This window comes from Agelaius phoeniceus, chromosome 7, assembly GCF_051311805.1.
Source record: "Agelaius phoeniceus isolate bAgePho1 chromosome 7, bAgePho1.hap1, whole genome shotgun sequence".
Classification (NCBI taxonomy): Eukaryota; Metazoa; Chordata; class Aves; order Passeriformes; family Icteridae; genus Agelaius; species Agelaius phoeniceus.
Window position 1 is genome coordinate 27,588,484 of NC_135271.1, and position 235,642 is coordinate 27,824,125.

The following is a 235,642-nucleotide window of genomic DNA, read 5'->3' on the forward strand; positions in this document are numbered from 1 at the left end:
TAAATCTTGGGGATGAAGTCTTCAACTGCTGCACTACATTGATGATTGGACAGATCTGGTCAATGTCCTCTCCTCACTATGCCGTGATTTTAATTTTTTTTTTTTTTTGGACAGTGAGCATTTGAGCCTGTACTAGTTGTTGCAATGAAAATAGTGCTACAAGTGTGTTACATGATGTGACACACAAAACATAAGTACTCTAATGCTCAGTACAGAATAAATAAGTTGATTTAACAACCTCCAAAAAGAAAGAGGTGTAGCATTTTCCAGCTCTGAAAAAATTTCATTGGCATCTTCATCCCCTCAAGAAATAGCAGATCCAGCAGTAGGTGTGGGGGCACAGGAGGTGCTCAGGGACACGGCGGGCACAGCTCCATCACACAGGGCACTGCTGGAACCACCTCTGCTGGGTTAGTGCTTCCTGACCCGATCTGCTGTGTCATCTCATTTATCCCACAAGAACTGAAAATTAACCAGAAGCATTTTAAGACCTTATGTAGCATTTTCCTTTTTTTCATCCCTTCCTATGCATTTAATTACTTTCCAAAATCCAAACACGTTTGTGCCTATAATGAGCCAGACGCTCTGTTAGCCTGGATCCATGGTGCTGAATTACTTCAGAGGTCAGAGACCCCTGTAGCACCGAGGTTCTGCTCAGCACAGTGCCGTGCCTGCCGTCTCTCCTGCACACACCTCCAGCTCTGTGTAACCCTCGGTGTAAGGGACAGAAGTGTGCGCTCGGCTGCTGTCCAAGGAGCAGTAATATTTAATCCCATTTTCCAGCCGTGCCGAAGGGTAGATCTCCACCCCTCAGGGAGGCCGGCTGACTGCTCCCTGCTGCTACACGTGTTTCTGACGGAAACGCGCGCTGGGTACCAGCGAGGCGGTTTTCCCCAGGGATGCTCCGCAGAGGAGCCCAGACCGAGCACTTTTTATCACTTTTATAACAGCCCCGCCGAGCGCGCTCACTTTAAACTGAGGCGGGGAGAGCGCGGCCCCGCCCCAACATGGCGGCCGAAGGGCGGGGCCGGCCGCGCGCTCACCCCGCGCCGCCGGAAGTGACGCGTTCGGGGCCGTGCGCGGCGGCGCCAGCGGCGAGAGGTGCGGGCTGGGGCCGGGGCTCGGGCTCAACGGGGCGCCCCTTCCCGCCATCCCCTTGGGGTCCGGGGGAGCGCCCTGGTCGGGTGTTCACCGCCTCCCCCGCCGCGAGCGGGAGGCCGCGGGCCGGGCGGGCTCGGGCCGGGAGCCGTGCGGCGGGGTCGGTGGGCAGGGCCCCGGCAGCCCCGGCCGCGGCCTGGCTGCTCGCTCGCTCGGGCCGGCTGTGGCGGTGAGCTCCCGGCTGCTGCTGTGCGGCCGCTGTGTGACCGCGGGGAATCGGAACAGACCCGGGGGATCCTTTTGGTTAAAGGACTTGTGTAAGCACAGCCTTAAAGGACATAATGAAGGTGCGTGTTCCGGCACCGTGTGCAGTCGAAAGTTCTTGATTGTGTTCTGTGTGTTACAGGTGAAATGGTTTTCATATGCTGAACTCCAGCTTGGATTGCCTCGTTGCTGCACGTTGAGAACTTTGTAAAAAGCAGGAAGTCAAGATGAAGAGCAGGGTGACACAAGTAAATGTAAGTGTTCTTACACCTAAAATTTGATCGCTCCCATGTCGCTGGTAATTAGGTTTGTAGTTAATATTATATTAAATAAAACTTCCTGAACGGAAAGGGAGTAATAATATCTGTAACAGACAGCAGCTGTTTGCAAGATAAATACTACTAGGAGTCAGTAAATTTCACCTATTTCTAGCTGCTGCTGTCCTTGCAATCAAAGCCTGAATAGTATTACTGTAAAATGTTACAATAATTGGTCAAAACTGACTGAATGCTGATGGCTCAACAGTAAATGTAAGCATGTGGAGGAATAGAGAAAGATTTTGAAAAATTTAACAACAATCTTAAAAGATGTAGAGACAATAAGTGGCAGTTAATTTGACAACTGTATGTCATACTATGAATGTTAAAACTTTTCCTTTCAATAGCTACATGTCCCATTCCTGAGTGGATGAGAGTAATTTTTTGGGAATGCAAGAAGAAAAAATTCAGAAATGCTGTGCTTGTAGAGGTACACAGCATTTGTAAGGCCAGGTTTGGGACATGTTAGCAGAGCAATATTGTTATAATGCAGTACCTGAAATCTGTGGTATGACTCTGCCTGTTTGTCCAGAGTTGGAACCTTCATGGGCTTCTTCACTCTTTTTGCCCCAACTTTTCTGACTTGAGTGGCTTTTAGCAGGATGTTTGAAGGGTAGTTTAATACCTTCTGTTTGCCCAATCTGGTGGTGCTCCCTCATCTGTTAAAATAAGCTAGTGAGCAAAAGCACACTGTTTAGACATTTTCAATTATTCATTTTGATGAAAATGGACAAGGAAGGAGGAGTAACTTGTGGCAGAAAACCTGGTCACAGAGAGCTGAAGGTGACAATTTCTTCAACAAGCATAGCTGCTTTTGCACATAGATGTGATAAATGCCAAACACAGAAACGGCCATAACCTTATTCTATTTCTGTGAACACTTGTATTTTTGATTCTGCTTGGGCAGAGACAGATGATAACCCATGAGAATGGATCATCCTAAAAAGACCCAGTGCCTTCTTCCCACTGCTAGATAGGTTTTAAATACAGGAACTATTCTGTGTTATTCAAAGATTTTTATTAGCACTTTCTTGGAAGCTTAGGATACAGACTGGTATTATATTACTGTGCTGGGGTAAAAAATAAAAGGACTTTTCTTACCCTTGAATGAATTCAGTGATCTGCTCTGTGGTGTAATGGTCATTGAAAGGGGTAGCAATCCTTGGTCAGTCTGTGAATTTCTTGAACTGTCTCTGCTGTCCAAGGTAATGTGGCTCTAAAATTAACCAGGTGGACATAAATTTTATAGGGATGCTGCCAGTGACAATGCAATGCCCTTCTTTCATGTCGTCGTCTTGATGCAGGCAACGGAATGCTGGGTGTAATTTTAGCAATTTGAAGTGCACCCTAGGAAAGGCAACATTCTAGCATATGTTATATTGGCCTCAAAAATATAATTATTGGTTTGCATATATACACATCCCCCCCCAGTTAAGTTTTTAAAGATAACAGCTGCCCTGCTTTATATGGAAAAGGTCACCCAGAGTTTTAACTGGCTCTTTGGTGGGGCAAGAACTGGTGTGCCAGTTGTAGGAGAGGGTGCTGTTCAATGAACAAACTGAGTGTTGCTGCAGGGAGTTCCCTCAAGGTGCATAAGGAAATGCTTTTGTTGAGTTTCTGCATCAAGTGAGGTGTTCCCTATTTCACAGATAATCACTCTGTGACATCATGAGAATGGGGTTCTGAAAAACAAAAAATAATATTTTAAAGGAAGAGATGACCCTTGCAATGAAAGTACTCAGGTTATGAATAACAAAGTTGCTTAGAAACACATTAATGAATATCTTTCTGTTGATTGTAGATGCTGTCACATTCTGATTTTTGTATGACTCCATACTTACACGTCATGGTTCAGCCCAGGAATTTGGTGTGAGCTGTTTAAATGTTTATCACTTACACAATCCTTTAAATCTGCCAAGTAAATCAGTGCAGCTCAGGTGTTTGTAATGTATGAAACTAGGAATGACTCTTGAGGAAATAAATTGTGATTAGTAAAAAGGGGGATGTAAGGAAAAATTGCTCAATAAAGGGAATTTTTAGGAGAGAGGAAAGACACTCTTTAAACTAGAAATGGTGGAATTCTGTTAGTGGTATATTGCATGTGATACAACAAATTAAAAAGGCATCTGAAAGATGGAAGTAGAAAAGGCAGACCAGTGGTCCATCTACTGTAGTCTACAGCAGTAATTAACAGCAGATGCCTTAAAGAGTTTCGGAATAGGGCAACTATAGAAGTACTTGCCCGTGTACACTCCCACTCTCTACAGTTTGCAGCTTCCTGAGCCAGATCAAGTTTTTGGTAACCCTTGTGGATTTTTCTTCAGTGTTTGTTCAGTGCCTTGAACCCATGGAAGCATTTGGCATCTGCAGCATCCTGTAGCTGGGTGTCCAGCTGTTCAAATGCTTGTTCCTAGAGAACCAGGAGCCTTTCCTTGTCTGCCTGACTGCCCTCAGCTTTTCTTGTAAAGGAGTGGGAACTGAGGCATGGTATGCTTTGATCTGAAGATAGGTGCTCACAGTCATGTTGGGGCTTGATTTTTTTTTTTTATTTTCTCTTTCCTTAAAGCATGGCTCCAGTCATGACAGGAGGGAAAACCACAGTTCCCGACATGAGAGTTTGTCTCCAGAGGACAGGTAAAATGACTGATTTTTGTATCCTTCAATTCTGTATATATACCTCACATAGTGAGTTAGAGAAGTTAAAAAAAATAATCAGATTATGTTTCTTTTTATATATTACCATAACTAAGTGGTAAAAAGCAAGTGTAGGTTTAGTAAAATACTTGAGTGTTAATATAACAGTAATTAAATGGATTTGTTACTAAATCTTAGCATTTAGTTAAATTATCATGAGACTTGAAAGTGGAAATTACATGCTGACTTTTTCCTTGAAGTCACATATTGCTGATACCACAGTTATTTTTGGGCAAGATTGCTTCATGCTGTACAGGCAAAAGTAGAAACAAAAATGAGTACAGGTGTTCGAGGAATGCAAGCTACTGAATTTACCATTGATGTTATTACTGTTAAACATTTAATTTCAGATTCTAGGAGCTTTCTTTTACAGTGCTTCTTTCATTTTTGATAATTTTTTCCTGATGACAAATTATTGTTAAAGTAGACCCTTTTATTGGAGTGACATGTATTTTAAAAGTCACATTGCAGAATTGGAACACTTCTGCATTGTTACATTATATTGCAAGTATATATTAATACCATTGCCCTTCTCAGCCTCTTACTAAAAGTTTTTGTGTCTTGGGTTGTGAGTAGGGATATGGAGCGTGATAGGTCTCGGTCTCGATCCCCCAGGAAGAGGAGATACTCTGATGACAGCAGATATGATGAGGAATATTCAAGACGGGAATACTATGATGACAGAACTTCAGATGGAAGGTCTGGAGCCCTTTCTTAATCAGTAATGAAATACTTTTAAAGAATAAAATGTGAAAGCTTTTCACGTACACTTGGGTGTTTAGTGGGTGTTTATTCTTTTTCCTTTAGAAGGATGGAAAGGGGGAGAGACAGACACTATGAGAGATGGGAGGACAGAGAATATGATCGAAGGAAGCAGAGACGGTACTCGTCACCCGACCGCAGGAGTCCAGAGAGGTCAACAGGCCAGAGCTCACTTGCTCATGATGAGACCACCTCAAAGAAGAAGAAAGAAGAAGTGGATCCAATCCTCACTCGCACAGGTGGTGCATATATTCCACCTGCCAAGCTCAGGATGATGCAAGAGCAAATCACTGATAAAAATAGGTGAGTTCAAAGTTACATAGTAGGTTTTTGCTGCAAGCAAAGCAGTTAAGGCGTTTAGAGAATGTTGGGAAAGATGGGATCCCTTAAGGGTTCTGATCATTGTTTTGAAGGTATTTTTATCAGAAGAGAGATAAGAGAATCAGATTAAACTGTACCTGCTTCTGCTGCAAAGTGGAAATTGTGAAGTAAAGCAGGATACTAAATGTAGCTAGGATTTTTTTAGAACATCTTACAAAGCAACATACTGGGTTATACCATATCTTCAGAGAATTACACTTTGGTTTATCATGTTGGTTCAGTGATTTTCTAGTGCTTGAATATGGAATTGTAAACAACTCTTCACATTTATGCAGTGAATATTTTTAATTTATTTTAATGATTAAAAATGTGAATGTATCCTATATATATATCTATATATATTTGCTCAGTGGCACTTCAAATTCATACATTAATAATTTGTGGTATTCTTTAATAGCTTGGCATACCAGAGGATGAGTTGGGAAGCCTTGAAGAAGTCAATCAATGGTCTTGTCAACAAAGTGAACGTTTCTAATATAGAAAACATCATTCACGAGCTCCTTCAGGAGAATATTGTTCGGGGAAGGTAAGCCTTGGTATTTAAAAGTAATTCTTTTGCTTTTCTGGAGCATGTACACTCTTCATGTGGACACTGTTGTGTGTGCTATCAGTAGTGTACGGGTGTTAGTCAGATCTTAGTGTTAACCTTAGGCCATATTGTCCTATTCAGAATATTCCCTTACTTGGGAAAAGGATTGTATGCTTAGTGGAATAGAAGAGTGCAACAGATGGTGTATATTTCCTTTTCTTAAAGTTTTCCCAATGCATTTTACTTGAATGATCTGTAATTTACAGTTGTCACTGTCGATTTTGTTTGTAATGCTTCATATTTTATTTTTTGGGGGACAAATAATATTTTAGCCACTATTTAACAAAAAAAGCTTTAATGCAGTTACCTGTTGGTGTTGTTTATTGATGCATTGTAAAGAAAAGACCATTATGCTGTTGTAGCTTAGTAGATCCAAAAATAACTTTTGTGCACAAGTATGAAATGAGTTCTATTCCACTTGTCATTGCCAAAGTAAGTAGGAATAAGGTCTCTATGCACTTTGTATTTTACTCTGTAGGAGTTTCTTTTAGGATTTCAGTAGACCACAGGGAAGGTAGATTTGGAAATCAGTGTGTACTTTTAAGATTCCGTATTTGGAGGTTTGTTTTGTTTTTATCCTCACTCACATGTAGTTGAGTAATACAGCAAAAGTCAAATTCTGTGTGCTCCTAAGCATTACAGAAAGCAAAATTGAGAGGAGGGGAAGTAAGTCACAGACGCTTCTCAGACTTCCTTGATAGTAAATGTAAAAGAGACCATTTGAATAATAAAAGAACTATTGTCTCATGAATCCTTTGTTTCCATTCATTTAGGCTCTAAGTAGTATTTTATAATCAGTCGAGGTTCAGATAAAAAAAGGATAATTGCAGAATACAAGATGGCTTTCTGCATGCTTAGCATTTTTAAATCTATCTGTAATATGAACAATATTTAGTGAAAGATTAGGTAACAGTTTAAGAACTTTTCAGAAAGATTTGTGCGACACATTTTGCAAAATTCCAATTGTGGCGTGAAAAACCATGGTTTGAAAAACATCATCTGGTTTCTTCCAGCTACTCCAACTGCACACTATTTCATGTGGTAAGTACTGAATAAAAACATTACATGCTTTATTACCAGGAATGTCTTTAAAACTTGCTTTTTTTTCCAGGGGATTGCTGTCTAGATCCATTTTGCAAGCTCAGAGTGCCTCTCCGATTTTTACTCACGTTTATGCAGCTCTTGTGGCAATCATCAATTCCAAGTTTCCAAATATTGGTGAATTGATCCTTAAGAGGCTGATACTGAATTTTCGTAAAGGGTATCGCAGAAATGACAAGGTATGTAAAATGTGAAGGAGCAAGGTGCTGAAATGTGGAATTCTGCACTGTAACTGTGTCAAGTGTGTTCAAAGGAGCACAGCGAAGACATGGGTCAAGACCAGTCAATGGGATATTTAGTAGCAGTAGAGTATCATGAAAGTTTATCAACCTGTTCTGGATTGATACTGTGATAGTTTGGGGTTTTTTGATTTGGGCAGGGGTGTTTAATTCTGATTTTTTATTTTTAAGTGTACAGTCCTAATTGAGAACAGCTACCAGTATCCTCAAATAGTTTCATGACTCTAATTTGTTTGTGAGATGCATTAATCTGTAGTGTGTCTTGGTTAGGAATTTCTTTTTCTATATGTTAAAATTTCCTGGTTTATTTCTTTTTCAGCAACTCTGTCTAACATCTTCAAAATTTGTTGCACATTTGATGAATCAGAATGTGGTATGTTTCTTTGTTTTTACTCAATCCAAACCCTATATGGCTAATTTTTAGTTTAAGACAGCAGTACCCTAAATGAAGGTTCTCTCTCTCTTCTGAAAGTTGCTGAAAGCCTGAGTGTGGTGCCTGCTTTAAGTTGTTAAAATCTCTTTATAAAAGATACTGGTAATTGCTTATGCAGTTATCACCACTTATCATTGCACTTCTGCTCCAGAGCTTCCCAAGATTTCATGTGTGTGTTTGGGCTAGTACTCAGGCATGTCTCTATGCAAAGCAAGGATCATGTGGGGCTCTGTCCCACAGATCTTAAACAGAATTTTCTTGCAACATGTGTGTTAGCAGAAGTAGACTCAGTTGCATCTAAATCAGATCTATATCCAGCTCTATTCCACTTGTTAATGTGTCAGAAATCAGGATGCTCTGATTTAAATAATGTCAGGAAGCAGTGTCTCAGGAATGTGTTGGGAATGTTCAGCATTTTGCAAAAGAGGAAATTAATCTGAGATGGGCGATTTACTTATATGCCTGGTCCTGGAAGATCTTATTTAATTATAGATACAATGCACTTTGAACTGTGTTCTGTAATGCAAGTGCTGGTTTGTTTGCTTCTTGGAAATGCATTCTGTTAATTTTTTAATGGCAAAATATTTTTCTTTGCTAGCTTGCTCACTTCAATAGAACAGTCACATTCACTAGAATATTGGTGTAAATACTGATGGTAAAATTGGATTTGAAATTTTGACTTCCTCTAAATCAGCTTTGCCGTGCTACTGCTGCCTTGTGTGTGATTAAACTGCTGTGTTGTGGCATCCTCAAAGGCTGGACAGGTCTGTCCAGTAAATGACTGTGGTGATAGTGTAATATTTTGCATTCTAATTCTTTGCTGATACTTCTTCCACAGGCTCATGAGGTTTTATGTTTGGAAATGCTCACTTTGCTACTTGAAAGGCCTACTGATGACAGTATTGAAGTAGCAATTGGATTTATTAAAGAGAGCGGGCTCAAATTGACAGAAGTTTCTCCTAGAGGTATTAATGGTAAGTACAGTTAGCCAAAACCTATCTTGGCATTGGTATTAGTAAATACCTTTCATGTTTACATTTCTCTCTTCTCCAAAGCAATCTTTGATCGCCTTCGACACATCCTGCACGAATCCAAAATCGATATGCGCGTTCAGTACATGATAGAAGTCATGTTTGCTGTACGCAAGGATGGCTTCAAGGATCATCCAATCATCCCAGAGGGATTAGATCTAGTGGAAGAGGAGGATCAGTTTACTCATATGTTGCCATTGGAAGATGACTACAACCCAGAGGATGTTCTTAGTAAGTTAGAAATGAAAGATAATTCCTTAACTGCATTCCCCAAGAAAATAAATTCAAGATTAAATATTAATAGCTTTCTTCAATTTGTGTTTTAAATAAAGATTCTCTTTTATTCTAAAGATGTTTTCAAGATGGATCCGAACTTTATGGAAAATGAAGAGAAATACAAAATGCTGAAGAAAGGTAGGGATATTTGTGTGTATGCACAACCATTACCTATGTCATTTGCTTATTCAGCTGTTGCTGCCAACATTTATTTAACAGTGGGTGATATTTCTGTTCTATAAAACTGATTCAGTTCACAGACCTTTCTTTTGTGTTCATACTATTCAGTGCTGTTTCTCTGTGTTTCCATTCAGTTATTTATCTGATTTTTGGCCTCTTCCACATTCTGTACCTGAGACATCCTTTCACTTTACAGGGGTGGGATCAAGGGGGTTTTTGTAATGAAGGTACTGTGGTCTGTGTTTCATTAATCTGGGATGCTGCTCTTTCAGAAATTCTTGATGAAGGTGACACTGAATCTGAAGGAAATCAAGAAGCTGGAAGTAGTGAAGAAGATGAAGACGATGATGAAGAGGAGGATGAGGATGGTAAGTGTATGACTGGCACCTTACAAGCAATTGAATGAATGTAGATAAGCAGGAAAGAAAAACACAGCTTTTTAGATGTTTTGCAAAACTGAGATGCTGAAATGTTAAGCAGTGTTTTCCTCTTCAGTTATTTTCAGATCTAAGTGTTTACTAGCAAACAGTGAAAAAGTCTGAAACGAAGCATTCAGCACATGCAGACAAGGAAAGGCAACTTTGCCACATTATTCATGACAGTATCAGTTTGAGATACTGATGATTTTCTTGACAGTATCCTTGGAGAAAAGCCCAGCAAACGAAAGACAAAGAAATGACAAAGAGCAAAATGAAAACTCTTGCTTAAACTTTTCCATGCTCTAAGTAACTTTCAAAATTAGGATGGATTTTCTTACAACTGTATCTACATCCTCCATATATATTACTTTAGTGGAGACAAAACTTACTCATTTTCAGAGAGTGTATTCAATTCCCAGGAAAAAACATTGATGGATAAGCATAACTGAAATTTTTGTGCAGACTGCATGAGTAATGGACAAGTCAGTCAAATATTGTTCCTGTACAATACCAGGAATGGATTTCCTTACTGGTTTGGTGGAGTATTTCACAGAACAGCAGAGCACCCAGTCTCATGAAAAGTTTGAACATTCCCATAATTTCTGATTTTTTTATGCTTTTACCAGACTTTAAAAAACTGAGGGAATAGTGAGTATTTTACAAATTGAAGTGTTCTCATAGTGGTTTGGTTCAGAATGGATTTTTCTACACTTGCTCCAGGACTTTGCAGAATGCTGTAATGTAGATCCTACAGTTAACAGGAACTGGGAATTACTTGTTAAAATCAGAAATGCTGCACAAAGCTTTGTATGCTTAAGTTATGCAGCAAATGGATTGCTAATAATGTTGACAAGACATGTTAAACCTAGAGATTGCAGTGATTAAGAAACGTGAAATGTCTTTAAAAAAACTACCCTTTTAAAACTGTCCCTAAATATTTACTTTGTTACAGATGAAACAAATACTGATTTTTTTCGATATCTATAAAAATAAACAAAAAATATATAAACCTGCAAACAGTCCTAAGTACTTCTAGAAAAATAATGTACTACAGACTCAGTAAATGGTGAATAGAGCTGTCGTAAAAAATTACTACCTGTGTCTTCCTTAATGGTTTGCTCTTTACAAAGCCATGTTTTTCTCTTCCAGGTCAGAAAGTTACTGTCCATGACAAAACAGAAATTAACCTGGTCTCCTTCCGTCGTACAATTTATCTGGCTATTCAGTCAAGGTAAATATAAGTTATACACCTAGGAGTGTAGTTCTTTTCAAGTCAGTGAACTGTAAATCTTTCTTTTAAAATTCTGTCTTAATGTGCAATTTAAAAGAAAAATAAAATAGGGAAGTGGTCTTCAGGGAGCCTGACCTGACTGTGTAAAGCAAACTTCTGTTTTCCAAATTCTCATTCTAAGATGAATCTTGTTTGTTTTCAAAATGCTTGTGTAGTGGACTGGGACTATTGCTGTAATGAGAACTTTCTGAGTGAACAGAAGCCAGTGATCTTTAAATTTAACAGCATCTTGAGAACTTATGAAAAAAATTTGACACACTTAGAAATTCTGTAGTTTGCCTCCACTTCTGAGATGGAGTTCTTTTGCTGTCTGCATTGTTTCAAAAATAAGTATACAGGTACCAGCCCTGAAGTATAGTCTGATTGTGGTCATCTTGAGAGTGAACTCTGCTTGCAATTTGTGGCACAAATACTCCAAACCTGCTGGGTGTAGCTTCTGTGTCACCAGGCTGAGAGGAAGGATTCATCCCTTGTAGCCTCTGAAGGTCTGATGCTGCATGACAAGTGCAATGATGTAGTTGTGGTGTTGATCATTAGACATATGAATTAATTAATACCATACTGAGGGTATCAAAGGCTCTCACATTTCTCAAAGTTACCGTTCAATACTTTCTTGCCATGCTCAAACTTGTTCATCTGATATGTGGGGGGAGGATGTACCCAGTGGCAGCTAAAGGCTTTCAGAACAGGAGTGCACAGAGAAGACTGTGGTATATATTGCTTTCAGAGCTGGTCTGAAGAGCTTGCATTTCAGTGTGTTTCAAAATGTGCAAAAGAAGCTCCCACTTTTCTGTTTTGTTAAGTTTTGTAAGATGATGTGATAGCAATAATGACTTGGATCATCTTGTTTTCAGATTGCCTGCAGATGTAATCACTTTGGATTAGTTTTCAGATAGAAACTCATGAAATACAAAATTTTTATTTAAAAAACCACAACAGCAATAAAGTCCTAGCAAATCAAATAGCTGACATAATTTACTTCAAAACAGTTGAGGTTTTAGCACCAATGATGATTCCTAATATAGTTTTAGAATGTTCTTAGCATAGCATATATTGCACAGATAATAAGTGTTTTTTCTATTCAGCTTAGACTTTGAAGAATGTGCTCACAAACTGCTGAAGATGGATTTCCCAGAAAGTCAGACTGTAAGCCTTTACTCTTACTCTTCTTGTTACTAACGTTATAAAGATACAGTACTGTGGTAGTATCTAACAACCTTGCTCAGGTTCCATGACCTAGTTTATGTAGCAGGCAGATAAATGAGAGTCATTCCTTACAACTGTTGTTCCTCAAAATTTATTTCACAACCTTTAGAGCAAATAGACTGACACACATTTCGTAAGCAATTTGTCTTATGCATGTGCTCCTTTCTGTCAAGCAACACAAATGTTTGCTCGTAGCCTTTTTAAAAGACCTGTTGTTTGGACTGGTGAAAGTTCTGTCCTATGACAGGAATACAGCACCATGACAGGGTTCTGTCTCTGAAAGGACTCTGAGTTGAAGATAATATTTGCAGGCAGCTGTAGACTTTATCAGTGGGGCTTGAAATTTAGCACAATGCTATGAGTATGTTGTTTTGGTGCTTCCACAGTAAGCATATTGAATTGAAGCAGTTTTGAGTGATTGCTTGGCTGTAATTTTGGAGATCACGAGACTAAAGCTGCTTTGTCCTCAGACTCTGTAAGGTCCATGCAATTGCTGTGTTTTCAAGTAATGGAACTGTTCTTGATCCAGTACTTCTGTTCAATATTGGTAGAAAGTAAATACACATCTAAGTTTCCAAGCAGCTTTTCAGACACCTGTAAGCTGTCATCATAGGAGTTGCACTTGGGTGGGCTTTTTAACTTCTTGTGTCTTTAATTATCAGTTTTATTTGAAACAGTGTGTGTAATAAGTAATTCTGGTATAATACTAACTAGTATGGGGAGATCTGGGCTACACTTGGGTGTTCTTTGAGAATTTACATGGAAATAAACTAAGAACTGAGATTGTGATTTTTTAAATCTGGTTCTCGAATTCTGTGCATGAAATGCAATATTAAGCATGCATAAGATTATAATTCTCAGTGAAGTATACATAACATGAAAAACTCTAAAGAGAAAAAAAAAACCTGTTGCCCAGCAAATCAATTCGGCTATAAAAAGTAAAGCAAGCAATTAGAATATATGTACTAGACCATACAACAGAGTTATAATGCATAACACTACTTGCTTTTAGTGAGAACTACTTAACACTTAGGGTTTAATACCATGGCAGTCTCTGTCAGCTCCTAACTTCTGTGGGCAAAAGCTGCTCAGAAGAAATAAGGGAAGGAAAAAGAAAAACCCAACAGTTAGTATCAACCTACGATTCAGCACTAGTTGTAGGAATTACTGCAATTCAAGATTGAAAACTGTTGTAAAACGGCCTCCTCCTACCACATGAGGCTTCTACTTTGTACTGATTTCTTTTTTTCCTTAAGAGTCCTAACTACTCTTCACCTTGTTTAATCAAAGATACAAGAGCTTTGACTTGCTCATTGTATAGAATTAAGCTCCTTTATGGGGACAAAAATCTTTAAAAAAAGGAAGACACTTCCTGACCATTATGAGAGCAGAAGGAATAAGCAGATGTAGGCAGCAAAATTATTCAGGGGTTTCTAAGACTTGAGTCTGTACATGTGGATAAAAAAACCTGAATACATTCAGCAGGAAATTTGTTTAAATTAGCTGCCAGATTTTAAGCTAGAAAAATCACCTTTTATTCATTTAAGCTAGTATCTTCAGACTGAAGCCTTTATTGCATTAATTCCCTCTGCCTTCATTTAAAAACAAGCTATTATTGAGTTTGCAGATGACACCAAGTTGGGCAGGAGTGTTGATCTGCAGGAGAGCAGGAAGGCAGAGGGATCTGGACAGGCTGGGTCACTGGGCTGAGGTCAGTGGTGTGATGTTCACCAGAGGGAAGGTGCTGAGTCCTACCCTTGAGTCACAACAGCCCCAGGCAGAGCTACAGGCTGGGGCAGAGTGGCTGGAAAACTGCCCAGCAGCAGGAAGGGACCTGGAGGTGCTGGTTGGCAGCAGATGAACATGATCCAGCAGTGCCCAGGTGACCAAGAAGGCCAATGGCATCCTGGCCTGGATCAGGAATAGCATGGCCAGCAGGACAGGGCAGTGACTGTCCCACTGTGCTGGGGACTGAGGCCACACCTGGAGTGCTGTGTGGGGCTGAGGGAGCTAGGCTTGTTCAGTCTGGAGAAGAGGTGGCTCAAAGGGGACCTTATCACTCTGCAAGTATCCAAAAAGAGAATGTAGCCAGTGGGGGTTGGTCTTTTCTCACAGATAACAAGGGACTGCACCAGAGGAAATGGCCTCACATTGCACCAGGTGAGGTTTAAATTAAATACTAGAAACACTTTATTGACTGAAAGGGTGATCAGTTGTTGAAACAGGTTGCCCAAAGAAGTGGTGGAATCAGCATCCCTGGAGGTGTTCAAAAGACGTGTGGGAATGGTTTAGTGGTGAATGCAGTGGCATTGGGTTTATGGTTGGACTTGATCTTAGAGCTATTTTCAACCTTTATAATTCTCCACTGCTATTATTTTTGCCATAAAGCACTCCCTTCCTTCCTCCTTTTCCTTTTCTTTTTCCTTTTCCTGTCTGTTTTACTGAAAGCTCCAGCAATCTGTACTGCAGGATGTTGCATCTTCTTCGCACTTTCTGATTCAAAGCGTTGAATAGTCTTGAGAAATTCCTGAAATGTTTGCTGAACTCTTGGGTGAACCTGCAAACTTTGTTTATGCTAATTCTCTGTTCCAACTCCTACTATGAATGGCAGTCTTCAAGCGAAGCAGAAACTAGAGCATTTAGCTGCAGTATTCCTTAAAAATCAGGGGCAACTTAAGATTTTCATTGCAAAATTTTTATTTAAATCAAGTGTGATTTTACAGTAATGTTCTGCTTTTCTTCTGAAAGACTTTACTTAATAAAGCAATATGTATTGAATTTTGTCATAAAGACTGTTTTCCACAAGCTTTGAGTAGTAAGTTGTCAATTACATACAATCAGAAAACTAATCAGAATGTCTGAAACCTAAAGACAGATGCAAACAATAGTCTTAATGACCATCATTCTGGGTAACTCTTCCAGAAATCTTCATGTGTCGAAACTTTTGGGAGGATTTATCAGGGTTGAGTTCAGAAATACATTAGCAGTTTTTACCAGTGGTTGAATTATCAGATCATCGTGTCACACTAACTGCTGTGCAACACAAGTTGTTTGTCTGTTTAATACCAGTAATGGATCTATCACACAGCTCTGACTCACAGAAAGAGGATTAAGGTTCAGATGGATAATCTGTGGACTGGAACAACATAATACTGCTTTTTGGCATTGCAGTTTAGGACCAGCTGCTGAGGAGGGATGTCAGCAGTCCTGTGGATTTTTTTTTTTTTTTTGAGGGAAAACATTTAAAGTGTTATTTCACTTCTAAGTAAATTTACTAGGAGTGGGTTTGCTTTAATTCATGTTATTTAGACCCAGCTGAAGCCTGCAGATCAAAAGTGAAATAGCTTTGCTGTCTGTACTTCAGTCTGTGCAAAGCTGTTCTAAACAAGCCTTGCAATTGCTTCTTTAAGCATATGTTCAGTCTTGGCAGAGCTCACTGTTTTACTTTTTTAAAAAATACTGTTATTATCTCTGTTAAAGCTGTGTTAATCCCATGTATTACCAAAGAAGAAAATTTAAATAAATTAAAACTGTAGTTAGAGGAGTATGGTATTACCAGTTCTTCTGGCTTCTGAACTATGGGGAAAAGCAAGGAGACAAGCCTGGCCTAAATGCATACCACTAAAAAAATTAAACCGACCATACATTGTCCTTTCTCTTTGAAAATGTGCCTAAAATGGATTGGCTTTTAGGCTTTTCTTCTTTCTTGGTTTGTGATAAGAATTAAGCTTGTATACAGAAATGTTGCTAAATTAAATTAGAGCCTCTTGTAACACTGTGCATATTCCAGATAAAGGTAATGCGTCACCAGATTTTATTTTTTTTACTTGAAATGAGAAAAATTCTTGCAGGCACAGCCTTCTTGAAGGAATTATGCATGCATCTGACACATCTCCATTTTTACGGGGTGCTGTCACTTGCTCAAAGCAGTCCTAGTTGGTGGTGTGGGAGTGTCAGTGTCTCATGTTATTTATGCCTTAAGTCTTGAAGATAACACAACAACTTATGTTGGCCTGACTATTTTCACTTTCAGTGAAAATATAGTTCAGGAAGCTGATGGAGAGCAGGATGGTCTAAGGCTGATAATTACGCTTTGGTCAAATTGATGGTTTCTTAGATACATTAATTTCTTTAATTGGAGGGCATTGCAGCTGGTAGGTTTAGCAACTGCACCATGATTAGTTCACAGCCTTGCTACTGGCTGTAAAAGATAATCATCCTCAAGTAGCTTTCCTGTCTTTTGAAGTAGGAGGGTTTTGTGGGCCTGAGGTGCAGAATCCTTCTAAATTTCCATGATTTGTCAAGTTAAAAAAAAAAGTACATCACCTGCATATACCATGTTGTGGTATTTGTTGATGTCTACAAAGTGAAGGTACAGAATCCATACAGAATTAGGCTGTTGTGTGATAGGCAGGCATTAGCTAGAATTCTGCCTGGATTTTGATCTTCCACAGATGTGTATATGCATTTAACCTAAGGAGGTGGAATTGCTCAGTGAAATCACCTAAAGTGAAGTTTTGCATGTGCAGCCTTCAGGTAGAAGGAAAGAGATACTGTGGGACTTCAATGTATTGTTTCATTTTTGTGTGTGTTTGTGTGTTGCAGACTAGTAGCAGTATGATTTAAAATATATCTATCCTTATATCCAGCTAATGATTCCAGTGTAAAATATTAAGTCTGATTTACACAAGATTTGTGATAACCATATTCAGCTTTAAGCATGTGTTGCTCTAAACAGAAAAGGAATTGAGCCAAAAAAAGGGACAAAAGTTGAGGAAGGCCATTAGCTGAGCACAGGATAGACCTGGAGACTTTGTAGTAGCTGCTAAAAGCACTGCACATAGCTTGACAAGAGGCTGCCTGCTGCGGAAACACCTTCCATGGCTTTGTCAGCTTTGGCTCTAAGTGGTAACTTGACAAATTCAGAAGAGAAAGCAGAGATGCTGGGAAAAGTAGGCTGTGTGATGGTTGCACCCATTAAAATATGCAGCAGTAAGGAAAGCTTTAAGGTAGTCAGTGGGAGTAAAATAGGCATCAGTGAATTAAAAGAGAAAAAAGTGTGGCATCTGTAAAAGCAGTGAAAATACATGAAATGCAAGGCACTCGTTTCACATAATTCCAATTTCACATTGATTTAAATGAACCTGAGGCCTGTACCAGGTTTGCTCCTGGCAAACCAATTCCTTTAGTTCCGTGAAGAAACTTCTAGAAATTAAGTTTTGACATTGAGAATGTTATATTTTAAGAATAGCTTACAGGGTGGGGATGTCTCATGATGGCTTCAGCTTGTGTATGCAATGGATGGAACAGAGCTGTGGGGCTGGCAGGGGAAGGGAGGTGGAAATGGCATCACTTCCAGGGAGGGCAGAAGTGACCCCCACATGGGGGCAGCCTGGGAGGCAGCTCTGAAACTGCAATCTTGGCTGAATGCAAATCTTAGAGAAATTGCAAAAAATGGTGAGAAGGGGCAGGGGGGAAGTACTAGCTGTGAAAAGGAACCCGTGATCAGAAGGGGCTAAGTTACTTTAGCTCTTCTGCCTGCCATGAACACAGCCTTTGTGTGAAGCTGAGAGAAGATAGATTGGGCAGGGTGTGCTTGTGTTTTAAAATTGTAAAACTGGGAGAAAAAAACAAAACCAGTCTGATTTTTCTGTCTTTTCCTTTAGCATCTTTTAATGTATGGTGATACTTGGCATGTTAGGTTGAGTCACGGTTCATCTGGACTGCTGTTCTGTTTGGGTAAGAGCAGATAGAGACTGCTTAGGCAGAACTGCAAGAAACGCACTGCATTTAGTAGGACCTTTCTCCTTGTCTTCTGTCTTAGTTTTGGGAAGTGCTGTTGTTCTCTATACAATAATAAATTCAAGATCTTCACAAAAGATGATTCACCATCTGTATGAGATGTCAGATATTTTGAAGTGTTTTACTATATATGCTTTCTTAACTAAGCTGAGTAGTTACTTATTGAGCATTGTATGAAAACAGTTAAACAACACAATTTAGAAATTGTCTGTAAAAGTGGGCAACAAATTTTTTGTGGTCTTCAAAACAAGTGATGGGCTAAATAACAGGTTCTTCATGCCATAAACATCATTGGGAGTCCAGATATTAGTTCACTAACTTTAGAAGCTTTAAATTAAGCTAGATTTGCCATTTGAGCTTGTTGCATCTCTCAAAAAGTAATTAAATAATTGTAAAGTTTGTTAATTTTAAATCTGGAAGACAGTTACTCTAGACCTAACCTCAAATTATTTAGATAACACCAGCAAGAATGACTTTATGGGCAAACCTATTTTCGTGCATGTGGTTATTCAAGATACCCTCCTAGAAATCATTGTAATATTTAATTAAAATGTTAAAATATTTAATTACTGTAAACCACAGGGGATACCAAGGCTATAATTGCATTTAAGATGAGGAAGAAAAGTAATTTGTTTTTCAAGTCTTCCTGACATTATTAACAGTGGCATCAGCACTTTACCCTTTTTATTGTTAAAAACTGATTACCTGCACCATTACTGTATAATGGGATAATATAAAAAGTTAATATGCATTTTAATACATCACATTAACAGTGTGTGACAGTGTTAAAAGGAATGCCTTTAAACACATCTGTAAGTTTATTTGATACATTACTGCCTTGTTATTTGGAGGAGTGGTTTCTTTTCTTGTTCAGCTTGGTTGGCTTTTTATTTGTTTTGAGCTTTTATGATGGGCAGAAATGTTTCTTCTGAATACTTGCTTGGAAGAATGACACAAGTGGGAGAACTTGAAATCTAGTATGAAATCATCCAGTAGGTTTTATAGGAATGTTACTATTAGTTTAAAGAGAAGTTAAACTAGTAATGAAAGATACATGACTGACAGCCAGAAACCTATTTGGGAGTGTCATAAATTGGATTGCACTGTGGAATTGGTCTTAGGAGAAAACAGTAATAAAAAAAGTGAATGGGCAAAAGCTGCAGGGCTATTTTAAGGATTGTGTAACTTCATGGCTTTTAATTTGTATAAAAACATTTGCTCACTTGCCTTAATTAATGTTGCCAAATGTACCCTAAACCAATTCACAGCTGCGTTGCAAGCTGTATCTCAGGCAGAAGGTCAGGGGAATAAGTTTGGAATATTTCTGATTTTGGAAATAACTGCTAAGAAATGCACATTGTGTTTCCAAATGGTTTGTCTGTAAGCCATTTTAACACTTGGAAGTTGTAAAGAATTTTTATTTTCTGTAAATGCAGGGATTGGTACTATTTCAAACAAACAAAAAGAAACCCTAAAAAGAATATCACAAAAAGAAGCAACTGACAAAAACAAAACCATGAAAAAGACCCTCAAAACCTTAACTTTTTTTCTTGTAACTCCTTTTCTCATTGTGCTAAAGTCTCTTTGTAAATGAATTCTGATTTTTTTTTGTTAGACCTATATTCTGTTAACACATAAATCTTAGTTTAGGCAGAAGAGGAAATTTGAAGGGCAAAAGTTCATATTCATGTCCAGGAGAAATTCAGAAAACTACTGGTGTTGTCCATGAAGTTTAATGTAAATACTCATTTCAAAGCTCACATCCATGTAAAGCTTCCTTCATTTGCTTGGTATGTACTGATGGGGTTTTTTGCTGCTACAGTGAATTTACCTGAAGAAATATTCATTTTTTTCATAACCCAGAAAGAACTCTGCAATATGATACTTGACTGCTGTGCTCAGCAAAGAACATATGAAAAATTCTTTGGGTTACTGGCAGGGGTGAGTTCTGTTTCAGATTTTATACCTTATGATAGAAAATTTCATTGTTTTACTCTGGTTTTTGTGTTCCAAAAAACTTAAGTTTTAATGGATAAATAAAACTAATAGTCATTTTATCATTCTGAAAATGCTTATGTTAGTTGATTGTTTTAGTGGATTGAATTAGCACTTTGATTGTAAAAAGCACAGTAAATGCAGAATGAGAGAATTCACTTTCCCTTTATATTATTGCTTATTTTGCCTCCCTTTTTTCTCATTATGGTAGAACAATAAATCAGTGGCAAAGAAATGGTAAAAAGACATAATAGTATTATGAGTTACCAGAAGATAGCCTTTTTACAATGCTGAAGAATAATCTTGGAGACTTGTCATTTGCCACCTTGTTCAAAGCTGCTTAGTAGGTTTAATTTAGAGCACAAGATTGAATACTTACTGTCCTGGGCTTGGGGGTGTTTTGTTTGCTCTTCAATAAGCTAGCTCTCTGTTTTTGTGTAACTAACTGCTAATTTAGCTGCAGTTATTTCTTACTTAGGGCTTCTCTATTGATAATATTGACATGTCTGAAGAGTTTAGATGGAATACTTGTCTTCTCAAGGGAGCAAGCTGTGCTGAAAGGGAACATTTCTTCTCATTTGTATTTTTCATCTATTATTCCAGGAAATCCTTTTGCTGACAGTCAGTTACAAAGCAGTAACCATATGAATCTGCATGTTCAGATGAATGTATATGTTGATTTCTATATTCTCTGAAATGTTTATGTCCAAAATGTCTTACTTCTGCTTCCTGCTGCCTCTCTAAATTGAAATAGTCATTTTGTGATGTCCTGAAAATCATGGGGTTGTATCAGGTGAAAATACTTGATGTACAGAAGTCAAGCAAAATGCTGGATAATTTGCTGTAGTTCAGAATTGATAATTACTGCTTTGCAATGCAAATGAGTTTCTTGTCCTGACAAACTGCTCAAAGCTATAAAATAGATCCATGTGAGTATTTGCTCTTCCTCCAAGGGTTATTTAAAAAAGAAGTCTTGCAGTAAATATTGACACCATTAGGTCACTTAGTTGTAGGTTATTTGCATGTTTAGTGTTTTTTAAGTGGTTGTTTAAGTGGTACCATGTTGTCTCAGCGTTTCTGCATGCTCAAGAAAGAATACATGGAGTCCTTTGAAGCCATTTTCAAGGAGCAGTACGATACCATTCATCGGCTGGAAACCAACAAACTGAGGAATGTGGCCAAGATGTTTGCTCATCTCCTGTACACCGATTCAATTCCCTGGAGTGTAAGTTAAAACAAAAAGCCATTGTCCTTGAGCTCCAGTACTCCACAGTAACTTATAGTACATGAATTTTAGTTTTATTTTACAGTTTGTAATGACTTGTGGCAAACTGGATTAACTTAAGTAAGTTCTTAGACACTGTTGAAGAATTCTGGTTTGTGCCATCTCCTTTTTCTCCCTCTCCCCTATCATCCTCTCTCCCCATTTTTTAGTTGTTGATTTAAGCTAGTATTTTAGGGAGTTCAGGTGAAATTAGTTGATTAAAAAGTACTTCTTTTGGGAAAGAGTTTTGAGCTTCTAAATTTTGATAAATTAGAAGTTCTATTGAATTATAAGACCATTAAAAATAGTGTCATTTTGTGGTTTAAATACCTAATAAATAAATGCAGTCTCACATTCTGAGATATCTTATTGAATAGAAAGGTAACTTGTCATATTGTTTTGTTTTTGTTTCATAGCCTAGTCTACCTGTCATTCTTCAAGCACACATAAGTCAGTCCAAATATTTTGCCTCTTCTGTATTTAAGTCCCAAATCTCTTAACCTGCCAGAAGTTCACGCATCTGAATTTGTCTTGTAGATTTTTCCTAAATAAAAAAATACGTAAAGAATTACTAACATAAATATGATCAGCAGCTGCTCCCATGTGGTAGAAAAGAATTTTTGAGAAAGACAGTCTTGACTAGAATTTATGAACCATGGGGAAAAAATTAGTTTTTATTAGTTATTTCAGGAGGACAAAAGTTTCTAAGATAAGAAAAAAATGTAAGCTTAAACATAAGGGTTAACGCTTTTCTGAATATTTTCAGGTCCTTGAATGTATAATACTGAGTGAAGAAACTACCACATCCTCCAGTAGAATTTTTGTCAAAATATTCTTTCAGGAACTCAGTGAATATATGGGACTTCCAAATTTAAATGCGAGATTAAAAGATGTGTAAGTTGAAATTTCATTTTCACAACTGTAAATTTAATTAGGTTCTTTATCTGAAAACGTTCAGCTAAGAACTCTGTGTTCAGGTTCAGGTGAGACTGCCCTTCTGTAGCTGCAGCACTTCAAGAATAAGTTCATGTGTAGATTTAGCCATTGCAAGGAGTCACTTTTGAAGCTGAGTGCATTGCTGCCATTTTGGGTTCAAGAACGTGCATGACTCTTTGCAAGATGTATCTGTTCCCCCTCCACCCCCAGTGACACTCAGCTACCGTAACAATTTCCAAGTGTGAGTTTATTTTTATATATTGTCAGCTGTATAGCTGCATAATAACTGTTACTGGGCCTTCTCTTTCTGACAAAACTTAGGAAAAAACACACAACTATTAGTAACAGTTTCTCTAGGATTACTTACTAATCCTTAAATGTAGTACACATAACACTCTTTTAAATCTGTGTGAGATTTAATGCGTTACATTCTCACAATGTTACTTACAGTTGCTTGAGCTATTTCCTCTAAGTTGGGATTTCTTCTGTGTATGATGAAGAATTTGGTAGATGCTTTAGTTCATGTAAACTTAAATTTGAAACTGTCCCTAGGGCCTTATATGAGGGGATTTCAGCATGGATCCCTAGTCTTTGACCTTCTTGGTCAGCACCTGTTATCCTTTGCTCTCCCAGGCTGCTGTTGTTCCACCAGTCACTTCAGGGCTTCACAAAGTTGAGGTTTCTGTTGTCATTATCTGTCAGTATGTATGCAACTCTCCTGTATGTGAAGGTTATGTTGTCATAAAAGAGCAAGTTTTGAAATAGCATTTTATTAGATGCATCATAGGTACAAACAATGAAAGTGTTGAAAAATGCATGAAGAGAAAACTTTTGCTTTCTTGTGGAAATTCATAACAGTTTCTTACTCAGTTTCTTTATGTCAGTGGGAGTGCTGAGCTGGCATGGTGTTTAATATAGATGTTTGTTTTCATCAGGACACTGCAGCCTTTCTTTGAGGGATTATTGCCTCGGGATAACCCAAGGAACACTCGCTTTGCCATCAATTTCTTCACTTCCATTGGCCTGGGAGGACTAACGTGAGAAAAACTTTTCTCATTTGATATTTACTTTCTTCATCTTCCCTCTCCCCATGAACAAAAAAATAAAATTGAAGAGCAATTTTTTTTTTGCTAATTAGGGATGAATTACGGGAACATCTTAAAAATGCACCAAAGTTGATCATGACACAGAAGCAAAATGTTGAGTCATCAGATTCCTCCTCATCTTCAGACACAGACTCTTCCTCAGATTCTGATTCTGACAGCAGCAGTAGTAGCTCAGACTCATCGAGCAGCAGTGACTCCTCATCTAGCAGTGACAGCAGCAGTGACTCAGGTATTTAAACACCAGCAGTACAACTGTTTGCTTTTCTTTTATTTCTTTCTCAGATATGTTTATTACTCTTTCTGTGTATACTTCTTTTGAGGAAAATCTCGCTATAGACAGTGGTCATTTCTCTGTTTTAAAAACTAATCAATTTTTTTAACTTTAAGTTTTAAAATATTAAATATTTCTCAAGGAAATTTATTTTTAAATTTGTACTCAGAAAAACTGAGTTCCATTTTTAGAGACTTAAATATCTGAGAAACGTTGGTTTGTAGATTACTTTTTTTATACAATTGATATCTGTTGCACTCTACTATGACTTCAGTTTATTGGAAGATTGAGGGATTAGAGTCATTCCCAATTATTTTGTCTGTGTTTACTGGTGAACTGTAGAGACTCATGTCTACTCATGTCTTTTTTTCTTGGCTTAATTGGGTGAGCTTGATACTCCTTGTGTCTTTCCCTGGAAATATGTGCTTCCTTCTTTCTTCTAGAAATCATTTCTTCAGTTTAGCAATGTGTTTAAATATTGTTCTCCATCTGAGTCCCTATTTCTAATTCCTCTGCTTCAGAAAAACATTGTGTGGCTATATAGTGAAAGTTCTTGTCTGTAGAGGAATTTCCAAGGAAGAATTAGCTTTTTCTTATAATTTATTTTGTATTTTTATGCATTATAATTAGCATTTAGTGTCTTACACTGTTGTGCTGATATAGAAACTTCCATTAGACATGAACTGTCATAAACATTGCTTAATCTTTAAAGTAGTTGCTATTATGAGTTAGTGTGTGCAGTCTCCCCCGGTATATATAGCAGGAGCAGATGATAGCACAGCATGACTTCCTGCAACACAGAAGTTTGCTGATTCAAAGTTAATTTGATTTATTACATGCCTTTGAAATAAAAATGGTGAATAAAATAAAAGCAGTGTGAACTGCTCCTGCTTTGGAAATGCAGTTCTGTTCTCCACCACAGTCTCCTGTCCAAGGTGGAGCTGTGTGTCATGGCTAACAGCATCAGTGACGACAGCACGAGAGCAGGGCACGGCCAAACAGGGTCACAGGAGGCACTGGTTCAGCACAGAGCCAGATGGTCCTGCAGGGACAGCTGCAGCCCTGCTGAGCTGCTTGATAGGAACCAGAGGGGTCAATCCTTAGTGACAAACCGAGTCTGCAGTCTGCGAGTACAGACAGGGTTTTTTCAAAGTTTAGGACCTTCTCTTGCTACTTGCCTTTTCTCCATTGAGGAACACGTTCATTAAAATTCACATCTTGATACCTTTGCAGCCTGCTTTCAGTTTTCAGTTTCTTGTGTACCTTAATACAGTGGTCAAAACACTAATTGGAGATAACAGTAAGCTTTATTGGTTAACTGAGTTGAGGTTCCATTGCTGGTTGTAACTCTAAAATCTTCCTGTGTTTGCAGCTTTTTAAATCTATAAAATTACTTGGAAGAGTGAAGAGGCATTTTCAGAGGAGTGTGTGGCAGTATTTCAGTGTTGGTGCAGTATATGAAAGAAAGATAGAAAACCTGCTGATCAGAAATTGAGCTAAGTTAGAGATTACTGTCATACTGCCTGTTAGTACTTGGAACTTCATCAGCTTGCTCAGCTCAGCACTGCCCTGGGGAGGTAGTTCTAAAACAGGTCCAGCAGAGGATAAAATACATCTGCCATCAAAGCATCTGGTTCTTTTCTGTTTGCTTTCTCAGGTCTTTTCCTGCATGCGGGTGGATGTAAAATAGTATGGAAAACACTGCTTAAAAAACATAATGGATTAAAATGTGTCTGAATTGATCCATCAGTGCATTTTAACAGAATGTCAGCAAGCCTTAGTTCAGACACGAGCCTAGACAATTCAGATAACGCATGTACTAATAAATCAGTTCATGGCTGTGATATTTTCAAAAGGTGATGAGAAGCAGCTGATGTGATTCTATAGTTCATGCACTACGGTGAATGGATGGTTATTGTAAATGGCTGTTAGTGCCAAATACATCAAGTGGGATCTAAAGATCCCTGATAAAGAGCAAACAGGAAGGTAAGACCTGTTCCACTGAGATGAGACTACTGTGTATTTAGAAATAGAAGAGTTAGTTTTAGTCTTGTTGGCAAAGCTGTCACTGTTTCCCCTAAAAAATTAGCCTGAAGGCCATTGTTACAGTGCTGCAATACCATTATCTCAAGCCATTCCATCCTACCTCTTTTTCCTCATGGGATAGCATTGGAGATTTTACCTCATCTGCAGTTTTTCATCTTCCTAGAAAAAAAGATTATTTGTGAGAGTGCTTTGGTGTATGACTTTACAACCTATGCCTGGTCCTTGGGTACAAGTTGGCAAAAGGGTGATGACAGGTAGAGGTTTTAAAAAGACAGGCATCAAGTGCAGATAGCAAAGGGATAAAAATCAGGAGCTGATTATTTTGGACCCTTTGTCCAGATACATGTGCAGAAATGTTTTCTGGCAAAAAACACTCTCTAGAACTCTTTCTCTAGTTTAATAAATTTAATATACTAAACTAAAATGCAACCTTAGTTCCATTTGTTATAATTTCAGATGTTTCTAAAGCCAAAAGGAGGAGAACGCAAAAGAAAAATAGAGAATCTGATAAAGTTTCCAGGAAAAAACAAGAACGGAGAAGGGAATCGCTTGAAAAGAAAATTGGAAGGAGGCAGCAAGAGGAAAGAAGTGATACTGAGAGCAAATCAGAAAGAAATCACCGACATTTAAGAGAATCACGTAGGAGAGATGATGTTTCAAAGTACCACCACAGAAATGAATCCAACGGCAGAGATGGTTACCACAGCGGAAAGGATAGGAACCATGAAAGAAGTAAGGATCCAGAAAATAAACACAGTAATTCCAAACTGAAGAAAGCAGAAAGAAGAGCTTCTCTGTCCGATGATGAAAATTACAGACATAGGAATAAAGACGATGGACATCGTAGTAGTGGGAAAAGAGAGAGATCCAAGTCCCGCGAGAGGGAGCGCGGCCGCTGCAGCCCGCAAGAGCAGGAGCAGGAGGAGCGCCCCAGGAACGGTTCGGAGAGGCAGCGGGACAGGCACAGCCGGTACCCCGAGCAGCACAGGGAGTCCCGCAGGAACCACGATAGGCGCGGGGAGAGCCCTCCTCACCGCAGGGAGAGGGAGAGGGAGGGCTCCCCTCACCGCAGGGAGAGGGAGAGGGAGGGCTCCCCTCACCGCAGGGAGAGGGAGAGGGAGGGCTCCCCTCACCGCAGGGAGAGGGAGAGGGAGGGCTCCCCTCACCGCAGGGAGAGGGAGAGGGAGGGCTCCCCTCACCGCAGGGAGAGGGAGGACTCTCCTCACCGCAGGGAGAGGGAGGACTCTCCTCACCGCAGGGAGAGGGAGGGCTCCCCTCACCGCAGGGAGAGGGAGAGGGAGAGGGAGAGGGAGGGCTCCCCTCACCGCAGGGAGAGGGAGAGGGAGGGCTCCCCTCACCGCAGGGAGAGGGAGAGGGAGGGCTCCTCTCACCGCAGGGAGAGGGAGAGGGAGGGCTCCCCTCACCGCAGGGAGAGCCCCCCGCACCGCTCCCCTCACCGCAAGGAGAGCTCCCCTCACCGCAGGGAGAGCCCCCCACACTGCAGAGAGAGCTCCCTGCAGCACTCCCCTCACCGCAGGGAGGGCTCCCCACACCACAGAGAGAGCCCCCCACACCGCAGGGAGAGGGACAGCTCCCCTCACCACAGGGACAGCCCCCCTCACCGCTCCCCTCGCCGCAGGGAGGGCTCCCCTCACCGTAGGGACAGCCCCCCTCAGCACTCCCCTCGCCGCAGGGAGAGCCCCCCACACCGCTCCCCTCGCCACAGGGACAGCCCCCCTCAGCGCTCCCCTCACCGCAGGGAGAGGGACAGCTCCCCTCGCCGCAGGGAGAGCCCCCCACACCGCTCCCCTCGCCGCAGGGAGAGGGACAGCTCCCCTCGCCGCAGGGACAGCCCCCCTCACCGCTCCCCTCACCGCAGGGAGAGCCCCCCTCACCGCTCCCCTCGCCGCAGGGAAAGGGACAGCTCCCCTCACCGCTCCCCTCACCGCAGGGAGAGCTCCCCACACCGCTCCCCTCACCACAGGGAGAGGGACAGCTCCCCTCACCGCAGGGACAGCTCCCCTCACTGCTCCCCTCGCCGCAGGGAGAGGGACAGCTCCCCTCACCGCAGGGAGAGCCCCCCTCACCGCTCCCCTCGCCGCAGGGAGGGCTCCCCTCACCGCTCCCCTCGCCGCAGGGAAGGCTCCCCGCACCGGCGGAAATGAACCCGGCCCCCACGGCGATCAAGGTGCATTTCCAAGCTGGTAGAACTCTATTTTAAAATCTATTCCTGAAGTTTCTTTGAAAAGAAGATTTTGTACAAAGTGATAGTTTGCATTTGTAAATTTTACCAGACTTTTTTCAAATTTTCAGTAACACTTTTTTATAAATGTATCATTGAATCTTTCTGTTACGTTCTTTATTTGGAAAGACAAAGCTCTTTTATTTTGTGAATAAAACAGTAAGATACCAGCAAATTGGGTATTTTGTCACTTAGTTTCAAATATTTCTAATTGTAACTTCACAATCTAAAAACCTGTTGGTTTTTAACTTCACTTGTTAATTGAAATCCAGATGCTGAGGCTGGGGTGATAATGTAAGAATTTCAGACTACAATGTGAATGTTACGTGAGAAAGTGATAAAATTTTCAAACAGACATTCTATATCTGCATGTTCTTTCAACCTTGCAAGCATGAGAGCCTTTTGGCCAAAATCTTCAGGAAATACTCAGTTGATTTTTTTCTTCAAGACTTAAAATTTGAAAACACAATGTTGCTGTTTTAAATGTCACATGTGAAAGTGTGTCAGCTTGTTCTGTGACTTTTCACAATGTTTTTTAATATTTTGACATCCTGAGCTAGTTTCACTTGGGATCTTTTTGGAAAAAGGGTTGGTTTGGTTTTTATTTTTTCAGTTGTGACTTTGATTTCCAAGTCTTAGTCTTCAACTCTATACCTACAGCTGGAACATTTAAGGAACCTCTTTTCCAGTATATAAAAAACTAGAAAGCAAAACAGGAGATGTTTCTAATCTTTTTAGGTGTTTTGAAGTGCTCAAGTTTTTTGGAAGCAGAGTTCAGAAAAAACAACGCTCAGTTACTGCACCACTTTATGATATAAAAATGTTTTGTCTGGGGTCATGGGGTACAATCTGTCTTGATTTCATGAGAAATGAATCAAAATCATCTGATTAAGACTAATTCTCAATAGTAAGTTACAGAAAAATTTGCAGATTTTTTCAATCTTCAGGATTGAAATAGGAAATTGTGTGGGGGCATGGTCAATAGGAAAGAGGTGGTAGTTGCAATTATGCAGTTATTGTTGCTGTATGACTTTTTTATTTGTGAAATGAACACAATTGCTGGACAAAAGAGAACTTTCACATTTTATATGTAAATCATATTTCCTGTATAAAGCATAAGAAATACATTTGAGCTGTTTTATAACAGAAAATAGAACCATTCCTAAGGAAATAGATCAGTTTTGCCTAAATCTTGTCACAGCATTTTTCTAAGAAAAATGTGTAATTTTTTTCTGTATTTTACAGAATTTATTTCTGCAACCTTACATGTAAAAAATGTTTTCAGTCAAAAACATTTTCATAGAAAATAAATCTGTATTGCAGAAAAAAAAAAAATTCTATCTTGTTAAGGCACACAGCTAAAAATACTTTGGTGGCATCATGTGTTACATGTTTAAACTGCTGGCTTTTTGCCCAACGCACATCTCATTTTCAACATGATGTGTGCATTTTGGCAGTGTATTAAATCCACAAAAACTTAATTTAAAAGAATGTTTTCTAAAGAGAATTCTGCTAATTGTTATGCTTCTTTAATAGCTCTGTATGCACATTATTGAAAAGAATCTATACTCCATAATGGTTTAATTGCACAAGCTTACTTAATATATCTACAGTAATACTTCCCTTAATATGTTATGGGTTTAATAGCCTATATTTTATTAACCCATAACGTTTGAGATATTCTAATCTAGTTAAAAAGTTTGTTAATGACACCTTTAATAAACAGAAATGAATTGAAGCAACACGTGAAAACATGTAACATGTATTCTGCAGCATCCTGTGCCAGCAGTCCAGCATTTTACTATAGAGCATCTGTAAAAGCAAGATTCTTTTATAGCCTCTGCTTGATCACTTGAAAATGCTACTCTTGTGATGTGTTTTCCTTGCCAACTTGTAATTTTATAGACCTGAACGTGTATATTTGCCATTTTTCTTTTCTAGAAGTTAAAATTCACCTGCAGGCTCACCTTATGCCAGTCTGCTCTATAGGCTTGTCCTCCTACCCTTTATTTTACTGTATATTTTACAAGGGAAAGAAGTCAAAATATTCTGTAGTATTCAAAATGAGGGTATTTCAGGAGATGCACGGTGCCACAGGAGTTTCTGGGGTGGTCAGTTCTCAGTTGCTGAAGAGCTAAGTGACACTGGGTGGTCTGGTCGTGCTTTCCTCAGCAGTAACCGCTGACTGTAGACCCTGCACTGTAAAGGAGTGACTTGTGCCTCTTGCCTGTAATTAATACTGGAGCTCTAGGTTGTGATTGGAACAGCAGTTTTGACTGAAAAACTTCAAGAAGTGGAGGTCCTGTGATTTTCTTCACTGTTTTGCTCAGTTCTTAATTCTTGGTACTTAAAACCAAGGTTGAAACACTTTGGCCTTGGCTTGGGGTGAGTGGAAGAGGAGCGTTACAGACTTCACTGTGCATCAGAGATTTGTGGGAAGGCATTTTTGATGACCTGTTCTGATATCGCATGCTTAAATTTTAGCTTTCAAACGTGGTTGTAACATCCACGTCCATAGATACAGCAAGAGAGGCTGCATCCCTTTTCTAGGAGTGCCTGGCCGAGTTCCTGAATTTCCTCACAGTGGTGGTGTGAGGTGTTAAAGAGATGAGCTGCTGACGCACCCAGCAAATTCCTGTTGGTGGAGGAATAAATCTTGACTGAAGCATTTGTGGTATTGGTAAGAACTGTAATTCTGCTCTCTAACTATATTTAGAGCAAGGTCTCCAAGTGTGGCTGTTCATATGCTCAAATCTAAAGTATGTTTTTTTGGGGGAGAAGAAAGACTTCCACTGTTCATGCCACATTGTTACATAAATCATCAAAATACAACCTCACAGTATGAAAGTAGATAAATTTTGGAAAAAAAACTTTATTTAAAATATATCTAAATTACCTTCAACAGATGATGCTTTCTAAAGCACTTTTTTAGTTGTCGTTTAAGCAACATTGCACTGTTCAGATAGCAGATAGATAGTTCATCACCAGGTCTGCGTAGGAATGGAGGCATGACTACAATAATGTTTTTCTGCTTGTGTTATGTTAAATGAATTTTATAGACAGATCACTTAGACACTGAAATCCGAGTTCAGTTTTTTAATTATACTGGTAGTACTAACTAGATGTTGCTAGTACAGTATTTTAACCTAGGAGCATGGTGTTCTCTAATTTACTTGAGGCTCTAGTAGCATAACTCAAATGCAGGGTGTACTCTAAAATAGCTTAGTATATATCAGACTCCCAAAAAATACGTGAGCTAGGATGGGTGTTTTAATCTCCAGTAGCAATTTAAATGCCTGCCTGCTATTACATTGGTACAGTTTTATGAATATAAACCAGTAGCTTATCCTCATTCATCATTCTTAAACTACTTTGAATTGTCTTTCACTGCTGAGGAAAGCATAAGGCTAATTATCTCAGACAATCTAAAAGAGCAGGAGTCTATTATTATGTGAGCAGAGAATTTACTCCAGTTACTCTAATAACATGCAGAGAGTAGGGAGACCTGTCCTTCAATTTATTTTCAGTAAGATTAAATATATTTTTAAAGGTGTTTTAAATTTGTCAAAATATGTTTTTAAGAAACTGTGAAATCAAAATGCAGACTATAAGGAGGTATTTTTATTAAAACTAGGCAAAAAATGAATTACAGGTTAAAAGAGGCAGGAGCAAAATAGAACTTTATAAACTGGAAAATCTTTAGGTCAGTTCAGAGATGTTTTGCTCTTTTTTAGGTTTTCCTCAAGTCTATAATTTGGCTGAGACTAGTTAGGGATTTTCTTTTCTTGTCTACTCATGAATGTCATCCAGCATTTTCCTTAAACTTCAAAAAAAAAGGGGGGGAAGAGGATGCAGCTTAAAGCCTTGCTATTGTTGGCCCATAAATGGTTTGTTAGGCCATCAAACAGACAAGTCCATTAAGAAAATTAACTGCCACCTTTTGACTATTCAAGCTATGTCTGTTTTTAGTATTTTTTCCCATTATTTTGTGAAATAAAGGTGGCACCAAAATCTTTCCTGAGGGAGAAAATAAGGTGCAACATTCCTTAAGATGGTGAAGGAAAGAGCAAGGATGTGTAAGAGGATGTAAAGCTCCATGAGAAAATTTGTTTCCAGTGCCCATGACAGGTAAGAAGTGAAGTCAGAGCTGTTCTTGCCAGGGCTGCTGGCACAGGTGTCTGGGTGCAATGCTGATTGGTTTTCACTTGGTGACTGCTATTGCTCCTTAATTACATAACGAAAATCTTGACCAAATTGTTCTTAACCAAATCACTCTCTCTTGAAAATTGGCGATCCCTTTGCCAATTGCCTTACCTATTGCTTTTGAGGCACTTTATGCTCTTTTCACAAATCTCTTGTGAAATTTCACATTCTGGGTTTTTTCTATCATGAAAAGCTATGTAAGAATTCCTTTGTTACCACCTTACCTAAAATTTGGTATAACTTGAAGATTCCTTGTATTTTCAAGAGCCTATGAATATGCCATCCTATAAAGACTGAAACTTTTCAGCACCTTTTTTTTTGCCCTGGAATAATACTTAAGGTAATTGGATAAATAGTAATTGATTTTAAAGGGAGAGGAGTAAGATGTTTGATGTAGTCACTGTATTGCTACTGTATTGCCTGTATTTGTTTTGCTCAGTACTCTCATTAGGTTTTTCTTCATTTTCTCCTGCTTTACTTAAACCTTTTTTCATTTTTTCCCTGTCCCTTTTGGACTTTATTATCACATGCAGTGTTAGCCATTTAGAAAAGTATAATGTCACAAATACATTAAAAATTTACTATATATGACTTGCATAATGCATCAAAAAATAATCTTTAAAGGACAGTTTGGCTGAAGGAACAGTGTGTGTCACACCTACAGTAAAGACCAAGCTGCTGCTTGCCTTCTCCTTACCTCAGAATAATGAGTTACAGAACAATTGCAAATTTTAAGAGGTTAATCAGTCATCCCTTTGTTAACATTCCTTTCTGATTGCCTTCTTTTTGCCCTGCCCTTGTTAGGAAGAAGCATCTATAGAGTTTTACAGGTTTCTGCATTTGGATAAAGAGGTTTTGTGTCTGCCAATGTGCCTTCAGAGGAGCCACAGTGGTATTAAGTAAGAGCAGAAAAAGTAAAGAGGGATCAACATCCAGCAGAGAATTGAATCCCATAGTCCTCTGTGTGCCTGTAGGGAATGCCAAGAGTTGGTATTTTAGTCTTTTGACCATAAACACTCCTGCAGCAGTTTATGGAGAGAGCTGTGCACCGCTCAGCCAGTTTATCCATCTCTTCCACCTGGGCAGGGCTCTTACAAGAGAGGTGCATCCTACTGTGCCCTGCCTTTCCCAGCACTGCAAAGTGCAGAGCTGCTGTGTTACCCTGCTGCTGGGCATTTTGCTGATTGTTGCTCTACTAACATCTCAAGTAAGATAAGCAGGAGGTCTGGGCAGCTGTTCCTGCACACTGAGGATCCACAATGGCTGCTTGAACCCTGTGTCTCATCTGCCATGGCTGCTTTAGGGGGTCATAAACAGAGAACCCTTCAGCATACAATGAACTGAAAGAGCCTCTCTTGGTTGGCTATAGAGAGAGCCCAGAGGGAATAACTTCATTACACCAAAGTTCTTTTGCAAATACTTTCCTCCTTCATCCTCTTCCTGGTTTTCAGTTATAAGTGAATGTCTTTATGGGAAATCGTGATGTGTCCCAGTTTTTCGTTTGATAAATTAGAAAAAACTGGAAAAAATAGTGCAGTCCAGCAGTGTTGAAGGATGAAAGATTCCACTGGCAGTTAGGTAGCTGACAGCAATCTTGTGCTCTGCTGTTTCAGTCCTAGTGAGAATGCCCTCCTCCTTCTCACACCACCACTCCTGACTGCTAGGAGCTTTAAACACCCTTCTTCACAGAAATGCATGACAACACATCTCTTTTAAACTGTCCTCCCCTTCCCATCCCCCAGGCGTTCCTCCTTAAAGAAAAGATGGTCACATCTTTCCGTTCCCTTTTAAAAATGGCATTTCATGTCCCAATTCTGGTGTCTGTATGTACATCTTGAGAAGGGGGCTAAGTAACTGATAGGGTTCAGGTGGCCTTCTCGTGGTCCTGTCTGTTTGTTAAGCTGAGTTCACAGGTCTCAGGGGAGATTTATGGTGGATAGAAAGTTCTGTTAATTTTTGGGTTGAAATAGGCAATTGAAAAGTTCGTGTATTAGATCATATTAATCTAATACCCCCAGACTGCTGGGGGTGCAGACAGCCTTTGTGGCTTCCCATGAGGAAGGAAGACTTAAGTGATGACTACCTGGAATGGAAGGCACTCTTTTAATGAATATGTTTCCTTTGTTCAGGCCCTGAAGTTGGATTTCTGTTCCATAGGCTCTGGTTCTTTGATTAGATTCACAAGGTCAGCTCTGCCATACACTTCATTATGAGTCACCAGAAATGGGACATGAAAGTGCTTAAGAAAAAATTGAAGCCAAGTGACTTACTCAATCAGTGATTGAAATGAGAAACTGAAAATACAGATTTGGGAAAAATAAAACCCCTTTGCAACTCTATTCCTTCCTGTCCTCTCTTGTCTGCACAGAAAAAAAACCTAGTTAGCCTTCTTTGTAAAAGAGAGACAGTGCATCAGGCTGTTTTGATCTCTGTACTTGTTTGAACCAGGAATTCTTTGAGATGTCATCCACAAGTGCTCTGCAGCCCATCATTTTCTGCGGATTGTGTGCATTTGCTGATTATGGCTGTGAGGAGAAACTGTGAGTATGGGCCCCTTGCTACAGCCATGCCAGGGAAGGACATGTCCTTTGAGGAAGGAACCTCAGGCTAGGTCCATCCCCATGCATGCGGGGTTGGTTTGTTTGTTTTATTTTGCAAAGAAATTCTTCCCTCCCACTTCATTTTTAGCTCTCTATTTACAGGGGTGCAGATGTGCTGGAGAAGTATATTTCAGTTCTCCTCATATGTATAAGCACACACACTTGCAAGCAGTCTTCTATTTTCATTCTCTTGTTACGCAAGGGTTTAAAATTAGTTGTATTTGTGAATTAATACAGTTCATTGGAATAAATTTCAGCTATTTTTACTCTGTAATGAGCTTTATCACCATGCTATCTGAATAGCTCGCAAACACTATTTTTCCTCTATACCCTGTTAACAGTGTAAAATATTCATAGTCTTGATGATGTGAAATCTGACTGGGAGAAAAAATGGTGTGTGGTAAATTAACTGAGGTTCTCTGCTGATACATGGTGTAATATAGTGCCACCAAAGAGGAAAAATATCTTGATTTGATAGTACCTCGTGACAGGCACTTCAAAAGGTGGGACTGAAAAAACTAGCATTGCTAGTGTTGTATTTTGGTGTCACATCCTGAGGTTTTATACACCTGCAGTTCTACTTTCCAGGAGTCAGTGAAATTGAAGCTTCACTAGAGCACTGTGCATGTCGAGATGAGGCTCTGCCTCGGGATGCCAGGAAGATGGGTGGAGCATCCTGTGGTCTGTGTGCCTCTGATTACCACTGTGCTAAAGAGCAAAGCTGGATTTAGTGCACAGGATTTCTACCCAAAACTCGAGGTCTGCCTCATTTTGGTTGCACATAGAATCAAAGGCTTTCTTTGTTTCACAGTATTTATAGGAAGGCTTCATTTCCTTAATTGCAGTTTCACTGTGGTTTATAAAGAAAATACAGCATGAAGAGTCATTGTTTTTATGATCTGTATATCATGCATTAGTCAAGGGAGAGTGAGCTTCAAGGTTAGTTGCATGGCAGTTGTCATCAGTCTGTGAAACTTCGTTTTGAGTGAGAGCTTTAATTTGCACTTTAACCCTACTGTTGGCTTGCACTTAGTCTTATTTTATTCTCTGTTCCTAAGAAGTCCAGTCTCTTTTTCATGGAAGACCATTATAGTCTCCTTTCATAATCATAATTTAAAGGGGGAATAGAGAAACTCATCTCTGGAGGGCCCCTCTTATTTTCTTAATAAGCTTTCTGCTCCCCCTGATTGTTCTGAATTGCATGTGAAATACTTAGTTTCTTATCAATCAGTGTTTCAGAAGAAGATTCCACAAACCTTGTAAACTATTCTTGTGAAATTGTCAGAAAGAAAAAAGGCTGTAATATGTTTTAAATGTATTGTTTTCATTTTCATTGAATGTTTTTTCCTGTTAAAAGATAGAAGTGCTCATTTTCTCTTCCATATAATATTCATTATTGCCTGTGTTCAGGGCTAAGGGCTTTTCTATTCATTTCTTCTGTAAACACTTCTTTAGCATTTCACTTCAGAAGAAAAGCCTTCACAGCCTATAATCATATTTATTGCCTCTCCTTTCTCTCTCACACTTTTCCCTGTGATTCTAAACTGTTCTCTGGGGCCATCAAACACAGCATTCCTGTTGATGGGACCATACCACTAATTTTCAAAATGTCATTGTATTTTCTGTTTTGTGTTTGTTGGGTTGTTTTTTTGCTTTTCCTTATGCTTTGGAACAGTCTGTTCCAAATAATGCTTGCTTCTTGACAGCCACTGAGCTGTCCACAGTGATGCTCTGATCTTTCTTCTACAAATTGTACACCAAACTTGTATGAATAATTCACAAGATTTCTTCTAGTGTCCATTACTCTGTTCTTTTCAACAGAGACTTTCAGCTGTCAATGTTTTGTGCTTTCAATTAATTCAAGTTCTTTCCTTTTCTGTTCACTTTTGTTTCAAGTAAGCTCTGTGGCAGCTCACTGCCCTATACAGTGCTAGAGCATGGGTTTGGGACTGTTTCAGTGCTAACCTTTTGCCACACAGAATATTGACCACGTCTGTGTAAGCTGTCTAGCACCACGTCCCAAATCACTGATCTCTTACCTCACAACTGGCTGCCTTTTTAATAGCTTCTTATGCAGGACTTATTACAGGCTTTTTGAAAGTCCAGACAAATCAGATTATTCCAAGTAGATTCCTATAATTTTAATTGCATTTAAGTTAATACTTTTACTTTTGACTGAATATCTATCACATATCTAAAAATTAGGTCAATCATTTCCCTAAAGACTTTTGATATACAACTGACTACTTGAATTAAAGGATTAAATTGCCAAAGAAAAGATGAAAATCTTTCCAAAAGGATAATTCAAGGACTTTAGTTCAAATACATTTTAAAATGTATTTAAATGGAGAGGAAATGAGTAAGATAAAGAGAATGAGTGTGAAAAATGTTGTGAGTCCAGGTGGTTGAGCAGCTTCATTTGAAATTACTTGAGGAACAGCTTGAGTTTAATTTGTTTCATGCCAAGGACCAAAAAAACCCAGTGAAAGAAAATATTTTACTTATTAAAAACGATCTTAATCTCTTGAACTGCTTAGTTCAATCATGGATAGACGTTACAGGGCTGCTGTGTCCCCGACTTGCTGTGGCAGGTGACAAAAGCAGGAGGAAGTGTGAAGACAGCATCACTCCCGGTGGCTTTATCAGTCCATGTGTTACCCCGGGTGCCAAGACACAGGGAGGATGTCACATGCACAAAGGCAGGAAAGCACGGCAGGGCTCCTTGGCCTGCCCTGCCTCCTGCCGTGAGCGCTGGAGCAGCCCCTCCGTGCGCCCTCCGGCCGATGCGAGCCATGGCAGGGCCGGGGGACCGAGCTGCAGCCGGGGGAAGCTGCTGCTGGGAAGAGGGGCCAGAAACAGCCGGAGCTGGAGCCGAGCGTCCTGCCCGGCTCCTACCTGGGGCGGCCCTGCGAAGAGCACGCAGGGACCCCCGGGAGGCTGGCACAGGCTCCGTACAGGCACAGGGAACACTCTCCTGGTTGGTTTCCTTGCTGAGACAAGGCTGCATGAAACGTGCTCTCTTTGGGTTACATGCACTCTTTTTGAGCACAGCCAATGCCAGAGGAGCTTAGAACTGGACAGCCAGGGTTGGCTTTGTCTCCCTGATCTGTTCTGCAGAGCCTTTGATCCCTTTTCTGCTCAGAATTGAAAGCAGTGAGTGACAAAGCTGCAGAGTTCTCGTGAAAATTTTTTTCTTGCTCGTTTAGAGTCCCTCATTCTACTGCAAAGAAAGAATGAATGCAAGTTCTTAGGGAGAGCCCATCTCCCCACTATGGTTGCTGTCTTGAGGGTTTTAAGCTCCAGAGGGAATTGGTGGAGCGTGTATGGTTTTGTAGGATGATGGCTGGCGGAGGAGACAATCTTGTCATGCATCATTTCCTTTGTGGAGACACAGCAACCTGTCTCTGCCATGCAGTTGCCAGATTCCCACATATTTTCAAAACAGGTGATTTCCTGTGTGTTTTCTTGGAAAAAGAAGAAAAAAAGAAGAAGAAAGAAAATTTGCCCCTAATGAGCTAAAAATTGTGAGAGATAGGGACTTCGTGTAGGTGGAGATCTGGGCAGTGCATCACTTAGTCTTCCTCTCATTCTGAACCCAGAATTAATTCATTTGTTTCTGTGGTTCTTTCCAGCAGCGATTTCTTGTTATAAAAAAGTGAGACTACCCATTGGCTTGATTCTTTCCATTCTTTCCTATTTGCCCATGCATGTACATGTACACTGTGCAAATGTAAAAAGAAAAAAATAATAATAAAAAAAATCCTACTGCTTTAATATACCTGCATAGTTTAGTATAAGGAACGTTGTTTTTCATTTCTGCTGAATGCTGCTATAGCTGTGACTGCTGCTGATGTCCTGATCAACTTAGTCTTTCATTTCACCTTTACAATGGAGTTGGAGGGAAGAGGGAAAGATTGAATGCACACGAATCATTTGGTAAAGATCCTCTAGGTTAATAGCTCATTACCTTAACTCATTTAAATTCAACCCAATTCATTTCTCAACATAATTACAGAGCAGACCAAATTTGATAAAACCTCCCTAACATATAAAGTGGATTTGTTGTTGTGTAGATAAATGTGCATCTGCACACTGAAGCATTCTCTTATCTGTGTGGAGTGCAGAGTATTCATTAGTGTTCCCCTTGGAGCTTCCATCAAATGGGCATGGTAGGAGCTCAAGGGGAACTTCCGTCTCCCTTTTGGCACAGGCAGCAAATTTACTACCAAAATCTGCACATCCTCCCAAACCTATACTATACCTTGAACAGGCCCCAGAGATCCCTCTGCCTTATTGTTATCCATGGGACTGCTGCTGTGTTTCCTTTCAGCCTGCCATTTGTACAACACCCAGGAGACAAACTCATTCTGCAGCCAGCAGAGGCCTCCCAATGTATTTTTCACTAGTTCTGAGGAGCACAGAGCCTGGCACTGTTATAAAGCAGTGCCTCAGGCCTGCCTGCCCTGCAGAGATTCTGCCCTCAAGGGTGGCTCAGTCCCATCTCCCACAGCCTTTGGAAAGGTTTCGCAGAGCCACCTTCCCTCTGCTCTCTGAGGAGCTTGGTGTGCTAACAAACCCACCAGTATAAGGCTAGGTGCAGATGGTTTTTTGCAACTGTAGCCTAAGCAATTCTCTTCTGAGATCTTCCTGTTCTGCTCTTTCTTTTGCCATTGCTGAAGCTACTCTTTTTCAGTACGTGCTAAACCTCCTCAGAGTGAGAAGGCAGATCTCATGGTAGTAGTGCACTTCTTACATTGCACATGAGGTTTGATTTGCTTCTCTGTGGTTACACCAGATGCAATTTTGCTTTCAGGATACTATTTTAGTGGCTGTTCTTTTTCTAGGACTGTGCAATCATATGAAGGCAGCTTTTGATCTATTTAGTATATAATTAAGCTCTATCTATTGCTGTCTTTTTTTGAGAGAATGGAGAGTAAACTAATGAATGAAAATGTACTAGGGAAAAAAACCAACTTTTTTCAGTTGAGTTATAAACCCTAAGAAAATCAGACGTAGAAATTAAGTTTTTATATAATTTATATTATTCCTCTCCTCAAATCTTAATGTAGACTAACCATCCAAACAATCTAAGGAAAGAATAAATATTTTTAAATTGTTGTGTGTTTCAGTGGCAAATATGGTTATTGTAGGGCTGTAATTTTTTAAGGCTGAGGAGTTGTATATTTAATAAGCAGCTATTTATTTATACATTGTGCTGGGTATTTAAAATATATAAAATATATAAATTACAGTGCTGCATATTAAAATTAATCTTTAAAATGAGTCAAGTTAAAAAAAAAAGCAGTCAAGTTGGTGAACTTGAGTTTCCCAAAGTTACTTTACTGTGTTACCTGCCAACTACAATTTAGTAATCACAATATTACTCTTTTACCAATTTTACTCAATTTCAACACTATGCATGAAATCCCTGTGTATTTAAAAAATAGTATATCCACATGATATATCCATCCCTCCTACTAGTTAAGCAGAAGTAACTTCCTGCAGCTCAAATGTATATGTGTATGCAGGCATAAAACTCCACTGAAAGTACGAAACCAGAATGATCTAAATCTCGTGTTCTGTTTGTTTCTCCTCCTGTGCTGTTCCAGTGGCACAAGCCTGCTCTAGAAGGTGTCCAATTACTATGCCTGTAGACTGATTTCTGTGACTCATCCAGTGTGTCAAGAGGCATCCACCCTATTGATGCAATTTCTCACATTTCTGCTGAAATTAAGCACAGCTGCAACTTGTCCTTTAAATAGTCTTACAACTGATCTCCATTCAAGTTTTGTAACTATTTCAGTTGATTTGCATTTTGTCCTGTATTTTTCTGAATTATCTTTTGACAGAAAAGGGGGAAAAGGTTTTAGTATGGAAAAGGAAATGTTTCCATACGAGAGGGAATGCTGTCTCTCTGCTGGTGGAGGGAAAAACATCAAACAAATAAAACTGTTGTCACTTATAAATTTCCATAACTGGCCCACATTGTCCAATCACACAGGTATTGCTAGTACAAGTTTAGTGTAGAGCTGACATGTATACATTTATCCTTTCCAATAAATGCTCTTGTGCTGCCCTCCTACAGTGAAATATGCCGCAATACCAGCATAAAGGATCTAACAGAAGTGTCTGCTTCCAGGCTGGTTTCATGGCATGCTGTACCAGCTCAGTGGAACAGATAGCTCGTGTCACCTGGCTTGCCAAACTCGCCCTGGTCTTGTTTAAGACAGAGCTGCAGTTGGAGCCAAATCCTCTTCTTGCTGTCACAAGGGTAATTCCCCTTGGGGACCAATTACAAGGGCTATTATTTATTTTATAATTCTGGATGAGGCATTGAGATTTCATACTGAATAGCATTAATTCAAGTGCTTGCAATCAAGGACACAATGCATTTTTGTAATGCTTTGTTTGATTCTCGTTGTTCAGAGAAGGTCTTGAAGTTGTAAAGTGCCTTCCACCACCACCCTTTTTATTTGACTCCACACTAACTTTTACAAGGTAAGCTTTGGCTATAAAAAGAATAAAAGATTATAGTTATCCTTGGTACCTTTTTCAATCCACAGCCCAAGATAGAAGATGACTAGTTTCCATGTGATCTAAACCACTAGCACTTATACTGGATTTTGTATTTCATAGTTTTCCATCAGGGGAAAACTGCCAAAATTATGCTGCATATGCTTGGCTTCTTGTCTGTCCTTGAAGTGGCAAATCTGAGGGAGAAGAGGCTGCCCTTAGCCAAAAAAATTATCTTTTCAAATCTGAATTTCTTGGAATTGTAGTTTGTTGCACCATTTTTATATAAATATAAAATTTTTCAATATGTAAGTATCCTTGCTTTTTATTCAGCGACACCAAAATAACAAATGCATTAGCTCAAATGTCTTATACTACCCTTCTCACAATTCCTCATCTCCTATGCTGTGCAGGATATTTTATATATATATATAATACTGCCATGCAGTATCATTTTATAAAACAGATGGGAACTCAGGAGGTGACTGATCTTTCACCTGTACTTTAAAGAGATACTGCATAGTTCTTATCTGGAAACCCCTGGTGATTTTTAATGGACTCATGTTTAGGAGCAGTGAGGAAAGGAAATATTCTAATTGGTTTTGTTTTTCAGCTGAAGAACAGTTTGTTTCTATGTTAAATGAAGTAGTGAAAACAAATAGCATGCCATCTGGCTAGCCTACATGGGTACTTTACCAGGAGGTTTTCAGATGTTCCCTCTGCCAGTTTTCAACTTAAGTCCTGTGTTACTGACGTACTTGCTTTACATGGTTGCTCTTTCCTGTTTAAGAACTATCTTGTTCCTTGGAAAGAATTAGAATTTTAAAAATCATACACTGTTTTGCAAAGATTTCCCCTGTTGTTTGAATTATTTATCCTCTAAATTAAGAAATCTCCAGTGTTTCCAGCATTCACAGTAAATTGGTTATACAGAGAAGTAGTCCTCCATGTTATCTGTGAAGCTGATATTCTCAGGGGGCAGGATAGCACTGATGTACCAGTGAGCTCTCAGTCTTGGAACAGATTGTGACTGAAAGGAAGGGTTTAGCAGCTTTTCTAGTGCTTGGAAAGATGTCATATGTTTTTCTTTAGATCACTTTTTTTCTGCTTCAGTTTCTCAAAGCAAGAATATCCTACAAAAAATAAAAACATTTAACATAGCTGGGAAAGAAATGAAGTACAGACAAATGTAATTTCATAAAACAGAAATATTTATTGCTGACTGCAACTTTCAATATGGTTTTTTCTTAGTATGAAACAAACATATGTTCACAAATATCTTTGAAAATAACTGTGAGCATACAAATGACAATAAATTTGTGAAGAAGTATTCATATATGTTTCTGGTTCATCTATTTGTTGATTATGATAACAGTGCACATACAACTCTAATCACAACTTAGAGATGTGGTTCTCTGAACATGATGTAGATAATAAAGAAAATTCCTTGTGCCAAACAGCTTACAATCTAAGTCCAAGTAATTTTTCTCAACACGCAATCAGGAAATAGAAATACTATCACAGGAATGAACTGCTCTGTCACACAGTTCAAATAGCATAGTTATGTAAGATCGAATGATTGGCAGATATTTATATATGTATATTTTATGAACTAACTTATCAAATAATTTGGAATAATGCAGATAATTTATAGGCAACCCTTCCCATCTGGTACTGAGCATTCTAAATATAGCTAGCAGACACAAGTTTAAAAAAAGGGATAAATTTGAGCCATTAAGAAGTCAAGTGAGATGCTCAAACACACTTTAAAAACCCCAGGAAATTTGAAATGTGTGGACAAAAATAAAGAGCAATAGAAGTTAATAGCAAATTTCAAAAAGCATCTCAAGTAACTCCATCAAATATAGATGCAAGGTAAAAAAAGAATAAAAACCCAGATCACTGTCCTCCTTAAAAAATAGAGTGGTTAGCAAGTAGCAGGTTGGATAAGTAGTTGCTTTGTCTTTTTATACAGGGGAGGCAGATGGAGATCTGCTAAATCTAGGATTGTTTCCCCAGAGGCAGTAGCAGGGAAGCTGGAAAATGTACAGGCATATAAGTTATCTGGTTATAAAATGTCAGATTTCCTTAGAGGAACCAAAACTCAAGACATGCATACAGATGTGAATTTCAAATTGAGTAAGGGAATCTATAAAGTTTCTAAAGTCATAAAAAAAATACTCGATCCAGAAACAACTCTTTATTGTAAAAAAACAAACCAAAATTCCCAAATGAACAGGTGACAAACAAGGAATTGCATACCAGTGGGAAAAACTCAAACTAGGTCTTTTGAAGAGAGTTTATGAGCAAATACCAAAATCTTCATTTGGTAAGGGACTGGGACATGGATTCAGGCACTGAAGGTCTTAATTCAGTCATCATTTCTTCACCATACTTTTTCCATGCATAAAAGTAAGATTTTTAGCTGTGTTTTATTTAAATTCTGCTTCAAAATTAGGCCTTAATTTTGAAGACTATGGAAATTAATGGATCTCTTCAGGAAAAAAAAAAAAAGAAAAAACAACACAAAACTAAACACCTCTCCGATTCCTTCTTCTCATGTACATGGTGACAAGGCTATTACTGTCTTAGAATGGGTAGAGTGCCAAGCAAACACAGAAGGCTGCCCATATTTGCTTAAAGCCAATCTGACTTTAGAGAATCTGGGGTAACTACTCTGGGAAAGAAGATGTGTCCAGATAATCACTTAGAAACATCTCTCGTTATAAAAAGCATTGAAAGCATTGGTACTTAATGGAGGGGAAATACTGAAATTACTGTACCTACAGTAGTTTCTGTGCCTAGATCTGGTCTCCCAGTTTCTGAAGTGTCTTTTACTGAAACACTGCTCAGCAAAGCTAACATTTAATAGTTTACTACTGGAGAAACCAGATGAAAAGAAGTCCTGGAAATGCTTGGTTTATTTCCACAGAGGGATACTTGTGTAACACACCTTGAAAGTATTTGTTTTTGTTGTTATTTCTTGCATTATTTGCCATATGGGATCACCAAAAAGGTAAATCAACATTTGGAGCATTAGGATACTATTTTCATATTTTGCATAGACAACAAAAAAAACCAAACAAGAACTCTGTAGTCATACTTCAAGCACCTGTGGTGCTTGGAGGCAGATATTTTTGAAATGGATGACAGTAAAACATTACTGAGCCTTAATTCTCAAAAAAGGTACACTAGTCAAACAAGAAGGAAGTCTTCCTCAAAATAAGTAGTAGGCCTTTCATATATATAAAAAATAGCTTAATGTGGAGAACACATGAGTTTCCTGAGGACAGAGAAGATTTCTGGCACTGTCTCTTAGAGGGTGAGTCATGAATGTGAGGATTGCTTAAGGCCTGCCAGTGGTGACCTCTCCTCATAAAATGATATTTAATATCACCCAGATGTAATATTACTGTTGCCTTTTGTAGAAACTATTTCCCAGTGTGGAGGGATAGAATGTAAGAAAATAAAGATAGTGCAGAAGGTAGTCTCACACCTGAGGAGTTGCAGCTGTACTAATCACCAAAGATTAGGAACAGGCCTGCCCTTAATAGGATACAGCTGTGTCCAATAAGAAGAAGAGTGCTAAAAAGAGTGGGTTAGCTGACTGAGGAGAGAGCTGGAGTTTGTTGGCTGTGTTGTGAGGAGATGCCCATGAGAAATCACCCAGAAGGTATGGAAGATTTACAATAAGGTGACAACATCTTAGCTCTTGGGGCATCCTGAATTGTTGTTGGGTTGCATGCATCTACAAACAAACTTGTGTCACATTAAACCTAGGTTCAGTGATAGATATTTTAGAAAAGTCATCCAAGTTTGGTTTGGTAGAGCCAAATAAAAGTTCTGGGAAAAAAGTGATAAAATGCAATTCTAATTCATACTCAGTGTGTCTTCATACTCTGCATATTCTTACTTAGGGTAAGATCCAACCTCAGTCTGGTTTTATATGTTTTTATGCAGATTTCCAGTAGAAGCCTCTCCTTTCCAATAGGTCCCTCTGAATTTACAGACCTGTTATCTCCTTATAAGATCTCCCAGGCTAAATGGTCTGTTGCTCACATCACTTTTGAAGTTGTTTTGATATTCTACAACTATTCTATAATTTTATAACGTCTAATGTGCTTTTAGCATTTATAGAGATGAAATGTGACATGTTGATAATACAGACCACTTTAGGCATTTAAAATTTTCCACCCTTCACTCTTATACAATCTTATAGACTGCAGGATTTGATAGGGAGCCCAAGTCAAGAATGGTGAGTTGCACAGTGGAAGACAGCTGTGAAATGCATCATAAAGATGTGTACAATTGTGGGTTGAATTTTGCTGTTTCTGATGAGAACAGACCCAAGACATACTTTTGCATCAAGTGTTTGAAACCATATACAATTGTCACTCCCCCCATTACATGTCTCTGTAGGAAGCTGATGGTTAGAATTCACTGAAATATTTTATTTTTTTAATCGTGAGCCACTGAACAGAAATGTACTTGTTCTGAAGAATGTTACAGTATTCACAGGGGTTCTTATATATTTTCATATTAACAGCAAATACAGTGAATGGTCATTTGCAGACCACCTTTCTGTTAAAGATTGAATAACATCTCTGTGGCAACTACAACAGCTGCTTACATAAATAAAATAATACTGCCCAGATGCAATATTCTTAGTTCTTTAGAATACAACTTGAAGGTTAGCTATGAAGAGAAAGTTGCTGAGTTTTTGTCCAGTCAGAATTATTTTGAGATTGCTGAATGTGTTTTGGAGACCGTGGTGCTAGTTTAGTGCAAGTTTGTCTTGAAAAGGGTTAAAAATAGGCAAAAGATAATAAAATATAAAAATTTTGGATATTACTAGTGCACAATCATACATGTATGTACCTTTTCAAGATAATCAATTTCATCCATTTATAATCTGACTGACCCCAAACCCTCTCTGGGTAATTTTGTTGTTGTTGTTTGCTGCTGAAGTAGATGTGTACATTCAAAATTCCTCTACCACTGGTCCAACATTCTCAGTTTCACTAGTGGATTTTTCCTACTGTGCCATCTATTCTGCTGCTACAGATTCAGACAAAATCAGGACTTCTGGGGGGGAAAAAAAGTGTCCTATTTTCAGCTGCTCTTTCTCTCTGTAGGAGACCAGTAACTCTTTCAAAAACACTTAGGTCTGCTTTAAAGTTCAGATTTCTACTGAGCAAGAAGTTTGTGGTAGGTAAAACACCAGAAGAAGGGCTATATTCATATTTTTATGGGATGATTAATTCAAACTCTCAGAATTTCCTGTCCTAAGTTCTAAAAGAACTTACTGAATAAAACTGTAAACAAGGTCTGATGCAATTCTTAATAGTATTAAGTATCACTGCTCTTCTCCAAAAGCTGAAATTAAAGTTCAGCAAGTTTTTCTCCAGTGTTAAATGTTCTTGTTTTCCTTCCTGCAGAAGAATAACAAGTTAAATACTGCAGGATTCCCTCTATTTGAACCACATTCTCCAGGAGCAGTGCTCAAACTATAAAAGCTAACTCAAATTATTAAAATGCTGCAAATTTTCTTATACTGAAGCTTGCATTGATTTTGATGTTCCCACCATTATCATTATTATTTTTCTCTTAAGTACTTACAAAACTTGATATTTTCAAGTGTAATGTTTGTATTAAGGACACAGTTCTACACTTTACAGAACAGAGCTGAGGAGTAGTGGCTATTGATTTGAAGCGCTGACAGGCAGGCGGGCAAAGCCGGAGGGCTGGGAGGCTGGCTACAGGTTTGTGTGAATTTGGGGAACGAAGAGCAACCCCTGACGACCAGAAACTGAAGGACTAAGGAAAGCAGGAGCTGTTCCAGCTTGGGCGTTCGGGGATTGTTTCTCTGCTGTCGCCGCCGGGACGCGGCTGTGCTGTCTCCGGGCACACGGGGGTGACCGCGCCCGGCCGGCGCTGGGCTCGCAGACCGGCTGGGCTGCCGGAGAACGCCTCCAGCCCCGCTCGCTCCAGCCGGAGCCGCCGGGGCTCCGCTCCCATCCCGGGCCCGGCCGCCGCTCCTTTCCTCTCCTCTCCGCTCCGCTCCCATCCCGGGCCCGGCCGCCGCTCCTTTCCTTTCCTCTCCTCTCCGCTCCCATCCCGGGCCCGGCTGCCGCTCCTCTCCTCTCCTCTCCGCTCCCCTCACGGGCCCGGCCGCCGCCACAGGTGCGGAGCCGCCCCGCCCCCGGCGCGAGCGCGCAGGCTCCGCCCGCGTGCCGACCCCGGCCCCCGCCCCACCTGAGCCCGCGGGCGGGGCGGGGACCGGGCACGGACGGACGGACACACAGACGGACAGATAAACAGACAGATATACAGAAGAACGGACGCCTCGGCAGAACCGCGGGGCTCCGGCGGAGTTGCGCCGCGCTCGCCGCGGTCCGGCAGGAGCGGGGCTGCGGCGCCCGCCGGTGCCGCGCCGCTCCCTCCTTCCCTGCGGGCGGCTGCCGAGGTGAGCGGGGCGGCGCGGGGGTCCCGGCGGGGACCTCGCTCAGTGTCACGGCGCGGGGCGAGCCGGGGATGCGCAGCCGGAGCCCCGGGCCAGCCCGCCCGGTCCGCGGCCGCCGCGGGGCGAAGTTTGGCGGCCGGAGCCGCAGGTAGCGGGGTCCCGGGGTGCCTCTTGCCCGGGCGGGGTGCGCGCTGCCGGGGGCTTAGCGGCGTCTCCGCAGCATCGCTTGTTTGCGGAGAGGATAAAGCGCGTCTCTAAATAGGTCAGGGGCTTCGGCAGCGCCTGGGATTTGCGTAACGATTTTTGTTACGTGGGAAAGGTGTGGGGCTCCTGCTCCGGGGCTGGACCGAGCGCTGCTTTCCTGGCACACGGAGTGACTTTTTAAAAAGAAGTAGTTGCATGAGCACTGCTCGGCTTTCTTGTTTTTTAAATCCCGACGACTTCGGCAAAGTAAAATTTCTTCAGCAAAGGAGGAATTAACCAACATGAAGGAGTCATCCTTGATGAGCTAATTACGCGTGGTGAGTGTAAGTGCTTTGCATCGCAAGCCCGTGGACGGTGATGGTGTGCTTAAAATGGTCATGTCCCGGTGACACTGTTTCAAAATATGCAGAGGAGCGTTAGGTACAAGATTGTATTTTCTGCAGCTACAGGCAAGAAATGCCCTTGTTTCAGAGGAATTGTCAGAATATTCATGCATGTGTGAAGGCTTAGGTTTGTTTTCTCTTGTTTTTGACTCCTGATCAAACTTGGGAACTCTTTTCATGGGCTTCAAAGGTAATGAACTTGGTATTAGATCTGTATTGTTAAACTTGAGTGGGAAATCTATAAATGGAAAAGTTAGACAGGGGTGGCACTGTGAGCCCTCAGAAGTTTCAATAAGTCTTCAAATCCCAATTTAAGTGCAGCTAACTACTAGCTATGGGAGGAGGGAGATGATAATTTTATTTCCATACTCTCTGCTGCTGCTTTATTGCTGCCTTGGACAAAATATAAAAATGAGATGCCAAAGAAGTCCTCTTGCTATCAAGAACCTCTGTTTTCTTATTGGAACAAAATGTAACATGAAACCCAGTGTAAAACCCTGAAGTCACTGGGATGCACCTGTGTGATTGCAGCAGGCGTGGATGGAGCACCGCTGCTGCAGGTCCAGAACGAGAGGCAATGGTGAGATGCCCAGGCTCCTGGATTTAGCAGCTTCTTGGAAGCTTCTGCCTCTCGTGGCAGCATTGTGCTCTCCGGTGGATGCAGCCACCCTCTGCCCGGTTAGTGCAGCTCTGAAAACAAGGAAAAGGTGTCTCTTTGTGTAGTCCGGAGCTCACACTAGATTGCTGTGAGTGGGTTATGCTGCTTCTCCTTCTCCAAAGAAGCAATCTTGCTACTCCTACTCAATCTTGAACTCCTTTCGGTTCACCAGCTTACTAGACTGGTTAAGGGGAGGGACGGTGTTTTTCTTCTGCTTTGTTTTTAGGGTATTCCTCTATAGCTGCAAAATTTTTCTGGTGTTTGGTCTTGCCAAATGGGTTTTCTGTACCTCAGACCTTTTCCAGTGAATGGGGAATTGATATGCTTGTGTGAAATCTGAAGGTGGAAGATAAACCAGAAGTGATGACACTGGTCACATTAATAATAATTTCTTTGTTTTGGTTTTTTTTCCAGTTGTTTGGCTTTCAATTTGTTTTGTTTAGAAAGGAAACTGTCCTGTTTACAAGGCATTTTCACTCATTTATCAAGGTCTTACTTTTTATTTTTTTTCCCAGTGAATTATATAGTGGATGCTTGGTTAAACCTAAAAATATTAACAAAAACCAGTAGGTGTTATGATACTGAGCTGACTTGTCTCTTCCTGTACTAATGGGAGCTGTCCATCCCTCCTGTGCTCCCTCTGCACTGCACACACTCTTACAAGGGATCAGTATACTCACACCAGCACCTATTTCTCTTAACTGATTGTTCTTCACTGTTTGCATTTATTTTTTTTTTTATCTTTTGGATTTCCTCACTGAGTTTTACTAGAGAGGCTATCTTCTTCCTTGAGTGCAGTTGCTCGGGGATAAGTATGTGTAAAAGCAGCAAAAGGCCTTGTGGAAGATAATCTTTTGGGGGAGAATAGGCTTGTTAGTTAATTAGCTCTGGAAGTCCTAAGATTTTGAACAGCAATGAGGATTACTGCATAAAACATAACAGATGTTTTACAGCTCTTGCAATTTTTTCTCTTCAGGTTATCACAAGGGATTGTGGTTTGAGAATATTTGCTCTCCGAGTTTGAGAATTTATGAGATTCAGGGGCATTCCTGTTATTTTCAAAATGAGCATATGGTTCAGTTGTGGTCGTCTCAAATCTCAAAGCATTCCTCAGGCTGTGTTGGGATGTAACAGAGTACAGAACTGGAGTGCAAGGTGCTCTCTAGTGTGCTGAAATACCCTGCAAAGCTCAGGTCATCTGTAGTTAATGGGAAGAAAAGATGGCTTTGCAGTCTGAATAGCTTGCTTTCTGAAATTCTGCTCTTTGCAATATGCCTTAAGCCCTTTGGAATTCCTTGAATGACAACTTGCAGCAGATAAATATTTTGGTTCTGTAACTTTTGCATTGCATTCAGAAAATTGTAGTACTTAATATATGTCACCCATCAAGATACAATTGTGAATATTGTATCTTATGTGATCCTCAATTACCTCTGATGCTGCAGGGAAGGTAGAGGAAGACGTTAAACGTCATAATACCTCAGTTAACAAAGGAGCAATTTCCCTAGATCCATAGAATGCACTTGGATATTTTATTCTCAGGCTGATGAATGTACAGAGTTGAAAGAATTACAGGAACTTCACTCTCCTATGTGACTGTCACATCCCTCTGGCTGCATAGGTTACTAGATTTTCACTACACACTCTGCTTGCCTAACTACAGATGCAGCTCAAATGCCGATTGAAGGGCTATTTCCTGTTGTTATTTTCTCTATATGTGAAAAGGTACAGGTTCTTTTCAAATGTAAAATTTGTCTTTTTACTGCAGTTTCACAGAGCATGCATGATCTTACAATAGGAAGTTTATGGTTTTCATTATTTAACAAAGGCCAATGTTTTAAAACCAAAACATCTAAAACTTTTTGAGAACTTGTGTCCTAAGGATTTTTCAAATTTTTTTTTCACAAAATTAACATGTTTTCTGACTTTCTGTAATGCACAAAGCAAGCAGGGTAATTATGGCAAAAATTGTCTCTGCACTGTGCAGTCATTTGACGTCATTGTATATTGTTGGAGAAAGTGCTGCCAAAGAGCAGCTGGTATTCTAACACAGTCACTTTCAGTGAGGGCACTGAATGTTATCAAGTGAGCATTGCTTAATTTATATTATTGGTAGTATATTGGTAAAAATAACAAAATACTTGGTAATTTGTTCTGCTATGAGGTATCTTTGGTGCTAGGGAATGAGGGTCTTACTCTGTTTACCACAAGTAAAATATTTTTTTTCTGATGCCCTGCAATACATCACGTTCCATGAAATTACTCTAATATTTCCCAGAGTGATTAATCATGCCCATTAACTTACACATTTTTTATTTTTCCTTTCTGAGTGATTGCTGTCCTCAGATCATGTGCAATAATTCTTTTCAATTTCTCAAATGTGAAGCTTAGAGCTTTAACACATTGTATATTTTATGTGCAACTGTGATTCTTCTTATGTATTAGCTAAAGCTGACATTGCTTTCTATAAACATATTAATTGACATGTTAAAAATTCATTAGACAACCTGAGCTTCCAAGGCTTGTAAAAATAGAAGCCTTGTAAACCAATCTAACTATATCAGTGCAGCCCCAGTCTGTTGCTTATCGATATTGGTACCTTAACAATTTGCTGCTGCTGAACTACCAGACAGCTCTTGTAATGACAGGTGATGCCAATACACAATGGGGCATGTTACAGCTGTGCTGTTTACATTATTGATGACTGTTTGAATATGAGCAAGTTAACCTGATAGGAAAACACTGTTAAAACTTCACTCCTCAGAAATTATTCAATAAAACTTTGTTTATTGCCAACAACTTTTTTTGGTTATTAAACATTTATAATAAGGTATTTAAGAGGGAGCAGTAGCTAGACATGAGTACAAGCAGCAGCTTTAGACAGTTGAAGTCCTTTTTACCTCACTTTACATACCTACATGTTTTTCAATTACATAGCCATATGCAACCAAAACATAAATGTTTCACAAGTTTTAAAACGTCCTGAGATTGTGTTGAACACAGAAATGGCATTAAATAGGTTTCAGTTTACAAACAGGTGAAATGCACTTTCTTTGTGGAAGAATGCAGGCCCTGCATAGTTATGCACCTTGGTTCACAGTTTTCTACACCTGGTAAATTTCTGTGTGACAGGATGATGTGTTGTGGTATTGGTGAGATGCTGTGATTCTGAAATAGACCTGGCAGTTTGTCATTGCTCTCTGCTTTCTGCTGGCAAACTGTTTGGTGCAGACATGCCAGTGCTCAAAGTATGGGGCACACCTGCAGCTCAGTCAGTCATTTTGCATGTGAGGTGGGTTAATCTTGTCTCCTAGAGCACACTGATTCACACTGAGAGATGTCTCTCGGGCTCCTCCTGCAAGCAAGGCTCAAAGCCAGTCTGCTCTGTTATAGTATCCGCTACTTGCACCTGTGTGGCAGGGAAAGTGATCCCTAAGACTCAGGTAAGTCTTGTGTACAAAGGAAGACTGTGTAACTACTTACTACAGGCACTGAATAGCAGCAACAGAAATGGCAGCATTCGGGTCAGGACAGCAAAGTAAAATGAACTTGAAATGAAGCTTGAATCATATTATGACTTCAAAAACAAAGTTTTCTTTGTTTTGTTGTTTATTTTTCTGAGCCATTGTGTATTTATGGTTTATGAGGCTGTTGTAACATCATGGCAGTCAACCTGCTGCCATTCTACAGCCAGTGTGGTCTCATACTGAGTAGTTCCTAATTGAGTTATTTTCTGGGGACTGGTGTATTGCTGCTTCCTAGCAGAGGATGTGCTCCAATGAATCTTTAACACTTCTCAGTGTTACTGGACTTGTAAGATCAAGTGAGTTTATAACATAACTGGTTATGATGGTTGTTCTTTCTATATGTACTTGTGCAGGTACCAGGAAGCTAAACATACAGGAGCAGAGTTTGTTTAACAACACCTGCTATTGTATTTTAATTTGACACTTCTCAGTACATCCCATTTAGATATAGTAGACTATCAGGTATCAATATTTTGATTCAATTTCAAAGATTAATTAGGTTAAGAATCAGTGATGTGGCAGGCAACATTAGTATTTGGCAGGCAACATTAGGTCTGCTTCAAAATGGAAATGAGGAAAAAAGTTTAATGTGATTTTTACGTCAAGTAGTTTACACTTTACAGTGTCCAATTGTGTCTGTCATCATTTTAATTAAAGGGTAGCTTGTTTTCCTAAGGAAGGAAAAAATTTGAGCATTATGACTCATTATCAAGGTGTATTCCAGAGAAGGTGAATTTGGGTGGGATAATAAGTAAACACCCTCAAAGTTCTTATTCTGTCCTGTGTACCAAGACTTTCAAAGATGATGCAGGAACCTCCTAATGGGATTTTATAATGAAAATGCTAATAAAAGCTAGCAGAGGAGTACCTAGTCTCCTTGTTTGCATGACTGCATGTGACCAAAAAAGTAATTGCATAATCTTTCTTCCTTTGGCCACCTGCTAATAACTGGATGCTGAATCTTGACTCGAAATTGCAAATGCCTGTGCGTGTCTTGGTGCACTTTGTTTTTCTGTTAAAATGAGATTATTTAATATGCTACAATTAAAAAAACCTCTTATGAATCTGCATCAAAAATGATGGAAAAGATTTAGCCTTTGTCTGTTTCTGCAGTCTGTTGTCTGCAATGCAGGTGCAGTCTATGCCAGACAGATTCTTATTTGGTGGATTGTGGGATCTCTGCATAGTCAGTACCATGCTTGATGCTTATCTTGGTCCCTTGTTAATCAGAGAATAAGAATACCAATATTTTAAACCTCAAACATCATTATGAGAGTTGAAGACTTGCAAGGTTAAGAATGTGAAAACTGGGAAATGCAATACAACCTTAGTTGGGTCTGTTAGTGGGCATAATCAAGAGTAACTTTTGGTTTTTTCCTATCACGCTTTGTGCACAGCATGGGTAATATGTGCTTCAACAATAGTAGAAGAAATTTTCAAGATCTTTGCAACATTTCCATGATAGAAATAAAAGAGCTCCCCTTATTCTCCCGAAATAAGGGGAAACTTCAGCACAGAGAGGGATCCTCAGCAATGTTAATGTCTGGGCTGTGTCCTGGGGTCAGTGTGCCAGCCCTCAGAACGATGTAGGGTGTGCTCACAGCAGAACTGCTGTCCTGAGCAGCAGCAGGAGCATCAGCAATGCTCCTTTAGAGTCTGAGCTCTAATACAGCAACTGTGTAAACTCCAGCCTGAATTCTCCACTCAGGCTCCCGGGGCAGTCAAGTGCAAGTAGTGAATGATTTAAGCAACTTGCCAAGTATTTCTAGCAGCTCTGTGGTGGAGCTCAGGCTGCAGATAGATTCTGCACTGCAGCATGGAAATGCCTTAACAGTGAGAGAATCTTTTTCTCTTCCAGTCTCCTGCTTTTTTTACAATTTCTGCAGCAGATTACTTTTTTTTTTTTTTTTAATGAGGTATCTGTTCTCATTACTTTGATTGTCTTGACTAATCTTCAGTCTGTAAGGGGAGGGAAAATATGATCTTGTAACTTAAAGAGCCTATTAGTTTGGGTTTCTTTTAAAAAGAAGCTATTCTGCCTTAAGGAATCACAGTAAATCTTGAATTTTTTCATCAGTGAGTGCTTTTCAAATTGTTAAAACTAGAGCCTGGCTCCTGGAGCTTCTGAAATGATTGAAGAAATAAATTAATTTTGTGCTATGCGGAGTAGCGTTAGGCTTGACGTGCTTTGTGTTTCACTGGTACTTGCTCAGGTATTGTCAGACTCAACCCTGAAGAACTTCACTTTCTTTTAGACAGGCAACATCAGAAACAGCAGAATCTTATTGTCAGGTTTGACACCTCAAATAGACTAATGATACTCCTAGTCCCATAAGTAATGTGAAAGCACTAAGCACATATGGGTAGGGATACTTAGCACTATAGTCTTAGTCTATACAGTATTAATTGCTAACAATTAATATCTATTGTCTGGAAGTATATAAAATAAAGATGGAAGTCATTCTTCTTAAAAAAACTGCTGAAGCTTTAGAGAATAAATCCTATGGGGACTGGCTGAGAGAGAGCTGGGGTCATTAAGCTTGGAGAAGAGGAGGCTCAGGGGTGACCTTGTCACTCTTCACAACTCCCTGTTGGGAGGTTGTAGCCAGGTGGGAGTCAGACTCTTCTCCCAGGTAACAGGAGACACAGGATGGGGGGAAATGGCCTCAAGCTGCACCTGGAGAGGTCCAGGTTGGACATCAGGGAGAATTTCTTCACTGCAAGGGTAGTTAAGCATTGGAATGGGCTGCCCAGGGAGGTGGCAGTCACCATCCTTGGAAGTGTTCAAGAAACAGATGGCCATGGTGTTCAGTGCTATGGTTTAATGTGCACAGGGATGTTTGGTCAAAGATTGGACTCAATGACCCTGAAGGTCTTTTCCAACCTTTATGATTCTCTGTTTCTATGACTTTTACTGAACAAGGTTTGAATAAGGCTAAGTCTACTGTAGCCAGGGACCCCTTCTCTACTGCAGGCAGGTGACAGATGCTCTTGAGCAAGTGACATTCCTGGAAGGGTAGGAGAGAGCCCCCTACACTGACATTTTCTTCCTCTTTCAAACAGGTTTGAGAAAACATTTTAAGCAACCTCTGCTGTCTTTCCTCAGCACGTGTTAGTCTCACGATCTCATGAACGTTACAAAAACAGCTTAAGAAATGAGACAGTGGAGATTTACAAATTTCAGCATAAGAGAAATTTGCATTGATGATCAGTAACAACAAATTTTGACAGAAGTAATGTTAACATCTGATTATGTTGTCAGCTTCATAATTTGGTTATATTGTCAGCTATGCTAACTTGGTAGATTTGTTGAGTCTCAATTGTCCTCATCATAATTACAATCTATTATGTAACTTAAATAGGTTGGGGCAGTGGGAGGCTGACAAAACAGGTGTGGTGTAATTCTTGTTTTTACCACTTTCAGTGAATTTGTATTAGCCAATATAACTTGGTGGTGGCATGTTGTTGCAGTATAAAAGATCTGGAAAAACCATGCTATTGAAGGAACCCTATGCACCTCTTTTACGTGTTATTCAGTTCTCAGAAGCTTTTCACCTTTTTTTCTTTAACTGGAAATTAGAATACTGATCAAGTTTTTCAAGAAAGGATCTAACTTTTTTTTCTTTATTTTTAGTTGAACATTTAGATCTTGAGCAAGGATAGGAGAACTTCCTTCTTGTTCAGAGGGGAAGACTTACACTGACCTGACTTGGCGAGTGTTTGCCGATGAAGGAAGCAGGCGCTGGCGTTAAACCCCAGACCCAGGCGGCAGACGGGCTGCAGGGAGCCTGTGGCTGACAGGGGCTGTGGGGTTTGCAATCTCTGTGTGCAGCACCTCGGCTGCTTCCTGCCTCTCACAGTTATCACAGGGCTGTTCGCCAGGTGCTTCTGATAACCATGGGAATCGTCACGGGCGGTTAGGAGCCAACATCATGTTTCATGCTGAGTATGGGGGCTTGGCAAGTTTGCTTTGTGTGCTTCTTCCACATAAATGCCTTTGTTATATCAGTGTGATGGAGTGGCTTATGTTTTTACAGAGCTGGAGATCACATTTTGTTTGACACTGAATCAAAGCTTTGGATGTTTCTGATTATGTATCTTTTTACTATACATATATGTTCTTGAATCTGCTCCTGTCATTTATTGTTGCTACTGTTGTATGGCTTCTTCCATCTTGTGAGAACCCTCAAATTCCTTTCATGTCAACGACTTGTTGAAAACAGCTGATTTATTTTTAAATTTCTTATAAAGTTGAAGTAGCGGCTCTGGGCCACAGAAATACTTTGTTGTTTAAAAGGATAATTTCAGCTTGAATTTCCAAATGGGCTAGTTTGTAAAACCCAGCTCTGCTGCTTTTTAATTGTCAGAATATCTCTAAAATGCTTGTTACAAGGATTTGTATTTCATGGTTTTTCATAAAGCCATAGGCAGAACTTAGTTCACTTTTCAAAAGTGCTGCCAAATGCTTTTCAGAATTATTAGTGAATTTTAAATCTTGAGATTGCTTTGGATCTTTCAGGTTGCAGAAGTGTGAGCTGTGGCTTTTGTGGGCTAACTGCAAGCAGCCCTGCCTGGACCCTGTCACTTCTGAGCATCCTCTGTACCTGTGTCTCTGCTGTCCCCTCAGGCAGCTGGAATGAAAGACCTTAGTCTCTGGTCTTTCCTTCAGCAGCTACATTTCTTGGCTCTTCTAATTTCTAGACCCCTGTGTTGGCTTGTTGAACTTAGTATGTGTCCTGTGTGTTTGACCCATGCCTCCCTCCCTGATTGCAACCTAATGCAGCAGATTTCAAGAGTGGCCAGCAACTCAGAGTTTCTTAGAATATACCAGTAAAATAAAAATCACCTTATGGTTGGCACTCCATTTTTAATAGAAATTATTTTGGGCCCCTTTTCTAGTCAGTGAAGCCTGAAATAAAATTTTCGTTTACTAAATTCACACATCCTCTTTTTCTTTTTTATTTAATAGAAAAAAAAGAAGAATGCTCTTTAAAAATAAAGCTCACTTGTCAAACTTGGGTATAATTTAGAGTGCAAAAACATTTGTTCTTCCTTTTTTTAGGGTGTTTAGAGGGAAACCACGGTTGGGAAAATGAAGGGTAAGATTACTGTATAAGCACTTGACTATGCCTTGCAGTTCCACATTGAGACTGATGAATATGTATATTTTTAAAGAAATGTATATTGGCAATGATTACTCTGAGATACATTCTCTTGCATTTGATGAATTGCTTTACTGCAATTATTAGATCTCTGAAAAGGAGGAGAAGAAGGAATAGGAGTTGAACATAGATCTGCATATATCTGTTCAATTAAAAATCTTTTAAAGAAAAAGCACTTGGAATTACAGGATCATTCTTGAGCTCTGTTTTCATATGGGCTTGGTGTAACAAGTTTCTCACCTACCAATGGATGCTCTAGGTGTCAGAGTAATATTATGCATACTTAAAAGCCCTCTTGGGTTGTGAGGTATATATTTCACTTAACATCTCTGCATCAGATTTACCTCTATCCCTCCAAGCAAGAGCTTTTCTGACATGATTGCAATGACTGAGAAATCTGGTATCAGGAAATGGATTTTTAACTTTTTTTCTCAAATGAGTATTGCCTTATTAGTAAAGGAATTCTGTAAATAGCCTGAAGTATTTGCACTGAAGTTTAAGGGCTAGATTTCGATGCATTTTAACTAGTGTATGTAGAGATTTCCAGGCTTGTGAATTTCTGTCTTCAGAAGCATATCAGAAGTTGATACTAATTAGAAAAGGAGTTAAGTAAGTTTAAAGACTGTATACAAGACTGCACTGCAGTACAAGGCAGAATGATCTGTTATTAAAAAGGAAAAAAAAGGTGAGTCAGGGTTTCATGGGGCTTCCCTGCTAGGAAACGAAATATTGATTTTTTTTCAGGTAGTAGTGTTCAGTTCTTAGAGAAAGTACCTATCTGCTGGAAACATCTTTTAATATATTATACAAAGTATGGCCAATTTTGGAGTTGTCTGATATGCAACAATGCAGAATTTTATGCTTAGCTGACACTTTAATTAGCTCTCATTCTGTCTCACATGATTTATAGCTTCATGACTCCAATGTAAAAAGGATATATAACTTAATGAAGCAGAAAGCTGCAGTGGGTTCACACCTCTAGCTGCTTAATGGTTTCCTGGAGGTAGGGGAATGGTTGTGCTGCAGAGGAAGAAGCTGTAAGCATCTCCTCATTTGTTAGGCAGGGATGTAACAAGCCGCGTTGCTGTGACTTACAGTTGTTTGCTTCCCTGTCACATACACGATTCATTAGAGTGAGGAGGGAATGTGGCTCTTCCATAAAGCATAAAAATAGCAGGTAAAGTAAGAAATGCAGATGTAATCTTTCTTGCTCAAACTGAGTTTAGTGCAGCTGTTTGACATATCTGGAATCTTACTTTTTCTTGATCCTAGAGAAATAGTGTTTCAGTGTGATATAATTTCAGGAATGGACTGTAAAACCCTTAGTGGCCAACTGGGTTTTTTTTAGCTAAGGAATTCTGGGGAGGTGTTTTCCACATGGCAACTCTGACTATACAAATAAGTTGTTAGAAGAAAGAGGTGATTTTTTCTGTATTACTCTTACACTGTAAGTTTCTCTAGATGTGCTTTTGTTAGTTTCACATATTTGTCTTTACAGCATCTTTGATATAGGGGTTCTGATTTTCTTAATTCCAGTACTGTATAATCAAATAAGTTAATTCTAGATTCTTAATAGTTCAAGTGGTCCAAGCATGGCTTCTGCAATGGAAGGGGGGAAAGAATCAGGGATATCAGAGAAATGAACTGTCTTCAGCCTTCTTTGGATATCCAGAAACAATTTGGTTTCTACTGGGGCAGCACCTTTTAGTAATTACTATGGGGAGCCCTCTGAAATACAGGAGCAGAATGAAGCTGCATGGTGTTAAAGAATTATCACCACCTGCCAAGAGTACAGCAACATTACTGGCACCTGTGTCTGATGCAAACAGATATTTATTTCTGAATCTCTTGTGATCTGTATGCATTTCCTACGTATTTCAGGAGGTGACCATTCCTTATTTATCTTGTGGTCCTATCTCTATGGGCCCAGAAATGCTGGAACCTTTCCTGGCTTGCATCTGAGGGCTGGACTTTGCCCTTAGAGTTTGCTAAGTACCTCTCCCATTCCTCGTTCCCTTCCTCTTTCTCTCTTTCTTTTCTTCTTATTCTTTTTCCCATCTTGTGAAGTTTGGACTTGCTGCTATTAATCTGCTGGGACTGCATGGTACCTTTTCAGTTTATACATGAACTACTGAGTTTGTAAAAGAAGACAATTACCTCCTCCCATGATGGGAGATATGGCTTCTGACATAAATCCTGGGGTTCTCACAGAAAAATGTTTTGCTGTTGCCAGGTGTTTATTGATTAAATAAGGATTTGTAGAATTTACAAGTATTTCCTTCAAATATCTGGTTACTTTCTCACATTCATAAAATTGCTTTCAGTGTTTCTGGACTTCACAGTCTCTTTTGGAACCAGCACTCTTTGGGACAGCTGGTCCAGGAATTTTTAGGTATCTAGGGAAAAAATAACAATTCTCCCCCTCTTTCCAGTCTCCTCTAAGCATTTGCAGTGGCTGTAATTGTGCATGTGGGCTGTGCAGTCATTATTGCATCTGGCTTTTGGACTCTCATACAGTCCATTTCAATGTCAGTAAAAGAGAAAGTGTGCTTTGTTGTTTTGCAATTGCAGTTTGTGCTTACTTCATGTTTGCAGTTAAACACAAATACAGTATTCAAGGAAATATGCAACTTTATGAGGTTCTGGTAGAGCTTGAGAAATTAGTGAAAAACAAAGATTTCTGCTCTTGGAAAGCTAGATCTGGTTTTGGTCGTTTGTTAGGTTATAATTTCAGAAGTGAATTATAGAAGCTTTCCCAGCACTTCTGAAATTGTTGCAACTTCTGGGAAGTCTCAAACAAGCTGTGGTTTCTGCTGGACCTTTCAAGGAGGCGGTTTGGAATGTGTAATGGGGATCTTGCTCAAAGTACGAGGAACATCACAAGGGCTATTTTCAGAGTAGACTAAGGAGTATACCTGGCATTCACTGAATAACCCTGGAGGTTTTTTAAACGTTTTTGTGTCAGCGTGTGACTCTGTTTTAAACCAGAATTGTGGCGGTGGTTCCTGATTCTCTGTATGTGTTTGTTTTTGAGCTCACTCATCGCTGCAAGGTAGGCTGAGGTCACTTACTGACAGCAGCACTGCCTGTGAATCAGGGCACCATGAGAAAGTGAACTTTTGCTTTGTCAATGACCTAAACTAGAAAGAGTTTGACTTAATATGAAATACAAGCACCTGTGTTGAGGTATTTTAAGTAAACTCATTTATATTTGTGTAAGTTAATAGCTACAGATGCTATTAAGATCATCCAGCACCTTAATTTTTCTTTGGCAATGTTTTATCCAATTCTGAGTTTTCCTGGCTTAACTTTGAATATGATCAGTTCTATTTCACCTAGTGGTATGTTTTGTATGGAGTTAGCATTTTTGTCAGTGAGAAATATATATGTTGGTAAATATGTGATTATAATACCTTTATGTACAAAGCCGTTTGCATACTTGCTGTCACCATGAGGCTATTACTGAACTATTCAACTGCTTTTATTCCCAACTCTGGCATTTTTTGAGGTACAGCTAGATTGATGTACCTGGCTCTAATCATGCATCTATAGTTGCATGTGTGCGTCCCTCCTTTTCTAGGGACATGGTCACTGATACACCTGTGCAGAAGCATTTGTGAGTTCAGAGCCTAAGCATATTACTGCTAAATGTAATTAGATGCTAGACTTGCCCTGGAGCACAGCTGCTTCCAAGTGTCACTCATGATTAACCAAAGAACAGGAATGATTAAGGACACTTTACCTACTGAATACTTGGAAAACCATTCTGAGGAAGCAGACTTTTAAAATTGATACCCAGGGACTGTGAGCCACTACTGAACATGTAACTCCTTACTGAAAAAATGAGTTTTAAAGTGTTTCTCTTTTAAAAAATAATTACCTTTTCTGTGAAATAATGTGATCAAAAAGCTGTGTCTATATATTGGTATATTGATTGTTTTGCTGCTGGTTTTGCTGAGTGGTGGTGTTTGCTAATAAATCTATCTTTGTTCTTTGTATAAGAAATTTGAAATGAGAATCTAAAAGGCAGGGTCAGTATGATCAAATCAAGTGTTTCCCAACTTGAATGAAATATTGTATTAAAATGGCAAATAATGGATGCCATACTGGCCCTGTTTAGGCTTGCTCTGTTTTAGGAACCTTAGGATTAGTGTTTATCTGTCCCATAAAGGACACAAATCATTTAGATTAGAAGTAATCTGATTGTATTGAAGTACAAATTATAGCACAAAGGCCATTCAAGTGGGTTAAGTGACCAGGGTTGGTAAACACCATATGACTGCTGATTGGTCGATGAAAGAGTATTAACTGAAAGATAATGATGGATTTTAATCCAAATCTCTAAAGCGCAACAGCTGTAGTTCCCAAATGAGTTCACTCACTGACAGAGTTTTAGGACACTGATTTATTTGTTCCTATTTCTCTTCCACAACAACTATTTTCAAAAATTACTTATTTTTCCTGTATAAAATATAGCTATTCCACACAGCTTTCTTAGATTAAATTTCTCTTGTACTTTCAGTGAGTTCATTATGATTCTTTTGCATTTTGCATTGGAGAAATTGCAGGTTTTTTATTTCAGTGTTCTGCAATATGCTAGGGTAAATTGTTAGGGTGACTTGGTTTAGGAAATTCAGCTGATGTCCTTTTTTCTCATGTCTTTTATGAACATAGTATGAAATCTATTAAAGTATTAAAAAGGCAAACTGGTATTCCATATGAACTTATTTCCAGAATGCTTACTGATGTTAATGCCTAATGCTTATCACTGATAATAAATTATGTGAATTTGTGGAGTTTTATTTATTTCAGGGTGTCTATATGTAATTTAAAAATGGAAAGTGCACAAAAATGACATTATGATATCCTAAGAGTGAGAAGTGGCAGCTGTTTAGGACCACAATGTAACATTGTTTAGGATGTGAAATGAAAAATGTAGGTAGACTGTATTTATTAATGACTTCATTGTTGGGGCAATACTGCCTTTTTTGGATTGTTGTTCCAATAAGAACTTTGGTGGGAAAGTTTCATATTCTTTCAAGTTTTCCCCTCAAATTTTTGTTTGTCCTGAAATGTTCATTAAAGGAATCAGATTAATGTCTTCAAAAAGAAAGTAATTTAACTTTGTAGTTTTCCTGGTCCATGTGTCTATTTGCTTTTACAAGGTCAACAAGAGAACAGATGAAGTGGTACTTAATATTGTTTACAGCCTAAATAGTCAGAAACAGAAAAAATTGTTAAAGTTCTTCAGAATTATATTGTTTCGTCTTGTCTTTGTATTTTAAAAATGTGTGATAAAATTATTCCTCTATTGTTATTCAGGATTTATTTAATAAAGATAATCTAGATGTGCTAGGAGCAGGCATTAGATCAGCCTGTTTACTGTCCCTACAGGTTGTTTAGAGAGCAAAAATGGAGTCATTAGTACCCAAGCCATGTTTTGTCCTTTTGATGTAGACATTATAGCCTAATGCTACAAATGGTGTGAGTAGGTATAGAACTCTTCCTTTGGATTCACAGTATAATTCAAAATGCAGGTAGGAAAACTGCCTGGTAAAGAAGCTAAGTCCTTAATATCCATTCCTTTGTAAGGATATTTTGGGATATCTCTGAACTCTAGTTGCTCTTCTAGAGGAAATCTACTGCTAGGGCAGATGAGTCTGTTTCTGCTGACAGCTGAACTGGGCTTTCTTCATTCATTTGTTAGCTAGGAACTGATAAATACTTAAAAATAATAATGTGGCATTTAACTGACAATTTGGCCTAATGATTGAATTGGCCATTTTGCATAAGCTGAATTAATTACAATAGCTGTGGACTCTCACTTAATTGCCATACCTAATGAAGCATAATTAAATAAAAATTTGATTTGTAAATTGTTTAGAAGTATTTTGTAAAATGAACTAGTGATTCCTAACCTTCCTGCTTTTCAGGGATAAGGGAGCATTAATGCTGCAGTTGCAAAACTGATGAGTGTCCCTCTGAAGTTCAGGAAACTGATTTAATTAATGCTTGTGATGATTTCAGACTGACATGGGTGCAGAGGAGAGTTCTGGCCAGGGAAAAGGAGATCCAGTTTTGTTATGGAAAGACTTGCTTAGTCCTGGAAAATAAAGGAATTCTATTATCATAGAATATTTGAATTCTATTATCATAGAATAGTTTGGAAGGGACCTTAAAGGTCATCTAGTTTCAACTCCCTGCTGTGGACAGAGGGACACCTTCCCTCAGATCAAGATGCTCAGAGCCCCATCCAACCTGGCCTTGAACACTTCCAGGGACAGGGCATCCACAGATCCTCTGGGCAACCTGTGCCAGGGCCTCACCACTCTCATAGTGAAGTGGTTTAGATTAGTTATAACCTAAACTACCCTCTTTCAGTTTAAAGTCATTTGACCAATCAGCCAGGGTTGACCTAAAATTAGTGCCTGGACTGTATAACCAAATACATGCCTGATTGTTCAGGGTTTGTCCTGGAGGAAGTAAATGAGAACTAGAATTTAGGTTTGGCTTTGTTTGTTTTTGGTTTTTTTTTTTTTTTTTTTTAAGTCTTATATTTCCTCTGGTGATAAAGCATAGCAGCAGTCCAGACCCTGATCAAGTGCATGGGTGAGAGAAGATAAATGCTCCTGCCTAAACATTGTCAGCTCTGGACATTCAAAAATCATCTCAGATCTAGAAGAAAATTGAAATTGGTTTCTCTTTAATTCCCTCCTAGTTTTTGAGCCTTTAGGGTTCATGCTTTCAGTCAGCTCTGCCAGGATTAGAAGGATATTTAAAAAGCTAGAGTTCCTGGGGATTTTTATGACTGCATGACCCAGGCTTAAGAAAAATGCCTAATACTGCAAGATATAATTCTGAGAGCTAGCTGCCCTGAATTTGTGAGTGGAGTGTCATAAGCAGAGGTGGCATCAGATTGATAACTTGGATTTTACTAAGTGACCCTTTCCAAATGTTTCATGTTCCAAAACCTCATGCTTATGATGTCAACACAGGATGCATATTCAACCTGCTGGGTCTTTTAAGGCAGTATGTGTGTTTAAAACTGTCTTTAACAGAAATTCTGTTCAGTTATCAGCTATTGAGAAAAGGACAACTTGGGCACAGATCAACTCAGTAAAGCAGTGTGAGAGAGAAAGCTCTTAATTAATTGGAGGATTTAATAACAGAATTTTTTATCATGAGGATGTTTTGTGTTACAAAGTCAAATGTCTGCACATTGAAAAAATAATGGGTTTTTAAAAATTTTTCTATTCATAAAATGTTGAGGAAATTTAAAACGACTAAATGTCTCTAGGGAATGTGACAGCTTGGACAAGGGAGAGAGCTACTGAAATAAGGCATAAAAGTCAGCTTTACTGCAATCTTAAAGTTGCAGAGGGCTTTGAAAAGTGAATGACTGGAGAGAAATTTCTCCTGAGAATAAAATGGGCTTCTGAAAGATAACGTGAGCTGAAAATGCTTAAGTAAAAGCTTCTGGTTGTGCACCTCAGCATTTTCTAGTGTAAAAAATGTATATTCTGCTCATACTTTCATCTTCCTGGGGGTTATATTTATTCAGAGGAGATTAATGGCCAATTTTCTGTGTGACTGCCATCATCAGAAGTTTATCCCTTTGTAAAATGACTTTTTAAACTTTTTAGGGGAGCAGTATGCATGAATTTTCGTGAAGACTTCAAATAGATAGTTGTAAATTGACAGGTGGAATGATGTTTATATCCCTGAGCAGATGCCAGCCTGGTATTCTATGCAGGATGGCAGCACAAGACTGACTGTGACTTGTATAATTTTATGACAGATCTTGTTGTCTTAAATAACTGGTATTGAGTTTTAAATGCATTTATGATGACCTGGCCATTTAATAAAGTCATGTGTTCTACAGAGAGCTGCACTAGCATGTGTGGATTAGTTAACTCTGCAGTAGAGGAAGCAGTCTGGGGTCATTTCAAAGAGGTGACAATTCTACAAGCACTCATTTGAAGAAGGGTAAGCCAACATGCTTAAGGAGCTTGGAGAAACTACCTTGTTGCCCCTCATTGCCTCTGGCTGCATGTCCTGTAGTTTTCCAGATGTGGTTTGGTTTTTGTTTTTTTTTTTTTTTTTCTCCTTAGATAGTTCCTGCTTTTTCTCAGGAGCTAAGCTGTCATTTGCAGTTGGCTGATGTATTCTGATGTTCCTCTGCCCTTCATGGTCTGAATGCTGGGGGAGGTGATGCACTTGTGCTGGGCTGGAGGAAACTTCCTGGAGCATTTGCTCTGGGCCTCCTGGAGGAGCTCTGTAGGTGCAGCCGTGGGGGATGTAGTGCTGGGGACCTTGACAGTGTAAGGCCCCTGCAGAGACATTTGCAACCCCTCTCCCTCATTACTGTGCAGCACAGACCTTCATGATCTCTCTCCTTTGTGTCCTGTTCTTCTGATGTTAATGATTCAAAGGCAGTTTGTCCATATTTTGAAATTTTACTTCTTAAGGGTTCAGCTTAAACAATTTTTTTTTTTTCATCCAAGCAGACAGTGATGGAACCTTTGTATTTGTGCAAGGGTTAATTCCCTGCCTGGGAAAGGTTTTCATGTGCCTGGTGATTTAAAAAGATTGGAAAAGTGCTTCTGTGGATGTATTTTTCTGTTTTCTCTGCTTGCTTTAGATATTTATCAATGTACAAAAAGAAATTCAATTAGATAACTTAAAAAGAATGCATAGAATTATTTTATCTATTTTGAGTTCCTAATACTTGGTATTGGGGAAATGGCTGTATTTTCTATTAACCATCTATAAATGGATATGACACATGAAGTAAGTTAATGCTGGCTGTGAAGCAGGCAGAAGATATCATACTGGTTCTGCTTTTTAATTGTCTTTTCTTTCTTCTTTGTATATATAATGTCAGTGCATGGGCAGGAGGATAAGATACAGAGAGGGTAGGAAAAAAATTGGAACTGGGTGAGAACTGATGGAGGACCAGCAATCAAAATGATAACAGTATAAGTTTGAAAATGATCACATGAAAAGGAGGCAGAAAAAACATCCTGATGGCAAGAAAGAAAATTGCTAAATTTTTTTTTCAGGCCAAGGAGAACTGTGAGTTCTGCAGAATTGCTTCTTGGTCTCAGGTTCCCTCTGAACTTGTGGGCCATATGTGCCTTTTGCCACTGATCACAGTGAGAATCCTCAGCTGCTCCCAGGTCAGTCGGTAGCACCAGCAGAACATCGTAACTTGTTCTTAATGTACTGTCTGTCTTCCACAGTGCAACTTACCCTTATTTCATTGGGCAGTTAGAAAGCTATAACCTCCTGGTTTGTCTGATCTAAAATAAACTTCAACTAATCTAGTAGGTCTCAACAAATCTCCTGAACTTGACGGCAGATGGCACATGCTTTTTATTTCGCCCTGCATATACTATCTTGGTGGGTGGTGACTGCCTTAGGACAAAATCAGCATCCCACCAGTCACCATCTGGGACGGCAGATGATATGTGGGACTGTCATGAATAAGCATTCTGATGTTTGTAAATGTCTGAAGGAAGACACTGCTTGTTAGCGTGGCAGTTGGTATGCAGTCACCTCGGTGAGAAGCACACTTTGTGCAGTCATCAGCAAAAGATGAATTGCGTGCCTTGGGTTCGTCCCTGCATATGGGTGGGTGTAAGTTCAATCTTCCATAATTTGTTCATTTTGATGGCAAACTTGAATGGCTCTTATCTTGACAGACCTTTAGTTAGTCTTTGTCACTGCTTTTGTGCTAAAAACTGTATACTCTTTGGTACTGTGTCAGCAGTATTATTTAGATGCCTGCATCATAACCAGTGCTGATAGTGAGCACAAATGCATGGTATGAAATGTGCCCTTGCTTTGATAGTGTACTCTGAGTTGGTGGGGAAATGGAGGGGACAGTTTGGAAAAAAAGGTGTGAAATTGCTTGCAAAAAACACCCCATAGTGTTGTCCCAGATGCAGGAATGGAAATGCACATCTTCTGGCCCTCCTCTACTACGGACAATGAGAGATGGGGATTACTGAGCTGGATCAGAAGCCAATTTTATTGAGAATATGAAGAGTTTATATAGGATTATATTTTTGATAACAATTTCTCATTGGTTACACATTCTTCATGACATCAGTTACCTGGTAATCATTACAAAATTTCACAACCTATCTTTTGGTCACTTCTACACCAAGGAGCAGTTATCTGTGTATTGATGGCTTCTGCTTGATTAGGCCTGAGATATCAGACTCCTTTATCAGTTCCACTGTACCTCTGTCTCACTCTCCACACTCTACTCCCATTTTACCTTTTCCCCTGAGCAAGATGCACACACAGACATCTGAACCATGAGGATATCCACAGGCCACTTGCCTCATCTTCTCTGTTCCTGGCTCTATGCACTAAGCTCCTTTCCTGAACAGAAGTGCTTTGAGAAATGTTATTTAGAGCTGGTATTTTGGAGGGGCTGCTTGTAATTTATGTAGAATATTTTAGATAGTAAAGCTTCAGTCTTCTAATCATCTTTGTGACCCTCCTGTGGACTTTCTCCAGCAGGTCCATGCCCTTCTTTTGTTGGGGTCTGCAGAGCTCTTTGAAACAGTTTAAGGAAGTGACATCAACTTGAGTGATTCAAATAGCTGATTTGACTCTTAATTTTTTCAGTGCCTCCTGAATACTTGGTGTAGAATATATACAGGAGTGTGGGGCTTAAAAAGTTTATGCAGCTACACAGTTTGTGGTAATTGGGAGTGGGGCTGTGGCTTAGTCTCATCCCCAATGGGCTACACCTGTGCAGGACAGGTGAGCAGCACTGAAAACAGTGAGCCATGGAGTGCCCAGGGGCACTGACCAACCACCAAAGGGAACAGAGGGCACACAGGTTCAATGCATGAACATGAGGGTATAAAAGGTTGGACTAAAGAGTAAGAAAGAACAGATGCTTGAAGCCTTCTGAAGTGGCATGATGGTGCTCTGTATGGGCAGATACCTGAAGCCTTCTGATGTGGTATGGTGTTACTCTGTTTGGGGGAGTGCTTAAAACTTCTGAAATTGTATGGTGATCTCTGTGTGCCATGGCCATCTCAACTGTGACATATTTGTGACAAGTTTATACAGTTCACTGGTTCTGGAATTGCCATTGGATCTTTGGTGTGAAGGTTTTATGGTAGAGCAATATATTGCCTGAGTGTCTTCATGTATTTTTGGCTATTAAGTATGATATGCAACAGTATACTGATTTTATATAAATGAATAATAAAAAGGAAGAAACCCAAACAATCTGCCACATGAACTCTTAATTTAGGTACTACCTTCAGATTAAAATGTAAAAGTTAGAGTCCAAAAGTTTATAAAACCAGAGTTTGTTTTAATGATATGGTTTCACTGGCTGGAAAGCACAGAAATGAGGAGTGTCTGCTAAATTTGTATGAGCAAATGCACTCTTTCTCATGGCTCTTACTTGAGGGGAGAGCAGAGTGGATTATTTACAGCATGGAAGCACACGCATGTCCTGTTTCTGGATCAGCAAAACGAGTAAAAGGCTGGCTCTTCTTTTTTATGAATGGAGCTGTGTTTTTTAGTGTGGAATAAGGTATTCAGAATGCATTTTGCAAGCAACAGTCACTTGAAGCCTGGGGTGACTGGCAGCTTGAGTTTGAGAGGTCTGTGCATAAGAAGGAGGAATTAGGGAGTGGCTGTATCTTCAACTTCACCAGACATCTCTCCAAGTTCAGTGTTAGCACAAAACACACTCAGTTTTTGTTCCTTTAAACAGGGAAAAGGGAAGCAAAAGGTTAGGTTCAGGTCAGTGCTAACTTTAACCTGGCCTGCCTGCAGGTGGCTTCAGACTAGGTGATCCAATATTCTTATGGTCTGTCACTACCAGCTGGGTAATATTCTTATAATTTGATCATAAAACTGAAGTAATTAATAAGATAAAGTAGATGTGATGTCCCTTTATACAATAAAGCAACATTGGTTTTGATATTTTTTCGGTTCCAAAAGAGAATCAGCTGTTTACATAGACAATGGCAGGATCTTATGCATGATGACTGATCTGGGACCATCTTTTTAGGAGCGCTTTAGGATTGACATCCACCGCCACTGATCATGCTTGCAGTTTTCTGTTCTTTGTATTCTTAGTGCTTCCAATCAAGCTGATAGGTCTCAATCTCACATTTTTTTCCTGAATGTGGTGTGTTCTTTGTTCATGCCCAGCTATTATTTTCACACAATCATCAAAGCTCTTGGGTCCAAGAGTGCTTTCACAGCATTACCTGGGTTTATCCTGAATGCATGATTTCCAGTACAACTTCTATTCAGCTCCTAGCATTGTCAGACTTAAGAACAAGACAGCCATCTACTAGGCCCGACTTTCTGTTGTGGCTTCCTTTTATGCTGAGATGAATTCTTGATATTTTTAAGAAGGTAGGAAATTATTTTTACTTCTTGAGACCAAAGATTGATTTACTCTTCAAATGTTATTATGCTCAAGTAGGATAAAGCAACAGCCAGATAGAAATACCCTGTAGGAACCTCAGATTATGTCAGCAGGTTTTCATCTTTATTTTTGCAAGTTTATGCCATGGACAACTGTTTTTATAAATAAAATAGTTGCTTCACTAGAAGTACCTTACATCTTGAATCAATTGTCCAAATAGTTAAAACCCATGTGTTTTGTAGTTGGCTTTATGTTCTCTTAAGCTTCTTAAATGTATAAAAATAATGTGTTGTTTAAAAAAAACCCTATTTTCTGTGGTCCTTTTATTGTTGAACACAGGTTGAAACTATATCCTCTTCGGAATTTTTCCCTTTATAAGTTTGTGTTCATCTCTTCCAAGTTGTAAAATCTGATGGAGATACGTTAATTAATGTTCTGTTAGTCAATGTTTTTCTAGGGATAAATACGAGGAGTCCTTTGATTTAAATAGATTTGGATCCAATACTTTGAAAGTTACAAATAAAAATCCTAACCTAGCAACTTTGTAGAAAATTTTTAGAGGCACTATCATTCCATTTATTTATTTATTTTGCAATTGATAAGACAGTTCCCTGGTCTCCAAAAGGCAGATTATGAAAATGGGCAAAATTGAAAATATGCATAAGAAAACTCCTTTGCTAATTTCTACTTGGAAAAAATTAGCTTTTTAAAATTGAGGATTTGTTAAAATAACTTGTAATTTTCATGTTCAGCCTATTAAAGTATTGTATTTTCAAAAATTATTTTGATTTTTTTGTTTTCTTTGTTCTTTTTCTTCCCTGTTTGGCATTTGGGCATGTTTAGCATTTTAATCCTGCCCATATCCAAGAAAGAGCTAATATAAGTCTCTCTATTTTTGTGGTTTGGTTTTTTTCTTCTTCCTGGGTGTTGCTTTACAACTATGGTATACTTGGGATTTAATATGAAACTAGAGTTCCTGGATGAAATAGGGTGTAAATAGGATCAGATACAGACAATCAGTGATGTCTGATATGCAATGGATTTTTTTTTTTTAATGAGGACACTAAAAGACAGACTGGACTATGGGCCACCTGATAGAATTGTTGCAGACCTCATACTGGGGATCCACCACTGTGGATAGTGGGATCATTCTAAGGGTTTGTTAAAAACATGTGTTATAGAGAAAGCTAAGGGAGCTGAGTAGCCATTTTCCATTTTCCTGGAAGGTCTACTCTCTCTGAGGTTTCTGCATGTGGTAGGGGAGGACAATGTCTAAAATGACATCTAAACAAAAGTTGGACACTTTGGGCATCTAAATATTCTTCTGTAATTAGCTAAGATTGCTTAGAGTGCAAGTTAACTGAAGGTAAGCAGTGGTTTAATGACAGACTGCTGAGTAGAAGGCACCAACTTGTCAAATGGTTCATCAAGCAAAATTGTATCATGGTAATTCTGTAGAACTATCTGTTTGTCTTGAAGCATAATCCAGGATAGCTGTCTGGACTCCAAACTTGGTTAGCCTGCTTGGCAGAAGCCTGATGTGTTATGTCAGGTGAGGATACACCTCTTTGGCAAATAAACTGATGTGTAAATAGATTTGTGTTAATGCTAAGAGTGCCAGCAATCTGTAAGTATGGGTGCTACAGAGGAAAGGATCAACCTTACAATTAAAGCTAACTGCAGATATTGGCACAAGCAACAGCAGTCACTGATAACCTCAGCTGAGAGTCATTTCATTTACTCCAGTTTAGCTGAGCTCACAGTCTAGTGCAGCAGGTCAAATTTCAGGTTTCCTTAACATAGAAAATTTCAAGGCAGTAAAACAAAGCAAAACGCTAGCTACTTGAATGCTTCCAGTTTTCTGAATTACCTTGTGCTGAACAGCTAATGTTTGTGTTGTGAAACTACCATCTGTTTTTATAGTTTGAAGAGAATCTCCTTCAAATGTTAAATGCTCTAAAATGTGTTAGTGAAGAGGCTGTCAGCCATTTGTTACCATTCAAAAGTTATCATGCACAGTGAAAGCAAGCTGAGTTTCTATTCCTCTTTTTATTGATAAATAGCATCAAAATTAAAGCTAAAAAATTCCTTAGCCCAGTTTGGTCTGTGTACTGTGACAAATTGATTATTCTTTATCTGTCTTAAGAAATAAAAATGTGTTTACTTTTTTGAACCATCCAGTTTTTACTGTAACTTTGAATAAAAACATGTAATGTATTTTGAAAGCAGAGATGAAATACATAGCCAAGAGTTGATCAGGTATGGATGGGTGGGTAATAAATAGTTTGACAGGCGGACATGTCACAGAATATGATGCCTCCTTGAGGAATTTCAGAACAAGATGAGGATTAAACATGGCAGTTCTCTGTTTGGGTTTGTATTGAAAGAAAGAGGAACACATCTTCAGAAACCAAACAGGTCCCTTAAACATATGGGGGATTTTTCAAGGCTGGCTTCAGAAGAGTCTCTAGTGCTTTTTTTAACTCTGTAGGATACTGTGCACAAGGCGCTACGCATATGCTGTTCACCACAGTATCCCAAAAGAACTTGTTGCCCAGATGGTGCAAACCATATGCCTCTTGATAGTTTATCTGTGTTTGGGAAATACTCTCTAAAAATACAATTAAGGTCATGAGACTTGTAAAAAACAGCTCTAGTGAATTTTTAAATAACGCTCTGGAGGTATTCAAAGCTGGTTTGTGTATTTTTTGGGGTTGGATTTTTTCTTTTGGGAGATGTGTGTAAATGTTTTATGGAGAGATGAGGAAGTAGGGGATCATAGCTCAGTGTGAGACCACAGCTCTTAAGGTATGTGTGCAGGCTTCCCTAGTTCAGTGCATAGATAGTTTTTCTCCATTGGAGATGCTCAAGAGGACTAAAAAACAAGGCTGGGTCCTGTGTGTCTCTCTCTCCCTGCTTCTCCCAGCTGTCTGAATGAACCTTTTGGAAATGTAACAATACAGAAAGCCAGTTAATTTTGGTTTTTGTTCCCATGTCTTCAGCAACTCATTTGATTATTTCCAAAAGCTAAGGGAGAAAATTCTCTTTGCCCATATATAAGTTGTTAAAATACGTTTTCTTTTTTGCTTACCTGGCACAGATCCACAGAGGAAAGGCAGTCTAATTACATTTCCAGCACAGTGGTTCTTTGAAGTATGAACTAATTAGGAATGGGCATTGCAAAAGTTTAGACCAGCACTCAGGAAAAGAATGCATCATGTAACCATCACTAATTCATTAGGATAACCAAAGCTTGTTTCCTTTGAGTAAAGATTTGCACATTCTCACCTACAGCACTGTACTATATAAAATACTTCTTTGTAGCTCCTCTGAAAGCACAACTCTGTTTAAAAGTAAATTAGCCAGCCAAATTGAAAGGCTAATTGCCTTGAGCTTCAAGTACAAAGGATATCCACACTTAGATTTCTTTGCCAGCTGCAAGAGGCTGAGGGAGATGTGTTTTCAGAAATCCTAACAGGATATCTCATTACACTTCAGAATTTTAATGTGGTGTCATAAATCACTAACTTATTCTTGCTCCAGTATTGTTTGCAGAATCTATTGAGATAGATCAGTTCTGTGTACTGGGGAGGAAATGTGGTGGAGGGACAGTCCTATTTAGTCTGGTAACAGTTTATGTCAAATACCTGAAAAGGTCTTAAACTAATTTTTCTTCTGACCAAAATCATAAGAGGAAGCAATGTAAAGTATATCTGGTTTGATTCATAACTTGTTTTTGCAAGAGCAAGACAGATGGGGCGTACAATCCCTTCACAGACTTAACATTTCTCTGGATCAAGCTGGATATATGGATGCTCTTCTGTGTTTCCTGCCTTGTTTTTCTTGTTTTCCCATTCTCACCTTTCAATTTTTAATTGAGTCTAATCCCCATTGAGTAAATACAGTGACAACCTTTGCAATGTGTATGCCCAGTGTGATTCACAGAATCATGTCCTTTTTGTATTGATCATTTTAATTTGCGGATATTGTTATGTATCAGCTGCTGCTAAGACTTGGCTTACACTGTGCTGTGTTAAGGTTATACAGAACTGGGAGCTTGCAGGATTGATCTAATGTATTTTCTCCATATGATAATTCCCAACCCTTCTGCCTTTTAATGAACTCATATTCATGTTCTTACTCATACTCTTCAACTTCTAAATACTTTACAATCCTACCTATAACAATTACTCTAAATTACTTTTTGGTTTCAGAGAATGTAATGATTATGTAACTCCTCTTTATTCTCAGCTCACTGACTGTAGTCTCAAGTAGCTGCTTCTGTTACATGATAATGTTATTGAGCTATGTGTGAACCTGAGGAATGAAATGGCTCTGTTTCATATCTGACTCCTGGTGGGTGAGAGCAAGTACCACCCAGAACGCTTCACAATCTATCTGTAGGAAGAAGCTCTTTTTGAAAGAGAAAAACACTTGTCAGATGTGTGCTTGCATAAATTTGAGTGACTAGAAAGTTTAGAGACGAAGAACAAAGTGGTTGGTTTGTGGTTTTTTTTTCTTGTTTGTGTTTTTTCCTATTACAAATTAATGTGTATGTACATGTTTCTTTCATAAAAGTTTAAAGCATTCAGATAGCCTTCTAAGGAAAGGTTAGCTTGTGCAAGGCAAACCTCATTCATGGTGAGGTTCTTAACACTGACTCAATGCAGAATTGTACTTGTGCTGGGTGTTCTAGAACCAGGACGTTTCAAAGGTGTGATTTTCCAACCTGAACTTTAAAGAAGAAAGGAAGGATACAAAATTTTGAAAACAGTGGAAAATTTCCTTGTGCGTAATAACTTTTTTAGTTTTTGAACAAACACATACAACCATAAGATGTGCTCGTTTATGGTAAAATCTGTATTGCTGTTTTATGGAGAGGTGAGAAAAACATCCATACTTTAAAATCTCAGCATGTTTGCCACCAATATTTTCTTTTTATAAACTCTAGAAGAGACTAAACAAAGCTTTTCAAATGCAGTGATTTGTTCTACCAAATGATCAGATCTCCAAATCCCAGGAGGGTGAGGGCTGGGATTTCTGTAAGGAGCAAGCAGATTTCTGAGGCTTGGCATGGTCTTGTCTCTGGCTGCACATAGGGGTTCTGTCCAGGGTTGGACTGGTCAGAGTATGCTGCTGGAAGCCCTCCTATGCTCAATGTAGGCATTTTCTCAGAAGTGATTTCCATCTGCTGCTCCCATCAGTTGTTGGGAAGTCATGGCTGCTTATAATCAGGCCACCTTTTAATTTAGATGCAGAGCTTAAGGCAGCGAAGGTTGTTTCAAAATTTCAGCTTGTGGTTTTTAATTCTTAAATTAGTAGCAAGAGATTGCTTCAAGGACTCATTTGTCTGGTGTATACAACTTTGTAGTAAAACTGAAGTTATAGTTATTTTTTTGTTAAAACTAGAGTGTACCTTGGCAGTGATTTGTTTTTATTTGTTTGAAGGTTAATTTTCTTTCTATCCTGGCAGCTGGGATGCCTAAGGGTGCAGGTGCAGTGTGTGACTCCTTGCTGTGCTCAATTGTTCTTTCTGGGTGCATCCATGTTTATAAATACTTCTGGTGATGTCAGGACTGCACTTTTGAGGCAAATGTTCTGATTTTCCCCATGTACCCTGCTTTGGCCCATAATTGAGCAGTCTCAGACTTCACCAAGGTTTTGTTCCTTTGGAGGAAAGGCAGCAGAAACCTGCAGTCCAGGAGTGCAGGTGTCTTGTGCCACAGCGCTAATGCAGTACCAGCCCAGTGCTTTCCAAAACAGCCCTCCTTGGGAAGGCTTTGGTCCTCTTACAGGCAGCTCCATCAGTCTTCCTTCTGCTCCATGCAGCTTCCTAATGCAGAGATGTGTGCCTCTGCCAATTTTAGTGGTATCCAAACCAACTGAGCTTCATTAAGATCTTACAGATGATTGAAATAATTGCTGAATGATATTTGATTATTTTCTGTCTGCAACCAAACGTACAAGATTTCTGACAGGCCAGGATTTTTAAACTGCAACATATTTTATTATTCTATAATGGTTTGTATGTACAACTTGTAAAAGAATTTTTGTTTCGTAACATTTTACTTCAGAGAACAAAAGTCACAACAGTGATGTTGAAATAAAAAAATTACAGAAAACAAAGGGACTAGGGGAGGTTATTGACGGTTTAAAATACATTGAAAAAAACCGAAATACTGAAGCTCTAAGGAGATTAAATTTTCAGATGAAAATGTTATCTTAGCTCAGCTGAGTCAAGGATCTTGGTTGCTTGCCTTGAAATATGATACTTACACTTAAATGATTTAGTGTGATAGTCTGTAGCCTAGGTTTTCAGGACCACCAGTATTTTGTTTTTAAATTAATTAGGTACCTATGCACTATGATTATTTTTAATAATTAGTTTTATTCTTATTTGATGTGATTTATACCTTAATGTGTCGTTAACAGTTCTGTTATCAAACAAACAATGTTATCTATAAGAAAGATATGAAGTCTATTTACCATACTTGATCAGTGAAGTGTACTTGAAGCAATCTGTACCAATACTAAAATGTTAAGCATGGGCTAGGAATGTGAGGAAATACTCTATCCTACCATATAAATGACTAAATCATTATGAAGATTTTTCTGAGTACACCCCTGTGCCAGAGAACAGAACAGACTTTCTCTTGGTAGCAAACTTAACTGGATTATGAGAGAGATACTCTAGTGTTACTTGTGAATGCTGCACTCTTCTGGGGAGGATTACTGCCACTTTTGGTTTAAAAGTTTCTGTATTTCAGTGCTCCCGCCTAACAGGGTGGTAGGTGTACACGAAGTTCTGTGCTGCTCTGGTTCCCAGGCTGGAAAAGGGACCTTGTGTTTGAAGTCTTGTGCTTTTGAAACCTGAGCACAGGTGCACTCTTGCCTGCAAAGAGCTGCTTTTGTGCACTGCTCTCTGAGCCAGCCTTTGGCCATCCAGAGTATTTGGGTGGTGGGGGATAAGAATAAACATCAATTTGTGTAGCTAAGAAAACAGAATTATTTTTATATGAGTTACCTTAGACCCTCTATTTCTTCTCTGCCAGTTTAGCACCATACCTTAAATGAAATATGGACTTTCTGCCTATATATATAAAATTGTACTTTGTGCAGCTTGATGATGAGGTTTTTAATTCTCTAGGGCAAGTTAATATTTCAGCCTCTTGGCTTGTTGTTCAGGAACTCGCATTTACCATGGTTTTGTGTAGTTTGCACAAGACTAATGTTTAGCTGACTTTCTGCTGTACAATAGTTTGAGTTGTGAAGGTATGGATGGACAAATATTGATAACATACAGTCTTTGTATGAAGCTGAAGATTTGGATGTATGTGAAAGTGGAAAGGCTTCATTAGTCTCATTTGAATAGTCTGCTGTCTTCCAGTGTTTCCATAAGATTTCTTGCTGGCATCCTTTTTGTTGAATAATTGTGTTTGAAGTAGTGGGCACTGCTATAGTCATTGGAAAGTAAAAAGCTCTGGCACCAGTGTTTAGTAAGGCAAAGGAAATGTATTTGAAAATAATCTTAACCTCTGCTACAGATGCAATAATAAATCTGCTTTAAAATAGAGAGCTTGCTTAACAAAATAATGAGTTGTTGCAAGTTGCTGTGCACAGACTGTGATACATTGCCAACTTATTATTTCTGAGCTCTGTGGTGTGTCACAAATGCTTTTATTTCTATATTAAGCAATGCCTCTGCAGTTTGGAACCTTATTTGTTAGAACTGGTTGCTGGGTCGTGTATTGCAGCATTTTAAAAAAGAAAATGCAGTTTTAACAGTAAGGATTTGTTGCTCTCTAGTAACAGTTTGTCTCTTTTCCTTGTAGGTATGAAGCGTCCATTAAGTCCTGACCACATCATTGAAGATGGGATTATGAATCAACCAGCTGCTCTACGCACCTTTGAGGAAAAAGGACTGAGGAATGACAGACAGGATTACCAATTAAGCAAAGAAAAAAAGAAGATACTGTTTTCCTTCTGTGAAGTGTGCAATATACAGCTGAATTCTGCAGCCCAAGCTCAAGTTCATTACAATGGGAAATCTCACTTGAAAAGAGTGAAGCAGCTAAATAATGGAAAACTCCCTACAAGTACAGCTCCTGGCACTTTGTTTGCAAGTACAAGCACAGGTACATAATTAGTTTGAGATGTTGTGTTTTGGTCAAGAATTCTGAGGAAGTTTTAAGCTCTACCTTCTCTACCCAATATAACCATTAAACTTAATATAGATTAGTACTAGTAGTTAATAATATTTTGCCATGTTTAGAATTACTGGTGTATTTCTTTTCCTGGTCTATTTGAAAGTAACGCTTGTGTATCCAAACACTTGCACATTTTGTCATCTGCTTTTGTTCCCAAAAGAAAGTTCTGGAGGGATGCTACATGCACAGGAGAAACTTTAAAATGAAATCTAGTAATGGAATGATGGAGGAGGAGAGCTGGAATTGACAGGCCTGGCCCTTTCATTCTTTCTGCTTTCAGCCCTCGGGGTTTTAACCACTCTTATCCATAGAATCAGTTTAGGTTGGAAAAGACCTCTAAGTAAGAAGTATTTCAAAGCAAGACTTTTTACTTACTAGGAAAAACACAAGTCTTGGGCAAAATGCATCTAGCATGCATAATGTGAAGATACAAAGCACATAATATGCCCTTCTGTTTATTTGGGGGGGGGGGGGGGTTGTTTTTTTTATTTTAATGTTTGACTCTGTTCATAGCAACTTGAGAAAAATCCAACAGATCTTGAATCTTCATACAAGAAGTTTTCTTAATGGTAGTATTTGTTTTTATTTGCCACGTTAAGATACTGGCTTTGGTTTCTTTTGTTTTGTATAGAAACAGTCAAGCTGCATTGAAAGGTTTAGCTTTTTCTTCTGATTTTGTTTCTTGTTAACAGAATTTTACTTGTTTTGAAGTCCGTGGTACTGTTTTGTTTGACTTAGAACTAAGCAGTGTGAGAGTATCAGTTGTGTAAGTCGTGTGATTCAAAAGATGAAATTCTTATTGAATAACTTCTAGATTAATTAATTGTGAGCATTCTTAAAATAACTGGATATCTGTGAGATGTTATGATTGATTTGTGATTCCTCTGTGTGTGGACCTACAATGCAGACATATAAAAACATTTTCTATTTTTCTTGCTTTTTGTTATCTTAACCCCTTCATCTGATGCCTTTGCTGTCATTGCTAGTGATCACAGCTGATGCTCTGGCACCATTACTCAAAGAATGCTCTGATGCTCAGAATACAAGTATGTTTGCTGGAGCACATGCTTTGGGGTTACTGCATAGCTTGAGACTTAAGATGTGTGTTTCTTTGTACTTTGTTGACCACTCTCTGTATATTAGACTCTCAGTTGTGTGCTGGTTATGCTGGTCTATCTGGTGCATGTTGAAATAAGCATTCCTTTTTTTCATAGCTGAGGGATATTGTGTTCATAGCACTGAAAAGAAAGAAAAGCCTTCTAACAGACAATTTATTATTACTGTGATTACATAAACAATTTACTATACTGTTTAAGAACTAGCGAGAGAACAAGATTTACTGAGATGTAGTTCTCAAAGAACATTTTCCAAAAATAACTAGAAATTAATTTTCTTTTAAATGGACATTATCCAGGCTCAGTTTTAATCCATGTCCTCTGGAGTGTTATTACCTCTTGTAATGGAGGTCTTCCTTTCCCATTTCTTCAGCTAACATTGTAAACAGAACTAATTGTGCAGATGGTAAGAGAGCAATTATATTAATCTCACCTCACCAGTGAATAGATATTATTCCAGATGCAAAGAAAGCAAATAGCCTCTCTCATACTTCACTGTTATGGCTGCACCCTTCTCACAAAGCACCTAGTGAAGAGTTCAGCACACCTTAGGAAACTTCCTGCAAAAGTTCCATCCAGTGTCAGGTTGGATTTTTTCCTCTGTGTTCAATAGATAAATGTGAAATCAATAATATTCCCCCTGGAAAATGAGGTGACTGTAAAATATACATGACTGAAAAGTTTCCTGGACCCTTCAGAAACCAGGATTACAGACCTGCCAGAACTGTCGTGATTCTGTGTGACAGAATTGATGGATCACTGACTCCAGCTCTTCCTGACACTTGGTAGACTTTGTTATAAATGGAGATGAGGCATGTTTGCATAGTCATTCTGCTTTGTGGTCCTCTCTGTGACAGGTGGCCCTCAGTTGTTAGCAAATGTCCTTTTAATTTTTGACTTCTACTGTGCTTCACAACTATAAGCTCCAGTTGTTGCTCTTAACTTGCTGGTAATGGTCCTTGTACTACTATTGGAATGTTTATTAAGATTTGATACCTGGGATTCCAGGTCCTGGAAAGGATACCTTTAATTGTATACATGCAGGCTTATATATTTAAAATCTAAATATAATTTTAGAGATGAGTTTAAAGCTACTTCTTTGTATTTAGAGTAAGGGTGCAATTGTCATAGGATTTAAATATATATTTAGCAACAAATTTTTCTAAAAAGTTTCCTCTATTTCTAGTTAATCTTGCCTTGCCAAGTTCTTTTGCTATTGTACCTCTACCTGCAATTTAAATTACTTCCTAGCAAGTGACATTTAATAGAAAAGAAAGATTTAAGAGCTGCTTTTCTTCATATTGCCACAATCAAGAAATCAGTGGGTTACACTAGGTCATTTTGGTGATTTGATCCACTCATTGAACTTCTCATTTTATTTACATTGCTGTTGAAAACTGGAAGAAAAGAGCATTTGCTTGGGAAATACATTGCACACGGTGAGCCTTCCCTCTTGGCTATGTTAGTGCTTGTTTATTACCGGCCATGCCCACCATGGCTCTTAGTGCAGCCACTCCCAGGGCCATCCCGACCCTTGTGCCAGGCACACGGACGTACAGACAGGCTTGTACAGACTGGCTGCTGTCAGCAGGACATAAATGCACTCTCATCAAAGTCAGAAAGTGCCTGTTTGCCTTCACAGCTTAAGTTGGAAATGATTTAATGTATTTCCTATGAAGAAAAAGGAAAAGAAAGGGCGATTTCCTGCAGCCTTGGGGAGAGGTATTTTGGAGCGAGCCAGTTTAAAGCTTTTCAGTGAGCTGGCCGCGCCGGAGCCTGCAGCAGATCCCAGCTGTCCCGGGTACCCGGAATCCGCCTGCCCTCGCTGAGAGCAGGGGCTGAGCACCCGCTGCTCACGGGGCCGCGGCCAGTCCTGGGCATAGGGCACGAACTTGGCTCAGGGCTGATTGAAATCTGCTCGCCTCCTCCGTGCCTCCAGCGAGCTAACGAGGAGGGAATTGCTGCGGAGGCGGGATGCGCCGGGATGCTCGGTACCCACGCGATGGCGCTGCAGCCCGGGCCATGCCGAGCCGCGCGTTCGGCATCCCGGAACATTGCTGCGGGGATAACTGCGGGGATAACTGCGGGCTGCTCCTAGCGCCGGCCGGGCATGCCGGGCACGGCTGCCTTGCGTTCCTCCCGCTTCCTCCTCGGAGGTGACACCGGTTTTGCGCCACGAATTCTCATTGCTTCCTCCATGGGGTGGTGTCTCCTGGCTCTCTCTTCTTTCCCCCATGGTAACGTGGGAACAGTTGGTGTAGTTTTTAGGAAGTGTACTAGAAATGCCTGTCAAAGTCCAGATTTTACAGATCTCTGGAAACGTGTAGGGAAGTTTCATCTTTGTTACAGAAGGTGCCCAGGTTTAAAAGTGGGCGAAGGAAAATCCCTTTTCCATGGGTCCTAGGCTGTTTTAAAGAGCACATGTGCTTCAGGACACTGGTTGATGCCCATGTGATCTTTCTGCAGGTCTGGCTGGAGGGGTGATTGGGATGTCAGGATGCACGGTATCCTGGCAGCAGCTCTGCCTTCTTGTTCTTGAAATCTCTGACCTTGCGTGACGGTTTTGGAAATGCTGTAGGACCCTATACCACGACTCTTTGTAAGGAACAGTGCTACAAGTTGTTGTGTCAACACTGCAATACTGAGGAAATAATCACAGGCTGATTTCCTGAGGTGTTACAAACACACTGTTTTGTGGTCTGGTTCACAGCACTGACAGACAGGGATTTGTTAATATAGCAAAATAAATACATAAATTACTAGACTTCTGTTGTGTTTGTCACTTACATCAGGTCGCAAAAAGGGCCTAGTAGTGGTAGTGGAAGGGAGAAGGTAAAACAGCAGTTTTAGGCATGGGAGAAGAACAAGGGAGTTTGGACAAGGCAGGGCTTCTTCCACTTTTGATAACAGAGATTAGAGCTTCTTTGTCTCTTTGTGCAGTACCATATAAATGTTTAAGTCTAGTCAACCTATCAAGTTAACGGAGGCAGGGAGGCTTATGATTCAAGAGCTCAGATTATTCTTGATAGGATCCATGGACTGTATAGCTAACTTGCACATTAGTTTTCAAGAAAAAATAGAGATAGAAAGTGTGGATAGTATCTTCAGCCAAAAAATTTAACATACTATCACTAGACTTTGAGAACTTATACTGAAATTATACATTCCAGATAGCCTTAGATCAGACCCATGATGGTTGGTTGCAACAGAATGAATCTGCAGTGCACTGCTCTCTTTCAGTGGAGTTTTTCCTTGGTTTTTGTCAGAAGAAACTAAACCTTAGTGCAGGTTTTTGTATGCAGGTTTTAATCTTTATATGGGCCAAGACTGGGTTTCTGACAGGTACCTTAGTTGCCATCTGAGACTGCTTTGTGCCAACATAATGGAGTACAGAGCTTTTGCTTACTTTAAGCCTCTTGATCTAGGTCCTCAATTCCTTCTCAATGTTTGTCTTTCATTAATCTAAATAAAGACAAGGATAATCTGATTTTTATTGCAGAAGATCTTTATGAATTATTCTAGCAAGTACTCAGAGGAATGTAAAGCAGCAATTAAAAGTGTCTTTAAAACGTTTGTGACCTGAGTCCTATTAAATACATGCATGTATAGCTATAGAATTAGTACACAAGTCTGTAGAGAGCACTGTGAGCTTACTCTTTTTTTTGTGTTGGACCAAAACCTTTTTTACACTAGTAGAAGATGAGCACTTGTTCTGCCTTCATGTCAGCTGCCTACAGCCTGAACTTTTGGAAAGCAGTTTCAAGAAAGCTGCTTCTATGGGGCCACAAAGTGGAGCAACTCCTCAGGGCTTCCCCTCTCTGCCCTCTTGTGAGAGGGAGGTTGCTCCATGCTTTGCTGTCCTACTATTGGTAAAATCCGTTTTGCTATTTGTAAAAAATTATACTCTCACTAAAAAGCAAAGCTGTGTCCAATATAATAGAAATAATAACAGAAAGAGTTACATGCCTGTAATGAAATGCGGCTTAGTGAGCTGTTGAGAAACTCTTACTATTTCACTTCTTTCTACAGGATATGTTGGCTTTTTTCTTATTCAGTGGTCTCTTGAGCAAGATGACATTTGGTAGATGGTACCACATTCTCTGCATCACTTGAGTCTCTTCCACCATTTACTTAAGAGATAGGTAATGGTACATAACATTTTTCTTACAGAATGAAATGTTTTTAGTAAAAGCAATTGCTGTTTTTTCTTTCACGGAAGTCATCATAGAAACATAGAATATGCTGAATTTGAAGGAACCCATCAGGATCATAATTAGCTGCTTTGAAATTAGGCAGATATATTGTATTCTTCTTTTTGGGCACTTGGTATTCCTCACAAAATGCTGATGGTGAGACTTAATATCAAGGCCCAGAACTGACATTAAAGTGACATTAAAATAATAAAAAAATTCCATGACTACACACTCTATTCATAGTATAGTTCTTTGAGTAACTGCACTATGGAAGTACTGGTAAAATTGATAAAAAATATTAAGTAGCTTATATGTGCGCTCACTGGTAGTCTTCAGGAAAAACATGGGGAAATCATTATTTTATTGGAGCTGATTTTTTTCAAGTAATTGATAAGTTAATCAGAAAAAAAAAATTCAAAAATTTTCCTAATTCCCTAATGGCAAATTGAAAACCATAACTCTTTTGAAGTAGGTAAGACTTATCAGACCAATTTTTCATTTCTGGACTCCATTCTCTTGGAGGTGGGGAACACATGAATGACATTAAGCAAAAAAATAAAGTATGTACCTATTATGGAAAAAAATGGTTTATAGGCAGTGGTCCTTTGGGTGGAATGTGGAAGGATTTCAAAATAAAATTGGACAGTACATTCGGGACCCTTTGCCACTATTTGCATAGAGATATTCTTGTAGCAAAATGCCTTCCTGGACAGTTTAACCTCTCTTCAAGGGCAGTTATGCTGTGGTAAAAAGAAGCATTTAAGACATCAGTAAATCAGACATTTTAGAGTTTAGGACCAAAAATACAACTGCTCACCAGCCATGGTTTCAAGCTGAGAATGGCTGCAGGAGTGACACAACTTCTGCTTCAGTTGGGAGCAAATCCCTCGTCATTTAACCACTTCAGGCATGGCCTGGGGAGTGTCTTAAATCAGCTGAGTTGATGTTGCCAGAATTTCTTCACTGTCTCACTGAAGGATGTGATCCACAGTTTAGAGGTGTAGGCAGCTGAGATGAAAAGGGATCTATAAGTTCAGACACTTTTATTTGTGTGCATTTCTAGCCATGATTTCTGTATTAAAACTATTGGAAGAAACAAAATAATGAAGTCAGGTTTGTCAATTATTTTTACCTTGTAAAAAGAAAACTGGTATCTTCTCTGTATAGTAACTTTTCTCATCTGGGATCTGATCCTATCAAGATTTCTTTGGTAGTTGTCTCATGACCCAGCAGTATATTTGGATACCTGTACAGGTAATATAATAAAAAACTTCCATGTCCTTCAGTTGCTTCAAAGTCTAGTTGTGGTTACATCTGTCTTATGCTGTGTATCTCTGGGTTTGGAGTATGCACAGCAACACATGCTCTCTTACCTTTCTGGGGAAAGAGAACCTATGAAGTACCTGAAAAGATAAAAAAGATGTACATTGTGAGAAGTCCATGTGGGAGTAGGAATAGCATGAATTTAATAAGCCATGAAGGTTTTTCATAGTAAGTAATTTAAAATTAATGTTGTTTTGAAAGAATGAAGGCATTGGTCATGCAATTTCATGCTTTTAATGATATTTTTATTTCGGTAAAAATATTTAATCTGCTAGACTGTGCAGGTCTTTGTTGGGTCTGCATTCTAAATGTTTTCACCCAAATATTTATTATACTTTTTAATGGATATCCTTGTTTTTAATATTTAATAGACTTCATTTGGTACATGGTTAAAAAATACTTACTTCATTTGCATAATTTTGAATTAATCTTATTTAGAAAAGCTTTAAGGAATCATAAATTTTTATTGCTGGATTTCCTCCCCCCCCCACCCCCCCCCGGTAATGAACCTCATCACAATACAGGCTGCTGCTCATTCTCCTCTGTCTCGTGTTTGTTGTAGAAAAGACAGAGCTATTTTTAACATTTACACAGTCTAGATAGATGATTCCTCGTTCTGTGTGGTTTGGAGCTGAAGCTGTAGAGCCTTTCATAATCATATCCTTTTATCTTTTTATGGTTTGCTTGAATTTGATCTCTGTAGCTGATTCCATGCATTGATAATGAAGGCTTGGGTTGCCTGATTCTCAGCATAAATTCAGGCAGACTTCTAGTTTGACAGGGCTCTGTGTTTCGGTAGGCATGAAGATACAGAACTGAAATTGCTTTGCTTTCTTTACAAATGACTCAGAGTGTGCTTGTCCTTCCCTAAAATGTTGCCAGCGTGTGAAGGATTTTCAATGAGCAGTGCAATAAGCCGGCATCTGGGAAGGTTGGAGGCTGCTCTGCTATAGCAGTGAACTGTCACACAGATGAGCAGGGCTGGAGCCAACACTCTGTAGCACCGTAGATCATATTGGTCACATACTGGAAGTTTTGTTTATGTAACTTGGTTGCTGTTTAACCTGCTTAAATAGTATTGCCATAATGTGGAGTGGGCTTCCCAGTAGAGGTGAGTCTGTTTTTTATTATTAAACTTCAGTGAATTGCTTTGTGCTACGACATTGAGTGGATGCTTACATGTTTGGCATTATTTCTGTGTGCAGTGCATTTCTGTTTTAGTTATTCCAGTGGAAAGGATAATAAAAAAGGCAAGGCATGTAATGCATCTTTTTCTTCTCTTCTTATTTCAGTATTAAAAGTAACTAAATATGTGGCAAGCTCCCTTTCCTTGCTTGCTGTTTGCAGAGGGCATCTTTCCAGTAGGTGACTTCCTATGCATTTTAAATGTTTTTTGAATGTTGGTGATGCTGTGTTATTGTTGTAGAAAGAAGCTTATTAGCAGTGTGAATAAATATCTCTTACCAGAGCTTGCTTTCTGGCTTGTTAGATCTCAAAGTATGGTCACAACGGTGTGTGAAACACAAGAGCTGTCGGATTCTCCAGATAAACTAAAAAAGTAAAGAATGAAATAAATTGTATACAGGATTTGACATATTACGTATGTCTATCATTGTTAATATTAAAAGTTATGATCTGTCATGCCCAGAACAGCTTCTAGTAATTCATTTGCACTGACAGCTTTCTTTGAGAAGGGTATAAAATTACTGTTGCTCTCCCTAACCAGTTAAATTTGAGATTTAGTGCACCAAGTTTTATTTAAGGGAACAGATAGTGTGCTAAAGGTAGCCTCTGAAGTTCTAGTAGCAAATCTTTAAGCTTGAAAGCATTATCATAAACTAAACAGACTTTGTACTTGCGTGTTTAAAAAAAGGGGGTATTATTGAGAATTTCACCCATAGCAGAACAAAAAGGAAATTAGTTCAGCTGAGTTACTTATTAAGCACTGCTATTATGTGAATATTGAGTTGGTGAGGTGAGACCTCATATGATGATATTTGTGTATGCTGATAGTATTTTTTAATAAAAATATTTATTATTTTTTTTCTTCCTTGCTATAGAAATGTCTGTGCTTACTATGTAAAGACTGCTGTGGTTTTTTTTTTTCTTCTGAGGAACTAGGACAGCTCATGCTTTTTCCTGCTAAATATATTTATGAGGCAGCTGTTTTATAGCTTTCAGCTCCAAAGTTATAGATAAGTGTGTATTTGTTTGACAGAAGATTCGAGAATTTCCATTTACTGCCAGTACATGTAAAGCTTGGCTAAGCAGACTGCATCAGGAGCACACACACCATTTGTATTAGCCAATCTGTCTTTGCAAGTCCCAGGGCCACTATCTTGCTAGAAGCCACTGTGTGCTTTTGAAAGCATGAAATTAGTTTTATACTGAGCACATAGTTTCTCATTTAGCAGTTCTTTTTATGGTAATGGTCAATTTATGGTTCAGTGCCAGAATTTTGGTGTTCTGTCAAAGCTGATAGCTTCTGCTAAGGTGTTCTTTGGAGATAAAGACAAACAAACAAAATCCAAAACAACACCCCCAACAAAAATGCAGTTTGTGGTGGGGATCCTAGGGAGAAGCAAATATAAAAGAAAGTTCTCCAAATGACCCAACTCTTGATATTGCTGATAGCATTTTGGAATTATTTTGTTGTAGTATTTCAGAAAACATTTGTCATTCATGACATGATATTATTGTATTAATTGTCTCCTTTTATACTCCATAAGTTTTTTTTGTTTTCACTTTTTTTCCCCCGTGACATGTAAAATTGCTGTCTCTCAATGCTAATTTTCTCCATGTGATTATTCAATCATTAAGGTCAAAATGCACTTGAAAAATGTATATGAAACACCCTAAACATCCAGGATGATTTTTAGATAGCAGCTTTAGAATACCTTAGGAGCTTTTCCCTTTCTTTAGGAATCTATAGAAGTCAAAATTAGTTGCTATTAAAACCTTTGTAAAACCTTTTTTAATACATATAATTCATAAGTTGATGAACCAACTTATTTTTAACCTGGGTCTTGTTCTTGGCAGGTTTTTGTTGTTTTTCTAACTATGCCAGATTTGTGACTCTTCCTCACTAGAAGCTATGTTTGATGAAAGGTTACGGTGGTTAACATTGTGCACTTCACTTGGGTTACTCTCTCTAGCCTACATTATTCTCTCTTGTATATAGGCAATTTAAAATTGCATTGTTTTAAACCTAGGTCTTCACAATTCTGACTTGATCCTGAAATAAGCATTTTTTAATGGAACAATATTTGCTTCTTTACTCAGTTTTGTCTGCAAGGAGCAAATTTTGATGTTGCTTTTTTTTTTGTGCAAGATGTTGTTGGCTCTAGAGCTGGTAGTGTTTCTTCCAAGTGCTGAGGAGAGATCCTGTTCCACCTACTGTTATGCCTTCCTGGGATAAGAAAAAGCTGGAGGTCATCATTCCCAGAAGTTAAGAAGTAAATGTAAGCTGGTGCACCCATTTTTTCTTACTCCATCATTGTGGAGGAGAAGCAGTAGAAGCTTTGGAGATGACTGCCCTTTGTCACAGGCACTCGGAAAGCACAGCAGTCCCACTGCAGCCAAGGTCCCTTTTCAAAACCATGTTTGGGTGCTTCTGTAGTCATGCAAGAGATGCATACTGGCAGCCTAAATATATATTGTTGTCATTTTAGGACCTCTGAGTAGATTTGCTTGCTACTCTTCAGTGTGTGTTTAAAGGCTACCAGGCAGAAAATATTATGAACATTTGGAAACAATGTGTGTGACATGTTGCTACTGTGGCATATAAAAATTGTTTTATTTCTCTAAGTGCTTGAGCTAGAATGCCTTTCTTTGTCCTTTTATTTTTTGGTAATTCTTTGTATTATTGTGAATATAAGCTTGCCAAATTTCAATCTGGTTGATTCTTTGTTTGAAGATGGTTTTTGCAAGGTCCTTTTAGCCTTAAAGATCTTGCATCTTCTCCAAGTGTCTTTATTGCTGCGTGTTTCCTCTTCTGCTATTTCATATTGGTAGTTCAAGTGAGAGGCAGAGTTGGTGTGTTTGTCGTGCTGGACAAAACTACTTCACTTCTGGTGTGGAGGTTTATTTCTTCTGTATCCATTCTCCAGCTATTTCTGTATCAGATTGTCAGCTATCACATGGCACTGTAATTTTAATTTCTTCTCCTTTGGAAGACATTAGTGTTAAAGTATGGTGATCCTCTGCTTTTTGGGAGTTTTCAGGAGGCAGCAGCTTCTCTAGTGCCAAGATTACTTTACAAGGAGATTCTGAAGAAGAGGACACAAAGTTAAAAGGAAAAGGAGTTATTGGGGAAGTGGTATGTTGTGAGCAAATCCATGTTAGTCACTTGACTCAGGGATCCAAGTCTAGCTGAGCTCTCAGTGGAAAATTTGAAATTTGCTTTTTTTAGTGGAGGTCACTGATGAATCTTGCCAGAGGAGCTGAGTGCACTGAGAACTGTAGTTCACTGTAGCAGCCCTGTGGAAGCTTTACTACTGAAGCTCAAGTTTATATGTTTTTTTTCTGTCTGTAGGTTAAAGAGCCAGAGATGTTCTGGAGGTCTCACCCAGAATGTTCAGCCAAGAAATTCTCTTTTTTTTTAATCTGCTTTCTGTTCTGTTGGATTTTGAGCAGTGCTCATAACATGACTCTGAAGGGAAAATAAACTGAGTAACTTCCCTCTTTCACATATGCTTTTTTGTTCCTGTAAGGATTTTTTTTTTTAAATTATTTTTCAGTTGGAAGTGAGGAAAGCTGGGTGTGTTTTGATCTCCAGAGGTGTAAGGAGAGTGCTTCTGTATTGATACCAGCAGTCAGGGCAGATGAAAGGCAATATTCCTTAGTCTTGGGTAGGTTCGAGACCTACACTGAAGTGTTTGTGTCTCTGACTGAGCAGTGAAGATCATGAGAGGAGATGAGGAAGTCTTTTTAATACTCTGTGAATAGAGGAATACAGCTTCCTTAAGGCTTGAGGCTGTAAAATTCATATAGTGTGCTACAGGAGCTACTTGAGGGAAGGGATATGACTGAAAACTCAATGGACAAAATCTTTCATTTAAGCAACTTGTGAAACTGTCAGACTTTGGGCAATATTTTGTGTTATGATGCATTTGGTAATACCACTTGTTAGTGTATGGGTTGCTCTGGATGGTGTAGGAGGTCTGTGTTCAGATCACCTGTGTTCAGGTGATGAAAGGATGTTTCCAAGCCAAGGGACTTCTGAGGTTACTGTAGTGTGTTCTGTTTTGGATTTTTTTGCTTGGTTTTGCTAGCTGTTCACATTGGTACTGTTTATGTTTTTTACTGAGCTGGAAAAATATAAACAGTACCAATATGAACAGCTAGCAAAACCAAGAAAAAAGAAATCCAAAATTGAATATACCACAATAAGGTCTCCAGTGTGTGAGTTTCCCTTTTGCTTGCTTCAAGCATTCTGTGATGGCAGAAGTTGAAACACAGTGCCTGGATTTGGAACTTCCACCTGGGGGTCTCAGTTTTCCTCAGGATATTTCATAGTAGGGGTGGAGAGATGAAGGGGAGGTAAGAAATCCATGTAGGAAGTTCTTAAAATTGTCTGTTTTTCTGCTCAAGCTGGATTCAAAATCTTCACACATGTGCATTTCCTCTGGCTCAGCCTTGAGTGTTTGCAATGATGACATCCTGAAATGTTTTTGTGACTGGGCATTTAAATATCATCAGAAATTGGGGTGCTTTTTTTGTTGGGTGATCAAACTTAGGTGGAGCATGGAGAAAATAAAGAGGTGGGGAAGATTCAGAGGCTTTAGAGTGGCACATCTGGATAAAGAGTCACAGAAATCACTTCATCAAGGAAAAACAGACTAGTTGGAAAGGACAGAAGATTATTGTTAGGAATTGCATTTCATGTGTTGTGGCCAGGTTTGTTAGCGGTACCATTCGAGCCTGATGCATCTCTAGTAAGGTTCTGAATAGTAAAAATTGATCTATTAAGTAATCATTGTAGTAACCTCTTTTTAATGAAACACAAACAGCACTTAGCTCCTGTGTACCCAGGTTACTTCTGAAAATAAGATTTAAGCTTCTCAGTCACTTTGGCTGCTGAGTTAAGGATGAGACTTTGAGAAAAGCCAAAGCTGAAACACCAGGAATATATTGACTGGGGAGTTAATCTTTATGAAAACAGCCTCAGGTTTTGGGTATTTTAAACGTGGTTATAAAGAATGGAAACTGGTATAGTTCCAGATTTGTTCTTGGTAGCTATTGACAGAAACAAGGACAAATCTAGCAGAAACAAATAAGAATATTGTTGTCCTTTTATTTTAACAGTTGCAAACATTTACTCATTTTAATAATTTACCCTACCTAATAAGTATTTCTCCTTCAGGGGAAAATTGCCTTTTCTTTCAATCTTCCTCCAAACAAACAAGGCAACTTTGTTTCAGAGATTTTCAGACTACCTTTGCAGAAAAAATATTTGAGTTGATATTGTTCAGTTAAGTGTATATTATACTTCTACTCTGATTATTAGTTATTGCATGGTATCTATGCTTAATTTGTTTATTTTTTTGCTTAAATTCTTGGTAGGTGATGGAACGCCAGGCACAATACTTTGCCTTAGACTAAATTCAGTTGTTTTATGGATTTTACAGTTTTGCTTCAAAAATACTTGTTATGATTATCCAGACTTGAAATCAGTGGATGAATTGGGCAGATAAAGCTATCTGTATTTTTAAAGTATTTCTACTTTATACTGCTTTTCTCATTTGGAAGCTTGGTGTTGATACCCTGACTGCTTCAAGTCATCCCTGCGCAAGGTTGATGCAATGCATCAAAGCTGTTTTAACTGCTTTAAAAAACCAAGATAAGAATCCTAATCTCAGGAATTGTCGTTCATTAATTGAATATCTGCAGAGTGGAGAGCAGGGCTGTGTTGTTTCTGCTGGTTGCACATTAGCAGTCTGTGAGTTTCATCCATCCCATGCCCGGGGTGATCATTCCCAGAACCAGCAGCCGGGCACAGGGGAGCTAGCTGCTCCAGCCCCTCTGAAGGAGCACCTGCTGTGCCCATTCAACCCTGACCCCTCTGTGGCAAAGGCAAACTGCTGGGACAACACTAGGAGTTTGGAAATACATGGGAGCCTGGATGAAAAATGGCAATTTTTATTCTGTCTTGAGTGGTCAAGTACATGCAGCTAGAAATTACATATCCTAAAATATGTCAAAATAGCAGCTTTTAGTAGGCAGCTGAGTAATGTTAAACGGCAAGAAACTGCTGTGCTGTTGTGCTACCTGGCCAGAAATTGAAATCCCTTTACTCAGTATATTATTTTCTAGGCCATCTATTGCACGAACATGTTGTTTACTGCCTACTTTTAATTGAGTTCTTGGGTCAGGAGAAATTGTTATGCAAAGTCAAGGTTTCAGGAATTGCATAGTTGGTAGAACAGCCAATAACAGTGCAGACAGACAGAGGCTTTGAGGAACCAAAATCACTTAGAAACTCTTTTTTCCCCTTTCTCCTTTTCCCTTTGATGTTGTTGCTGAATGCTAGTGGAACATGATGGTACTGCTGTGGTGTGGAGTAATCAGCTGCTAGCACAAAGCAAGCGAAGCTGCGAAGTCTGAAGGGACATCTACCAATTAACTGAAAATAATGAGAAAGTTATTATTGTTACACGAATCAAAGTTAAATTGTTTCCAAGAAATTTGGAAGTCAATGCATTTGTAAGCCATGTATGGTCTAGTATGACAGCTCTGGTATAGGCAAAGTCACAATCAGTGCATCCACTGGGGCTCACAGACTCTGAGGACTGAAGGAATCACCAAGACTTATCTATTCTACAATACTGGACAAAATAGTCTCTAGCATTAATTCCTTTAGGAAAGAGATTGCTTTCCCAAATATGCAAGTGTTTGCTGTTAAGTCCAATAAATCTGCAATTGAACTAGAACAGAATATTTAGAGATGCATTCAAGTTCAATTTAAGGACTTCAGGATGTGATGAATTTACTTGTTAAGCTGTTGAATTGTCTAAATAAACCTTTGCCCTTGCAGTTAAGAACTGCATCTTACTGCCAATTGAAATTTTCTGATTATGTGCTAGGAGGTCCCTTTTCCTCTCTACTATTCAAGAACCTCCATGATTGGGTACATTCTCCTAATGAAATGGCAAGGAATCTTGATTTCAAATCCGACACTGTTTGTATTAAGGATGCAATTACAAGCAGGGATTGTGTAACATTTGAAAAGGTTAATATTACTGTTTTTAATAACATGATTTTACATCTGTGGCCTCAGTGACTTGCCGATGAATCAGAACGACAGCTTTGCCTCCACAGTCGTGGACTGTTGGGTCCTGGTGTTTAAAGTCTGCACGACATCCTTGTAACTGGAACAAATACTCTTTCAAGCAGGAGTGAGTTCATAAAGCTCTGTCTTTGCATCAAGTTAGAAGCATGATACTGATAGCTCTCCAGATTTTCTGAATTTCTGTTGTCTTTTCCTCTCCTCTAGTTATTTTTGACAGGCAGGATCAAGCTTTTCTCTATGAAAAGAGAGTGAAAGGAGACTAATTTCCCAGTTCAAATTCCTTGCATATGGTATGGACTGCTTGTTTTGCTCCTTTTAAGAGGTTGGACTCTGTTCCTAATACTGTATTTTAAATACTGAAAGGCAGCTATGTAGCAACTCTGTCCACTGCTTGGTACCATCTGGGATGTGTGGTGAAGTTTGTCACTCAAAGTTATTTTACCAATTCAAAAAGAAAAAATGCATACTATTTTAGCTTAGTATTGATGCAGGGTTTGTACTGGCATAGCTTTATCTGATTTCCTGTATGTGATGTGTGCTTATCATGTTGCCTAATTTTCTTGGTGGCCGTTTCAAAAGCTTTCATTGATCTAAAGCATACCTTCAGTGAAGACAGAAGGTGGAGAATAGAGAATCTAATCAGCTTGTAAAGGCACTGTGTACATGATTTACCTAACAGATCTTTCCTCACAGTTTTACCTAGGTTTTGGGACAAGAATATCTGTAATCTTACCATGTAAATAATTTTGTTGAGTTTTTATGTTTTTTGCATACATTAGTACTGACCTTCATGCTTAGCCATGGTCTTTTTCTCACTTCATTGTATTGTTTAGGGACAATATCATGCAGAGTTATGTTCAGATTATTATCCTTGGAATGTCTTTCCCTCCTTTGGAGCATGTCCCCAGCAGCTACATGCATCTATCCACAAAGACTTCTTTCTGTACTTTGTGGCAAGAGTGGGAATATAGCATAAGCATACTAATTTATTTGGACAACTGGTTCCTGCCTGTTTTACCCTTTTACTTGATGTTAAATGCTTACAGTTGGGTTGCACACAACTGTCTTGAGAAGATGTACTGTAAACAGGCTTGCTCCTAAGCCTGTGACTATAATACTAATACTAATCTTTCTAATACTTTGCAAGCTGGTATTCAGTATTTCTGATTCCAGAGAGTATGCCGCCAGAATATGGGGTTTTTTTCTTCATACTAAACTTTCTCTCACAGAAGTCAGAATGAAAAGGCTCTATGAATTTAAGTATTGCTTGGAATTTATTTCTGCAGTTTGCTTGAAACTTGACCTTTATCACTTCTGGGTCAGGGTATGTGTACCTGTATTCAAGATTTTGAGAGAGCTGCCCATGAATAAATCCAAAAATAACATGGTTTGAATTAAAGAAGAACATTATTTTGTAGCAGTATCTAAAGTGAAAATGCTCAAACTAACACAGAAGTAGAATTCTCTTTTGCACATCACTGAGTGTCTGACAAAGTTGGTCACTCCTGAATTGCCTGCTTTTTCTCCTACTGTGTACGCTTCCCTCTACTTTCCCCTTCTGAAGTCAAGGAGTAACCTCAGGGTAATTACTTTTTTTTTTTCCCTGAAACATAGTCTTACACTTTTTTATTTCAAATTTTACATAGTTGTGTGGTAGTATTTTGTCCCCTTCTCTTAAATTTTTCTTTTAGTTATCAGAGTTTGTAATTGATTTTTCTCTACAGTGAAGTACAAATGTGGTGTACTTTCCTGCAGCTTACATTCCTTTAGCTGCAAAATTAACTGAAGTCTTAACTTCGAAAGTTTGATTTTTATTTTTTTTTCCTTTGGTAAACAACTATTTTTATGAGCCTTTTTAATTGAGGTTGATAGTAACTGCTGAGAATTTTTTTTTTTAATAAAGCATTTATAGAAAGGTGAAAATATTTTCCTTCCAACTTTTCACAAATTTTGTGAGCTTGGATTGGTTTCTCTAAAATGACAGCACATGTTTTTCCTCTTTCATCATCTCTCAGTGGCACATATGTCTGAGGCTTCTGATCTTTGGCTTAAACTACTGTTAAATTTTCATTATGAATGTGCCACCTACTGGAGCAAAAGGCCCATCAGCAAATATTTATTAGTGTTATCTTGTCCCAGACACATTTGCATAGTAATGTCTTGCTAGATTCCTGTGCTTATGGTTGTCAAATCTACACTGCTTTTTGTCAGCCTCACCATAGGGTATGAAAATGGTAATAAGAATTGGAGGGGATGTGGAGAATAAAGGTTTAATAACATGCCTTGGAAAAAAAAAAGAATTGATATGCTGAATTATAATGAAAAATACCTGCCTGAAACTAATGTCCAGTAAGGGAATCTGAAATTCATAGGTACTCTCAAGTCTTGATTTCATGACGTAAAAAACCCCAAAAACCAACCACTTAATTGTTCAATAGAGCATTGTAGCAAAAAGAAAATTTAAACCAGATTTTAGATTATGTAGTAGTTTTTTGTAGTTGTTGTTTTAAAAAAAAAAAACCACCTTTGGTCTTGTCTTGGCATAGGATTAGTCATGTTCATCTTTACAAATGAGATGCATTTTGCTTTGTGCTTGTTGTCTTTTGTGTTACCATAATGAAATGAATGATTATTTGTATTGCATATCTATGTCTTAAGAGCTAGAGTTCTATTGTGCTAGACTTGTACAGAATTATGGAAAAGACTTATTCCCAAAATTTTTAAATCATCCTTTGAAACTTAAGGCATTAGGCCAGTAGTGCAAACTAGAAGAATAGAGAGGTCTATGAAAAATTGCTCTCCTAAACTTAAATGATTTTCTTGATGTTTCTCATGAAAGTGAGTGCTTTTTTGGCAACACTTGATTCTATCACAGTAGAAAAATGTTTAATATATGAACAAAACAAAAGGAGGAACTTCCTGAACATTAATCTGTTCTGCTGCATTAAATATTAATATTAAATTTATTTTTACTGTAGGACAGTCTTTAGCTTAGGCAGGGTTGTCTTTTTTTTAATTGAGCTAGCTATGATGTAGCCGATATGTTAACAAGACAGCTATAAAATTTGGTGGTTTTCCTTACACAAGTTGCCGTTTATTTTCCATGCCTTGCAAGTACAGCTCAGCCATGAGGGCATTTGCTTTTGAAAATGAAGAATGAGTCAAGGAACCACCCTCAGAAAATGAGTGTGCAGTCTAACAGGCTATGAAGGAGGAGACAGGAGCTCTCTGATCTCTTCCCATCTCAAGTTGTGGTGCATGTTGCAAACACCAAGGTTTCCAGGTCCTCAACGTCAAATGCAGAGAGTCCAAACTATGCTTACTAAATCTTAAATTTCCATTATACTTCAAGAAAAAATATAATTTACTTAAATCTGGAGTTTTTAACACAGATTTGTAATGATCATAATCAGTGTCCTTGTACACTGCCTGCTCCTTCATTTCATCTCTCTAATGCTGTTAGACTGTGTTTTGCTCTGAATGTGCTAGGATGGTGTTACATATTTATTTGGTCAATATACCATAGATAATGAAATGCAAGTACCTGTGGTAGACTGTCAAGGATGTTGGAGTGACTGCTAATAGGGCTCTGTGGCACTGGGATGGCACACAAATTGGCAGGAGATAGTAGCACAATACTGTTCTTCAGGTCTTGAACATATTTTTCTGTGTTCCAGGGGGAACTTGAATTTCCTGGTCATAGATATTGCATTGCCTAAATTCCCTTTTCTTTATTTGATAATTGAATGACCAATTTAATATTTCTAGGTGAGGGAAATTTAGATTTTATGTGGAGTAGTCCTGCTTATGAAAAATATAAATTACTTTTCTTTCCTTTGGTAAGTGATGATCAGAATGTGTTGTCTGCAGTTCTGTGCAGCAGGCCAGGGTGTATGCCTGGCCTCACTCCAGGCAGTGAACTTGGAGTGTGCTGGGGCAGTGCTTCAGGAAGCATGCTGCTTGCAGGAACCCTGCTCACATTTCCATTGGCTGGACAAGTAGGAACATCAGCTGGAGTCATTAATATTGTTGTCTTTAGGGGTGCCTGTAGCTGATCTGCCTGCTTTCCCAGAATAGGACACTGAAGCCAGTAAATAAGGCAATAAAATATTTCACACCTAATAAATTTCATAAACCAAAAGCAAATAAAATCTAGGCAGTTCTAGGAAGAACGCAGTTGTTCCAAATGTTAAGAGATTAAGGTAGTATAGAAAAGACAAGGATAAGAAAATGCACTGCTGTTTTTATAGGAGGAGGTAAAGATTGTATCTCAGGAAACTTCTAAAATGCTTTAAAATACTTCAATAATGAAAAAAACAGAAAAGGGAAGTAAATCCTAAGCAATGTCTGAGAGTAAAAACATTTAAAGTACATGAACATAACTCAACAAAATAAGTGGCTACAAGAACATATCCCAAGGAGGTATTCAAAATAAGTGGAATACATCATTACAGAAAATAAACATTAAAAAAAATCAAGTCCTGCATGCATTTTTTGGGCATATGGAACTGATTCAAAGCCTGTTTCTTCATAACTGGGCTTTTAAGAGTAAAGAAGTTCCTTATCTGTTATTTCCTACATTAAAAATGTTGTTCAAAGCATGATTTGGTTTTTTTGTCAGAAATTATTTTTTATTAGTCTTTTTTCTTAATAGGTTATATCAGCTTTCTTTAATTTTATCATTTTTATAGGTATATATGTGCGTTGATATAGTATATGGACATGTAGCATTAAAAAATAACTAAAAATAATTTGAGAGTACAAAACTAAGGTGGACAGAGAAGCGATACACCAGCCATCCTAATGTATTATAAATTATTTCAGGAAATTACAATTGGGGTTGTGTATATTCATAAAAAATGGCATAAATTATTTGGTTCTTATATCAGTTTGTATCCTGTTATGTCCAAGCAGAGGAAGTTTGGAATTTTGCCTTGGAATATGCAAAATTCAAGATAACAGTCTAGCAGGAGTGGAAGAGACAGGCTAGTTGAAGTCACTGAGAGAAATATGCAATACCTGGTTATTTTTTATAAAATAATGTGACATTTTACTTTTAGCTTTTTAAAATATGACAATTTTTGTAACGTTAGCATAAACTACTAAAAAAAATCAAAAAATCACTTTTTGAAAGAACATCTGGAAGTGTTTTGAAAGTCAAAGACCCAAACTTTTGATTCCTGTAAATAATGATGCTTTTTCTAGGGTAACCTCAAAATAAACAGGTTTGCTTACCAATTGTATGTTGTAGCCATAAATAAAACATAATTTTATTTCTCTTCCAACCAAGAAAAATTATTTGATAACTACTTTTCAGTCATTCATATGTAAGCTAAACAAGTGCACATAATATATTCTATCTGTGACATTATATTCTCCTTATCACTGTCATAGCAAATGACAGAGAATTGCTTAGAGATATTTTGAGAATTTCTTACTTGCAGTTCTTCTCTCCTGTGTACAGGAGGGAATTGCAAGGAAGGTTTGAGGAAGTAAAAACACCAATTCAAAGTATAGGATGTATTTTAGTGTGGTAGGGGGCTTTAGGTGTAACAAATTTGAACATGTCTGTGTCTCATGCTTGTTGCATTGTGGTGGTGCTTTGGATGTTTGGTTTCCAGCCTCATTAATGGTGACCTTTATGGCCCTTGGCAAGCCATAAAATTATTTCCACTTTTGTCAGCTGAGAATGACTTGGCTATTTGTCAGCATCTTGGAGAAGTTTCAGACTCACATGCTATCAGAAAAACTCCCTCCAGATAGCACTCCTTGTGGACAAGGATGGCTTCAGCTGGGGGACTGGGTATTGCTGACCATTTTTGTCATGCCTCTTTATGATAAAGGATGACTAGGATGGTCCTTAGCTGCATTTGTGAAACAGTGACAGCCTTCCTTGTTTAGTGTGCTAGATAAAGGCTGTTCTGCATTTATTCAAGTGCAGCAGATTGCAAAGCTTCTCTGTGAAGGCAAAATGACCTGTGCCTAGATGATAACTCTGGTTTTCCCCTGCTGCCAAAGGAAAACCTGTATATCCACTGCTGTGAGCTGAATTTTTTGTCAGAATCATTTGGTTTGAATAGTTATTTTAATATTCTACATGGTTCCTGAACACAAACTGGTTTGGTTTCTTCTTCTGTCTTTTCCAAATATAGCAGTTAAGCACCGAATTGCTGAAAATAGAAGCTAGGTAGTGCAATTTGCATCCATGGCAGGTGCTGCTGTCTCCTTCTCAAATGTTTTCTCTGGTGTGTCATTAAGCTTAGCTCAGCAGTGGCTGTTTCAGGGTGTTCACATGATGAGCAGGCACGCTGCTGTCATTGCTGGTACTTAGTCCCTTTACAGGCAGTACCACGACTCTGACTTTATTGAAGGGAAGCTGCTCCTGTTTGCAGGGCTCGTTTGTGTTTTCAGCATTGAAAGGTTTGTGATAAGGTGGCCATCAGACAAAGATTTCCCATGCCAGGGGTGGCATAAGGTGTGATCTGCTTGTGAGAAAATCAGTTGATGCTCGCTTTGCAAAGAGGACTGCTTTGCAAAGAGCCTTACAAGTTCAACATCTAAATGTGAACTATGCCAGGGCTTGTCATTGTCAGGTGGTGAGAGCTCTCCCACGACTCATCCATGCAGCAAGTGTTGGTGTGTTCAGAGTGCAGGCCTTCCTTCAGGCTGTGCAATAGAGGGGTCATCATTGGCTGCAGGCCAAGAGAGTTAATTCCTGCACTTCTGTTTAATGAGTTAACATCAACCCTAATGTAGATTTTAATTCTGGCTTAGATGGTTGGTCATAATTATAATACCCAGATGCTTCCATTATTTGAGCATTATTTTCCCATTCTCCTCAGCAAGCTGTGCATTACCCAGGCTTAATGGGGGTGTTAGGAACACTAAGCACAGCCTTACAGCAGTGCAGCCCCACCAGATGCAAGAAGCAAAACCAGAACACTGTCAGCTTGTAAAGCAAACCAGAAGTTGCACTGCAACCAGGGCAAATATTTGGCTAAAAATGAGCCAGTGTGTACGGCTGTGCTGTAGAGACCTATTAGCCATATCTGAAAAGAGCTCTGAAGGACAATCCTATTGATTTTGTTCTTATCTTGATGACCTTGTAGGTTGAGTTAATGGTTTCTAAACTCAATTGATGAGTTTGTGGGGCAGTTCTGTTTGTCTCCACTCAAGGAGAAAGGGAAGTAGTATAGAGTTGAAAAAGAAACTCTCATGATTTTGTACATTCTCTTAAACTTCAATATGTATTCTAATTTGCATGGGTGTCAAATCAATGTAAATATTGTAACTGTATAATCTAGACAAGACTAAAATGTAGTTCATCTCATGACTTGGAAGTCATCTGGAATTACAATAGGCATCATCACACTTGGCTGATAGACATTTTTAAAGAAGCTGGAGTTTGACAAGGATGGGGAAAAAATGAGTCTGCTCTTACTGATGTAAAAACCAGGCTGTTTCTCACTGTGGTACTCCTGTGTGGTTTGTAAGGCAGAATACATTTTGCCTCTCTGTAGATACTTGTACCTGGAGAGGAAGCCATTCTTTTGGGGCAGTAGGGCTGCAGAATCATCTCAGGGAATGATCTTTTGTACCAGATCATTAACTGATTTAAAAATTGTCACAGCCTCTCTAAATCCAGACATAAAAGCAAGCATGCAGAATTTCATGTAGCTACTGCTAAGGTACATCCTGATTTTCAGCTCCCACGTGGCATAGTGAACTTCACCTTCATACATAATGTTGTTAAAACTTGGATGTTTTATAGATGAAGTGGCTGTTGCTCTCTTGTAAATGTTAACTATGAGAGCAGTCTCCATAAGATCAAGAGGCACTAAGGGATAATGTAATTGGAATTTTTCAAACAACTCTATCTGTTTCAGAATGAAGATTCATGATAGAAAAAATAAGACAAAGTATATCTCACAGTTTCAGCATAATTAAGATTTTTGCCAGTGATTATTATAGGAAAACTTTCTTAAATATTTTACCCTTAGCCATTTGAAAGTTTTGATGTCAGATGCGCAGGATTTTTATTCTGCAGCTACTTTATTAAGCTCTGATTCCCAAACTTCTAGCTAACAAAGAGGACCAGAGCTTTAATTAGCATGTACCTGGTTTTTTCCTATTCTCTCCTAATTGAAAGATCCTCAAGTCAATCAAGATAAGGGGAAATTTTGTTAAAGCATTAAGCGTTTTGTTCTTACTAAAAAGTTGAGGGAAAAACTGTAAGAAATTACATAATAATATATAATTCTATAAAATATGTATAAAAAGTAAAATAAGGTGGGGGAATTCACTTCATTTGATATGGATTTAAATTATGTAAATAAATCTGCTCTTGGTAACTTCCACATTAGTATTTTCTTCAGCAAGGTGGTTAAAGGTGTTTAAGTATGACCTCTGCCCAGGCAAGGAACAAAAATAAAAATAACAACAAATTTAGAGAAGGTATAAAGGGGAAATAGGGCTTGCATTTTTACAGTTTTTTTTTTTCATTTCAGGTCAAGTAAAATTAATGATAATATGTAGAGGCTTCTCTATAAAAATTCTATCTAGCATGACCAGTATTAAAGCTCTGTTTTAACAATATTTAACAAGTAAATTTAACAAGTAAACCCTTGACCTCTATATGTTACTGAAAAGAAATCTTTGAAATAGTCTTAGCAACATCCACTTGATGTATTATTTGAAGGTGTCTGAGCAGGAAGGCTATATCCATGTTTTAAGATAGATTTTTGTATTAATGAGCTGGTCTCTCATTTCCTGGGCCAGTATCACCTAGCACAAGATTTTTATAATGCCTTTTTCTTTCTAATTTAAGTGCCAGGGCTGCTAACTCTCCACTGCACAGAAAATGGTTCAAAGCAGGTGTAGACCACTTGGCTGAGAATTTATTACGATCTGTCTTTTTATCTTATCATGTGACAGAGAGGAAATGATTTTCTGTTGCTTTATGTTAACATGTAACAGAGAAAGTGGATGTGAGGTTGCAAGGTGTATTTCTGTGCTAGTCTTTGTCACTGTGTTTCATATATGAAAATAGAAGTTTCTGTGAAGGATTGTGACAAAGCTGCTCTGGCTCTTCACTGCTTCTCCAGTTTCAGTCTTGATCCAAACCTGGCTCTGGTAAGGAACACTTGTCTCATTAGTTGGTTTTTCTCGTCAGGAGCCATCAATGCTGACCAAACAAATTAACGGGAACTGTTTGGGAGGGGTAGACAGAAGAGTGCTTGTGTGCCTGACACCAGAGAGATCCAAAACAGAAATACTGAGTTACCTTTTTGCTGATTTCTTAATGCGGAACTACTGATATTTCACAGCTCTCTTGCTGCCAATCTTAGGTGTTTATTTACAATTATAGGAGAGAATTGCTTGGCTGAAGGTTTAATTTATTTCCAAAGATTACAGGAATTTTCTGTAGGGGTCCCTTTCTAGGTTCAGGAGGTACTCACATCTTCCTTGTGGTTTATTTGAGAATGGCTGTCCTGTGCAGGTTAACCCACTAAGGACAGAATATGCTTCGGTGGTCGGTGTTCTTCAGACTGGTGTTGAAGGATGTAAGCTCTTGGCTTGTAGGATTTGACATTGAGTTAATTATGCAGGCTTTTCCTTTCTCTGAGTTACCTTTTGTGTGAAACCTATGCTCCTTTCTAAAGTAGTTATTTTCTCATGTACAACATATATTTAGTGATTTGAGATGCCAAATTAAACCACTTACAATGTGTGGTGTTTTTTGTAGTTCAGTCAGTTTTACTCTTTCTCAAGTTTCCATCTCAGGAGAAAATATTTTAAAGAAAATTCTTAAAGATCTTAATCTATATCTAAAAAATATGGAATTGAGAAGAGGAAACCTAAGATTGTTTTTCTAAGAGGAACCATTTTTGTTCATCTTTTACCAAATCTGGTTAACCAGTAAATTTTCCCCTGAAATCAGTGAAATTAAAGAAAATACCTGACATGCTCAGTAGACCAATGGGCATGAAAACCTAAAAATGTGTGCAAGATACAGAAATAGTAGAATTATATCCCAATTAAATAATTGTAGATACGTTAAAAGCAGGTGAGGTTGTTATTTGTACTGCCCCTTCACTAAGTGAAGGCACTTATTAATGTAATTGTTTAAACCAGAAATATTGTAGAGCAGATAGCAAACCCATGCTACACAGTTAATCTGTCCAGACAATACTTTATTTACATAATCCATTTATATATTTATTCATATTAATTTATAATTTGTTTCTGAAGGAGACATAGAGAAGATCTTACTGGAATTTTTAGTGTATTGGTAGTCATTATGATATCTTTCCCAGGTGTTTAGTATGATTCTACAGCTGTCAAAATGAGCAGACTTCATAAACTGACTCATTTACAGAAAGTGGCCCCCTGCTCAGTTCAATTAAAACAGCCTTTCTAAACTTTCAACGTTCTATTTAAGAACACAACTATTATGATTTTTTTAAACTGGCAAATATTGAGTGATGTCCACCACTTTTTTTTGCTGAGGCCAGCAGGCCAGACATACGTACTCAAAGTGAGGGAATTATTAATGGTAATAATTTCATACATTGGTAGAGACATGATGTGTTCATTTATCCAGAAGACTTTTTCAAGGAGATAATCCTTATATGTTTAAAAGATAAAGTAAATTGTCTCAATTTTCCATTAAATTTAAGTGCTGTTAGGTCCCAAAGTGTTCTGTGGTGAGGGAGATACTGGCTGTCCTGCAGAGTCCATCTCATTCCTCTGGTCCTGGATGCTTGTTCTTCATGTTGCATGGTGTGCCAGTGCACAAAGCTTCCCCAGTGAACTGGCTGGCTCAACAAAAGCTGTCTTGTAGTGTCACTTACAAGTTGGGTACATGTAAGCCCATTCACTGGGGTAGGTTTTTCCTGTATTTTTTGGGAGAACCCAGCCTGTCAGAGCAGCCTAAATCAGTACTGTATAAGCAGGGGTGATTGCAACTGTGCTTCTGTACCATTCATTTAAAGGGAGTTTGGGTTGTGATTTCTTTTAAGGGCACCTCAGACTTAAACTGAGGTGAAGCTGAAGAATTGCAGAAAGACAGCTGGCCTAGTTTTCCAAGGACACAGTATCTGCAGTTTCTTTTGGCTTCTCTGCAGTTTCAGAGGATCAGTGCTTTGGGAAACTGGGTTGAATGGCAGATAATAGTGAAATAGCCCTCAGGAATAATCATCATATTAGGGAAGGCTTAGTCAAATGGCTCTACACTTTGATATTTTTATTTAGCTAATAATAATGTTGAAATAACCTAATTTGAATAGTATTTTGAAATTAAAAATGCATATGCATGCCTGTTGTATTAAAAATAATGTGATTCTTATCTGTTTTCTGTATGACGATTAGAAGCTCAGTTATGTTTTTATGGGAATAAATCTGCATCCTGTCATGCATTGCAGTATGTTGGTACTTTGCCAAAAGGGTGGCAGACTGCAGTGCTATGAATCTGTTGAATTCCAAACAAACTCGTTTCAAGAAAATCAGTGAAAATACATGCCAATCTGAGCAAATCAAAATTACTCCAGTCTATGATTAATTAAATGAGATTGCTTCAAAATTCATAACAGGTGCCTGAAATGACCTCGCTTAATGCTATCAGTGCTTTAAATATCTCCAGAGAACTTGGATTAGCTGACTGAGTACCCCCATACAGAAAGGGTGTCCTATGTGAGCATGTTGTCCTAAAGGGATAAAATGGGTACGTCTCAGATGCCCTGAAGGAAATACATACCCAAATGCATGTGATGAAAGGCAGCTGAGGTATCAAGGAAGAAACTTTGAGGTTAAAATTTCAAGATTAGTATTTTATCCAGATTGAGAAAGGGAGGATGTCATGTATTCAATGCAAATATAACGGAATATATATGGGATATATACAGAATGCTTATAAAATATAATAGGATTCAGAGTTAATGTTTCAGGATAAAATAGCTGCTGTACAGTGTTGCTGTGGTTTTTGAACTGTAGTAACATAACCTGCACAATTCCTGTGATGTATTTAGAACTGCTGGCTTTGGAAGCTGCAGAGCAAACTGATGGAATTTTCCATTGAAATGGTATAGGTGGAGGTTTGACAGCACAGCCACTGCTGCAGTGCTGTTCCTGGAGTTGGGGTGTGTTGTTTTTCTTCTATCCAATGCCTGGGAATTTTCAGCCAAGTTTTCATATATCTTGCACTCGTTCATGCACAGCTTTGGGAGCATATGCTTGTGTTTATAGTAGTTATATATACTTATGGAGTCTCAGAAATATTTGAATGACTGTGTGCATCTGTGAACCTGCAAACCTTTGAGGATGGATTTTAACAGGTATAAATCCACTTCTAATTCTGATGTGTCTGAACACATGCCATCTCTGCAAAGCCCATGTATGCAATTTGATGACTTTGTGAAAAAAGAAGGCTGGCAGCCAAGAAAAATTAACCCCATGTCTTTGTGTCAGTTAAGCAGTTTAAATGACTTTCACACCTAAGGCTGAAATAAAAATGAGCTACTACTTGTCACCATGCTCTGAGAGGCTGGTCTCTTTGTTGAGTAACAACATCCATCTGCTTCAGAAAAAATTTACTATAGCAAACTGTGTCCTACTACACCAATCCAGCTGCCTGACCACAAAAACACAGTGCAGTGCAGAGCCCTTGGTCAGCATCTCACGTGCATCTTCCATGTCCAAAATAGCCCTGGCATGGGTTTTGTGCTGGGTGGTTCCATGCTGTCAGCTTTCTTGCTTCCCATGGTCTGAAATGCAGTTATGCTGATGCAAGAGTGTATTTTCTTTCCAGCTGGCTTTGAAGTGGCTGCCATTGATCTGATATTTTGCAGATATAGATATACTGAAACCCAGACTCCAGGATGAGGTATTGTGCAATGCTGGGGGGAGGGGAAAAAAGACCAAAGCAAAACAAAAAAACCCCCACAAAACCCAAAAAACCTGGCTGCTAAATCAAGCATCACCAGAAAGGAAAAGGTTTTGGTATGCAAGAAGAGAAAACAAAGGAAGGGAAGCCAGTATGATCATAGTTATGAACAGTGGAGTGTGAATATAAGTAGAGAAGGGATAGATGGCAAGACCAAGAAAAGGAAAACTGAGAGAAAGTGACAAACAGAGGAGGGATTGAGGGGTAGGGAGTTTGTGAAATGTTCAATTCCTCCCCAGCTTGAAGAGGCTGTGTGGGAGAAGATTGGAGCCAATATACAGTCCACAGAACAGACATCTCACTTCACATTTACAGAGTATGGGTAGAAATTAAGTTTCTTGGATTTGCCTGTTAAGCAACTCAGCCCCTGAAGGCAGGAGACTTTCCTCAGCCTGTTTTATGGTTCTGGCTGAACACAAATGAGCAGAGTCATACTATGCCATACCTGCACCCAGCTGAAACACCTGGCTTAGAACTAGGCTCTACAGGCTTCTACCCCTGCAATTTATCAGAAGTGATTTCACCTCTAGAACTTCCTGTTGTGACCTGCCATTAAACAAGACTTTCCATTCAGGAAGGAGGTGGTAAATTAAAATCTGAACAGAAAGAGATATTGATGTTTTGGGTAAGCCTTCCAATAAGATCCCTTAATTAGTGAGACTATGAGTCATGATTGGTGTTTTTCAATGTGGTTTAGGTTTTTTTTCCTGTTTCTTCTTGCATCAGGATGCTTTCATAACAAAAATCTCAGATGGTAATTTGGAGTCAGTTTGAACTGCTAGCTCACCTTATAATATACCTGAATGCATTGCTTATTTCTTTTTTTTCTTATACCTTCACTCTCTTATTAAAACTGTCTTGATGCTTTTTACCTATGTTCAAACTGTTTGGATATTAGTCCTTGCAAAAAAAGTTTGATTTGTTGGGGGGGGTAAAGGGTTTGTTTGTTTGTTTTGTGGTGTTTTTTTTAATAATTGCTGAGGCTCTCAGTCATTCACAGGATTTGAATGTATTTTAAAGCTAAATAATGTCTCAGAAGGATGTGTTGAATTTGCCTTTTCATGTTGGTGCTAATGTCTTCCTCATTTTTTGTTGTTAATGCAACATTTTTGTGGCTGTGACCCACTCTGCTTCTATTTGATGACTTGCTTAAGCCTGTTATCCCATAACAACAGAGGATGCTGACTAAAAAAGTTATCCATGTGGAAAGTTTTATAGCACCTCTCCCAAGGCCTTTATTGGGTTTTCATATTTCCAGTGCCAAAGGAGTGGATTTCAAGTGGATTTCAAGTTAGACAGTCTTTCAAGGTATTCACCATAGTGAAGTCAAATAATTTCTGTGGAAACCAGACAGTTGTTCTTACTGGTATAAACATATTCCACAATATGCTTCCATGCCCAAGTTGTAGAAAGTTCTTTCAGCAACCTGAATCTGTTCACCCTGCTCCCTTTTCCTCTTTTTCTGAAAGTGCTTATGCTTTTCTTAAGAACAAAAGCTTCCCCAACCTGACCATGTGCAATTCTTTGCATCACAGTTTGGGAATTTCTGGAGCATGAGTGTTGCCTGTTCCTCAGTGACAAAGTGCTTTGCAAATGGCATTGGTCTGGTGAGTCTTTGAGGGTTTTGTTTGTTTGGAGGTTTTTTTTTAATGGTGTGTCATCACTTTCTGAAAGAAAAATATGTATGTCAGGAATAATGTCACCGGGGTCTATCTGTTGGGATAGAATAACTGCTTTTCAGCCCCAGTAAAGATGACTGAACTAAGTAACATTATCAGAATAGAACATGCTTATTAGAAGAGATTTGTCATAATCTCTTCTAATAAGAGGAGTACGTCTCACATACTTTCTTTTTGACTTTGGGAAAGTTACAGATACTTTCATTCACTCTGCATAAAAGTTGATGTATTTGTCACATGTATCTCTTTTTGTTATTGCTTACTTGAGCTATAATTTAGGTCAAGAATTCGTTCTGAACTTGTGTATGGAGTGCTGATGGTACTGTGTAGCTTGGTGTCATTTTAACACCTCTCACCGTTATTGTAATACACATATTAAAAATAATCAAGGATCTTTTTATATTATTTAGACTAGCTTGAAGCTGCTCATCCTCTGTGATTCCCTATATTCACATTATTTAGGAACTCTCAGTCATTATGACAAGCATAAATACTTGCATAAATATGAACTTGGGAAGCAAATGCTGGAGAAGAGATATATATGACTGTTAAAAGGTTGCCACTTCCAAATAGATAGTTTTTTAAATTCTAGATTTGTATGAAGGTTGTACAGGAATGCAATGTGGAGTTTGACACCTGAAAGTTGAGTCTTTCAGAATCTGTGTGCCCATGTTAAAGAGGAAGGGTTAAAGGTGTCTCATACACTGCATGGCAAATATCTTCTTCTCCAGTGCTTTGGAATACAAGATCCAAAGCAGAAAATAAGTTCATCATTCTCTTTTCCAACTGCAGTGAAGTAACTACTTACTGGGATGACTCCTAAAACATTTGCTGTCATCTAGACATTTTAATGACAAATTCTTAGATCAAAGTAGCAAGTGAGGTAGAGCAGTGGTGATTAACAGCTTGAACAAAAATAGATTTTACTGTGCATTTATAACTGGAGTGTCAGGCCATGGATATTTGTTAGAGCTTTGAAGGCTGCATACCTGCAGAACCTGTTGCAGTCTTTCAGGCTGGAGAAAGATTTAAGAATTTCTCTGTGAAGATTCCTGCTCAGGAGGAGAATTAAACTGACATTAAGTTCTTATGGCTGCACCATTCCCCATCATGACAAAGGTGCATGTATTAAACAACATGACATCTGGTTGCTATGTATGGAAATACTTCTATGCTTCATAAAATGGGGAATATATTTTTCATCTCACCAGTGTCCTGGGAGGAGCTGTTGAAGTTAAAATGCGATCTTTGAGGATACGCTGTAGGTAATTTTCTTTTTCTAAATACTATAAACTAGAACAGGAATAGTCTTTTATTATTTGCACTCATGAATATGTGTGTAAGTTTGATGCATCTGTGTAAACCAGATATTCAAACAGAATTTGCTCCATGTAAGTAAAAGTACAAGATACCAGTATGAGCTGGTAGGTTTTAATAGTCCTGTCACATATGCATTTCAAGAATATGCTAGCCATGAGGCATCTGCCTAATGCATAATCTGGGGCAGAGTTAAATACTGCTTTTCTGAATTGTCCTGGAGCCACACTTAGTGAGTACAGGAAAAGTACACCACACACTTAGTGGGTGACAGGAAAAGGAAAAGCTGTAGTACATATATGACTGGATGTGCAGATGTCTTGGTGGAGGTTAAGATTTAAGAGTTCAGGAGAATACAGTTGCTTGCCTCTGCTTTGAATCTGTGTCTGTTTGTACCACAATCCATTGTCATCAACTTGATGAGGGGAAAGGACTTAGAGGAGAATAATTGAATGCCTTTGGTTGAATACATTTCTGTTCTGAGATGTTTCTTGAAAGCCCTGATAGTTCATCATGTCTTGTGAAATTTATCTACAATGAAAGAGATTTAACTGTTGCCCACTGGACATGTGCTTGACTATGTCTTTTGCCTATTCTGTGTGCCTGTACAGTAGGATTAGGTTGTTCTACCTCACTTCTCACTTGTATTTTCCTCCTTCAAACTGGGATTGTGTTAAGTGCAGTGTATTAAAATACTACTCAAGCATGGCCAGCAGATTTCCCAGGGTGTTTGCTAGGGCATCAGTATTCTCCTGTCAAAGTTACTTCACTTCTGCTTTGAGCCCTGCTTTGAATTTTAGAAGCTAATTATGGGTGATTTGGCATCACCCATGCTTAAAAAATTTTGTATTACTGATCCTTTATTCCAATAAATGGGGAGGGTACTTGTTTTTTGTCTAATAAAGGTCCTTTCTTTTACATACTAGTCATTGGTTTAAGTCAATGTCTCTGGAGGGTGCTTCTAGTTCATTAGTGTAATACTCCACATACTATAAATGAATTGAAATATTAGTGAAATTCCTTCTATCTGCAATCATAATGATAGCATTCTTTTGCTGAAAATGTGTGAGAGAATATTAGGTGAACAAAGGAGAGAATTAAGAATCATGATGGGTAGTACAATAAGGTCAAACCTTAGCAACTGAGTTTTGTCTTTTTCTTAGCTTTTATATTATTACCTGATCTTGCCCATATTTTTCTTGGCTGCCCTTTAGTGAACATTTCCTGTAACAATTCTATATATGACTAGTCTACAGTGCACTGAAGAGAGAATCTTGATTACAAGAACAGCAAATTTTAAGAGTTGCTGGTGCATGAAAAGTGAAGGACAAAACCTAAAGGATCCAAGCATGGCTATGCAGAGAAGCCTTTTATGAATTTGACAGTAGGATGCTATTGTTGTTTGACACTAAGCTGTACAGGAGTCCAAACTGCTACATTTTGGACTTTTTGGAGAGATGACTTTTCTCAGTGCTTAATCTGAAAATTACTTTTCTCAGTGCTTAATCTGAAAATATAGCACATCTACATAGAATGTCCATTTCTCTTGAGCCACATCCTTACAGTACAATTCTCCAAGTTTCTAATCAGCCAAAATACAAGCATGTTGTATTTCAGTCTGCTAGGGAGAGTTGCCTGTATCAAAGCAATGTAGAAGGGGGGCAGACATAGAATCTAAGTGCAAAAAACATGTTTTGGGTAGATGTTTTGGATTCTGGGTCACTTCTGTTTGTTAGTAAAGCTTTTTAGCTGAGATAATAAGTAAACTATTGAAAGTGCTCAAAATGTCACTTCTCCTGCCTCCACAAAAGAGAGAGAAAATACAGAAGGGAAAAATTTCAAGCATGAACTTGGGTTTTTAAAAAAAATGCCACCACCCGAGCATCTTGGCAGTTGAGCTGTTCAGTGTCAGCTTTTCTTTCTTTGACTATAGGAGCTGCTTGTGAATGACACCTGAGTGCATTTGCCCTCAGATAACCTCTTCAAGAGGCCTTTTCTTTCTTGTAGCTCTGTGGTTCTAATGCACTTACTTTTGTGGTCGGTCTCTCTTCCCCTTGCTTAGATGTGTGGTGTGGGTGTGACACTCGCAGTGAACATTGTACCACTGTGTTCTGGAAGGTCAGCACATCATAGCTTTTTGGAAACAAAAATGCACTTTTTAAAAATTTATTATTGTTTTTTGCCTGTTTTGCCTTCATCTTAATGTTTTTGCTTTCTTTTAATCTCTCCTTCTGGTATAATAATATCCTTTCATTGTGTTCTTCTTGCACATATTATGCTGTCTTTAGACCTTCCCCCCCCCAACACCTTTCTGTTCTGTATTCCACTTTCTCCTTTTTCTCTTCCAGCCACCTATCCTCACCCTTGTGACTTCTGCATCTATAATGCAGTAGCTGCATGACTGCCTCAGACTGCTGTTCCAAAAGGAATTGCTCTTGTCCTGCTTTCCTGCTCACCCACAGCACCTCTGTTGTGCTGCACAAGCGCACTGAATGCCCTCAATACCCAGAGTCCATCATGCTTGTAGTGTGGGGGGCCTTCTGTGCTGTGTTGGATCTCTGAAGAGACCTTCTCAGACAAAAAGAGTCAGGGCATCTCCAAAATCTTGCAACAGTGGCTGTCAGTCGAGTAGATGGGAGTTAGCATTGTTTAAAGGGTGGGGAAGAGAGAACTGTAGTTAAACCTGGGATGGTTTGTGGTTGGAGATCCCGTTTTAGATGTGAGCTAGGGGGCAGGCTGACACATTGAATCTGAGATTTGTGTGTCCTAAGACCTTCCCCTGAAACCAAGGTCTGACCTTCTGTAAAGACAGGGTGTTCTATGCTGTTAGGGGGGAAATAGAAAGGAGCTATGCCATGTTAAACTAGATAAATGGGTAAAACTGGCACATTTTCATGGTTTTAGTAAGGAACTGTCAAACACTGCCAAAAAAACCAGATCCTGCATCTCTTTGAGCAAGTGGAGGGAGTGAGGGAGCTATGCCTCCTCTTTGGGGGAGTTACAATTCCTGCTGTTTGTATTGCTACAATTCATAAACCTACCACGTGCTTATGGAATGTGTAAGACTCTTCTTCAGTTAACAGTGAAATTGCAAAAGAAAATCCTTGAGTCATCACAGAAAATGCAATTATTAATATTATCAGCATGAGAGAATAGAATATTTACTGCGAATACTGGTCATCTTATGAAATTCAGAGTCAATATAAAACCCACATAAAATTTCACAGAAGTTTGGTGTTATCAATTCCAAGTGTGCAATGAGAATGAGTCACATCTTCCAAGATTTGCTTAAAAATCAGAAGTTTATTTTTCATTTGGTTTGATTATTATTTGCCTTTTTATGTCAAAGCTGATTCGTTTTTTCCACTACTTGCAATGGCCACAACCCTTTTATTTTTTTTTTTAAGGAGTTTCTTTTAACTAGAGTACCAAATATTTCAGGACATGCAACAAAATTATGTAATTACTGCCAACTCATATTATCAGGTAATTATCAAAGTAATCCCACTTCAGTAGAAGGGAGAAGTAGGAGGTTATAGAATAGAATAAGATTAAGCTGAATTTTCATAGGTTGCTGCTTTGAGTAACCAACAGTTGCATACTAGAGAAGAGTGTTGTCAGGGGAAAAATATACTTTGTTCAGGACTGGGTACAAATTTAATCTTGTCACAGAAATTCTGTCCCATATTTCTAGAGGCATGGAAATTTCTTCCAAGAAGTTTACTTTTTAGAGTCATCTTTTACCTCTCTTCTCATTCCTTCACTTTAGTAAAAGACAAATGAGAAGATTAAGTAAATCTTTATATATTTAACACAAAGCATTGAAGTGGAAGGATTGCATACAAGATCTCTTCTGTAATCTTTAGTTCTTTGTGAGGAATTATTTGACATACCTGCAAACTGCATCAGGTAAAAATCTGTTCCTAATGATGTTGGATGTCTTCTCTTTTTTTTTATTATTTTAAAATTATTTTTAATAATACTCTTTCTATCAAGTATTCCTACAAGGATGTGCTTGGAAAAATTCTTTTGAGGGAGTCAGAGGTTCTGTGCAGACTGCAGCTGAGGTGTACTGACAGCACATCCCAAAGGGGGGGTGAGGGGCTGCAGATGAGAGAGGTTCCTCTTTGTTTGAAGTTTGTGATTTGGGTCCCAGATTTGAGATTGTATGCCTTTTCCCTCTCTAATATGAAGAGAGATTTTTTTCTCTTCATAGAAAAGTTAATTTTAATTTTCGGCAAATAGTCTTGGGTCAGTTTTACTGGGCAGTAGGTACTTGCCACGGTAGCAGCAGCATTCTGAATGTTTTTATTGAATGTCCCATTTAGTCTTGTGGGTGACTCTTGAGCTAAATAAAAAATCCCAAACCAGCTCCCTGTTTGTATTTCTTTAAAAGAAGTCTTTTGTATCAGAGCAGACAAATTCAGCTGTTATGAAATTAAACATTATGAAAAGATGGAACATTTACTTTTGCAAAACTTACCTACCCTGCAGATTTTCCTTGACATGCTGTATTAGTTCTGTAAGGAATTTTTCTCTCGCTGAAGGACGGGCAACTAGTTTAAAACCAATGGCAGGACAGATATACTGAAATATGTTAACTTTAAAAATTTTACAGAAGTCACTGCTTTCTCTTTTTTTATGGTTTTGTTGCCTTGAATTAAGGTGGCACCAGCTGCTGCCTGTCTGCATCACTTGTGCATAGCCTGGAGAGGTATCATTCACCAATGGGAGTGAAGCAAAGTGCCCCAGCAGCTTTGTGGAGCAAGCCATATTTCTCAGCAGCACAAGTTCAAACCCTACTCAAGGCTTGCACCAACTCAAAAAGGAGCTTGTGAGGACGTTTCTTTTGCTAGATCTATTGTGCACAACTTTCTATTCTGCTGAACTAAGTGTAGAAGAGAAACATGCTTCTGGGTAAGTAATTCCTTGTGGAGGCTGAAATCTGTCTTTCAAGCAGCTGCATAATAGAGTGCTGTATGCTTGCTCCAGCTGTATGGAAGCAGAAATGTTTGGCTGATTTATTTTTAATAGCAATCCATTAGTGAAAGCTGTACTCATTTGCTGCAGTTTAGGAACAGAGTAGTCAAATTTGGAAATCTTAGCACTGTGGGTGACTGTGGTCTATTTTTTTAGATACTTTTTATCTTTGGGTAAACTGCGTCAAAGAAATACAAATGCTAAAATCAGCATTTGGACGTTTTTGCCCTCTTAGATGATAATCATGACATTTTTTGAAGGAAGGCTCTAAGTGAAATTTTTTGTTAATTAGTCAATTGGAAGAATGTATTTCTTAAATATGAAAATAAATGTTTCTTATTTGTGAACCTACTGATGGTTCACTGTAAAAAAATTAATGCTTAATTATTGCATATCTTTAATTCTCTTTTATCATTATGCTGCTAAAATCTGTTGACTAATATTATTTATATAATAGTTTTAATAAGCACAAATATTAGCATCATTTGAAATAAGGAATGCCTTCATGTGTATTTTAAAGAAGAACTTGAATTTATTAAGTTTCTGATTTGTTAATGTGTTGCAGATTTTACAGCATTGCTTAACTGCAGTGTTAAAATGTGTGTGATGCATTCAAAAAGTTCCTCTTAGAATGCCTTGTTAGGTCAAAAACATAAATGCTCTCTTCTATCCTCCAAGTCCTTATCGTTAGATGATTAGCTTGTAGAGAAAACTTTTAATTTTTTTTTTCATACAAGGCAACCTTGACTGAAGAAATGTCATTGATAGGTTTTTCAGCTGTTGAAATAAATAGTAATAAATGTTCATTTTCTGTGATTTGAATGTTTAAATTACTTTTTGTTCTGTGTAAGCATGATCATCCTTGATAGGGAGCAAATGACAAAATTACATCTCATAGGATTCCATTGCTTTTAAAACTACTACGTAATATTTCTCTTCTTTTTACCTAAACTGATGAGTGACTATTAACCATAACTTTTTGCTACTGTCACCTTATTTAACTTTCTAAAAACAAGAAAAAGGCCTGGAGAGGTGTTTTTGTGAGGCAGAATCTAAGATTAGTGCGGAATTTAGCTTAATTTGATTGAGTTGATGAGATTTCAGCAAATTAGGTTGTATGTTTGTATGTGCTTCAGGACTGTTAATATAGCTACTTCAAAAGCATTTATCCCTTGTCCTTCTTCTCTTCATATATGTGTCTGTGACATTGTTTCTATGTTTTGTTTGATGATCATAGTTTTATACCTTGGGTGCTAGATTCTTTGTTGTAGGGAATTGCTTTCTGGTTTTTCTAGACCTTGCTTCTCTGTCATTTTGTACGTTCAGATACAGTCACAACAGTAATTTGCTGCATTGCACAGAAATACATGTTGCAGCAGGTTTAACAGAGAAGCCTGAGAGAAATCTGGTGGTTTGGTTGTTGCTGTTGTTCATTTACTTGATTTCAGTAACCTCTATTTGGAAATGTGTTAATTCTGTCTGAAACTGGAGCAATCCACATCTTCCATTCAGCCTCAAGATGCTTTGTTAAACATCACCAGACACAGTTTCCCTGTGCTACCATTATCATGGTAATGTCTAGATTTACAGTTATCTTTGGCTTCCCAGCATGGCTTATCAGAAAGGGCCACTCTGCAGGGCAGTGCAGACAGCCCAAAAATCTTGGGTTGTTCCTGTCTCCTGGGAGACAAGACATAGGCAGTGGACAGTCCATGCTGGCCAAGCATCATCTGCCTGCAGCTTTGGCTAGTAGGTGGCAAGCCAAAAAATGTTTTTCCAGCTGAGAGAGAAAAGTGAGAGTCCAAAAAATGGTGTCAAGCCTTTGGGGACAGTTGGACTGGGATTAAAGTAAAGCAGAAAATTCTGTCTAATCAGAAAGTGGAAAAAAAAGCAAAAAAACAAACAGAACAAAAAGAAAACCCCAATGAATAACAAACCCCACTCAACGAACCAAAAAAGTTCCAATTTTAACCCATCAAAACTGCTTTACACAGAACATGCAGCTCTGTTACACTGGGAGAGAGAATCTGCTGAGAAGGGAAACCAAATAAAACTTGGCAGTTTGTGCACCAAATAAGATACACGTTTTGGCAAGAGCTGAGCAGTACAAGTGCTGGCAACTGGGGGCAAATGTCTGACCCATACTGGTACCAGTGACTATTTTGACCCTGCTGTCAAGGAAGCAGGGACCAGAACTGAGTCACAGGGACAAGAGACAGCAGTAGGGGTCAGGAAGGGTCATGGAAAGGGAGGGTTTGAACAGGACTCTGAACGTGTGGGAGGTGTCTTGTGGGAGTAAAGAAGGATAATCCATACATACAGAAGTGTGTGCTGTCACTTTCCCAATGACATCTAAAGACAGTAATTTAAAAAGCAAAGATGAAAACACATGGATAGGTAAGCAAGACATTCAGTAATGCAGCACTGGTAGTGAACAGTGTGCAAATAAAATTTGTGTCAAAGGTTTGTGTTTAGATAGATGAATATCCCACATGCATATACAGATTTCTTGATTTTGCAGAAGAATATTTGGGTTTGTTCAGTACAAACTTCGTTCAGTACAAATCTTGTTCAGTACGAATCTTGAAAATTTGGCCTTTGGGGAGAAGATACTTTCATGTGCTGGAATACTGAAATGCTTTGAGCAAAGTTGAAAATGATATTCTATGGCTGTAGAGAACATTGACATCTTTTGGATGACTTATTCAAATATTCTTATGGTTGATGGTGTATTCATATTTGAATAAATTCAGGAAAGATTCATCCAAAGCTGTTTCAATCCAGCACTGCTGTAAAGAAACAGAAAAATCTAATCACTTCATCACTTAAAGCTGCTTAAGCCTTCAGGAGAAAAAGGGTTACTACTTAAATTTCAGATGAAAGGAGTGTTTTGTGAATTCATCTGTGTCATGTATTCATACCTGAATTAAAATGAGCCATGATGTACTGCACTTTCTGACGAACATTACATAAACTTCCTTGTTCTAAAACATGCACAAGTTTGAAATGTGCAAACAGAAATGAAAGAAACTTTGCAGTAGTTTCTCCACAAGCAGGAAGCCTAATATTTACACAACAATCAATAGAGTAAAGAACACGGAGACAAGCAGCACTCTCTCCTACAAATGTTGCTTTAACTGGTAAGAGAAGGTGGGATCTATCTGAACAACAACTTGCTTTTTGCTAGACCTGTTTGCTTGGGGATGGGTTTGGCTTGAATTCTGCAGAACCTTGTTGGCCATGGTTTGGAGTTGTGCGATTAAAACAAGTGATTGTTTTTCAGTATGTTATATTTGGAACAGTTTTCTCCTGCTTTAATTTCTGGGATTCTGATCAGGTCCTTCAGTGGTGTTTTAGTGAGAGTGATGATTAGTTAAAGAAAAGTCTGATCCTGATACAGCTTGCTGTGCTGAAAAAAAAAAAAAAGGAGTTTCTCTATGTATGATTAACTTAGATGTTTCTCTAATTCTTTGCAGTCATGTTTATTTGTTTGTCCTCTGTGCCTTTGGGGAGATTTTTGTCCTCACTGTGGGAGGGAAGGTAAAAGTGCAAGAATGCACTGACTTCAGTGCAAACCAAGAGGGGACAAGAAAGGACAGTATACTTTTATTTCTTGTTATTCTGTGATCTACAAGGCTAATGTTATTATCTCAAAATAAAAGTTGGCAATTTTCAGTTCAAGCAAAAAGTTGCTGAATCCAGGAACCTCTAAGAGGAAGCTAAATATGTTTCTTGTTTCCATTATCCTTCCTGTGAGATCTCAGAAAATGTTGTTTTTCCCTAAGTTCACTGGGTAGGAACAATTGCTAGTCACATGTGCTACCTGCAGAGAATGCTTTACAGAAAAACCTGTCTGTCCTCAATCTCCTGGAAAAAACCTGTCCATTGGAACGAGAGGAGGAAACTGGGATATTGGGGCTGAGCTAAATTTTTCAGGTTTGAGAGTGGATATTTTACTCTCTTACCCTGCTGATGTTTTCCTCTGCTGCAGTGGTTGTAGGGACCAGGTATGTGAAGGTGCTGGCTATGGCATCAGCTTTAGAAGTCACCTGTGACTTTTAGAAGTCACCTGCACCTGCAGCCTCCTCTGAGGCTGCTCAGAGTTTCTGGGAGGTTGCTGAAATCTCTCTGAGGCAAAGGTGAGGGAAAGATGATTTTCAACACTTCAGAAGGTACATCAATAAACCAGTGATTAGGTGGACAGGCTTAGCAAATTCTTTCATGTACCAAAAGTCATTGAATATATGAGAAATTCCCTCAAAATTTTAAGAATCCATTGCAGTGGCCAGCTTCAGATAATCTTAATCAGGTAATATCTATCAGTTTTAATTTGTTCAAGCTTATATGCACTCAAGTTACTCATAATAGCTGTGCTCAGAAATAACTTGAAGTTTAAAGCAATTAACAAATTTAAACTAGGCAAGGAAAACTTCAGCTAATAGATTGACAGAAGTTACTGAGAAATACGGTCTTGCAATAAAAAGTAATGTGCAAACCTCCTAGTTAAATGTGTTGCCTGCTGTAGTAATACAAACCAGGTAGTGAAGTTCAGCCTATACTGTGAAACCAAATTTGATTTTGTAGTCTTTGTTGTTGAAATCTGTTTTATTAGGTAATTTCATTAACAGTTATTAGCCAAGAGAAATGTACCTCAGTCTTCCATGTTTCAAAGTGCAGTGTACCCCAAAGAACTTTTATATACATCCTTGAGGCATAAATCCCAACCCATGTCCAGTGTTCCCTGTTAAAGCAGATTCTTCACTTGAAGAGGTAGAGACTGGTGTGACAGTGGTAAGTGCAGTTATCCACAAGTGATGAGGCATCTCACCCTGATTAACACAGAGTACTTCCTGTGTCTTATTTTCAAAACCCACCTGCTGGCCATGCTGGATCTTCATGTCCATACAGAACTTCATTTGCATTGCTTTCTTTTTTAGCACCTTCCTTGTATGGCTGTGATTGTGTGGTAATTGTATAAAAAAAGAGAGTTTCATGTGTAGCTAAGCTACTACTTCTGAAGTGATTTTTATTTTTTTTTTTTTCCTCTGCTTTTAGCAACTATTGGCACAGTAACTAAAATGTATGCCCTTGATGATGCTGTGATTTGTGCTAAAATGAAGTTGATAAGTACAGAATCAGATTGTTCTTTGTAGATTCTTATGGGGAACCTGAAGAAAGACAGAGCTTTCAGGATGGAGGAAAGAAAATTGCTTTTGGAACTCTTCCCCCTTGTCACTGTACAGCAATGCATGCACTATTAAATGTTAAGGCATTTGTCCAATGCAAAAGAATGCCCAAATTTGTCTTCCTATACCTTGCTCCTGGTTACTTGTATTTCTTGTTCAATGAAGCACTCATTCATACTTTCACCACACTGCTTAACAGCTTGGAATGGTGTTCCAAGCCTGTAGAATAGCCTATTTGATTGATTGAGAAAAGGCTGATAGTAGTAAAACCCCCCAAAAACCAAAAAGCACTGCCCCCAAAATTGCTAAACTTGTCATATAATTCTATAGTTGTGTTCAATTTGTATTATTCTTTGTTATTGTTGTAAATAAACTGAATTAGACTATATCCTTGTGTATAATATATACATTTAAAAATAGGATTATAACTATTGCAGACTCTGGAAAATAAATTACTTTTCTGTTGCCTAAGATCACCTAGGAATACAGCCCTAGAGGTTTATTGGGAAAGTAGTTCTTGCTGTCATGTATTGGAGGCCTTCATGAAACTCAAGGGCAGAATGCAGTTGTTACAGCAAGTGGCTGTCACATGTCAGGCACAGATCAGCTTCTCCTTTTAAAAGTTCTATATATTTATAAACATCCAGTGATTAATTTTTAAAAGGAATGTGGAAATACATACATACTTTTGTCTAAATTCCTTGGCTTTTTAGGTTGTTGTTGTTGAGGTTTTTTTGGTTGTTTTTTATTTTTTGTTTGTTTTTTTTTTCTTCAGGAGGTTTTAGGTTTACTTCAGGGTACATACCAAATTAGAAGAATTCTGAAAAGGTAGCCAATTCTTAATAGAGTTTGGCAATACTTCCAGGCCTGCTATTAGGCTGATTCATGGGTTTTATTTCCAGTGCAAAAATGAACCAATTTTTTGGTATTACCAACTGCTTTTTAGTGACTTGAGATACCATATACTAAAGTCTGTCACCATGTTGTGGTGGCACAGCTGAAAGAAGTAGAAGTGTCAATAACAGGTCAGAAAAGTAGTTTTGGAATGGTCTTTGAAGACTTAGCACCAACTTTCTGAAATGACAGGTAGTAGCACAGCAGAACAAGAAAGCACATGAAAAGAGAGTAATTCAAAGTGTTTAAAGCTTTTGAAAAGATTGAGGAATAAGGATAGACTCAGTCCTTTGGTTTAACTGCAAAAGTATTTATATGCTTGTGTGATTTTGATGGCAATGAAAGAGTAGCTGTTCAGCCAGTAAAAGATGTAGGGAACACCAAGAGGTGAGGGAGTAGGGTGTCCATCTCTCTTTCACATTCTTTTGATAGCTTATGGCATCTGCTGAGCTATAGAGCTGAATGAGCAGGTTTTAGAAGGTTCCCTGTGACTGTTGTCCTTTACCCTGAAATTTTTAGCTTGTAATGCTGCTTTTGTTGGAAGCTTTGCTGCCTGCTGCAGTGGGATGAGGAGCTGGACTCTGAAGGGATATGTTTCATTTCTGAGATGCTTTAAAGCAAAAGGCTGATCACCATCTCCACTGCCCATCAGTTGCTTCATGTGCTGCAGGTCACACTCTCCCAGGGCTTGTGCTTCTGCTCTAAGTGCCATGCCTGGCTTGCTCAGTGTTTATTCTCTACTCATATGATTTCTCTAAGGCTAGTGGAATTAATCTAATGGATAAGAGCATGTGTGAGAACAGAAATAGGATCAGCAATCCACAAAATCTGGTCTTTGTCCAGTTTAAATGGAAGATAAGTAAATTCATAAAAGGGAGGGGGGGTATTTCCATTTTAGTTTTGCATCTTGAGTGCAAAGGCGTCCATGGGGAGTGATGTACATTTCTGATTAAGTAGAATTCTAGCTGTAGAACAAAATTAATCAGTTTTTCACTGAGCATACTCAATAGTAAGGGATATACTTCAAGATAGCAGTGTTAGAGACTACATAATTACTCTGTGGTTCTGTGTTCTTTAAATTTTAAAATTATGGTAATTATCACATTTAAAATACATTTTATAAGTTTTAATATTAAAAATACAATTGAAATACAAGTGAAACTGATATTGAAACACATGAAAATAGGTTCACTCAGTAATTTCATTACTCTCCGATCTTCCTTTAAAAGTCCTAAGCTATTTGATTTTCCTGCCTTTCCCATGGGTCACTTTCCTTTTGCTTTATTGAATAGATTGCTAGATATTGGTTTTCTCAATATTAAGCTTTTGAAATACCATTCATTTCTTCCACCTCTTCATTCCTAATTATAACCACAGTGTATCAAACTAAGGGACAGTCTTTGCTTACAGTATTTATGCCTCAAACATATGTGGTCCAGTGAGGGGTTCAGATAGTAATTTCCTTTTAAATTAATCGTGGTATTGGAGGTAGGAATGGTGTTGCCTGGTTGAACTGAACGGTCTTTAAAACCTCATTAAAATATTTATTTAAAAATTGTTTATTTCGAGTCAACTCACAGATACTTTTTGAACAGTGCTTTCCCCACAGTGTGAAGTTAGTGACTGGTCATGTTCTGGTCACCAGGATCATAAAGGTGACACTTGGAATTTTCTATTTGGTTGTTGCTGTTCCTTTGCATGCAGCAGCCTTGGAGCTGCTTTTAGTGGCATTCTGTGTGCATATGTGGTGCTTTGAAACACGTTTCATTACATGAGAGGCCTTTAAGACAAATGCTTAGTTCCAGCAGCTGTAAATGGTATCACTTTCCTGTTTTAGCAGTCTGCCCATGGGATATTAGGAGCACTATCATTTTACTTTGAGTCCCTTTTAAGTTTGGCCATTAAGAAATAGTATCAAATAATGAACGGGATGGGATCCTATTACAGCTTAATAATAATGGAACAAACAAGCAAACAAAAACAAGTAAATAACTTTCTTTCTACGGGATTCCAATCAAATTAAATGTAAAGACTTACTATGCTGTGGTGTGATACTTAAGAGCTGGTGATAGTCTTAATGTTCCAAAGATACATTACCTGGATCTGAGGAGCATTTTGAGTTAACAGCAATGAGCAGATTTTGTGAACTGGGAGGATTAGTTGATTACAGAAAAACTAACCACAGAACACACATTCAAACTTTCTATTGCTTAGTCTAAATAGGAAAGATTCATCCAGATACATTTAACATTCTGAGTCTACAAACCTATGGATTTATTTTCTCCTAGCTGGAGTTGTAAGATTTGGGAAATCCTTCTGTTACAGCTGCCTGAGAACTACTTTGAGATGTAGTTATGCAAGTGTAACAAAAATTGGGATCTCTGCACTGTCTTTGCTTTTTAAAATTAAACAAAGGAAGTGCTTCTACTTGAAAGAGAGGAATTGCTTCTTGTAAATCCAAACGTCAGGGATTCAAGTCCTAGACCCTCAGAGCAAAGAAAGTATAAGAAATATTAAGAAGCATAACAAAGTTTCTATGAAGTCAGTATTTTGTATCCAATTGTGAGTCATTCAGTACTTAAAAGTTATGTAATACTGTCAATTATGAATACAAATTCAGGGGGAATTTGAAGGCCTTTCATCAGAATTTTAAAACTTTGATACCCCAAGGATTAATTCCCTAAGGAAATATGAACATAAATAATGATGTATCTGCCATTGACCTCTGAGAAAACATGCAAGCTCCAATTAAATTGCATCTGGAATGTTTGTTCACACCAAAAGGATCAAAAAGATGAAAGCTGGACTTGGTAGAAGGGCAGCAAGGTTTCTTAATTTGAGCTATTGCAAGGCCATTGCATGGTGGCTGTGGCAGTTCTCCCATGCTCTGGCCAGGGCAGCACTGCAGCTTCTCTCGGCCAAACTTCCTGAGGGAAAGGCTTCCCACATCTGTGCCTTCACACCAAAGGAGGCACCTTCTCACTGACTAGTGCAGCAAGGAACTTCTTAGCTGATACAGCAAGACAGTGGTAAAATCTCTGCTTTTAGTGGTTATTGCTAGTAGTTGTTGGGTAATCTGTAGGTGTGTTTGCCAGTTTCTGCATCATTCTTTGATTTTGTGATTTGGTAAGCTTTAAAAACTTTATGTATTTGACCTCTGTTTACTGTTTGTCTTAAATGCAGTTCTGTCTCTGCTCTTATGTAGTCTGAGAGCCCTACTCCTTCACCCCTGGCTTATCCAGATATTGTTCTTTATTTATGGTATGTAAAAATAGAAATATAGGAGCTGAAATACTCGGCAAACTGTTAGCACTGCAAGTCAAAATTTATAATAATTTCAGTCATGTGAAGGAAAGATTCATACTTTGTCTGAAGAGGTTACATGTCTGTTTTTTTCTCAAGTTTCCTTAAATAAATTAGGCTGTGCTTCACATAGATGTTAGTGCAGTGTACCTCACAACAATTTTGTCTGAATAGCTACTAAGTTTTAAATACACACCATTTCATTATGCCTCATATGTTATGAATGTAAGTTAATCTTCAAATACAACTTGTCTTTGATATTATCAGTGTCTTGCTTTGTTTCTTTTTGAGTTCCATCTGAATTTTTTTTCATTGAATATTCTTTTCTAAAAGTCTTTCCCCTATAAAATAGTCTTTCCATATATTGCTTTAAACTGAAACCTTTTATTTTCTGTCCCATTGCACATTTCTTTAAATTGTGTTTCAGCAAAGACTTTTTTGCTCCCAAGGTGAGAGCAATTCCAAACATGTTTGATAAAAATACCCTTGGGACAGAGTCTGAGGCTTCCACTCAACTTGTTTCCTTTTCTCTTTGAGTTTTACCTCATTTTATGGTGTGTGGACTTCTTTCCCTTCCATTCAGCCTTGACTGTGGCGGCACAAGGGTCAAAAATGTCATTGTGGTTTATTATTATTATTTTCATCATCATGGGAGGTGCTAGACTCACCTTCCCTGGAGGTGTTTATGAAAAGATGGCCTGTGGCACTTAGTGCCATGGTTTACTTGACAAGGTGGTGTTTGGTCATAGGTTGGACTTAATGATATCAAAGGTCTTTTCCAATCTGGTTAATTCTGTAATTATGATTATTAGTAGTATCTGTGTTTTCCCTTCAGCTGTCCTTTTCAGAGAGGTGTAGAGCTGGGCTTGGCAATGGGTCAGCAGTGATGTGCCAGGCTGCATTTCCCTGTCTGTAGCTGGGGCTGGGAGGTGGCTCAGACTCAGAATCCAGCAGTGGCTGCTGTGTGGGTGGGGTGCTGCCCCTGAGGGATGCTCTCAGAGGGTGCATTGTGTGCTGTTGTTGGGCATCCCTGTGACAGGGGCTGCTGCCTCTCTCCTCCATCAGAGGAGAGCACTTTCTCTTTTTGAAATGAGCTCTTCTCTTGCTGGGCATCTGCCCAGGTGATTTGCCTAAGATGTGCAATCTGTGTGATTGAGCAAGCCTAGAGCAGGACCTGCTGAGGCAAAGCTGAGGTTGCATTGAGCTAACTCCTGAGTGGGCAAGGAGATCATTTAAAATATGGTCTGGCCCTCTTTTTGATGAAGTTGCTTTTATATTCCTACTCCTTCTGTTTGTTGTTGTGATTGTTTACATCTTGTCCCTCAGCCCCTAGATAAGTGATGTCTGAGATGCTGAATTGTATCTTCTTCTCCCTCAACTGATAGAAAATTACTTGCTCAAAAGAACAAAAAGTAGTAATTTTAAAGGATTTTTTTTTCCATGTTAAGCACCTTTTCTGTAGATCAGAATTTTTAAAACTAGAATCTGTGTGTTTAATTTCAGTTTATCATTAGAATGTTCTTACTCAGCTGGAAACTCCCAAGCTGGAGGAACAGACCTCCACTGTTACAGCCTGCCTGCCCTTTCATATATTAACATTTAATATTTTTGCTCCTGTGTGAGCTCCAAAGTCAATTCAAGGCTTCTTAGTAAAAGCAAATTTTGTCCACTGTGAGCAAAAGCTCATGATTGTCAGTGTGAAGTGTTCTTTCAGAAGTGTCAACAAAATGTATTTTGGCACAGAGGCCAGGTTGTTGAAAGCTGAGGGTTCACAAGAGGCCATGGTAGAGGTGAAAGGAGCCTCAAGTGGGATGTCAAGGCTGTGAGGAGCAGAGGCAGGGGGGGTGAGAAAATTCAGTGACTGGGAAAGGGTGTGCAGGAATCTTTCAGGAGGGAGGCCCAATGAGGAGATGGAAGAATCGCTTGTATCTCAGTTTTCCTCCTTCTCTTCTGTGTTATCCCCTACTACTTGTCTTGCTAGAATATTCCTCCTGACTATTATCATTCACCCTACAGGAACAGATAAGTCAGGGCCTGCTCATGGGGCAGGAAATGGAGGATCCAAAGCTGCTCCTGCTGCTGAGGGAAGATCAGGCAGCAATCCCATGGAATAGGTTTTGTGTTCATGCTACCACTAAGGTGTTGGGAACAGGGCAGCAGTGTCAAGTTGAGGGTGAGGTGAAGGCTCTTGAACAGGAAAATATTCTTTCAGCTGTTCCTGACAGCTGCTTGCTCTGTCTGTGGGATGCTTTGCAGGACAAGGTTCTGATTTATTGTGTTTTGTTTGTACCAAACCAGAGATAATCTGGTATTTATAATTATCTTTAGAAATTCTCTGAGTTCTCAACAACAGGATTTAAGATAGAAAAGGTAATGCTTTGATCCCATGCATTCTGTCCACTCAGGAGCTGTGGGGACATGGAAGGATTTCAAAACCTAGGACTGGAATCTGAAAGATGCCAAGTATCCCAGGCTGAGTGCCCTCAATTCCCATCAGTTGCAAGTTATACTGTAATATGAGTTAATGGAGCAGTGAGCAGAGGGATTCAGCTGCTAGTCTGAGCTTCTGCACATACTCTGTGCAGGAAGGGTCATACTAGAGAGAAAGCAGATCTGTGTGGCTAGAGGAAAAAATTCAAGGAGGGAATCCTTAATTTTTTCCTAGCTTGTGTTGTGTTTCTGTTGATGAAGCAGCACTTTGCATGAGGTGGTGAAGCACTTTACCTGGTGAGGAAGATGAAGCATGAAGCTTCTTTATTGCCTACTATTTTGAGACATAAGAAGAGAATATATATATGTAAGAAGAGAGAATAAGGTAAGGGTCTTTGTGCAGTGGCTGTTTTATCCTTCGGGGTATGGGGCTGGAGTCATCATCTGCTGTGTTTATCTTGTGCCACAGCAGGCAGACAGTCTCCTTTGCCTCTTCAGTAGCAGCAGAACTACAGTGAGCAGGGGGAAACACAAGGCTCTTTTGTCTTTGCCTTTTTTTTTTTTTTTTAGCAAGGCTCTGACTCCAAACTCATTGTTGAAAGTAAATTCCATCAGAATCTGAGACTCTGTACTGGCAAGTAGCATCCTATTACCAAAGAATAACCATTTCTTGAGAATTAAGATTGCTATTCAGCTGTTCTTTTGTCTCTATGGCAACTTTAAGCAGTAATAACAAAGCAGTAGGTGATGTTGCCAGCCAAAAATCTGCAATGTTCAAGGGATTGTTGATAGCAACAAAATGGATGCCAGTGCAGGGTCACTTACAGCCAGTAATTGATACTGCACCGATGGCTGAAGTATAGCAGCATGGGGCACTTTGAAGCAGAAAATAGACCAGAAAAAGTAAGGTCGAAGCAATTGGCCTTTTTTATAAACTATACATGAGATCTTACTTTAAAATTCAAAACTGTAGTTTACCTTCTCTGATGGAATGAATTGCATGGAAAGTGAAGAGCTCCTTGTATGTATAATATATGCCACCTGGAGAGCAGCTCAAGCTTTCTTCTCAGTTTCTTGATGGAACAGAGAACAAGAGCTGCTTTAGAAAAGTAGAGTCAGGTCCTAAAGGCAATAAAAGTTGAAGTTCTCATCTCACTTCAGTGTTGAGCTGAAAAAGGAAGTATGCTAAAAAAGAAAAGGCAATGCTTTCCTTAAAATTATTAAAATAAAAAGGGATTGAGGTGAGATTATCATCAGTTTTTTTATCTTAATCTCATGGTGTTGGATTTGGAACTTTTACTGACATGTAAAATTGAAAAAAACTCAGGGGGAAAAAGCCGGGAGAAAGTCAGACTGAACACTGCTGAGACTAGTGCTGGAAACCAACTATGAGAGAAAAAATTTTTAAAAGGATGATTGATGTTAAAGCAGGGAGAATATGAATTATAGTAGTTTTTATGTAGAGACATGCTAAATAAGGAAATCCATTCTTAAGACAAAGTAGTGACAGATGTGTTAAGTTAATGAAAAAAAACTCTATTATTTTGAGTAATTTTTGTCTGATATTTGACAAATCTATGTGAACTGGTGGTACTGGATGTACTGTGGGAATTCTGCCTCTTTATACGTACGTATGCATGTTGTCCGTGCAGTGTGTACCAAGACACCTTTGGCAGTCTTGAATTAGCTAAATTGGAGTGCCACTTTCTCCAGTTAAAGTATTGTGTTAGTGCTCTGTAATTTGTGAAAGTCTCAGTGCTTTTACTGAATGTGGGGTTCCCCATTGCTTGAACTGTTATCAGTTGTCTGTTATCAAAGAAGGGTTTCTCCTCCATGAGAAAGATGGAGGATGGAAAGTGAAACCAGCTGCTCTCCAGAGCTTCCTTGGCAGCATCAAACAAACCCCATTTTCATGCAGGAAAACAGAACAGCTTCACTCTCTGGCAACAGCACAGGATACCACCTGATGTCTCTCTTAGACTTCAGAAAACTGGACAGATACTCATGTGGTCCTTGCTTACCTATGGCTCCAGTTACACCTGCTTGTGCCCTTCTTAAATGAAGATAACCTTAGTGTAGTTTATTTGTTGTATTCTAATCATTTAGCCTACTTGTACTAAGAAACACATCCAACTCTCGCTTGAAGTTTGATTTCCTTATTTGTTTTCATTTGTCTCAGATATGAAATTTTCTGAGCAGTCTTTTGGGTCTCAAACCCAAAGCACACATTGAGTTCAAATCAAATAACAGAGTTTTTGAAGTTCGCAGTTACTTAGACTTTCTTAACACTCTTAATGAAACTGGAATTGTAATCTACATCGTCAACCTTCCAACCTTTCAAATGTCAATGTGTTGTGTGACAAAACTTAAGCTGAGATCTTACAGCATTGTCCTAGCATAAGCAAAGCATGGAGCAGTGGCATTCCAGACCTTTAGGGGAAAGTGGTTGATATGTCTATATTGTTTTTACCTGTATTAGACAGAACAGTTCTTTCTTGCTATTGAAGGATGATCCTTGAAATGCCTAAGCAGTTGTTATAATTACATCAATTATTCTGCATCATTAACCACTATCATCTTTATAATTATTTTCCTTTAAATTTTTTTGAAGTACTTAAAGTTCCAGACTATGAGCAAGATCTTGACACTTGTCATTATTTTCTATTTATTCTGCAAATATCACATAATCTTTCCCACCATTCCTTTCACTGTGACATATATTAGGGATTTTTGTAGCTTCTCGTCAATAGATCTGTAAAAAGATATTATTGTTTTTTGAGATACACATGTGTATGGAGAATACACAAAATTCCATGGAGCTGGTCTTTTTTTTCCCCTCTTCTCTGCCAGATTGTCACTTACCTGTTCTCTGTTCCCACTATTTTCAGTGCTATTTATGGTAAAGTGATTTTCAAATAATGCAGTGTTTGACTGACATTGTAGATTTAAGGTAGAATTCTTGTTTTATTTCGTGTAGGTGGGTTGGAGGACTTGAGATTCTGTGATTCAATGATCAGATTTTGATCAAAATGCTTTGATACATGTAGGAATAATGGCTGAAACTTGCTATCACTCTAGAAAGAGTAAATATAAGTTCTTGGACAGATAGTTTCCTTTGTTGCCACTTGCACAAATTCTAATGTCCCGAAATGGAAGCTCCTTTTGGTTTTTGCTGATTCAGCTCCCAGTGCTTTGTATGCAAGCTGATTGTTAGAGTAGATGTAAGGGACATGGCAACTAGCAGCTGTGCTCACGGTGTTTTATCATGAACTTTGCTAGGAAAGCATTATGAAAGATTAGCATTTAAAATGAGATACAACGGATATTTAGGAATAAAATTTGTAAATCTTGTATCTACTGTGAAGATAACCAATGCTGCTTTTGACTATGACGCACACTTGTCCTTAATATGAAAATAAAAGTGTTCCATGAACAAAAGATCCCAGTTCCATTACAGCTGTGGAACTTTCCATTTCATGTGCAGTGGTAGCATGACTCTGTACAAATTTTTTTGACAAAAATAGTATTTTTATGGAGTGGAAAATTCCACTTGCAGAGTGAGAGGGAATCTTAGCAACCTTCTTTTCCCAGAATTTGCAACTATTCCTGTGTTGAGAACTACTAAATTGTTCAATTGTCAACACCCAGATTTCTTAACAGAACTGTTAAAAGTTTTTCTGCTTTACTTCACCACAGGAATAGGTACATAATTCCAGAATTAAAATAAACACTGTTAGTGTTTATATTGTCTTCTGCGCTTCAAGTGGAAAAGACTGCAAGTACCATCAGAAAATAAAAATGCAAATTTGAAACAGAAATAAGTGTTCTTGTTTCTTAAGCTAGAGCATTATACTCTGTATAGAGATACAGAGAAATATAGAGCTGTTTCTGTCTATTTCTATATTATAATGTTAAGCCTTTGACAACACTGTGGAGGAAGGACTCACTTTTTTGCTGTAAAATGGACCCAATAAAATGCATTGCATTGGGGTTTCATTGGTGTTAGCTGGTAACATATGCTTGTGGTTTCATTTGCTTCTGTGAAATGTTGTTTTATTGATCTCTTGATCAAAACTCATGATAAAGCATAAAAGATATGGCGTTCTTTAAATGAAGCAAGGCCATGCTTGTACTTCATAAAATGACTGACTATGAATACCTTATTGCAAATTGTTTTTAACAAGTGCAATCATGGTACTCGTTGCTGGTCATCTAATCCTCTCCTTGCCAGAGTAGAATTGCTTCTCTTGTACATACAGCACTGTTTTATTCAGTCTTGATACAAATGCATGTGCTGTTGAGAATCTCAAAATCTCTTAGGAGATTATTTCTGCAGTTTGGTTCAGCTAAAAAAGGCTGCCACCGTGAACATTAAATATCTCTCAGAATAATCTTGGTGTCAATAAGCTTTCCATGATGTTCAGACCTGTTTTTCTCACATCTCTTTATTTCAGTTCTCTCTATTCTCCAAAACCTTTCAGAATTATTCACCTCAGAAGTCTTTTAAATACCTGTACCTCCTCTAGCCTCTATATCTGTCATGTATTTTTCCAAGGGTGTCCATTTTGAACTTTTTGTGTTTTCTAGACTTCCCAGAGCTTGCTTTACCTCACTCTTTTCAATTGGTAAATCCTCTCCCAGTTAAAAGGTACCTGCTGCTCATCACAATAAGCTTTATCAGAGATGGATTTATGAGTCCTTCCTTCATGTAAAGGACACATGGATAGTCTGAGCTTTGTCCTTCATGCTGTGACCAGGTTATTAGGCTTTTATTAGGCTTTTTCCTTCTTCACCTTAATTGCAACTCTGGCAGGTCAATCCCTTGCTCTTTCAACTCAAATATTATTTGGAAGTACATCAAGAATTTTTACTATTTATACCTTTCTTCTTATATTTTTCATGGCATGACCTAGAGCACTAAAAATTTTTCAGAAAAAATGTCCAGATATTTTTATTTTCTGTAGTTTTTTTGTCTAAGTATTTCTTAACTCTGCACCACTGTTTGATAGAGTTATTTATCAATCCATACCTAGCCCAACATATGAAGACTGGGTGGTTTTGAATTGATTTACAGATTTTCTCTGCTGTTATATTTGAGCATGTGTGTACAGAAATAGAAATACTGGGCAATGCTCATCATGTTAAAACCTCTGTTTTTATAGGCACCAAAGTTTGAAATCTCAAAGTCAGCTGCAGTTTTCTGATGCTTGCCGCACTGGAATCCTGTTGTTCTTATGATTTCTCTTTATTCCCATTTTAAGTTAATTTTTCCTATCTTTCACAATGGATCAAATAAACTTGTGATTATTTAATTCACAAAAATTAAATAATTTGCTGCAGGTGAGAACTCATGTCACAGGATGACTGTTTCTCAATTTGTTTTTGAGGCGTATTTATTCTTCTTTTTTCATGTTAAATGATTGCTCTTCTGAAATCCTTTGTTGCAAACAATGATTTTGAGGGGGAAAGAAAGAAAATGTTTATGGCTGTTTTGTATTCTGACTTCAGTGTTGTCTAAGGAAAAACTGATATTTTTTTTTCCTTTCTTTTCTTTCTTTTTTTTAATTCCAATTGAGGCATTAGTCACAGTAATCAATTTCTGTGTATTCCATAATTCAAGTGTGCTCCATAAAGCAGTTAAGATATGGGACATATATTTCTGCTCTTTTATAACAGAAAACCTTAGGGTTAAATTTCACTTTGCATGATTTTTTTTTGTGCAACTTTGAAAAGTGTTTAATAGAAGACGTTTGAATTTCATGTCTGAAAAGGTGTCGAACAAGCCTGAAACTCCATGTTGGCAGAAAACTGTAAGATTGAAAACTGTCTTTGCTAAGATGGTAAAATGGACCTTAAAAAAAACCAAAAAAAACCAAAGAAAACAAAACCCCAAACCACCAAAACTTGATACATATTAGATCTTTGAGGTAGATTTAGAATAATTTTCCTTTTCCTCATAAATCTAAGCCCTTTCTTATTGGCAAATGGACTTATTCTTCTGTTTCCTCCAATCTGACTATACTTTTTCAAATGCCTAAGAATCTTTTCTTTGAAACCAACTAAGGTCATCATGCATTTTCCTGGTCAAAATGCATAAAAGCAAGTTAATCCGAAATTCAGTTATTTGATCTTCCTTCTGCTGACAGAATATACTGTAGTAATGGAGAAATTTCTCCCAGACCCAAATCAAATAGTGACACAGAAGTTACAAAGGTGTAGGTACCACCAGTGGAGGTGGAGGGAGATCACTTCTGCTTCTCCTGGAGGTCACTGTGTAAAAAAAAATGGGATCCTTCTTCAGGTGATTGACCTGCAACTGCAGAATGCAAGTTCAGAGCTGCCTACTTGATCACCTGCTTAAGGAACTCCAGCTCCTGAATGTGGAGCTGGAGTTCCTTAAGCAGGTGATCAAGTAGGCACTACCCTATACTACTTCAGCTGTATATGGCACTACTCTCAGTGCCATATAACCCAAGCATTCCGACTTGGGTTGGAATCCTTGGGTTATATGGCACTGAGTGTATTCTGGGGTATGGTTTCACTCTGAAAGGCTGTATCTGCTGGGCAGATACGTGGCATATTTTAAACCCATTCTGGAATGCATGATGAACTATGAAACTATGTCTGGTGCATCCACAAAAACATACCAGCCTTGACCTTGACTAAGGAGCCAGTGTTTGATCCTTCCCTTGCAGATTTAGCATGCTACTGCAGCAGATATTTATGTGAGATGATATAATTCAGACATGTGCACAGAGATGGAGGGAGAGTCCATTAGAAGCAGTAATAGATAGAGGAGTGGGTGGGCTGTGATGCCCTCCCTGCGCTCCAAGTCACTCTGCACAACTCCCTCGCTGGGTTCCTCCTACAAGTGCTGCCCTGTGGAATGTCACTTATTCACCTCTTTGCAGTCAGTGTTGGCATGTTTCATGTCCTCAGTGGGCTCTTTGGTGCAGCAGTTTGAGAACTATGAGTCAGCAAAGAGCATGTAGCAATTTCTGTGGCTGTAGATCAAACAGAGGACATGAAACTGGTGACAAATACTTTGGTACCTTGTCTTGCCATTGCTTTGCACTGGGGAAGGTTCACTATAGTGTCTGACCTGGCAGCGGCTGCTTCTGCACAGAGCTCCTCCAGCTGAATTTATTCAGCCAAATTTCACACTTGTACTGCTGCTAATCCTGGTGATTCTCTGGACTTAAAAGGAATGATGACAGATTTTCACCAGGGTAATAGATCCACGTTTGAATGATTTGCTAGAGTTTTTTACATCATGCGTCATCGCCCCAGATCTCAAGTTTATAAAAGCAAGCTTGCTTCTCTTGTTTTTGTAAATAAAAGCAATTAAAAGGGAAAAGCAAAGTTATATTATAGAGTATTTAAAATATTTCTTTGTGTCTAACCATATACTCATCAACTGCCTTCAACTGTGACTTCAAAATCTTACATGAATAATTCTTTCTCCAAGAATCTGGGTAGCATTTCAGTGTTTTTGCTTTCCCTTTTGCTGGGAGTGGTATTATAGCTACTAGAAACATTACTGGGGGTGGAAGCCACACCTTTGCAACAGCAGTATTTTTCCTCCTTTGTTCTTTTTGCCTTTTCTTTCCACGTCACAAAACCAAAACACCCTTTCTTTGAATTATATAGTTTCAACTCTCATTGTTAAGTTTTGAACATTTTAGAAATACAAAGTCATATTTCAAACCATATGCTTTCTGTTAAGTGTGCACTGCCTTTCAGTCAGAAAATCCTCTCTTCAGTCTTGCCAGTCACAAAGTATGAAGTGAGGTTAGAGATGTGTGGTACTCTTGAGAATTAATAAGAATGTTTGAATGTGAATTTAAAGTCCAGTGATTGGGAATTTAAGCACATTCTTAAATCAGGCATCAGAACAGGGACCAAAAAAAAAAAAGGGCTCATTTTTTCTTCCTCACTACTCAGAATTACAGGCTCCATTATTTACCACAGTATATAACCAGGGATTTAGAAGTGAAAGGGAAATACACTACCTGTTCCAGGAGGTAAGCTAGAATCTTTCTGATGCTTAGATTCATCTTTAAACTCACATTAAGGATACTGTATATGAAGTATTGATTATTGCTTTTAAAATTAGAGTGAAATCTTACAGTTATTTTTAAGATAGGGAAAAGCATTATTTATTAGAACTGAGGAGGAGCTGCTTTTTAGTAGAAGAAAAACTGACAGAATAGCCATTTTGCCTGGTTTTTTAATTATGCAGCAAAATGTTGCAACATGATAACACACCAAACAACCAGTAGTGAAAGCAGTTCTGAAAAGAGGATTGAGTTTTTTTCTGTAAGATATCCTTATCAGGACATGTATTTTTATCAAGCATACTGTAAGGGTTTGAAAGTTCTTCTAAAGAAACCCTAAAAAGAATGCAGCTGCAAACCGTCTCATGGCAGAGGCAAGTCAGGAAATGTGGCAAGACTAATTTGGCTAAACAAAAAAAAATTTCTTACAGACTCAAGCAAGAGAGCTGTATGTGGGGGTAGGAAATGGAAAAGGGTTTAAATTGCTAAGAATGGTGAAGAACAACATGAATCTGTAGGAAAAACATTAGAAAATAAAATGAGACTGAAAGAAGCATCAAACATAAAGAAATCTCTAAGTGCACTTACAATACTTACAGAATACCAAATTAAAATTTAGATTGTTATCGTCAGAGTCAGATAAAACCAAAAGTTTGGGTTGCATGGAGCCAGTTTGTAATTACTTTTTGTCAGAAAGATCAGCTATGTTCATGTGACAGTAGCCAATATAAACAGAAAAAGCCTGCAAGAACATGTCAGAGTGTATCAATGAACCAGAATCTTCAAAGCACTGGCTCTGACAGACACACCACAAAGATGAAAATACACCATGGATGAAAATATAGATCTGTGGTACTTGTAAAAGAGGTTCCAGAACAGTGAGAAAGCTGATGGGGTCACAGTAATTTTAAAAGAGAAGAAAAAACAGACTAACTTTAAGAACTAATAGGTTATCTTTCTTTTGAAGAAAAGGCAAAATGAATTATGCCAAAGTATATAAAGGAAATCAGGAGCTGAGTAATAACCAATGCAACACATGAGCAGGAATCCCTATTCTGGAATGCAGGACTGGATTGCTGTGTTCATAAGGTGAACTTGAGTTAACACTGCCGTGTTGGCAGCTTAAACAGACACCATCCTGAGAAAAATAGCCAGAAACACAAAGTGGCAGGCATGAAATTTGACTGTTATGCTGCAGGGAAGATGAGGGCTAGTTCAGATGAGTCTGGATGACAATGAGATACATCAGTGCTCACAAAATTTTTCTTTTTTGCTGCCACCAACTTGGTACTCTCTGTTTCCCAAAGATGACTTCAGCTGACTGGGCTGCTTGAAGGCAAGTTTCTCTTTTGTTGGTTTGTGTTTGTCTACAACTGGTCTGATTCCCTGTGCTGCCTCAAGGGGAGTGTTAGGAGAAGAGGAGCAGTGAGGCTGCCCAGCCTGTCCTGGTGTCATCATGGAAAGGAGAGGCAGGCTGCACAGCACATTTTCAAAAAATGCTTTCAACTTCTCTTTATTTGTCTTTATTTTTAGCATACTGTTTGATTAATTACATTTAGTTTGTGAAATGAATCATATTAAAGTGATATTAATTAGTCTCTGGGAAACTAGAAGAAAAAAGAAGCCGTTTTTTGAAAGGCTTATATCATTTGAAGCACTGTTCAGTTCAAGTGTTTGAGTAAAAAAATTCTTATTTGGTCCAATCTCAATTTAACTTAACAGAAACATTCTGTTACCTGCTTCTTTTTCATTTTTTTTTTCCTTCTCCCTTTCTGAAGGTAAGCTGAGGATGGAGTTGCCTAAGTTCATGTCATACATTCTTTGCATCAAAAGTCTTTATGACCCAGCCTTGGCAGGGCTGGAGCACTGCTGCACCCCAAGTCAAAATAACATTTTTAGTCAGTTACTGGTGTTTCATTAATGTTCAATAACATCACAAATGCAGCAGTCTGGGCTAGCAGATCTGTTAATTTGAAATCTACTGTCTTTCTTCTCCCTTTATAAATAGAGGGTAGACAGCATCTATTTTAGTTTTATAAATTTTCAAGTTCTTACTTATTCATCAATGCTGACTTTGAGAATAAGTAAAGCAGTGCACCTTAATTCAAGAGAGACAGGATGTGTGGACTTTGATCTTCTGAATGCCGTGACCCCATGCTGGCTGTAACCCTGTGCTCCGAGGTCCCCTTTTATGAACTCTTCAAAAATTTCAGACACCATTTCTTTTCATTTTTTTGTTTCTTTCTTCCTCCAGAAGTTATTTTAAATGCAGCTCTGTAGCAGACAGCTAGCTAGTAAGCCTTTTAAGTTTAATTCTAAGAATAGCAGGGAAAAAGCCAGTGAAATTCAGTTTATTAGTCTTTTAGGTTATATTTTAATGTCGAATAGCAGGCTGCCCTTCTTCCAGGGTCAAGTTGCAAATACTCACATAATCACAGATTATTCTGAGTAGGAAGAGACCCACAGGGATCTTCAAAGTCCAGCTCCAGCTCCTGCACAGGACAGCCCCAAGAATCACGGGGCACATTTCAGGCATACAGTGTGCTTTTCTCACAGATCATCAAAGCTAAACACACAATTACAACAGCCCAGGTTTGTTCAGGCTTGATAGCTGCTCACTATTTCACAGCACCCAAAGTCACAAAAGCACCATGTTGAAATGAAATTATTATTTACCTCTGAGTCTTAAGCTGTTTGTTTATATGTGTATATGTATATGTTGAAGTGCTGCAGAGGTGGTGGATTATACCCTTAGTGACTTAAGTAAGCACCATGGCACTGATTAATACTGGGAAGCCTTTACAGGACTACATGGTCTGTATTTTATTATACGTTTTGGCTTGCTAAAATCATTCATGATTGTGGGGTCACAGCAAAAACATATGAAGCTTCTGAATATTGTAAGGCACTGGTAAATTTGTAGTACTTGCCTTCCTTTGGTGAATGACCTACAGAACTCTTGTGCTCTTTCCACAGGCAGGTTCAAGTGCCTTTCTTTGTATTGTTAGGTGAGAGAAGTGCTAAGCCTAGCTCCTGCTCTCATCTGTGGAGTGAGCTCTCTGCACTGTTTGTTTCCAGGTGTGGTGCTACAGGATGCACTGGTAACTTGTAAAGCTTGAGCTCTGGCTTGCCCCTTGCTGAAGATGTTCAAGAGGGTGGGCTCTGAAAACAAGTAGATGTAGTATGTCATCTGATTAGGAGGAATTGAAATCCTCCAGGAAATCTGATGAAGATGTTCTTGTTGCTTTAGTTAGGGGCAACAGCTAGAAAAAACTTGTATGTGTTTGATCTCCTTTGGACAGGTGCTTGTGTGCTGCATGGCCTATATGTGGCAGAGCAATTCAGTTCAATGTGGAACATGTGTAGACTATATGGACAATATCATAAAGGTTTCTAAATCTTCCTTTCTTCCCTGTATATTTTTTTTTTTATTTCTAAGTAGAAAGATGGTGGTTTTAAAAGCATATGCCTAGCTATGGAAATGATGGCAAGGGGAAGATTGTGACTGGTGTTGTGATGGTTTGGGTAGAAAAGGGGTGGAGTGAACTTCTTTTGAAATTTCTGGTTATTTGAGAATTGTAATTGGAAGGAAAATAGATTTCATTTCATGGAGACCTGGGTTTCTGTTGCCAATATTTTCAAGAGGCCTCTTCGAATAACCTAAATTAGTTCTTGCAGCAATCTTTTATATGAAGGATATTTACAGGGCAATATCAATAGAAAAACTTAGAAAACAAGAAGCAACTTGGGTAACTGTATTTTGTATAGGAGATTGTGTATTAAGCAGGAAAAGCAAATGAGGCATGAAATTCTTGGAGCTGTGATGATGTTCAAGAGCATTGGAAGTTGTCTGATGTGGGTGGTTAAGGGATGAGACACATCTGTGAGGATGTATCGATCTAGACCCCTCTTACCTTTGTGCACAGCACTACTGAGCTGGGGGGTTGGCATATTGAAGGGGAATAAGGAGCAAGAAGCCAGCTGCAAACATAGAACTGTTTGTCCAACAAACAACAAAGGATTCCCTCAGCAGCATTCCTGGTGACAGACAGGTTTGGTTTTTGTGGGTAGCAGCTCAGTACCTCCTGAAAGAAAGCCTGTGCTCCTGCTCATGGGCACAGTACCTCCTGAAAGAAAGCCTGTGCTTCTGCTCATGGGCAGGAGTTGGATTTTGAGAACAATTGGGTTATATGAGACTTGAAGGGATAACAGACGCTAAAAAACTAACTGAAATTAAGGCCTTTTCTCCAAATTATGAAACTTTCAAGGTAATATGTGTTGGGCTCTTTTGCTCCTGTTCTTTATCAGGGAAGCTTCAATTTGTAAGAAAACTTCTGTTCCCTGAACCAGAAGGGAAGAGAGTGCAGTGCTTATTCCTGGGACCATCACAGGCTTGGTGCTCAGCACCAAAGCACATGCACTGAGGAAAACAGTGGAGACTGTTACAGGAGTTGCACCATGCTCTGGACAATAGTGTGCCTTCAATAGTTGTTACCTGATGTGTTTTCAATCAAGGGTGACAGCAGCACAGCAAACACCTTCTTTCATTGCATTTGGGTTGGGACAGTACAAAAGGCAAGGGTGGGGGCTGGTTTAAACAAAACAAGTAAAAGGATGCTAACGATTTCAGAAAGATCTCCATTAGTCCAGATGGCAGGAGAACAGAGAGCTGAAAAAGATGCAGCTGTTTTTTCTTTTATACTTGGAAAACTTCAAAGTGAAAACAAGTCCATAGAAATGTCTTCTAGAAGCAGATAAGAACAGAGGAGGGGGTAATGCTGCTCACTCAGTCTGTGGAGACCAGGGGGAGAAGCTTGACCCATCCAGAGGATTCTGAGAAAAAGAAATAGGGATAGACTGCAAAAATTCAGCTGATCTTAATGTAGGCCAGAACATTGCATTTATTAATAGTTGATACTGGTTTATTAGAAAAAATCCAGCTTTCTGAGCTTGATCATGTTAAGCCTTGACATGGCACTCTATTTTTCAGTCAAACAAACAGTCTGGGTTGCTTTAGAAGTCTAGAGAATGATCTCTTTTAAGAAACTAATGGCAAATATTTCCATAGTATCTACAGATAATAACAAATTGCAATTGTGCTCCAGCCAGCATGTTTCTTCTAAATATAGTAAAGGATGTTTTGTAATTTATTTAATTGCTTAGACTTGACAAGGAGCCAGTGCTAACAAACTTGCTTTGATAGCAGTGCAGTGCTTGTGGCATTCTTTGGCTTGGGAATGAAAATGCTGAGGAGAAACGTGTGAAATAAACAGTGAAGCAAAACTGCTGTAAGCTCTGCTGCTTCCCGTGCAGGTGTGCAGGTCCTGAGCCACAGGAGGGACAACTGCATGAGGGAGGGGACAGCAGCGTGAGTCACACGTCCTGCAAGTACAGGAAGGACAGAGCTCTTCCTGGTGGTACGGGCAGGGAATTGTGATGCAGTTATTTAGGGAAAATGCAAGATAATCTGTTCCACTTCTAATTATTTGGACTTCACTTCCTACTCCATCTGTTCTGGTATCTTCCATAAAAAACCTTTGGGGATTCCAATTGTTATTGTAAACTATTAGAAAGGCTGCAAGAAGAATAAGATTTTTCAACTTTCAACTGCAAGAAGAATAAGATTTTTTAAAATTAACTTTCTAACATATTTGTCTCTAAAATACTGAAATTCCAGTTTCCTATTGTTTTGTCTGAATCTTGTCCCTCTGAACCCCCCCTCTCCCCAGTAGACATCATTATTTGTCGATATATACGATTTTGATATACTAAATGTAGAGGTTAAGGTGGATGTAGATTGCCCAATGCATAGAAATTTGTCACTCAAATACTTTTATTCAGTCCTGAGAGTGTTTATGCTTCTATTCTCTTGCTCTGAGTGTGGATTGCTTCCTTTGATAGGAGGATTAAAATATTATAGTACCATCTTTAGGTAACAGGAAAACAGGAGAGACTTGAGTATGGCTTTAGATTTCTCTATAGTTGCCTTTAATGAAGATGTTGGAAGAGAATGCTTTCAAGTCTGAAACACGATTCATTTATTTAAGTAAGCTGAAATGATTCATGAATGTGTTTTATTATGAGCATGTTCTGTGATTGAATTGGAGGGTTTTTGTATAGGGGTCTAATAATGACCCAAATCTGAGGAATTAATGAGCAGGCATTACACTTTTTTGTGTTTTTCAGTGACAAAGAAAAGCATTTGGTGAGAAAATCACAGAATTGGTGATTTTCTTGGTGCCACTTTTACTTAAAGAAGAGGACCAGTGACTGTTTACCGTGGCCAAGGTTAACTGTGATTCCCTCTCCCAAAACTGCAGTCTTGCTAGTCTGGAATTCTGTTTTTTTTCTGTGAAGCTGGAAAAGTGGGGATGTTGGTAGAGATTCTTCAAGCCCCTATGTTGCCTGTCCCCTTGTTGGCAACAGGCTAAAGCTTGCTTCATTGGCTCTGGGGACAAGTCTTGCCACAGGAGTGACAGATACAAGACCTTCTAATTGCCCCCCAAAAATATCACTTGCACTGCTTAATCCATTGCACCTTGTTAGAGGCAGATTAAATTTGGGTAAAGATTACAACCTTTCCTAACTTCTGTAGAAACATCAGTGTCCCCAGGGCCAATGAAGCAAGCTTTGGCCATGTACTCACTGCATTGCAGTGTATGCAAAGCCATGTGTACATGGCCAAAGAGGAGCAGCACCTGTTACACAGGGACTTGTTTGTTCAGATAAATGTGTGTAGGAAGAAGAAAAACTTTTTAAAAAATGAGACATTTTGGGTAATCTGAAAACCTCTTTTCCTCCTCTTTGACAAGAGTAAAAGGGACCAGTGAGGATCAGTGCCTGTTGCAAGGTCTATCCACAGCGTGCGTTCCCAGTACTTAGATAACTCCTGCTGTGGGAGTCAAAATTGAATTTATAAAACACTGTTTAACAAGTATGAAGCTGAAATAAGCAAATGCCTTTGGAATAAATATAACTGCTCTTTCTTGTAAAGATTTACAGGTAGTTTAAAACAATCTGTTCTTGACATGGTAAGTTGTCTTTACCATTAAAATGCTACTGAAATTATAAACATCTGTTAAATTAATGAAAGATAATGATAATGAAGCTTGTCAGCAGCACATTTTTTGTGCCAATATTCCTGCTTAGTTCAGGTCTGAATAAAGATTTGGTGGAGTGGCGGTGAGAATCTATTTGACCATTGGGAGAAGTGCCAGGGCAAAACTGCCCTTTGCATTTGATTTGATGGTTTTTCCATGAAGTGCTTCTACTTGTAATTTAGGCCACCTTGACAAGATAATTCCTTCAGAGGCTTTCAGAGGTGAGTCTAAAAGCCAAACTTCAGTCCAGCAGGGTTATCGATATTTGACTGGCAATTGTTGAAGTAGTAAATCGGCAAACAAAACAAACACATTTTTTATGAATAATGCCTTCACTAATTAGTCTGGTAGGTGTATATATTTTATTTTCTGTGTGGGCTCCAGATGTAATTTAGTCTCCTGGTTATAAATTACTCAGGTAGCAGAAAAAACATGGACTGCAAAACTAGAGAGAGATTTCAGATGTCTTTTTCACATGAAAGATTCTGTGCTCAACCAAGGAGTACAAAGACGGTTGCATTTTTTTCAGTAGGATGCCTTAAAGATTTTATGCCACATGCTTTCTATACATTGAATAAGGACAGTATCAGAAAATTAACTTTGATTTCAAATGTCAGTCACAATCTAAGTCTATTCTGTTGGGGTTTTTTTCTGTAAAATTGAGTTAGAATATGTAACCATAGCTTCATTGAAGTACATTTATGTAAAGAGAGGATAGGTCTTCTTTAACTTCACAGATCTTTAATTGCTTATGAACTTCAAAGAGAAACTTGCAGAAGTTAGATTGATGATGGCCCTTTAGGTAATTGAATACAACATAGTTCCTGTTTGAATGCAACTCTGAAATCCAAATTATGTAAATCTACTGTTTCAGAACCAGCTAGTAGAAATAATCATAATTTTTGCAGTTGAAGATAGTTTCTTTGGATAAATTCTCTGACACACTTCTTTCCTATTGATTCATCTTTTCCATTATGGATATGAATAAGAAACTATAGGCATGTTAGCCTTTAGCTTTTTGACGTTTGTGACTCCACTTGAATAAGCTTTGACGTACAGTTAATTAGGCACAACTGTCAATTAGTCTCACGGGCTTATGCAGGAACAAACTTGACATTTATGAAAGTATTGGGATAGAAGAAGGGAGAAAATATTCTGGGACAGTTTCTCAAGCATATTTTTCCTTTCAAGTAGTGCAGCTCTGTTGGGTATGAAACATTCTCTTTGCATGGCTGTCGTTGACCCATCTTTGTGGAATCATGATTCTTTTCCTATAGAAGAAACAGAGAATGGATTACAGCCTGCTATTCATGTGCTAGACCATAATATAATGTTTACTATGCTGCAGCTGAGATCAAAATGACTGTCTCTCCAGCATCAACAAAAATGGAGCTCAGGGCTAATTATAAGTGTTTGTTCATCCAAAAAATCCATGAAGCCCCATCTGGCTTCTGAACTTAGCTTTCCTCTTGGATACTATAAGATGGACTTGAAATTGTGACTGTGGAGAGAGGACAGTGAAAAGGAGGAAAATCTCTCCTTTGCCTTCAGTTTTGTGTGTCCTTAACAGGCAGAAAGGGAGATCCCTTAATGGAAGACTGGTGCTCACGCAGCACATACGGATTGCCTGGCATTTTGCAAGTGGACACAAATGATTTGGTTTTATGGGAGGAGAGAAAGAAAATTGCTTGTTTACTTCTCTAACCCCCTCCTTCTAGCTCTCAGTCCCCCTCCCCTTACCTCCTGCCCATTCCCTTCCTGGCTGGGCTAGAAAAGCTCAGATGCCTTCTCTGAGAAAAAGCTCAGGTATTGTGTAAGCTGTGCTTGAGACAAGGGAAGCTCCTTGGAGGCCTGTTATGCTCCCAGCTGCTGGCCACTGATGAGTGGGAGGAGGAGGTAATTATGGAGAAATTGTGACAGAGGTAGGAGAGACAGAGTGACTCACCCTCCTTTAGAGGTGTGGGACACTTATGTTCCACTGCCTGCTCCTGTCGCTGTTGAATTATTTATTCAATCCAGGAAGGAAACACTGAGGGTTTTTCTGGTTTGTGGGGTTTTTTTTTGGTTTGTTTTTTTTTTTTTCCATTTTGTATTTCAATGAGGGAAATTTTATTTGAAATCTATTTTGTATGGTTTCAGGGGAAAAATATACTCCCACAGGCATAGCTGGGAGCTGTGTGCTAGGCACACTTCTTGTGTGAATAGGGTAGATAGCTAGTTTAAAATGAATATTTGGACATCTGTGCCTGACCATTCCTTTGGGATCTTGTTGGGCAATGATTCTTAAGTGTATACAGAAAAAAATTCAGCATGTAGATTTCTAGAAAACTTTAGTTTGGAGAGCTCCAATTTATGAAATAGTTAGCATTGCATTGTAAAGATTTGTGTTCATCTGTATGCTAGCTGATTATTTAATTGTTGGCTGTTTTCTAATATTTGCCTTGCACTGTAAAAAAGGCAAATTTTTACATGTTCAATGAAATGTTGTTTGTATAACACCTGATAGTTAGTCAGAAGAGGGGAAAAAATAACATGCAGATCACTATTTGGAAACAAACCTCTGGATTTCAGCATATATGTATTGTCCGTGCTGGCTGATCTAGTAGGCAACCATGAATTGCAAAAGCAGCTGATTTTCATGGGCACCCATCCTGGCCTTTTTGGCACAAGTAGAATTTTGTAGCTGTAGAAAGGATTTATTCTACCTGCCAGCGTGATTTATATACCATATGTCTTCTCTTCAGCTTCTGAGTATCCATGGCCATAGGGAAGTGCTCTGCCTCGTCTGTACTGTGTGTAAATAGGTTCCTTTTAATGATATTAACTCCTACAGAGCCTTTTCATCAGCCCCTGTGTAATTTTTTTCTTGGCAGTTGTGTCAGCTATACTGTGTGTGTTGCAGAAAGGAGAATACCATGAATTCCTGGTTTTGTTTGCTCTTGGCAGGCACTACTACACTTCCCACCCTTGTGCGCACACCTACCTTGATGATGCAGCCTTCCCTGGATATCAAACCCTTTATGTCCTTCCCTGTGGACAGCAGTTCTGCTGTTGGATTCTTCCCAAATTTTAACACAGTAAGTAAAGGTGTTTCCACATTTAGTTTCAGTGTATGCTTTCCAATCTGGTTCTAATATCCAGTCCTGAAGCTGCCTTAAAGCAGTGCATTGCTTACACAGTTCCAGGGAGCCCTTTTATTCTGTGCCACAGTGGTGGCTTTTCCCGCTGTATGAAAGGCTTGGAGTGGTGTTCAGCCTTCTCACTGTGAATGGGGCTGATTGATTTTTAACTTGGTCTCTTGAGGTGGTGTTTGCATATGGAAAAAAACAACCCTATGCTATGCTAAATATTTGAGAAATGATAAAATTATTTGGAGCATTTCTCTGGACATGTGTATTTCTATATGCTGTAAAAAAGGAAAAAAAAAAGCTAATGGACGGACAGGTGTGACAGGTAAGACCTAAATCCTACACCGCTGTGAATCAAACTAAGTCTAATACAACCAGGAAAGCAACTGGAGGATATTGTTAATTTTGCATAATTTCAACATTAAAGTGTAAAACTGCACAGCCAGCCAATATGAAAAATGTGAACTTGTTATTTTAACTTTATGGTAAAACATCTTGGTTTTTTTTTTAAACAAACAAACAAAAAATATTGCCAAAATAATACTTCTGTGGTTCTTCAAGTTCATCAGAGCAGCAATTAAAAAAATACTCCCTTCTTTACTTCTCACTTCTTTATCAGCTCATAAAAAGGCAATGAGTGTTATCAAAATGCTTGTTTGCCATCACATTTTAGCTTAAATGTTTAAGCTAATGGCAAGAGGAGGGAAACTGTTGAGTCATTCCTGCCCAGTCAGCAGGTACGGTGTGTCTGTAGGTGACCGTCACCTGCACTGCTGCACACTGAGCTTGTCACCGTGGCTGCTGGGGGCAGAAAGGGGAGCAGTGTCACCACCACCACCACACAGTCACCAGCTGAACCACTGCCAAGTGTTTCCTTCCACAAACTAACTGTCTGTCTGAAATTGGAACAGCAGCAGCATTGTTTCTCCTCGTGCTGTGCAAATCCACCCTGCTGCCAGGCCTGGTGCTGCAGCCCGTGGGGATGTGGGGCAGGTGTGGGGTGACAGGTGAACCAGCTTCTCCCACGTGCCAGCAGCCCAGCGTATGAACAGCAGCAAACATTGCTAATTCATTGCAGAACATGTATGTGAAAAGTGTGCATTTATCAGGGTGATGTGGGGATGTGCATTTGCACAAAGATTTAAAAGATTAGAAAAAAACTAGGTATGTTAAAAGAGCAGGCTCAAAACTCAATACCATATTACTAAAGAAGCAGTGTGTCACTACCATATCTAGACATGATGCAATTGATATTAATTTTCCAGCCACCTCCTAATACTCTCAGGAATTTTGTTTGTTACTGATTTGTTTGCTTTCCACATGCACAGGTTTTCTAGGTGAGCTTTTTCACAGAATAGTTCATTATGACTCAGGGGAACTTTTCTTCAGAGATGTAGTTTTAGAGTTAAACAACCATTATTTGCTTTCTGGTGGTATTACTGAATATCAGAGTTGCAGTAGCCTCTAGAGACAGATTAATTTTTATATTTACACTGGTTTTGCCTAGTTTATATTTATCTGGGTTACCTTTCATTTGCCTTATTCCTGACATGTTTATCATTCCCAACTGTCATTTCTTTCCAAACTTCTGTAGGTTTGATTAGAAATTAGACCTGGGGTGATTGGCAAACATTGCCAACTTGGTGTCTACTTCCTCCCTTGGAATTTTGATAATTATATAAAATTATGCTGCTATACACCACAGACATTGCATATTTAAACTCTATATTTTAAGAAACAGTGGTTCAGTACTTCTCTATTTCTAATATGTAGACTTTGCCATTTATCTTGCAAGAAATGATTTCCCTTAAGAGTCTCTCACAATGGCCTTCAAAACTCATTGGAAAACTAAATCATTCATGGTTATCTACTGACAGGCTCATTGAATGCCAGCTGTCATGTACTTCCTTTATTTCTAACTTAGCACAACCTTTGCAAATATAGATTTCTAGGTTTTTGTATATGTAGTCTTTTTTTTCCGTTTTCATTCCAAAGTGGTGGCAATAGTATATAAAAGTGTTTAAAACAATTTTTCCAGAAGATGATTTTGAGTTCAAGAAGCAAAATCCAGTTGATCCATAACATATGCATCACTCAAAGAGCCACAATCTTTTATCTTATGCAGGAAGTGAATTTTAGAAGAGCCAAAAAAGCCATCATTTCCTTTATGGATCAATTAGGAAATCTATGCGCTTCATTCATAGGAGGACTTGTCAAGGACTGCAGACAGGGAAACCTCCAGTGTGCTTCCCTTCATCTCTTTGCCTTCCAAGGGGCTGAGGGGACCCTTCTGGGGTGCTAATTGTGCTTGCACTAGTTCATTGAAGGTGGCAGAAGGAATTGGTCTGAGACAAAACTTCTTTGGATCCACCTGCATTTTCAATGGCTGTCAGAGACAGAAACATTTTTCTAAACCTTGCCAGGAGGTGGTTTCTAACTTAACATCAGTGGCCTTAAAAAAGGGAAGTTTTTGCATGGGAACTTAATACAGTAACTACCAAGGCAGAAAAACAAGGTAAAATGTATTAACTATAAACATCTTCAAAGAAACAGTCCCTACAGTTTTTTTCCCAAAAGAACTTCTCTTATTTATGGAAACATATTTAAAATCTGGGGTAAACCCTTTCTTATTTAGTTAACTTTGACAGTTTTCAGTTCTGAAAACATCTGTGATTCTCTAGATAAAACGTTAGCATTCCCATTTTGTTTATGGAAGTGTTTTGATCCCTAGCTTCTCTCCACAAGGGGTACTTTCAGCTGAAGCAGTGAGCAGACCCTGATTTTGTAAAAGAAAAGCCTACTCCAGTCATATCTTATTTTCTTGATGGAACTGTGTGATTTAGCTTAAGCTGTCTCCCCTTTGCTTCTCTTTAAATCAATAGTTCTAAATATGCTGCAGATGTATGTATAGAAATTGCCAATTCATGCCCCAATTAAATTTGTCTTTGTTCATTAGGACTTATTACATAGGAAAAATTATTTGGGGAATGATTGCACTAACTCACTGGATACCTATCTTTATTCCTCTGTATAAAACTTTTCTGTTTCAACAGATCAGCCAGAAGGGGATCTTGTAAGGGCAGGATGAAGGATTCCAAGCAAAGAGGATTGCAGAATAGGTGCTGTCTTCCCTGCTCTTTTCATATCAGTAGCAAGTAGTTTTGTCAGAACAGCAGAGGCATGATCAGACTGTCAGAGTCTGAGCCTGAGTTGCTGCATGGAAGGAAAAACCCTCTGTCAGAAATGCTGCAGCAGTGGATCCCAAGGTGACATCACATTTGTCCTGGCATCAGGTTCCAAATGGAATACCCCATTTCAATACCTCGTCTGAAATGCAGAGCTTGAATCAAATTATCAGATATTATTACTGAACATGTTCTTGTTTATAAGAAATTAAGAACCATCATTATAGGAACTTCCAAAACTTCTCAAACTTCTAGTTTGAGATGGATGTGGACCAGAAGGTATTGTTTAAGCAGAGTTCTTTTTCAGCATACTAAAATGACTCTAAAGATGCCTTAAGAGGTTAAAAACTTGCATATTGATTACATTCAAAATATGTATGTCAAGTATATAGTCAATGGAAATCAAAGTTAATTTTAATTCCCTGTTGCGTGTTTATTATAAGATGATCTTTAATTTTACACTTGCTGGTTTCTACCACGCATTCTTTCTCTAAACCCCCTGATTCTTTATCTCCTGTCATCCATCTTCCATCTTTATCTCCTGTCATCCAGGTGTACTGAATGATGAAAGGATACTTTGTGATCACATCATGGTACATGTGCTAAAGTGGCTGAAAGCCAGGATTTATCTTGCAATGTCAAGATCACTGATCACTTCATGATCACTGTCTCCATCTCCTGATATCAGGGTTGTGTACTCCCCAAAAGAGAAATCACAAAACTCCAGTATATTCTGCCTTGTCCTGAAATGAGAGCAGTACTACATGGTTCACATTTAGTTGAAGTAGTACATCCAGGGACCTGTCAATCTGCACAAATACATTATCAGCAGCTTCTCAGATTCTATCATCATAGAAAATAATCAGCAATTCATATGCTTCTTTCTGAGTTTGTTATGGCCTCAGGGGTAATCAAAGATTAGAGCATCTCTTGTAGCTTTCACATTAGTGAAACATTTTGCATCTAACTAGCCCATGATTGGTTTCTAAATGCTAGTTCATACCCTTCATGTTTTAGAGGACACATGGGTTAATGTGGCCTAGTTATTGCCTCAGTGTCTTATTTCTCTTCAAGTAGCTTTATGCTGATTCTTTATATTAGAGTTCTCTCAGTCCCCTTGCAAAGTGGACCAGAGATATTTTACATCTGCCAGTGAAGGTGAGCCAGCTGGAATGTGCTACAGGAAGGGAAGAGGAGCTGACTAGTAACTCAGTCAGAAATTTCTGACTCTTCTCCAACATTAGCCCTGCCTGGACTAAGTATCCCTGGCCTACCCCCAAGACAACTACAGGGAGGAACTGATTTTCTCTTTCCTCTTCTGCATTTTCAATTATTACTCACATTTTTATTTGCTGCCTATCTTTTCTCATTTGAAGGGCACAGTAATCACCAAGGCAGAAGCTGAGTTCAGCAGATAAGAGCACAGGGCACCCGTATCACCAGCTTCCCTCGCCCCTCTGTGCCAAGTGCCTCTTCTGCCTTTCTGGCAGGACACTGTGGCTTGGGAGCTTTCTCTTTCCTTAGCAGGGTCTGAATTCAGCCACTTAACACCCTGCTGCAGTGCCAAAGTACGCTTTGCAGCACAGGATTGTATATGGCAGGAGCAGATTACAAATGCAGCCAACTGGATGTTGCCAACCTGTTATCTACCATCCTTTTTATCCAAGCACTCTGTCCCTGTGCTCTGAATTCCCCTTTTCTATTTTTTTGGAGTGCTGAAGGGAAGTGACCTTTTCTGGTCCTCTCTATCTGACTCCAGAGAGGAGGTAAAATTTTTTAAGAGCCATACTTGACGTTCATTACCCACACAGAAAGGAAATTTAAGCAATTGATTTAGGAGTAGTGTTTTGCAGGGTAGCTGGATATTTTTCTTGAGGATTTTTGTTGGTTAGGGTTTTTTTTAATTAAGACACGACAATGTTTTTCTTACAAACCTCTTATATCCTTTATAATAATGCAGGCAGACAAGGACTTCAGGTCTTACTTCTATTCCTCTTTTGAAAACTTAAAAATGTTCCTATTTCACTTCTAGTTGTTACGGATATAAAAGTTCACATTTTTCAATTCATAGCCAGAATCATCCAATTCTCAACATGAAGAGTTGTCCTATTGCCATTTATTAAGGAAATAAAAAAAGTAATAGGTATTTTCTGAGATACAGGTGAGGAAAGCTGAAGTTCAGGGACCACATAATCAAGCCCAGATCCTGTCAGCACAGACCTCTGTTCTGTGGCTAGTCTTTGCTATCTCTTGCCCAAGTACCTAGCTACAGAGGCCCTTTACTCTCCATGTGATCATTTTCTCAATGTTTTGTAGTCCCTTTTCTTTGTATTCTTCGGCATTTTTTACCAAGCCAGGAATCCCTCTTTGTCTTTCTAGAGCTTTGAGGCAAAGCAGCAGAGAACTCTTTCAGCTGTGGTAGGAGTTTTTGGAAAAAATCTTCTCAGCCTGTGAAAGCCCTGAAAAATGTTTATTGAAGGTGGTATATCTTTCCCACAAAATACCTGAGTCTTTTCTTGAAACTTTAAAAAACCTGTGAGCTTGAAGAAAACACCTGGTAAGATACACTGAGTTAGATATGGGGGGGAAAGCTGCCAAAACCAGGGAGGTTGTCAGAATTGAATTTCACCATCAGTTGTCAGTTGAATTTGACAGATTTTTCAGTTTCTGGTATTTTAACAGAAAGGTACAGGTTCCCTAGTTCCTGTCAGGAATCTTGCAAAGAGCAGCTCTGTAAAATTGGTAAGCCTAAATAAGCACTTTTCTGTCTCTTCTTCTAGAATATCATACATATAATTACAAGGGGGGGAAAAGGGTTTATTAAAGGAATACAGTCAGGCTTTAAGGGAGAATCTCTTCAAAAATTATTTATTTTATAGATTTTCCTATTGCTTTTGCATTTTTTCAAAGAGGAATTGGATGGATGAGCTTCCTTCTCTCAGTTTCCAGATCAGCAGCCAGATAGGGAACCCTGTCTCCAAGGAGGAAGTGCACTGACAGGCACTGGTGAAGAACAGAAGTCACCAGGTGCAGCCTTTCCCTACCCCTTTGCAGGAGTCTGGCATCCACCAGGTGGATTTTGAAAAATGGTTTCTTAATTGATGCATTGCATCCATTAGTGCATGTAAAAGTAATTAGGTCATCCTAATTCTTTAAAGAAGTACAGTTTCTGTGTACAAATCCTATTATTTGCTGAGTCCTCCATAAAATCTGGTCCTTGGCTATGGGTTTTATGTCTTTCTTAACAGAAAGCTTGGAGTTACTTTGTTACATTTCTGCAATATTTATTTCTTTTACTAGTCAACACAGGAAGCTCAGAAGCCTTTATCTGCATTGAATTGCTTTCTTCTCAAGTTAGTTGTATGTTCCTGATGCAAGAAAGTTTTTTAAAGGGAGAGGGTTGTTAATCATATATTTTAGGCATTAGGTAACTGAAGGATGTTTTGCAAATAGACTGTTATTAAAACATCTCCCTTCAAAGCCAGCAGTCACAGAGTTATTGTTATTATTATTATATGTGTTTTACCACTCTGCTTACAAAGATTTTGCTAGTTCCTAATTACAAAACTGAGTTCTACAAGTTCTAAGCAAAATTCTAGAGCAGCTTTATAGAAAAGTAATTCTCCATATGTCTGATGAAGTGGCTGCTTTTGCAGTATCCTGGCTGAACATGGTGAGTTTTCCTGCTGTACCTGGGACCTTTGTCACATTGTTCTGTGCAAAACTGAGAATTGCTGCAATAATTATTAGTTAATATATTATAAAAATGCAGCTGAAATGTAATTCTTGTCATACTCATTCCTTCAGAATGTGGGTGTACTTGTAGTCTTTTAACCTAAATACAGTCAATTTCACGACAATCTGAAGGTAATGGCAGTTTAAAGCTGCACTATGAAACTTTGCTTTCCTTTGCATGCCTGGAAACTAGCAACACCCAGGCTTGGAGCACTGACCAGCTCCTTTCAAGTAACAGAGCAAGGCTGATTTCATAGCTGTGCCTGTCAGACCAGTCTTCTCTATATTCAGTCTGTCCATTTTCACCATGAGCTTCAGCTGCTTCCCCAGGTTTCCACTAGGGAAAGAGCATCTCATTTCTTGCCTGTGTATTTGTTAGACAAGACAGGTTTCTACCTGCTTTTTTTCTGATTTACTTAAATGTAAAGAAAAAAGATCCCCACCAAACATCAAGAAAAAAACCAAACCAACAGATTTTGATACTGCATTAAGTTTCAGAGCAGGCTTAATTAGAGGAATCCTTTAAAGATTCATATCTAAATACAGTGCTTTTTTAATCAAAAGCATTTTAAAGTTTGTTTATGTTGTGTATGTTGTCGATAAAAAACCCAAAACAGAAATTCCATTATTAATTTTTAAGGGAAAAAGGCCTTATTTCATATATATGGTGAAAAGCAGAAGACAGCTGTGAAAAGAGTTAGGCAATTCTTGGTTCTGATTTGCTTCTCATGTATATTTAACCATTTTATACATTCATATTCAAGTCTCTATATATACATAAATTATCTCTTATTAGTTTTTTTTTTCTGTGTGTGAAATGTAATTATATTAATTCATTTCAGAAGACTAGATTTCTTATGTCTTTATTCTCTCCTGTTCGCAGAATTAATCAAAAGTTTTGAGTTCGTCCTTAAACTCTCAACATAGTTCAGAACTGTAGTGGAAATTCAAGTGTACCTAATGCAATATTATTCATTTTTTGTGTTTTGGTGTTCTGGAGCAGCCTGGGAGCAGGAAAACTCATCAAATCTTAGAGCAGACTTTTAAGTAGAAAAGGGTCACAGCTAAGGACCATCTCAAAGATGAAAGGAAAAACCAGGAATCTTGTTTGCCCCATGTGCTATCTAAGCTCCTTTTCTGAGTACAGAAAATTCTTGTACAGATTCAATTCTTAGGCTTGAATCTTTTGGAAGGATTTTGCTGGCAGGTACTTTTTCATGTTATTTGTCTATTTATATTATTTTACTGCCAGTTAGTAACAGGTATTATAACAAGAATACTTTTCCTCTCAGAGTATGTTATTGGTTGGCTTTTCAGCAAGTCTCAAACTACAATATATTTTTATTTTTTCCTGGATCTGAAGGCAAGACAGTAACTTTTTTTGTTTAGCTGAACACAGCTGAGTGCTCTGAAAAACAGCAGCTTCAATAATAAATAGCAGTTATATAACACCTATCAGAGGATTTTAACATGTTATTTAGACCTTTCAGCTTTTTTTATGGGGTTGCAAATATTTTTATCCCCATTTTACAAATGAGTGATATAAGACTCAGATGAAATCACTCATGTACAGTTAAACCTATGAGCAGCATAGCCACAGAGGGAAAGAAAACTGTCTTAGTCCTTGAGCTTAACTATTGGATTTGGACTTCACTCTTTTTCTCAAGTTTGGTCGGTCATGGTCCCAGCAGTTCATTTTACAGATACAAAGAAAGTATTGCACAATGATGGAGCAGTAATCTGGATGGATTAAAAATAAGCTGCCCAATACATAAAGCTAGTTCAGTCTCATGTAACAAAAAGCACTGACCCACAGATACTTGCTTTTTTTTACTTATTCTCCATTTGTTTGGTGGGGAAATCTCTTTTATCCTAAAACATTCTCAACAGCTTTCTGTTTATTTATTTCACCCATAAAAATGTCTCATCTTGTCTGGAGCAGAAAATTCAACAATTTTTACCATAAAGGTTAAATCTATTTTTGGTGTTCTCATAATAAACTCAATCCTTTAATGTATTTATATCCTTGCTTGAGAATAAGCCTTGTATTTATATCCTTGCTTGAGAAGAAGCAGAGATTTAGAAATTTTTTTTTGTGGTGGCTCATCAATTTTTTTTCTTTGGGTCAAGCACTTCTATAGGAATCAAATATTACATTTTCATAATTTTTTACACAAAGATTAGTAAAACAGCAATAGCAGTGGTATTTAATTTTGAGAAAATTCTAAAAATTTAAGACTAAAACTTATCCTTATTATGATTTTCTAACTCAGAATTTTTTTAACATGCAATAAATATACAAGCATGAAGGAAAGGAAGGGCAGAGGAAATATTCACAGCACTGAAAAAAATAATAGTAAAAAATAGTTCAAAAGTGTTTTCTCAGTTACCTTTTGACCTCTGGGCTTAATCATATCACATTACATGGAAAGGAGAGAGGTAGGAAGAGTTGAGAGTTTATTTATATTTGATTTTGGTTTTTTATATCAGTTACTTGATTTAGGCTAGAGTAGTACAAAGACAGAGGAGTCCAAAAAGCAGAAGGTTAGAAAATCTTTGGGTTTGTTTCAATTTTTCCTTTTGCTTATGTTGCTCTAACCCGTGATTTCAGAACTAGGTTAGGAGAAAGAAGACTGGGATTCATCAGTAGCCTCCTGATCTTGGTCTGACAATGGTTTGCAGATTCCTATGTGCAAACCTTACTGAAAGCAGTCACAGCTTCAACATAAGGTTCCCAGTGTGCTGCTGTTTTAGCCCTCTACAAGTGGGTCAGAAAACATCCTAAGAGAGAGAAGGGTGTGTGATGGTGACACTGCTTGTGCTAGAGCACAGGAGGGATAAATGTGCATGTCAGTAAAGATTTAGGGCTTTGCTTCCCAAGTCAATGCTGAGGAAAGATGATGAATGCATTTCTTGTTAAAACAGAAAGGATGTAATTAGGTGGCTAAAGAGAAAGTGTATTTGAGCATGGATTCTGACTTTCACTGGGCTTCAATGGAGTACTGAAAATCTGCAAAGGTGTTGGAGAAAGGCTAGCAAATGATCAAGCTTTTTACTGTGAGCAGCTTAAGGAGGTTGGTTTATCAAAGGGAAGGTTAAGAGCTGGCATGATTGCAGTGCATGAGTGCCTGCACTATTCAGAAGGTATTTGAGTGACCTTTAACAGAGAAGCACAACTAGATTGAGGGGCTTATAATAACTGTGGAAGCAAGTATTGCTTCCACAGTCATGTAAATTAACTTGTTTAGAAATTTTTAAATCAAGCTGTTGAGATTGGGTTTTTTCCTAAAATTTAGGCTCTGATTGACCACAAATTATTGGACTTTGTAATAGAAAGGGCTGAACCTTCTCAGTGAATGAAATTATGTCATAAATTTTTCAGGAAATCAGCTTTAATGGTTCCCTCTTGCCTAACCCAAATCTGTAAATCACTTCAGAAGTCCCTTTCAGTGTTCTGTGTGATTGTTAATACAGGCACACAAAGGGAATCAGCCTCTTTTTCATTTTTCCATGCAAACTTTACTTTCAAGGGGGAACATGCAAGAGGATAACACACCCAGAGGTTCTGCATTATACCATAGGACTGAATATAAAAATGCAGGGAAAGAAATTTAGCTGCTTATGAGGTGGAGATGGAAAACTGGTCTCTGAAGTCCAGGGATATAGCCCTGCAACTCTGTTAACAGAAATAATGTGGAATTTGCAAAAGCAAAATTAACTGAGCCTTAATCTAAAAGGAAAATGAAGGAGCTGAATTTATTAGTATTTCTAATACTTCTTTTAAGATATAAAAGTTGTTTCCAGCTCTGTGTGTCCTTTTAGTTGTCTTGTACTAAAATTGAACTAGAGGTGTAAACACCAGAGGTGTCTCTTTCCTTTTTTATTTTCAGTACTCTTATTTCAGCAACGTTTTGTGGATTGCTGTAGTATCTGATGTTAACAAGTGAATTACAGCAAGACTTTTGGGTTTTTTAAAGATGCTTCCTGCTGATTACACTGAGTAGTGGTAGTGTGTGGATGTCCCAGCTATCACAGCCACTGTTTTCCTCAGGGAGGTTGGAGCTTGCTGCCAAGTTGAGGGGACAGATAAACACAGTGAGAGGTCGCATTCAGAGAGGTTTGCTTCAGAGTACAATGCTGTTGTTGTATTCTAGGAATCATGTGTAAGGGAAGGGAGATGCTAGTCCCTGTGGTCTGTAGTCTTTCTTAGTGGATGCTTGTTTTACTGCACTTGGGGAGACATCTACTCAGCAGTTTAAAAAGAAAAACTAAAATCATGGACTTTCTCTAACCTGAGTATGGCTGGGTTTGATTTCCCTGAGATCCAGATTTCATGCTCTGTGCAAATGTGCTATGTGTAAGTACATTGAGAGCCTCCTTAAAAAAAAAAAGTGATTCAAGCAACCCTCAGCTAGACCACAGTACTGAAGTAAAAAGAAAAACAAACCCCAATAATGTTGTAAGTTAATCATTCTTTTTGTTCAATGAAGTGTTTGCACAAGTCTCCAAATCAGCTGCTGAGAATCTGAGTCACCCCTGGTTTGGTTACTGGCTATTTACATCTGCCTGTTTTTTAAGAAGCACAAAATGTTGTGAAGAGCATAGAGAGCATAGGGGCAGAGGTGTAGGGAGGTAGTGTTTAGAGAGCTGCAGGCTCACACTACAGAAATACATCTCTGGAGACACTGTGTGCTACTCAAGGAGATCTGATGCACAGGGAATATTGATGGCTTTCCTGCAAGAAAAGAAAGTTGTTCACATCACAGAGTGATTTATGTTGGAAAAGACCCTGAAGATCATTGTGTTCAGCCATTAAGGCAGCACTGCCAAATTCACAAGTGAGCCATATCCCTCAGTGCCACATGTACACGTCTTCTTAATATCTCCAGGGATAGAGACTCCACCATTTCCCTGGGCAATGTTGCAATGCTTGATAACCCTTTCAGTAATACTTTTCTCCTAATATCCAGTCTAAGCCTTCCTTTGTACAACTTGAGGATATTTCCTCTTGTCCTGTCATTTGTTACCTGGGAAAAGATAGTGACACTCCCTTGCTACAACCTCCTTCTGGGTACAGCTCCATCAGTAGAATTGGCACGAGTGTTCCTGATGCAAAATAAACAATGAAATGTGTGACAGAATTGCAGTGACTTGAACACTAAATTATGCCTAGAATTAGTCAAATGAGAAATATGTTCCCTGTTGGAACAAAAGCAGCACAAATGTGGAGAGAACAGATTTTTGCTGGTTTGTGTTGGCCAAGCATGCCAAGCATTACATCACAATGTTAATGTTTCTGATTTTAATGCTGGGCATTTTAAGTATGTGCTTTGCTGAGTATGTGTATTCACTTCTGTTGCTCTGTCAATCGTTGTAATATGTACAGTTATGGTAGGGGGCTGTGTATATCTGGCAGAATTTATGATAAGGTTCTGTGTATGATCAGTCTCCACAGTGGCAGTGTACTTGGCTTTCATAACAACTGGAGCTCAAACACAAAGGGAGTTGCAGAACTTAATTTAGATGTTACACTGGTAATTTGTATATGCCAGTGTTTTTTTTCTGGAGGGAAATACTGGATTATATTATCCATTTGTTCCACGTATGGTTTAAAACTTTTATTTATCAGAGTAAACCAGCTGAAGGCCACTCTCTGTGTTTTTCAGAAGCTTATTATACCTGCTGGTTAAGTGATATGAGTTACATCTCTTATCCCCACTGTCAATATTATGTTTACAAAAGCTTGTAAACAGTTAACTCTATATTTGACACAAGAGTTACATCATGATAAGACGTAACAGGACATTCATTGCCAATCACAATTTTAAACCTTACTCAGGTTTAAGGTTATGCTCCTGTTACTCGCCTCCCCTCAGGATCATGGCAGTTTATTTCTGAGACTCATAAACTAGTGTTTGTACAGTCTGCTGTATATAAAGAGATCTTTCAAAATAACCAGAACTTTGGTTTCACCAAGCAACTACTCCCAACACTTTTTTTTTCCACTTCTTCCTGTGCCTACTTTCATGTCTCTTTGTAGTCTGGTTCCTTTCCCAGGAGGCACCAGAAGAATCTGTGGTACCATGATACACAGCACAGCAGGGAGAGCTTCTGGTACTAAGATTGGTAAGAGAATTCAGGGGTGAAATTCTTGAGTTGCTGATGATAAGGTGTAACAGCTCATCTAAAACTGGCTTTGTACCTGAGGACTAAAAAGTGGCAAATATGATGCAAGTTTTTAAAATCCATTCTGTGAAGAATGGGGTTTTTTACCAGGTAAATGAATACCTCAATATTGAGGCAAACTTCAATAAAAACAGTATAATAGGATACCTCATCCTGTAAACTGCTTGTAAATTGTCAGCATAATTCCTTTCTAAAGATAAATCCTTCTTTACAAGCCTGTTTATAGGGGTCAACAAACATGTGAATAAGGATGTTTAAATCTACATAGTCTGAATTACTGACAAGGTTTTTTACAAAACCCCTTGGCAAAGATTTTTTTGAGAAAACTAAATTGCCATAAGAAGACTCTCGGATGACAAAAAGTTGCTGGGGAGGTAAGTGAGCTGAGGAAATTTGCTATTGGCAAAATTCTCCAAGGTAGTGAGGACTAAGAAGGACAACAAAATTTGTGAAAGACCTTGATGAGACCGACAAGCCAGACAGTGGTTGGTGAAGTTACATCTCGATATTACTAAAGTGAGGGACATGGAAGTAAAAATTCACAAAACTTGACATACAAAGTAGTGTATTAGGAATTGGCTATCAAGACTTGGGAGTGAGAGCTGGGGTTTATAATAGTGGTTCCTTGAAAACATCAGCTCAGAGTTCAATACTGATCTATCCAGGGTCTTTTATATGGTTCCTGTCCATATCCTCAGTATATTTAATTGAATTAGTTGATTTTTTGGTAGAATTGAGGTGGGCAACAAGAATGTAGAAAGGAATGGAATGATTTCCGTACACAGAATGACTGAGTGGCACAAAGATAACTCAGGATGTGGTATAGATCTTATAAAATTGAATTTTATGAAAGTATATTTAAACAAAAATCATTTCTTGGCACTAAGGACTGTAGGCATTGGAAGTAGATGCAAAGAGTGAAAACTGGTTTGCATCAGTTTCAGGGGTAACTATGCAAGACAAAGTCACTGGAATTTATCAAATACACAGAAAACACCTGAGTGGGGAAGTTTTCTGATGGGAAAATATGAAAAAAGCAGTAGGAAATACAATGTCTGTGCTGCCCCGTTCTGTCCTGTCTGTTGCTACATTTGTATTTTCTAGATGCCTTTAAAGTTCTTGTTGCAATCTCAGTAGGTATGGAGTATTTCTGTCGGAATTCTCTTAATCCTTGCTCGCTTCAATAGTTTGAGTGGTTTTAACGAGACTCATTGCAAAAAAGATGGCGTCTTCAACTTTCTTGGAATGACATTTTTAAATTTAACTTTTTATTAAAGCAATTAAAACAGGAGAACAATACTAACAGGTTGTTAAACCTAGTTATGTCTACCAGAGCACCATTAATTGCTTTGTTAAATCCCCCTGTAGCATAAACAGCATAGTGCAAATTTTTATTTGCATTTGTGGTAGCTGTTAGCTTCTGTTATTATTTTGTTTTATAGGTCTGGTTCTTAAATACTGGTGCTCCCCACTGGGCAAACTATGCTGTGTCATTTCCTAATAAATACCTCAACAAATAATTCTCTCCCTCTTTTTCTACTCCCTCCCTCCCTCCCTGCAGTGAAGAGGATAATTTTGTGTAGGGATCGAAGATCAGTTTACCCTGCAGCATTAATCTTCTAACAGAGAGATACTATTTTATTTTTCCAGTGTGCTGTAATCCACCCCAGTTTCTGACATATTTAAAGTGTATTAATTGTTAATGTTGCACTTCTTGAATTCTAATCATGACCAGCTTGCATGCAGGGCTCCGGTTTGGGAGGGATCATTACCCACTCTCCTGGGGACCACAAGTGGTACTTTCTGGAGGCAGCATGAGCTGTATTATTTTCATGGATTTTTGTTCTTGTGCTGCTGCCTCTGTTTGAAGCTGGGAGGTTGTGCACAGGCTGCATGGTGTGGTTGTGAAGTGCCTTGCCTCGCGCTAGCGCTGTGGATTGTTATTTGGAGTGCACAGAGGAATCATTGATCACTGCTTCTTCCCTTTGTACCTTGTTTGAAACGGGACTGCAGACACTTGTGGGTATTTTTGCTATTTCTTTTCACCGATTTCAGACACTCCAAATGGTTGAGGTACTTCTGAACATTACTCTTTTCTTCTAGATTAACTGATTAACACTTAGTATTTAAGTTGAAATGTAAAAAAATATCTTCCATTTAAGAAAAAATCCAGCCAAGTCTTCCCTAATAATACATCAATATTTTAACATGTGTGATAAATGTAATAATAGATATTGATTGTCATATCTATTATAAAGTGGATGCTCAAAAAGCTTTTAATCTGCATGTATAATTTTGATATACTATGTAGGGCAATGCCATAAATGGTACAAGTCAGAAAAAGGGGTTTTTTTGTTGTGTTTTAAGCTTTTAGACTTTGAACTCTCACTATGTCCTAGAAATAGAAGAAACAGGCAACAAGGGCATTTATTTCAGGGTTTTTTTTTTGATTTTGTCACAATCCATTGTAACAACAATGCATCATTAAATAATTTAGTAGATCATTCCAGATGAAGTGGTTTTACTTTTGTATTGTCACCAGGTACCCCTGTGGCAATGAACAACAGTATTTAGTGGCAGAAGAAAAGTATTAAATTACCTCTCTGGAAAATTTATCACTAATGCCATTTACAAAATCATTCATTTGGTTTAAAATGAATGCAGCAAGAAACATATGTAGCCACTGTCCAAAGGAAAAAAAAAGTATTTAATGTTAGGTAATATATTTGGGGAATATCTTAGGCAGATACAATGCAGTATGCTTTTCTTGAATTTGTTTTTTTGTGTGTGCATATATATGTGCAGAAAATTCTCAAAGTGCAGGCTTCTCTGGAAGCTTAAAATTTGTACTAAGGGAAAATCAATGTCTTTATCTTCATGTTTAGAAAGTCTAGAAGCAGGTAATTTCCTGTTCTAATTCTTCAGTGGATCAGTTATTTCAGCTGTTCTCTTGCCCTTTTGCAAGTTGGCTTAATACCAAGTGTGTCTTGTGTATCACCTGGGATTAAACAGCCAGGTGTTGTTTCTTCCAATAGTACCATAAAGGAAAAAATATCACTGTGGTTGCAAAGCAAGCTTCAGAAAAATCTAACTTTATAAAAAATAAAATTCTTTTCTTCTGAACTGGTTTAGAAACAAAATGGGGAAATGAGCACTTATCTGTTGTTGTAAACTTCCATTTTTTCCCCTCTCCTCTTCAGAATCTATTGTTTATCTCAGATAAGGATGAGGGACCACACATACACAGATGCTCACAGGATCATTTCGGTTGAAAGGGGTCTCAGATGTCATCTGGTTCAACATCATGCTGAGAGTAAATTCAGTTATGAGACCAGACCAAATATTCTGCGTTTCTTTAATTAGAAAATTTAGTTTGAGTAGTTTTGCATCAGGAAATGAATTGTAATCTGTATTCATGTCACATTAGGAAGAATGGCATGTTTTGACTGAGACCTCGACACTGTAGCAGTTCTAAACTCTGTTTTCTGAACACCCTGTGTCATTGCCCAGAGCGTTCTGTGATCCTGAGAATATTTGTGACCAACAGCAGTCCTGATATTGAGCAAAGATGTAATAAGTTTTGAGTTCTTAAAAGGTTCAGTCAAATTTGGGAGTAATATATTCAGATTTTTCCCTTATCTCATGTTTCTTACAGTGTTTAAATGTTTTCTGAAGTGTGCTAACTTTCCTGGTACAAACACTCCCTTCAGGTTCCTCCAGACTTCAGCCTTCCCATGGGCTCTGTCACGCATCAGTTCTGCATGGAAATGCTTGGGGATTGCAACCTCTTTTCCCAGCAAGTGTTATTTGTAGCAGAGCCTGCAAAGGACCTCCTTTCACAAAGATATCTCCAGGGGAGAATATTTTTCAAATAAGTGCTAATATTTATCACTCAAAGGAAAGCATGTAGAAATGAATGACAGTAACTTGTCAGGGTGCAGAAGTGGCCTCTGTAATATGTCTGTTGGAGCAGTGGGTGATAGGGGAGGGCTTTTATTTGAAATTCAGGTGTGGTAGGGGAGGCCCTGCAGCCCAGAAGATGTGCAGGGTTGAGGAAAGAACTATTTAGTAACCTGGGGATGACAGCAAAAATGAAGCTGCATTTTCCTCATCAGCTTTGGCATGCTACCAATTCCCTAACCTTTGTTAAATCTTATTATTGTGAGGGCTGGAATCTTATTTCTCCTGTTTATCTGAAAAAAAGAGAAGAGCTTTCTGCTCAAAGTGTTTTTTTGTTTTTTAAATTTTTCTCCTGTACTGTTTATTGCCCAGAAAAGTTGTAAATTGGTTATTGTTTGTTCTCCAGATGGATCCTGTGCAAAAAGCAGTCATAAACCATACATTTGGAGTGTCCATTCCCCCAAAGAAGAAGCAAGTCATTTCCTGTAATGTCTGCCAGCTTCGTTTTAACTCTGATGTGAGTATTGCCAATTTTCCTCCTTTTTTTTTTTTTTTTTAATTTGGTGCATTAGGTATAATTAATCTAAATCTCTTTTTCCCAAATAACTCATTCGAGTTCTACCTGCATTCTGCTCAGCCTGATGGGTTTTTTGTCCACTCAGAGGCAGAAGTCCATAAAGCATGAACTCTTAATTTTCTTGGATAGCTCTGGCATGTTATGCAATGCCATGTCCATAGGTGATATCTCACTTGATGGTACAAAAACCTTCAACAGGTATTGCAAAAAAGAAATGTTTGCCTGAGGAATTTTTTTCTTAAAAAAAAAGGAGGTGAAGCAGAAAAGCTTCCCGGTGAGTTCTCCAGGTCATATTTGATTTTCTTCCAGAAGAAATAGCTTTTTCTTGTTGTTTGTATGTCCTTGCTGATAGTCTTTCCATTTCTGAATGAAGTCACTCTTCCAAAAACTTTCATTCATAATAAATATAAATACTTCGCTCTAGCTGTCATTTTGAGTATGAGAAATTCAAAGAAACTGTTTCCTGGAGGTTAATTTAAAAAAAAAAATCATTACAAAAGAGTACACTGGTGTTTTTTAAAAAATATATAACCATTTAATGTTTCTTCCTAAGTAGCTTGAAAATTAAAGAAATTCAAGGAAACTACATCTAAGAAGATTATAACTTTTGACAGTTAAGGAGTATGTATTTGTTCTTGGAAACTATTACTAATGTCATTGAATTAATAAAAATAAACTCAAATTCCCAGATTTTCTTTTTAATCTCAAGGGTAAGAATAAATCCTGAAGTGATGTGTTAATATTATATATTTTTCTCTCATAATTTTTGTCTCAGAAACAGTTTGCAGGCACCTCCTCCAAAGCCTTTGAGTATTTTGTGCTCCTAGAGGTTTGCAGTAAAGCACCCATACCCGTTACCCTGCTTTTCTCTGCCTCTAACATTGCACTTTGGAAAGTGTCTTGTGAAGCTTTTTCCCCAGTTTGCCTTTCTTGTCTAGGCTGGTAAGGATTTTGAAGCAGTGCTATCTCAGCTTCAGATTGATTTCTAAATCTGTCATCATTTGACAAGCTTTTTAAACTTCCTTTGAAGTGCCCATATCTGCTTAGTTAACTGATCTCAGAAGTCATTATTTTAAATTTAGTTTGCTTGTCTTTCTACTTTAAGTTAATATTTAAAGGGAAAAAAATCTTTTCTGCTCTGGTACTTGTTCCAGGTATGTCCTTTTACTGATTAAATCAAGGAAACAATAATATTTTTTAAAATTTTCTTTGGCTTCATGGATCTTGCTTCTGAGGTGGATGCATCACCAGTGAGATGGCTCAGGCTGCCCTCACTCTTCCCTCCCCTCTTGAGGTCAGGATCCCCCTGATGATGGGACCTGTCCCCAGAGGGGTCACTCACTTTGTCTGTGCTGACGTTCAGGTGGACAAACAGCACTTCAGGCAGATAAATTGAATCACAACTGAGCGCTTGAAACAAATGAACAAAAAAAGATCTGTTACATCATTTTGTACTTCTGTCAACCAAGCAATTTCTCCTGTCTAGACTTAGAAAGTGAAACAAAAAGTGCATTTCATATTCTGCTTTAAATAGTGGCATCACAAAAGTATTTCAAACTACCCTTCTTCTTCTGTGCCAGGTGTATTCAATAGGGTGGTGTGATCTTTCTTCCTAAATTTGATAAATATATTCAGTTGTAGTTCCTAGAAATTATCATCATCCTTTGGAAATGAATGGTTGTAAGAAAGGATGAAGCACTGTGTCTGTGGTACTTTACATGCTGAAATGCAGTTTAGTTTACCAGGGCCACAAACAACATAGAAATTTGATTTTGGAAAGTGCTAAGGTTATAAAGTGTTATGAATACCAGAAGATACTTAAATATAAATCTAATTTCACAACTGTTTCATAACCTCAGCATCCAGGAATATTTGGAGAATGAGTCTTCATAGTGTAGTACTTCTATTTCAAAAGCTTTCTAGCCTTTCATTGCATTATTTAGCTTCTCCTGAGAAATAAGATTCTAAATTTTTCTTCAGGTTCAGTCATTTAATCTAAAGAATTATTTGTATGAGCATTTTTTTTCCTGAGAGTGAGATCCTATATTATTTGGATGTTATTCTCACCTATCCAAATAGACACCTCTTCCCCTCCCATAATTGGCCTTGTTATGTTTTACTGAGGTAAATTTCACTGTATTGTATCATTTCACTGGTAGTGGGGCTTCAACCAAGCTCTGCAGGCTCACAGCTCTTTCTTAGCCTGTTGAAACTCCTGCACAGAAATAAAAATCTGGACTTTGCATGTGTTTTTCTTTTTGGTCCCTTTGGACCAAAAGTAATGTGAAATTGTGCTCAGGGCATGGAATAATCTTTACAATCCATCCTTTGTTTGCTGACTGGGGAAGAAGGGAGTCATATAGGTCTGAACTGCTGAATCTTTCAGGAAATCAGTTCCACCATGTGACATGCTTTTGAGTACCATCAAACTCTGCTAATCTGCATTAAAACTTCAGTGTAGCACAGTGCAGAATGAGATTTGTAGTGCAGTCACTCCACACTTGCAGTTTCTTCTGGCTCTACAAGGCTGACATAGTTCTTGTTGTTGATAGGCATCCCATTCCTTTGAACTTTCTCTGACCTAAATTATGCAATTTAATGAAGTTAAAATGGCAGAACTAAATTATAAAGAGTCTATTTTGGGTTTTTTTAAATTTTTTTTTTTTAATTCTCCTTAGTGAATTTCATTTGCATGGCGTTTGAGGATGCTGACTTCATTCTGGTGGTGTTTTATCAATTGCACAAGAAACACAGACAGTGGTTATTCATCTGTGAGAAGAAAATTGGTTTCCCTGCCTGCAATCTTTTCCTTGTGCTGTGGACACTCACTGGTCTGAATCAATAGACCAAAATCAAAAAAAATCAGACTAGTCAATTTGTAGTTGTCAAACCTCCCCCTAAATTAATACAGTGAATTGCAAAGGTTTGAGGTTTCTTTTGCTTATGTGTCTGCACATTTAGCTTTGGTGAGAGTGTTCTGTCATCAGATTCAGAGGCAGGGATTGCAGCTACCTGCAGGAAAAGAAAGATCAGAGATGAGAGGAAATTTTAAAATTTAAATATTTAAAAATACATTGTCTTGAATGTGGAACTGTGCATGTTGAAGTGATGGCTTCTTTCTTTTCAAAAATAAAGTTTGTAGAATGATTTTTCTTCTGCCATATAATTTGAATAGTATTTTCTAACTCAGCTCTTCAGGATCTCCCAGTCTTCAATTTTTAAAAGTACAACATGAAGAAAACCTCTGTGTACAAATTCTTAATTTTATCTAGTCTTAACTTGATATGTCTGTACTCTTCCAAAAAAAGAAATTATAGTATTTGACTCATACTTAGAGACATTCACCATCATACTCTGACTGTCCTTTTTTTAATATTTTTAGCTGTATTTTGGTCAAATTTGTCTTTTTCCTCAACTGGTATGTGGCAATAAGTCTCCAGCAGCTGTGGAGCTTTTGCCCCAAGATGTCTATTCTATTATGGCATCTGACACTGTAGCTTGCAGCCATAAGGGAAAAGTGAGTTGCAGCTGGAAGGATATTTCTTTGGTTTCTGCAGAATTGCCCTTTTCTCCTTATCTGAATTATTGCCTTGTGTTCAAGTAGTTTCTCTGCTCTTCTCCCTCATTATTTTATTTTATTGTTTAGTCTTGAGGTTGTTAGGATTGTTTAGCCTGGAGAAAAGGAGGCTCAGGGGTTACCTTATCACTTTCTATGCTTACCTGAAAGGTAGTCAGTCTCTTTTCCAGGAAACAAGTGATAGGATGAGAAAAAACTGCTTCGAGTTGGTCCAGTGAAGGCTTAGATTGGATATTAGGAGAAATTTCTTCACCAAAAGGAAGCTGTCAAACATTGGAACAGACTGTCCAGGGAAGTGGTGGAGTCACCATCCCATGGAGGTATTTAAAGGATGTGTAGGGACATGTTTTAGTGGTGAACATGGCAGTGCTGACTTCACATTTGAACTTGCTCTCAAAGGCCCTTTCCAACCCAAAGGATTCTGTGATAGTCCACAGACTTTTAGGAGCTTTTAGGTACTATGCAGTAATGCCAGTTCTAATCTAATCCCTTTTTCCAGCAACCAGGCTTCTCTATATCCAAACTTGCAAACGCATGATGCCAGGCAGTCCACATTTTATTGTTCTGATTTTTGTTAGGAGGTGTCCTTTTTGTAAACAGATTTTGTCATCTGTTGATAATGCCTAAAATAAGCAAAAATGTCTGCTTCCCTCTGTACACTTTGTTTCTTATAGAAATATCTTTGGCTGTGGTACAGCCTGGTGGGCACTGTCTTGTTCATAGGGTATAATTGGATTGAAAATAAACTTGAGTTTGCACAGCGTGTTGTTGTGTGGGTAATGACTGCAAGTCAGCCCTGATTTTTGGTGTCATCTCAAAAACTAAGAGATGACTCAAGAATCAGGAGGAAATGCCTTGAGGCAAATCAGAAAAGTAGATGTAATAATTTGGCATTAAGAGACAATGAAGGTCATCTTATTGTTGAATGTGTTTAAAGCTAATAAAGATGATGTGATGATAGAGTTCATCTTTCTAAAAAGCCAGAAGGCAAATTTTTTAAGTTTAGGCAAGTATTAGCAGAAGTTGACGTTACAGATTTAAATAAATCATTCATGCTGTCAAAAGGATAAAAAACAAAATAATCAATAACATCACATAAAAATGTACAGAACTGTCATTATTTTCTGTCAAACATTTTACATTTTTCTTATTTATAAGACTATATTGATTCTTTGGGCATGGAGGGTAGTGAAGCAGATAGGAGGTAATTAAAAGCATAAATCTCAGGAACTTGTGAAGGTAATTTTCTGTTTTGTAGACAGAACTGACAAAATGATGGAAGTTGTTAGCTCCAACATGACAGAAATACCGCATGATTATAGGGTACAGGGTTATAACATGATGGAAGTTCTGTTCAAATAACAGCTATTTAATGGAGCTTTTAACTAAGTTTGGTAAGGTATTTTAAATATGAGTTGACGTTTTTACGACATGGCTGATATTTTCACAGGTCCTTGGTTTTTCTATGTTCTTTTCAATAATAATCTACCTTACTATTTTGAGAAATTAGGTTTTAGAAATCTGTAAGGATGGAATTGATAAAATAATGCATAGCTTTGGTATAAAAAATGTATGAACATTCCAGGTTTGCTGATTTCTTCAATTACATCTATTATTAATAACAAATGAGATAAAGCTATATTTTTCAACACTACTTCCTAATTTATTATGTAATTTTTATTGGAGTTATGATTCTAGTCTAAATTCTTCATAATTTATATACTCAAATAAAAGTGCATACTCTTACAGAATGGTTCTAACAGATAAACTAAGTGATCAAACATTTTGTAGACATCTTACCATTAAGAGAGCTTTCTGGTTTAGGATCTGCTGTGAATTAAAATAACAATATTTTACAAACATGAATACCTCTCTGCTCCTGTCTTGCACAGTTAGTTTCCTTCTCTACCAGGACCGCTGCCATTGTAATCAACTTGATGTATGAAAGTGGGCAGGAGCACAGGTGTTGAGAGGTATTTTCTTCAATATAAGTTATGACAATATTTAGGATATTTATTTTTTTTAGCTTGAATTTATGTAAAATTTTTTGTGATATGCAGGAAAAAACTCGTCTTTATAAGTTCTCCATAACAGAATGGAAGTTTTCAGGATTATTATATATCTGTTTAGTCTTTCAGTTGTTTCGTTTTCCATGGTTGAACTGTTAGTGGCAGAGGCTTTTGTGGTATTTTCAACAAAATATTTTTCACTAGAAATTACCGATTATATCAACACCAAATGAACACAGGATTTGAGACAGAATCATCAAGGGTGGAAAAGACCTCTCAGATAATCCAGTCCAGCCACCACCGTGTTCATCACTAAACCCTATCCCCAAGTGCCACACCCAGATGGTTTTTATACAGTTTCAGGGACAGAGACTGCACCACTTCACTGGGCAGCTCATCATAGTTAGAATTGCTGTTGAGAGCATTTCCCATCCAGGGTGGAATTCCTGCTCTAAGGTGCAGTAGCAAGGGAGAGGAAATAGGAGCTGTGAGCCACCATTTTCAGTTCCATTTAGTTGTAACACTCACCTAATATTGCCTGCTCAAGGCATGAACCCCCATTTCCCACATGGATGCTTCAGAGCCTCCCTTTATTTCTGCATTTCTCCTTCTTTCTGTCCATGCAGATCTACATATATTTAATTGTGTGTGTTAATAGCCAGACTGGACGATGTGGTAGCAGATTAAAGCATTCAGACAGAGTTGATGGTACAATTGTCATATTTCCATGAAGACCTAATGAAGGGCTATTTCAGCTGCTCTTGAATAAGCCTATAAAAAATCTTGATCTCACACACATATGCACTGAACCTTTAGACTTACTCAAGCCTTTCATCAGGTTAATGTTTCTTTGTGTAGCAATAAATTCAGTTAATTAGTCATTCACATTGCAAGTAGATTCTAAAACTCAGTCACTTGAGAGCTGTCAAAATGAATCCTGTGGATTTCAAATACACTGTCAGTCATTGCTCTGATGGGGAATATTCTGTTAGCTTTTGTGCTACAGTCCTACCTGTAGTTCAGAGTTTTTTGAAAAACTATCAATGAATCCATATGATCTACCTGTTTCCTGGTTATCTAGATCTTTTCAATATATGCAGATCTATAAACATTTTTAACTTTCTACCAAGTAAAGCTACTGAAGTTGTTTTAAGCCCTAAAATAGGCTAATGTCATTGACATTGAATTTCAAAAGCATGTTTACATGTTGAAGATAATTTAAATTGTTGATTTTTATTAAATGCAGTCTAGTATATAAGGCTATTGTATTTGTATTGTATGTAGTCATACAGTTTAACATCCTGCTTGGATTTCAAATTTAATAATTTGTAATTACAAGTAGCAATTTTAAATAAAATATTGCATTTGTATCATTTTTAAGAGCAGAAAAAACTATCCTTTCTTACAGCCAAGTTATTAATCCTTATGACATAGGGGCTTTCTTAAAAAATTAAACCATTCATAAAGTTTGATTGGTTAGAGGTATTTAATTGGTACTAAAAGACTGTGGATAGAACTAAGGTGTATAAACTTTAACGTGTATAAACTAGAAAAATTATGGGGAAAACTTACATGGTTATTTGTCTGTCAATTATATTCTTAATTATTTGCAACAATTTAAAGTGCAGCTATTCACTAAGCCATGGTCTTAAAAATATGTAGACATATTTTTTTTAGTGTTATAAAATATGCATCCCATTGATCAAAAAATAATGCCAGACAAATGCATAAACACTGTTTTGGAATTTGGCCTGTCAGTACAAAGGTATTTTTTACATTCTGATTCATAATGTCGTATTTATGGCAGCTTGAAGCTTTTCTGGTTCATTAAACCTTACTAGCCAATACTTGATGACCTTCCTTGCTGTCTAATAAGTAGGCAGGCTCTTTTTTAAAATGTTACAATGTATATATATCAAGCTACTAGGTCACAGTCAGTTTTAGATTCAATTAAAAATTAAACTTTCCATTGAGTTAAAGAGTTCTTTCATAGAAATATTTTCTTATTCCACTTTCTCAAAAAGTGTCCTTCTAACCTATTATGCATTTAATTTCAAAATTTTAATAATGATAATTCAATGGTGAGGTTTAATACCAGCTATGTAAGCAATAGATGTAACATAATATTTTTGAAATGAAAAATAAATATTTAAATAATGTTGAATTGTGGCACAGATAAATTATTTTACTGTTGAATGAATTAATCCCTACAGTAAATGCAGCTGTTTACACTGGAATAAAGTATTTTGCAATTAAAATCATTATAATACAGGAGTATAAAAAGATATTTTAAGTTAACAGATTTTCATTTTGGTTTTTCCTGATATTTTTTTATTTTCTTAAATATTGTTTTGCTGACAAACAATTTGCATGAATTAGTTGTACTTAATGATGATCAAAAAGTACCTTCAGTATCCATTTAAAATGTTGTATCCCAAAGATATTTACTCTTAAGTTAACTTTGTATTTTAATGGCTGTTTTTATTAAAATTGGTAAAGTATCTTTCTTTTATGCACATGAATTTTGAACCCTATGTGTACACAACTTCCTATGGATTACCAGAGCAAATGAAAACAAATTTTCAGCTTCTTGCCTTAACTAAAAATGAAAATTGTATACATCATGGCTTATTTCAAGGATATACAAAGCTTATAGCTTCTGCTCAAAATGCTGTATTTATGTCATAAGCAAGTTTTAAGTGAGACTTGGAACAAATACATTTGCCCTGAATATGTTACTTTTACAAATATTTTATAAAATTAGAATTATTAATGATCAGGAGATTAATAATCACAATAATTGGTATCAGTAATAATCAGAACTTGAGTTCCAATTTCAGATTGCTTCAGCTGCCCTTTTTCCTTTTGCTTTCTGTGTCTCCAGAAAACTCCAAAGGTTTACGTAACACGGTAATACAGCATTTCAGTTACCAAAAGGCAGCTGAATCAAATTATTTATCCCACAGTGCAAAAAAGAAAACTCTGAACTTCAAGTGTATCTGAAAGGACTAGAAAATAGTGATTATGTGGTTAGGAAAGATTGCTTCCATACTTTAAGGAATGCTCCTCTAACTTCATGCTTGGAAAGAGTATCTGTGTTTCTATTCACAGAACAGAGATGAGTTGAGAAAGTCTAAAACCCAAAGATTTAACAATATCCAGCCCCTGGATATTCAACTGAAACTTGACAAAGTCAATGTAGGAACAAATACTATCTACTTAACTGAAAAAGTGAGGCACTGAAACAATTTTTTAAAGGCAGATTTTGCATCCCCTAACTACTTTAAAATCCAGCCTGGAGAATCCCACCTGCCCCCAAAGGAGAATGGCCTAGTTTGAGCAGTGTTGAAGCAGAATGGCATTTCCAAACCACTGCTTAGATTGGTCACAGCAACACTTTTTGGCCTTCTAACATACAGCTGTGAATTTGATATTTTATGATAATTGGAAAGCTTAAAAATTAGTCCATTCACCATGTTTCCATGAAGCTTTGCTTGTTGTTATGGAAATCTTAATTTTAATTCTGCCTGGGCTTGTTTGTTCTCAACAGGTCTCATGTACACTATATGAGGATTGAATGAAGGGAATCAAAAACTGTAGTAGGTTATTACTGATATTGCAGGCATTACTATTGCAAATATCAGCAGAAAGGCTTATTATCAAGCAATTGACTTACTAAGTCTTTCTCTTGACTGCATTTATGTCTCTTATGTCATAGCTTTGGCCTCAGGCAGCATATGATCCTATCAACAGCACACATATGCGCGGAGCATAGAGTCCAAATATTTAAAGGGACATCATCAACTTGAGGATACTTGAGTAGACAATCTTGTACTTGCTATTATTAAATTTAAAAGTATTGGGAAGGAAAGGGTATCTATTCACCCCAATTCTTAGCTCCATTTTTTGTACACTGCAATGTGTGAATAGTTTATTGAATTCTGTTGGTGGAAAACACCATTCAGGTGCATCATGTCACAACTGCAAAGCTTAAGAGAAATGGATAAAACCCAGTAAAGGTGGAGAGAGACAGGATGGGACTCCTGTGCCTCATAAGGCACATTGGCACAGCAGGGCAAAAACAGGACTGTGCTCCTCTGCCCGCATTCAGAACTGGACAGATCCGACCAGAAGTTGACAAGTGTCCCTTTAAGTAGTGCACATAGTACTAGTGGTATAGCTGGTTAGTTGTTTCTTTATAATCCTTAAATTGTGTTTGTATGCGTGTTAATATTTCAAAGGTTTTAAAATCAATCAATATTTTAATAGCAATTGGTGAGTAAACTCTTTGCTGTTTTTATAATAAAGTTTTTAAAAGAGGAATTCAAAATAAAACTAATCTAGCAGCCTTTCTTGAATGCTTGCTTACTAAAATCTCCTGTGAAAGGAAAGATGCACCCACAACAACATACACTGTCCTTCTGAGATGAAAAGCACTGTTTCATGGGCTGTAAAATCACTTAAGAAGTTCTGGTGTGTAAGAACTTCACTCCTCTATTTTAGCAACAACTCTCCATCAGTTTAATGGTGCCAATTACTTGTGTGAGGACTCCAATGTGCTGTCTGTTCTCTTGCCCACTCCAGCTGTTTCTGTTCTTCACTTCTACTCTACCACATAACAAAGCTGTTATTACATGCTGTCCCAAGGTGACTGTATTGTAATGCCCATTTCTGCTGGTCTTAAAACAATTTTCCTCATTATGGCAGCACTCTTTATGGAGTTCAAGCACCCTAGATATTATAGCTGCTCTTTATAAAAAGCATGTGACTCGTTTTGTGGCTCGCTTCATTTAACACAGCAAACTAAATAAAGAAGTAGATAATTGATTGACAAGAGAGAATGAATGTGATTTTGCATGAACACAGTGAAAGTTTACTTGCACTGATGTTTTTATATGCCAGGTGCCGAGATGTGCTTAGAAGAAGCATGCTTTCTCTGAGTGTTTTAATTTGAAGTAAACAACAATATTAACTTCTTTGGTTAATATGTAACCTTCAATAGAGGCACCTAGTGGTATGCCTGAAATAATGTTTTAAAACTGTGTTTGGAAAGATAAATAATGCAAAGTTATTGCTGAATAGTACAATGTAATGAAAACAGACTTGTTTGGAGAGGACTTTTTTCTTGCCCATTATTTGGTAAATTAATTTGTTAAGAAGTCAAGAAAAACACTTAAATTCATTAGCTGAAATTTCCAAGCTTTGGAGTTTGTACTAAGTATGTAGTTTCTTAGTTTTGTTTATAACAAAGTGGCCTGATTTGTCAAGGCATCTGATTATATAGAATCAGGAACAATGAAGAGGACTCAATATCACTGAAAAAAATGGGCAGATATTTATGTGTCTAGCTTTAGTTGTGCAACTTCAAAAACATCGACCTAGTTCTTGAAGATAGTTTTAAGGCAAAGGCGAAGTAAACATTTCAGTACATATTTATACTGTTTGGTTTGGGCAGATTAAGACAAAATAAATAATAATAATTTTTAAAAGCTCCTCTTCTCCCAGTCCTACAGGTTCTGATTTTCTTAGTATTAAAAAAAATATTCAAGGCAATTTATAAAGCAATCAAGACTGGCACGTATTTAGTTTTCTATGTTGTACTTGGGTCTACTGAAGTTTACAGGTATGGTGTTTCCTCATTTTAACCCTTATTTTTTTATCTAATAGTGAAGTAATATTTTTTCAATTGTCTCAGTTGCTGTTAGTATGAAGGTAAAGTATTTTATGACATCTGTACTAGATCAAACAGAAGGAAAAATGGATTATTTAATCATGTTTCAGCACAGTACATCTTTCTAACTGCAAGTAATAAAGATTAGGGAACACCACATGAAAATTGAGTAGCATCTTTCTGAATTGGATGTGTTTACATTTGTATAGTCCGTTAAATCTTTAAGAACCATAGAAGTAAAGAATTACATTAGGAGTGACAGAGCTTTATGTAATCTCGAAACCTCTTTTTCCAAGTTACTGAAAATATCCAATATTCATTAAAATCCTATCATTTTAATATAGAAGAACTTACATCCATGAAAAGTGTTAGTATAAAGCTATTAAAAATTTTTAGGTGGAATAATATGGTGCCTACTATTGAAAGTGTCACTTTTCTGCCTTCTCATCCATTGTATTATATACAAGTGCAAAAAAAAGTGAGCCTGATTTGTTCTCCTTTGTAGAGCCAGGCCGAGGCCCACTACAAAGGAAGTAAACATGCCAAGAAGGTGAAAGCACTAGAGGCAACGAAAAACAAGCCCAAAGCTGGTTCTTCCAAGGACAGCGCAAAGGTTAACACGGGCTGCTCCACCACGCCAGTCACAGCCAGCATCTCTGACAAATCAGGTCAATGGAAACTTTTTGTTCTATACATCCTTTACTTTCTCCTTTTTTTTTTTGTGTTTGTATGAGAGAGTTTGGTTGCATAATAGTGATCCATAACTTGTCTTTTCTAAACTATTTACTATGTTTGTACAGAATAGATTTGTTTTGATACTCTAATTGCTATTTCAAGTCTGTGAAACAACTGGTGTCCCTAAATGCTACAGTGTATTTTTTTAAAACCAATGAAATTTACTATTAAAAAATATGGATGTTCTTATGGCGGTAGTGTGGGTGGAGTGTGAATTCTGAGGTTATATATTTAGCTGAAGCACAAGAAACCTTCGTAAGAAATTTTTCCTTTCTGAATAAGACAATCTTGCTCTAATAGGAAAACACACCTACAGAAATGTGAAGCCTTGTGGCCTGGGTATTTCCTATAGCTCTTTAGCTCTTTTTTCCTCTCAGCTCTTTAGTGCTTCAACATCACTTTTTTTTTTTCTTTGTTTTTTTTCTTTGTTTTTATTTTTTTACCCTCCAGATGAGTAATCTGAGGCGGGTCAGCAACACTAATAGCAGTAGAATTGCTTGAGTTTCTGCTCTGTCAGTGTTGTATTACCAAATGAAACAGGAGACTTTCATGAACTTGCTGACAGTGTTACTCAAGAGAAGGCCCCTACTGTGGATAACCCAACTGTCAGTCCTGTAGACTACTGCTGATAAATTTGCTTTTACCTAGGGAGTCATTTATTATCCTCTTCATCAGAGCTGGTCTTGACTCGGGTGCCATGAGGCGAATAACAGTTTTTTGACATGTGCATAAAAAATGACCAAAAAAAAATCCAACTCAAAAAAAGTACCAGTGACTATTTGTCATCCTGCTGTTTTTACAGCCATTTCAAAACTATCTATGGGTTCTTAACAATGACAGTGGGTGCCAAATTTTGGGTTGATTTTCCTAGCAAATCACATTTTAGTTTTGAGAGATGAGCTGAGTTCAAGTAGCATCTTCAGGTAAAGAAGACATGCTACTATAAAAAAGTAGCAATTTCCTATTGAGCTAAATATAAGGTAGGCTATTGAACAGAAAGAGATTTAAAATATTTAGTATTTTTTTTGCTATCTGAAATATTGAAAATAGCTTTGTTTAAGATAGGTTACTGCTCCAGGTGCACATGGTGAGAACTCAGACTATAGCCAAAGAAAAATATCAATTAACACTTTAGAGAACTTAACATGTTAATTCATCTGAGGTAACATAATTTTATAATGCCCTCCCTTTCCAATGCCAAATGTTGAGGTCGAGATAGCAAAAGTTTTGTCATCTTTTTCAAACTCCTTCTTCTTCTTCCAGAAACCTTCTGGAGCTGTTCCATGTTTACTTTGCCAGACTATGAGGTCTGAATTGAATTTATTATTTTCTTTCCTCTGCAGTGTATCTAAAATCTACACTCAGTTTTTGATAAAATAATACAACCAGTCAAAAGGGAAACCTGGTCTTGATATTTTTTTTATTGCCCTGTTTTGACAGTGTGTTGTTATGCTATTAATTACTCTGTACAAATTAGACAGATTACCATCTGTGTCTTTTGGATTACACCACTGCAACTGGTTCTAGATTAAAAATAAATCCCACTGGCAATTTAGTTGAACACTTTCTTCCCATCAGGAGAACAGTGGGATTCTCTGTGGAGAGTAGTCTCCTCAGAGCCTCTTACTGCTGTACAGGAGACTGAGGATGGGATGTTTGGGAGGAAAAAACCTGAACTTGAAGCAAATTTTCATTATTTGTATGGAAAACTCATCACAGAGATGGGCAACAACTTGAAGATAGGGGTTTTATCAGACTTGGAAGAAACCATAGTTTTGTTCAGCTGCAGTTTCCCTTACAGATATTATTGCCCATCTATTTTTTGGCACGTCTTTATCTCTTTAACGTAATGCTTAAAGAACTAAACTAAAGCAGTTGCTAAGTTGCCATTGGGTAATGATTTGAGCATTTTTATTTTGGCGGGGGGGTTGGGTTTTTTTGGGTTGGTGGAGTTTGTTTTGTGTTGTTTTGTTTTTTGGGGTTTTTTGTTTGGTTGGTTTTTTTGCTTTGGAGCAAAAAATTTACTTATGCCATTTTTTCTGAATCTTTTAATGCAGCTTTAATTCTCTGAGAAATCCACTAGTACTAGATATTAACTTTCTAGGAATATTTTTATTTTCCTTACAAAACTTTCCTTAGTATCTCTAATACTAAGAATTTCAGTTCATGCATGTATTTGTGTTCTTTTTTTATCCTGATTTTCAGAGGAAATGAGACTTATGGTCATATCATCTATTCCTATATTTGTTTTTTTCTTACTGCATCTTCACAATTTTGACTATATTGCCTAGAGTGCAAAAACAAACAGAAGAAAAGATGTAGAGATTTTAATCCTATAAATAAGTCCTATAAATCCTATAAGTTTGATGAAAATTGGCACCTAGGTGGAAGAGAAGTCCTGATTTATGCTCTATCCTGAAAGATGCTACTACATGTTTTGCTTGATCTGAATGACCAGGGAATCAGTGTTCAGTATGGGACAGTTGAAAGTGTGTATGGGTGCTGTAGATCTGAAAAAAATTGCTTTAGAAGTACATAAACTACTTGGAGGTTATCAAGGAGGAGAATTAAATTCCAATGCTTGGGAAGCTGTTGTTTAGCCATTGCACTTTGTAGAGTTCCTGAGAAATGTTCATCAAGTAGTAAATAATTCTGGTGTCCTTTTCTAGTGTATGGAAGAGTAGAAAGAGAAGCTAAACAGAGAAGACAGTTATAAGTTCTTGTGACCTTTTTTATCTGCTGTAGTTCCACGGGTATTAGTGCAGAAAGGGTAAGGGAGCATTGCAGTAAAATGATAATCTGCAATTATTCTCTTATGTAGGTCTGCTAATAAAGGGGCACAACAGGCATGAGTAGCACCCCTTCTGATGTGCTGTCACTTTGAATGAGATAATGATGAATGATTTGGAGCTCTCCAGACAGAGCAGTTGTTAAATATTGAACTAAAATGTCAGGTTAAGTTTGCTACAGAGCCATGGGTTCTTTGAATCAGACATAGCATGAAGTCCAAAACACTTACTTGTAAGATGTCACCACTATAGTACTAACAGGAATAATAATTTCACTGTTAGCTCAGCTAGTGATGAATCTAGGAAAGGCAAAACACAAATTCATCCAGTCCTTATTTTTCAAAATGTATGATGCAGTGGCCTCTCTACAGCTGCTCCTTTCAGCTTGACAAATGTGGCTGCTGGTAAAGCTAAAGAGGATAAAATATTCTTTAAGGCTTTTTGGGATATTTCCAGAAGAATGTGGGCTCCTGTAGGCAAAAGTGGCCTCAACCAAATGGAAAAGTGTGACTGTGATCTGAGCATGACATTGTGAGAGAGAGTTCTTCCCTGCTATTGTTAATAGTACAGTGGGACGTGGGAATGGCATTTGTAAATTGATCATCAGCAAACATTTAATGATAAAGCCATAGTGCAGGAATGGTACAGGTGGCTGCACCTTAAGTGGATATCAATGGGTTTAACTCAACAAGTTTGCACCCTAACTTTGTTTGTTATGTGATCTCATTGTCTAAGGTCACAACTCCTTGCTGTTCAGGAAACTCTTGTTTATTGGTACTTGTAAATACCACCACCCTCCCCCATTCACTCTGCAGACAGGAAAAAATCACCACAGATTGTGTGACTCAGTTGTTGCTCTCCTATTGTAGCTGGGCCATCTCTGCTTGTCCTGACTGGTATTTGCAGAGTGGAGGTGGCCATAGGGGATGCATCCATAAACTATCTCCCACACAGTATCTCAAACCACACAGGAAAAGTCCAGTAATGGCTATATAACAGTTTTATATGCTAGAAAATCACTACTGTGACCCTGAAAGCTTTTTCATAGCTGCTTGGAGATGTGGTTACGGACCAGCTGTGTTAATAGCACTGGGGGCTGCTCTTGCTGGGGTGGGTTGATCTTGGCTGAAGGCCAGGTGCCCCCCAAAACCACCCTACCACTCCCACCCTCAGCAGAGCAGGGGAGAGAAAATATAGCAAAAAGATCATGAGACAGTGTTTGTCAAACATAAGGGAAACTTCTGACAGCTTCTCACAGAAGCCAGCTCAGTAGCCCTCCCACTACCAAGGCCTAGCCATGCAAACTCAGCATAGTGGCAAAGATTCCCTTCCCTCCCAGTGGAAGCCCAGGCTTTTCAAGATGGCTACGCAGAGTGATACATTTATGTATGACTTTGCTTTAGGAAAGGGCAAGGGTAATAACCAGTACACATGATAGTTTGGAATATTTGAAGTGTGGTTTAAATATAGCTCTAAGAATGCAATAGAAGATAGTGTCTGTGACCCCAGCTCAGCACAGTCTAGATGCTTACAGTGATGAATCCTTCAGGAATGCATATGATAATTACTGGATTGAAATGTCACTGTTTACTTATCAAGCAAAGAGGAATTCTTTGATCCTATTTCTAAATTAAAATAAATAGTTCAAAATGAAGCATAAAAATGATGTGGTATCAACTTCTTTGCATTTTGCTTTGATATGAAATTTGGAAAGAAAATGCAACTGTTTTAAACTACTCAAGAGTCAAAATCATATTCCAGATTATAGAAGATAATAATTTTTGGCCTTTGATCATTCACTGTATGCTCTATTGGCCTCGTGCCTGTTTGTGAAATGATAGGTATGGGTATTTCAGGTTCAGTCTTCATTGCCGAAGAGAAGAAGACTCTTTTACTTGGGAATTAGTAGGTAGAGATAAACCCTTTGGATACTCTGTGAAACCCCATTTTGTTCAGCTGGCAGGAATATGGTAATTAGTTGTCCCATTAGACAGGATTGGCAACTCCAAGCTATATCAGACTTAGAAAAGTTGACCTTGTGGTCCTGTCTGTGGGTTTTAGTTCATCGAGGGCTTTCTGTGTAATGCTTTCACAACAAAACTGACTGCTTTTATTCCTAAAGTAGTGTGCAACACGTTGAATCACATTTACTCAGGAAGCTTATGATGAGTTGGATTTCTCCAGTCCCCATTGCCAGTGCTGTGTATTCATCAACTACCAATGAGGTGAAATGTCCCAATGGAGGGCTCAGTTTGCATCTCACGAGTCCACCATCAGGACACTCCCTTACTCATCTTGCTCTCATTGCTTACGTTAAAAATCTTTCTGCCAGTGCTCAAATTCTAAACCTTTACATATGCAACTCTTTACTTGGACTAATGCAAAAAATCATACCAGATCTCGTAGCAAAATCCCTTTTCACCTTAACATTTGTTTCCATTTATCCCCTTGTTTTGCACACGTTTTAAAGAAATAGCTTGTTTTACATAGCTCAAATAAACTGTTTCTTAGATGATCCCTTAGAAGTAGCTAGGAGCCAGAGACATGAAACCTCCCTAGCTGAACTGTGATGTATCTGTCCTGGGAAATTCGAGGTTATTTGTCACTCAGATACCATTATAAGGACCTCAAAGGCACAATGCTTCTAATTATTCTTATATTTCATTTAAGGCACCAAAGTCCTCCAGACCTCAACACAGGTTGTGACAAAGTTGAATTTTGGGGGTGGGGCAGGGATAGGGAGAGGCTCTAAGAGAGGAACAGGACAAGGGTGTGTGTGGCTTGGAGTATTCCAGAGTGTATTTAGAGGTTCTGCCTTATGCCCTTGAATGATGCTGGTGCTTATGTCTGGCCTCCTTCAAAAGCTACTGATGAGCCTCATCAGTTCTTCACATTTATGCTGACATAGAGTTCTGCTGAAGCTATACTCCATAAAATAACCATGCATCTGTGTTTATGTGGATTCAGATAGTGCCTGCTAAGCACAGGCATATTCCTGTTAGATAAAGGTATTCGTTTACGGTCAACTAAGTAGTAAATTCAATCTGATTCCACCACCAAGGAGAGTCATTTCAAGGGCATTTTTCCATTACATCCTCTGAGGTAAGCTTTGTTCCTTTTTGATTCAGTGCTTTGATTCAGCCATATGAAGATCCTTCTATATTGCCATCTGTTGAAACTCTACCCCCAAAACAGAGGTAATAGTACGGTATAGAATTTTCTGCTTGACCACAGTGTTTTTACAATTGATAATATAAAATATTATTAATAAATCGTCATAAATTCATCACAGTTACACTGTTGCAAGTACCATATGTGTACTTACATCCATGGCACATGCAATGCCTGTATTTCATTTAATAGTAAATAGCTTCTGGGCCTTTTCTGGTAGGTGGTTTCAGCAGCTCTTTCAGGAAGTTGCAGTTTGGGTTTGGTTTATGCTCTGAGGATGAAAGGTGAGCCAAACGAAAAATTAGCAAGTCAAAGTCTGTGAACAGGAAATCATTATAATATGTTGGGATCTTTAAACACTTTCTTCCCTGCCAGCCTTACTGTTCATACTTTTCAAAAGTGGATATTCAAACCTCATCTTTCTATGTGTGTCTAAATCTGAATGGAAAACCAGTCATACTGTGTATTCTGCTGTTGATAAGCTCCTGGGAAGTCTTTGGTCTGTCTATAATGCTAGCACATTTCAAATTCTGCACCTCAACTGAAAACTGATTATAGGTGCCATTAACTGAGAAACAAGCTCTGCAGCTGACACATGTACATTGATGAGCTGTTGCAATTTTTGCTCAAACTGGAAAAGGCTAAAATTCTCTTCTCTCTTCAGTTATTGTAGCAATCAGAAATATATGCAACCAGGATTTTCCTTGGAAGGAATGATAAGGTTTTGCTTTTCCTGCAGTAAAATAAGCATAAGCTTTGGATCAAAAATATATTGTAAGATGAAATAAGACTCTTTTGGATGTTCTGCTCTATGCCTGAGCACTCATGTCCTGTATCATTAAAACTAAATACCTCTAGTAATTCGACTTACTCAAGTTCTAAAAACATAAATTTCAAAGCATTTTTTACCAGCATTCTTAAAATGATACAAAGCTTTTCTTTCTTTGAGAAGTAGAGATAGGCATTTGGCCCAGCAAAATTGACTCTACTGGTGTTGCTGGACAATGGGAACAGGGCCAGGGATGCTTCAGCTACTGGGATTGTTTTTTAGCTAGATGTATGTTGTCATTTAAAGAATAGAATCTTTCAGCACCTCTTTTATACTCTGAAATCAGGCATCTGTTTTTCTTGTTTGTTCTGTTAATGATCAAATATAGAATTTCCTATTGAATATCTTGAGAGGATGTTTTTAGTGGGATGATGGTCATAAGGGAATGATAGTAAGGTGAGTATGAAATAACAATATAACTTGCTAAAAAGACACCTGCTGTTTCTGTTGGGTTTTTTAACAACCCTGGGAGAAATAATTTCAATCGTATTTAATACTTTCCCAGTACTTATTGAAGCAACATATTCCTAAGGAAATAAGGCAGTTCTTCTGATACCAGATGTGTATTTTTCACTGGTACCAGAGAATAAATAACAGGATTCTGGTGATTATTCATACAATTGGTAGTTGAATAAATTTTTCTCTGTGTTCAGTTGTGTGAAGTTAAAGGCTGTGTTGAAGCTGCAAAATTTAAGTTTTCTCCTTTTCCCTAAGCCCTTTAATGAATTTAGTGTCCAAATATAAAAGAATGGGTCAGGAAAAATGCTGCTTCAGTGGTGAAGGGGGAAATCTACTTCTTTCCTTATTGTAGAAAAATTATTTATGCAAACATTAGGCTACTCATTATTTCCTTATTACTTGCTTTCAAGGAGAGTGAAAATATTTTAGTGGTGGTTAGACAAGTTACATCTGAAATGCAATTTATTTGTCAAATCTTGAGGGCATGACTGAATGCTCACAGTCCTCAGGCAAACCTGCTAGGAGAAGTGGGTGAGAATGCACAATTACAGATGTCATTTAACTGAAATGAAGACGAGTGTTTCATAACTGGCTTTAACTGCAGTTCTGCCTGGGCAAGTACCGAGTGAGCAGTTCAGACACAGGCCCACAAGAATGTACTTGCAGAGTGTTTCAGTTCTCCTTGATTCTTTTATTTAGATGCCTATAAATTTCACATTAAGTACTAAAGCACTTCAGCATCTGAGCATAGAGTTTTAAGATTTTTGTTTTGCACAAGCAGCAAGTGAAATATGTTTCTAGTAATATATTTCAGATTCATAAAAGGTGGAGCCAATGTTATTTTTACAGCTGAGATGATGAACTGAGACTAAGTGGAAGTGAAGGATCTCTGAGTAAAATACTGTATGTTTTATATAATCTTTGAAAGTTATTTTTCTAAGCATTCCTGCATTATTAAAAAGTTTAATAGACAGTGCAATACTATAAGTTTGCATTCCAGGATGTCAGAAATAGATGTAGCAGAATTTGGAGTGGGAGTGCAAAATATTTTCAAACTAATAGATGTCTGGTGCCAGAAAAAGATAAACTCACAAAAACATTTGCTTTCACTCGTATATTTTGTAATAGCAAATCTTGTACTGTGTTTCAAGCTTTACTCACGCTGTATTAAAATTTTCCAACTCACAAATTTTCCTATTCCAGCCCAAACAGACTGGCATAGCTCAGAAAAGATGAAAGTAAATATAAAAAAAAAAAAAAAGATGAAAAGTAAATAAAAGCCTGGCTATAAAGCAACAAGACCCAGGAAGATTGAGCTTTTGGATGATCTCAGTTTATGTATACTCTTTAAATTAACATTCACACTTGCTATCTGTGTTTTAGATCCTCCTTGTTTTCAGTTGCCAGCACTATAGTGGTATTGATATTTCTGAGTTTTATGAACAAACTTCTAGTGATAGTTTTCTCAACTTGTCACTGAGAAATACATAGATATTGGCATTGTACACTAGGAAATTGCTCTATATTGGTGCTTGTAGACAAGTTGATTTTCTCCAGAGGTAACAGGTCTAAAAACTAGAGGAGGAGGAAACTGGGAATTGTAATAATCTTTTTCCAAATTAAGAAAAGAGAATCTGATACAACGTGCATTCTGTAAAATATCATTAAGATCAGCAGGTGACATAGAGGCACAATGCAAATGGCCTGAAGTGAGTGCTTAAAGTTTGTTTTCCCCAGAAGTATTACATACAGACCTGCATTTTGACTAACAGTACAAAATCAACCCTTCTTATTCCTGTACCTTTTGCAGTGAGAAATTGCATTGTGTTGAAGCATGAAATAAGAGGCTTTTGAAATGTCCTTTGTTGATACATAGCAATTTTGCAGTTATTTTATTCTATGTTTTATATGTATGTGCCAATGTATCATTTTTTTCCTTTCCCTGCTGGTGAGGGCACACAGATTTTTCTTGATCTTGTCTTGTAAAACAGGCACTAGCCAGCCAACATAAACCAATTCCCTAAGAATCTCCAAATGTGTAAATAATTGATTAAAAATCATAGGCAATACAGAAGGATCACCTCTGACAACCCAGTAATTAAAGCAGCAGGAACTTACAGTTCAGGAAGGTGTACAGATAGGTACAGGAATAGATTTTGCAGGGCAAGATTTTACACTTCCAGAGCTACATGTACTTCTGAATATTTTCTAATTCTCATCAGTCCACTTTCATAGAAATTAAACCCAGCCAAAATCGCAAGAGCAAACCTTTTTTAACTTTACATCTTTATTCAGATCAGCACAAATATTTTCATACCCTGAAGAAAATGCAGGTTCCCTTGTAAGAAGCATCCTTTGGCATCCTTTGGTATGCCAAATCAGAAATAAAGTATCTAAAAAATTGTCAGCATCACTGCTGTAACATAGCCATGCAAGTGATACTTCTGAAGTAAAAAAAGATATTTGGGTTCAGCCTGTTGGAGAGTAGTGATGCAGTTAATCAAATAATCATTCTAGCTACCAAGTTCGCCTAATATTGCACATCCATCCAGACATTTCCTGATGTAGCTTCAGTATCTTGAGAAAATATGTTGCAGCTTATTTGAGGGCACATTTGTGTTTGAGAGGAAAAGCTTTATATTTACAACTTCCATTTTTTTCTCATCTTTGTATAGAGACAAAATTTGTTCTCTTCAGCATGTGTCAGAGTGATTTATTTCATTATGTAAAATTTAACACTTTTTCATACCTGCCTGAAGTACAAGAAAACACATTTTACAAAAATGAAAAGCAACCAAAGGGTTAATAGATACACTGTGCTGTCTGATTTGCATGTAGGTTTGCAGTGGAATTTTTCTAGAACAGAGCCCTACGGGTTTTTCAGCCTCATTTCTCAGCAGACTGCACAACTGGTGAGAAAGTAGGTATTTTGTCTGACAGCCATTAGAGTCTCATTATTCAGCAAATGCGCAGATGGAACAAAACTTATTTTGAAATACCTTATCCAAGTTTGCTAACTCCATCTTAATGAGTGTGAAGAAATAATCTAATGCTATTTGTTGTTTGTTTTGTTGGGGGGTTTTGTGAGTGGTGCTGAGATGCAGGAACAGAGTACTTACAAATCTGTAAAGGTCATGACCTCCAGTAACTTAATTGCCATCCTGCTATTGTGTTTACAGCATATATTACTCTAAGTGTTAATCTTTTTCAACATAAGAACAACAATTAATTGTGTTTTTGTGTGTGTACTTTATTCCTCTATAGCACTGTGAAGAAAATGCTTTCTGTGAAGAGCAGTGTTTTGAAACCTGTTTTTCTTATTGGAGCTATTGTCTTTCTATTCAATAACTTTTCTGCTAAAATGCTGAAAGAGGCCCTTCTTTTCATACTGGTAATTCAGTCACTTATGATCTCCTCCCTTCAAATCTTATTTCAGGCCAAGGAGATGTACAGCAGCTCTTGTTTCCAATATAAATATTTGTGGGTGTTCTTGTTCTATCCCCAGGACTGTGTTCCAGGGTAGATCCTAATGTTTGGTTAGGCAGTCCTACAAGTACAGTGTGACTAAATCAGTTTTCCCCACCTTGATTTTATTTTGTTGTAGTTTCTTAACATCTCCCTTAATTACATTCAGCCAGGCTTGTTATCTCTTTGACTGTGATCTCTCAAATGGTTTTTGGTTTAAATGCTGCAAATTTTATTACAATATTTCTGAGGTATTGATTTTTCTCTCTCCAGATTTATGTCCTTCGCTTTCAAAGTTCTCCATACCTTTGTATGTCTTTTGCAATGCACTTTCAAATGTTGTCTTGCACCTACCACACAAAACCATTTGAAACCAGCTTCTGATCCAGTTTCCTGCTTTGCCTGGATCTATTTGTGAAGAGTTCCCTGTGATCAGCTGCTAAACTTCTTTCATTCTCCCCTTTAAAAATTTCTCTTTTGCTGTGATGGACTGAAAAACAGGAAAACGCTTGTGAGCAGTTTGACTGCCACAATGGTGCCTGTGTCAGTGACTGGTTGTCGTGTCTCTCTCTGGTTTCATACCTGTCTGCAGGGGTCATCTCTGCCCTTAAACTGAGCATTTTGTCTGGGGAACAACTTCTTCTCTGTGCAGTTAACTTAGAACAGAGAGGTCAACTGGTAACTGTTAAGTAACTTTTCAAGTAACTCGCCTATATTTAGCATTGTCAATGGGCATATTTTGTAAAGTGTGGGAAAAAATGTAATTAAATTTGTCACTTTTTAGATTTATTTCACATGTGCCAAGCATTTAGCATGTCAAATTTAAACTGACAATTTTGTTTTTCAACAAATTTTTACAATTTGTTTATGGATGCTAATAGAGTTTCACTGATAAACTTTTCAGCAAAATTTCATGGACTGTCTACTAGTGAAATTAATGCAACTGATTTTACCTTTACTATGCAGTTGTTCAGGGCAAGAATATTTAATACTCTGACAATCTCATGGAGTTCCTTTTTCCATTCTGTAACCACTTTATGCTACAAAAGTTGTTTAATGCAGCCCAATATTCACAGGCATATATGGAGCTGTTGAAATTACAGGGAGAACCTGATAATCTGTTTTGCTCAGTTCAGCTTTACCAGTATGGGAGATATGTTTGCTTTTCCTCAGACTCACTCTTAGACTCCAAAATCAACACTTCAAACTAATAGCAGCTCCCTGTAGCACAACTGATGTGGACTCAAGATCATCACAAGACAATCTTTATCCCAAAAATAAAATATTAAGATTTACTTTCAGAAATCACTTTGGATTTTAGTTTCCATAGGAAGTGACCTAGTTAGAAATCAGTTGAAAATGTACAGGATCACCAAGCAGTCCCTTTTTTAAAAGGTTGTTCTTTCAGCAGTGATGTGGTATTGTTATTATTATATTATTATCTTATTATTATAAGGCACCTTATAAGGCCTTATCTTATTATCATAAGGTTCCACCATAAACAAGGCTGATTGACCCAAAGGCTTTGCCCCTAACTGTGCATCAATTGTGCTCACTGGTTGTATGGCCCTGATAACCATGCAGTGACTGAGTTACACAGGAAAAAATATATGTGGCTGGTTTAGACTGGAAATTGCACTGGATATTGTGTGGCTCTTTCCTTCCTGTTTTTCAAGAAGAAAAGACACATATGTTTTTACTATTTTTTTACCTTTACAATGGAGAATAACTAACATTTTACTGCCAAAAGTAATTTTTCCATTATGATCTCTTCTAACTTGGTAATGTGCAGTATTGTGCAAGCAGGTAAAAGAAATATAAAATGAGATTTCTATGCCTAGGATAGCAAATGAGTGAGCCTCACAAAAGAGCTTGAGTGCAGGGTTGTAGAGCAGCAGTGGCCACTTTGCAGTGGCTGTGCTGCCCTTTTGCTGTCAGCACTTTGTGCACAGCTGCTGTTCAGTACCTGGAGCTGGGGGAAGCAGTGAGGGACGTGGCAAAGGGAAGGTGTGAAGCTGAAGCTGGGCAGTGGGTGGCTGTAAGCACAGTGTGATCTCTTCCCAGTGGAGAGCCAGCTGCATCACAGCCAGTGCTGGGCACTGTTCTTAGTTCCAGGATCCTTCCCTCCCTGTGTGCCCAGCCGTCAGCGTAGGCTGTGTGCAATAGTCCCAGTTTCTGGTGGAGAGGAGAAGCAGGCAAGTGCAAAGTTATACTTTTTTATTACATGCAGGCACACACAAAATATGTATTTTCAGTAATTGGAATATTGTTCTGTTTACTGTTACAGCAAGAGCAAATTTGTTTATTTATTACATACAGCAGAAAATTTTACAGTTTGAAAATGTGACAGTTTTGTAAGGGTTGTTGGGATCATAGCAGAATTTCATATCTGAGAGTTTTTAGCATATGTATTGGGAAGGGTTCTAGCAAGTGTATCACATACCATCAGTACCTTGGATATTTTAATTCTAACTGCTATTTGAACAATCTGTTGTGGAACAGAATTTGATTGTAGAGATGTTTTATGTATCATCAGTGATAAAAACTGGGAAGATAGGCATGTTGAGGGGTGTAAGTAGCATTGAATATTTTGATACTGTAAAACCTTATCATATTTCTAAATCTATACAGAAGTTTTAAATTCACATTTGTTTTAGTTTTATCAAGAGTGTAAATTCTGAATTAAGGATCTGAATATTAAGTTACTTTTTTGTTGTTGTTGTTGAAAATGGCATTTATGATTTGTTTATGAAGTCCAAATGAAACTTTTTTCTAATGTGCACCAAAGCATCACTGACTAAAAAAACAAAGCCAATAATGGGTAGGACCTATTCTCTACATCACAGCAACTGCAGTGAGAGTGGCCTGACCTGCCAAGGTCAGTGAGTCACTTCAGCTGTAGAAGGGAAGCAGTAGAACCTGTAGGTTTGAACCTGTGAAGTGTTGCCCTACAGTGTCCTGACTTTGGTGCTCAAAATGAGGCAATACTGATCAGATAAATGAGTCTTGAATTTTAACAGGGTGCTGACACAAGCATGAGTCAAACAAGCAGAAATATGTGAAAACAACTTCAGAGCAGAATTAAAACAATGTAATGGGTAAGAAAAGCATTAATATTACCGAGCCCAAAGCAATACTTAATTAGCTTGCTTTAGTTATTTTCCCTGGGCTCTATTTCAAAATAAATCCAGGCTTCAGTAAGAACCTGAATCATCAATTTACTTTTCTGGAATTTAAGAGAGGAATTTAAGACACATGAAATATGGCTTTTCTGCATGGAAAAGGAACATAGGTAAATAGTACTAATTAGATTTTTAAATTAACTTCTTGCACTTGAGTTTTGGTGTGTTTCAGCCTGATGAAGGATGAATCACAGCTACTGCCTTCAGGCACTGCCCTGGTCTCATGCTTCCAGCTGTGCTCTGCTAAGCTGTGCAGCAGAAACTGGTGGGCCCATGGTCCAGGCAGGATGGACTCACTCCTGCACACATTTGGGCTCTGCCTGGCTTTATTGGTCTTGAGCCAGGTGGAGTTTAGAGAAAATCTGAGCCTATCTCAATAATACCTTCAGAAATAGCAAAAGGACTGTAATCCTACAACTGCATCTCACAACTCACATCTGTTTTATAAGGTGGTGATAGTTGGGAAGTATGGATATGCAGGCAGCATTAACAGTTCCATTTTTTGATTTCTGCATGCAGATATTGTTAGCTCTGTGCTATAAGTGCAAATAAAAGAGTAATCGTCTTTGTGCTTTGTATAGACATGCAATTTGCATTTCCTGTGCTTTGCAATGTTGAATAGTTGGCATTTCTGTCTCAAACATAAAACTGTAAGTAATGGTGTTTTGAATTATGTGGATTGAAACAGTAAGCTGTTATCAAAAGCCCATTTGGAGAAGTGCAATTTTCTGATTTTAGAAGCCAGGAAAATGCAGCTCTGGGCCCACTGCAGTGACAAATGCACACTTAGCTCCCTGTACTTTCTGTGGGAGTTCAACTGTATAATAACCTTTATAATGATGATCTTTGAAGATGTTCTGCATTAAACATTTAGAATGGTGGAAGGAAATGTTAATTCATAGAGGGGAGTATGTCTCTCCTTATACACCCCCATCGATGAAGAGCTTATTTGTGTCAGGAAGCTTTCCAAATGGTGGAATTATTATGTGAACTGAGGTTCTTTCCAAAAGCTGCAATACTGGCAGAATTGAGCCCAGCTGCATGCTGGTAACTTCCCTCTGGTTTTGTAGAAGTTTTCTTGTTAGTGTGTATACTCTAGAATTGTTGGAATATGAATAGTGAAAACACTGTAAATCTGGGGAGTATTATAAAAATCAACATACTACATCAGCTGTTGGCTAGATAAGTGAAGAGAAGTGGGAAATGAAATCTGTTATTTTTTCAATCATCTGTTAAATTCAGTGCTGGAAAACCATCACTCTGTGATGGTAATTGGTGACCCATGTAAAATGGATCTTTCATATCTTGGGATTTTACTCTACAGACACTTGATGGCAAAACCAATAAAGTCTCGTCCCTCTTGTTGTGGTCAGCGTTGAGATCAGTACAGGCAGGGGCTGAGGGCAGGAGGGTAAGCACTGTGCTAACAAGCACAGGGGTGATGATTTCTATCTCTAGGAGGTGTTTCAAAAGCACCAAATTTTTATCCTTACATTTAAAAAAATACGTGGGGAACAACATAAAAAAAACCCCAAAGCCAAACTAGAAGTGTAGTTGGTGTATGTTAACCTACAGCCGGCAGTTATGTAGGTGTATTTTTCCTTTAAGGCCTGAAATGCAAAATACTTTGGAACCTTCCTTTATTCCATTTTGGTTCACATATATCCTGGTGTTATGCCTTTTGCAGTTTGGCATAATATTGCATAGAACAAAAACAACAACAATTCTATTTTTCAGTAATGTAAATTTGCAAATGACAGCTGGTCATCGTGTTTCATTTGTAGATGTTAGCACCTCTGAGAATTTTCCATATTGAAAACTCTTTAATTTAGAATGTTAGCAAGTGCTATTTATTGAAACTGTATTTTATGAAAACTCATAAGTCATATAAAGTATTCCAGATTTTTGCAGATGTGACTTATTACTATGGAGACTTTAAAGTTGTGTAGCCTATGAAGTACAATTTAACATTAGTTTCTTTTGTCATACTTTGTCAATCAAAATACCTTCAGAATCTGGTTTTAACATTAATTTGGTCATAATATTAGTCTTTATACTTGACTATTTTTGATGTTTACTATAGTTCATATTGTGTAATTTCAAAGTATTTTTATTGTTATTTTAAAAACTAATAGTTCTTTTATTAGAATTTTCTTTCTCCTAGTTTATAACAATCTAAAATTGATGTATTGCAATGCACTTCTGGGAAATATGCCAACAGCTGTGGGGGTTAGTTTCAGGATGGCTATTCATAGCTCATATACACTTTCAAGTGCTTGCTTGAGTGGGTACAATCCTGTCTTTCAGAGTTCTTGGTAGCAGTCTTGGCCGGATACACAAAGGCATGTTAAGACAGAGTCTGGTAGCTGTAAACATAAAGTTCAAGGGTCCATTTTAAAAAATAAATGTTCAAATAGAGTCTAGTTTTTCAAGTCGGTTCAATTCTATTTCAAATTAAGCCAAGGGTTTCAAATGGGGAGGCTGCTCTTATGTAGAAGTTGTACTTGCTTAGATGATAAAATTTGATTCCAGTTGTTCAAAGTGACACATATTCAGTCATTTCTCATGTCTTTTTTGTTGGGGTTGTTCATACCAGCACCCCTGCACTGTCCCCCTCCCACCCAGTGTTTGTTTGGGACAGAGCTTGTTTTACTGCTGGCAGCTAATATGGCTTGTGGTCACAAGGCCTGCAGCTGAACAGCTTCAAATGCAATGAGCCCTTGAGGGGCAGCATGTAAGCAGGGAGCATTTAAATACTGGCTCTGGCACAAAGTTTCTCTGTAGGCATAGCTGGGATATTTTATCTCTCATTTTTTATCGCCATCTGCAAAATGAAGTAATACCTGCCTACCTGCCTCATAGGAGCACAGATGATTGACTCATGCTTGTGAAGTGACAAAGGAATGCACTGAATGCACACAGAAGCCACCTGTGATCCACAAATACATGAGGATTAATTCATGGAAAAACCTAAAATTATTAGCAACCATGTTCATGTGTAGTGACATAACTCCTGGAACTGAAACAAGGGATGGATGTCAAAATGGTGGTGGAGCCTTTCAGTGTCCTCCCAGTGACTCTGAGAAACTCGAGCCCTTCCATAGGCAAATATAAACCTTTTGAGAAATATTTTTTAGTCCCCAATGCAAAGCCTTGCTTGTTTCTGAGTGCTGTCCAGTCCTTAAGCCTGGCTTTCTTTGGTATTGCTTGGGCTCCTTTCAACTGGCTGTGCCTGCAGTGCAACGGCAGCTGGCATGAGTTTGGTGAACTCATTGGTATTCACTGGTAACTTTAAAAACAGGAAAATCACCCCTTTTTGTCAAATTACACGCATTTCATGGCAGGACTTTTAACAAGATTTCAAGGATGCTGCTCTCTTTTATAAAATGAGATAAATTAGCCCCCTGTTGTGTTATGTTTACTAAACCCACAGGACTATTACTGTATGCTTTTTGTATGTGTGGCATAAAACTACAACAGATGGATTTCGTTTCTTTTAGACGATAAAGGGAATGAAAAACCCAACAGTGTGAGTCAGCAGTCCAATACAGAAGTGGATCCTTTTCTTCCCAAACCTGGAGTGGCGCCTGCAGCACCTGCCTCATCTTCCAAGAGCACCAACGGAGCTGCTAACACAGTTACTGAGTCAGAAGAGGAAAAAGCCAAAAAACTACTTTACTGTTCATTATGCAAAGTGGCTGTGAATTCCCTTTCACAACTAGAAGCCCACAATACAGGTGAGTATCCATATGGTACAAGTCAGCTCTGTGTTAACATTTTTAAAATTCAATGTTTCAAGGTGGTAGCCACACTTCACTGAAGCGTCTTTTAGTTAAAACTCACAATAGCAAGTTAAAACACTGGTCCTGTTAATGGCAGTTTCCTGTGTGGTTTTTGATATTCTATTAAAGCAATCTCTAATTTTTTTTAACTGTTCTTCATGTACTCTCTAAATTTTTAGTTGACAAAATCCCTACAGTTCATGTTAACTAATCGGATCCCTTCACACTGAGCATCACAGTAAAATCGTAGTGGTTTCTAGAACAGTTAAGGTTTACAAAATGCCAGTGTTCTCTCTTTTTCATATTTTATCTCATTATCATTAGTAACTGTTATTTTGCTGGTAAAGCTTACAATAATTTATTTGTTATTTGATTTTTTAAAATAATTTTAGGGTGGGCTCATAAGGTTTCCTAGATGTCATAGAATCTTCTGATTATTGAAGATTAGTTACGTGCCTTTTTTTGGGCCACAAGCAGCAATCCCTAGTGTGCTCTGTCTGTGTATGGTGTGCTGGTGATGTAAAGCTTGTTAACAAGCCATTGAAGCTGGTTTTACAGCTGTAATCCATTCTTGAAATGGGTAAAGCAGCTGTTTCTTCTGAATCAGAGGATATTTATTGAAGTATTACAGTTCATAGGCAGGTTTTGAGGGATTGCTGTGGTTCCTGTCCCAGTGTTGGCTAATACCATTTTCTGCTATTCACTGGCTCTATGGAATTTGGCAAAAGAATAAGCAGCAAACACTTTGGCCATCCAGTCACACACTGCCCTAAACAGTGTGGTCCAGCATGCCTGCTGTTCCCTTATTTGCACAAAGCCTTCTGGCTTGCCTTTAGCTCAAGGACACAGGAGCTACACTGACTGAAACAAGAGTGATCATTAGTCCCAGTCTGTGGTGTCTTTAACCATTCTGTCTTGAAGATAAATGTTACAAAGTCCCAAGGCTGAGGGAATGTTTTGTGCTGCTGATCATGAGCTCACCTGCATCTCCTTGCCCATTAGGCTCCAAGCACAAGACCATGGTTGAAGCTCGGAATGGTGCTGGTCCCATCAAGTCCTACCCTAGGCCTGGATCCCGAATGAAGGTGCAGAATGGCAGCAAAGGCTCAGGACTGCAGAACAAGACGTTCCATTGTGAAATCTGTGATGTCCATGTTAATTCAGAAATTCAGCTTAAACAGGTAACTTCCATGTATCTAGAGCTCTTTGTTGGTTGAAGTTACATTGCAATGTTGTAGGTGCAGTGTAGGGCTGTGTGAAGATGTGTTGGTGAATATTGAATGAACTTAGTATTTCTTATCTGTCATCCCACAACTATTTCTGAATATTTCATCATAGGTCAAGTTCACCTTATTGTTTTAGTTGGGAAAAATGGGCTTGGTAGTTGTAAAAGCAGAGGTGTCAGTATCAATGAACGGTATAGCAGATCTCATTTAAAAGTTTTCTATGGTTTAAGATAGGGATTTGAATCTTGTTCTCCTAACTATAATAAATTCTGTGTTGAGGTTCCCTGAATGCATCTTTTGGTGTTGTTTTCAGTCTGCTGTAATAATGTTTAATGCTATGTGAGAAGGAAAACATGACTCAAATCTATTGGTTTGGGACAATCACCAGTAGGGTAAAATGTAGATATGTCTGAATTATGTAGAACAACATTATCATTAACAGTGTGGCTGTTGTGTGCTCGTGGAGCTGTTCTCTGAGCCAATTAGCCCTGGGTTCAGAGCTGTGCCCATACAAATGCAGTGATTCTGGTACCCAAATGGGAATCTCTGACTGGATGGGGCTGTGCTCCGTGAATGTGCCCTCTCATTCCTGTTCTTCAGTTAGCTCTAAGATAATTTTAAATGCATGTGTAAGCATATCCCCGGGTACTGGTTCTTCCTTCAGCTAATATTGAATTGTTTACACAACTGAACAGTACCAGCAAGATGGAAATTTACCTCTTACTTCTGAATATCCCTATGACCTAGTGACTACAGCTCTGCCTGGTTTAAGGCTCCTCAAGTGGAAAAAGGAAATACCAACCAAAATATCAATAATTTGCAGACCCTGTCTTGAATCACAGAATATGCTGTATTTGATTAGTTTATGATTCTCTATTTGATATGCTCCAAATTGTTATGTTTAATTTACCAAAACTCATCCTTGCTCTCTATAAAGAACCTACTTTATCTTACAAGCAGGGTCTTAGGCATATCCTGCTGATAAATCAATTTCAAACTCAAAACGGAGAAATGTTTAAAGAGCTAATTAAATGTGAGGATATTTATTTCAGCACATTTCCAGCCGAAGGCATAAGGACAGAGTTGCAGGAAAGCCTATGAAACCTAAATATAGTCCTTACAACAAACTGCAGCGCAACCCAAGTATTTTAGCAGTAAGTATTTTTTTTTTCTCATCACTGTCTGTGTGAATCTGTGACCTTGGGGACTCCCACTGCACAGAGACAGGAACATGACAGACCTGACGCTTCTGCAGCCTCTCTTCCCCTGCAGGCTGAGTCTGCACAGGAATCAGATGTGAAGATAGTTATGTGTTCTGTCTGCCCAGTCCAAGGCATGCAGACAGCACTGCAAGTGTTATTTACTGCTAGAAAGAAGGGAATAGTCAGTGGAATGGGGAATGGACCCATTGTCCATTCCCCATGGAAAGGTATCGGCTCTGCTGGGCAAGGGCTCTTTTCTTTGAAGGCATCAATGGGTATACTCTGTCTTTTTGCACACCTGAGATAACTCTAAGTTATGATGGATGCAGTCAGGCAAAAGGACGTAGAATTAAGATATAAAGATATTTTTAAGATATAAAAATACTAGTGCTCATTCTCTGCATACAGCAAAGCAGGATGCTGTGTGGATGTATGAGTTGATGCAAAAGAGCCATCAGGTGTTTAGGAGAATTGACTGCCTGTATGTTCAGGCCATGTCTGTCACTGGATATCAAACACCTCTCCTGTCTCTGTGCCATTGGTCAATCCCTGTCACATGCACCTGCATTTCCAGGAATCCCCCAAGCTGGTCCTGCTGATCATCTGCAGCCAGAGTTCAGGCTGGCTTTAGCACAGCACAGTTTGTATGTTTGTTTGCTCATGACACAGCCAGCGTTCCTTAGAGAAAACTGCTTGCCACCTATGGCACAAAAAACAGTTTACAGGTTGAAAAGAAACAGATGCTAATGTGTGTAGGTAAGAGAAAGCATGTGGAAAGCCTGTAAAACATCGATATGTCTTTGTAATTGCTTAGAGGTAAATGAAAATGCTGTAGGCTTCCTCTAAGTCTCCCCACTTGATAGGTACTGGCCATGCTAATATTCTTCACTTGTATAATACATCATTTTATCATCTATTGCATAAGGAGAAACCACCAATTATAGAGGAAGGACACAAGTATTTTTGCCTCCACAATTGAATGATTGTAGTGCAAACCATTATTAGTGAGAGATCTAGATATAAGTGTATATATTTCTGATTAGCTGTTTCACCAGAAGCACCAGCAATGCTTGTAGAGTCTATGTAGAGTCATATATATACATATATTTCAGAAAAAAATAATTTTTGGCATCAATCTTAAATAATATTTCTACTTTGAAAAGAGCTGGTCTGCATTGGAAGGTGCACAGCTGAGTGATCTGATACCACCTTCCCATCTTGTCCAATCTACTTTTCTACAATTCATTTTTGGAAGTGGAAAATTTGACTTTTTATATTGAAGTCTTAATCATAAGGGTGTTTTTAATATTTCATGCACAGAGTTATAATTTATATAAAGTTACTCACTTGCAAATTATGCTTCCTTCTAAACATCAGTGAGATGGTCTCTAGACTCAATAGATTTATTTATATTTAAATATAGCATTTGGTTGCTTTAATTGCCCTAGGAGTAAGAGGACAGTGCAAGTAACATTTCTAAGCTGCTGGCAGGAGATTTCTTTGGGTAGCCACAGTGTTCCCTGTGCTAGGGTTCACTTTTTCCCTTGTGCAAAAGTAGGCGTTGGGAGAACTGTATTTACACTGCTTTTGTGTGTGTGTTTTATTCCAGGCAAAACTTGCATTCCAGAAGGACATGATTAAGCCTCTGGCACCTGCTTTCCTCTCCTCTCCTCTTGCTGCAGCTGCAGCTGTATCATCAGCTCTGTCCCTCCCTCCCCGGCCCTCGGCATCCCTGTTCCAGGCACCAGCAATACCGCCAGCCCTTCTGCGGCCGGCCCACGGGCCCATCCGGGCAACGCCTGCCTCCATTCTCTTTGCACCGTACTAATTCACTGATGTGAGACAGAGATAACTATGGCCAGTACAAAGGGCAAAGGAAAGCAGGAAAAGGGTTGAGGTTTTAAAATGTTTCTCTTTTGCAATGCCATCCAGCATGACACCTCATCCAACTGCATCATAAAATCCATCGTTGGCAGCACTGCGTTTTGGAGTCTAGACAACTCTGTCTTCTCTCTGTCTCTATTTTTTTAATCAAAATAGCATAATTTGCTTAAAAATTAAATTGCTCATAAAATTTGTACTATTAAAGTTTCACGCATCTATTCATTTTTTCTTTTCCTTTTTTTTGTTTGTTTTGTTTTTGTTTTTTGTTTTTCAATTTGTACGATGTACCTTGGAATCAAGGAACATAAAATATTTTCCTGACAGACTTGAAAACTAGGGTCTTCCTCACTCACACCTATCTAAATACTTCTCTGAAAAGCAACGGGGTATAATCTAATGTGGAAAAAAGGAAAAGGCAGATGAACCAAATGCTTGATTGCAGATAACATCTCAAGAAAGAATTGCATCCATTATTTTCATGTGCTCTTGTTGACAGGGATTGTGTGCTGTCCTAGACCCCAGTACAGGTGTATCTTGTGTAGTACTACAGATGTACTATGTCTGATTTTAATATTTTTAGTTTCTGTGCAAATGTTTGAAAGCAATGCAATGCTGAAGCTTTTAATTATTTCTTTTGTGTCATACTTTATTTAGAGAAATCAAGAATAGAAAGCCATATAACATAGAGTTAAGATTACTGCTTGTTTGCTACTTTCATTTAACTTATTTTTGTTGTTCCTTCACTGGTGCTGCTAAGCAATGTTTAAAGAGAAAAAAAGCTTTTCAATTGCACATTGCCACAGCTCACGTGTTGTTCAAGAAGACAATGGATCCATGTGTTTGTACGTAAATATCTGGTTTTCTTAATTTCTAACTAGTTTCCTTTGTAATGATGCTGCATAACATTGTGGCTCCCTAATGCAATAATGTACAGAACATGAAATATTTATAATTGACCATATTCTCTGTTTACTGAATATATTGCAGTAATGTCCCACCTATCTTCTTACCTCCCCAACCCTTTTATAAAGGTGAATTAATATGCAGTGCTCAGACTGGAGTCGTTATATGATAATGGGGACTACAGGTGGAAGAAAGGGAAAAAAAAAAAGAGAATTAAGTTTTAGAGCATCTTTATCAGCAATCCACAATAGTAAGATGTCTGTGTATTTTTTTAAATGTACCTTTTCAATAAAATAATAAGAAAATTATATGTGCATATTGTGTTTTAATTGGAACAGGAGAATAACGCCTGAAACAAATTTAGCTAAAGGAGTCTTCCAGGAGCAGATAAAGCATCAGAGTTGCAATAAAGTATAATTACAGAACCTGTGTTTGTTTCCCTTGTGTTTTAATGTCTTTTCCTCACTGCAGCCTGTAACAGCCTTTCCTGGAGTTTTTTTGCAGCAAGACTGTAAACATTCACTACATCAGAGTTTCGGAGGAAGATGCAGTGGAAACAGGTGTGTGATTATGTGAGTGTTTTAGTGTTCCACCAAAATGCTACACCACGGTTGTGCCATATCTAATGGAGATTAAGGATTAACTTTAAAACCAGCCTGGGCAGACTTGAGACTGGAAGCAGGTCACTTGAGAGCCAGGACTTGCTCTGAATTATGGGCAAAGCATGCAGTTGCTTGACCCAGCAGCAGGCTTTTCAAGGGAGGTATGTGGGGAAGCCTTGAACTTATCTTTTTTTACTGCTGAAAAGCTTAATCTATTCTTTAAAAGCCTGCTCTTTGTTAATAAAAAGTGGAAAGTAAAGAGTACAAGAGTAAAAAGATTCAACTGTAAAGCTGTTAAGGTTAATACATAGCCAATAGGGCCATTCAAATCCATAAAGGCCAAGGGGAAAAAAAAAAAATCTTCCGAAACTTTGTAGTGGAGATTTTACAGACCAAGATATACCTCATAGTAACAACATTATTAAAGACCATTTCTGCAAGAGTAAAAAACAATTACCCTGTTCTGTGGAGCTGTCAGTTGTGTTGTGAGAGGATAGTTCACTGGCAAATCACCTACCAAAGGGGTAGGTAAGGGAATCCAAGCTTTTAGCATCCTCTGGGAGAGCAGCTGACTTTGTTTTAATCTTGTGGACTCTGAGACTCACAGGGTTACAGGTAGACACCCTGCCATGTGCATCTGTCTGTTCCTGGTTTTGTAGGGAGTCATATTTAAATGCCCAGCTCCCTTCAGAGGAGTTAATACTATCAGGAGCCTGTTGCTGTCCATCATGAGCTAGGTTTACAGAACTCTGTATTTTAACTGGTTCCTCAGGAAACAAGAGTTGTCTGTGTATTAAACCACTATTTTTTTCATTTTATATTCTACTGTTGATGATAAGAAATTTAAAGTAATTACAGGTTTCTGCAATTGAAAATGTTCCTATATGAAATACAAAGCAGGAGGTGACTGGCTTAAGCATGTGAAGATTTCTTGGACAGCTGATTATTTCAAAGAGCATCTTAAAATGGAGAAATATTTGGGTCACGAAGGGTGAAGGAATGTGTTATGTCATTCAGCGATGAAAGGAATTAATCTGTGAAATGTAAGGAGCTAAAAAATGTGATTGTGAACCAAGGAAGATTCTTGATCAAAACTCTGTGTTAACTTACATTTTGTGTGTTAAAACTCTGCTTGCCACCAAAGTTTTGTATATAACATGCAGGACCAAGCATTTGAGATGATAATTACAGGAAAAATGGTAAATCCTCCCATTATGCCTGCTGGGATCTCTCCTTTTAAAAATGAGCTTTACAAGAGAAAGTATCATAGTCAGACAAACACAATCACCAGCTTTTTTGTAATGTTAGGATACCTTCTCCTGAAGTGTTACATCATGACATTTGGCTGGCTATGAAATTCATGCATTTGTTTTAACAGATAACAAGTATGGAAATATAATATTGGCAGTGCAGTTAGCTTTTTGAGTAAGGTATCGTATGTGGAAACCACTAAGGTAATCAGGTTACAGTAATGGGATCATATCCTCTGGTAAATCTATTATTCTAGATTTGGTGACTGCACTCTGAGCTGCAAGTTGTTCCTGTATGAAAAGTCAAAAGTTAGAAGGGCACTCTGTGGGTCAGGGATTATCACCTGGCACTGCCATCTTTCTGTAGCAGAAAAAGAAGGATCCAGACGAAATACAGACACATCAGGAGGAACTTTCTGCTGGTAAGTGTGACTGGATCATGGTCTCTGTATCATAAAAGATTTTCACGAAGGGTTATCAAACAGAGTTGTGGTCCACTAGTCTGTACAGATTTATACAGAATATTTATACTTTATACTTGAAGATTTATACAGACTGCTTTTTTAAAAAGAAAAATAATGGTGATAGGATCTTCTACAGCCACTGCAGGTCACTAGTTGTGTGTCTCTCATTTCTTCAGGTCAAAATAAGAATAAAATCTTTCCTTCCAGTTCTGGTCAGACAACAAGAGAAGACAGGAGCTAGCGTGGACATTGCCCAGTCAATGTCACCTCTTGGACTCTGATGATAATGTTACACTGGGTCCATCTATTGATAAACTAAAAGGCAGGTCCTTTAAGAAAGAGACTTTTTCATTTAAAATAAATTGCTTTGTTTTACTACCTTGCAATCTGATCTTGAGCTATGAATTTTATGGTGAGAAGGTTTTGAAAATGATTTTGTCACATTTTCTGGGGGGAAAAAAGAGCATGGTGGTTTTAAACTCTGCAGGAAGTGTTCCACTCTCTTTATGGACCTGGCAATAACCCAGTGAGCTTTACTGTATATCCTTTGAACATGTCACCTTGAATAAGTGAGGTACTTCACTATTTATTCATGCCTGGTTGGACATTAAATCTCCACAGCCATCGTGTTCAAAAGATATACAGTAAAGCTCACAGTGGTCACAATAATTTTCTTCCTGTGGCTTCTATATTTTTTAAACTATTTTTTGCTTAATGCTCTTGTTTCAAGTGACAGCTGAAACATCCTCAAGTATTTCTTGGAATGACCAGAATTTCAGGTAAAACTATTTTTTTTTTTTTTTTGTGTCTAGAATTCTTCTGTGTTACAAGGTTTTATTATTAAACTAACACTGTTTTAGAAATGTTTATATTAGGTTTCATGTCATATTCATATTTATTTGTATAGACAGGGTGCTGTGCTGGAAGCCAAGAGCCAGGTCCTGCTGAGCACCTGAAGTGGGTGGAGGAGGCCAGTCCAAGGCTGCTGCCTTTGAGAGGCTGCAGCTGAGGGAGGTCTCCTGGGACTGTGAAAAGGACAGCTTTATGCCTGTCTTCAAAAATGTCAAGAGTGAGGATCTGGGCACATGAAAGCAAGTAGGTGGTTGGGATTTGCCAGGGTGGGTTGACAAAAAACAAAACAACATCCAAAATGCTGAGTGCTGCCTGGCTGCCATGGGGGATCCATCTGTGCAGCCAAGGGGAGCTGGGTGCTCTGAGGCTTTGGTGAGGGTCCAACAACAGCTCTCCAGAATCCCAGCAGCCAAATGTGGGCAACAAAGGCAGGGGATGGCTACAATGAGCTGTGGAACAGCCTGGGCCAGCAAGATCCTGGTGTTGGACAGCTGCTGGCAGCCTGTGACAGCCTCTCAGCTCTGTCCCTCGGGCCAGGAACAGCAAACACACTCTGCAGTGACCTGGGCAGGACAGAGCCCCTGGGAACTGTGCAGTGTTGGGGAGTCCTTGGGAAGGACATGTAGGTGAGTGCCAGAGCAGGAACCTGCTTTTCCAGTGGTGTGCTGGAGAGTGAGGCTGCCCTCCAGAGGGACCTAGGCAAGCTGGAGACCCGGCTTGATGGGAACTTGGGGGACACGGGGAGGTGTCAGGGAAAGGAGCTGGGGAAGGAGCCTGCTGTGCAGTATGGCTGACTGGCCAGCAGCAGCAGGAGCCCTGTGGGAAAGGGCCTGGGCAGGCAGGGGACACCCAGATCTGTGGTAGGAGAGGGAGCTCAAGTCTGCAGTGCACCCTGGAGGCAGCAGAACCAGGCTGAGTAAAGTGCTGTGGTACCAGAACCACAGGCAGCAGCTTAAGGGGTGTGCAGAGCCCCTCTGCAAGGCTGCACTTAGAGGAACGTGTCCAGCTTGAGGCTTCTGGCTAGAGAGAGACCAAGAAATGGGAGCAAGTCTGGGAGAAGGTCAAAAGGTGGTCAAAAATTAGCACATCTTGCTCAAGAAAGTGAGGTGGGAGTGTTGAGCCCAGAGAAGGCTGCAGCAATTCTGGCCACTGTCCTCAAGTGCCTAACCTGGAGTCGCAGGGAAGAGAGATTGATGTTTCTCAGAGAAGCACCATGAGAGGATGAGAGAAGGCAGCCAGAAGCTGCAGGAAAGAATATTCTGACTGTACCTATGAAAAAAAGTTTTGAAGTAATAGTGGGTAGTGCCTGGAGCAGGTTGCACAGGAAGGTTATTGCAATATCCTGGGACCTTGAGTTGTAGGCTGGAGTAGGTGACCTCCAGAAGACCTGCCATCTCTAAATGAATCAATAATTCTAAAAAATGATAAGGTCTGCTGAAAAAGCAAAAGTAATCATTGTATTACAGGGCAATTAACAGCTAATGGAAACTTTACAGCAGTAAATACTGACTGATGATTCACAACACGGTGGGCACCTGCTGTGCCTGAAAAAATGAAGACAAACATCTTGCCTGCAACAGGCTGAAGAAGGAGAACTGGAAGGAGGATGTACCTGGAAAGGTGAGTCAGTCAAAGTGGCAGCCAGGGGAAATTATTTGTACTGCAATATTGTTACTGGATTTTGGAAGGGCTGAGGCTGTATTTTTCAGACCAGGAAAAGGACCTTGCAGTAATTGCAATGTGATGTGTTTCAGGCCCTTGTCAGTTTTGGTAAAACAAATACATCCATTTTACATGAAGGTATTTGACTGTAGTAGTGCTGAAAAACATATTTGTTAGAAGATGTTAGCTACTGTGAACTATTTTGCTAGGCTAGAAGCAGCCACAGCACAAAGGCTTTTTCAAAAACTGCAGTTTGTACTTTAGATATAATATGTAATTTTAGCAGATTTAAATGCCCAATATGTTCAGTGGCCAGTTGGTGCTGTCAGAGTACTAAATCTGAGCTACAGCTTTCAGGATACTTCAGGCAATGAGCACCCTCTCTAGGGCTCCAGATCCAGACACAGCTCTTGTCCAGCAAGGCACATTTCCATTTTGTTTCCCCAGGATTTTCTATTTTCTTCAGGAGGTATCTTGCTCATAAATGTCATTTTTGGTTAAGGTTTCTCCCCAGAGCCATCCACCCAATTACTTCTCCATTAACACACTTTTCTCTCCTCCAGCTGTGAGAGGGGGAACATATTCCCACTGTTCAAGGATTGATTTCTGCCATCCAATCCCTTGTCATCCCATGTCTGAACCTATTGCTATATTGTCCTGCCTCACCCTCTGATTATATCAGCTGACTCTCTCTAGCTCCTTCCTTGACCACATCAAAGCATGCCTTTGTTTTTTCAGCCCTCTATCAGGCTCCTAGGTATGAGTTCTCATAGCTTGTCAAGATGTCATCTCCCTTCTCCATCCCCTGAGTGAACTCTGTTTTCATTTTCCAGTAGGTGCTGGTAAGATTTTTCCATTCTGCCCCTGAATTTAAAAGTTCAACTCCCTAAACTATCAAGTCACCAAAAGTCTGCCTTCAATTTATTTCCAAAGCTCAGTTATTGCAGCAAAAATCCAAAGCCACCTCCTACCCCTCCCCTAAAATGAACCACCACCACTGCAGGGAGAGTAAAACTGTCATGAGATTTTGTGATGTTAAATTTTAGCAAGTAAGAAAGCCTAAGAATAGGGGACAGCATAACAGCGACTCTTCTTATTTTATCTGTCTAAACTGTCAACCTTGACTACACTAAGCACATTTCCTGGCAGATATGATGCTTGCCTTAGAGGGTCAGTGATGCCTGCAAACTCTTGCTTTTCGGGATATATTATCTCCTCAGGAAGGGAGGTGGTAGCTTGATTCAAAACTAATTTTCACGTTGAACTGTGCCAAATCAGGTTTTCGTATGCAATTTGAATTTTAAAACATTCTTGAACGTTTTCTGCAAAGGCTGAATGAAAAATGGATCTTCATTGCTTGACTTCCCCAGAGCTGCTCAGGGGCTCTCACAGTTGAATAGTGTGAGTCTACCCCTTGTCCAGCAGGGCAAAGGAAATAGTGGGGGTTTGTTGTATGTGAGAACAAATGCAGTGGCTCACCCCTGCTCTTTCTTGCTGGTATAACTCCAGTGGGAGATCTGCTCCTGTTCGGGACACAGTCCAGCCACCCTGGAGAACAGCACTGTTTGCAGCATAGCCACGCTATGGAAAAGTTAATTCTCCAGAGTGTCTCAAGTTTATGCCTCCCTTCTTTCCAGGGGTTTTTCCTGCATCTTGCCTTCCTGCCTCTGACTGCAGAAGCACTCAGAGTTCATGTAGAAAACCCCATCCAGGATGAGGTTTACCTCTGAATTTCCCCAGTGCATGTTTGCTGCTGAATTATTCATTCCCCAAGGAAAGGGAGATGGGAACAGGAACACAATGTCTGACACCAGGCTGAAATTCATTAGCAAATACTTTTAACCTGTGATGGAAAAAACCATAAATCCCAGACTCCAGTTCCTTGCTAAATAGACTTCAGTTTTGCTCTCCCCTTTTTCCCCTACCCACCTTTGACAAATACATGAGGGCAGGAGACCATGCAAACACAGATACTTTCTACCATGTGTGCCCTTTGTGGTGCCAGTCAAGGCACCTGGCTCATAAATCAGCTTCAGGGACTGCTTTCTGTAAATTGTTTAGTGTGGGAGATCCTGATTGGTGGTAGCAAAGGCACCAGAATTGTCCAAATGTAGAGGGTGATAAGAATCGCATCCACATTTTCAAACGAAAAAGTTAATTTTAAAATAATGACTTGCTGTTCCCTCCCTGGGACTGAATGCTGGGAACGCTCTGGTGCTTTCTAAATCATTAGAGCTGGCCTACTCTGCAGTCTTCTGTCATGGGAAAAAAAGCATTAAATAGTTTTAGTCTCCTTCTGAAAATACTCACCTCCTTACATGTATCGCCTGCCATTGCTCTTACCTATTTTTCAAAGGAATTCAAGGGAAATTTGAGACACTTTAAATCTGCATTGCAACTGCTTGCTCTGTGCTAGGATGATGCTCCAGCAGTTCAGGGAGGAGGCAGCAAGATGAGAGTGGGCAAGGTAGGCTGCAAGAGAAGAGGAAGCTCTCCATGCACTGCAGTGATGTGTGAGAGGTAGAATGCATTATTCACAGGCATTTAAGGAAGAGAACACACCTACAAACACAACTGTCAGGTTTTGTTTACATTGTGAGTGAGCAAAAATTTAGTTGTGATTTGAAATGCACAAGTTGTCGCTTAAAGCAACTTTTAAGTGAAGACTTAAACTAAAGAGCAGTTTTACAGATGCTTGATTTTATGAAGGGGACCATTCCTCAGTACCAGGAACTTCACCACTCCTACCCATTCTACTGGCATTTCTTCTTCTGTGTCTTACAAAATATATTTGCATGCTAAAATACTCCATTTCTTACCTCTTTTTCTTTTGCTAGGGCTACAATTTTAACTGCCAAACTTATCCTGTGACTTGAAAAAGCTCTGATGTGCAGCAAGCTCAGAAACCCTATTCATTTTCCACAAGGCACATTCACTTTTACTCTCAACATCTCCAGAGATGGCAAATCTTCCAAGTGAAGGAATTACCAGAAAGCAATGACGAAACTGGGATAGTGATGGTTATTTCTTTCTATTCACGTGCAGGTGTTTATTCTAAAGCAGACATTCAGCTCTCTACTTCTGTAACATAGAACATTGATATTGAAGACAGAACCTTAATAGAACTTGGTCTTTGTATGGAGATGGCAAGACATCCCTTAAAACATGCCATGTGGGAAATTTATTCCTAGTTTGACCACATCTTAAATTATCTGATTCTTCCAAAATATACTTGGATGTTTCCAGAGAGTAAGGTCAATGGAAATGGACTCCAGATAGCAAATAAAGTTTATTTTAAGAAGGTAGGAACAAAAAAATTACAATTGTCCTCTTTCACTTTAGGAAGATATTTCACCACATTGTCAAAGGAATTATCTTACCATGACAGATAGAGAACATAAAAATCATCAAACTTTTTTTGGTTGGTATTTGGAAGGTTGATAGTGGTGATTGTTCCCACCTTCTCTCAGCTCTTGGCTGCATGCTTTCAACAAGCAGTTCACACAATGATGCGTTCCAACACATCAGCTACTTGCTTTCTAGTTTGATTTAAAATAAGAAAATTTTGATTCTGTGAGTGCCTCTTTCACATGCAGTAGAGACAAAGGGAGTTTTTTATATTGTTTGCTCATTAAAAGAAAACCAGGACCTTAAAACCAGCTAGTGATTTTTGGAAAAAAGGAAGACACGGGCAGTTCTAGCAGGACTGAACCAAAGCAGTCTGTGAAACAGACTGCCAGGGCCCTGTGCTGATGGGAAGTCAGCCTCTTGTCCATTGTCTGTTATTAAAGGGAATGGCTGAGAAAGTAAATTGGGATCACATCACAGTTCTCTTCTTTGTCTTATAACAGCAAAGATGAACAGTGATGCCATTCTCCTCAAACAGCTGAGTGTTCTGGCCACAGCTTTTGGAAATCTTGAGCACTTGGCTGCTCTGATCTTTGGCACTTATCCTGCAGCTCATGGCTGTGGTGCAGTCAGCCCACAGGCAGGGCTGCCTTGGTGTGGTACACAACCTGGAGCCATACACTAGCTGATCTCTATGAAGTATGGGCAGGGATTATAAAGAGAAAAAAATCAAATAGTAACAGTAGAGCAGTTTGACTAATTTTCTTATTTCTATGTGCTATTAAGAAGGCATGATGCTTGGTCTGCATATACTGCTGATGGAGGGATTTTTCCCCTATTTCCTGGGATGGATTTTTTACTTCTAGCAGCATCAAAACAAGTAAACAAACAAAACGTTTCTGCTGTGTTGAAACTCAATTTTCAGAGTTAAACCTTGGAATAACAAGACTGACTAGAGTCCCTTTAGAGAATAAAGAAGCCAAAAAATTAACACCACCACTTCCCAGGAGAAATGAATTTCTTCTTGGCACTGATTGAAAGTATAGAGGGTGAAGCTCCAAAGAAATCTCTCTGTAGGCATTGTAAGGAATTGAGAGCTGCTGCCAAGCACTTCTGCAGTTCCCACAGAGACTTCATACCAGGAGGACAACAACAGACCAAAGAAAAGCTCAGTAGAGCTTGTCATACCTGGAACAGCTGGATGTAAGTTTATAATAGAAATATTCAGTCTGCTAAGAAATTTTCAGATTGATTTAAAAAAAAATACACAAAAGGAAGATAAAGTATGGTTTACTGTTGCATGCAAACTTTGCACTGAGCGCCCTTCTTAGGCATATTCTTATGTACTGAAAATAATTTTTAATATTCTCAAGATATGGCTAAGTTAGAAGAACTCTTTGAGCTTTTTAATTAGGTAGAATCTGATTTTGTAATTAACTATATTTTCAAAGAGTCCTCCCATACTGTCATTGATCTGCCCAATGCCTTCTCCTGGAGATCCAGTCTTGGCTGCAACAAGAAGCCTTGAGACTGAAGTACACAGCTCAGCCCCATATTCTGACATGGCCTTTGCTTCATCTCCTGATGAAGGAAACATACAGTGGACAAAAATATCATAGAACTTCTGCATAAAGGAATTTCATCTGAGCAATTTCCTTTCCTTCATTAACCCAGGAACGAAGGAAACAGGAAAGAGGGGGATTGGAAAGAATTGCACCCCTAAAATCTCTAGGTCTCTGCTGAGCAGAATCCTTGCAACCTCACTGCAGCTGTCTCACCAGCTGTGCTCCTCCTATAGACATGCCTGTTGAAAAGAAAATCAAGAATCTGTATATTAGAAATTCTGACTTGATGTGCAGATAAAGACTAAAAATCTGTGATTCCTTCTAAAGTTCCCTGCTACCTTGAAATGCAAAACTAGGAATAAAAGTGTAACTCTGTCGAGTTGCACTAGGGATATTTGATTTATTCTGCATCTCAGAGTAAAGGAAGTAATGCAGAGAGATGGATGTTCTTGTGGCCAGCTGATGTTAGTTTAAGATGAGTGCACTTACACTTGTATATAACTTTTTTCCCTTTAGCACTACAGCTTTAAGTTGTAGAAGTTCTGCATGTCTGTAAAACTGAGTCTTCTAAAGCTATGTTTTAAATATACTGCATGTGCAAGAATTATTTAATTAGGAGACCCAACATTGCTTCCCTAAAAACAGACTAATAAGAAATATGTCATTAGAAGAAAAAGATACTTTTCTAAAGCACTTTGCTGATTATTATCCTAAAGTAATTAATTACTTCAGAGTTTACTGTTATAAGTCAATAAAATTGTTTTCCACAGAACCTAATGAGATATTTTAAAATATAGTATATGATAAAGTCTTACTTGTGAAAAGACATATTAAAAGCTTAACCTGACCTGATATTTATTGTGACATAACAAAAACCCTTGTGATTCTTTTATATAGGCAGATACTTTTATACTTAATTAGAGCCCATAAGCTAAATTGGAAAGAAAAAACCCAAAAGCCAAATGCAAAGCCTTAAATCTGGACTTATTTAATTTAATCTGGAACCAAGTTACACTGGGCTAAGATCTGTGAACAATGGAGATGAATATACCATGATGCAGTTAGAAGTGGTACAAAATTCTGTTGAAAATGTTCTGCTGAATGAAATTATGTGAAAAAACAGGTGGAAACCCAAAGCACCTTGAGCTGGAGAACAAATTAGATGTAAGATCCAAGAACCTCTCAAACTGGATTGTGATTGATTTTCTACAGAAATTCCAAACATAACTCGGAGTTGACAAAGACTAAAATCTAAAGCAAGTTGAACACGTTAGATTTCACCCTGGTCTGGGACTAGGACTTCCCTAGAGCCCTAGAAAAGTGCAGAATGGGGGAAATGGTACCATATGGGTTGCAAAGGACAGTCACCCACAGCAGATCACATCTGGCACAGCAGTTCCTTCTTATCAGCAGAAATACCCTTAGGAAGCCACCTGTGATCCCCCTGCCAAGTCCTGGCCTGCTCATGCAGAAAGCAAATCTGCACTTGTCTGCCTCAGCCGTGGCATTTTGGAGCATCCAAAACCCCCGGTGGCAATTCCTGCTCATTGTCTTCTTGTCCAACTAATAAGTGAGTCAAAGAGGGTGTAAATGGATTTATACCCCTCAATATGTATGCTGTGTGCCAGTTTAGGCTCATTAGCCAGTATGTAATTATGCCTGATTTCACATCACTCCTGAACTTGATCCATTAAGGAAACTTTTATTCTCTGAGACAGCAATAACTTGACCTTAAATGAACTGAATGTAAAATTGCCTAGTGATTGATTTTTCAATTCAATTATTTTTCCTTCAGAAGTTAAATTTAAATGTGGCACTTTACAGTCGACAGAATCTAGGTCAAATAGATGGGATATTAATAATAACCCATCCTGTGTGAAATCTAGGGGTTATACTTAGCAGTAAATTCAGTTTATGGAATTCTCTGAAGATTGAATTTTATGTAAGCAGCCATCTCATGCAAGACAAAGGCACAGGTCAGAGTTTCCCAGACTTTTCAGTACTGACCTGGGACTCCTTCATGCCTGGTGTGCTTCCTTCCTCTCTACCAATACTGGGCATCAAAGGTGTGGGAAGTAGAGGGTTTCTAGATAGAGACTCCTCTTTGCCTTGTTTAATCAGTTCTCTTTCTGTCCTCGTAGAGATTGACTGAAGAAGACATTGCTATTTGCCTTGCATAAGAATAACTGCAAATGAAGACATAGGGTTGCTCCCCTCAAATCCCAGAGGGAAGCAGGATTGTGTGCTGGCCCAGCCCAGAAGCCAGCTGAGTTAAAAGGTGTTGGACAACATCCAGTCCAGCTAAAGCATCTCAAAAGGGAAAAATCCAAAAACTAGACCTATCAGGAATGAAAAATCAATTAAAATGTTGTATGAGCTGAAACAAAGCAACAAAAATTTGGAAATATGTAATTTATTTGTGCGTTGGAGCTTGTCTGAAAGGTACTAAAGACTTTAGTGGTGCTGGTCTTTCCTTACTGCAATGTTCTTTCTGTAGATTGCTGGTAGATGATATCTAAGAAAGCAGTGGCCATGCCACCTTGGCACCCTGCTGGCTGGGCTAGCTTGGCCCTGTGCAGGTAGCAAGGGGGACAGCAAGACCCCACAGTGCCTGGCTGCCTGGGAGAAGTGAGGGTAAGCTTATTCTTTGTATCAGGTGTCTAATTAACAGCCCTGGGGAACATAATTCATCCAAGCTTCTGGTTCAGATGAAAAGTAGGAAATGCCCTATGGAGTAAATTAATGTAGAAATGGCCAAGTGATGGCCTACAGAAATGGGCAGTTCGACTGTGACAGGTAGAAACAGTGTCGACTATTTTTTGTTGAAAATAAATGAAAATTTGGAGAGGGGGAGATGGAGAAGAAAGATGAAGAGCTACATTTGCTTGGGAAAAAAATTACTTCACAATCTACCAGGAAGAGAGGAAGGAAGTAAGCACTTATAAACCCTGGAATGAATGAGTGTGTCCTGTCTGATGCCTTTCCAATTTGTTTTTTATCCTGTAGATCTCGTGGGAGTTCCAATGGCTGGTTGAAAAGCCTTTTAGGCCAGACACAAGAAGAATGACTTCTTCCAGGCTTGCTAATGAGGACTGTAAATCCAGGCAGACTTTGGGATAACTCCTAGTGAAACCAAAGGTAGGCTGGTGTCACCCACCGTAGCGCAAACATCTGGAGCGTGTGGTTTGCATTCTGTTGCTGCAATGCAAAATCTAGCTAAACAAAGAAAGCCATGGGGAAATCAGAAGTGTGGCCCCCTTTCTACGGCGTTAGTTTATCTGTAGCTAATGACACCCCCCATACACCTCCCCACGCACACCCTCGAGTTCCCAAATCCTTCAGGGAGCGCGAGCCACGGCGCTGGTGAGCCTTCTGATGACACCTGGTGGCAAAATTGGAATAACACACCAGAAATGGAATCCTATATGGGTGATAGCCATGTTACTGAAACTAAAGGGAAATTAAATCCATGGGGAACTAATGTGAACTAGAGGCTGGTAGTTAAAAGTGGGAAATAATATGCTAGGAATGAAATGGAGAAGCTTAATAACATTACTTTAAGAGGAAAACCCAGCTCTGATAAATGTATGACATATCTGTATAGAGCAGTCCTTAAGGAGGAGCCATAACCAGCTCTGTGGGATCATTACTGCCTGCTTAAAAAGAACTGTAAACAGCAGCAAGAGAGGATTAATTCGTTTAGTTCAGTGAAGTTGTCTCCTTGGATACCATTCAAGTGACTTCCACCATTGTTTATGTGAAGTAACCAGGAACATGAGCATCAGGGCAGTAAATACCTGTGGTCCAGATAAGCATTTTTCATGTGAATTTGATGTGGAATAATCTCTTTTCATTTTGGGTTTGCCTCTAAACACCTTGTAGCAGGCAGGGAGAATGGGGTAAATAAGGGGCCTGCACAGGGCAGCCTTCCTCAGCATTGTCTGGAACCTGCCAAAGTGGCCAGGAAAGAAGCCACAGGCACCTTCCATGAGCTGTGGGCAGGCTGTTTGAGGATGTTACATTTATGTCTTTTATTGCCAAGCTGGATCTGTGAGGCTATTAAAGTGAAACAGCAGGTACAAGCCTCGAGAAAGCCCTTTCACTGATGAAAGGATTTAGTGCTTTTACTTTTGTTTAATTTCTCAAACGTGCTCCTTCTGCACCTTGCTGATGATTTACTGAGAGCAGACTGTCATTAATGTCACAGTTCTTCAAAATACTCCAGATGCCTACCCTGTCTGACACAACTATTCCATTCACCCTAAAGATAGGTTTCCTTTACGTGGCTTTTAGCTCTTCCGTGTTGTGTATTTATGTGCTATCTTCCCTTGGCTTTATGGAAACAGGCCTGAAATGACCAGAGGAGCTTCAGTTGAGCTTCTAGTTGCCATGTGATGTCTGCTGATGTATGGTGTGGACTGGGAGATGTGTGCATAGCACAGGAGGCTGTGACAACCCTGCTGTTCATCTTCTCCTGCTCCTCTCGTGCTGTGAAAGCGCTGGGGCTGCATTCAGCCTGCCACAGTCACTGCTGAGGGCACAACCAAATTACCAGGTTGGGACTGCTCAGTCAATTGAACACTCATTTAAAAAATGTAGTAACTTACACTTCACAGAGAAGCAGTGAAATTAAATGGTTGGGTTTCTCTTTTTTTTAATTCTCTGAAAATTTCCTGGCTAGTCAATTATCTGAGGGCACCAGCCTTAATGATTTGTACATGATGACACACATAGCTTCATTCTCCTATCAGAATGTCCTCATTTTAACTCTCTAATATCACAGTTAAAGGTCAGCAACTATTTCAGTATCAGGACTATAAGCTAGAAAAGAAAGCAAGCAGGGAACTTCCAAAAGCTTTCTTCCTCCCACAAACTCTCAGTAATTTCTTTACTGTTGGGACAATATCCTAAAATTTAAAATCTTGGTTTGGGACTTTTGATCTCATTTTAATGTTTTCTCAGGGTTGAATAACATATCAGTCCTGCTTATGTGGAGTTTTTTATAGTTATACTATTTAAATAGGTCAAACAAAAAAAAAGTGAAGAAATAAAATATTAATATCTTTACAATATGCAAGTGAAGTCTGTGTCCAAGCTCTAGCTATAAGAAAGAGCTTATTTTAGTTATTTTTGCTAACAAGTAAGGAGAGGTAAATGAGAGCCCTTGTCTTGGCTTAGATATCAGAGATGGATATGCAGAGATCTGTTTGCCCTTAGGGCTGACCTGCATCTTTACACCCCCGGAGGTGCTGCCGCCCCCCATTCAACCCTGCTGCTGCTGCTGCTGGGACAGGAGCTGCAAGAGCAGTGATGTGCACAGCATGGGTAAGGGAAGGGTGCAGCACTCATCTGCCCCCATGCAATATCTGCTCTATGCCAAGGCTCCAGCAGAAAGGCTACAGCAGAAAATTATTAAACAACCTGTTCTTTGTGCTAGCTGAGGTTAGCACAAGAGGCAATGAGCTTAAATTCCAGGAAGATTTAAATAAGATGTTAGGAAAAAATTCTCATGGTTTGGGTGACTAAGCATTGGCATAGATTGTCAATGCTTTGTTCTTAAACCCTACAACAGAGGAGATGTCAGAATCCCTCAGCAAACTTGCCAAAAAATGACTCACTGCAGCGGAATGTGTTGACTGATACCTTGAGATCCCTCACCACTCTCAATTTTAATAATCTGTATAAACACAGTTCATTGATTTGCTGCTTTGTTCAATCATTTGACATCTAAGCCCCAGTAATTACATCAAACATCCTGTATCAGCTGCTCCACGGCTGCATTGCACAGTACTTGGATGCATTTTTACTAATTGGCTGCTTCTCTCTTATTATTTAATGTGTATGAAGTTTTAGCCTGACTCATAGAGAACACTTCAAGTACAAGAGCCAAGCAATAATTAGAGCTGTTAAAAATACATTACAGCAAAAAGTAGAAACTAAGAATGATGAGTGGCATATTTGCTGTTTTTTTCCCAGAAGCCCCCAGTGTGAAAGATTATATGCTATCAACAGCTCAAATAGCAATGGGGGCTTCTGACCTTCCTACTAAATAAATGCACTTCCATCAAGAATTCACTATGTTTTTTCTGGAAAATATCAGTAATTTAAGAGTTAATAGTAACTGTGAAGAGCTTTCCCAGACTAGTAGTCTGGCAGGACCACCAACTTCTTACAGCCTTTCTGCTCCTTTCCCTGCCAGATACCTTGTAGTGCCAAAATGATATCTACAGACAGTGACCAGCTAGGACAGCTCTTGACTTAGAGGGACAGCTTGTTAACTGAAAATTTATATAAAACTGAAGTTGCACTGATACAAAAAGTCATCTTATTTTGTCTACAGGAAAGATGAAAACAGTTGTCTGGCTCATGTTGTGAAATGTGTCAGGAAAGCTGCTGGGGCACAATTTTGAGAAATTCGGTCTCACTTTCCTGCTACCTCTAAATTAATAAAGACCCCAAGATGTCTCCATTGCTCATTTTGCAGCTGCTGGAAGGGTTTATCACAAATACATTTTTTAGCAGTCCCAGGTCTGTCTGATGGATAGGGAAACATAATTTGGGAAATAAATATTTATGATGCATAGTCACTTGGAATTTTTTATTTATACATTGCTCAGTACAGATGCCCGTTAAACAGTAAAACCAAAACTGTGCTAGGTTTCAGCATTTATGATTCATCCACTATGGTAGACTTAAATCATCAGCCCATTAAATGGAATGGCTCTGAACTAAATCATGAGGTCTTTTTAAATGTCAGTTGTTCAAAGAAAAGAAGTTTGTTAGAGCTTTTGCATTGAGCAAAAATGCTGTCTTGAACACAGGACTCACTAACTATCCTTCAAATACCAACAGCAAAGCTTAGAATACCTGACACTGGAAGAGTAGCTACTGCAGTTGACATGTTTCTCAGTGAACCTTGGGTTTCAGCAGTGATTTCTACCCAGCTGTATGCCAAAGGGTTTCCAAAAGTCACAAGCTCTTTGCAAAAAGCAGTGTCTGTCTCACATGCTGTGAAAATTGTTGTGCTGAGCATGAGGAGTTGATCGAAAAATATCTTCTGCCTGACACTTTACTTTTTTGAAACCCCAGGTGCATATTTTTCATGCAGTTTAACTTTTAAGAGAAATAGTCATATCTGGCCACCAGGATCTAATGTTATTAATCTCTAGCTCTGCACCTCTCCTCTGAATGGGAAATGATTGCAGGTAAAATACCTTCAGGTAGGAAGATGACTCTGTGTGCCTGTAGCAAAGCATTTCAGCCTCTCCTCCAAGGTCAAAAGATACTACTTCAAATCTACTGACAGGAACCAACCTTAATAGACAAGAAATTTGTCTTACATTAAATACAAAGAACATAGGAAAATTATAGTAAATAGACAACCTATTGTGCTTTCTCTCTTTTAATGTACAGTGTTGGGAAAGCAAAACTTCTGTGTGAGGCTGAAGCATCAGCTTTTCTGTGATAGACTGAATTACTCCTCAATGTCCCCCATAGCATTTCTTACCAGTACTTTTATTTCAAGTGGTCTGACTCAGAAATCAGGCTTGTCTGTCCTTATTACTGCTTGCACACAGAAAGGATGATCTTGTCCCAGAAAACCTACAGTTTAGGCATATGACCAATAAATGGATATAAGGAACTATACTTTGGGGCCTCTGGAGGGAAATGAACTGGACAGAAGAATAGGGGATTATAGGTAATAATAGAAATGGCACTCCATATAACAACTCTATCACAATCTCACCTTTCTTCCAGAAAGACCTGCCTGGTTTTGCCTATCCAGCTTTTGGGATTATCATCCTAAACTAGGAAAGTTTAACGCTATTGTATCCTTCTCTAAAGTAAAGGTTTGAAATGAGGCATGAGATGTGAAGAAGAGATAATGTCCTCTTTTTAAAGAGCAGGAGAAAAACCAGCAGCAGGAAGTCCTGGTTTTAAACATAACTGGCAGAAAACCAGCCCAGAACTCAAACCATCCTCTATGCTTCAGTAGTCCAGGGAAAGTACCAGTTTCCCACCAGGATACTCATACTTTATTTACCTGCTTATATGGAGGTCTATTTCTGTTTTCTTGGAATTAAATACAGCTGAATTTCAGGTCTTTCAGGCTTAATCCAGCTGCAAGTAACAAAAGGGAAATTAAAAATTCTGAGGAAAAACTTCACATGATTATGTTGGAAAGGTAGCAAATGCATGATTTAAACAAAGATGCAATCATAAGAAAGTTCTCTCTCTCAAGTGGCTAGAGGTTTGTGGCACTGACATGATCACTGAAAGTCTATCTGTTAGCTGCTGGTGCCTCTTGTGAAGGACTCAACCTGCCCTGTTCAGTCTGACAGCAAAACTCTCATGTTTGCCATTGCTCTAGAGAATACTCAAGGCAGCCTTTCACACCTACACTGCCTCAGTGACAATTCTTGCAGTGTTCAAAGACTGAATGAAAAGATGGTTATGCATTGATATTCCTCATATGAACCTCTTAAAATGCTCATATTTCCATCTAAGATTTTGCAGTCCTGTTCCACTCCTCTGCTTCCTGTAAACCACAGGTTTCCACCTCGTTGAAACTTGCTATGGCATTCCATGCTCTCCAGGACAAACATGGGAGGAAACTGCCACTTGTAAAGTGCAAAGGTAACGAGGGCTTCTTTTGGCAGCAACAAGCTGGGCTAAGAGCAGCAGGCAGAAATCCATGCTGGGTGCTTGTTAGCTCCAGCAGCCTAGCAGAGGTGCCCATTCTTATCCTGCCAAGTGCAAATGAACACATGTTCCCTTTAAAATGCTTGATGCCTAACTGAAATTTAAGACCAAGAGAAACCCAGCTCACAATCCTTTTTTGACCTTATTTTTCTCTCTCTTTGATACTTGAGAAAGACCCCTTAATTTCTCTCCTGTACTTGACAAGAAAAAACTTGTTTTATGGAAATGTAGAATATGATAGTGGCAGACCTGCACTGCATTAAACGCTGTGGATTTTTGTCTCAAAGTTTTGAAAAGAATTAAGTTAATGGAGAGTTTTGAGAGGATGTTTTCCCCTGAACTGGTTTTACATGCAAACAAATTTGAAAGTAAAGCCAGGAAGTATGAGGAGTTTATTGGCAAAAGAGTATTTCTGTGGCAAAGATTAAATGAAATACTATTTTTTTCATTTTGATGCATTTGATTCCACAGAAAACTATTAATGAGTTGTAAATGCCAGCACTTTTGCTAAAATGTAACATAGGAAATAACGTAATAATTAAGTACAGAAGCCAATTTTGTTTTCTGATATTTCATGCTTAAGACTCTTTCTGGCAGTGGAAGGTGATATATATATATATAATATGGCCTCTTGATGAAACAGTGCTCACTTATAAAGAAAACTGCAGTGCTACATTTTTCAAATTACCATAAACATAATTACCTCCTGCTGAGAATCTGAGTGATAATTCATAGCATCATTACTTTCAGTAAAGACTGCAATTTCTTTCAAAATGTGATTAATTCCTTCCTAAATTATAAAAGTCAAGCCAAAAATTTATGTTAGATTGGCAAACATATAGAAATTTTGTTATGTTTGCTCATGCCCGAATGTACATGAAACCCTCACCTTTTAAAGTAAATCAAAGAAAACTTTAAATCCTGCCTGAGCTGGAAGGGAGCTGTGAAGAAGAAAAGGGATCCAGTCAAGTGAGAAGGGGATGATCTGTCTGTCCATATGAGCAGATTTTAACAGTGTGCATAAAACTCATTGGCCAGCAGAGGTGTCTGTGCTTCCTTCTGCAGCAGCCAAGTTTCCAATCCTTCAGAAAACCCTTGAATATTTGTGGTTGTTCTTTCCCAACAGAGGGAGCAGAATTTCACTCCTTGTAAATTAGTCCTGTTGAGGTTGCTTCCTCAGTGACAGGGATGGTACTCACCTCCAAAAGCTTTTGGCCAACATACCATTCTTCATTTTGTTGTGTCTTTCTAGCCCAAATATGAAACAGAGAAGAGGATATAGTCATCAGATTTTAGATAACTCATCTTCAAATCTAAGTTAGACTGAGCTTTGATTTTAAATAGTAAAAGCTGATTTAACAATGTTCAACAGTTGGTGGTGCATGCAGCAAAGACAGCCTTATGTATCTATGCACATTGAATGTCAATATGGTATTTGCCTTCTTTTTATTCAGCTCAATTTGCTTCTAATTTTTCTCTTCCTTTACATAATTTCTTTTTTTAATCCTCACTGGTTGCTAAGTAACTGTAGCAGTATTGCTGCAGATGTGCAATAGGCATATCTGATTACTGTGGTGGTCTTTCTTTTTAGGGGAAAAAAAGTCTTTCAGTAAAATAAGAACAATTATGAAAGTAATGATGGCCTGATAAAAGATAAAAGTTTTTTCTTATCCCAAATTTTTCAGCTATTCATACATTGTGTCAGCCAATGGTAGAAAGTATTTGGGAAGAATGCATTATAATCAAATAGATCAATCACCAGAGGACTACTTCTCCTAGAGATTTATACTGCATTGAATATGACATCAGGCAGTCTTGTCAGGCTGCACCTGTGGTGGGACTTTTTTCATAGCACACACATGCTAAAACAGGGTAGGCCAGAAGCTGCAAGATTTTTGTCTTTTAGATTTTGCTCACTTTGTCAGCTTTTGTAAATATTTCTGTGCTGATCATGAGTCTTATCACTGACCAAGTTATAATACTTCTGCCCATGGAGGCTGGCAGTTTCTCTTTTTTCTCTTTGCTTTTGTCACTACGGCACTTCAGAGCTTTAAAGTTTTATGGGGATGTAATGCAGGTGGCTCTTGGGCAAAATGAAATCTCAGCTCATTTTTGTGGCTCTTCACAGTTACTGTGCATGTTATTCAAGTGTCACAGGTGTCCTTTCTGAGTTTATCTCCCTGAGCACTGCAGTCCCCCCTCGTGCTCCTGGTAGCCAGGAATCTCCACAGCAAGCAAGCCCTTGCCTGTTGCCTGTCACCCTTTGGCAGGCAGGGTGCCATGCTGCTGTTTACTATCTCTGTCATCAGCTGCTCCTCTGTGTAGGAGAACTGTGTGTGAAGTGCAAGAGTTAAAATCCTATTGATCATTAGTTTGGGAGGAAAATGGCAGAATGCCTATGTGACAGTGAATGATCGCTCTGCTGATAGATTTCATTTTAGCATTTACTAATTTGGGTGTGTTTGACGTTGCATCTGCAGCAGGATGTTAGTGTGGATTTTTAGCAGCAATTATATATGGATATATTCCCCTTTTAATGTAGGATGAACAGAAGAATTGCAATTGTTGACATTATTCAAAACTAATTACTGGCATTTTAAAGATGTGGATATTGTATTAATTCTTAACTTTTTTTAGCTAGGTTAGGATGGTTCCATTTCTTTTGTCTTTTTGTATTTAGTTTAATCAAATGTATCCATTAAGTGTAGGATGTGGCATTTGAATTCTTTTAGGGAATGCTTGCAGGAGATTGATTTTTGTCTGTGTTTGCAGAGAGTGAAGGAGTTTGTCCGTGTAATCTCCAAAAAGGTCAAATCTTGACTTAATAAATGTATGATTCAGGAACATAAACCTCATTCTTTAGGACATCACATTAATATTTATTGGGGTCTGAATACTACAAAGACCTGCTAATTAGCTACAAAATCTTTTGTGTGTTGGTTAAACTGGCTCAAGAGGGATTAAAACTGCTTCCATTATGATAAATCTGCTAAGCAGTGGACTCATATTCCCATTAATTCCTATGGTTCAGACTAGTGTGTAGGTACATCTTTCTGCCATGACTAATAGTGGTTATGACATTTTTAATAAATTCAGTGAAGAATATTTCTAAGAGGAATCATTTGCTATTGCTGATGGTAGAGTAAGAACCAGGCAGCAGCCAGGAAGCCCAGCAGGAGCTACCCAGCTGCATCTGGAGGAGACACTGCCTGTCCCAATCCATGCAGAGCAGGAAAGGAGCAAAGACCAGAAACCTGGGCTAGGAGCTGCTTAAGGGAAATTACCCAGGTATGCCAACAGAACACTAACAGTCAGGCCAAGTTTTAAAAGTATGGAAAAATAAAGATGGCTACTGTATTGAGATAGTGAGACAAAAGCAACTCTGAAAGTGAAGCAGGGAGAAGAGGGTACTGTCCAAGGGAAGGGCTGCTGTGCACAGCTACAGTTGCAGTACTGCCTAGGTGAGGGAGCATATGTCTGTATCCTGAGGAAGGCAATATGGTACAAGCATCACCAGGCTGAGCTGAGCCTGTACCTCTGCAAGACTCAGCCTGGATCTGGCCCAGAATAAGTACAGCTATATTTGCCTAGTGCCAGCCCTAATCAAATATGTTTTGCTTCTGGTCTCTGTTCAGCTGTTTTTCAAATACCTTTGATTACAAAGTTGTGGGTTGGAAAAGATAAGATTAGATAAAGCAACTAGTAATTTCAGTATTTTTCTAAAGTGGGAAGGAGAATGTATGCAGTGTAACAGTTGAAAAAATCTTGGTGCCCTGCTAAAAAATTCCTGGAATGAGTGGGCTTAAGAAACACTTCCAACTAAAGGCTCATGCCTTATGTTAAGGGAAGAAGCCACAGAGTCAAGACTGAGCTAAAAAGATAAGTGGGTAGGAAGACCTAAAAAAGAATCATATGGCTCAGAGGACACTAAGCAGAATCACAAAAATCACTTTTTCCCCCTAAGAAATGTGGTAACTGCTGTTCACAAGCATGCAGAGCCATGTGGGGATAAGAGTATGCTCTGTCAGCCCAGGATTCTACAGCTGAAACTGCATCTTAACATTACAAGTGGTGATGCAGCCCAAGGTGGGAGGATACTGAGGAGGCAGGGGAGGCTGAAGTGGAGAAAGGGAAGTAAGCACTATATATGTTTGAGGAAATTTAAGAGAATGCACTCAAATGTAACTGTGGTTAAACCTTGGAGGCACTTTCTGGATGAGCCAGTAAGAGGTAAATATTGATGGAACTTGTCTGACCTTGAATCAACAAAAACTGTCTTCACAGAGCACACGGCAGCACATGATAACAGAGTGATTCAGCTAAAGAACTTTGCATCTCTGTGCAGCATCATCAACATTGTGTTAACTCTAGAAGGATAATGACATTTTAAAAAAATACTTGGAAGTAGCTGTGGGAATTTTAACTCCTGTGATTTTTTTGTTTGTTTTTTACTTCTGACAGGTTTTATTCTATAGCAGAAAAATATCATTTCATAAAACTTCATTGAAGTCCCATGCTCCAAACCTTCATGACTCATTTTTCACAGAAAGGGAGAATAATGGGAATGGAGTCAGCCCATCTGCATAAACTATTTACCCAGAACTCCCGATGGGGTAAAACCACAGAGAAGTGCTCTCTGCTCTTTGTTATTGGCACACAGAGAAAGTCAGCCCTCAGAAAGCTTCAGCTGCATCAACTTTCATCTCAGCACTTCCCTACTGATGCTTTTGAGCCATCATAACAGGAAGAACCAGAAGGACTCCAAACAAAGTGAAGGTTCTTCCAGAAGCTGAAGAGCATGAGAGGAATTTTGGGTTAGCTCGAAGAGAGCCTCTTTTGTCACAGAACTAAGCAGAGCTGGAACAATCATTGTTGGCTGAACTGAAGGATGGTGTTCCCAAGAGGCTGAAGCCTCTCTGCAAGCCCTCTTGGATGGTGCTACACAATGAAAACCGTGCACCAAGCAGAGAGGTGGTAGCTAAAAGCATACATGCCTCCTCCAGGCTCTTTTTGGTGAGTGGGGAGTCAAAATAATGGACTAAGCTAAGCTTAGGGGATGTACTCCCAGAACATTGCTGGGAGTAGGGTTGGGTTGAAGCTGTGTTTGAATATTAATGGTAATCTTTCTTCCCAGCCCCAAGAATACAGTGCTTGGAAGTGGGGAACAATTTAAGAAGGCTCTCAGGGTTTAGTGGTTCCACAAATCCTGGGAGGGGGCATGAACTAATGGTGTATGAGGACCCTGAAATATGTTGAACTGGGGATTTTTTTCTGATTATTCAAATCAACTAGGAGAGAGCCTATATGATTTGAAACTTTTATTTCTTGCTAACACATGTTCGCACACACAGTGTCATTCTGTTGAATTGTTTCCAGAAGATTAATTATTCTTTAGAAAGATTTTGGCTTTCTCTGAGGACAGTTGCTACTTTTCTACATTAGAGAAATCTTTGTCTTTGTTTAGCAAATAGGTGCAGTGGGGAAATACTTGCCTGGGAAATTACTGGAGGGAATAAGATGTACAAAGATCTTGATGCTGCAGTCCAAGATAAACAGGACATTGTAATACACTTAGCAAATGAAAATGCAAATCACAGAAAAGTAAAGGAGGAAAAAATACATTCCCTTGCCTGAACATTCGGAGAAAGGGAGGGGGGAAGGTGTTTGACAAGCACATTATTTTCAGTCTCCTGCTAATTTGGTGTTATCAGAATTGCTTGCGGCTGTCATTCCATGAGCAAATATATTTGTAGAAATGCCAGTCGTTTCAGACAGATGATGCACTTATCAGAAAAAAATGTGAGTACTCTGAGGAGACTTCAAGCAAAAGATAACTGGTAAAAGAGGTGTCCAGGAAGACTTGTGCTTATCAGGAGTCTGTTCTTAAAACCTAATCAATGTGGTGTTAAATTATTAGTTACAGCTAAAGAATCTAATTGGAGTTTCTTTGTTTGTATGTGTGAGTTTGACTTATCAGTGTGCTTGGCTTCTCTACAAGCTAACAATGAATTAACATCCAAGCAATGAGATATAGTTCAGGCCAATGCAGAGACAGAGCTGGCAAAGAAGGAATTATTTTTAAATTATTATGGCTCAAGAAGTAGCCATACAACTCTTTGAGACTTAAGAAGCACAAAAAAGGGGGAAAAAAAGGATAAAGCTCACAAGTTAAGGGAAGAAGAAATGTGGAAGCTACGAAGGAAGAAAATCTGTAGAAAGAAGGAGGAATAGAAGTGAAGGAAAGAAAGATTGTGGGAAAGTTTGGAACCTAGACAGACAGAAATAGCTTTGCAGAGAACAAAGAGAGAATGGTATCAGAAAAGAGACTAAAGTAATAGAAAATGGGAAAATGATAAAATAAAAACAACCACAAGAATTATGGAATGCATAAGCCCCATACCTAGCACTGCAGTCACTGAGTTTCCCACTAAGGATTGTCTAAGGATTTCTGCTGTAACTATGCTATGGAAATCCACGAGGCCTTGACGTGCCATTGATGCACAGTGATGTGTATCGTTGTAGGACGAGGCTGCATGGAACCACACTGAAAAGTGCCTTGCCTACAAGCAGACATGTTTCCATGGTATGATCCCAAATGCAGCTCAAGGGTTCAAAGCAACCTTTAGGTCCCCACCAAAGAAAATCCCTTTTCCATCTGTTTTAGGTTACTAAATTACAGATTTGTGACCAATATATGAGACTGAAGGATTCTTACATAATAACTACATCTCTGTAATTCTTATTTTTGTTTAGCAGATACAGTTTAAAAGTCTTCTGGCACATATGATTTTACTTCTGTAGGAGTAAAAGGCTGTGTGACAATCTTATGTGTATTTTTAATTCTTTTAATGACATCAAAATTTATCTTCATGTTAATTTTCAAGTAGAGTTTTTCTTCCAGTTTTATGGAGATGGAGCAATCCAAATTAATGCACCCAAAAAATTATCTTTCAAATTTCTACTGTGCTTTGTAGGTGCTTTGGAAAACAAACCTCCCAGTATTCCAAATTTTCCAGGGCTGGATTTGTATTAAGGGATCCCTCTGCTAGCAATACCACTGTCAGCCCTGTGGTATGTTGTATAGATTGTGATGCTTTTGCCATGGATTATTGATTGGGCAGCACTGCAGTCAGCAGAGCTTTAGTGATTCTGCTCCTGCCTTTGCTTACAGCTGTCTGCAGACATGTGGGTATTTGCTCCAGCCATCCAGGGCAGCTGTGCTTTCCAAAGCATTAATCACTGCAGAAGAGCAAGGAGAATAATTGAAGTCCTGTGAGCATTTGAATAGTTCAGCCCCACTCTATACTGTGAAGGCAGTCAAGCTTTATGTGTTATGAGACAAATAGAAAATGTTTGAATAGAGTGTGTGGGGAGAGAAAAGTAGATTAAAAGCCACTCACAGCTCATAGCACCTTTTCCAGAGTGCTGACAGGCAGTTTGTGTTTAGACAGCAATTTGGGGCTGAGAGGATACTTTAGATCTGCTCCAGCCTAGCTCTGAGGATGTGGGGAGGAGGATTTCCCTACTGACTACAGTGATAGCTCTCCTGATTTCCAGCAGTGCTAATTTCATAGGCTCAGGGACCTTCAGAGACACATGGATACCAAGCTTGAGATAACAGAGGTCTGGGCTTATTTTTCCTTGAAATATAGGTTCATTAATTTCCATGCTCCTACAAATGGGGGGTCATTTTAGGACTGCTACCTCACCCTTGAAGCCTCTCAGCAGGTACTGCTAGTTTGTTGTTTGGAAAATGCCTTTTAAAACAGGTTTACACAGATAAATTAAATAATGTAAGAACCTCACCTGAAACTGCTACTTGCACCTGTATGTGCTTTAGATTACCCTAGAACAGCAGTGCTACTTACAAGTCACTAATGTCTAACATCTCCCACTTAATGTGCAACTAGTTTTGATTTTTTAATTGTTGTTGTTGGTGTTGTAGTATTCCAAAAAAAACCCAAGCAAATCATGCTGCAAAAAATCCACAAACCTCAAGTGGGAATGGTTTCTAAAGTAAAAATGGGTGGGAATCTTTGACCATCAGTAAGAATGAAGTATATGTTCAGAGTTGATGAACACTGTGAGAAGAGTAGACAAATACTTATGAAAATTTCTGTCAGAACTTTGAGGAATTTTGGGTTGTCTCATATATAAAAAAAAAGCAAACCCAAACCAAATACAACCCCTCACAAAAAGAAAAAAAAAAAACCCAAAATCCAAACCACTCCTCCCAAAAAACCAACCAACAAAACAAACAAAAACCAACCAAAAAAACCCAACTCAATAGGAAAAAAGCAACAACAAAAAACTCCAAACCAAGCTCAAACAGAAAAGGAAGGGTATGGTGCAGTTCATATATATTTGCCCTGAAACTCTGGATGTTAGAAATCACAGAGGAAACAGACAGGCACAACTCAGCTTAAAAAACATGACCCTTATTCATACAAATGCAGCAGAAAGCTTTCATTAAAAGCAATGAAATCTTATGATAACTCTACTATTATGAAGGAAATTACTTTCTTAATCTGCACCACAGCTTATGTTCACATAAGGTTTCAGTAAACCCATTAATTTTTACCTGCTCTTTTGCTATTTCAAGAAAGAACCAGGAAGATTATCTACAGTTTTCTCTCATTTAAGACAAATGCAGTCCTGATGGCTGAGGCCTGAAGGGAAGAACTGCCTTCCTGCCTGAAGAGGAGAAGAACTGTTAATATCTGGCAACAGGAGAGAAACAAAGGGATGGCTCTGAGACACAGTTTGCTGCTGGTGTACAAGGTGAGATATTTCCCTTTGTAATAAGCAGATGCATCCTAGCATGAGTGAAATTGTGCAGTTGCAATCCCAAGCACACATGAGGACGAATCAGCTGGTGTAAGTGTGGTTCAGGGTGCAGATATTGAAGAGTGACAAGACAGGCTAGGAAGTGAATTTAGCAAGCCTCCTTTGACCCCTGTGCAGCCCTGAGTGTTAGCAAACGTGCTGAGGAGCAGAGGGAGCTGAGGAGCAGGCGCCTGCAGCAGAGCAGCGCTGATTACCCAGGTGAGCTTGGAACTGCCCAGGACAATTGGAGTGCCAGGGCAGCCGAGGCAAGGGGCTAAAGCCACCAGCAGAGATGGCAAATAATGATCAGCTGGGCACCAGTGGAGCTGCAGGAGCTGTGGGCCTTGCTCCTCAGCAGGGTAGGGAACACGTCCCCCCAGCCCAGCTGCTGCACCCTGCAAGACTGAGGTGTTACCACAGGAAGAGAATTACAGCCACAGTCCCATCACAGGGGATGGAAGAGGACTCTACATTATATGCTTGCACTTCTGGAAAGAAGTGGTTATGTGTTAAATACCTCCCTTCTGCCTCACTGCTTCTTCCTCCCTGCTTCACTCATATATTTAAGTTCATAATATTTAAGTTCATCTGCCATTTGCAAATGGGAATAATTAGTTCACTGAATTTTATATTTTCAAGTTCCAGGGTATCAATTTAAGCTGGTGTTTATTAGAGACTTCTAAACTTAGAACCCATATATTTTTGCTGTCAGTAAAAACCTGACAGAATGGTTATACTTCCCCATCTTCATAAACATGATATTTCCTAACATATTAGGAAACTTTCATTATTTTTGCAGTTAACTTTGGAAACTAAGCTCTAATAAATACTCAGAAATGTTTGAGAAATTCCATATACTGCTAAATACTTCTGTATACTGCAAAGCATCATTGAATCTTCAAATTTGTTCTTACTTAGATTATATAAGCTGATACCTCTCCTCTTACTACAGCTTGAACACATGCTCTAACTGTTTCTAACTTGTACAAGGTCATCAATTTCCTCTCTCTTGTTTACAGCATGCAGAATTATGTTAAATGCCTCTGCCATACCCAAAAGAGTGGCTTATCTTTCAGTGGAGATTTTATGTCTAAAATGAGGCACCAGAAGTGATTGACAATTTGAGATCAATTTGTGTGAGCAGGCTACATTCCTCCCCTCTACTTTCCTCTGGGGTCAGGGATGCAATTGGTAAAGGTGCTTATAATGCACCTTCCTCATTCCAAGTGAGGGTGTTTGGCAGGATATTCTTCACAGGGATCTGTAATGGCTTCGAGATGCTTTCTTGCTCTTACTCTGAGATGTTCTGGAGTTATTAATTTTGAGCCGTAAGGCTTGGCTCATTTGTTCTGGCTTTCCTTTAAAGAGGGGAAGGAATCATGAACTGTAGTCTTTTCTGTGAACCCTGGGTACTAGCTATTGTTTGTGGGAAAAATTAAATAGATTTAACTTTCATTTTGCAATCTGAAATGGCTGATAGGACATGGTAATTACCGTCCGTAAACTATGCAAAATTTCACAAAATAGGAGAAAGAAATCTGCAATTTAACAGAACTAACTGGTAGTTCAGGTATGATTTTTAAAAGATACTACACCTACTATAGACTAAACTTATTTTTCATTTAAATATGCATGACTTGCTGCATTACCAATGCATGAAAATATACCTTGTTCCTTCTTAGAAAGGTAAAGTTTTTCTTGACACTCCTATCTGTAGTCTCCGCCTTCTTAATGTTTAAGCCCCAACATATAGACTTCACATTGTGGTTTTTCAGTGATCCTCAAGATATTAATTTGCAAACTATATTTCTGTAGGCCTCTGCCTAATCTCTCAGTGGAAATGCTTGTCTGTTATTTAGTTAACCATACTTTTCTAGACCACTTTCCAATGTTGAAGTTTCTAAGTGATCAACTGTTACTTCCAGTAATACAAAAATAGCATGTCATTACCATTTAGCACCAACTGCAAGGATTTAATTTTAAACCATTTCTCCTTTCCCTGACTGAAGAAATGCCTCTGCAATAATTTTTAACCTTTCATCAGCATAATTGCTAAATAATTAACAATGGTTAAATTATAAGAACCTGAGAGATTAGAAAATTATTACTGAAGTATGTATTTCACCAAAGCAATGACCTATATGCATCTGCTTCAAAATAAAAGCAAACTATAATTACTAGCAGCAGCAGCATTAAGTCTTTTTATGTGCTTATTCCCAAGTCATCTGCCTTTGGTCCTATGTTAGGGCATAAACCCATCTTACTGCAAAGGACTACTGTGCTGAGGCTGAGCTCTCCTTCTCCAAGGTTATCTCATAATGCTTTGCAATGCCTTCATTTCCATTAATACAAATTAGTTATTCCACAGAATAAGCCGTGGAAAACAATGTAAAGGCTCTACAATACCTTTCTAATTTTATAGCAGATATTATTTCCTTTCTTCCATTAGCTGAGCTGATTTGCATTTGCATGCTGAGCTTTTCTTCAGTTTCTCCAGTCTCATCAATGAGCTCCATGTGCTGATTTTGGATCTGCCTTTTATACACCATTTAGAAGCTGACAGTCCTCAGTCTCTCCCTCCTGTCCCAGCTCTATGAGTCATCAGGATTTACTCACTCTCCTTTGTCTCCTAACTTGGGTTGAAAACTGCACAGTCTGCTGCCATCCTGATGACCCACTAATCTGGCTTCCAACAATGTATGTCCTCTCCTGCCCTTTGTTCCAGGCACTCCCATTCATTCTCCACTCACCACAATCTCAACGTTTCTCCTGCAGCTCTGTGTAACAAGGGGAAGAACAGGAGGTATTTGCTGGTGGGGGTAGGAGAAACCATGGGAGCGTGAATGTGCAGCATAAATCTGTCAGAAGCCTGGCTAATCTCTAAATGATTTATTTTTTTCAGGTCCTTCTCAAGTTCATCCTTTGGGCAAATGTTTGTCTTCCAAGCAGTTTTTGGTAAAATCGTGGAAAGTTCACAGTGACTTGACTCACCATTTTGAGAGTGTGGATATATCTTATATTTAATCACAGACCTGCATCTCCCCTGTCCACAATATTCTTTCCACTCTGGTAGTGCTTCTGGTGGTGAATGTGACTCGACAGCTATAACTACCCTTTGAATTGCAATTTCCAATTTCGGTTTCATCCAAGCATCTCAATAGCCACTTCTTTCTTTCTGCATTCTTTCATATATTACAGTGCCATTCATATTCACTCCATTTCTTTTATTCCTGAGGTTTTAGGGGAAGTAGTGGCAGAGAGCTTTGGTTTTGTTTATTTTTTTCTGTTAGAGGTTCCAAGTACACAGTCTGCTGAACTATCGGTAGTGTCTGTACAATTCTAATGACCCTTCACTCCTGTCACTTTATTTATGCCTTTGAGCTGTTTAAATCAGAGGCACCTGGATGGAAACAAAGTGAAGTGGCTGCCTGAGCCGTTTTTACAAATAAAAGTAATGTGTCTGGTGCTTCAACTAAATCCCCACCACTTCCTCCCAGACTATTTAGCACAAGGGTGTTCAGCAGGCTTTGGCTTTGTTGAACACCTGCTCAGAAAATCTGCTGACTACCAGAGGCCCCAGGAGCACAGCAAGCCCCTTCATGCTTGCTTTTGAAAATGTTGGTCTAACACCAGCACAGCGCTGTGATCCTCTCCGACAAAGTCCTCTACATGCAAATTTTAATCAATGCCATTTCCTCATAAATCCACCCCTCTAGCTTTGTAATTATCAGCACCAGCTCTGAATTGTCATTACACTTCTCATATTGATGTCCAGATTGAAAGTGATATCTTCCTGTGCTGCACAGGAAAGGATTATCACTTAGCTGCTCTATCAGGGATCTGAGAATAGGATATGAAGCTGATTAGCACACCTTCTCTCTCCTCTGCACAAGGTTCCACCACTGCAGTTTTCCTGCTGTAAAGCTATATATTTTTTATTCCTCATTTGAAACAACCCAAATAAACAAAATCTTCATTACGCTTGTGCAGTACTTTCATTTATAGCTATTTTAATGGAAGTTGAACCAACATCAGCCTTATTTTATTGTGCAGTTCACAAGTAATGTGGCCATAATTGCTGTTTCCCTTTCCTCCTGTGCTAACATTTTTGCAGTCTCCTACTTTTTCTGAGCAACTGAAAACCTCTAGGTCAATAAAAAGAAAGTGACTTTTTGCTGGAATGAGATACAGATGCCTAAGCTTTCAAAACCACTATGAAATAACTCCCCTCTAGAGCAAAAAAGACATGAAATTTGTTGGCAAGAAAGTGCATATACTGTTTCATAGCTAGAATTAAAAATAGTATGATTTTTATATTATAATTATTTGGAAGATAATTGTGCACATCCTGTTTTCATTACCAATACACAGAGCTGCTTTATTGATTTAATTTGGTCAAAATAAAATGCTTCTATTAGGTTGCTTAGTTTCCTTATGATTGGATGTAACTTGGTTATAACTATTATATATACATTTTATTGGTGGTGTTTATTGTTAATATAATTATGAAAATGAGAATATGATCTCATTAAAAAGTACAATCCTTTTACTGCAACAAATGGTAAATATTTTGCATCTTTTATAAAATTTATTTCCAATTCTTTTAATGGTGAGTCTTTAATAGATTTTTGTGAAGTGGTGAGAAAAATCTACCTTTTGTATTTAAGCCTGAAATTAGAAATGGAGATTATATTTTTAAAAGACTGTATAGTGACTCAGTACTCAGGATACTGTAGTTTATTAACAATATTGGGAGCTTTGCTCTGCCGGGGAAGCCTAAAAAAGTAATTGAAAAAATGCATGATGGTCACCAATAAAAATAAAGATATTAGTTAATATGCAAAACAGAAAAACTTTACATTTATTGGAGGAGGGAAATTTTAAAGCATAGTCTGGATTAAACCCAAATACAATTTTTTATTTACCAAGTATGACAAAAATATTACTTGGTCTTATTTGTTTTCTGTTTTGCTCTGCTGCAGATTAACTGCTGTGAATGCTCCAAACTGCATATCCATGTCCTGCTCCCTGTGAGAAGCAGAGAAATGCCACACATTTTCAGTTGTCATCTGAGAGGGATCCTACACACTGGCTCTGGAAAGTAAACTACCTTTGCTTAGAACAGCTTGGGTCTGGACTCAAATGGATGCTTTATAGAACAGAGGTATCCAAAAACAGGTTTGTTGGTTTGACTCATCTCTCATTCAGCTCATTGTGCTGTTCCAAAAGACTGCTGATAAATGGAAATCTGCTTTTAAGTCTTATATAATTTGTATAGTGGTATGGTTTATAGGTGATCTAAAGTTCAAAACTGCCAGTGGAGCTACAGAAATATTTGAGAGGAACAGGGCTCCTTGTCACCAGAGGCAACCTATACAAGATTTGCACTCTGGTGCAAAAAGTATGTCTATTTCTGTAGATATTTTACTGAAACAAGCAACTTCATATACATAAGTAGTCAGCTTCAAACAAGAACACTGATTGTACTGATGAGGCTCAGCAGGACTGAAACAAGAATTATGAAAAGACTTTTCTTCCTGTTCTATCAAAAATGGTTTAATTTCTTACAATGGGTTGAAAATTAAAAAGAATGAAGGAAGGAGTTGTAGATAACTTCAGGGTAATGTTTGTGCAACTGAAAAATGCTGGTTGATGTCAAAACATTTCTGTGTTATTAAATATCACAGCATAGGTGTAACCTGCCGCATTCCAACAGAGGCTGACATGTTCAAAAACTGGAATTTGGAGGACCCCAAACTTTGCTGATGCATCAGGGTGAAACCATTTGAAGAATGGCACAGAAGCAGTTTAGAAAACCTTGGCTAATCAAACTTGTCAGACAGCAGGAAAATGTTTGAAGAGTAGGATTGATACCAGGAAAAGCACAATGGACCAATTGAGTACTGTGAGGGAAGGGCATTTATGACTTAGCAGGAAGGATTTACTTTTTAACTCAGGCTAGATTTTGATGAATATTTCCTTTGATGGAAGTGCTGGATAAATCAACTTTGTAGGGAGGGAAAGAAGCTGGTTTTGATCTTAGTTATTCCTCCAGCCTAGCTCACCGTGTGACAGCACAAATTAAAATGCATAACAGAAAGCAGTGGCAAGAAGGGCAGGTGAAAGTGAAGTTAGGGCTTATCAAAGTCTGTCTGAGCTGGCCCCCCATGGAGGAAAGCCTGTTTAGAGAGACATGTACCAACAGAGGCATGGGTAGGCAGAATGGGTGCATTGAGAGCCCTTTGAGCAAACCCAGAGCATGCTTGGTAGGAGGGAGAGGCAGGGAGGAAACCTAAACAGAGAAATAAATGCTTAATAAAGTTTCTGCTGTTAGCAGGAGGCAAAGCTGAGCAGGCTGCTTGCTTCCCTCGTGGAACAAAACAGAAGTGTAGACTCCAGGCACTAAGCAGGCCAGCAAGTCTGAGTCCAGAAAAGGACTCCACTTCAGCTGAGAGGTGCTGAGGAAGTTTTACAGAAGAGTGGGCACTAGCACTGGTGACAACAAGTGGCAGGTTCAGGGACCTCCTTCCGTCAGGGCTCGTAGGTGGCCAGGCACTGAAAACATCTGGGGCCTGCTTATCCTAAAGAAGGTTTAAAACATACTGGTTTGGACTGCATACACCTAGCATGCTCATGAACTTTAAGAAGGAAGGTTCATCAGGACAATTTGCTGCTATGTCAGGATAAAGAAAACTGAGAGTTTAATTAATAGTAAATTGCGTTTTCAATCTGCTCGCTGGTACATGGGAAGAATATGAGGGATTTTAACTATCTTCTCTTTAGAAAGGATCATTTGCTGATATAAAATTTGTCATGAGTCTCTAAGGGAAGGGGGTTTTATCTTTTTTTTACATATAGAAATGTAAATTTCCACATTTTGCAAAATTTTATGTAACTTGTATATGATAATATTCTTTAACAATATTTGCTTTTATCAAAGGTTTTCAGTATTACCTTATTAAGTAAAAGTTGTTGCATGATTTTACTAATCTCTGCCCTATTTTCTTCTCTCTCAGTATGAGCTGTTCTGAAATTATGTTCATGTACTAGAAGACCAAGTGCCAAGTACCTAATTTAGTACTCAGCAGTTGCATCCAAATTTCAGTTATTGTATAACACCAAATACTCTAAAGATGACATGCTGAAGAAATACTTGCCTCAGACTGGAAAATTATCAGCACTTTGGATTAGACAGTATTACTCAAATTCCATTTAAATTGCACTTTATTCTCAAGGTGGCCTGAATGACTTTAACAACCTGCTTGTGACCTCCATGACTAAGATAACTATTGCAGCCTGATTGCCCACAATTGTGCAGGAAAAAAAAAAAAAAAAAGATACAGGAAGAGTTTTACAAACTACTTGTGAACTATGCAAAAAAACAGCAAAACAAGGATCAATCAGTGGGATTTTAAAACACTTATGTGGATTAGAAACACGTACTCTGATTAGGCTCCCAGGGCTTTTGGATGTGTTTAAAAACCCTTGCCATTCTGACAAAGATTCCAGAAATAATTTATGTTAAGGATAAACATACTTTATTATATTTGAAATGACCCTTTCAAAATGCATTAAAGAAAAGTTTGTACACAAAAATTTTGATAAAACAGTAAGAAATATACTCCATGCATTCAGAGATGCTTAATTTTTTAATTATAGTTACAGGTATAACTACTTTCTTTGGAAAAATAGTTGGATTTTTAGCCATGATATTCTCTCTGTCCTGAAGAGAATTTCTGATTCTGGGTGAACATTGAATATAGAGTAATTGAACACCAAATAACACTGAATCTCTATAAAATAAGCTCTTTTTGACTCAAAGGGTTACAATTTAAAGCTTCTACATGAACATAATAAACTATGAAGTCAGGTAGCTCTAAGGACATCTATACAGATACAGAGAAGAATTTTAACCAGCTCAGCAACTCACTCCTAAAAATTACTTTTCTCTGAAAGTGAAGAGCTCTGCCTCTTATTGCCTCTAAAAATAGCTCATATTATTTATCCTCTTTCAATTCACTTTTGCTAACAATGATTGTGATTAGTGCTAGTGTATAAACTAACCTTGAAGCATGCTGTTGTTTGTAATGTAAGAAATTCAAGCCATATGAAGAGGAACCTATGCAGAACCTTTACTTACTTGTATAAATGAATAGTTTTTGTCAATGTAGAAAGAAGATTTATTTAGGCTTAGAGAAAAGGCTATTATTGGGAAACTCCTTTCAGTTTATCCTCTTTCCAAACACTTCCCTTATTACCCTCTAAAGAAATGTAGAGATGAGTTTTTTTCTCAAGAAGGTCCTTGGTAACATCACCATGTCAGAACTGTGCTAAAATGTAGAATTACACAATAATGCACACAAAAATTGTAAAGCTGTCTTTGTCTTCCCGTTTTCTAAGACCACACAAAGTAACAGGTACAGTACAGGACATCCAATTCTCAGTCCCTGACCAACATTGCCATCTAACCTCTTTTATGCTGTGAACATTTTGCTAATAGTTAATTTTGAAGCTGGAGATGAAATCTAAATCTAATGTAAGCAGAAATGGTGGTGGTACTGAGTGTGGCTGCCTCTGCAGTGCTAATACACTGACACTCCATAGCTGAAGAGCAAGGCAGCTGCAGGGAAATGGTAATTGAGTCTCATTAGAAAAATCCCTGTTCTTTCCTTTTTTGTGGTGCAAGCAGAAGAATGCATCATGGAGCTGCAGATATGGTTCCAGGAGAATATTTGATGCTTTGTAGAGGAGTCATTCAAAATGTCATTGACTACCAGCTCTCTCTCTATTTTACTTCTACAGTTAGCATTTCAGAGTCATGTCTTCTCACATCTGCTATGCCTCAGGCGATAACTAGCATGGTAAGTACAGTTCCTCTTCTTCAGCAAACACCAGCAGTAATCCCTGATCAGATTGAGCAATTGGGAGACAGAGCATGCTGCAGACATCCCACCCAACCTGCTCAGTGGTATGGCACAAACACTTAACAGAACAGGAAAGTTGGTCCTCGTGTCCTTCCCCTGCAGTCACGAACATGACCTGAGACATGCCCGTCTCCATCCTGCTGCTGTGTACCTTCTGACTGAAGCTACAGGGCAGGATCCCTGCCCTTCTATCCCAGGTCATGTTTGTGGCCACAGGGGAAGGACATGAGAAGTGACTTTCTTGTTTTGTCAGGTGCTGTGCAGAAAGGAAGGCATTCCCCTTTGTATCAAAAATGCTCAGGGTCTACTGCCATTTTCCCTTCGCAAGATGAAATAAATTTGTAAGGAAAATATGTAAATTTCATATTTAAGAAATCTGAGCAGCAAAATACGAAGCACAGATAGCTTTGCTTACTTTTAAATATTTCTCAGGAAATGCAGCCTTTAAGCTTCTATTTTATTTTATACAAGACCAAGTTATGAAGACTGTATTTCACAGAAAATAAAAAGTAACTAAAAAAAGTAACAAAATCACTGCCGAGTTTGCTGCAGGAAGCACAATCCAACAGCCTCCAGTACCTGGAAGGACATGATGAGATCAGGGGATACTTTATTGTTTCTACCTGAGCATTAAGAAGCACATGAAAAAAACCCACAAAACACTCCAGATTCTTCAGAATCTTGCAAGGTTTCATACTACTGTATCTCATTACAGGCATATCATTAATACCTTTATAAAATGAAGGGTTTATCTTTTTTATATATAATTGAACTGAAGAACTTCAAAATCATGATGAAGCTTTTAAAATATTGTTTTACGCACCCTCTGATAAGTACAATAAATCATAGATCCTTCAAAATCTGCTAGTGCTGCCTACACAGAGTGCCAGGCTTTCAGCCTGTGCTAGTCAGTAAACAAAATCTCATGGGTTTGGGCTATTTGGGACTCGAGTTTCAAATTCTATTAAGAGCACAATTTAAGGCTTTGTTGTAATTGTTTCAGGAGAAACAATCACTCCTCAGTTCAGGATTAAAACCTAGTATTTGTGTTTAAAGGGGCATTTCAAATCTCACTGCTAATAGGTGAATGTTGCTTACCTTCAGAAGCCAGTGAATGGTAGGTCATGTACTGAATTCTGCAGATCATTTGTTTGTTTCTGTGATGTTTTGAGTATGCACTGAATGCTTGTATTTTTTTGTCACTTTCACTTCCCAAACCTCCTGATACTGTTTATCCTCATAGAAAGGGCTTTTTTCACTGTTTTTCCAACAGGAATCTGGCTGTATGACAAACACATAAGGTTTTAAAGTAGTACATGCCTCTGCTTCTTACCTGTGAGTACGATGATGCCATCTTGTTATGATCAGAAAGCTCCATATGGAAAACATTCCACAGCTTTTATTTATGATTCATTGCTGCCAGTCTATACTTACCCCACTGCATGCAGGTATTTGCTTACTTTCAGTATATACCTTTTATGAACTGGTCTGCTCTGTAAGTTACATCTCTTGCCAATACACCGGATACTGCTGGCTTACATTAACCTAACTGCTCACATTCATTTTTGTGCTATAAGTAAAATTAATTGCTTATCTCTTGCAGGGAGATGTGGATGCAAATAGCAAGCAAGGTAAATCATTCCAGGTGGAGGATTTCCAGACCACCAGGTGCAAGGCTGTGCCTAGCAGCATCTCCCTTTCCCAGGGGCAAGAGGAAAGGCATATCACAGGCCTGTGGGGTGCTGCACAGGATGGCCAGTGTCACATTTGTCTGACCAGTGCCACCACGAGTTGGTGTCCAGTAGAAGTGTATGGGGGTTTGTTTGTTTTTCTTTGAAGGCTGATTTTTCTAGAAGTGCAACAATTGAAGCTGGAAGCAGTAACTCTGTTGTGAGAGCACTGCTCTGCCTTGTAACAAAGGCTCTGTTGTGCTGGCACACAGCACAGTGCCCAAAGCTCAGGATGTTTTCAGCCTATTTGCTTTCATTTGTATTTGAGTTAATCTGGCACAGCTGCTGGAGAATAACACCATATATTAAGGGTCATTTTAATCAAATGGATCCTTGATACTCTGATTTCTTCCTACTGCCAGTTTGCACGGAAAAGGCAATTAACTACAACTCTAAACTGATGGCATGACCTTAAAAAAATTAATTATGTCAGATTCTGTCCTGGCAACTCATTCAGATGAGTATGCATGGAAAACAAAAGTCATAAAACCTGTTGCAATATCTTTATATCTAAACTAGCATATCTCCAAGCAGAGTACAAATGAGTGACTTTTGGGTATTTCTCTCTTATGGAAGGCACTGCAAGAATTCTGTTCTTCCTCTGCAGGAGAAGCCTTGTTCTGTCCTTAAGAAAAGACTCCAGTTGGGACCAGAAAATAGGGTTTATGTCCTTTTGGCCTGAATTCCTTTCCCTCTTCCTCCTCTTCTCTCTCCCACTCTTCTCCTCTCCCAAAAGTAACCATAAGAAAATTTATTAGTATTGATGAGTTCATATGTACTGAAAATTTGAGATCAACAAGGCAAAGCAAAACCACCCAATTTATAGTATAGGCTATGTGATAGGAATGGTACACAGAGTGTAATAACTGCACTGTGGAGGATCTTTGACATGTGAAATAAGAAAGAGAAATTCACGCATGACAATCAGCTGTAGTTTTTCCTTTGTTGATTTTTGTCTTGCTCCTTTTAAAGATATGTCAGCGATTCCCACTGAGCTTTCACATGTGTTGGGCAACAGATAACTTACCTAGTG

At 38.5% G+C, this 235,642-nt stretch overlaps 2 protein-coding genes across 9 annotated transcripts; both read left to right on the plus strand.

The window, feature by feature from the left end:
• Positions 1-1,013: 1,013 nt before the first annotated feature.
• On the plus strand, positions 1,014-28,118 carry CWC22 (CWC22 spliceosome associated protein). 2 transcript variants are annotated; one of them, XM_054636471.2, is made up of 20 exons: positions 1,014-1,101; positions 1,505-1,616; positions 4,246-4,313; positions 4,950-5,072; positions 5,181-5,438; positions 5,914-6,042; positions 7,217-7,385; positions 7,765-7,818; positions 8,717-8,852; positions 8,934-9,140; positions 9,261-9,323; positions 9,638-9,733; positions 10,934-11,015; positions 12,161-12,221; positions 19,947-20,024; positions 21,151-21,303; positions 22,109-22,236; positions 23,214-23,315; positions 23,417-23,613; positions 26,158-28,118. In XM_054636471.2, the coding sequence occupies exons 2-20, from the start codon at positions 1,590-1,592 to the stop codon at positions 27,864-27,866; spliced, it is 3,840 nt and encodes a 1,279-aa protein (XP_054492446.2). In that variant the 5' UTR covers positions 1,014-1,101; positions 1,505-1,589; the 3' UTR covers positions 27,867-28,118. The 2 variants fall into 2 exon arrangements, with proteins under 2 accessions (XP_054492446.2, XP_054492445.2); XM_054636470.2 differs by lacking the exon at positions 1,014-1,101 and adding an exon at positions 1,121-1,415.
• Positions 28,119-47,408: 19,290 nt separating this feature from the next.
• ZNF385B (zinc finger protein 385B) lies at positions 47,409-196,991 on the plus strand. 7 transcript variants are annotated; one of them, XM_077181358.1, is made up of 9 exons: positions 47,409-47,725; positions 77,907-78,209; positions 144,035-144,165; positions 161,629-161,739; positions 173,562-173,724; positions 191,187-191,423; positions 192,471-192,649; positions 193,747-193,848; positions 195,506-196,991. In XM_077181358.1, exons 2-9 carry the CDS (start codon positions 77,909-77,911, stop codon positions 195,722-195,724), a joined length of 1,443 nt encoding a protein of 480 aa, XP_077037473.1. In that variant the 5' UTR covers positions 47,409-47,725; positions 77,907-77,908; the 3' UTR covers positions 195,725-196,991. The 7 variants fall into 7 exon arrangements, with proteins under 7 accessions (XP_077037473.1, XP_077037471.1, XP_077037470.1 ...); XM_077181356.1 differs by lacking the exon at positions 47,409-47,725 and adding an exon at positions 47,815-48,249; XM_077181355.1 differs by lacking the exon at positions 47,409-47,725 and adding an exon at positions 47,815-48,243.
• The last annotated feature ends 38,651 nt before the right edge of the window (positions 196,992-235,642 follow it).

What these genes read in the sequence shown, in the direction of transcription:
- CWC22 (XM_054636471.2), top strand. Translation starts at nt 1,590, where the DNA reads ATGAAGAGCAGGGTGACACAAGTAAAT. An exon ending in TGAAGAGGAGGATGAGGATG is followed by an intron (nt 9,734 to 10,933) that starts GTAAGTGTATGA and finishes TTTCTCTTCCAG; the next exon opens with GTCAGAAAGTTACTGTCCAT. An exon ending in TCTTTGGGTTACTGGCAGGG is followed by an intron (nt 20,025 to 21,150) that starts GTGAGTTCTGTT and finishes ATGTTGTCTCAG; the next exon opens with CGTTTCTGCATGCTCAAGAA.
- ZNF385B (XM_077181358.1), top strand. Translation starts at nt 77,909, where the DNA reads ATGAAGCGTCCATTAAGTCCTGACCACATCATTGAAGATGGGATTATG. An exon ending in TCTTCCCAAATTTTAACACA is followed by an intron (nt 144,166 to 161,628) that starts GTAAGTAAAGGT and finishes TTTGTTCTCCAG; the next exon opens with ATGGATCCTGTGCAAAAAGC. An exon ending in ACTAGAAGCCCACAATACAG is followed by an intron (nt 191,424 to 192,470) that starts GTGAGTATCCAT and finishes CTTGCCCATTAG; the next exon opens with GCTCCAAGCACAAGACCATG.